The sequence below is a fragment of the Rhopalosiphum maidis genome, chromosome 1 (assembly GCF_003676215.2).
Source record: "Rhopalosiphum maidis isolate BTI-1 chromosome 1, ASM367621v3, whole genome shotgun sequence".
In the NCBI taxonomy this organism is placed as follows: domain Eukaryota; kingdom Metazoa; phylum Arthropoda; class Insecta; order Hemiptera; family Aphididae; genus Rhopalosiphum; species Rhopalosiphum maidis.
The window spans coordinates 14,364,430-14,614,127 of record NC_040877.1 but is presented as its reverse complement, the minus strand read 5'-3'; the positions used below and the strand labels follow the sequence as shown (position 1 = coordinate 14,614,127).

General features: G+C 29.9%; 6 protein-coding genes and 1 long non-coding RNA gene across 20 annotated transcripts; 3 read left to right on the top strand and 4 right to left on the bottom strand.

Moving 5' to 3' along the window:
- Positions 1-513: 513 nt before the first annotated feature.
- LOC113550649 (probable cytochrome P450 6a14) lies at positions 514-4,139 on the bottom strand. Of its 2 annotated transcripts, none has more exons than XM_026952611.1 (4): positions 3,096-4,139; positions 2,676-2,900; positions 1,111-1,359; positions 514-956 (listed from the first exon to the last, which is right to left on the bottom strand). In XM_026952611.1, the coding sequence occupies exons 1-4, from the start codon at positions 4,003-4,005 to the stop codon at positions 784-786; spliced, it is 1,557 nt and encodes a 518-aa protein (XP_026808412.1). In that variant the 5' UTR covers positions 4,006-4,139; the 3' UTR covers positions 514-783. The 2 variants fall into 2 exon arrangements, with proteins under 2 accessions (XP_026808412.1, XP_026808411.1); XM_026952610.1 differs by having other exon boundaries at positions 516-956; positions 1,111-1,362.
- A 28,543-nt stretch (positions 4,140-32,682) lies between these two features.
- LOC113549443 (polypyrimidine tract-binding protein 2) lies at positions 32,683-208,320 on the bottom strand. Of its 10 annotated transcripts, none has more exons than XM_026950744.1 (21): positions 208,032-208,320; positions 186,016-186,050; positions 161,481-161,634; positions 145,141-145,309; positions 128,097-128,207; positions 96,906-97,013; positions 90,980-91,129; positions 74,588-74,734; positions 68,441-68,578; positions 43,478-43,529; positions 42,189-42,247; positions 41,927-41,989; positions 40,012-40,315; positions 38,347-38,403; positions 36,393-36,598; positions 35,663-35,696; positions 35,102-35,194; positions 34,780-34,996; positions 34,622-34,699; positions 34,472-34,535; positions 32,683-33,497 (listed from the first exon to the last, which is right to left on the bottom strand). In XM_026950744.1, the coding sequence occupies exons 4-21, from the start codon at positions 145,225-145,227 to the stop codon at positions 33,405-33,407; spliced, it is 2,061 nt and encodes a 686-aa protein (XP_026806545.1). In that variant the 5' UTR covers positions 145,228-145,309; positions 161,481-161,634; positions 186,016-186,050; positions 208,032-208,320; the 3' UTR covers positions 32,683-33,404. The 10 variants fall into 10 exon arrangements, with proteins under 10 accessions (XP_026806545.1, XP_026806542.1, XP_026806551.1 ...); XM_026950741.1 differs by having other exon boundaries at positions 145,099-145,309; positions 208,032-208,317; XM_026950750.1 differs by lacking the exon at positions 128,097-128,207 and having other exon boundaries at positions 208,032-208,317.
- A 3,342-nt stretch (positions 208,321-211,662) lies between these two features.
- On the top strand, positions 211,663-213,593 carry LOC113548650 (COMM domain-containing protein 3). 2 transcript variants are annotated; one of them, XM_026949640.1, is made up of 4 exons: positions 211,663-211,847; positions 211,965-212,133; positions 212,665-212,939; positions 213,236-213,409. In XM_026949640.1, the coding sequence occupies exons 2-4, from the start codon at positions 211,983-211,985 to the stop codon at positions 213,407-213,409; spliced, it is 600 nt and encodes a 199-aa protein (XP_026805441.1). In that variant the 5' UTR covers positions 211,663-211,847; positions 211,965-211,982. The 2 variants fall into 2 exon arrangements, with proteins under 2 accessions (XP_026805441.1, XP_026805442.1); XM_026949641.1 differs by lacking the exon at positions 211,663-211,847 and having other exon boundaries at positions 211,983-212,133; positions 213,236-213,593.
- Positions 213,594-213,654: 61 nt separating this feature from the next.
- On the bottom strand, positions 213,655-217,780 carry LOC113548648 (mitochondrial 2-oxoglutarate/malate carrier protein-like). Of its 2 annotated transcripts, XM_026949639.1 has the most exons (6): positions 217,641-217,780; positions 217,216-217,405; positions 216,861-217,100; positions 216,484-216,788; positions 214,011-214,110; positions 213,655-213,926 (listed from the first exon to the last, which is right to left on the bottom strand). In XM_026949639.1, exons 2-6 carry the CDS (start codon positions 217,272-217,274, stop codon positions 213,707-213,709), a joined length of 924 nt encoding a protein of 307 aa, XP_026805440.1. In that variant the 5' UTR covers positions 217,275-217,405; positions 217,641-217,780; the 3' UTR covers positions 213,655-213,706. The 2 variants fall into 2 exon arrangements, with proteins under 2 accessions (XP_026805440.1, XP_026805439.1); XM_026949638.1 differs by lacking the exon at positions 217,641-217,780 and having other exon boundaries at positions 217,216-217,495.
- On the top strand, positions 217,768-219,494 carry LOC113548651. The gene is made up of 3 exons (XR_003404898.1): positions 217,768-217,901; positions 217,999-218,128; positions 219,200-219,494. It is a non-coding gene; the product is annotated as an uncharacterized LOC113548651 (long non-coding RNA).
- A 9,255-nt stretch (positions 219,495-228,749) lies between these two features.
- On the bottom strand, positions 228,750-233,981 carry LOC113549308 (polycomb group protein Psc-like). The gene is made up of 6 exons (XM_026950542.1): positions 233,721-233,981; positions 233,495-233,657; positions 232,828-232,980; positions 232,586-232,746; positions 232,326-232,517; positions 228,750-232,251 (listed from the first exon to the last, which is right to left on the bottom strand). Exons 2-6 carry the CDS (start codon positions 233,601-233,603, stop codon positions 231,043-231,045), a joined length of 1,824 nt encoding a protein of 607 aa, XP_026806343.1. The 5' UTR covers positions 233,604-233,657; positions 233,721-233,981; the 3' UTR covers positions 228,750-231,042.
- Positions 233,982-237,459: 3,478 nt separating this feature from the next.
- On the top strand, positions 237,460-241,913 carry LOC113560667 (chondroitin sulfate synthase 2). Of its 2 annotated transcripts, none has more exons than XM_026966681.1 (9): positions 237,460-237,814; positions 238,627-239,276; positions 239,343-239,494; positions 239,551-239,949; positions 240,041-240,207; positions 240,371-240,551; positions 240,630-240,908; positions 241,021-241,198; positions 241,283-241,913. In XM_026966681.1, the coding sequence occupies exons 2-9, from the start codon at positions 238,634-238,636 to the stop codon at positions 241,624-241,626; spliced, it is 2,343 nt and encodes a 780-aa protein (XP_026822482.1). In that variant the 5' UTR covers positions 237,460-237,814; positions 238,627-238,633; the 3' UTR covers positions 241,627-241,913. The 2 variants fall into 2 exon arrangements, with proteins under 2 accessions (XP_026822482.1, XP_026822483.1); XM_026966682.1 differs by lacking the exon at positions 237,460-237,814 and adding an exon at positions 237,860-238,037.
- Positions 241,914-249,698: the final 7,785 nt, after the last annotated feature.

Sequence of the window (249,698 nt, the reverse complement as noted above, 5' to 3'; positions counted from 1 at the left end):
AAACGTAAATATATGATTTATTCATGTTAATATAGTTGCTTATGTATGTTTAAATCAGATATTTAGACTTTTTCAGTACAATGCAGTTTTGGAGTGTTGCTGACCATATTTTTAGAATCGAATAGGTCCAAAGTTAGTTTATAGTAAAAGTTTTAGTATTATGTGTTTTAGAATTTCCCTAGAAATCAGAATTTAAGAAGTACTTGGTTTCTAAAATTTAATATTTTATGACTTAAAAATTACCGATTTGTCTATTTTGCCAATTTGTTCTTATTATTATATTCAGGTACAGTATAAATGGCCAAATTATTGGTTATAATAGTCGGTCTTCATAACATATTGTGTACGAAAATATTGAAATGTTAAGTTCCAGCAGAAAAACTTTATATTATAGATTATCATATTTTGTAAATATATTTAAAAAAATTGGTTAAAAATAAAATATTTCTTTGTAAAATTGTTTACTAATTTTTTTTAATAGTTTTCGTTATTTCATATTATTTCTGAGCTCATTTATAAAAATATAATTATTTTAAATCTACGATAGAAGTAGTGTTAGAGTCACACTCGATTTGCGTCATCTAATCCAATAGTTGGTACTTATATTATGTTATTTACTGCTATATGATTTAATTATTCAAAAAACAAATAATATGCAAAATTATACATGGGTTTGTTATATTGAATAGTAGCGTATTTTGTAATTTTAATAATAGTATTATTATATAATATTGGAAAAAACAGACATTTCAATATGCATGTTATTATTGTTATATGCTAATGCTAAGTCACAACGATCGGTTTAAAGTTTAACCAAATGCCGTTTTTCGGATTTATGAGATTTCCAGGACCTCGTATGTTGATAGGTATTTCCGTTTTTTCACACGGTAAGACTTTATATTTCAACAATATTTCCGTTAGAACAAATTTAATTTCTAATTCCGCCAACCGTTTACCTATAATTGAAAATCGTAATTAAAAAATAATAATAATAGTTTATTAGGGCATAATTATGTCCATTGCGATTAATAATGGTAAACAATGTATTATACAAGTTTACAAGTATATCGGGTATACTATGAGCAAGTTAGTAAGTAGCATATTGTGTACCTATGCACAATCTCGGTCCGTCGCCAAACGGTATGAAAGTACCGTTAGGTCGTTTAGATTTTTCTTCCGCCGAAAATCTTTCAGGATCAAAAGTGTTGGGGTTGGGGTAGTATTTTGGATCGTGATGTAAGGCGCGTATTGGTATGACGATCTTTTGTCCCTTTTCAATGACTAACGACTGACCGGGTACTTTATAATTCTTTGTTGCTTGTCTGAGTATGATTAAGGTGATGGAATATATGCGCGATACTTCTGAAATATAAATATTTATTACTATTATCCAGGGATCGAGATTTTCACCATCACTATTTATGTGATACATATTTTAATGGTAATTAAACTTTTTCGCAGAAAATGTGGTCAAAAAATGTATGTATAAAAAACATTTTCATGGATTATATTACTGTAATATCAATGTCCTAACGTCAAACAATAAAAAAAACGCTTGCCAAGTCAGAGATCGGCATGTAAACTTTCTTGATTTTCAATTTTTAGAAATTTATTAATTGTATGCAATGTGTATGTATCATGTATTTTATTTTCATATTCATTTAGTGAGATAGATCTCTGTAAATAGAGAGCGGATTTTGTTGTTTGAGGCCTTGTTAGATTCATATTGGCTAGGAGAAGTGAAGCGAAGATTTTCAGAATTTTATCTTTTTTATAGTCAATTAACTACAGAACTTCAAAAAAAAATTAAAACATATCTTATTAGGTGTTTTTATATTTTTCAGCTTTATAGCTTTGTAGTGTGTTAACGATTGACGATAAAGTTCTGCATAGCATTTCTCCTAGCCAATGGGAATCTAACAAGACCTTAAATAACAAAATCCGTTCTCCAGTTTCGGTAATCTACTTACACTAAATGAAAATCTAGCAAAAAATAACTATTTTTTTATCTGTGAAAAATCGAATAATTTTTTTTGAAAACTTTTAATCTCACATTTTGTATTTACTTGATAATTTTTTTTTAACGAGCTATCAACCAACTTTTTAGGTATAATAGTTTTGGAGAAAAGTTAAAAAACAGAAACTTTGGGACTGTTCACGCCAACGTTTTTGTGGATTCAAATCGTTATACTGCTTACGGTGTGATATTTATCACTCTCATTAATATTTTATGTTAAAGCTAACTTAATTATCCACCTACTCATTACAACTGAGTTATATTTTTATCATTTTTCTATTTAACAAAAATTCTTAAAGTTTTAAAAATTCAGGTTTTTTCATTTCAATTACCATATTTATTTGATTAAAAATCAAGAAAGTAAAAATATAAATATTATATTATATTAGAAAGGAAAGTGTACGAGCCAAATTATTTTATATTAATTTAGTTAATATTTTAATTTTATAATTCAGGTCGTTTATTTATTTTTAATGTGGGACGCAACTTATACTGCTGCACTATAATAACACTACTCAATATAAAAAATATAGTTATTAATAATTTTATATTCTCGCGTACCTGCCTACTTGATCTAATGCAAATGATAAATATAATACAATTTTAAATTAAAGTATCGATATCGTGTGCTATTTACATACATTATTATTTATCATACCTTCTATAACCATGTTTATGTAACGGAGATCAGTTAAAAAGTCGCTGTTCAGCTGTCCACCGTGTTTCGCTTTCGTCGTCACGATCTCTTCGCGCAGTCTATCTTGGACGTCTCTGTTCAACGCCAACTCGTACAAGCAAAAGCATATCAAGATAGAAACTGTTTCGGAACCAGCGACAAACATTAATATCGCGTTCCCGATTATGTCCATTTCGGTCCATTTGTCTGTGAATTAAAATCCGTTTTTTTAAATTTAATAATAATATGTTTATCATTGCGAGTATAGAATTATATTTTTTATTATAATATAATATAATTTATATTTAATAGTGTTTTAAAATATATATATATATATATATATATAGTTGATGGCATAATTTATATTAATATGATATATTATAAACCGTGTGGTAAGTATACTTTTAGACGTCGAGTCATCGCCGTCGTTATCTAACACCAAATCTTTCCTAGCTTTTATCAGGGTTTGCGTGACGTCGTTCCTGATGATGTTGTTCTGGCTCCTGTACTCGAGGACTTCCCTGAACACAGATACATAAAATTCAGATGCTTCTTCCGGAAACTGTTGCAGTTTTAGAGTAAGCACCAGCTTTGGCCAGAGCATCACTAGAGCTTGGATAAAGAGTTGTTTTAAGTTTGCCTGGAATACTTTCTTGCCGAACTTGCGGAAGTCCGAATTTCCGTTTTTTATCGTGTCCAATTTCAAACCGAAAGCCGATGCGCCAATGACGTCCGTCGCGAAATTACCAACTATCTCTCGTAGTTCGAAGTGGTCCCGAGTTTTCAACTTGTCCTCGATGGCGTTCATAAGTTGGTCAATGCATCCCTTGATTTGTTCATGCGTATCTTTCAGTTTGCCCGATGTGAACCCGGGACTGAGCTTCCGTCGCATCGTTCTCCACCGATCACCGTTCAACAAGAACAGACTGTTTGCCAAGATGTTGATAGATGGATCAGTCTCTACACCGTGGTCTGTGAAGTATGAGAAGTCTTTGACCATTATACTGTCGATCAGCTCCGGATCGCGAATCATCAGGAACGGCGTGGTCATTTGGTAGAAACCGCAAAGCTTTTCTCCCGAGAATCGGTCGTAAATACCGCCGAAAAAGTCTATCGGGTGCTCCAAGGTCAAAATCATTTTCATCGAGTTGCCAAACAGTGGTAAGGGCGGCGTGTAGGGCACATTCAGTTTGCGCCATTTATCGTGAGTGCACGTTGAAAAGTAATAGGCGATCGACAGAAAGACCGTCGCGTACAATACGTACACGGAGCCGAACAGTCTGAGAATCAAACTCGAAATAAAGGTAATCATATCGTAACGAAAACGCACAAGTCGATTATTTTTTGTTGTTATCGTTTTAAAATAGACAGAGTTTTCGAAGACATTAATTGTGCGTGAATGCGAATACTTTTTGGTGCACGCACTTTTGTCCGTATATCGCTACATTGAACAACAAAGTGTTTGAACGATGTTGTTATTTTTTAGTCTATTATAATGTGTAGTCTATACAAGTATGATGAGCGGAAAGGGTAGACAAGTATGATGAGCGGAAAGGGTAGACAAGGTGAACGAGTTATGCACTTATATCAGTTATATCTAGTCATTAAACAAAAACATTGCCTGCAGTTAATAAAGTTAATAAATATAATAATAAACAAAGATATATTGTTGATGAAAAATATATTTTTTAAATTATACATGGTGTATTTAACCGTTGAGTTTTTTTCAGCTACTTAAAAAATGCGTATAAAAAGAATTTAAAATACTGACAGAGAAATCGAGTTTTGCAGTACATTAAATAAATTGAACGTAAATAAAAACGTAATTAAATACGTATATTCAATTTTTAATAATTGAACATTTTTTCAAACAATATTTCATACATAATAAATCTCCCGAGACAAAAAAATCAAAAAGATACACAATACAGTTTTGCCAACATACAAAATAAATATACAATTCTAATTTAAATTTTTATATTTTGTAAACAATTATAATTAAACAATGTAAATAAAAATACAAATTGTATTTGTTAATACAAATAATTGAATAATATATACCGATAATATATATTTTTATTTTGTGTCTTACCAATCAACTACTCGGAGTAGTCTACTCCTAATCAGCAGTTGACTACGTCGATGACAAAATAATAATTTAAATTATTAATGATCCTCTCATCGTCACGACAAATTTGTAATATCACCTTGTCCGAGTAGAAAATTGATTTAAAATGAATCTATTCATAACAACCTTACTTTTAGACTTACACCATGTTTTAATATTTTCCAACATGTTATCCTTCTTTTTTGCAGTTAAGTATTTTGGCTTAAAACTTGAATACTTGATACATAAGATTAAACCACCTTTGTAACATAAGTAACACTTTTTTTTATAATAATAAACCTAAAAAATATAGGTACCTTCATAGTCTATGAATCAAACTTCTTCGAGTGCGTGTACAATTGTAGGGCTAAGTATTTAGTATTTATAGACTCTAACTGTGCTGGGACACTATAATGTCCGAATCTGGTTAGACTCTTTAGTGTCTGCACCACATTTTTTATCTGGTATAGGGCCTATTATTAACTATGCATGTATGGCGAGCATATTTTAGTATACTTACTAATTACATTTACAAAACGTATACCTACCTATAGTACCTATATAATAATTATACATAGCTAGGTAAACAATTTAAATAACCAAAAAACTAATAATTATAAGTGATAAAAGATAGTTGTAGTAAATAAGTACTTAAATAAATTAGTAATTATACTATTATAAAGTTAAGTATTACATATATTAATTATTGATAGCATATTACTATACCTATTAGTATATAATATGAAATATATTTACTTATAAACTTAGTATTATCAATAACTTTTTCACACTAACTATTATCTTTAAGTGTTTATACAATAAATAAATTAAAACAAATAATAGATAAACAAATTAATGAAGAATATTAATAGTTTAATTATATGAATTTCAGATTATTATAATATATGTTAACAAGAATGAAATAAATACGAGTATGTTGATATTGATATCAGACAAATAATACAAATAAATAAATTAATTGTTGTAAGAATAATAATGTTTGTAAATAAAAAATGAAAAATTCACGTATGTAGTTGTATATAAGTATAATAGATTAAAAACTGGTTTAATATACTTTGTTATTAAAATTTATAAATAATTAACAGTTTCGCAAAAATCACTAATCACATCAAATAATACAAATAGTGGAATCGTAATTTCATTTGAAATTCCCAATAACGTAAATGTATATTACAATAAATGGATGGAAATTGTAAACTCTCACGATGGTAAACTTTCCTGAGATTGTTATAACTTAGTTTCTACATTAAATATTTAATGTATATTATAGTATGAACATCGATGTATGAATTATAGGAAATATATTGATAATATAAATAATTCTTTCGATATAAAAAAGATACTAAAATAAATCGCTTTAATAATTTACAAAGGTTATATATTTACGTTTTATATTAAACACTACTAATAACAAAATAAATGTACTTAAATTTATGTGTTTAATTTCTAACCTGAACTTATACGTGTTAATAATTTTAACTTAAGAGTTAGAAAATTATATTCGCTATTTAACTTAAAAATAGTATATTATTAATTAATTTATTGCGTATATAGTAGTGGTGCTATTATTATTATGTGACCTAAATTAGTTAGGCTGCACAGTAAAGACTGCTTGTGCTCAGATTATAGTTGGATTTGAGTACTAGTGTCTTAGCTCAATTAGGGACTGTAAATATAAGAGCTGGCTTATCAGAGGTGATCGAGCTCTAACGATATACAATTACTATGGCAAGTCTACAGTTCAATTGTAGTTAGATAATAGAATTATAATAAGTAATATGTATTACGTTTTAGAAGGCTTAAGCAAGCGCATTTTCTGAGCTCCAGAACGCCATTGATACTCGGTTTACAGTATACGAACTGATTTTATTCGAAACAATAATTACTTAATAAGTGTTAAATTATGAGTAAAATAGAGCCCACTTAAACTAAACATTTTTTTTATTATACTTACATATAGCTAGATTATATTTTTCAATTCTTTTGTCGCCATTTCTAATTACAGTGGTTATAAACATAGATGTTATATTTAATCTAGTATATTACTAGTAGTATACTAATTATAATTGTGGACTGATTTACCGTCTCCCTATAATTTTATATTGTAACGATGCAGTGTTATAATGAAAAAAAGGGCGGCAAGTGGGTATCTCTCTGCTGTACAGTAGAAATGGTCAATGGAGAGTAGATCACTATAATGGATGTGTTAAATTTGAATACAATGATACCTGTCATTGTATACGAAAAACGATTCTGAACGGAGTTCATTTGTCAGTGTAGGACAATTAGTAGGATATATTATATTATTACCTATATTTAAATTGTAATATATTGTTATTTTACGCGATTTCGTAAAAAATTAAATTTTATACTCTGATGAAATGTTTTATATATTGACGCTAGAATTTTTTTTTACAAGTTACTTGAGGGAAAATTTATGGATAACCTTGTATTGGGTTTTTTAAATTTAGGTATAACTCACAAAAATTTTACGAATTTTCTACTTCAAAATTCTTTGCAAATTTTCGCGTTTTTGATATATTTTGTAAACATTTGAACTTTAAATGCTTATAAACAAAAATTGTGACTAACGATTTTTATTTTTTTAGGAAAAAACGCGTTTAATAGTGGACTATGTAAACGTTTAATTCAAGGTTGAAATAACCATTACATTTTATACTAAAGCTGGTAGGTTTACCTATAGTCATATTTCGAAGCTAGTATTCGATATGTTCAAGTAGTGTGCATACCTATTGTGCTTGTTCTGGATAGTACGATAATTTAACGGGTACACTGTTTTATTCATTATATTACATATTCTAAAACAATTCATTATCACGTGTGCAATATATATACTAGTAACACGATGAAAATTCTCGCTATTTCGACTGTCGTTACCATCGTTGTCGTCTTATTTATAGCTAATAATTATAGTATCTCTCTAAAACCAGTGGCCTATAATCAGTTAAGATCAAAAAAATTCAGTGTGAAACAATCGTATGATATAAATTTACCCATATCTGATAATGACAACGCGGTAAATTCAACGACCGATGCTACCAATCGTGATGCTACGATCACTTTGATCCCATCTACGTTTATGGAAAATGCAAATAATTGTTCTCAAAATACAGTGGCCAATAATCAGTTAAATCCGGAAAAGTTCAGTGTGAAACAGTCGTCTGATATAAATTTACCCATTGACGACGTTGAAAAGTCCACGACCGACGCTATTAGGATTTTCACTTTGCTTCCACTTATTTGGTAGGTTATTTGAATCAATCAAATGTTGCTTCCATTGATACAATTTCATAAATATTGAGTAAATAGAAAGTTATTTTAATATTATACAATGTTTCGAATATATTTCATGACAAAAATTGGTTTAGAGGAGAAGAGGTGGGAAAGAAAAATAAGGATATAAATTAAAATATCTTACATTTTTATCACATAATTAAATACATTAGATGTGTTTTTTTTATTTGTTCTAAATATCATAATTATTTGTATTTATTTATGTATTTTTAGAAATACAACATTTAAATACCTTAGATGTAAGGTAAATAGTGTTTATAATGTATATGTATTAAAAATAAATATTTTATTTTAGTATTGCTACATTTTTATAGGTACCTACCACAAAACGATCATTGCAGCATAATTTAACATTTATAAAAAAATGCATGCGTTATGCCTTATGGACTTTCGGTTAAGCATAATTTATTTTTTATTTATTCATTGAGTAGAGTCTACTTAGTAGACAGTGGATTATATAGATATGTTCATATGGAGAAAACGAGTTCACTTTTTGAAATATAAATTTATTAAGTATTTCATATAAATATATAATAACAATAGATTTTTCTCACATAACTATAATATAAATTTAATTTTTTTATATTTTTATATATACCCACAAAATAATATTACAAATATAATTATGCAATTAAAGAATACCATGGTTAAGTATAAAATATAAAACTTGAAAATTATAAAAGTTAGCATTTAAATGAAAAGATTATGAAAGAAAAATAATGAAAATACCTTATTTTATACCTATATATACAAATAAAATTTGAAATAATTATAACTAACATAAACTATTTGTAATTTTCAAAATTATTATGTATTTAACAGAGTAATTCATTTAAATCTTGACAATAAATTTAAAATATGATTATTTTTTTTAATATAATAAATTTACTGTTTAAATAAACACCGTGTATATTATAATATGTATATACAATTATTCTTCACTCGGTGCTTTTTTTCGGACATGAGTATTGGTATATTTTATTTTATTTGGTTTCATAATCATATAGACCGAGACCTAAAAATATTAAGCGATAAATAAAAAATAATAAACACAATTTTATAGATATTTAAATCAGAAAATAATAGTAACAGTGATAATAACAACAATAATAATAAAAGACCCAGTTGATAAATAGTTTATGGAAAGTTAAAAGTGGGATCTTAATTAGCATATCGCATATGCCGATAGATGGGAGAATTTTGTGTATAACTAGAAATAGAAAACGGAATACCAAAGACATAAAGAGATAAGTGAGTATGTTTTTTTTATAAGATTAAAGTTAAAATTTTCACAAAATGTGGTTGTACACATATGAGCCACGTTTATCAAAATTTGCTTACAAAATAAAAATAAATATATATATACATTTTCAAATTCATAATAAAAGTATTTTAATTCGATAGGATTACGCATTAGATATATTGTATATATTATATATATATTCATAAACGAAAAGAAAAAAAATGAGTTATTCTTAAAAGTAATTTCGTATTAAATTCTAATTGGATTGATGAATTTATTACAATGCTTTTACAATGCGTTGAGTTCCTTTAAAATTTATGTTTGTCAAAATGTTTAAAAAAACGAATAGCAGAAAAAAATTGTTTGATTTAAACTTTGGGGTTCGTTCTGATATCAAATTGGATTTAGTTGGTACTTTTGAGGAATAACAATTTCCATTGCATTTCAAAATAATCGTGAAAAACAAAAATTAAATTTCTGCAAAAACCAATAATATGAATTTTTTTTTTTTGTGTTACTCAAAATTCAAATTATCAGAGGTATTTCAATCTAATATCTGAATTATTATAATTTTATATACTTGGTACAATTTTCAAAATATTTAGACTCTTTTTGAACTATTTATAAATATAAGACATTTTAAACTTTTTATGTAAGTTGAAATAACATTTTTTATCTAGTCAATAAGATTGAATATGTCGTTTAAGGCTTTTTTTACTATATATTATGATGAAGATTCTGAAAATTTCGATTTTAAGATACATCAAAATGATTAGGAGGAGTAGTTTTAGAATTATTAAAATATATATCGATATTCATGGTTTATTAATTGTTTTATAGAACCTCAAAATAGATGTTGTATTTAATTTAGTTTAGGTAATTACGAGTAGTTTACTCATTTTTAAACTGATCTACTATCTCGCCGTACTTATATTATAACTTGCTAAAAATTGTTATAGTGAAAATATTACACTTCATATATTTATAAAACGTGCAATTTAAAATTATAATAAAATATAAATTGAGTGTTTTTTTTTTCGATATTTTTAATGATAGTTATTATTCCAATGATGTGTGCATAATTCTTATTTATTGGATTGTTAAAGTGGTCCAATATTTCCTTTTCAAAATGCACGTTTAAAAGTGTACCATGTAATTATTTTATTCAAGGCTAAAATAATTAGACGTCATATAAAAATGTATAGATTTAGCTAGTGATATTTCGAAGCCAGTATTCGATTTGCTCCAGTAGTGTGCATGCTTATTTCTTGTCTTCTGAATAGTACGAATGTTTAACGTGAAAATTTAACTTTTTTTATTTATTATACAACATATTAAAGTTCCATCCGTTAATATACAATTAATTATCGTATATTATAAATATACTAGTAACACAATGAAAATTCAGTTTAATCTTTCTATTTCGGCGGTTATTGTCATCGTTGTCATCGCATCTATGTCGAATGTACACTGTGTTCATCATCATCACTCTAACACCTACACGAGGCCTAATGAGGAAGGGACGTACCATCACGGCGTAGAAACTGTAACCGAAGGCAACAAATTCGAAGGGCAGACAACACCTCCTCCTGGGTATTTGCCACCAGTCCAACCTTCTTACGGGTCCGCAGCACCTGCTTACCTGTATCCCATAGTCGGCACAATAATCAATATTAACAATTTAAAATGTCCTGATGGATACACTAGAAATAATAAAGGAGGATGTGAAATTATATTTAATGATTAATCTAAAGGGCTAAGATTTAGTTTAATATTTATTATTACGAATCAGAGATATACATTATGGGGCAAGACTCTGTCGCATTTGAGAATGACCTTTCGCCTTTTACCCACATCTTTTTTTGCTCAAATATTATAAAACTACTTTACATTTCCACCCAAGAATATTATAGCACTTTTTAACCATATTTTTATAAAGTACGACGAGCAAAATTTACAAAAATATAAAACAGGAACGATTAGTCGATATGATTTTATTAAATCAATGACATTTCATTATTATAAATTATATATTAAATAACAATAATTTGATGATTTTTATTTTTATATAAAATGTTTTTTTTTAAAACAAATCTATAAAGTAGTTTTAAAATATTTGGGCGAAAAGAATCTCGCCATATATTATATTATATTATGTGTTATCTTGTCGGCTATATGTAAGTATTTAAAATTATGTCAAATTTTATTTCTATTGGTAAGATTTTACTATGAATATTGAGTTAATATAAATTATTGTAAAATCTGTGATGTTTTAAATATGATAAGTATTGATTTGTGTATTTTTAAATATGATTACTAAAATATAAGGTGAATTATGCATAATGTATACGTTATTAAAAAAAATATATTAAGATTCAGTATTGCAACATTTTTATAGGTACTATGAAACCCTCATTGCAGCATATTTCACATTTATAAATAAATGCATCCGTTATGTATTACGGACTTTTGGTTAAACATAATTTATTTTTTATTTCTTCATTAAGTAGATATATAGTGGATCATATATATATATATATATATATATGTTCATGTGGAGAAAACGAGATCACTTTTTGAAATATAAATTTATTAAGTATTTAATATAAATATATAATAACAATAGATTTTTCTCACATAACTATAATATAAATGTAAATAAAAATTTAATTTTTTTATATTTTTATATATACCCACAAAATAATATTACAAATATAATTATGCAATTAAATAATACCATGGTTAAGTATAAAATATAAAACTTAAAAATTTTAAAAGTTAGTATTTAAATGAAAAGATTATTAAAGAAAAAACAGTGATGAGCATAGAACATGCTTGTTGAATACCAATGTGTATGTATACTAGGGTGGCACTTAAATTTTTTTTTTGTTTTTAACTTTCTTATCTATTAATATTGTTCTATTTGCCTAAAAAATGATGTTGTTAAAATATTAAGTCATTTCATAATCATTAAAGGGTAGCTCAATGAACTTAAATATCTTAATATATGAAATAAATTATAAAAAAAAGCTATAGTTCTATTGTAAATAAAAAACTTATTTATTTATACTTATTTATAACTTTAATATTATTATTACTACAAAACCAATACATATTATTTTAAAAATTACAAGTCTTATTAATATTGTATACCTTAGTTTATACCTATATGTACAAATAAAATTTGAACTAATTATAACTAACATAAATTATTTGTAGTTTTCAAAATTATTATGTAAATAACGGAGTAATTTATTTAAATCTTAACAATAAATTTAAAAAATGATAATATTTTTTTAATAATATAAATTTACTGTTTAAATAAGCACTGTGTAAATTATAATATGTATATACAACATTTTTCACTTGATGCTTTTTTTTCGGACATGATTATTGGTATATTTTATTTTATTTGATTTCATAATCATATAGGCTGAGACCTAAAAATATTTTTATTTGTACAAAATAATATTACAAATATAATTATGCAATTAAATAATACCATGGTTAAGAACAAACTATAAAACTTAAAAATTATAATAGTTTGTATTTGAATAAAAATATCAATAGAGAAGAAATAGTGATGATTATAGAGTAAACGAATCGATTCGTAATATCAATTGATAATACATAGAACACTATTGCCACCTGTTATCTAGGTAATATTTCATAATCTAATTGTAAAAGTACCACTAGACTTCGCCTAGTTTGTCATTAGTTGATGATATTTACGAAGTAGTCTTGTTTTATTTCTTTTGGTTGTCGCTTTTAACTATTTTCTAATTATTTTATCTACTTACTGCTTATCTATATTTTTGTTTTTGTTTGTCTAACATTAATTTTGATTATAACTCTGGAAAATAAATTTGTACCTTTATTAATTTAAAAATAAAACAGAGATTTAGCCTTTTTCTTTGTATTTCTATTTGTTCCATATTTAAGAGAGATAATAGTGGCTGGTAAGAAGAATGAGGTTAGCGTTAGATGTTACAATTAAAAGACAAAAATTTCAAAAAAAGATTCTGTATCGACTCCATAGTTTGTATTGGACGTTCTCTACAAGGTGACCAAATAATAGAGTTATAGTCCAAAATATTCGTACATATAACATATTTAATGTTCATTATGGATTATTCTAACTTTTACAGCTTCGATTTATAAAACCTAGTATAGAAGAATCTGTATTTTAAGTTTATAGATAATGCTCATTAAACGATAGGGATACATCAATGTTTAAACATTCTCAAAATGTAATCTTTGTTTGTGATATCTCGACTTTACTGTACAGCAGAGTGGTATTTTTACTTTTCTTCTATTTTTTTGTTTATTAATAAGTGATATACGGATTATTTTTCTGAATATGTTGATTAAAATGGAAATGAGTAAAGTTTTTGAATTTAATTACTTATGTAAGTAGTGATTATAAGAACCATTCATAAAAGTTTCAAATAAAATAAATATAGCAATTAATTTAATATTCAATATAAAAAATAAAAACAAAAATAATATTTAATAATTAAGACAATTTTTTTAAATTATAAAATGAAATATATTAATACAATTATATTATTTAATATATACAAATTACATTCAACTCCTCATTACCCTCATAAATGTATACTTCAGATTTTAGAATATTATATATCCTTAGTGACTTAATGTACACTGGTTTAATAATTCCTCGTTTGAATTTCAATTTAAATAAATATTAAAACTTGAAATTTTAAAAAAACGTTTAGCGATGAATGGTAAAAGGGTTGTTCTTGTTTCAATAATCTAAGTAAATCAGAGTAATATATCCAGTGGCTCAAAAAAATGTTTCTTCTACGGGAAGCAAATGTCTATCGCTACACAACCATGCAGATATTTTCATCAGTGATTGGACGGCGTAACGTATAGGCTATATATGTACACGTCATTACACCATTAGCTTTTACTTTACAGGCTAATGCAACTAGTATAATAAAAGGCGCGTGTGTGAGCAGTGGCCAGTGAACTCGCCTGTTCATAGTCTACGCAGTCAACGGTGTTCACAGCTGCAAGTGGCAAGTTGGTGCGGACAAGTAAATCAAAACACGTTATTCGAATAATACACTTTGATTTCGTTTTATTTATTATAATAATGTCATAATATAAAATCATAATTCTCATCAGTATATTATCAACTCAACTGCTTTATATTACAACGATTATTTTATTGCGTACATAATAGGAAAAATAGGATTTATTTTTTGGTTGATTAAATTATACAAATCTTAAACGCACTCTACACAGTGCTACAGTGGCTACAGCGATCTACGGGTATAGTATATAATATTATAATATTGTAATTATATGATGAAATCGAATATCGTCTACGAACCCGAGCACAACGTAAACATACTTAAATCATAATATTATATATTAAGTTATGTCAGTTCGTGTATATGTGTGTGATGAGTGTGTGTGTGGTTGTGTGCCTTGCCCTTATCGGCGTTCACGTGTATGCATAATACGTGTATACGTTGTGCTCGTTATTTGTAAATTATTTAAAAAAAAAAACAAAAATTATACATAATATATTATATAATAAATATTAAAACATTTAACCTAAGTAGGTATATACTTTAGGCGTCCACGCGTCCGGAGTCGGTACTTGAACGCGTGTAAATACAGCAAAAATAACTGTCTTTTTTCAATAAATTATCAAGCTGAGTTTTCGTATAATTTACACATAAAAGTATAATATAAATATAAGAAAAATAAAAAATAAATATTATTATTATCGTTATATCATACAATAAATCTATGAAAATTTCGCGCTTTTTCGTATACTTAGAATATAAATGTATATTATTATAATTTATAATAATTATATCAAAACTACTTTTTATGGCTTATAAACCAATATTTAATAATAAAAGTCGCAGTATAATAATGATAATAACAATATTAGTTATGTATTGAATAAAACGTGAGTAGGTATATTTATTTTAATATTAAGTGCTTAATTATTGTGTTAAAACGAAGTAAAATTATAATTTATATAAATAAATATGTATTGAATATGTATTTAGAAAAATAGAATTTCATTTTCTCTTTTTTTTTAAATGTTTGATTGATATAATTTGTTTATTTTTTCTAAATGCCATAATTATATGTATTCATTTATATATTTTTAAATATGGTTATTCGTATATAAGATGATTTGTGTATAATGTATAGGTACATTATTGCAAATACATACTTTGTTTTAGTATTGCAATATTTTTTTAGGTATCATGAAACGATATCGCACTTTATTTCCAAATTTACAAGCAAACGTGGGTTATGCATTACGGTTAAGCATTTTTAATTTCTAATTTTATTGATTAGTTATCATAATTATTATTTATACGAGGTAGGTTAGGGTTATATATATATATAAGAAACTATATGTATGTTTAATTCAATAAATGAATTTTTATTATTATTATTAAATAACACTATATAGGTATATATATTTACTATATCACGGAAAATTATTCCACTTATTACAAAATGGTTTTTTATATTATGCTATTGTGTACTACATAAAATGCCAACTTTATTAATGTAGTATATTTTGGTATGTTATCTACGTTCTCTGTAAATCCCACAAATATAATAATACATTTATTTTTGTGCCTATACGTATACAAAAAAAAGTAGTTGAACATTTAAATGTTAAGAGTAGGTGTGATAGCAAATTAAATTTATTTGGTGCTTATGAGAAGTAAACCTTTCTTCTGTTTTCAAAATAAACGTAAAAAATATAACCTAGTATTTAAATTGTAATTTTATATAAATGGTACAATTTTCAAAATATTTACTTTCTTTAAATTATTTATAAATTTTAGATATTCTAAATGTTGTCTCTAACTATAGAAATAAAATTGTTTGCTCGATCAATAAGTTTGAAATCATAATTTAAGGTTTTTTTATTTCGTTATATATTATGAAAAAAGTGTATATTTTGAATGTTTTGATAATGATAAGATACATTACAATTATTAACAAGAGTAGTTTAAGAGTTATTAAAATCTTGTGTATATATGATTATACTGTACGTGTATGTCACTGAACTCCTCCTAAACGGCTGGACCGATTTGAATGAATTTTTTTGTATGCGTTTGGGTGACGCCCTGAATGGTTTAGATTCACAAATCAGCTTGATAAAGTTAATTATTACCCCTACATTGCTTAAGGAACCTCTGAACAAAATTTCAAGTTTTCAAAGACACAGTATTATGTTTCTTTTTTTTTTACTCGGATTATACTATAATTATGTCCCGTACCAAAGTGATTACATTAAGCGGCGACCACTGTACATTACTTATTCAGTACCTTATTAGTACCTATTTAGATACTTTATTAAGTATCCTATAGTTCTTGATACTTTCTGCAAAACCTCCGTGTCTTACACAATTTCTCGTAAATAATGTTAATTTCATGACTTCAAACTGATAACATTATGCGGCGTATTGATTATAATAATCGACATAATTGACACATATAAGTATACATCCGGCCCGTACTTATAGTTTTAGATAACAATAAACGATTGATAACATTAACCGTGATTACAATAAGCAGAGACCACTGTATATATGAATATATTGGCGGGGATGAGTTGAATTTTGAATCTTATTTTTAACTTTAACACATATATACATACGTTTATTAAACTAAAAATACCGTTTGGGCGAGGATTATTCAACTGTTTTTACCTCGCGTATAGGTAAAAATAATGTCACTCGCCCAAATGGTACAAATGACGCCCACAGACTATTATTTTTTCTGTACGGGCGAAAAAGTGCACGGGGTCAGCTAGTATATATATATAGATATTAATTATAATATTTCTCTATTAATTGTTTGACAGGATTGTAAAATAGATGGTCATTTTAATCTAGTAATTATTAAACTATTTTTTCAACTGATGTATTATCTCAGTAGTCAGTGTGTTTATATTATAACAGTGCAAATTGTTATAATAAAAACATTAGTACATTACACATCACATATTTTAAAACGTCCACCAGAATATAAACTTCATATATTATTTATTTTATTAGTTACAAAATATGCATCAATAAATAAATTAACATAATATCATAACAAAATGTAATTTATGTGTTTTTTTTTCGTGGATATTTTTAAAAGTAGATGTGTAAATACTGCGCATTTAATGGACTGCTTAAACGGTCAGATAGTTTCTTCTGAAAATACACGTTTAACAGCTTACCTTATAACTTCTTAATTCAAGGCTAAAATAATAAGATTTCATATTAAATCTGGTAGGTTTATAAAGTCACATCTCGAAGCCATTAACAGTATTCAATTGATTTCAGTATAGTGCACGTCTTCTGGATCTGAATAATACGATCATTTAACGGACAAATTAAAATTTTTCATTTATTACATTACATATTAAAAATTCACCCGTTATCGTATTCAATTAATATACTTTTTACACGATGAGAATTCTGTTTAATCTCGTTATTTCGGCCGTCGTCGCCATTGTTGTCGTCGTGTTTATGGCGAACGCAAGGAATATCCCTCAAAATCCAGTGGCCTTTAATCGGTCAACGCTAATCAAACCTGATGCGAGACAGTCGTCTAATATAAGTTTGCAAAAATCTCATATTGACGGCGTAAAAATGCCCACGACCAACGTCGCCCGGAGTTTCACTCAGATCCCACCTACGTTCTCCAATCACACTACCACGAGGACGTTTGTCAAAGGAACAGCCAAGAATATTGTCGCTTACACAACGTCTAACGAGAAAATGACTATGGTACAGTCGACGAAAAAACACGGCTTGGAAACCATAACCGAAAGCGACAAATCCACAACTAAGCCACCCCCCTCATTCGGAGGTTCTGGATTTATCGGATATTCTGCTTCGTTTCCGACAAGAAATGATAATGTAAGACCTAGTACATTAATTGATGTTAAAAGGTTTCCTTGCAAAGATGGATACACTGCAAATATAAACGGAGGATGTGAACCAATATTTTTTGATTGATATAACACCCCAAGAGTCCCGAACTTGGTATAATTTTTTTTTTAACACGTATTAGATATCTACAATATGTTCTATGCGTTATTTTGTCTGCTATAAGTAGTTATTAAAAACTATTGAATAATTTAAAACTATACAACTTTTATTTCCATTTGTATGATTATATGAATATTGATAAAATAGAAAATTTTTGTAAAACTCTACGAATTTTCGAATATATTTTAAATATAAAATTAACATACATATAAACAAATAAATAAATATTTAGCACATATTCATGAAAATAATCGGTTTGGTGTAAAGGAAATGGAAATGAAAAACAAAGATTAAATATCTTATTATTTATTAACAAAAGCAGTCATATTTTTATTAGATAGTTCTAATATATTAAATTTAGATTAATTTTTAAATTCAATTGGCCTAATTATACGTATTTATATGTGAATTTTCAAATAATTTGATTATTTAAATATAAAGCGAATTGTGTACAATGCCATTTTTGAAAGTAAATATTTTGTTTGAGTATTGCGACATTTTTATAAGTATTACGAATCGCTCATTGCAATATATTTCATAAATAAATACATGTGTTAATCGTTACGGTTAAGCTTATTTCATTTTTAAGTTACTCGTTAAGTATATAATAGACCGCACTGGACATGCTCATGTAGAAGCCAATTAGTTTAGAATTTGACTATAGTCTATAATATAAATATAAATAAAATAAATTGTTTTCTATATTTTTTTGTATATAGCATAATATTATTTATATAAGATAAGAGTAATTCATTAAAATGTTTACTATAAATTAAAAAACGATAATAATTTCAATACATAACGAGCTAACCGTTTTAATAAATACCATATATATTCAATTCTTTTTCCCTTGGTGATTGTTTCACTGTTTCAGATATGACTATTTGTATATTATATTATTTATTATGTTTTCATATACATATTTAAGTAATCTTTTGCCTCGCTTACGCGTATCTTATGTAACGTGCCTACTTTCCGTCTCTTCAGTTGTTGGTTCAAAATGATTAAATGAATGTTCAGTCAATAGCTTTAAACTTGTTTGTTCATTAAATTAGTTCAAGTATAAAAGTACATGTGATAGCGCGTGGCGTAAAAATGCTGTGGACTCAGTGTTTTTTTTCATTTGAATATGCCGTGGCTTCTTAAATATGGCATCTCGGTTCTTTTTTTCCTTGACCTGAGGTCCATAACCTGGCCGCAGACTCGTTGTTGCGCATTTCAACAATTTTTGTTTTTGTTAGTGAAATTTGCCTGATGCCGTATGATTATAATGCTTTATTATTAATACACGTTGGATAGGTTAGATCCGGTTATTCCGCTTAGTAAAGTGTACTCTTCTCGGCTTCAAGTGGAAAAAGTGAGTTTAATACTGTTGCTCGCTGTGCACATTTATATTGAATATCATTTATATCTAACAATTAACATTACGAAATTATACTCGCATATTTTATTCGTTTGATACCTCCACATTGTACCCGACGACGGCTACCGATAGTACGAACCGGTCCGCAATCTCAAACGATCAAAGGATATATTGCGCGAACCATATTGCCATCTAAGTTATCTCTCATAATCAAATCGTAAAGCTACCACTTAATATTTTCGAATGATTGCTCTCGCGACATAGTCTAATTAAGATAATTTTAGGATGGCATCACTTGGCCCGTTATAAACGTGAGTTTCAACGAGGGCCAGGTGTCTGTTCTTCTTAATCCACGTGGTAAATTTACGTTATCAATAATTACCCACGGTGGTAAATACAAAAATGATCGAAGCTGCGTTATGATTATTATTTATTACTTTTGTACCACGTGAACGTAAGTTTCTACACGAGATAAAGCAGGTATGTATTAGTTTCTACGCGAGAGAATAAGATAGATATGTAAGTTCCTACACGGTAAAAATAGGTACGTATGTATAAGTTCCTACACTACAAATATTTTTATTCAATAATTCTAAAAATACTATATTTTTTATACTATAATAATTTATAAATTTTCAATCTGATTATATATTGTCATACATTTTATTACAGTGGTTTATTTCGGAAAATTAAATTTTCAAAATAATCGTATTAGTTAATTTTGTTTGTTAAGTAATCTACAATTTTTTCGATTGTACAATTTTCTTTTTTTTGCATATTTTTGACTAATTATTGTTTTTATGTGACTAACTATCTGCAGTTTTTTTCTTATGCGTGTATTTATTTGAAACATTTTGAGAATTTCAATAAATACTATTGAAATATTATATTAAAATGTTTAAAAATAAAAAAATACATTATGATATTTTTATTTTTTAAGACAATATCATCAGTTTAATAACTTGAAATATTGTATAAAAATTAGTACATATTTTACATATGTGCCTGTCTTCATCGTGTAGAAACTTACACATTAAATATGTAAGAATTAGTGTATGCAATTTTTACTACTCTCATTTAAGAACTTACGATTCCCAGCGAATAGTACCCTGCCCGAATTCAAGTGAGGAAAATGTATTAAATGTTTAAACGAATCGCACACACTTATATGGGATTGTATTTATATGTAACAATGACATTACGAAACTATACTTATATATTTTATTCGTTTGATACCTTCTAATATTATATACACTATGTACGCGAGTACGCGACGACGGCTGCCGATGATATGAGCTGATCTGTAATATCACATTATAGTATATTGCATAAACATAATTGTTATTTAAATAATAAATTTAATAATATCAAATCAAAAAACTCCTATTTAATAATAATAATAATATATTTGCAACAATAATATACAATACATTTTGTGTTATAATTAACAAGTTTATAATATTGCAGCACCCCCTAAAAGCTAAGCTTTTGCTGGGGGAGCTATTCTTATCAATTTTATGAAAACATAAGAGAAGTCAAATTTAAACAAAAAATAAAAATAAATACATTTATTAATTATCACTATATAATAATATTAATAGAACGATCTAATTCTAATTTACGATAATCAACATTTGTGTAAAAATGAACTTAAATTTAAAACTTAGTTAGGTCAAGGTGTTTCACATACAATTTATACAACTTGAAATTTTTGAAGTGATCAATATTAATATTAAAAGAACGACATAAATTAATCCTATGTGTAAAGTACGATTTTTATCAAATACTTTATTAACGTGTGGTAAATTTATATTAATATTTTTTTTGTATCTAGTGCTGTGTTCATGATTAATTGTTGGGATTAAATTCTTATGTTTATACAATTGAATTAAAACCGATAAATTATAATTATATTTGAAGTCTTCACCTCTAGTTCTTTATAAATTTAAATAGTACTAGTTCGTATTGGTAGAAGTAATAAATATTTAATAATACAGTTTATTTGATATTTTAGAATGATTATTGTCATCAATTTGTGTAATTTGTGATTAAATTATGACATATGAGTAAACTTGGGGGATGAAAGGGGGAGTTTCCCCCCTTGGTATTTTGTAAATTTATTTGAAAAATATTATCAAAAAGGCAATTGTTTATGTACTAGACTCTAGTAACTACAGACAACAGAGATAAGATATTTTAGAAGTTTGTAACACCTACAATATTAACTTCGAAGAATTATAAAGACAGAATTAAAACTATTTGAGAAAATGTGTTCATCAATTAATATTGCTGAACATTTTAAAGCCCATTTAACTTTGTATTTGGAAAAAGACTTGATTGGCTCATTTGAAAATATTTACTTTATTTATAAAACGTTTTTTCTATTCCAATGTGTTTCGAATGAACGTTCGTTTTCATCTCTTCGTCGACTCAAAACATTTACAAGAAACACCATTGACTAAGAAAGACTTAGTAACATTGCTATTTTATATATTGAAAAGACTTTTAAAATTAATTTTGATACTAATTTATTATTATGATGCAGATGAATGCTTGATAAATTAATTTAATTTTCACCTAATATTTATAATACTCGTATGATTTTATACACAGGTACAATTTTTAAATTATCTAGACTCTTTTTGAGATATTTATGAAATTATAAATATTAGACATTTTAAATTTTAATTATTGAAATACAATTTATCGCTCGGTCAAGAAGTTTGAAAATTTAATATAAGGTTTTTTTACTGTACATTTTCGATGGATACATCAAAATTATATGAGCACGAGTAGTTTTAGAGCTATTAAAATAAACATAGCTATCAAGGATAATAATATTTCTTTATTAATTGTTTCACAGAGATTCGAAATAGATGTTGTATCTAATCTAGTAGGCAATTACGAGTAGTATACTAATTTTTGAGTTGATGTATATCCTCACGTCATACTTACATTATAACTTTGCAAATTGTAATAATGAAAACATTACACTTCGTATATGTATAATACGTACATCACAATATAATATAATATTAAAATGTAATTTATAAATGTTTTTTTTCGTGGATATTTTTAAAGGTAGTTATTATTATAATGTGTACATGATGCATATTCGTTGAAACAGTAATATATTTCCTTTGGAAAAACGTGTATAATAGTGGTGGTCCTTGTACATTTTTAATTCAAGGTTAAAATAAAGTTATATAAAATCTTATAGATTTAGTTAGTCGTATTTTGAAGCCAGTATTCGATTTGCTTAAGTGGTGTGCATACTTATTGTGCGTGTTCTGGATAGTACGATAATTTAACGGGCACAGTTTTTCATTCATTATATTACATATTATAAACTATTCATTATCGCCTGTGCTGCAGTATAGATACATTAGTAACACGATGAAAATTCAGTATAATCTCGCTATTTCGGCTGTCGTTGCTATCGTATTCGTCACATTTATGGTGAACGCACATTGTATCTTTCCAAAGCCAGTGTCCGATTATCAGTCAAGACCCGAAAAATCCAGTGTGAAACAGTCGTCTGATATAAATTCACCTATATCTCATACTGACAACGCGGTAAAGTCGACGACTGAAGATACCAGGATTGTCACTTTGATCCCACCTACGTTTATGGAAAACGTAAATAAAGTTTCTCAAAATTCAATGGCCAATAATCAGTCAAGACCCGAAAAATTTAGTGTGAAACAGTCGTCTGATATAAATTTACCTATATCTCATACTGACAACGTGGTAAAGTCCACAACTGAAGATACCAGGATTATCACTTTAATTCCACCTTCTGCCTACGCTATTACATCCTACACGAAGTCTAACGAGGAAGCAACAGACCAGCCAACAATAATTGAAACTGGTGGGGAATACTTGCCTGATTCATTTGATTTTATAAAACCTGTTACATTAATCGATATTAAAAAATTCAGTTGTGAGGATGGATACACTGCAAATTTAAAAGGAGGATGTGAAAAAAAATTGTCTGATTGATCTAATACCCAAGACTCCAGAGCTTAGAATAATATTTATTATTACGTAATAGATATGTACATAATATGTTATATGTGTTTCTTGTCTGCTATAAGTAATTATTAAAAATTATTCAATTATTTAAAACTATGTCAATTTTCCCTCCCATTATTATGGTTTTATGACTATTGAGTAAATGTAAAATTGTTAAAGAATTTTTCATAAAATTAATTGGTGAAGAGGGAAAGAGCTGGAAAATAAAAACAAGGATTAATTGATATCTCATTATTTAAAAAACAGTCACATTTGTATTACAGTTTTAATACATTATTAAAATACAGTATTTTAATTTTTCCAAACCATAATATTATACGTATACGAGTATAAATGTGTATTTCTAGATATGATTACTCAAATATAAGTTGAATTGTGTAATTTATGCATTATTGAAAATAAATATTTTGTTTCCGCATTGTGATGTTTTTATAAATACCAGGATCTGCTCATTTTTTATTTATTCATTAAGTAGATAATAGACTGAGCCACAGTGTATATGTGTTTATGTGAAAGTCAACGAGCTTACAATTTGAAATAGAAATTCATTAAATATTTAATTTACTTATATAATTATTACAATACATAACTATAATAAACATATAAATAAGCAATCAAGTAATACCACGGACAAATTTAATATAAATGATAAAAATTAAAAATCATAAAAGTTAGTACCGATTTGAATAAAAATATCATTCTAGGAAAAATAGTGCTGAACGTGCTGTTGAATCACTGTGTATAATGTTCACTCTCTATTCTGTATATAAATCTCAGTAAAAATAAATTATAAATTTGAGTTCAAATATATTTTTAGTTATGTCCTGCGAGGATTTACCCAATTTGATATATCCTTAAATAATGGAGATATCAAAATTATGGTTTTTTTATGAGACTCATCACAGGGGCAAGAACTACAAGTATTTAATATTTTAATTTAATTTAATGTTATGGTAAAATGTTAAAAAATAATTTCTTTTTTAATTATTTTCAAAAAAATTGAAAGTGACCACTTTTTAGAGTTAATTTTTCTAAAAATGTTAACGTTGCGACATTTTAGTTTTATTAGCATCGTGATTTTTGTTTTAGAATATTTTGTATCATTATATGGATGCAAACCCGCGGGCCGTATGTTTGATAACAGTGTTATCATAACACTTGTAATTTAGATGGTATTAAATAATTCACAATATTTCTCAAAACTAAAAAAAAATATTAAAAACTACGATGCTAATGAAAATAAAACGTTGAAAGTTAAAATATTCAGAAAATTTTTTTTTTAATTTTTAGGACTTTCTCCTGTAAAATAATTATTTCTTCTCAGTTACAATTTTTGATATTATGTTGTATTTTAAAGAAAATTACGATGATAGATACTTGCATATTTCACAGAATATTTATATTATTATTTAAATTAATGATCAAATTTACAAAATATTTTATTTATTATTTTTATAAATATTATTTGTTTATATTGTATTTTTAAAGGATATCTCACTTATATAATGTGTTACTAGGGTTTTGATTATTAAAATTTTAAAAATACATAATATTTTACAACAAAGTATATAGGAATGGTATATATATATACATCCAATATATTCTTATTTTTATTATTTTATAAAATCTATATGCAAAATACGAGAATAAAGTGAATTTAAATTTTAAAGAAACACAATGTTTTTACTTATAACTCTTATTTTGTGTAAAAAAAAGATTTAGTATTTATCAAAATTACAAAATATCTATACAATATTTGGAATAGATTAACAATATAATATAGTAAAAATATTTTTTTTAAATACTTTAAGTTTCTATGATAAAATTTAAATCCTTTTTATTCCGATAAATTTAAAGCTATTATTTTAGAATATTTTCTTTAGTGACTTTAATGTATACTAGTTTATTATTCAGTTATTACTTGTTTGAATTTTGATTTAAATACATATTAAAACCTAACATTTTCAAAAATATTATCCTATTAACGATGAATGGTAAAAGGGTGGCTTATGTTTGAAAAATTTAAGTAAATCTAAGTAATGTATGCAGTGTAACAAACCATTTTTTTTTATGCGAAGCAAAATGTATATCACCCATGTGGATATTTCCAAACTGATTGAACGGCGTAACGTATAGGCCATATAGGTACACGTCATTCTGTATGACAAAACATATTTTTAAAAAAGTTCTTATGTCTATATTTTACTTAATTATTGTATCTTTATATTGAACAATTACGCTTAAGTTTTTAAATAACCATATATCATATTTAAAAAAAAACCTTTAATGATCTTTTGACGTTAAGTCTTCGTCCTGTATATATTATAAAATATAACATTGATGTTATAGCTGGTACATATTTGTGTGAGCATACATCAGTGGCTGTGAACGTTCTTATTGTGTTATCGAAACAAGCTCGAACGGAATGTGACGTGAAATAATAATCATTAATCTCGTGGAATTTTCGGAACAATTGTCGAGCAAATATGCCATAGTGGTGCAATTGACGTAGAGGCGTTTATTTCAGTCACCGTCAAATTATTATACCTACTCAAGACTCATGAATGATTTTCACAGGATAAACATCGATAACGGTCGTCACGCATTCGATAATCGCATACTTATTTTGATATAGTTTTACATCTGTTTCTTTAAATATACATATATTATATGGAGCATATTATATCAATGCCATAAATTACGAACCTCTACACGTTGTATAAAAATTAAAAAGTTAGAATACAGTGCCTAAAGATGGTTATTTAAATTGTTGTTGCCTCAACATCACACCATAAGCTTTTAGTTAACGGGCTATTGTGCTAATGCAACTGGTATAATAAAAGGCGTGTGTGTGTGTGTGAGCAGTGACTATTGAGCACACCTGTGTATAGCCTACGGTGTTCACAGCTGCAAGTTGGTGCGGACAAGTAAATCAAAACACGTTATTCGAATAATACACTTTGATTTCGTTTTATTTATTATAATAATGTCATAATATAAAATCATCATTCTCATCAGTATATTATCAACTCAACTGCTTTATATTACATCGATTTATCTTATTGCGTACACAATAGGAATAATAGGATTTATTTCTTTGGTTACTTAAATTATACAAATCTTAAACGCACTCTACACAGTGCTACAGTGGCTACAGCGATCTACGCGTATAGTATATAATATTATAATATTGTAATTATATGATGAAATCGAATATCGTCTACGAACCCGAGCACAACGTAAACATCATTAATACTAAGTTATTAAGTTAGTTCGTGTATATGTGTGTGATGAGTGTGTGTGTGGTTGTGTGCCTTGCCCTTATCGGCGTTCACGTGTATGCATAATACGTGTATACGTTGTGCTCGTTATTTGTGAATTATTTAAAAAAAAAAAAAAACAAAAATTATACATAATATATTATATAATAAATATTAAAACATTTAACCTAAGTATATACTTTAAGCGTCCACGCGTCGGGAGTGGGTATTTGAACGCGTGTACATGCTGCAAAAACAACGCTTGTCTTTGCACAAAAATTTATCACGATGTGTTTTTCGTGTAATTTACACATAAATATTATTGTTATAAATATATAATATAAATATCAATATAAGAAAAATCAAAAAACAATATTATTATCGTTATATCGTAAAATAAATCCACGAAGATTTCGTGTTTTCTCGTACAGAATATAAATGTATATTATTATAATTTATAATAATTATATCAAAACTACTTTTTATGGCTAATAAACTAATATTTAATAATACAAATCTAGATAAAAAAACGCCTTCGACTTTTCCGCAGTCCCCGCCATATAATAATAATAATAATAATAATAATAATAGTAACAATATTATTTGATATCGAATAAAACGCGAGTAGGTGTATTTATTTTGATAAAAAGTGCTTAATTATTGTGTAAAAACGAAATAAAATTATAACTTATGTATATAAATATGTATTTAGAAACATAGAATTTCGCGTTAACGCAAATTTCATTTTTTCTTTTTCAAAAATGTTAAATTAATATTTTTTTTTTTCATAGTAAACATATTTTCACTTAAACATAAATAAAATTCTATAAAATACGATGTTTAATACATTTTTGAGCGGGCTATTATATACATAGCCTTATTATTTGTCGTATAACACATCATCATATTCAATCATAGTTAATTATAATAATATTATTATATAACCAGCTACGTATCGTGTATTACAATGTCGTTGTAACATAATAACCATACGTTGTATAGTTGTAGCCGGTGTTATATTATAGTTTATTGAATGACAATCAGTAAATCTTAATGTGTGTAATAGTGTATCTGATAAACAATAATAATATAATAATATAGTCCTCCGAAAAAAAAGATAAAAATCAAACGTTAACGCAACGACAATATAATAAAATAAAGATAAAAAATATATTTTTTCATTGCTATTTGGATCGATGATCAACAAATAGTAGGACGGTCGAAGCTGATGTCCGTTTAGTGCGTATAAATACGCGAACACGTCGAATCGGTTCAACGCACAATATTATTATAATAATAATTAACGTATAATACCTAGAATATAATGTGACACACAGTGCAGATATAAATTATAAATAGGCATTGAATTATCGCCAAAGTGTGTATTTACGTGTAAGATGTCCCCTCCCCCCCCAAAAAAAAAATGTTTCATCTTTTATTTTTTTACAAGTTAATCGACTTATCGTTTCGTGTACAGTCCGGCTAATGAATATAACTGCAAACATCGTATCGGTCGGTGGCGTCAGACGTCTATGGCGTGTGTTCTTATAATTTATTAACAAAATCTTCGTTCATTTTTACTCACACATATACATAATAATACATACTATATTATATAATATTATTCTAACCATAGACTCAACCTATGGTTATAACGCATCTATAATATAGTGTTGTATGAAGGCGTAAGCAGATGTAGTTGAAGGTATATATATATAGTGGCGAGGCGGACTGAAAATTTTTCAGCAGCAAAGATAAACATTAAACATGCGATAGACGCAAAAAATGGTGGTAAAATTTTTTTTTTTAAAAAAATTCGATAACCACTGAAATCATCGTTCACCATGCCACTGGGTATATATATATATATATATAATAGGTATAGATTAGGTATATATATGACGAGAGACAGGGTGAGAATAAAGAGTAAAGAGAAGTGCTCGAGAGAGTTAGAAAAAGAAAAAGAGCAAAGAGTGTTTGTGTGTAAGAGAGAGAGAGAGAGAGAGAGAGAGAGATAAAATACAAAATAGATATAAATCGAAGATAAAACAGTGTGTATTTTGTCATTTTTTTTTTTTTGTTTTCTGTTGAAAAATAGAAATTAGAAAACGTTACAGTCACAAAAATACATGTATAGTAAAAATTGAAAAAAAAAACAAAAAATAAGAAGTAGAAAAAATAATAACGTATAGTTTAATATAGTGAGATACACAAGAAAAAGATATGTGGTACACAATATTAAAAATATTGTTAAAAGTAAAAACAGTACATTTTTTATACGATCTCTAATAATATTATGTATATATTATATATATATATACATATACATATATATGTATCGACTTATTTAAGTGTACAAAGTGTACGCTTCTCGTGTCGTCATGTATAATATATATATATATATACACACACACACACATAAAAAATGAGTATAATATAAATATGAGAAATAACACTAGTGATTGTTTACACACCCCGTATGATTGTCGAGAGTTAACTTAAAAAAAAAAAAAATAATTATACATTTCAAAACGGCTACTATAATAGATAATAATACGATGATGGGTAATTTTTACTGCACGTCTGTCGATCGCGATGTCGTCGTTGTCGCAATCGATGCGCACTACGCGTTGCAATTAAAATGATTGTCGAATTGTTGGTCGTCCGGATTTTGGCACTGGGACACGGGATAACGCATACCCGACCTAACGTGGGCCCGTCGGGACGGTGTGCGCGCGGAGTGTGTTGAGGACAAACCGACGACGACGTGTGTTGCAATAACATGTTATTATTGTTGCGGGGGACGAGACGAATGCGGCGGCGGCGGCGGCATCGTGGATCGCGATCGGCTGAGAAAATCGGTTTTAACGACACGCGCACTTACGTGAATCATTGCTCATATCGTTTAATTGTGCCGTACATTTTACATCGCGTTTGTATTAGATTCCTGATCTATAGTCTGGCGGCAACATTGATATTGTTTTCAAAGAGATCAATTTTATTTACCACGTTATGTCAAACGATGAAAAAAAATTTCGCGAAACGTTGTGGACGCCAACATTTTTTAGACGAAAAACGAGTGGTAATCACTGCCTTCCACGGACTATTATTTTATCAAAAATATTTACCGTGGTCGCCCGGCTGACGATCGCTGGCGGTAAGTCCAACAAATAAAATGGATATTGTAATGCGAACAACCGGGACGGGAAAACAAACAATATTAAAAATGCGGAGCGGGCCGGCCATAATATGATTCGATTTGATATGAATACCAGTTATATTGCAGTTAACATTTAGCGCGGTTCGTGAAACAAACATACGCCTGGTTTCGCGGAAAAACGTTGGCTATCGTAGAAAACGTATAGAGTTCGATCGCGTTCGGCGGCGGTTTCGGGTGGAGAAATTACATTTTTTTTTTTTTACTCTCGTAATAATTTAACAAATGTTAATTATTTTTTTATGAATACCGATGAATCGCGAAAAAACCCTGTCCTAGAATATTTTCAATCGCGTATACCGAGAAAAGTATACGAGGCCAGCAGTATTCATTCACGGTCGTGGGTGGGGGAGGGGGAGTTTCACAACCGATTTGGGGGAAAAACTAGGGGATCACAGGTCAAACCTCGGTCACACTCCACACACACACACACACACACACACACACTGTAGATGCAGCTGATAGAGTTGACGACGCAATCATATACAATAATAATATAATATATATTATTTAAAAATATCAAACGGAAAAATAAGGAGACACGCACTGACCATATTCGAGAGAGAGAGAGAGGAGACGCGTGCACACAGACGTACGGGAAAAAAAACCGAAAGCTATATTATATTTAATACAATAAGATCTATGCATGTGCCTATACACGATAATATATAAATACGACAAAATGTGATCGCAGTCGAAGTATGAAGAGAGACGACGACGACGACGATGCGTGTGCTTCGATATTATTGTAGGTTACATTTCGAAAAAAATTCCTACACGTAATGTATATATTTATATGTTAAGTGACACAGAAAAAATAAATCATATCTAGAATATGATCTTATATACTTCATAATTAATAGTAATAATATACATCTAAACGATTAAAAAAAAAAAAAAACATTTTATTTATTTTTAACATATTAACTTTTAAACTACCAACGTGTGTACACAATAATAATATAAGTTAGTAGGTACTTGGTTTTTGGGTCAGTGAGGATTGTGAACGACAAAGGGACAATTTAATAATAATAATAATAATATTTTTTTTTCACTCATTAATAAAATACATCTAAGTGTGCCGGCGGTCCGAACGGCCGCGACAAACGATTGTCCTAGTTAATATTAGCGTTAATTAGCTATATATGATTGTTGTGAGTACATATTATTATACTAATCACAATATTATAATAATAATGTCTAAATAAAATATTTAAAAATTATTGCAGGTAACGCTTAGTCAGCGCACGAATTGACATGGGTAGGACGAAAACGGCTGTCGTCGATTAGATAACAAATTCGATAACCAGTCGAGGACATCATCAGTAGGTAAGTCTAAGTTAACAACAATAATAATAATAATAATAATAATAATAATAATAATACAAATTATTATAATAATATTATATAAGTTACAATGTTTTCGTGAAAAATGAAATTTCAAGACCAGACGCACGGTGGACCTCAGAAGAGTCGTTATAATGTCAGATGATAACAAAATATTATATACATCGATCGACACGAGAGTTAATAATAATATTATTCGTAGAAAGATGTAATGTATACGGTATCGCGAAAAAACCGATACCGTCGAGGTGTGCGTGCGCCTGTTATTTTTTTCAAGAACAGTTGCAGACGTAACGTGTGATGGCGTATTCGTCGTTTAGAATTTTGATTGTCACATTGGCATTCATCCTTAAAAATAATTGCTATTATATACGCGCTAACGCGTTCTACTACACATTATGCGCTTACGAATAATTATTTTTTACCTTAGGGCTTATATGTTACACTTATATTATAGTATAACGATATAACTACACGTTATAGTAAAAAAAGAACGAATTAAATAAATATTTACCCGACCACTACTAACACTAATATTTAGTATTAAATATTAATATCGTTAAATATATAATATATAATAATACTCTGACAAAAATTTAACTCAGTTGAAAAAAAAACTTAACAATTAAGATTTAGAAGGTATATAATATTGGCTATGATACAGAATTGATTGTGATCGATGTGTTCCGATATGTCCACTTCTTTTCAGTGCGTTAATTTAGAAAAAAAAAATAAGAACATAACTATAAGTACAAACGAAACGAGGAAAATAATAATGAAATTAAATATGAGAGGAAAAAATCAGTATTTTTTTAACATAAAACGACGGATATCTCATTCCTCGATCGAATTAATATCAAGCACCGCGACGGATAATCGATTATTATTTTATACATCGATTACCGTTTAAATAAAAATAACGAATAATGAAAATTATACCTATATTATGTCATGATAATCCATTCAGCTGAGACGACCGAGCCGATATCCGCTTATACCGGAAAATAAAAAATAAAAAATAAAAAATAAACAGTTTATTCATCTTAACAAATCATAATAGAAATTGCTCGTATATATAATAATAAAAAAAAACTGTTTTTTTTTTTTATCTAAAAATAAACATAATCATATATAATAGTAGAATAAAAAATAGTATAAATTATAAATAAAAATCATAATAATAATAAAAAAAATACTAATTGTTTCATTAATACATACAATTTTGTGCGATTTTATGTTACACGTTTTCCTCGCATCCTTTGGTGACAATTTCTACTACTAAAATAATATATTTTTTTTGTTTGTTTTTTTTTCATATTCAATAAATATTTTATACGACCTAGACATTACAATGGTCTTCTTAAATAATACACATACAATATATAGATATAAATTAAATAATACACAAGTATAAAGACACTTAGAGGAATGATGGGAAAAAATCATCAACATGTAAATACTATATATATATATATGCGAAAATAATACGCCAGGAGAAAAAAGTAAATGTAAAAACAATTAAAAGTTAATCGCGTAAAAAAAATCAGAGTATAATAGTAATAATAATAAAGAATAATAATGTTAAAAAAAATAATACTGTTTACGAATAAATTTAAAATATGAAACAATAATATTATAATTAAAAATACTTGCAAAACACAGTCGTGTTCGTAAAGATCATTGACTGTCGCGTAGTTTGGCAACAATGTCCAGTAATTCTAAAGCGTAGGGTAAGAGGTGCCTAGTTGGGTGTCAGCGTGTCCGGTTGGATGTTGGACTTTGAGAACGAAACGCGCAGGTGGTTTTGTTCGCTGAGCCGATAATTGTGCATCTTCTACAAATTAAAAATAGCAATCAGTCACAAGGATACTATTATAACGTCCAAGTCAGACGACCGTCACGTATATCCGGGAGTCTACGGGTCTTGATTAAGATGTTATGATTATTATTTAAAAATTGTATGGTACGTATTTTTAAATCAATTCGTTAAAATATCATAATGTATTGAAATAATGTAATATATATCGCGAATAAATTATAAGTTTTTATGCTCAAATTAGTTACGTACATAATTTATCCACTTAAAATATATACATCAATTTATTCCCTCTATTTGTATTTTGTTTTTTGTAGTACAATTAATATTATGGGATGGAGCGTTTTGGACGACTTTCGCAGCAATTAATGCTTGTTACACTATTTAGGGGGTTGAATCTTCGGCAGGTATGAGGAAACATTTAAGGTCAATAGACCAGCTGCGCTCTGTCATTTTCATGCTTGATAGTCCAATTGCATTGGATAATAGCCGTCGATCATTTAAATTTAAAGTATTTAACAACAAAATGTAGTTACTCTACTTATATAATAAATCAATATTGATTGATGGAATTGTATTGGACAAAACCATATTTTGCATGTCTAAGGTAAAATTAAAAGCAAACGCAATTATTGGTACAATGATTTTATAAATAAAAATTGTGACTTTTAAGCACAACTTGTCCATATGGTCCATAACTAAGGAAACTATTTCGGATGTTTAGCTATAACACAATGGCACGGAAAGATAATGTATATATTATAGGTATGGTATTATACACTCGAATTTCAGAATACAATTAGGCGCATAGTATGGATATGTGATTTTGCAGTCTAAGAGTTACCAGACTTTAATAATTATACGATATTAAAACTTTTTTTAGGACTCAGAGATTTAGCTGAAGGGTTGTTGTTTAATATATGGATAACTTATACCATATTATACATTCGAGAACGACGTGTGTTGGTATAATATTTGTTTATTGTGCTTACGATAAGTGCGGCGACGGCTTCCTCCAAGGATTCCATTTGAATAAGTGCCATTTTGCGGTCTTTACTGAAATATAAAAAGCCATTCGGTTAAAAATCAAACGTGAAGGGATACAAATATTGTGTAATAAATAATAATATTAATATACTAACGGGAAGAATTTGAAATCTTTTACGGTGAAAGTGTTGTTTTCGAACGCCGTCTTCAAGAAATCTTCCGATAACGTCGTCCTATGAAATAAATATACGAAGTCGTAAATCAGAAAATGCGTAAACGTTATACGAGGTTCGGTTGCTATTTTAATGCTCACGGTATGTTGGACAAATGAAGAGTGGACGACGGTGGATAGATGTTTTGGTAATTTTTGGAGCCCGGCTTCTTGAATCGATGTAATGGCGACGAGGTGTAATCTTTTGTTAGTCCGGAGTCGGGCTGTCCCTCTTTTGGCAGTTGAACAGTCTGGTACTTGGATTGCATTACTCGTATGTATTTTCCGTAAAGACGCACTTTGTCCAAATGAAGCATGGCTAATATTTGTATGGAGGTAGTGGTAGAAGGAAAGATAAAACAAAAAAAGATCGATGAAAAAACATGCGAAAAATTTATAATTATAATATATTAACAATACTCACCCAAATGCGCTTGATGGGGCTCAGCCATTTGTACCAAAGCGCCGTCTTTTTTGTTGTACAAGATCTTCACGCGCAACACGTCTCCATAGACACCTACACGCACAAAAAAGGTTGTTTAAAAAAAAACGAAAAATAACGAGCCCAATATAAAAAAATAACATGTAAACATTGTATTAAAAAAAAATAACATAATTTCAATTTAAACATAAAACAAATGTAATGTTAAAAAAGGGAACCATGCATGTGTCTGTTATCATAAGAAGAAAAAATTAAGTGTACTAAAAACAAATATGTATATTTTTTTTAAATACGAGTATACGAGATATTATGTAATGACAAAAAAAAAAAATAATATTAAAAAAGAAGACAGGTGGAAGTAATAATAATGATGTATGGAATATAGTTTATACTACATGTATTTTGACAACAAATATGCTTCCATCTGCCTTGAAGGTTTTGTTTTTTTAATAACTTAATAAGATATAAAAATACAATTATGTATATTATAAATATAAAACGAAAATAAATATAACAGTATAAGTTAAGTATATATGCACCTACCAAACAAAGTGAAAATAGCGTCTGGCGTGACCATCTACGAAGCGATAAGTTTTTTAATTTTGTATATTTTTTCGTAGAAAGAGTTAAAAGGTGTGTGTCCGGTGGCGGCAGAGTTAGACAGAGACAGATTTTGTATATATATATTTTTTTGTTTCAGTAGCAGCAGTAGTAGTAGTAGTAGTAGTAGTAGCATCACCGTTAGGGAAAGCCAAAAACAAAAAAAATCAGAAAAACAGAATTCTTTGAGTATCACAGTTGAACAATAATGATCATATAAATACATAAGTATAATATAAATAAAATTAAAACACTAATAATAACAGTAATAATAATAATAATAATAATATGATGATGATGATGATGATGAAGATAAAAACAAATCGAGTGTGCGAGGCGTAGATGATGGACGGTGTTCGAATATGGTTAGAGAGAGGGGTGGTTCAATGAAAATTAGAGTAAACGATAATATGATAATGTGATTTTCTTTAATACTGTTAAAACTGTCAAAAACTGTTAAAATTTAATCGCGGAGGATATTTTTCGGGTAAGTAATATCACACTTTTGTCACGCACATCGAAATCGCACGATATTTTTATAAGCGATATATTATTATTATTATTATTATTATTATAATTATCATCATCAGGACACATGACGTGTACTACAATAATGATATTATAATGGACATTGTATTTGTATCGCGTCAATGCGTGGAATGATTTCTGTCACCTCTTCGTTAAGGTTGCTGACCAACAGTACACACGTCTGTCCGGTCATCTGGCCGGGGAGTCTGAGCGTGCCAGTCGCCAACGAACCACCGGGTAAGGTGAATCCGAGCGGCATGCTAGTGACGGGCGAGTTGGCGTACGACGTGGCTAGTGGCGAAGCGAGCCCGTGGACGGTGTTGAACGACGGTGTCAGCATGCCCGGACTGCCTGTAAAGGAAGGAAAGTAAAATTTAGTTTTCGATTCGATAGCTGTGCGAGGCAGCAGTAGCAGTTGCAGTTAAACACATGGGTTTTATTATTATTAAACTAATGTATGTATAATAATTAATCATTAATTATCGTTTATCGACGACCATAACGACTAAGTGAATATCGTAATGTTATTCGTTTTTTTTTGTGTTTAGAATCTACAATCGTACATAGCTGGGCAATTGTTAACTTTACGAATCAAATGCTGATTTAAAATCAAATAATCAAAAGTTCAGCTATATAAATTAAATTAAATTGTAAACAATTTGGAAAACATATTGTGTTATTTATCTAATATGATAATGAGTCTATACTGTTTAAAAATGATATTGGTTTTTTTTTTTGATTCGTAAAATTATTATATAAAAACTATTCGAATGTTCGGACACTTAAGGTTTTTAATACAAAAGTAATATCGTGTGTATATTATCCCTAATTTATAACCCAACAAGCAAGGTTCCTTTCGAAAAATTTAAAAATGTAATAATATCACATAATAAAATAACGTACAGTAAAATATTGACTACCTGTTATCATCGTTGACCTAAGTCCGTCGTTGTATGTTTTCACTGGCTCTTAAGCCAAGTTTCCACTTTATACCGTATAATGTGTAATTTTTGAATATAATATTCAACTTATATAAGTACCTAGCTAACTTGTTAACAATATTTCGTTATCTACGCTTTAGTATACGGAACACGACACGGGACAGTGTAAGGGGATGTGGATTTACATACAATATATAAGTCATCGTCCGTTGCCGTGTACGAAGAATATAAGACAGCGAGCTTATTGTATAGATCGTCAGACTGTACATAGTCCGTAACATGTATACCAGCCATCTATCAGTTTTATTTTTACTCCGGAGTCCGGAGATTTTTTGATTTTTTAGTATATATGTATAGAAGATTTTTTTTTTTATCATACGGTGCATTCCTACAGTTCTGCACGCATTACTGTATATCGGACCGGAGGACCTTATTATTACTAGATACGCACCGCGGTCACGCGTCGCCGCGGGTACATCAAAAACGAATTTGTGGGAGCGTATGCCGGGTAATGTTTTGTCGAGGCAAATAATAACTTGCGGCGAATTCCGGACCGCATAAAACGATACCCATAAATTCCGTTCGAACAATAACACCGGAAAAATTCGAGTTATTCACCAGTCCGAATTCGTGTACATATATGTGCCCATATATACAAACGTATAGGTAAGCGCGTGCAACGTTCCCGTTATTAATTACATAATAACGGGTGCGGTACAAGTACTCGCCGCCGCTCGCGTGTAAAATACGTTCGATTAAATTTATCGCGATGTATAAAAAACAAATTATGTGTGTAAAAATTAATAAAATACAACGTTTTGAGTTTTTTTTTACTTTATTGTTAGCGTTTCGTCTGTGTTAAATCGTATATATTAACGTATATATAATCAGGAATTCTCATAAGGGTGTTAAAAATAGTTTAATATTGAATATGAAAACAATATTTTACGTATACCTAATATGTTTTGGAAGTTTTTATTTGGACAGTTAGTGACACGTTCCCGTTAACTGTGGAGAATGGTTCAACCCCAGAACCCCCTTGATCACGAAATCGTGTATTTAAGTCACGTCCACAGTCGTTCGGAGGTATGTATAGTGTCGTGCGTGTATAGCAATAGTATGTAAGTAGAGATATCAGCTAAGTATATATATATATACCTATATTAACGCAGTGACGTAAATCCTTCGCGTCGGAGTGGATGAAATGTCGAGTACCTGAGTGGAAAAATCCACCGAAAAATAAAACAAAAATATAAATAAAAACTATTTATTTTTAATCATTTAAAACAAACATCATGCGCGTAGAATAAATATATATGGATATTGGGGTCGAGATCGGCATATCTGTAGGTATATATCATCAATGCTATGTATATATAATATACTATACATATATGATATGACGCACGTCATAATATTCTAATGTTAATTATGTCCTCGATCGAGTGCGTTAAAGCTTTTAGAATTCTCGTAAGCTCGAGTTGACGAGAGGGGAGACGAATGATGTTTCTCGGGTATATACATAAGTTGACATCAAGCATCCACGAACGAATATAGTGACATGGCTTAAAAAAAAACCACGTTTTTTGAGTTATCGAAATGCGGGTAAAATATAAATTTGATTAAATATCCAAAGCCTTTATAAGTAAAATTTCCCTATTTTTACTCGAGATTAAAATCGTTTTCTGTGCAATTACAACGATACGAGATCATTCACAGTTTATATTATCACAATAACGTTATAATATGCGAACGACCACTGTACAAACATTATCATTTTGGCAGACTTAAAAATGTTCAGACATTTTTATATTTTTTTTTCGACACGTGTTACTACTACATTCATTTGGGGATAAAATGAGAATGACGTTCGTTTTTTTTAAGGGGTGAAGAACTTTGAATGTACAATGCGTGGAAAATTCAGTATTGTGTATTATGTATAATGATATTTTAAGCACCCTCACCTCATTTTTACAATTAAGTAATGGATTCATGAAAATTAAAATTTTTGAAATTTTTAACTTTTTTTCAAATAAAAGAAATAGATGTTTTGTATCTGAATTAACAAGCAAGAGCGATTTTTTTAAATATTGATATACCGCAGTCAAGATTTAAAAGTGCAATATCTGAGTAGTTCTATTTTGAATATTTACTTACTGAAACTTGTAGCTAATTTAATATTTGAATATAATCTCATAAAAATATGTGGGTTTTGAATCTATATGGTCATAATTAGCCATACTTGGCTATACGTGGAACATATATAAATGTCAACCAGTAAAATATTTTTAAGGTTTTCATATTATATTTTATCTAAAACAATAGATTCAAAACCCTTAAAAGTATTCACAATATTATATTCAAATATTAAACATACTTTTGTTTATATTACCTTCAGTATATACCTAACTTTAAAGAAGAACAACTCTCAAACTACTCAGTCTAATTTAATTTTTACTAAACCAACGTTTAAAACCAAAATCGTTTGCTCAACGATTCACATATATAGGATAATATGCGATGTAATAATTTATTTGAAAAATACGAATCCCTAAATGCCATAAATATTCTGAAGTTTGAAAATGCGGTCTTATAGAATATATAAGATACATCTGAATGATTTTAAATTTTAAATAACAATTTAAACGAGCAATTATTGTCGAATTCACTAGATACAGTCCAATTTAGATTAAAAAAAGTAAAATCAGAATATTCAAATAAATTTACGATCCGAGAAGGAAAAAGGATGGAGCGCAGTATAAAAAACAACGATAAATAGCATTAGGTATTATAATATTGAGTTAACTGAGCGTAAGTACGAACCTGCGAGTCGGCTATGGTCAGCACCGGTGGTCAGCTGCCGACGGGCCTGCGGGAGTCCAGCAGCGGCACTTGGCACGCCGGACAGCAATAGACTAAGCTGATGTGGCAGCAGCTGATTGCCAGCCACAGAGTCCACGCCAAGCGCCGCCAGCGTTTCCATTACCGTATTGTCGCCGTTGGGCAGCGTCGGATTGGTGTAGTCCCGCGACTTGTCGTTATTGTATTTGACGTTCAGGCTAGACAGTTTTGAGTACTCGATACGTAGCTTGCAGCATGATGTGTAAATGTTTTGACCATCCAGTGACTGTAATGTAAATTGCAAATTCGGAAAACCCGAAAAAAATAACGAAAAATTAGTCGATGGCATAAAAGTATAGGTATTTATTTATAAGAAGTACACATTTATACTGGCTGTATATTGTAGTGTCGTACGCGAGATCAATCACTTAGAAAAACGATATTAAACATACACACTCCAGTATGTCTGTTATACTAAAGTTGTTGTCTTTCGACAGCTCATGAGTACATTTTCGGTATCTCCCTCTAAATTATACACAAGGATGTATATTATTTTAAACCTATAAAGTACTTGTATCCATGATCCATACTTTAGTATAACATATATAAACGATCAACTAGTAGATCTCGTGTAATTAAGTAGATACAGCATACGACACAAGTACAATAAGTACTTGGTATATAAATAAATTATATATACCGTGTCTCACCGCGCTAATCCTATATAGTAGGTGCCTCCTATAATAAAACCGTATAACCGTTGAAATATTTTTATAATACACCAGAAATGAGTAATTTGATATTAAAGACTTTTCACATAAATTAGCTTTACGAATTGAAAAGTGATATCTTTAAATTGTTTCGTGTGGAATTTAAGTAGACGAAAAATACTTTAAGAATACGAATTAAAATAACTGCGCAATAATAATGTTAATGCGGTTATAAAAAGATATAGAATAATTGCGAAAGGTGGCAAACACGGCGAGACACTCAGTACTAACAGTATACACATGTATATTATAATATGGTTCTACAACACAATAAAATTACTAGCAATATAAAGGAGAATTGAAGGAAGAATTATGAGAAAAAAATTATAAAATTGAGATACACTCCACGTCTACATTTAGGGGCTCAGATAGTGGGAAACTATATTTGTGGTTACGGTCAAAATATTAAAACTCATACATCGTTCTAAAGATGAACGATCTAGGTTGCGAGGAAGAATTTCTGTATGATAAGTGTTTATAAATCTTAGGTAGGTACGAGTGGTGTAACAGTCTATGGTAAAAAATTAAAGCGAGAAAACGAATTATCCAATTACGCGGCGGCGACTCGGACGGCACGTATCTCGCCCCCTATTAAGGCGACGACGGCGACGACTAGCAAATAAATCAGACGCTTTTTAAACGAATTTAATTATTCACGGGGTGTGAAAAGAACGAGAGAAAGAAAAAACGAAAAAAAGCATAAAATAAACGGAAACAATGCGTTTAATCAACGATTGCCGGTGCTCGAGGTACGCGTTTATATATTATGTTATATGGGTGACGAGCACTAGCTGAGAGCTAAATACAATTACGATTTTATAAAAAGTGGCTCGGTACAGAGCAGTAGAGAGGGTAAGGCGAGGTTGAAGAGTATACGTATATATAGGTATATAATAGTTTTATTATATAATTAGTAATTATATTAAATATCGTCGCCCGGAAACGCTAAAAGTAGTGTGGTCTGGGAGAATATAGTACGGAGGAGTGTATAATAAAATAGCATAGGTACATAATAGTATAAAGTAAAAATACACACACACACACACACACACACACACACACACACACAAACACACATACACGTGCACCCGCTGGTTATAGAAGTACACGTATGATCCTGAACTTACGTTGTTCAAATGCGATAGATCAAACAAATGGCCGGTATGGAACAGATTTTGTCCGTCCAATGACTGTGTCAGACATGGTTTAAAAAAAAGTACCCGGCATACGTTTGTTTTAGTATTGAACGGTTTTTTCAATTTTTTGTTGTTTTCATATTCAATTAGTATTATAACATGGTTTATCAAATTTTGATTATTGTTTAATGATTATATTACACACTCGTACATATTATTGTATTATTTAAACCGACGACCGTCGAACACTTACCAATTTAGCGGATTGTGCAGTAACCACGTCGGGATATTGGATCAGCACTTGGAAAGAATCTGTAAACAAGGACGATAGAAAAATATATTTACAAATCGTTATGCACAGGTTTGCATACACGCAAATACACACACACATATCCTCACATGTGCGTGTGAGAGTTTAATTCCGCGTGATAATAAGCCGCGCACGAAATTAATGGAAAAACTGCGACGGAGACGTTGACAAAAGAGACGCCTGTATTGTTTTGAGTGCAGTATATATATAGTGCACAGGCGGAAAAGTTCGCAAAACGGGAAAATATTATAATGCTAAACGTTTCTTTTTTTCTATGTGCACACAATGAAAAAAATATATAGGTACGAAAAAAATATTTTAAAAACGGTCATTTTTCGTTTTATTTTTTTAAAGAAAATATCCCCCTCTCTAGCGGCGTGATAGCTGGCGGATGAGTAGATCGGCAGGGTTAGGTAATGCGTACATAGCACACAACGTTAATTAATGTACGACGACAACACTGCATATATACACAGTGTATATAATATAATACCCACCCCTGCTACTCCTACTACGCGGAGGGTGAGAACAAAATGAAGATATGATTAATTGTCCGCGGGACCGAACACAAACTTCTTGATATGATGAAACCGTGTTCGCATTATATTGTTTTCTGGAGAAAAGGATTATTCTCAAAGGCACGCACGTTTTCACGAGTCGGCGTTGATAGATCGCCGGGATGAGATAAATAACGCGTGTCCTCGCGGAAGGACTAAAGAGAAAAAGACGTTTTGCAGTACCGAGATCGCCTAGCCTACTGTATATGTGCAACAAGACGATTTTTCATTTTTAATAACGTCTTTTTCTCGATAGATTTCGTATCTATCGTATGTACTTATAAATACCGGAGAAAAACATCATATTACTTTTAAGTAAACGTTCAAAATTGTATTTATTTTTTGTATAAGTAACAAAGTTTTGATTTGAGTTCTTCATTAGCTGCAAGAAGCTAACGTTCTAGTAAAAACACTCTTGTGAACGGGATGAAAAAAATGTCGTTTAGAAACAGTAAAAGAGTATAATCTTACATGCTTATATAGTATAAAATTGTTTAAGTTTTCGCAAAAATAGAGTTGCCGCGTATTACTAATATATCTTCATAATAATAATAATATAAATGCAAATTTTGCGCACAGATGTGTTTGTCCGGTGAACGACATTATTGTTATATATATTAATAATATATTAATATATTTAAGTATATTACGCAGTTATATTAAGAGGGTACTCACTGTTTTTGGTGAACGTGACGATTTTCAGCACTTTGCCGTAACGTGAAAATATCTGCGAAAATAAAAAAACACATTATTTTGTTGTTATTGTAGTATTATGTCGGCGAACTGTATTATAATATGCACGTATATTAGTACCATATGCAGCATTTAGATAATATAAAAAATATGCATTTAAAATTGTTCAATTATATTCAGTCTTCGTGTCGCCGATTCCTTCATACACCAACTGTGTATATTGTACTCGTAATGTTTTCGTTAGGGTAGTATAATATATTTTATAAATTGTTGCACCAACCTGTGCACCACATACCCACGGACGGCCGCAATTATGTGAATTAACGAAAAGACCGGTAAAACAGTTTTTCCTACCTCGACTGCGCTTTGTACAGCGCTATATAATAAAATACAGTAATATATAAATTAATTATATAATTAATTAATTTATGTAGTTACCCACTACGCACGTATAATATAATAGGTATATATGGGTAGTAGTTTTTTTTTTAGTACGGAATGTTTGTAATTTTCATTATTAAGTTAAACGCCGAAAAAAATAAAAGAATTACTCGTGAATATTTTCGCAAACACTTTGCGCATTAGCTTTCTACCCAGGAAACAAAAAAAAAATAATAATAATAACAAACACGTATTTGAACTATTATTTTGCATTCATTATCAATTTTTTTCCAATTCCATTAAACCTGATAATTTGTTGCATTCAAACGCATGCGTCATATGATTATTTTAATATTACCAAAATATTGAGTACAAAGTTTTTTTCTAATAATATACTGTGGAGTACAATGTAGTAAACTTTAATGTTCTTTCTCCGTGATTCAAAACTTTATGATATTAGCAACAATATTATATATTATTGTTCCGGACATTTAACCATATAATTTTTCAACTTGTAACTTAGACGTTATTTTGATATACCTACCTACGTTTTTGTAACAGGAAACTTATTTAATATACACATAAACATATTATTCTTTTCCGAGCAAATGTAATTTGTTTACTGCAGAGAATATACACTTCAGGCGTACATGCGCGTATTCAGCGAACGGTATTATACAAATAAAGTAGGTACCAATACATGTATATTGTATGTACGGAATGATCGATACGCGTTCCGTAACATTTTTGATTTTCAATTTACCGGTATGAATATAAATTACCAATGTTCGAGGTAAAAGAAAAAAACTCAACAACAACAGCAATAATAATCTTGTATAATCAAACGAAATGTACCCACTATAAACATGGTTTTGCGGGTGTATAATACAACCCTTAATACACGATATTAATACATAGGTACCATAAATATATATTATATACAGTTCATCATGACGTACACAATACAATTATTAAACACAATAGTCTACACTGGTTATACATTTAATTTTTTTTTAAAAAATCAAATAACCATTAACTATAGAACTGAGAAGAAAGTTTCGTCCAAAGAATAATAATAAAAAAAACTAAACTAACCGACACTGTACTTTATGGTAATAGGTACTCCTGCTGCACCACACTAATCTACATTTTAACTAACTTTTGTTCAAACATTTACCGTATAAAATAATTTCATAAAATTAATTTTCAGCCTTAAAACTTATCAGAGACGCGTAAAAATTATTAATTTTATTTTCTCAAAAATCGAAAACTTATGAAATGTTCACGTGTGTATAACGATATCGTTATACAGCACTTCGCTGTGAAAAATCGAAAATGCAAACAGGGTAATAACCGTCGAACGGATCGCGTATAACGTTGCCGTTTTGAAGTTTTTTGGTTTGAGGGCTAATAGTACTTCCGAGTTCCGATACAAAGTATAAAACAATTTCACAAAATCTTCTTAAAATAAAATCTTTAAATACTATAAACAAGCAGAATTCGATTTTTTGATATGCGGTGAAGCACTTCAGTTTTATCCGAGAAAGATGAAATCCAACGAACCCATTATAAACTTCGTCAATATTATATATGAGCGGCAAATCGTCAGAATAATCCAAAAACGATGATGGATCGTCATGACCGAAATAAGTCGTACATATTATTATCTACCTATCAGAGATTCTTACTCGTTTGAATAAAGTATATTGTAAATCGAGCATCATCCACGTTTCCCAAACTCCACTCGTCCATTTTCCTACGTCCGAATTTCTCTCGAGTTTGGGTCCAACTCGGGTACAGACAAACGAAAGCTTCCATCCAACGTGAGGAAGGGTCCTCTCTTCTGACATTTTTAATACCGAACAAGGTGTTTGTCAGTGACGGGTGTATAAATATTTAACTATTTACAGACATTATGCACGAATCGCATACAACATAATATTATACATAATTATTACGCGGCAGAGTCTCTCACTGTATACCTGCGTCGCCGATTTATTCTATACGTAACACGGGTTAAGCGTACACGGCGATGTGGCCTTTGAAACCGACGACATATATACGTGTATATATATATGTATATACACATATAATTGTATTTTGCACTGAAATTAACATCGAGGGCCCGTTTAATACGAGCGGGGTCAATCTTCTGGCGCTCGCAAAGCTGAGTGTACACGGGTAGCGCATAATATATCTATGTAGAGGTACCTACGCGTAAGTGTATGTGGTCGGGGACTTGGGTAATTCTAACGCGCTCGCGTATAAAGGGACTCTCTATCGCACACGCAGATATATCGTCTCGTATAAAACGACACTGTGCACGCCAGCTGCCGACCCGAACTATACCAGCACCCCTAACGATACGATACGTACTTACGGACGAGCTATAGGTATATGCTTTCCGTATATACACCATCTCTCACCCCACGACTAAATAACGTTATACATATTATAATATTATTATACATAGACCATACATATACCTACGGGGATACGCGTGTACACACACCAAATAAGTGTGTGTATATATATATGCGAAGACGCGCATCCATTCGAAATTACTCATTACATATTTAGTGAATAAAATATGGTCTCTGTTGAATCATACATAAGGAACCGCGACTGTATATTATTATCGCGTGCGTATGTTGTATATAATCTATACATTATGCACCGGCGGATTACGCGCGTGTATCTGGAATCAAGGGGTGATGGGGCATGACGACCGACCCTCACAATTAGCCCCCGGTTGCTGCGTCGTTACACCGGTAGGTATATATAGGCCAATACATAGTAACTATCACTACGGCTCAACTATATTTCCGAGCAAAAAACAATATTTTTGAAGACCCAATTTCCTTCTGTATGTATGTATACATATATATTATAGGTATATACATATATATACATTATACACATAAGTATAGGTAAAATGGAGACGCTTACTTATTGTGTGTTATTGCAGGTACGGATTGATTGAGCTGCTCGTTCGTTGCAGACGGAAAACGAAAAATTATGCATGATATAATAACATAATATAATATATATATTAAACTAAAGTTTGTTTTTCATTTTCATTCGTGGAAAACTAGTAAATATTATGTGATATAGAAGTGAACGGAAATTATGTGATGATAAATAAATTAAATCGATGTGTTTTTTTTCTCTCTAATATCTAGATGAAATTCCAGGGTCGCAATTTCCTGATATAAATCTCGTATATTAAACACGTCTACGGTATAAAAGCTTTATTATTATTATTAAAAGCTTGGTCATTATATATGTATACAGTGTGCAGGTATAGATGATTGAACAGTTTTTATAATGTATGAAGTATGAGTACTTACTTATAATATTATAGAAAAATATAAAGAAAAAATGCTTAAAGGTTACGCCGATCCATACTTTAATACTATATATTATGTATATTTAACTAAACCGTTGTATTTATTGAAAAGTACTGCTGCAGAAAAATTGTTGCTGTTTTATGTAATCATATATATGGTGTTTAATCAGTAAGGAAACGTACATTCACGGATGTTCCGGGTACGATTCAAAACTTTTTGAATACTTATTACATATGTTACCGATGTGATAACCTAACACGATATATATTAATAAATTATATAGGTACCATAAAACATAAAATCGATGTTCAAAAATTCCATATCCTGGTTTCCTAGATATTATTCTTTATAAAACATTGGGTGAATATTGTTTCAATCTATATTATTTTGTTCACTACTAAATATCCTACAAAACTTCAAAATGTCTGAAAATCCTGTAAATACACCAATATAAATTCTGTATTTTCGTTTGCCGAAGCGGTGAAAATTCGTTTAACGTTACACAAATTAGTTAGATTATTTTGCGCAGTGTGCATACATTCATAATGCATGCACGAAATAATCTCCCACCAGATATATACATATATATAGGAAAATAGGAGTGCGTCTCAACCCTTATGGAATTTAAAAAAAAATGTTTACAGTAAAAATAATTATTTTTCAAAATTATTTGTAATACTCTCCACCTGCAGTTATTAAAATGTACGAAGAACAAACAATTACAGTGGATAATATTATGTACATTCGCGGTGCAGACGTGCAACGTTTGATCGAAACACATGATACACGCGGTATATGTTATATATATGCCACACGGTGTACGACGATGAGACTCGGCGCTTGATACGGGCAGCAATAGATTTCCGGTAAGTCTTATTTATTGTTTTCTTCTATTTTTATTTTTGCGAATCTAATTACGTTTTACAGTCCCCGAATGCCGATCGTTTCCGGGCGCGCTAAAGTTTTAATCTGCCAACTTTCATTCATCAATTATATACACTCCCCGCGAAAACGGCTTCGCGCTGCCTGACTGCCGCTTCGGTTTCCACCACCTTCCCGGACGTCATGGTCTCGGGGTCCCGCGATACCACCACCACTGCAGCACTTCTCCTGCCGACTACGATTCCGGATATCCGTACGCCGCCGCCGCCACCACGGGGCCCTTTGAGGTTATAACGCGGTATCGTAAACTAATCCATTACTGCGAGCGTGGATAATACCCCGCGGACGCCACCGCCGAAGACCCCGAGGGGTAAGCGCCGCAATGGTGTGTATATATTATAAACGTGCGATTTTTCCCGTCGAAAACCGACGTGTTTTTTGGGAGGGGGTCGATGGTGGTGGTTGTTGGGTGTACGGGTAATGGCGGGGTCCGACCGACCTTTTCGAGTACATAGAAATGCATCAAACGGTACGTGCTCAGTCGAAAAACAACTCCGTAGAGAACGCTATATATAATACATGTATACACGCGTAGGTACATTATTATTATCATCGACGATGTATACTGGACGGCGCGGCGGGTACTGTACATGTGTACGCAGCGCCACGCTGTTGCTAAAATATTATACGAACGAGCGGGATGGAGCGGACTTTTCCGCATAACAGATCCGTAAGATGTAACCTCGGTTCCGGTGAGCGTATATATTTATGCGTATAATAAGGTCCCGTCCGTTATTGCCAATGCGGCGCGCCTGTAAAGCTAGCTGCCATACGTAATATTATACATACCTACATAAAATATACATTAATATCTACGATCGGTATGTGCGGCCGCTGTATATAATATAGTAATAAACAATAATATATATGAATAAACATTATAATATTATAATACATGGCCGCTCGATTTTCGATCTCCCGCCAACCGGGAACGACGCTGACTATACATGCGTCGGAGTGCCGAAGTTCATGGATCGGTGAAAGGAGAGTGGCGCAGCATCATTCGGTCCGTAGTACCGAATAGGTATAATAATAATAATAATAATAAATAATATCATGTACAAAAATACATAGGTATAAATTTACCGTCTGCCAACACGGACGATCCGTTTTTATGCCCGCGATCCATTATCGTTTCTACGTCGTCGTCGCACTATATGTACGTATTTATATATATATAAATATAAGGCACGGAGGATTTACTTTAATCATCATAATTATAAACGAATACGTCATTTAAAATGATTTTATTTCAACGCCACGATGCATAATTGATATGTATGATAAAGTACCGTAAAATCGATAATAGCAAGTCGATTATAACTGACATATCGGATCAGTACCCATCACCACAGTATATAGTTGTTGGGCCTATTATAATGGGTGCGACAGAAAAAAAATTAGAATTAATTTGTATTTTACAGATAAATATATAGGTGCGCATACTACTGGAGCACTTGCTGAATATTTTTCTCGATTATTTTTGAGAGTCGTACTCGCGTTTCATGCGAGATTGAAAACGGGGACGCAGCGTTTACGACTACGAGTGATTGCCATTATGTAACTACGTCGCACATTAATCAAGCGCGCTCGTAATAGGCGTACGTGCCACAGCCGTATCGCCGGGACAGGTCGCTCATGACATGACGGGTAAGGGAGAAGGTGCGAGGACACGATGAATTTAAGTAATATACATGTATGATCGTTACTAATCATCGATGTACATTTTTAATATCAAACAAGACGGATTAAAACAAAGCAATGCTTTTAAAATAATCACAAAAACTGCGTAAATGTACCGTCTATGTGTGTGTATATATATATATATAGAGAGAGAGAATATAGAATATACGTATGTATATTCATGTACACACATGAAAATAACAATTACGTTCCAATACAACATGTACATTCACGACGATGCGGGGATAACCACATACACGGAAATTATTTTTTTTTTCGCCCGCAACGTGTACGTATACGACGATATCATTATTTAATGCGGTTTCGATGTGATAAATCATGTCGTTGTTGTTTTTACAATATGATATATTATTATTATTATTATTTTGCGGACAGAGCACACGAAACGCCCGATATGTAACAAGGTAGTAACACCTGACGCACACGTATGATTATGACGCAAAAAGAAAATTCAGAATTAAAAAAAAAAAAGTAAAAATAATTCCGAACACTACGAATAAAACAATATAAGATATTAAGTGTACATAATATATAGAGCGTTTTAATGCGATTAGATTTTATTGTCCCATCGGTAGGTACATTATAAAATTATCGAGTATATGCCATATTTTCGACAGACAGAATTGATCGTTTGAGTATTTTTTTTTTTTAAGCGTGAGCACTGGCAGCAGCCATAATATATAGCAGAGTACAAAATTCTTTTGGTAAAAAACGCGTAGTCTTCGTAGGTAGGTATATACAGGTATATTATATGGATTTGTATTTTCTATATAAAAAAATATAATAATAATAATACCGCCCTCATATACTACATATAGCCAGCGGATTACCCAGAGCCAATATTGCTGATGTACTTTCCTCATCCCTCAACGCGCGGCGGCGGCGGAGACTTTGGGATTTCCCCCTTCGTTCGCACCACCATCCATCCCTTCGAAATTTTATTGAAATATGAATATTGTTCGATGACATAAAGCGACTATATAACATACACATGTACGCGATCGGTTAACGGAGTACACTTTTGTGAGAGATCATGATGACGTCCCACGAGGAAACGATGACGACGATGACGACACGTCATAATGTTCACTGCAGAAGACTTCGTATTATACGCGCATATAATATAATATACAAAACCGACGTGATTTATGGGGCCAATTTGCAAAACGTTTAATTGGGTTTTTTCGGTCTTTTTCACTACACAGGTATACCACAAAAGGATTGTTAAAAACTTTTTTCTGAAAAAAAAAAAACCGACCCCACAGTCGTTATTTTTATTAGCTGTTGTCGTTGTCGCACGAAAAACCACGACCGCCTTCACTAAATACGTTGTCGTATTAAATAATAATATATAGATATATAAAGTCCAAGCGTTTCTATACGAAACGTACGTTAAGTCTTAATTAAATTTTTGCTTTGTACACCGTAATAGAATATATTTTAATTCGATTCCATTCGGAATTTTTTGTTTGTCGAAAACCGCAAATATATAATATATAATTGTGCGTACCTATAAGTTTTTCTTTCTTTTCCACGTGGTGGTGCTCTCGAAATTCTATTATAAATGCTTTATGAAAAAACTTTTCAATTTTACTGACAATATTTACTTAAATTATGACAAAAACCATTCATTAAAAAACGAGCATTACTACGCTCTAACCCAATTATTTTCAAATTTAATAATAACGAGTTTCCACTGCAAAGTATAACTTCTCTTTATGGGATCCGAAGGAAGAAAAAATACATAAACGAAAGCAATTTGTTTTTAATTTTCATGGAATTATCAGTATCAGATTTAAGTGCATAATCTTTTCAAGTAAAAATTAATTGCTCTACTTTTTAACGGATAATAATTGTACAATTAATACAAAATCGATAGTACAAGTATGCAACAATAATATTATTGATAGTATCTTCGCAAAAAGTAAATAAAAAAAATGTATTACAATATTTTATTGTATTCGATATTAATATTTTAAAATCGTGGTGAATTGAGAAATTATAGTTTTGCTACGAGCATTCTTTTACATTGACTTACTTTTTTGAATAAAAAATGTGCAATAGTAGATGAATTAAATATATAATAAACATTTGTGTACAGACAATGAGCCAAAATTAAAACCAAGAAATTACATTATTGTTATTTATTATACAGGGTTATGAATTAATGAATTTAATGCATAATCGAATGTATTTAAAATATAGGAAATTAATAATATTTAAAAATATATATGTGTATGGTATATACAACTTAAAATAAATTAAGTATAAAATAACTAAAACTAAAAATTAAAATATTTTTAGGTGAGTTACTATAAAAATTATTTGTTTGTATTATTTACGAAAAAAAAAATCGACGATAACACCTGTATGTCTATATTTTTACTACTAACATTAAATATTTTAAAATAAGGTACTTGTAATCATTTGAATATATAAAATATAATAAAAATTCGAATGAACAAATAACTGAAAATATAAAACAGCACAAAGGTCATCTCAATTATTTTATCTTAAAGTACGTCACCCGAGCCTTATAAACACAGAAAATTCCATAAAATACAAAATTAAAGTTTTAAAATTAACTACTTTATTACAAGTTATAAACGTTTCAAACTTTGTTCAGCGAGAAATAGCCATACAAATTCATAACCCTCACAATTACGCGACAAAAATAATTTGTAGCAATATACTAAACGGTTCTTAATTATCTGCTGCAAAGAACTAGCTAAGTACGTACTTAGTTATATGTATTTCGCGTTGCATAATATACATAGGTACACTAATAAATAATATGCTAACCAAATAACTTTTTTCGCTATTCATACGAGGACGGGCATGAATATAAATATACAGTATAGTGAAAATATTCGACAACTTTTTTTTTTTCAATATTTTCAAAGCAATTTAATGATTAAATATTTACCCACGCGTTTACCATATAACTTAGTTTAAACCACCACCTTCATCCCCTCTCCACCCCAGCACAAACTCTACGAAGTCGGTAGTGGGGCCTGTTGGTAGTTGGGGCATCAAGTGGTTTTGTATGGGAGCATAATTGCGTATTATGTATACCCATATACTTGTACGTGTATATTGTATACACGTATTGCATAACGCGTGCAAGACGGGTAAAGGGATCCCAGTAGAACTACCTACACGCGATGCGGCGCTCGAACACGTGTCAACACACTCGACACAATAATCATCTAAAAAGTAAAAGTCGAGGAAATAATATAATAATAACGGCAACGAAGGCAGCGGCGACGATCTCAACAACCAAATTCCTTGACAAACGAGGTATTATAATCGCGTCTTTCGCGCAAACGAATCGAAAACATAATATTATATTATATACAAAATATACACGGTATGCGGCCTATATAATATAATAATATATTAAACGTAAACATCGTCACGAACACCGATATATGCGACGAAGACGAGACGCCACTTCATGTATATATAGGTATATGCATACTTGCTACTCAACTTTATGTGTACATATGTGTGTGTGTTCCCAGTGCGCTCGAGCGTTATTGTGGGTGGTTCACAAGACGCCGTGTTTTTTTTTAATTTCAACTCGTTTAATATTCATTTAAAAAGCCCAAAGCGAGCCGAATTTGTTGTTTTAGTTCAATAATTTACAGCGTAATATGCACGAGTGTGTATAATATACACGCTGGGCGATTCACCATGTATAACTTACCCACAATATTTCCTTTAATTATGCACATTTACTTAGATCCTGATTTTTGGAATTTTTTAGTACACTTAAAACACTATATTTTCAATTTCTTTGATTTGTCATACTATTAGAGTTCGACTGAACGAGTGTACATCACAAGTATAATTATCTTTTTTTTAAATTAACTTCCTTCTTCTTTTTAATGTAAATTGTTTATCAATGAAATTTGAATTATACACAAATCGAAATTTAAACGAATGTTTTCTGAGTTTATAAATTGTATGGATTAAAATATATTAAAAGATAAATTATGGCATTATGATACTATTTATGTATAAACCTACAATGGTTTTAAAATTATAATAAATAATATAATTATACACAAATTTGTAAAATTGTTCGAGAAGGAGTTGATACTAGATTAAATAAAACATAAATTTTATATTTTATAAAAATTCTTTTTAGTACATTAAGTGTAATATCTCGAAAAATAAAACTTGTTTGATTTTAGATTTAAATGCATAAATATTTTCAAAAAATTTAAATGCTAAACAATTTTCAAGAAAAAAGCAGTTCTCATTTGAAAAAATTAATTTGTATTGCTACTTTATATTATATTATTCTTAAATGTATAAAAAAAAGTTCTCAAGTACCTATACAGTTTACATAGTACCTAGAATTAAAAGTTCCTAAAATAGGAATTCGAATAAATGCATTAGTAAACAATCAAAGGTAGGTTGAAATTTGTGTATGTTTGCTGGATCACCCCATATAGAGACAGTATATTATTATAACAATATATACTTTCATCACGTCTCTTCTCGCTTTTATTTTACACTATGTCCCACATACTTAAGCACAAATAAATTTAAGGAATGTAATTTTACAACAAATCGACGTATTATTTAAAATATATTTACTAAAAATCAAAATCAGATATCGTAAAAATAAAAATAAAATTAAACATCGGACGCATCATATCAAAGCATTTTTTTAAATGTTTTTAAATCATGTTGATGTAAGATGTGTTATAGACTTGTAGTGGAGAGTTAGTGTCTTAGTGGGAATAAAGTGTAAAAAATAAGAACGCAGCGTTGTACTTATTAAGCGAGTATATATTATCACACACATATTAGGAAAAAACGATTATATATTGTATATTTGTATGATTAATTTAATTTTTTGTTTTGTAAAACGTTGGCCTCGACCGTTGCCCTCTCCGCATGTTGATGGTATTCGAAACGATTTGGTAGCATACTTACACTGTTTTTGAGCAACAAAAATATTGAACCGTAGAGATAAAAAATAAAATTCCGAATAATTGATATTATATAATACTATGTACTGTGATATAGATAAACGTACCTACCTATATCATTATATTGTACGATTATTGTGTGGCATTACTCATTATAGAAGTGCGGCGTCGGCGGCGACGTTTGAAGGCCGAAAATAATAACAAAAAATAAAAATAATAACGAGACTATATATATATATATATACGAGTATTAGCTGGTATATACGAGTGAGTGCGGTGGAGGGTTAATGACGACGATGTTTTATAATATACGGTTTTTGGGGCGACGACGCCGTCGTCGAAGGGTGGTAAAATCATTGGCGGTGGCAGTGGAGGTATATGTGTATATATATATATATAGTGGCGTGGAGGCGATGCGAGTGAAATCTTGACACTAAATGAATATTAATAATGCCTTGTGGGAAACGCGAGCCCTGTACGAGCGGCGGCGGCGGCGACGGATTAATGGTCGTTTTCCAAACACAACGGTCCATATATATACACACACATTTATAATATATATATACACAATATACATATATATCTACGCGGGCTATATACACTTATATATACAGTGCAGCGTCTCTTTTGTCGGCGGCGCCGTCCTCGTTTTCAAAACACGGAATCCGGTTTTAATTAATATTCGTTTTATACGGCCCACGGATTTTTGCGTTAAAACCACCACCGCCGCCGCAACACCATCCCCGCCCGTTCTCGGGACGACCCAAAGTATAAAGGATTAACCGACACCTTTGTGCGCGCGTGTGCACATCAAACTTAATTTTTCACACGTCATATTATAAATATATATATATATGGTAAATTTAAATATTTTTACGGTGTATACGCATAATACGCGCAATACGACAGCGAGGGTGGAGAACTTTTTTGAACGGGTGGATGGTTGAGTATGCGGTGGGGAAGTTGACGACTTTTACTTCGATTATACACAATATAATATGATATAATGACGTGCATTGCACCGTGCGATCACATATTATTATAATTTATGTAATATATATATTATTGCAGCTAATACTGCGCACGCGTAAGCCGCGTGATGATATAGAAGAGAGGTCATTTCCGCCACTACCTCTCCGCAACCGCGATCGTTCGACCGGACACTATAGTTTCACCCTTTCAGACAATCGGGTGGTAGTTGTGATTTGGAAGAGGGGAGGGGGTGATAATCGCTGACCGAGGGGTCGTATGCTGATCCGTCAATGTTCGATAACTGGTGCGAGATACGCACGTTTGACGTTTCGGGATCCCGTCGGAAAATTGAATTCCATTATAATATTATTCTGGACGGCACATAACTGATTTAGTGTACGCCAACTACGATTTCATTTCGTTGAAAATATTGCCGTCAATACAGCAGCAGTCATTAACCGGGCTTATAACCATGTATGTATATGCAGTACGTATTCGGCAGAGATTTCGAATGCTTTAATTATAATTATGATCGGCAATTTTCCTTCATAAATGACGCGTCCGTGGTTGTTGATTAATCGGGTAAATTAAAAACGTTGATGCACACACAGCTGTATTATATTAAATCAACAAATTATATGCGAAATGACGATGAAAAGTACGATTTATTAATATATTGAATTACCTACGCGTTATATGCGGCGTGGAAGTACATATTAATAATAATAATATAGGTACCTGTACTAGTAAATGGTTTTTTTTATTATTAACGTAAAATTCTATCGTACCGTAAAATAAACTAAATATTTTATTTACAGCAATGCAAATACCTATACATGAATAACTGGTCGTTAAATCATAATTATATTATATTTGCAGGTTTTTAATGCTCAAGCCTAAGCTATATATTAAACGTACATAGCGAATATATTATGATAAAATATATAATGAAAATCTATAGGTGAATTAAAATAGGGTAACAAATAATTAGGTGGTACATGAAAGCAGACAAGCAGTACTGGAAGGTGTTATGGAGACTTATGCAGTCGAATCGTGCGTATGTGCAGAGCTTATTCCGTGTATATCTCTACAAAAACACTAAAACATTCGAAATGGAAGCAAATTTGAATGCATAAACATAATAAAATTAATAAAATATAGGGACACTAAATATTTTTATATCTATATAGTATATTTTATATAGTAGTGTACTCGCTGCAAACGAATCGAGTTCAGTCATGCATTTGTTTTCGTTGATAAGTTTCATCTGTCGCTTTTCGTATTTTCAAAACACATTGTGTTGTGTGTACAATCATTTCGAAGTTGAATAATAATAATTTGTAAAGTTATGGCAGGTATTGTAGAATTCATTCGGTTATGTCATTTGGTCACTGTTAAAAAAATATTTGCCACAGCCGTCGGCCCATCACACCGCACTAAATATACATTAGCGTAGCAGTAGTGTATAAAAACCATTTTGAAGGGGTTTGCATTCGAATAAAAATACGCCATCGACAATAATATTATATATAATCGATATGACGTGCGCGAGCGTTTAAAAAAAACGAAATTGATATTGTTGTAATAATACATTAATACATTGAACATATTTTTTCTCATTTTTCTAGCCGTAATATCGTATAATTTTATCATTACTAAACATAAAAAAAAAAATTTCCGAAAGTTTGTACTATCATAATGATACGGTTCACGGCAATTACGTATAAATCCAACAATTTGTGTCCTGCAGTTTAAAACAATTATATAGATGAACTTCAATGAAGTTTATGTGTAATATATCGTATTAAACAATAAATTAAAAAAATTGGGTTTATTAGAAATATTTGCACAGTAATGCGAATTTAGCAAATTATTAGATATATACGCGTGTGCACAAAAGCAATGCGAGTGATTATACATTTTGGAATACGCGCGTATAATAATATATACAAATATCGCCCCCGGAGTTAAAGACATTAGTTTTCAATTTCTCCTGCACGCGGGGATCACTACCCCTCTGTGTGTGCGGACGTACTGCGGAGTGGGAAACAACAAATCTCCACCACCCCTCCACGGCGTGTTTACGCCCGTCGCGTCATCCCCTCCGCCCGTGGCGCACCCGTCACGAGCAAATCGGACGGCGACGGTATATATATATATATATATATACACTAAATTATTAAATTATCAGATTTATCGATTACCGCCGCGACCCGACCCGGTATAAGAGGAGATTCTGCGTCGATGTTCGGCTATACGCTATTCATGAGAAGTTGTACGCATTCCGGATCAGTTGATTGGATGTTCTCCGCGCGAGCTATTCAGCAGCCCCACTCCGCTCACTCACGCATACACAGCACGCTATATTACCTTCCGCGAGGCTCTTTTTAAATTATTAAACAACAACAACAACGGGTGGGGGAATTGCGCGCCGCACGGTAAGTCTGTTATTTTCCGTTTGTATAATATTATATAGTCGGTCATCTCGCGGGCCTAACACAAATAACAATAATAATAACGATTTTCACACAGCGAATCGAAAATAGTGAGCAATACAGATTACGTGAGGGGGGAGGGAATGAGACACACACACACACAAAGACATAAAAACGTAAAAAGTGACGTGCACACAAACAGCTAGACAGAGAGAGAATTCTGCACACTCAATAACTAATGATACCGTAAAAATCTTAATTTAAATAACTTAATCAAAGAGCGCGAATTTTCCCAAAGGACGGGATTTACTGCAATATTTAAATGATCGTCTAAATTAATGTAATAACAGAGATCCCACATTTTAAATTTAAGTCGTATAAATATTACATTAAATAATCTAAGGAGAAATTTTCAGTTGAATATTTCAACGTATTCCTCCGTCGACGATCATCATGTAATAACGATTAAGACGTCCTAAACGTAAATATATTAATAATAATACAGTCCATTAAAAACTTATAACTATACGAACCTTTTTCGTACTTGGAGAGATTTATATAGTTGAAGTTGTTAAAAAAGAAATATAAATCGAAATTCCAATAAAATAAGGTCGGTATTGTATGTTTTTTCGTATACATATCGTTAAGACTGCAATTATTGCTGTAATCGCCTATTGTTTATTTATTTGCTCACCGATATAACGTGGAGCTGTGATAAGTGCATTATTATAGCATCGTAGCTGTCAACATAACACGTCGAAAGCAAATAGCTAATATATACTAATCGCGCAGTAATGACGAGGGGTAATCGAGTGTAAAGGACAAACAATGCGTGCACCGATGTTCGGCAGTATAAAGGTATATAATAGCCGGGTGGTAGAAGTAGTAGAAGGAGGACGAGGAGGAGGTGATAAGTCAACAGAGAAAGTTTCAACAAAGAATATACAAGCAGAAGGGATTTAAAAATTAGTGTTTCTCCTAGACGTGGATGACAACGATGATAAATACAATTAATAATAAAATAATATTTAAAGAGAAGCGGTTGGGAAAACGATACGACTAAAATGACAAGCCTCAATACATGTGTATTCACGGTATTATATTAGACAAACATCAGTTTTTTCATCCTCTTCTTATTCAAAATATGAATTCGTATTCAAATGTGCCAAGACAGTCGACGTTGACGGGAGAAACGACCCGAATAACGGACACCCAAAGACGATATGAGCCCGGTCGGTTGAACATCCGGTAGGGAATAATATAACGCGGGTATGACACGATCAATCCTTCCTCTCAATTCAAAACTGACGAAATAAATCCTCGGACAAGCGACCCACTATATACACGTATAACACGTGCAGACATATACATCATGCTAGGAATAATATTATAATAATAAAAAAAAATACGTTCAACAAGTATGTTTTGCGTATAATAAAACGGATGTTGATCCAACTATTCTAACTACGATGTATATAAATTGGAAAACTATTTCAATGTCGCCATCATATTAATGTTTGCGAGAGACAATATATTTTCTAAGAGACAAAAACTAGAGATGCATTGCCGTTATTTTTTTTTTCGTTCGTCATTTAAACATAACATTAAAACGTTAAGTACCTGAGCGCAGTATATGTTTAGATACTAACAATAAGAACTGTTATAGCGTCACATTTAACATTATAGTTTTAATGTACGATACTTTAACCTAAAATAATAATATGATGATAATAGTATTTATTATTATTATTATTTTATTAACAATATTTTACGTATAGAGTACCTATATAATATTATATGTAAAGACTATAAAATCGAAAGGGGAAATATAATAATAATGATAAATAATGAACAACTAAGTATGTATTATGCGCGTTATGTATATATATATATATTACACAAGTAAACTACGAAGTTTAACAAAGACTTTTTCGAATTGGAGGAGACGCGCACGCGACAGGTGGAGCGTAAAGGCGAAAGTTATCTTTATACGATGTTTGTTTTCAAGTTAACCGCCAAATGCGTACGGGTAAAGTTTTTTCGTTAACATTTTTTTTTTTTTACACACGCGCGGTTTTCGGCTATAAACCAGCTCGTATATAAACATATACTTTACGTTATAATTTCTAATAAATACGTACGCGCCATATATTATTCATATTATGCCTATAATCCACTGCAACGCGGATTTCCTTGCGCCGTGCAACTCCGATACACGATAGATTTTTAAATACACTCGTATAACACTGAATATTATCCATCATTATACACAATGGAGCTGACCGGGCAATGTCACTATAGAATATTAATTTCGATTTATTGGTGTCCGGCAGATAACGCGGGCCCGCGAATAATATTAAAATAAAAACAGTAATAATAACAAACGGGGAAGTTCGCCGAGGGTAGGAAAAACCAATAACACGAGGAAAATAGCTCGCGGAGGACCGAGGAGACGAAGTATACCGACAATTACACGATTTACACGCGTACGTATGTGTGTTCGAGAACACGGCGATACGTATACGTGCGCTGCGGGACGTGGAGACGGGCGGGGGAACGTCGTCGTTTCTATATAATAATGTAAGAAAATTGATACGACCCGCGGAACGGCCGCCACTGTTTATAATTATTGTAGATTTACATACTTACGGAATGGCGCGCGAGACTGCGGCGCGCGGAGGACTCGCTGCTTAGGCGTGTGTGTGTGTGTGTATAATAGCGCGCGACGCGGACGGTCTGTCGACGGCGGCGGCAGTGACGGGGACAGTGTGCCGGGCGCATTCCGTATAGGGGTGAGGTGTGCATCAAAAGTTTTAAGAGAGCTCGGGCGGCAAACACTTTTAAAAAGAACTCGGGCGTATATATACATAATATACAAAGCAATAACTGGAGTGTAACCGAAACCGTCGAGCCGGTTAATAGAGGGGGTACAGGAGAAGTGTTTGGGGAGGTTAAACTTAATCCTATTTGTGCCGAGGTTAAGAGCGGTATAATATCGTATACACACACACACACACACACACACACACATACATGTATATATACGCGGTATACGCCCGCCGCTGCCACCGCACACCTCATCACGCGGTATCCTCTTATTCCCAGATCGTTGTTTTTCGAGAAAACACCGCGGGGTGGTACCTTCTTCTACTGCGCGCTCGTCGCTAAATTTATTAACTCGTTCGCCTCCGCCGTCGCTCGTGATACATCGCGCGCTCGCGCCTGTGTGTGTGTGTGTATAGAACATTTATCTCACCTATGCGCACGTGCGGTCGTTCATATATATAGTTTCTATACCAAATTTAGTATACGTGCACGCGCGTATTGTATAAAAGGATAATCTCTAAAACCCCCAAAGCGCATATATACACAAGCGCTCCCAAGTTTCATCCCCCCCCCATGCTTAACCATGATTTTCGCCCCGGCCCGGTGACCCGACCGGGGAGAGACTTGGCGCTAATTTGATATACGATTATAATGCATACACACACATATAATACACACCTATAATAATATATACCCTTATATACATAAATTATTATGTAATGTTATCGAAATACGCGGAAATAGCTCTCCTCCGCACAGCGCAACCACTATATATATATAGTGATGTGTTAGACGTGTAATATTGTCCGCGGGCTTATTATTATTATTACGATGACAACGACAACGGGTGGGACTATAAGACGCGATGCGGAAGGGAGATGGGGTGGTATAGGTATGCACGCGGAGATTTCCTATTTCTAAACATTTCTGAAAAGAATTTTCTGTCTTCCGCTCGATGGGGCGCATTATTATCGTAAAAAAAATACTGTTTCTCTTAAATATATTTTTCCTTTATAACGCGTATATAATATATATCTATAGGTAGATGCACGCTTATCCGTCCACCCCACTTACCTACCTATGTATCCACTTTTTCCTCGTGAAACATATTTCAATGCAATATGTGCTTGTTCATTATCATACGGAGGTATATAACCACCGGTGTCGGTGAATGTATGGAATTTTTTATTACAAAGTATCATTCACTCTGAAAATCGTACGGTTTATAATATAATTGTAATAATTTTAATATAATGGAGGTATTTACATGTGGTAAGGATAATTTACGGAATAAAATATTTGTACATCGACAATAAATCATTACTTTTCGGATTAAATTTCCCATATTAGCAATGTACTACAGCGTTATTTAATATGGAAGCGTACGATCAAGAGACGCTTTAATTATTGACTCAACGAAAATATAATAGCGTATAAAAGTTTGTAGCTTTACGTATAACAAAGATATTATATCACCGAACTTCCCATATATTTACCTGCGACTTTATTGAGCATAAGCGAAGCCTGTACAACAATAAATTTACGGCTATTATACGAATGAAATATTAAGTATCGATTTGGTCTTGGAAGTGTAAATATTGTTAACGGAATCAAAACGTTTTCACGGTTCAGTATCAGTGTATATATTATCATATATTCGCATGCACAGGGTAAAAAATCTATAAATATATTTTTTTTATTATAATTTAAAAATACACAATGAAATGTATTTTAAAACGATGATACTTTTCGTCTCTCGAGTAGATAAGTATTTAACTTTAAAATAATCGATTTTGTATATTGTAGTACATTAGTACGGGTTCAAAAAAAAATGTTAACAATGTGTTATTATATTGAAAACGAATGCGGATGTGTGCGTAATCTATTAACCATAGACGTTTTTAAATATTAAAAGCCACTTAATAAAAATAAATATTCATCATAACCGTATAAAAGTACACACAAATAATGAAATGTGGTAATAATTCAGGGAACGGCTGCAGGGGACCGATCATCGTACTCACGTCAGCGATCGGAACGAACCAATGAAGTGTCAAAAACAGTATGTAGGTATATAAATATAATATAATGAAATATGCCCTCGAGGCCATCATCAACGGCCCGATAATACTTTTTTAAATGTGCACAAAATATTTTACACGTATGAAATAAAACAAAATATCGACGTAAATATTGCGCGTTTTGTGATGTAAATAATAATACATAAATCGAAACGTTTATGCATAGTATAAACACCACAGCGGGCGGTCCAAATTTTGTGTTGCGAAATTGATGGAGATCATAATATATCAAGAAATAATATTATACATCAAAGATAGTACTTCACACGGCATAATATGATAGGTATTGAGTATTTAGTAGCGTATTTAATGGTAATATTATTTTTAAATTCAGTGTTTTTGTATTTTGAACGTTGATTTTAATAAAATTGTTTTTGTCAATAGCACTTGAATATGAATACAAATTCTGATTGGAGATGCACTTGAATTTAATTGCGCATGCAATTCGGTATAATTATAGAGTTACCCATATAAAAACCAATAACTACGTGATGGATGCAAGCTAGTTTTGATTTATCGTGGCCAGGCTTGATATTAGTTTATAATGAAATTAATACACCAAAGCGTATTAATAATATAATATGTGTAGTGTGGTGGGCGGAATAAAGTCTAAGGTTTGTTCATGAAAACTTTTAACCGTACCAAGTTTTTTGCACCGAGATCGCTGATTGCACAATTTACGTACATTTTTACATTTATACGTACATTTAGAGTGTCAGCTATCTCTATGATGCATAATATATATACTCTCGAAAACCGATCGGATCGAAATACAACGCCGGGATCCGATGATCGAAACGATTATATTGCGTCCAGTTGCTTCAGTATATATTGCAAACCTTCATCAAATACACATATAATATAATATGTAATATAATATACTTGTACCTACATAATATGCATTTATGCTTTGTACTTGTACACGTTGCTACTGCAGTTATGCAGTTAACCACGAGGGCGGTTTCTTGTAAACGGGGACAAAACGACATTATAGACTGTCTGTATACATTTATAATATATATATACTTAAAGTTCATCGAGAGATACGCTTGTCCTTTACTCTAAACATGTACACGTGTACTACGTGCGTGTGTGAGTGTGTATGTACACGCGCCACTGCCGATTTCATCTCTTGAATATGTAAAAGTCGAAACTCGAAATGAGATCAAAAGAATTTATTCAAATTTTAATTATCAATGTACACTGTAGTGCAGAATAAATACGTCGTATTTTAATTGGTAATATAAACACCGACTGTCAATGTTGAATGTCCGCGCCAATCGATAAGGAAAAAAAAGAAAGAAGAAACGCAAAAGCTGGATGGACTCACTGCGAATCTTATTTGATATTTTTTTTTGCGGATCACACGCAGGGTATTTTTTCTTCGAAAAAGAAACTATTAAGAAAATTGAAAAAAACGAGCTGTTCGACGACTGTTATAAAAGACTGCAGAACGACGACGCGGGCGGAAACTTTTGGAGGTCTTTCACCGCGTAGCACCGAGAAACGGTATTCACGCGGGAATAAAAATAAAAATCGAGAAAAAACGATTATCGTATAAAAACATATTTTCCATCGTCGCTCGGGATCTAAAAACAAGAATACTACGATAGCGGTATAGACCCGGGCGAGCGGAAAATGTGTATATTTTTAAAACTTCATTGTGCGTTTGTAGACTAGATTAAATAATTTAGACAAAAAATAAAAATAAATGTCATAACAGACAGACCGGCATTAAATAGCATGTACTCATAGAAAAATGACTACACACATATTATAATGTCGCGCCGTCATTAATTCAAATATATTTTGTATTTATTCGTCGACACGAGTTGTTGCAAAATTTATCTGATTTTATTTCGAGAAAGGAAAAGTTGTGTGTATGAGTACTCAAAAGTCCGAGAGTATGCCAAGCGAGAGAAAAATTACTCGTGTAGTACAACACGCGACTGACTATATATATACATACAATTGCTATTAAACGAGAAATCATTTTTTCTTTAAAAAAAAAAAAAAAAAAAACGTTATTATATGTTTTTCGTCGCAACAACAACGTTGTGTAAATGTTTACTTTAATTATTTTTAATTGGATATAGAACACGAAAAAAAAAATGATAATAAAAAAATAACCGTTGTAGTTGTATACACAAACTTTTGACTTGACTTTATGTACAACAAACGAATGAAAACGGAATGGAGTGGTGTATAAGGCGAATTTTGTTGTATAAAACTGTTGTCTCTTATTCATTTAGGTATAAGTGTGATGTGTATGCAATATGCATTAACATATTACAATATATTATGTACGTTGTCGTATCGAAAGCATCAAACGAATTTGTAATAATAAACTTATATCATAGAAAAAAGTACCTAAAACAGCAATACCTATAAGTAACTTATATAATTTATACATACTAATATGTAATCATTGTAGAAATTGAATATAATATATTATTAATATGTACATTGTACGTCTATAAATTAATGATCACCATTATTATAATTTGAAATTCTCTTAAATTTAGACGACTTTAGTTTTTATTGGAATAAAAAGAGCGGCAATTGAATAAAAAAAAATAAATAATAAATAAATAAAAGATAATTAATTAAAAAAACTTCAACAATCCATTACTTTTTTTTGTCATAAAATATAATAAAATGTTTCTAGTATAACATATAAATATAGTATATACATAAATGTAATTAAATAGTTTCACCTAGAGTAATTCGAAACGTCTTAAAATAAGTAGCAGCACGACTTAAAACAATGTTTTCCAGTAGACGAAAAAACTTTTAGATATAGTGTTGTGTGCGGTTGCAATAAAACCAACCCAGCCCGGGGGTCGTCGCAGAGCCAGGTCTTCGGGGGTGAGGATTACACCTACTCAGTGGTGGTCGCGTGCTCGTATGCGGATAAAAATACACCACGTTTCTCAGATGTACGTGAAAACGTGACGCCAGAGGGTTGACCGGGGTGTGAGCGTAATACATAAGACCACAGCAACTTCAGACCGGGTTGCTAGCACGCACACATGTTATATATATATATATATATATTACCCTACACGTCTATTGCTATACAAACCATCCGGTAGTAGCAGCGGCGGAGGTTTAATGTGAAAACGTAATTAAATTTACGCCACAGGGGTAAACGGCGACGGCGGAGGATGGATTGTAGTTGATGGTCAAAATGCAGGGGCGCGTTCCGTTTCACGATACGCACGGTCAGTCCGAGAACACGCGGAGTGGCGTCACGAAACGATGATGGCGTCATTTTAAATTTCAGATCGAGACCGACAAATTTCAGAAGACCACTTCCTACTTTTGCGTATACCACGATACTGATGTTCAGATCAAACATTGTATAATGTTCTATATACTATGACTGCATACTAGCATATAAATAATAATACGCTGTATACGAGATATATAATTTGTAGACAGTATATTTTTAAAATACTGAACAACATTTTACGATCTTTTTTTTTTTTGTATAAAATTAAAAACCAATTTTGTATCACCGAGGGGCTTCTAAGCGATTGCTCTATTTGATCTAACCTCGTGTACCATTGGGGTGGACAGACAGGGCCTTGGTTTGAACCCGCGGCTACAGATGTGTTAAACGAGCCGACATACACAATAGTGATGGATACGGCGAAAATAAACCTCCATCGTTAAAAACTCTTTTTCAGCTGAGGGTGATTTAGCTGAGAGTTGGTAAACTACTTTTCTGTGACACGAGTTGGGCTTATTCTATATACCGCAATCGTTATTAATAATAAGAATAATATTATTATAATATAATATAATAACTTATAACCATGTAGTTATCTCTTTAAACAGCAATACGGAGTCTGTAGTGGGCTTAGGTGCTCTCTCTCTCTTTTTATGTATCAACTGTATTATAAATATGAAACGTTTAGTAATTATTAAGTCACATTGTGTCTAAATTGTAAATCGCTTAAATACCAAATGATATTTTATCGTTTTATGAAAATTAGCGCTCTGTATAATATAATATAATATGTGATATTAATACTGCACAGGACATCGTTCCTTTTGCACTTCACGGAAAATAAAACAATGTATACGAAAAAATATAAGCGATAAGCTTTACAGAGTATGTTTAAAGGTTAAAAAAAGGTTTTCCTAATTCTCTTAAAAGAACTACGTGTAATTCATACTTAGATATAGCGAGTGTTCTAGTTTGTTTAATATTTTAGATTATTTAAACAACGTAAAAATAAATAGTAAAATTAAAGTTAGTTTTCAGTAGTTATACTCCGTCGTTAAATAAATATATACCATTCAAATAAAAATAAATTGTTCGCAGTTTAATCGGAAGTTTGCTAGATTTACTATTTAAATATATACAATTGTTTTCTTATCGACTAGGTTTACACATTTTATAGAATTGATGAAGGATATTTTAGTATCCTATATTATGTACAGTAGTAAAATGAAATAAAATTTCTTGTGCATTGTTTGGACTACAAGGAAATTTCGTACCTATATACTATTCCTTCATTGTGTATTAAATTGCATGTTTAATCATAATATACAGCACTAATATAGTCTATGGCACAACAATCGTTATTTAATTTAAAATTTTATAGAAATTTAGTCTCAATCCCGTAATATCATGCGGAACTACTCGAATATAATATATTATAGAGTAATGAGAATTCGGTAGAGCACCAAGCATGCGATAAAACAACCGTGGGGAATTGGTTTTCTATGTATAAACGATTGAATCGGAAATGCAACTCGATAGATAACACAATGAAAACAGAATTCAAAGACGATATACCATTACAGATGCATAAGATATAATGTATTATAAATATATGTATGGATAGTATAACGAAATAGTTCGTTTGACGCATATTTTCACGTTCTATGTATCATTGTATTATTTCCAGGGCTTACACGTTTCTACTTCCAACCACGTAAACACATCTTCGACAATACACGGTAGGTTATGACCGTTAGAGTTAATGATCTATCGGAATCGAAGTCAAAGTGTACATGTATAATCAAATGCAATACGTTTTGAGTCGATAAAAAAACGTTGGGTATGCTTTTCGGAGTTAACTCTAGAATGCTCGTCCGTATACATTATGATTTGAAAGCAAAGTGACAAACACGCAAGTAATATAAATATTATTAAAAATTAATATTTCCCTTGATTTATTTTATACTTTATAGTTGTTTAACCCAAATTGAATTCCACGGCTGCATTTATGTTAAATTAATGGATTCACGGTGGATATTTGATGTAAAAAATTGTATAATCTAGTAAACTCACCTCGTATAGAACGTCAAGACTGATTGGAAATACCATGTGTTCGACAATTACTCGGAGCACTGTGTTTGGACCTCCTTGTACGTCGCTCTGGCCAGCCAGAGCTTGGGCCGCTTGTAGGGCTGCTTGAGCCGATGCATTCTGAAAAACGAATTAAAATCAAAATGATAAATGAACCGTGCAAATACGACGAAATATGGTTCGTAAAGTTCGTATTCGAATGGGAAGAAAGGTGACTGCAGCAGATTTCTGAGAGTGGGGAGGTGCAGAGCGAGAGTTATTAATATATTATATATCTAGGCCCTCCATTAATAATACTGGATATACCTACTACAAAAGGATGGGCAGTTAATAGGGATAGCGGAAAATGGAGCTAATACGATGCTAACGACGAATCGGACAGGCGATGTAGGTATAATATTTTATCGGCGTCAAAACGGATTGTATTGTAAAACATCGTAAGTCCAGGCTTTTACATTAACCGTATATGCGGTATGCGTTAATTGTTCACATATGCGAATGTGCACATCAGGTAAAATCGATTATGTAGATCCGAGGGGATGTTGTTTTTCATATGATGTGCGCCTTATATTTGGACAGCAAGTGGTAAGGGTTGATGACAATAATACGCACAAGCAATGGCGGGCGGTAGAAAATGGTATCGCTTGAAACGGGAATGAAAAAAAACCTCAAAACTAAAATACCACGGGGACGTTTACAAATGGCATTAGTAAACATTTAGTTTTATTCGGGAAAACTCGTGATGGTAGAGGCTGTATCAGCGAGAAGCGGGTGACTGGAGGCTAGGGGTAGCCAACCATTAGTTAGCAGCTCTACAACGTGCGTCTCCAGCTGGACACGGGGGATTTGTAAAAGCGAGTTTCGCTCACTCGCGCGACCGACCTCCGTTCCTGTGTGTAATTACTCAACATGTCCGCCCTGGTACGTCACAATTAATCCAAACGACATTCTCGTCGAATCCCTTCCTGAGAGCACTATCGTATCATCGCACAAGCACACGCACGCGGACGACGATTTAGTGTCCTGAACTGTCGCTGCCACTTTACCGCGGTACGGTCTAAAAACACAAGAGCGTATATATATAATAATGTAAATATATATACCAAGTTGGTCATGTCAAAGAAATACTAAATTTGTCAGCAATCGATAGTGGTCAATTTAAAATTAAAATCGCCGAATAAATATCAAAAAAATCACAATATACCGAGAAAAACAATGATTGCGACGAGTTTATATTTACGCTCCGGCTCATACAACCCTTTTATATCGTTGTTGTCCTCGTCTATGCGTATATACACTTCCAGCCAGCATTTTTCATCCGGGCCCACGACGATGTTATCGCCACTGCCGTCGTCGCCGCGGAAGTTCGAAAACTTTATACGACCATTATATTATAACGGGTCTTCCCCCCCTTTTAACTCACTTATCGATCGTCCGAAAAACTTCTCTGACAGGTATCCTCCCCTTCCTTCACCCTATCATCATCACCGAGACTGTCCGGATTCCGGTTTCCATCCATTTACGCCGAAGCACACGCGTTGTCACGTCGACTCGTAGTCTATATAGTCTATATAATATATATATACACATAGGTATTATCTAATGTTTTTTCTCTCTCTGTCACTTGTTTTTTACACCCTTTTCTCGTCAGATTAATTTCAAACAGCAGAAAACAAAAAAGATCAATGGTTCCGGAACGGACTTGTCACCGACGTTTCTTATTTCAATCCATCAAGCGAAAACAAAGAGAATACTTTTTTTCTCTCCTAATTTGCTCTTAAAATCCTTTCCCTTTTTTGCCATTGCCCTCGCGGCATTTTCATCAACCGATCGACCGCAAGGATTACTATATACGACACAGAAAAAGAACGCACGAATATATACATTTTATTATTATTATTAATAATGTCTTGTATCTCGGAGCGGACATTTGGTCACCGAAGATTCGTCAACACGAAGAGGCGAATGCAGGGTTAACTATCACGGTTTAAGACGAGGTGTACATATCAGACCGGCAAAGGGAAGGAAACAATGTCGTTATTACCATCTTAAGAAGGGTCCGGTATTAAATAAATGTTTATCTGCCACGAGCGCGTTATTGCAACCGTTGGCCGTTACGGCAGTGCTCCTGCAATAGAGGGATTTATCGCGGTTTTATGGCGTAAAACGTACCCCGACAGGCGTTTAATATTTTACGGCTGTCCGTAAACACGAGGTTATTGGATTTCGGATCAGAATTTGTACGGCGAAAATCATATGAGCTTCCATCGCGGATTGAACGCGACCGGACGGAAGCGGTGCGTTATATGGATCATTTCCAGTGGTCGTTTTTATTTAGGTAATCGTATGGTTTACGATGAGTCGTCGGTGAACAGTACAACACATATACGTATCGGCTTGCGGACATCATCGTTTCAAAAGTTATACGTCACACGGTCATCAAATTCTTGAGGGCTCTGGGGTGCACCTCTACTAGATCGACGGCCAAACGTTCGGGTTTAAGTGCTGTTTTTACTAAATCGTGTTTTATCGACATTATCCCGGTCCACGAAACTTAGGTATATATATATGTATATATATATTACTTTAAATTCAAACGCAAAGAATTGTCAGTTACACGATACAAACATAGGGTGTAAACATAATATTACATAAAGTATCATATCACGCGTGGAAGTAAATAGATCAAAAAGACTTTTAAGATGTCGAAGGTATATATATATATATATTATGTATAAACAATGCGAATGGTTATGGAAAAAAGCGAAACAAAATGACTGTACAATTTACGACAATATAATCCTGCGATTTGCTCTTTACGAAATCTGCAAAGGAGCACTGCAGATAGATGCGTATATAATGCGTATACGCGTCAACGATTCCATGATTATTTTACGAAACGTTGCTGTACACATGGTAAATAATACGCACTTACGGGCTAGAATATATACAATATAATATAAATTGTCATGACAACGACGTGACTGTATAAATGCTCCAAGTCGGTAAATACCTACGAGAAAACGACGACATGATAAATCGTATAATATAATACATAAACCACGACACGGACGACGAAATAATATAATACCCATGTGTGTCTGTGGGCACGTCGCAGCGATTATTTGTTTTGTTTCGGGTTACCCGACTGCTGCAGGTACCGCTACACAGCATCAGCAACGCGGTATTCTTCATTAAAAATCTCCCGCACGGATAAGAAAATACAATACGCACACGCTGCAGATTCTGCATACACGTATACACGAATATTATACAGTTATAGGCAGACTCGGCTGCAGCAATGGCAAATTGAGCTCGTGCACTCAAAAAACGCATTTTCGTTCAAGATCCTATGCTCACGAGTATATAATATATAAGTATCTTATACTACTTATTATATAATATACGTTTTACCGTGAACCATTGTCATTTGTCAAAACACAATTGTATGTACGCGCGACGAACGACGATTTTTGCGTCTTTTAACATTCACCCAACAACTATACTAGCTATACATAGCTGGGATAAGGGTTGGGACGCTATATAATATAATAATATGCATGAGTAATTAAAACCACAAATGTCGACAGTTTTTTTAAATTTATAATAAGGTTGTGAGAAAACCGAGTAAGTACATAATATTATTATAATAAACGTATGTACTGCGTAATTTTCCATGAAATTTTTTTTTTTAATTTATAAAATTATTTCGAAAAGTCATTATAATTATTTGAGATCTGGCATTAAAAAGTATATTTGTTTACACGTTTTTCTATATATATATATATAAGAAATAATTTATAGAGTTATACATTTCACTTTAAAAGTATTTTAAAATGTCCATATAACTGAAAATATTCAGTAAATGGTAATACGGTGTGTATAAACTATGTCGTTAGAGCTTTCATCCTTACTGTTGTTATTATCATAATTATTATTGTAACTATTACACTACGATCTTGATCGTGATTACATTATTATTTTAGTTACTAGATTTACCGTCATATTTACTCGGCGCTCATATATTATATTTTATATTATTGACAGGCTATCGATCACAGAATTACACGAGCTAATAAATAGCCGGTTGTTTTCGTCCAAGTTCAGTTGGGATAGGGTCACCACCGTCGTCAGTATCGGCAACCGGAAGGACTCAGGTCGAAACCGGATACAAAATACGAATGCGCTACCGCAAAATCTAAATCCAAGTAAACAGGCCTTGCAGAACATATGCTTAAACGTTTATATATATATATTCACATGGTAGTCATTATATTATATTTATTCGTAGTAATGTTGGACGTTTTTATTAGAGTCTTAGCTCAGAGCAATGTCACCATTTTACAACGAGTCGTATATGTATGTGCTGCGATGTGTACGTAGCGACGACAAACGGGGAATTAATAATACGACACGGGGTAGAATATATAGAGCTACAAACATGTACATAAAAACCTTAACCCCGTCTGGATGAGGAAGGATGAATGTTGGAATGCAAACGTACATATATATATATATATATATATATATATATATACTCGTTTATAAAAGCGAGGACACGAGAGATGAGGGGTTAAAAAACGGTTTCAATTTGTAATAAGCTCGTTAAAAGTTTTTAGCGAGCTACTGGCAACTCTCTCTCTCTCTATCTATATAAAAATATATATATAATGGCTGTTTAGGAAAATCTCTATAACGATCTCGTGTTACACACTCTTTATACATATACATATAGGTGCACGTATAAATGTATATCTATATATATATTATAGCTCAGCAGTATATAGTTAGTTTCTTCAAACTGTACGTTATATAATACGCCGTCACTCATCTACGGCTGTACATTACATATTTATAGTGTATTAATGGAAATAATTATTTACCAAAAAAGAAAAAACTAATAATAATAACAATAATCTAAATTAATGTAACTTAAAATATAAATAATAAAAAAAATTCAGTAAAATGGACACGGAGAGGCCAAATAAATAATAATAATTATAAAAAAATGACCTATCAAAAGAATTACAACGATATTATATTCTATCCGCGACCAAATACCACGGTATGTAAATAAAAAGTATCGCCACACATCTAAAATATAAATATATGATGATAAGCCAAAAAATATTAAGGTTATTGTGAATCTTCAGTTGATATATAATTATTAGTCATGATATTCTTCGACCATATTTCAAAAATATCAAATGGAAAAAAAGTTTTGACGGTGACAACACCCACTACAAATAAAAATTACTATAACATATATACGTCGTGACATTCATATAATAGAGTAAGAGTTGTAATAGTGACAGGATGGTTCGACTTTTTTCTTTTTTCGTCAAACCCATTGCCACTACAATGATATATTCTACACACAATAAAATAATACACACTCGAGATACCGCGGACAGAACATATCAAAGATATAAACAGTTTCTCCGCGCGAACGAATCGAATCTAGGGGCCCTCATTGTAGTTCTGTAAAGTTTATTTCTGGTGATAAAACACATCATATATACGATGATAATATTTTAATAATACAAAGTTCGAGCGTCTGTCCATTGAACGGTTTGGACCGAAATTATATTGATTTTTATTCCTAAAATAAAACCGTACATATAATTTTACAGTTTTAGGGGACAAAATATTATCATCGTGAAGGCAGTATTATCGGTGCTACATTAACTTCATTGTTATCTTTTATAGAAAAACTTTATTAATTTATATTAACTTGGTCAAAATTGAATTGGTTCTCGAAAAGCATTATTTAATTTAGCGTTGTTATTATGATTGTAATTGCTAATAAGAAAAAAATATCAAAATAATGATAAAGTTTAATATTAAAACAAATTTACATGAACAAAATATGTTTTTGTTTGGTAATTGAATTTAAAACGTTTTAAAAAAAATGTATAGTTTTTTAAATACTAGTATTTCAACACTCTCCCGCACTTTTCACCCCTAAATATTATGCGAATAATTTTTCACAATTTATCTACGTCAGGTAATAAGCCATACTCATTTAAAAATTAAGAAATCCAATTTCCGAAAAAAAAAAATTATATAACAAAAACTTTTTTAGCTTCAGAAGATAAGTTTTACATTGTATATATCGTGAAGACTTACAGCATTACTGTGCGTTTGGTCCGTTTTTAACTCCTTATGATTACTAAATTGTATAAATACAGCGCGACCTCTGAGTTGAGCCGTGCACGTCGTGAAATATGTGACCATAGCTGATGCTGATGTCTCGTCCGCCATCTCTAGGAAAGCCTGCAAAAACAAACGAGTAAACTATTTATTATAAATTCATCAAACTGTATCTTTGAACTGTAGATATAATAATCTACAAAGGTTTTGCAAGCAAGGGATAGGAGTCGTACAGGTCGGTCCAGTTCATTAGATAATTTGTCGTCGGCGACGGAAACAGTAAAATGCTAATTGGCGATGGTATGATTTTTGACCTTCTGCTCGCCAGTGAATCCCTGAGGGCTTTTGGGTGACAACGACCTGATGGGAAAGGGGAAGAAAGTGGTTTTCCAGAACGCATAAAATCAAATATATTTCCCGGAAATCTAGGTTTGTTAGGGACACGGATAGGGTGAGAAAAGTGGGAAAGTGTTTGATATCGCAGGACTAGAAGCGTCGTCATCGGATTACGGTGTCGAAACCGGCGACCGCGAAACATGGTAGGCTGCAGTTCTACTTTAGGTATACAATTGTCTCTAATTTCCACGATTTTCAGGATAACATTTAAAGAAATATAAACGAGTACAAATCGAGGAAAAATATTAAAGTATACGTTTGTTCTTCTTATTTAAAATATAATATTTCCCTGTGTGTTTTGTGAAACAACAGCGGCTGTCTAGACCTCTCATCATAATAATTATATAATATAACAAATGATCATACATCCATTTTGTGTTTTCGTATCAACCTCGAACGCGTTTGTTTTTCGGTTTTGAAAAAGTAAAAAAAAAATAACAAATCAAACAATTCGATATCCGAGCGAAATATTATGGTAAGAAATAATGTTTTTTTACATTAACATTTTTGATACAAACTGAATAAAAATATGCGTGTGTATGTGAGTGTGTAAACACAAGGTTTCGTTTTTTATTTATTTATTTATTTTTTTTTTTTGTAGAAGTAGAATAATATACATATATTTGCTTATATGTTTTTTGCCTATCCAATTTTCTTACGTAGTTTCCCGACAAATACGAAACTTTTTTTTATTTATACGTAAACATAATACATACAAATATAATATAACAAACACGAGCATTTTAATATAAAAACCGTAATTGTAAGACTCGCATTGATTCGGTGCAGTCAAATACAAATCGAAGTAAAATCTATAATGCCCGTAGAGGTAATCAAAAATTTCTATTTACATAATTTATTTTTTTACTTTTATTTTCGTCTTCGTTTGTTATATATTTGAGAGTTAATATGGATATAACGGGTTCGATAGATATTTCGTCACAGAAAGTCAGAGACGTGTCATCGTGTGTACACTCGATGATGCATTAATCGTAATAACCAATCTTCAGACCATGTTTGTTCAACGCGCTAAAAGCGTTGAGCCATTGCGGCGAAATAAAATCCATTCACCATGTGATCCCTCCATATTCGATGTCCCACCTCCCACATCTATAAACTGAAGCATATATAGTATAAAAACGCACACATACACATACACACACACATACACCTTGCACACCCGGTGATGATAGTATAAACGGAAGCAAAAATTGCTTTGCGGTTTTCCATCATCGTCATTCGCCGAAAATAATAATAATAAAAATAAATATACAAACTTTTTATTATTATTTTTATCAGAACATAATAAAAGGGGACGACATCATTCATTTCTGGCACGCGAGTATATACATACCAATAACTCTCCTATTCCATATATATATATATTTACCCATCTCTTCTTTTCGTCAAAACGTGAGACTATACGTTCGCCAAACCCGATGACTCGATTCACCCGTACACCATGAAAGTTATTAGGCAAAATATTTCTCCCCAGCGTGTACTTTCTATATACTGATCTATATATGCGTACCACAAACAACAACAGGTATACCTGCAGCGCATCGCTTTTATATACGAAAGAAGGTTTTTTGCCAATTCCCTGCAATCTGCCACGTGCTAGTTTTCACATTTGAAACTGTTTTATTATTATTATATTTTTAACTATTTTTTTTTTTTTATATATATATAATATATATTTTCATGAGATTTATCCGAAAAATTGAGGACTCATATATAAAAAAACTCCATGTCGATTTAATACGTTTCGTACGACGCAGGTAGGTATAGGGTATAGGTTAGGTTACGGCGGCGGCGTTTCTTTTCTTTTTTTCTCTTTTTTATTTATGATAAATAGTCGTCACTAAGGCATCCCTCTCCGTTTTCTATTCAGATTTTATGTACCATCGACCTCTATTGTCCGTAAGTACGGTGTTTTGACAAAAGGTGACAAAACTTTTTGGACAATTCCCTGCGACTCATCCACGTACATAATACACACACACACATGTTTACTTCTTCTCCGCATGGGCTGAACGTCTTAGCAACCGGAAAAATTCGCTACAAAAGCCGGGTCGTTTATCATCTCGCCAAACACTCGCGGTTTTCTACACGACCCGAAGTCGAAAGTTTGTTTTATTACCCTCCTCCCAACACCATCCCCTTCACAAACACCTTCGTACTATAACTATCGCACGACTATTGTGTGTTGCTCTATTGATATTTTTCTCCCCTAACGCGTAAACGTATTAAAAATCTCGTCGCAGAAAACATTTCTAAAAATCGATATTTCAACACGTATATAAAACTGATGTATATGATGTATAGAATAGGTAACATTTTCTACTTATACTGAAAATAAATAACTATCTACCCGTTAATCCTAAACGTCAGCCGTCGATCACGATTATACTATATTATATAAATACCGACTAAAAATTGTTCGAAAACAGGAAACAATTCGATAAACGTGCGAAAACTTAACGATCATTTTTTTTTCACACGGTATGATAATTTGCGCAGTCGCGGTAACGAGCCAATCAGAAACATTTTCCCAGACATGATTTCAAAGGTATCAAAGAAATACGATTACAGCGACGTAATAATAATTACAAGAGAGAAACAAATGCAATTAACCCGTTGCTGTAAGCTGTAGCTATATACATATCCATTGTTTTAAATCCACTCTGGCGTAACCGCAACAGCGGCGTCTTCGTCCGACTGTAACTATTTATTACTTTTCTTACTCCAAATGTTATTGTTATTATATTTTTTTAGCGTTATTAACTAGAAAACGCGGGAGTCGTTAATAATTAATTTACACATTACGATTAGACCGAAGCATACATATATAATGCAAAGTTATTCCTTAAACACTGGTACTACAAATAGATTTCCCGAAGATAACCCATTACTTAATTTTAAATTATGTGCTACGGTTATAGAGGTCGTGAACCCGAACCAGGGGATTTCTGGGCAATTTACTTCATTAAATCTAAATAATAATATTATATTATATCCGCCGTTATAGAATGATGCTGTTGACCACTATTGCTGAAGTAGCTACCTATACTCGTCAGTGAGAAAAGTTTTTAATATTCGAGTATGATTTCCACGTTTTAATCCTATACACAGGTACGTTAAATAATAATATTTACTTATTTGAAATAACATCTGCTATATACAGGAAAATTGATAATCGAATGGACGATGGAACTGCGAGGTGTTAATAGCTATAAAAGCATTTATAGTGGTGGATTAAGTTTGGCCATCGCCACGGATTAAATTCCGTATAGCCAGTATGATCCACGTAGTTCTTCACTGTAAGCAAGTCGTCTATACACTGTAAATGCGCTTGTTCCCAAAAGATTTGTTAACTTGGGAAGAATAGCCTGTAGAGACGAATGACGAGCCACGAAATAATAACCTAGCGCGAAGAAAAGGCGAGGCTTGACACGGCTGTAGGCCACCGAGTATTAATCCGTCCTTGCCGTCGTCGCGCGTGACAGATAAGCTTAATGGAACAGAAGTTTTCTTCACGCTGCCACAAAGTTTTTACCGGCTTTTCCGAGAAAGAGTTTTACGGGTTTTAACGCGATGACACAAAGTGCCCACTACAACAGCAACTATTGCTGAAATACATTGGTTAAGTATAGAAACAACTAAATATAAACAAAAACCGATTCCTCCGTGTTATACCAAGGTCGCGATCGTCGTAAGTACTAACTGAAATTAATTGTCTCATAATCCAATGTGTGATGAAACTCAAATGCAATTATTTAACAGTATTATAAAATGTAATTTTTTTGATACATCATACAGTGATCTAATATTATGCATGTATACACATTATCTATAAATTATAAACTATATCCACCGAAGATAACGATTTTATGCTTATATAATAATAATAATATATACTATATAGTTCACGGTGGTAGTATTCGACGATCGTAAAAGATAATATCATATACGTATAAGGCAGGTAATATGGTGGGTAAGGCGTAGGATTGAAAGTAAAATCCATTTCCAATTTGCTAACAAATCCGCAAGTACATACTATAGCTCCTCTTACCCGCCATAAATGAGTACGCGCGGGGCCACCCCTCATGGCTCCCACAACCGCCTCCGTCAAGTTCGCCGTTCGACAGACTTATATCCTCCTCCGGAGAAGAAAATTGATTCAGTGGTGTGATATAATATAAACACGCAGGAGGGTGTAGGTGCTGTGCGACGCATACGCGAGGTGGTTCATCTCGTCGCGCGTCAAATCCCGAGGAGAGTCTAGTATGATAAAGGTATCTGCGATATATATATATATAGTTGCAGGTTTATGTATCGTATAGGATATAATATACACAGAGCAAAGGGGAAAAAGGAAACTAAGATATACGTGTATATAATAATAATAATAATATATCACGTGCGTGTGAGTGTGTAACATCGTTGCGTTAAAAAAAGAAACCGTTAAAGTAAGAAGATTGAATTAGGAGAACGCTAGCTATTTTTTGAGAAATATATATATATATATATATATATATATACATACATATACTGCACATGCTATATATATACGCGCGATATCTAGTTATTATTTATGAGCTGCGGTTAAATAGGAGAAGAAATAATACGATTTTCTTTTCACCAATTTTAAATTGGGAAAAAACCAAGTATTTACATAATATTATTATATGGCGCACGATGGGTTCATTGTACAAGACTGTAAGAACTCTTCAAGATAGAAAACAACTATTAATAATTATAATTATATATTATAAAATACATATATATATTATTTGTTATTAAATAGTTCGAATTATGTATAAACATTTAAGTATGCAGTAAGTAATATAATTAAAAATCAAATAATTTAACAGGTCGACGATCGCTCAAGCTGGGTAAAGTACCACGCACGATATAGCCAGAAGTCATATTTACCTAACATTTTTCACTAGGCCGGTCTGGATAATAACCAGTACCGCGTATATTGTATAGAGGTACCGCACATGAACTATTCAGATGGGTTTGGTTAATTTAACGCGTAAACATTTGTTTTTGCGAAAATGAGTTTACATTACGATATAAAGTATTAATGGGATTTTTACGAGTCTGTGTATACGCAAGAACCGAAGCTCTATTATTATGTGAACGAGAAAATTCATTTCGTGGCGGTGGTTCGTAAGCAAATATTAAATTAGGAGTAAAAATGGCCGTTTTACATCGTTTTCAGCTTGTTATTGTTTGTTGCTATTTTTCCTACAATTATCCCGGGAAATATTTTACCTTAGTCCCTAACAACAACAACAATAATAATAATAATAATAATGATAATATTAATACAAAATACACGAAATGACGATCAAGACCCTGTCGACCAAGTATTATATAAGTAGAAACTTCAAAGGGGTGCAAAGAGGAGCACTAACGACGCGAACGTTTTCTTTATGGCACGACTGGGGAAAGTATGTGTGTATGTGCGGGAAGGATAGGTATCGGACAGGTGATATTAAGTGGACAAAGTCCAAACGCGAGTTCGAGCCGATCGTCTACACTCCACGAGTTCGTCGGTTGCGAGGTTTAATTACGGACAAGCGAAACTTTTGGGAACGTCAAACATGCGGCGGCCCCCACAGGTGGACTGAAAGTTTTACGCACGTGACCGAAAACGGATTGATGCGAGGATCGTGACCCGTGTACGACAAACACATATATTTCGTCGTCATATTATATGTAAGAGAGACGTCTATAATAGGATGAGTAGCACTCGAGATATAAATGACAGTTTTCGTATTCTGGTGGTTGCGGTGGCATTGGACCTACGAGTATATTATATTTGATACTCGAAGGACTCGCGTATTAGTTACCACACGATATTCTCCAAAATACTACCCCTGAGAAGATAACACACATATATACTTATATGTAAATTACCGATAAACTATTGTTAATATTTATTGCATAATATATTATATATAGGTAAATCACATAAATCACAAATAAAATCGTATTAACATCAAATAAACACTTCGCATAAGCGAATCTGGAGATCGACTGATATCAATATTGTAGTGATTTGTGACACTATACATAATACATTTTTTTTTTTTTTTTTTAATATTCTTGACTTATAATACTATGGAATAGTGAAAACTATAGGTAACTATACCATAACTTATTATTTGAACATGAAATGAACAATACTTAATTTTCTTTTCGTAGACAATTTTTTAATAGGGTGGTTATCGCTTATGCAAAATTATTCTTATTCTGTTTTTAATTGATATTTTTATATCTAATATAAAAAAATATCGAGCCCTTTTGAAATTCACTACTTGTAAATTAACAAGTGTTTTCAATGAATTACTTTCACAGTCCCAGCTGCATTAACCGATTATATACGTTCGGTTGTCGAAGATAAACAATTTTCAAATCATGTAAATATTTGATTTGAACATCCCGCTACAAAATTAAATTAACCTAATACTGCACTCGAAAAAGTTACAAGTACACTTGTGTGTGTATATATATATAGCGGTAAATTACTAAGGCCTGAATATGTATATTATCACTATATAAGTGTTAAGCCTAAAAATTCATTGCGTGCAAATGGAAATATACTTTTACTGATAATCGCGTAATTATTGTCTTCGATAACTTGTAAAATATCCTGGCCAGGTTCGTAATTATTTAATTAAGCTATCAAAATTCGTGAGGGGAAACCCGCGGAATCAAAAAGAACAAACAGAACGTTTAATATTTGCCTGGTGTGCTGAACACACAAGTATATGTATGAAATTTCCGAAGTAAGTTTCTGAGTGAAAAAACAAACATCTAATACGGATGTCGACGTAAACAACTATATTCTCATCAATAAACTTTTCCCTTAACTATATTTATAAAACTTTCGGAAAATCGTTTAATATTGAACTGGTATCTGCAACCTACGTGGATGACCGCGAGCAACATTAAAAATAACGCCCTTCTTTGGCTAAGAACAGTATATGCTAAAAGGGTATATAAGGGGAGAATAAGTATAGTGTATAACAACATGCATATATAATTATTTAATAGCATTAATGGGGTAAAATGTATAATTTAATAAACGATTATGACAAACAATTGATAGTATAAAGACATAAGATTAACATATCGTTGCATTAAAAAGTATTAAAAAAATAGATCAGACTAATATGTAGTGTTTGGACCTAATGTTTACAACTGTGATGTAAAGCAGCTATAACCGTGGAAATGTGGAGAGACAAATCTTTGTAGAAGAAGAGATTTTTAAACTCTGATTTAATTTGTACTAATTTAATAATAAGTGGTAAATAGGGGTGGTAAAAAAAAAATACCTGCGAAGTAAACCAGATCTCGATAAACCGCATTTACTCGTAGATATATTTAGGATACCACAAATAAATATTATGAATTGTTACATCTCAATAACATTCATTGTTGCAGGTACCAATGCGATGTATCGCGTCGACATTACGTCTGGTGAAACGTTTTTTAGTATAAACCGATATACCCTGTAAACATTTAAAATAATCTTATCGCGTGCACGTTATTATTATTATATAGTTATCGTCGCTCGTCATTATATTGTGACATTGTGTATAATACCGAATGCATACCAACGAGCCTCGAAAGCAACAATCGACAAACTGTTGCCAAAGGCGATCGATGATTATAACCATCGTCGTCGGTGCCACCCCCGTACTTGTTGACGGTAAGGTTTCGTTCGGAATAGAAACAAGACGTACAGCGAGGGGAAGTTTTGCCACTGTTGCGCGTGCGGCACGGTGGCGTGAAAATAAATAAAATAAAAACCGAAGAAGAAACAATCGTAAAATGAAAGCGAGCTTACGTGTATGTATATGTGTGCGTGTATCAGAAGAAGAGGGGAATCGAAAGGGGAAAAAACACCATTATTCGGACTATAAATATTTAAAGACAGTGAAATAGAAAAAAAAATGAATAACGAAAAAAAGGACTGTGCGCACGGCAACCTCTATAATTTAAACCTTATTTGTGTCCGACAAACTGCACACACGTCACAATAGGAATTTTTTTCAAATACCTATATAATAATAATAATATTATATCGCAATGCCCGCGATGACAAGACGACGTTTTTGACGTCCGTTCGTCGCTACTCGTCGTAGTAATACAGCGTAGGTGGTATAAATATATATAATAATACATAGCGAAGGTAGGTTTATACCACCACAGGGGTACAGGTATATATGCATATATAAACATTATAATAATATATATGTTTAAAACGTCATGGTTTATTCGGGACATATGTGTGTGTGTGTGTGTATATATTCCCTCAGCGTGTGTGAAGCATGTGTCTATATATTTATATAGCTACACGATATGGGCCACCCCACCCCATTATGCATGCGTGTTGTTTGCTGAAAATCAAAGTCAAATTTTGACAGCCATCGCCGCCTTGTCGACGTCACGCCCCCGTGTATACCTACCAATATTATTATGTTATACGTAACGTCGTATTAATAATATATGAAACACTCGTCGCGGACGTCGTCCCTTATTTCTGTACAACACACACATAAGTGTAGGTATATGGTTATTACGAATGCGAACATATTATTATTATTATTATTGTTATACTACCAGAACCCAGCCATACATATATATATATATTGTTTGCCGGTACTTATATAAACAAAATATATTATATATGCTACGACCTCGTCAGAGCGATCACTCGCGGTATTATATACGCATACACGGCGCTCAAAAACGTTCGATAGCGCATGTCTTGGTGTGATCGATACACGTCACACATCACGACGTCAAGTCTGTATAGCTATAGCTATCTGCGTATATTATTGTTATCGTTGCGAAATATCGTAAATTTCTCACTAAACTACCCTGCCATATACCGCGACTGCGAGAAAGCGCCCGGGGTTTGAGTCATATAGTTGTAATTGAATTGTTACGATATAATATAATATATTATTATGTAGTATACATATTGTTCGTCAACTATAATAATAATAATAATAATAACACACGAGTGTATAGGTACCTATTCGAAATGGCCGTATATTATTCCGCGCCAGACGACGGTGACAAAGGTTACTACTACGAGTACATACACTGCACACACACTAAAAACATAATATTATGTTTATGTATATAAGTATATACATACTAACACACATCACGTGCCCGCGCACGGTTCATTTGGCCGGTTAAATTGCTAACGATAACGTGTATGCACACAACACACTACAACGTCGTTATATAGTATTTTCGGTATTCGACAGTGTTTGGTTTCCGTATATACACACGAATGTTTTCGCTTTCAATTATTATTTCATATACGGGCACTAGCGCGCATTGATGACGACTACGTCTACATAGGGTGCAGGCGCTCCACACGGACGACTACATATGTGAGTGTGTGTGCCTGTACGTACAAGTACGACCTAGCCGCGGGTAGAGTGGTTTTGTTTACGTACCTGTCGCGCGCACATTAATTATGTCAAACACAATTAGGGATGTCCCCTCCTTCGCCCGACCACTTGCACCACACCGTTTTACGCCGCGCCGTCCTTTGGCGGGGAAACTAAAAGGTGAAACGTTCCGTGAGGATAAGGGAGAGAGGAGTAGACGAACGCCGAAGGATTTAATCGAATTTCTTACGTTTGGCCGGGAGGCACGCACACACGATGTCGGCGGCGGCGGCAAAGCCCATCAGTTTTACGAAAACCTATTTCACTCACTTGCTCAAAATTATGATTTCACACTAAACGTAGAGCATCGCAAAATAACTCTTCGCACGCGGCCGTTTTTGTATTCAAAAATTGCATGGTGATCGCGCGATCGAGTCGACCGAGCTTCCATCGGATAAAAATACGTACTTGACGTATCGTGAATATTCACCGTATTGACCTACAGAATCGCAACCGATATACATTTTAATTAGCACGTCATGTAATAGCTCGTCGATGTACTATATTATAAAGACGGGAGTGTGTGTGTTTATGTGTGCGAGTGGTACGAAAACGATGTTTGTTTAAAACGTTAGTTTTCACCGGAATCACATAAGTATCATACACACGCATTTATATGTATATAACGTTCCGAGTGAAAAAACTTGAAAAAATAATCCCTGAACGTACGACTATCGCGATGAAAAGTATTTTGTTTACATGGGTAAAAGAAGAAAGTGCAATATTATGTTCTACAGTTGTTTTTCGACAGAAAATATTTCACTTGTTAAAACTTCAAACTGCACCATACAACATGCATTCGTACGCACACACACGCGCGCACATATATATATATATATATACGAATAACCTCGGTAACCGTGAAACCGTAGGACCGTCATAAAACTAATTTTTAAAGGATTTTTTCGGCGCCAAGCAATGGGGTTATGCAGAACAAATATCTATAGCTAAACAACTATTCGTAACACTAAGCAGTGCGGCGGATGTCTGCGTTATATCGTATATTATATATAATATGCGTTTATAACTTCGACCACGGTAAGACTATATTCGGCAGCGAGATAAGAAACTTAACGGCGACAAGAAGATTCTATTCGGTATCTCACTATATATATATATATATATATATATACGCATACCATCATCACCGGCCCGACAGCTATATATATATGTATGTACTAAAAGAGTATAATACGTATAGAAAAACGCTTGCTCTGACAAATTTTCCAATCGCCTTAAACGACGGCGGGACGTCGCCACTCCACTTAGCACGCACAATAGGCGACGAAACGGAATCCGGTGAGCGCGTCCGCTACCCTTTATACCCTTCTCTTTTGACCACCACCCCCTTGACGACTCCAGAACCCGACGGTGGACGCGTGCGTGAAGTTCTTCCGCAAACGCGTACAATGGCCGTGACGCGGGCGGCAGCGACAGGGACTCGACATGCGGTTCGTAAGTGGCCCGCGGCGCGAAAAACGATCTCCATTGTAAACGTGAAATTGAAAATACTGTCCCTCCTCCTCCTTATTTCGTCGTCGTCATCGCTCGCAGCAGAATTCTAAACTTTTTCCATTCCACCGCTTTGCGGTAATACGCTTTACCGCGCGCGAGCGTTGTCAACCGCCGGACGGTATAATACTAATGATAGGGGGAAAAGAATAAATAAATAAACGATACTGAAAAAAAAATACCGTCAAAATAATATTAAATTGGATTTCGTCCGTCAGAAACGCCATATACGCACACATACACGTGTTATGTATATAATATATAAACTTAGGTGTACGTGTGTGAGTATGTGTGTGTGTGTGTGTGTGTGTGTGCACAAAGTATTATAAAGGTAGGTACGCGCGTGGAATAGTCTCTTTCCCCGGGTGGAAAGGTTAATTTGACATGCGTTACCCGCGCACCATCCGTCCCGACAAAAGCACTAAACAAAAAAGCAGTCGTAAAACGTTTCGCAAAACTTCCGAAAAGACGTATTATAAAAATAACCGACTGCTTAAACACAAAAATACACAGACACGCATGTACACAAACATAGTAATGTAAATACTGGGTGATTCCTCGAACAGCAAACACTCATTATATCTTAGTCCATTTTTATGTTTTTAATTTATTTTTTTTGACAAATATCTACTTTTTTTATTTTAATTTTTGAAACTGCATATAAACATCAAATTTCAGAAGGTTAGGTTTGGAAGTTTAAGATTTATAAGTATTTAATAATTGGTTGAAAAGTGTTTAGTTGCAATATTAATTCAAGGAGTATTAGTACTGTATTATAATAAATATATAAATTTGTCACTAATAAAACTTAAAATTAAATTTCTTATAAATAACAAAATTAATATTTGTTCGAATTACGACATTCCACAATAACACTAAAATTATGTGTAAACATGTTTAGAAAGGTATTAAATGTGTCAACTAAGGTTTGATAAATTAAATATGTCGTTAACGTAGAAAAAAAAATAACACTTAAATAATTAAAAAAAAAAAAATTGATTTATTTTGAAAAGCATAACTAATCGCTCAATAATGACGAGTATTCGCTGTTAACAAAGTGTGTACTCTATGTGCCCTGTATATACATCAATCTATTTCACAATGAGTATAAGTGTGAGGTGTTATAATTACAACAAATATTCTGCACACTTCACAAAACTTTTCCGATAACGACCGTGTCGGCGGGTCGATGTTTCTTTAAACAATTTTTTTTCCACATTGGTACACAATATACTTTACAGTACCTATATATACAGTTAAATAGGGCGCTACTCAACAATGGATGACGCTACGACTGTGGCTACCTCTAAGGGGCCGTCAAACTTAAGATATATTTGCGGTTGTCGGGAAATATAGTTGAATAGTTTTGTAATTCTTGGTACCTATGTTAGTTGTATTGACGTACAAAAACCCAAATAATGACTTTGAGAAGCTTTGTAGCGTTCGACACCATGCAGGCCACAGCTACAGTTGTAGTTATGTGCATAAACTATACTCGCCAATTCTACGCACTATTGTTAATGAATTTAACACAACTACAAGATTATCAGATTATACATTACTAAATGGATACTTAAATAAAATTGCATCATTTCATATTTTGTGTCATAAAAATATTTAAAAAAATCGTCGTGTAAAAATTGGGGGGAAACAAATAATATTACTAACAAAATTATAAACGGGAGCTCATATATTATTATATTGTTCCACCAAAATTATCGATAATATTCGATTACACGCCTCTGCGTAAATATACCACGGCCGTCATAGTTTAAATTTTTTATTTTTATTTTTTTATTCTCCACAAGTCGTCTTACAAGAGAAATATACCGAAGCGTACACAACATATAAAAGCAATCCTTTAACGAGAAACCCAGCTGAGAAGACATCGTTAGCAAAGCCATCGTCACCGCCTACTTCCTCCTCCTATTCATCGTTCTTAACGGACAAAATGTTTATGCAACCATGTGCGCAAATCGATAACATCTAGAAATGAGCTTTATTTGGAATCATCCTTTTTCGTTATTTACCTCCATTGATATCTATATATAGTATGTATATTATAGAAAAACGACGAAGGGGAAATAGCTCGTATTTAACCAGATATTAATAAAATTCAACTTTTACCGGTGATTTATACGGTTTATATAGTGAATTATTTTTTTAAATATTTCGCGTGGAATTTGTTAACAGTCACTAAAATATATAGTATAGAAGAGTGTAGATACTATTCCAACTCGCTTGTATATACTAAAACCCAAGATTGTAAATAATAATATTATAATGTGTGAAATTAATGAAAAATTATTAATATTATTACACAATTAATTGAACGTGTGCGCGTCTATATTAATTACATCGCAGCACTTGTATACATTATGAGGTTTCTTAGCTTGAGCTTGAGGAGTGTTTTAAAATTATTATTCCAGAAAGCACCGCGGAATTTGGTTCCCTCTAAAGTTTCACGAGAGCACCAACACAATAGATCCCACACACATATGGCTGCCCGTTGTGGGAAATATAATTGTAATTATTCCATGACAACAATGCATTATATACTCATAAGTATAGCTACATATATACGTATACGTGTATGTACCCCACAAAAGGCCGCACGTGCCTGAGTAAATAACCAAATAAGTCGTAGAAAAGCTTATAGTTAATTAATCGATCCAACAAATTTTCAAATACACGGAGAAAATTGTATAATAAATTGTATTAGTTATTGCTTTATTATTAACCGAGTCTAAATAGATTTAAATTGAGTCAAATCATAATGTCAATCGGAGCATCAAATCTCGCACAATAATATTTGTACATCTTCGCTACAAAGAATATATTATAATATAAATTTATATACTTACATAGAGCGTTATAGATTTTCATTCGACATAAACACACACACACATCACAAAATACTATGAAGTTCACATGACTACACCATAAGATCATATAGACAACACATGCAACAAATATCGTGTCGAATAAAATATATATATATATACGCGTGGAATACATGTTGCATAAACGAAAGGCGCCTCGAGGCATTTCTTGACAATTTTTTCTCTCTACATTTTTTTGTTTTTTTTTTTTTTTTATTCTTGCTGACTGCAAACAAGCGGCACCCGAGTATAAACATACAACGCGCATATATACGCGTATTATAGATATATGCGCACTCGAGGGAAAACTATACGCTTTTCTCGATACGTCAGACGTCGAGAGCACGCCGCCGAGGAGGATTTACAGCCTAGAAAGTTATATTATTCCGGTCGACTGGGCCAGTCCCGCCCGGCCGTTGAAAATAAAGACTGTCGAAACAAGGGTTTTTTGTATTTATTTTTTTTTTTCGTTTCTTTTATTGTTCGCCTCCTGCACTTCCGGTACAATACTCCTATTTACCCATGCATCGTATGCGTATATATACGTGTGTTCTTTGTGATCCATCAGGGTCGAAGTAAAAAAACATAAAAACAAAAAAAAAAATCCGAACGAACGAATGTTGAGAATAAACGTTTGGACGAACGGCAGTGGTGTGGAGTCGGCGGTAAACTATATACCTTCCTATAATGTATAGGCAAAATAGAAGGGCGTAAAATATCGTGATTTCCTACAATCTCGCATTTATCTTGTCACCTTTCCCCCTCCTATTCCGGGCGCGACGCATACGCTATATATATATATATATATATATAATATGTTTATGTATATACATATATATTCACAACCAACTACTGCGGCAGTACACCTACTGAGTATACAACATTATATCAGGCAAAAATGCACAAGCGAACGCACGAAAAAATGTAATTATTATTATTATTGTTATTATTCGCCGTCGAGTAGATATGCCGTGACACTATAGCAGTACGTACCCGCCACCCGCACACGCCCCACTCACAAAACGCCTATATACACGCCACCGCACATACACTAGGGTGTGATCAATTTAAAAGGGTACAACTACACATACCACACTGTAAATGTCAATACCGTGAGAAATGCGCGTGCGGGTCGTTAATCTTTCATTAAATTTCGGTATATGCACGGCAAGCACGTATTATACGCGACGGTTATACCTACCCTTGCTGTAGCAGCTACTGTAGAAAGAGGAAATTGAATTGAGCAAAAATATAAGAGAAAACGTGTCCGAAAACTCTCGTACGTTATTACTGTAGTACACGTATAATGTAGAAACAACACATAACAGGAGAATTCTGAATTCATAAAGCGTCATATAGATGATACAATATGCTCAACTTTTGGCTGACTATTAACGTTTTAGTGCATAGCTATAGTTTATATTCGAAGTAGATATGTTATTATTAAATGTCCAAATAAGTCTGTCGTTACAAAAAAATGTAAATTCATTCATGAAGAAATGACGCAAATAATAAATTAAATTGCATTATTTAATACACGCTTTATAAGATGTCACTATTAATTATTAATGATTACAAATACTTATAAATGCATAATCTTTTATTTTTTAAGAAGAGCAAAGGAACGCACAATTAGCATAACAAAATTGTCTCGCAAATTATATTTAATAAATTAAAACCAATTACGACGTTTGAAAACTTCTAAACTTTAAATAAGCACAACGACAAAAATTACACTATGCCAATGACGAGTTTGTAACTCTTCAGAAAGTTGTGACGCATATCATATAATCTGTAAGAACTCCGCGGTTTAATGCTCTTATATAAACATTATGACTGCCTCTAAAGTCTGACAAAGTCATACAACCGAAAACCTGTTTTTAAAAGCTTATTAAAATAATAAAAACTATTGTAAAATAATTTAATTCACATCACCACTGCCGTGTGTTAACATTATTATATACATATAATAGTGTACGAATATAGCAACGGAATAGCAACAATAACTATTAACTATACTATACTTATGTATGTGTAATATATCTAATAATAACTGACAACAGTACAACGCACGATAACAATGTTCTTACCTGATTTTTGCCTTTGAGTACAAGCACGTTGGTGACTTTTCCGAACGGAATGCCCAGATGTATGACCTCGGCTTCTGTGACCTCATTGGGTATGTTGCGTATGTGTATTACCCGGGATGGCTTGTTGTTGGCGGTTTTGTCGAGTTTGACCTGGAAATTTTTTTTTATATTAATAAAACACATTGGTCTGCAAAAGGGAGGTCGGACAGACTTTTACGGGCCTCACGCCAGCCGCACGCACTGGCTATGGCTATTTCGCGGACCGCAGACAAACGACCGGGAGAATTCAATTTGCGGTCAAAGGGCGCGGCGACTGTCGGACAGGACCGGAAAGGATGGAAATGAGATGGGGCCAGTTGTCGAGCTATTATTTACCGCATTTCTCTAGGATAGAATAAAATGAATAAAAATCTATCGTGAAGCGTGTAAGCCGAGTAATTTCGGGTAGTAACCGGACGCAGAAACGACCCACATAACTGTTTCACGGCTCGGATCCGAAGCGCTATATAAAGAGAAACATGGTATAGCTCTCTCACGTCTATGGGTTCAACAATTCCATTTAAAAAAGCCAAAATCCTATTTCAAAAACGATTAACGAATTTCGGACATTTTATTTTGCATATATATGATGTCACATGTAAACACTAAATCAACAAAACCATTTACGTAATTTTTACAATCCTCATCCATACCTGTATAATATGCCTAAATAAATAGTTGCTATTTGTAGTTTTGTATCACAGAAAACGTATGGTGCAAGATTTTACAAATACAATAATATACCAAAGCATTTAAACATAGATAAATACAACCTTAATATTATATATAACCGCTGTAAATGGATAAAAACTGTTAATCATATTTACATAGCTTGATCCTAAGAACAAAATTCCGTAAAATGATGATTTTATAACATACTACACGTAGCAATGAATGTCAAATTTTACAGTAATGTATGTGTGTTTTTTCTATAATGTCATCGCTTTTAAAAGCGGTAATAATGCGCTTCATATTCTATTTTAAGAGTTGTTTCTGGTAGGAAATTTGATCTAGTAAGTACTTGGATAGAGAAATCACATACTTTTCAAAGTAGCCGGAAAAAATAAAAATAAATTTTTTTACGAAAAATTAGTATTTGACTAAAATAATATTATCTTATTGTAACTCAAAAACAAATAACCTTAGATACTTGAAATTTTCACAATATTTACATATCATTGAACAACAAAATTTCCATTCAATACACCATATACTCCACATAACGTTACTGGAAATACTTTTAGAAAAAATATTTAAGATATAATTTTTAACTATATAATATTTTAAACTATTCATACGAATGTCGCGTTTATTAAAAGTAATATAAATATAAATATAAATGCGCTTTTGCCATTTTAATCTTTATCAAGTATTATGTATTATATTAAGCCGTAAGTAAATTTATCTAAAAAAAATTATATATGAAAAAATCGAAAGTAAAATATTGACGGCTAGCTGAAGCTAAAGAGGCATTACAGAAATATTTCACAAAAACTACGACAAATTCGCTGAAATTGCCATCATTCATCAGGTCTCACGGAGCATAATCCGGGACGGTTGGTTATTAAAGTTTTCGGACGCTTCGGGAACAATGTCTTTAGCCCATGTGCAGACACGTATAAACCACCCTGCAGGGTTTAAAAGTTTCTTTCGAATATTAAAATTAATTTAAGTTTCTTTTATGCCGGTCTCATAAGCCTCTTATTATAACTTTTTTTCTTAATAGCTTAGTTTACATTGTCAAGCGAGGATAATTTTTCCGACGCGCTTGGTCCGCTGGTACTATTAGGGTTGTCTTTTTCAAGATTGCATCAAGAAGCGTCATCACTACAACTGCTTCAGGGTACCAGTATTAACGTTGTCGTACCTGATTTTTAATATTTTCGTAATAAATCGTTGCTGACGTGTGATTGTGTGAAGTGCATAATAATATAATAAACACCTATACGCAGCTATCGAATTTCTTAGCGAAAGCTATAATTATAATAACGAAGATTACCGTAATTATGGAAATAATTAGTAATTCGATTATTTTATAAACGGACTACTTAGATTGAACGTATAATATAGAAGTACAGTTAAATAAAAATATGAATAAAGGTACGGTTAAATGTTATATAATATTAAAAACACGAACTGCATTTACCTCGACTAAGGCCAGAAAAGAAAAACCTTAATTTAATTACGGAGTATTTAAATAATATTTTATAATTATTTGTTGGTTCTTTTTCAGAAAAAAATAAACTTTTTTATGGGATTATATATACAAACATAGAATATAAAGAGACTGGACTAATTATGCGGGCAACGCGAGCTCATTTTAAAATCGAAAATAAAATAAACTACTTAATTTACACGTTAACGGGCAAAACATTTCCGTAACTAAAAAATTGTTAAAAACAGGCAAACTTTTTTTGACAAAATAAAAAACATCGAATGTTTTCTATACACAACAAAACTGATAATTAAAAAAAAAAAAATTAAAAACGCAAACACAATATACTATTTTACGACCAGTATCGTACGTGTCTATGATGAAAAGAAAAGAACATATAGTTAAGTTTAAATAACCAAAATAAATTAAATGCTACTGCGCATATATACTTCTGAGAGTTGACTTGTGGTATTACGGAGAGAAGCAGGAACTTTTCCATCTAAACGGACTTGAAAATTTAACTTTACAAACGCGAGCGATTTCCAAAGGCGACTCAAAGCAAACAAAAACACACGGGAACGACGACAACGACGGCGAGTTTTATCAAATGATGTAAGTAAGACGAATTAATATCGTACCGAGAGATAGGGTAAACAGAGAAACACTATACGAATATATATATTACTATAATATATATAGTTATGCACACTAGCCTGCAGGATTCTTCTTCGTTGCGCCACTTATGAAGGGGGAACAAGGGGGTTGCCCGTCTGTCTCTCGTTCCCAATTATCTCGGTTGTATTGCCATCATCATCATCATCATAATGCTTTTAAACTCCTCTTTACAGTGACCTGCTGTAGTAATGCCTGCCGAAACTTTACGTCTTATGCCCTGCGCCATTCCCCGCCATCTCTGCTGTTCGCCACTCAAACCGTATCTCTTATTGCACTAACACAAGACACAAGTGCAGCACTCCTCCCCGTGTAATTAATAATTCAACCGTGAACTCCTTTCAAATTATCCAGAGCGTTTAGCGCGCGGGCTAAATTACTACTATATACTATATATACTACTACTACTATTCAACTACGCACACATACACACACGCTCATAAATATATGCATAGTATGAGTAGAGGGTACCGCTGAGGATTTTTTTTTCTGAACTCTTTTTAGCCATTCACTGTTCCCTCCCTGGAGCTCGGGGCAGCATACAATTATTATTGTCCACTTTTTGCGCATTCTTTCTCTCTTTTTAATTGTTCCTCTCCTCCAACCTTCTATACACGTATAATAATATAGGACGAATTTCTCACCCACCCTCGACGCATCACCAACCACAAAATTGAATTAAAGGTGCCCGCGCTCGATGATAACCGCAACAGCGGTGGACACGATTCTACCACATCGTATATACATTTATGTATATTATTATATACCGCATATCACGTATAGTATACGCTATGCACTATACACTGAATAATACGCGGCGGGATGTATAATAAGATCGACTATATATACATAGATCGTTGTTGATGGAAGGGAGGGTTGGAAATATATATATTATTATGTATAGCGAAATTTATAAATCCTTCACGTCTCGTAATAATAATGCAAACGGCCCTCGAATACTACCACCGTCGCGTGGAGGAGATAAACATTATTTCGGATTTCGTATGCAATTTTTTTCGCGCCTGTTAAAAATGAAAAATCGTAGTCGGCCGCAGAGCCCCGCGGTATAACGAGCAAAATGGGACACTCGGGTAGGTATATATCGAGCTTTTCTTTTTGTATATATAACTACCCCCGCACCCGAAAGCGTTCAACCATCAAATTCGGTTTGAACGCAAGCACGTCACGTCTACCCTCAACCTCGGTCATGTCCCTGCCCGCCCCGTATATATAATATATATACTATGTGCCGCATTCAAACATTATTATGGCCCCGGTGTAGAAAATTTAATAAAGAAGAATAATATATTTTAAACACTGACTGGAAAACGATGTTATTAAAAATTTTCACTTTATACCTATAATATATATTATGTAACAGGTATAATACATAATTTATATATATATATACTATATATATACTATATTTACAACACCTTACCACGACTCGAACGCTTTTCTTTCATTCTTCCCTGCACTACACTATTTCCACGCACCTCCCTTCGTTAGTCATAATTTCTCTATTTCACTTTATACTTATTTTTCGTGTGTAAGTACAGTTTGATGCGAGCAATTGACAGACACCTTTTGATAGTAACGCCACTAACGTCTCTTGTATACGCTGTACATAATGTGATGGGTGTGTGTATTTGAGCGAGTTCAAGACCACTACCAACGACAGGTGAAGAAATATCAACACACATATATACCCCTTATTTGCCAGTATGTCACACAAGTGTTCAATTGTTATTATTATTATTATTATTATTATTATTATATTTTCGTCCTGTGTTTTCGATACGGGTTGTCATGACAATCAGTTGTTCGTCTCGGTTTCCACAACCCTGTAGTAGGTATAGGAGGGTCGATGTCAACAAGTCGATATACTCGTGACATATCGAATATATAACGCGTATCGGCCGTTATCGAAAAATGTACGGTAAATACAATAATTCATAGAAATGTATTATCGGTACAAAAATAATTAGTTTCAGATGGATCGTTAGAAATACGCTGTTGTACGGGTGCGCAAGAACATATACTCGTCAAATTAAACGTGTAAGGTATTATTTTTAAAAACTACTGGTGTGGTGTAACATATGAATCTACAACTGGAATTCTCCGAATCTACCCCAGATGCAATAATACCTAAACAAATATGTACAAGAAATGGGGTTTTGCGAAAATTGCATTTCACAAACGCAATTCCTGACAGGAGATTTTCTTAGTCAATATTATCTTAAACGTAGAATAGAGGCAACGCTTCTTCGTAGAACTTTTTCTGTTTGCAAAACAACGATTTTTTTAATATATATATACATATATATTTACATAAAAAGTTACTGGAATATTTGTCAATCATCCATAGTGAGTTTTCCATCGAGGTTTGAGTTCGCACACATGTTAAATGTTGATAAAAAAATAATAACAAATAACAATAATCGTAAAAAAAAATGCAGAGAAAAGTTTATAAAAAAAGAATAACTGTGAATTGTCACACGGGAACGGTATTTCGATCGAAGTTCGAAGCATATACACACATACCATTCTATACATATTTTAGATCCGATTAAAATCGGGCAACGAGAAATACTACACAGTAGGTGGGCCGAGGTGAATAATATTAAAAACAATCAGATTTTATGTGTATAAAACTGCCTTAATTTTTCAATATCTTAAATAAAAACTTTAACGTTATGTATGTTTGCTTCACATAAATAAACATGTGCTTATTACACTTTAAATCTCTATCATACACTCAAAAATTCATATTTAATTTAATCATTTAGGTAAATAAATTTAAACATAACTAAATTAAATTTTTAAAATGGATTTTTTGTGCACTATTTTCATTCTCGGAAACAAAAAACAGTAAATTGTAAAAAATTAGAATAACGCAAATAACACTCAAATTTATATTTAAAAAATTTCAATACATGTATTTTTAATTCCAGAGTTGTGACGAAATGAAAACTTTATTATTTTTATAAATTTAGAGTCACCGAATAAATTCAAGTAGATAAATATAAATGTATTTTATATAATATATTAAACTTTTACCTTTTTTGCGTCATTATTGTTGTCCACGTGATTGGTTCCAATCGTGTCTCCGTTGCTTACCGGTCCTCCTTCAACTCCAGGTGATGTGACCATTTCGTCTGACCCGCGCTGTTAACAGAAAATAAAATGACAATATGAAAAATACGATGGATAAAAACAGCATCATAGACCAGGCGCTGTGACGGAAGATACAAATTTAAAATGTTCGTTAACTATCATGCTGACGACGTTTTTGCAGTCAGCCACTTCAACCACACGCACAAAAAGTAATATATATATATAAATATATATAGAGCACATTATGTTCTAATGAAGCGCAATAGTCGTCATTAAAAGAAACAGAAAAAAATAGTTGTATATGGAGTGGACAAGTGGTTATACATGTATAAATACAATAAGTACGTGTATACACACACAAACACCAACGTATACGATACACCATCTATACAAGAGTGCACATTGCTTGTTTACGCGGTATAATATATATATATATATATATTTTTTTTTTCATTTTCTGTATACTAAAGTTTTACTGTATATATATATACAGCATACATAATAACCTTTGTGTCGTTCTGAACCTATCGTCATCAGAATATGGAAAAAAAATAAAACACATTTATGCCGGGTGAGTATCAAAAGAGCTTTTGCAGCGCAAATACGTGGCACGGACAGCTCGTTTCGTTCTCCACCACCATAGTATTGCATTTGAGCAGTTTAAAAACTAAACTACTACGCATACTTAAATACGCGCACTTATAGCATATAACACAACAGCTGTTAAATATATATCACAGAATAGTAACGTTATATAGGTATGATATTTGTGTGCCCTTGGAGTGACGCGATCGTATATAATGATACACGAATATCGCCGGTAATCGGTTCACTGCGACAAACGATCAAACCACGGTAATTGAATAAGATACATTTTTATTATTTTATTTTATACGTTGATCACATTTTACCGTCCCCCAAACGAGTGCGATGGAAAATTTTATTCCTATCTACGTTTTTATACTATATACGGTTTTTTTATATCTGTTCATAATTTCGTTAGTCAGTGAAAAAAAAACGAATCAATTTCCACAACAGCACCCCTTATAGGTATCTATATTATACATGCAAGTGTGTGCGTGTGTAGGTTTTTTCGTACCCTCGTGAAATAAATATTATCAGTCGGGTCTTGAAATTTTTACACCTACGCACTCGGGAACACTAAAACTCATAATTGGGTAAAACACCGTTTCCCCGCCATCGACGTTCTGTAGTCCGGTGGCAACGTTTTTAATACCTATATTACACACCTGCAGCAGCGCTCAAAAGCGACTTTGAAACATATATTTATACGAACCTCCGGGCAAAAAGTGTAAAAATTAAAAAAAGTGTAATCCATCAAAAAAAAAAAAAAATTAATAAATAAATAAAAAGAGGGATTGGGTGTTGTGTGTATACGCGCGATATTTTTGTTAAATCCGACGACAGCCGAATTACGGTATAAATAATCGTAATAAATAATAGTTTTTTAACCGTCCAAACAAGTCAATTAAAATCTCGTCTGGAATACGTTAAAAAATATAATGTATGTGTGTGTGTGTGTGTGTGTGTGTGTGTGTGTGTGTGTGTGTGTGTGTGTGTGAGTGTGTGCAAGAGGATGACAAAAACAAATGCTAAGCCGAGCTTTTCGCACTGACCACACCACTTCGGTGAGCTCTAAAAATTAAAAATAGTTTTATACGACCGGATATTGTACAGGAGACTCTTTTCGTTTTGTTTTATTGTAATCATTATTATTATTATGCAAATGTCGTTTACCGGAGCAGACTACGTTATACACAGAGTTCTTGAACGAGTAATTAGTTTTAAATAGGGCTTTGTGCGAGCGTGCGAGAAGCAGAGAGGAAATAAAATAACATTATATACTTTATATAGCAAAATCCAGCCACCGGATGCTGGCCTTTTTTTAATATTTTTTTTTTTTTTTTTTGGTTCCCTGCAGAACTTGAAAAACGTTAAAGTTTTTTCCCCGTCGCGACACGCCGTTTATATATTTACGACTAGCAGAAGGTGGGGACGAAGAGGTTAATTGAAAACACGAATTGTGGATCTGACAAGACCAGTATGAAAAATCGTAAAATATAGAAAATAATAATATTAAAACGTAAGAATATAAAACTATATATAAAATAATATCATAATGCTGTATCGGAGCAAAAGCATAATTATATATTATAATATTGTGTCATATAATCAAATTTAAATCTTATAAATATTATAATTCGATTGACACGAAATAAGAAAAATGTTTTGCAATAGTACTTTATTATTATATATTACAACTGCAATTTTAGTTTGTGTGTGATGCAATTCATAATTATTATTATATTCTTCTTATATGTGGTCAGACAATACAAATATCAATCCGCGTTCACGATTTACGTTCAAACAAATGCGGTAGAACAACAAAAAAAGATTTGTGTGAACGTTTTGGGATATTTTTGAATCTCTTTCTTGATATATATATAATAATAGATGTCGCCGCCACAGTGGTCGTGACACGCTCGAACACCGATTTCGGATTCAGCGAAGCATAAAGATTGGTATCGGAAAGATGCTCGGCGATCCGTGATAATGAACCGATGACGGATAGACCTTGATTCGAACAAGTGTCCGTAAATAATTCGCCGTCCTTCTCGGCGATAACAATAACAAAACGTACATACATAATATATATATATATATATGTATTATTAATAATATACATGACAAATCTGACCTTAGGCAATTTTCATTTTCTGTGCGAAACAACAATCATATAGTATAATTTTTTCATTGAACGGTACATCATAATATGCACATGACTTATTGGAGTGTATATATATCCTACGAACTAATTTTTGTCTTCAAATTGTCTTCCTTAAGCACGTCCGTTAAAGTCAAAAGCGACTGTTCTGGAGCAACAAACCGTTATTATATCTCATTATAATATTAGATACGATCGTATGCATCGTATGCATAATCGTATGATGATACACCAACAATCCAGTACATATGTTGTACCTATTTATGTGAAATTATTGTAATATCAGGGTATTTGAAGCTTCATGGTTTTATTTATCCGGTTTTTTAAGTGCAGAAATTATAAACTTATATAGTTATATCTGAACACATACTAATTACAGCTTTCAAGTTTTCGTAAGATCGTGCTCTTGGGTAAACGTAGAGGACTGCAGTCAACGCGTTAAAAATTAAACCCATATCAAGCGAAAAAATATATTTGCACGTAAACTGCACCACCAACTATAATAATAGTATAACAAAAAATCATAAAACCGACATTATTGTCAGACAATTTGAATATATTATAATTTATGTTATACGAATGAGGTTGTCGTCGGTTGACAGTACATATACGCATATATCCCTGTAGTACAGGATATATAATCAAATCAATATATGTGCAAAATCGCGTTTCCCGGTAGTACTATCGGTTGTTTCATATATCGGAGAAAATAACACAAACCAAAATTACGTAACGACGGGGATGATCTTTTTCAGAATGAACAGCCGCCGTCATCCCATACGAAGTATAATAGTATAATATGGAAAGTATTAGATCAAAGACGGTGATGCCATTGAATTGCCTACACGGAGCGCCGTCCAAGGACTTTGCAGGGCGGGCAAACGGAACGGTATAATCTTAAAGTATAAATACGACATTATTCACATAAATATATATATATGAGTGGCAGAATTCGAGTGCTTTGTTCGAAAAAATTGTTCGATCCGTCTTTACGATTACTCTGGCCAAAGACCGGACGAAGGCAGAGACGGTTAAGCCGATTCCCGGCAGAGCCAGTCTTGGAAGATAAAAACCCTCGTTATTTATTTCCATTTTTTTTTTACCTCCCAACGAGTGTGTGTACAGTATGACGCGCACAAAACCATAATATGTCAAAGCCATATGGAAACCTAATTCCCCTTTCCCCTATATACGAGTATAATAATAATATTTATATCCATATATACACCGGACTCGGTGCAAAATAAATATAAGTAAGTAAATAAATAAAAGTAAAGAATCTATCGGCTTTGTCGTATGTTCATCGTCAAAGAGTAAAATATATATAAAATTTATTTTATAGTAAATCGGTATACAGTGATAAATCGGCCGGCAAGACACGGGTGGCGTATTCGTTCTATTCCCCGACGGCGCACATACCCGAAATTGATTTTCGTCGTTTCGGCAAAACGAGGCGTAGAGAAAAAATAAATGTCGAACGAACTCCGCTGAGGTAAAAAAAAAAAAAAAACTTATCTCGATGCCGCAAAGTAAATAAGGGGACGGTGGTCTGATCCATGTCTCCGTGGGGAGGTCTGGTCGTCCGAATCCTGTTGGATTTCAACAAAAAATTTATAAAAATACATTACACGATGGTCGAAGCAACAACGATACTACTGAAAAATAATGTTCGTGTGACAGTGCAATCCGTCTAGCAATTCGAATAGAATCCTAAAAAATAGATCAACTACTGTACATGATACATATACATAGTACATACAAATATATATATATTTATAAATCATGTCATTTTTTAAAAATTGTGATTTTACAAAACAAAAAAAATCAATACGATCGACACGTTCGATCTCGACTTGAGTTTTTGTCGACGATAAATATAATATGTATGAAAGCACAACGCGCTTTTTAGAGCTCATCATCTTACGTCGGTAAATCTAATGTGACATACCTTCTGTAAGTTATGTGAATCTATTTAGTTAACGAAAACAAATATAAGTAACATCACATTATATTATATACAACTATAGGTGAAACGCAAGCAACTGCGAGGTGCATTATATCGTAAAATAATATGAAGCTACATTTATTACATGAGGATTCGAGTATACAATAAATAATAATACTCTAACATAATAGATATCAAGGGTATTGACCCGAAATGTTTGAAAAAATATCAAATTTACTGCGAGATCAATTTATCACTAGCGTATCATATATATACGTACAAATTTCCATTTAATCTAGTATATCGTCTTTAACCATTATTTCTAGGGATTTCGTACGTGATTTTATTAAAAACTCGCACGCGTATTAAACGTGCACACTTTGATCGTTATCGCGCGCGGATAAGTACACATCATACACATGCAATATGTATATATATATATATATAAATATACTTATATAATAATATACATGAATATATTACTATGTTATAATGTGGTGAAATAAGAATATATTTATAAATATACGACGTTTTTCTTCCAGTGTCGTGCACGATTTCACGAAACCACCACAGGGGTTCGGCACTGCTTGGGTGCTCTTCACCTCCCCACGCCTCTCGAAAGGAGTAAAAATTCAGAATTTGGTAAAAGCTAATTTCCTCCTCGGAGAATTCGACGCATAATCCAGGAAATCCGGCACATTTATTATTTACAGCCAGTCACAAAGTGCTTTTCGCCTCGTTTTATTCGCCCTTTGTTTATATACCATTTCACGGGGGTGTATATACGCTACCTTCTCTTTCCTTTTCCTTAAATGCACAAGAACGCATATATGAGTGGGTGTTCGCGTACGTTTTTTTTTTTTTTTATTATTTGTAAAACAATACCGTGTATATTCTTACACGGCGTTAGGCATTCAGCAGCAACATTTACGTTAGACGAGTATTTTTTAGGCTTTTGAATAATACATGAACGTATTTTGAAAAGTGAATTTTTTCCTCGTCAAATCGAATGCGTTCCGTACACGCAGCCACGAGTATCCATTATATATTTTAATCCGCGGTCTATCAATCATATTACACCTGTCGGGGAATCGCTACGTTTTTATTTTCCTTACATCCTTAAACCGTCTCTGAAACGCACAAAATACATTCACGCATATTTATATTGTATTGGTAAGATAGGTGTAAACTCTATCATAATACTCAGAGGATGTACAACGACGCGAGTCATCGGTTAAATATGATAAAAAAAAAAATAAGGAACTAACTAAATTGAGGGTATTTTCACTCGTAAAAGCGATAACCCGTTATATATAGTGGTACTGATACATCGCCATACAGTCATCTCATTTTTGTTTATATTATAGTATAATAATATAGATAGTAACGAAAATTATAATACGTTATTGTTATACGATCGACGATAATCTAGATTCCATAGAAGAACGCTATATAATAGAAAACTTTGTATACAACACCACGGTTATATTATTAATATCATACTGTGCGGGAAATAGATACAATTATAACATATAATACGTACTACTTACTAACCTACCTATTATAATATAAATTAATTTTAAAAACACACGAAACGTCACATACCGAGCATATTTGTATCAGCAACAGCCTTCTAGAATTTTACAATCATGACCCATTCTTATCTTATAACTATAAAATCTCTCTTTCACCACAAGAACTTTTCGTTAACTTGCAGTTCTACAGTATGGTTCACGCGTGCAATGCAAATTATGTTAAACGCACATTAAGTTGTGGGTGCGTAAAGAACACAAAATGAGTTATCACGAGAGGCGAAGTACATCATAATATAATAATAGGCGTGCGACACGTATACCAAAAGAGGTCTTCCCCGTCCGCTGAAAATAAAATATGCACAAGAAATTTTTTGTAAACACGCGTATTTGCAAGCACACTTTCGTGGATAAACACACACACACACACATACATATATATATATATATATAAACATTTATAGAAGTTACGTAATATACAAATCGTGCTGGGACCACGATCGCGATGGAAGAGGGAAGAAAGAAAAGAGGAAACAAATCGCCGGCAAATTTATTTTATTTTCCTCTACGTTCTTCTACACCGCACCATCATGCTTTCGCATATATACGTGAAGCGTATGTGCAATGTACATATATATATATAAGTATGCCATCATAAAGCCGGATGTAACCGTTTTTCCGTGGCAGCGCGTAATAGTAATGCCAAATCACAGGGGAGGATACTAACCGTGTATATATGTGTATGTATGAGCGCTCTTTGTGTCTCGTCGTTTAACCATAAAACTAGAAAAATAACGCATACAAACGGCGATAAAAAAAATTGTCACGTCACACCCATACACCTACACTCGCACAAGAATACTGTATTTAAATTGCCATTTACGTTTAAAATTTCTATTGTATATTAATTTTTTCCCACAGTATCCTACATATTTTATACATGAAATATGTATGTATAAATTATTATGTGCTTGTTAATGCTCACTAATCTCAGAAAGCGCAAAATCTATCAAAGCCATGTTTATATAAGCCAAATATAGGTTGGTGATCCAATTGGTTAGGTTTTATAAAAAATAATGATAATAATAATAAAATATAAAAGTAATTTCGCATTAGACAAAATTAGTATAAAGAAAATATGTTATTTTGAGACAACAGGTATAATCTCTTAAAATAGTAATCAACATATAGTCCTAAAACTTAGTTAATGGCTGAAATAAACAATATGATATTAACAACTACACTGGCCGTCAGACGCACATATAGATTATGGTCGTATGTAAAATATTCTTCAATGGAAATTTATAGTACAAAGACGATCGAGACCAGTAATTCGTTTTGGAATCAATTGAATCAACATCACATTCAGGTGACGAGTATGATGAAGGTTTAAAACGCTAGGAGTATAGCCTGGGTATAGCCTGAAGAAAGCTCTTTGCACACGTGTACAGAGACCATATTGCAGAACCCGGATAACCGAAAAAATCTAAAAACTGATCACAAAGGACGAAATGAAAATATGCAGGATTTAAAATAAAAGTAAAAAAAAATGTGTAAATATGTATATAAAAAGAGACAAAAATGATTGTATTTGATTTGTGAAAAAACATTTATGCTGTTGTATATAATAAAACGAAAACAAGTCGACGATATTTTTTTATACGCTTATTAATTGGTTTACTCCGAATTGAGAGAAACGTACATAACAAAACGTTTCTTTGAAAAATACCGTCTTTTTGTTAGTTTCAGAATCCTTTTGAGGGCCGAACATCTCTCGACCGACTATGGACGGGGAGAAAAATAATATATAAAACTGTACAAACACAAATATATTAAATATATATTTACTACGACGATCTACGCGCCTGTTCCCCTAGCAATTATATCAGAATCTTTTTCGACGCATCCCGCTTTGGCATAACTTTGTGTGAAGTACGCACTGCTACAGTGCACATTTTTCTTGATAAAACGCGATTATACACGAATTAAGCGTAAAATGTTATTACGATCATGATTTTTTTTCCTTATCAGTATCGTGCCCATAATACAAATTATTTATAATAAGAAAAAAATACCAAAAAGATCTAAATTTCAAACGAGTTGATGTATATATATTTATATGGATAAAACTCCGACGCAGAAAAGATGCGTATATAATATAGTAGGTTTATATATACATAATGCATACCAACAACAGTCATAAATATACACAATATACTATATTCTATCAAATAATATACGACTTTCAATTCTTCTCCACACGTACTGCAAGACGCGGTAATATATAATAAAAGCTTTTTCTAAATATACGTTTAAATAAGATTAAAAAACATTATACAATTCCAGAAATAAAAACGGACTCCACGCACAACACGACATTTTTGTATTTATAATGGGACTTCCGTCTGATTGCCCGTGTTTACGTAGTATTGAAGAAAAGAAAAGAAGAAAAATAAAATAAAAAGAACCTCGTCAGCAGTCGAGTACTACTGTAGTTAAACTACTACAATCGGTCGATTATATTGTGTAAAAAGTTGTGAACGTTATGTGAATTGAAAATCTCACAAGAAAAACAATAAAAACTCGCGAAGCATAAAAAAAATCCTAAACAACCGACATCACGACTATATTATATACAGGGTCCAGGTGATTGCCATAACGTAGGTTATTCGTTATTTTAGAATAGTTGAACAACAATTTGTGTGGTATCCTATGTGTCACTCCATTTCAGTAATCAAAATTGTGAATATTTACAGCTACCAAACTAACCTCGGTTTGTATTCAATTTTTGTACGTATAAATAGTACATTTTTAATCTTTTCATTAAAAATTTTGTTTAATAATGAATTAAAATCTGTGAAAAAAAATATATTTTCAATACCATTAATATTCTTAGGAACAATGAATGTCTTGTATTAAAAGAATGAACCAGCAATACATATACTTATGTATTATGACTATTGTTGTTATACGGTTTTGAACGGTTTAAGAATAATGCCATCATATATATTATATACTTACATACGATTAAACGTAAACATGCATAGTTCGTAGTTCGGATGTAAATATATAATATATAGTGTGTGGTATCATTATCTTCAAACAACATTATTATATAGGTATGTGCATACATTAAAACTTCAAGTTCATTTACCGTTTGGATGAAAACAGATATTGACTTGAATATAAATTACCTAAATGTTTATAAGTGCATGATACATATCTATATTTAAACATCGCTCAAATATTGTATTCTACTGAATACGGAATCAAAGGGATAATTCACGCGAAGTCCGATAATGTAGAAACTGTAACTGAAATGTATACATCTGCGGTATTGGTCGGGGTAGTTGTGTCTCTCATTGTATGATGTAGTCCTAAGAGCTAGCTGCTTTACATAGACACAGAGTGGCTTTCGACAACGTTAGATGAGGATATTATACGCATAACTAAATGTTTTACTACGCACGAGTTCATTTTGTATGTAAGAGAAGAACAGTTACAATCATATTGTTATGTGGCTAACACATAACAAATGCTATTTTATAGAGTGTGCGTTTTATGTCTGTACGACGGTATGATGCGTCTTCGCTAAATAAACATGAAAGGCGCGCAATATAATACAGTACGCAAATGCGTACGTAAACTTTTGTTAATAATAACTGTGATTTTGAACGAATTTATAAATACGTCTTTCTCAACATACCTGCATGTACACGTACGTACTAGCATCGCGAAAGCATCCCACGGACGGAATAACACATGGGAAATGAGATTATACGGCGGCCTCGCGGTTAAATCTTGCCACGTATTAGCACCGAGTATGCATCGTGTTCAGTTTATCGAGTTAATAACTTGACTGTTTGACTTAACTATTATACAACTCGGGCAAGGCGTATATAATTACATTTGAATTGAATCTAACGTTCAATTTGATGACCGAGAAACTTTGACGGAACGCTATACGCGAGTTTGACGATTAGAACTACTATTCAAACAAGCGTGCGCCCGCGCGTGATATGCCAATACGATATAATATTATTAATTATGCATAGTCGTAAAACGATGAAAAAGCTACAAAAAAACCGAGATGGAAAAATTGAATGCACAGTGTACAATGACGTATTTTGTTTTTTTTTTTTATTATTATTGCACTAAACGAACGCCGAGTAAAATATTACAATATTGTTCCGACGACAAAATGATAATAAAACACGAAACATAGGTACCCCATCATGTAAACGAAACAACAGCGACACAACCTCAACACTATAACGGTAGTTTCGATTGTTAAAAATACACAAATGCTCGACGGTGAGGATAAAATAAAGTAATTTTTCTGTTTTAAACAAAGTTCAAAAGTTTTTAACGTTTAAACTTTTTAACGATTAGTCGATATTTTATCACAGTTGGGCAACTGCAACACTCCACTGGAAACGCAGGTCGTACGCGCGCATATAAAAACACTAATTTCCGTGTATCTCGAGTCCTTTAGGGATTCGACGTAAGTGTGCGCAAGCGGCGAGGTATTCCCATACACATGTATTACGTAATTCGTTTACAAATACATTTATACATATAAATATATATATTATTGTTCATTTCGCAAAACGTCTTCGACGGCAAAATCTCTTCACTCCCACCTCTACTGGGTGACCTACGTACATCTATATACCTACGTTCCATCTTCATCCACAAATCCTGAGTAGCATTTCCGGTCTAATTCAAACTGAATAACCCTCTATAAGATTTCCGACGTTTCTTCCGGTGCTGCGAGCGGCAGAGCGCGAATACGTAAGCCAACATAAACACAGTTATGTAATATACAGTAAGCACATTGGAACCGTCGACAAGGATCAACAAGTCATTAACGCTGATTGTCCATGTATACGCACGCACATGAAACGTGTTTAATAGAGCGAACCGAGTACAAGGGTGATTATACAGTGGTGATGCTATGTCGATACAAATTGAAGGTAATTCGACGTATCCTACAGATCGACGTGCGATAGCGATGGACACATGAAAGTGGATTAATAAAAATATATTGTACATTTTTCGGAAACCTTTCTCCAATCATCCTTTTAAAGCATACAGATTGAGACATACCACAAAATATTTACTTTATTTTTTCCGAATCCTGTTGTCTCGTCAATTGCTTCACAAATAGCAAATTCATTTTGAAAATATTTACTATCGCTCTACCATCACTATTATCGCCATTTTTTTTTTTTTTAATTTATATCAATCTATAGTTATACAATAATAAACAACTAAAACTTAAGTTTGAGGATGGACAGAGTAACCAAACAAAGTTGTTGATCGGATAATTATTAATAAATTGAAATCTTCAAACAAAGGACCGCAAGAGAACCTATGTATGTGTCAGGTGAGTGTATATACTACATTTGTTCAAACAGTCGCAAAATAATACTACAATTTTAGAGGGTATACTTATACAGGTATAGGTGGCTTTAAGGGTACACATGGAGGTGTTTTTCTTGAATCGCATTCTCCTCTCAACACAGCAACAAAATCACATTACATTGCAACGTATCGAAAAAGATATTTCATCTTTTAGATTATACGAAAACGTATCGAATTTATATACATATATATATTTAGGGTAGAAGGGGAAATCATATGTACATAATATAAAGCATATACGCACGCACTTTAAAACGTATATAAAGGGTCGTATAACGCACGCACCGAGAGAGGAGACTACAAAGATAGGATGAGACAAAGGGTGAGGGGGTACCAGAGTTGGATAGCAGGGGAGGTTCGTATAAAAAACTGACCGCAGCCGAACCAATGAATAATAATTATTGTTATTATTATGGAAACGTTGGGGCGATCAGGGTGATACTGGTAATAAACAAGCGGTTCCCTACCGATACCTCCCCACTCTACCACCACGGTCTACGATCACCGGCGGGGCCGTTCGTAAGGGATATAAATCGTTGAACATAGAGGTCTCAGGTGATGCTAGATACCTTAACGGCCCTACTCTAAGCCCGGCAGGCCGATGGCACCGGTGACCCCCCTTGTCCATATAAATATAATATATACATATATAAATACAAATACCATGGTTATTGATGGTACCTATAGGAACTCACACGAGTGTATATTATAATATATAATTATACAATGTATGTATTTAACATAGATATTAACAAACAGAAAAGAGTTTTTTTTTATTATTGTTACTGTAATATTACCTACTCGCAGGTCATTAGTACATTTGGACGACGCGTTTTAAAATTTTCTGATTTCGGCACACTGTGCACAGTAGTCCTATGTAGGGTGATTGTCTATTGCTATTGCTGTTCTATAGAACTCACGCTACCTCTCTAACCCTCCCCTACAAACCTACATAAGGGGAGTTCAATGCATGTCTGTGGCGTGTGTATGTATATGTACTTATATTATATATAATATATAAATATATGTATATATACAATTTATACGTCGCATTGACGTCGCACGACGTGTCTAATGATACGGCCGAGTGACAGCGCCATTATCCCTACACGACTTGCCCACTCCTCTCTTTCCACTACCATCTTCGTCATCGTCATCGTCGGAGGTGGTTGAGGCGATGGTGGGGTTCATTAATTTAACGTGCTCTTCCACCCCGCACTTACATGACTCCCACAAACCATTTCATTCCACGCCCTATCCAATTCGGTGTAGACGACCTGCAGACGAGTCGGGCACACAATAACATATTCATGTTAAATCCAACCCTATCGCCATCACCGTCATAGTGGTAGTAGCACTTTCTCGTATCGTCACCTCTCACTCTATTATATCTATATGTATAAATACAAATACAATATACATAAATGCATACATACTTACATACATACCAACATATACACATTTACTGTACCTACACAATATTATAATAGATGTCGACTGAGTTTTACTACACACGAGAGCGAGCTAGGCGGTAAAATTAAAATTTGTATTTTAGACGCAGGGAAACGGTTCAACGGTCGGGACACCCGGTCACCGCAGGGATCGCAGGATAATGTATAAGATTCAAATCAATCACATATATAGAGTTATAAATCGTTGGAAAGACGTGAATAAGCTGGATTTGGCATGGCTGTAATGTGAAATAAGTATACGAACATAGTATACAAGCGGCTCGTTATATGCTCACAGTAAAATACCTCGAATGATTTATATTTATTAGTCATTCGAAGTATTAATATAAAATTTGATTTGAAAAGGTATACCACCACAAACTATATAGGAACACACAATGTGGCGTTACGAGTTTTTTTTTCAACACCCATAAAACATCGTTAGGCGCTTTTTATGGGACTCTGCAAGTACACATTTATAAATGATATAAATCCATGTTCAATGGTTGTCTTACAGCCGTTACCCGTGCCAATTGATATAAGTATTTACATCGATATTTAAAGATAACAAAGTAACGTAAAGTAAAAAAAAAAAAAGTATTTTCGTGTTAAATAAAAACACATCAAGTTGATTAAAACGAAAGAAACACGCAAGAGCACCGCGTCAAAATGGAAACAACATAATCTTAAATAAAAACTAGTGAAATATACTTTTACACTTAAATATCTACTATTGCACTCTGACGTTAAAATACAATCGTGAAACAGAAAATGAAACATATCGAAAAATTGACACAAAAATATAAAATATGTATGATTAATATATTAATATGAATATATATGGTTAAGTCGTGATATGAAACACAACATATAGACTTTAAAACAATATATTTTATCATAATAATAATATTCAATTGATAAACTAAAAAATAAACTACATATATTTTATATAAAGACAATGGTTAACAGAGCCATCGCATTGCTAAAAACAAGCTCGATTTACAATTAAAATATTTTTTTTTCCTTTTCTTTTTAATAATACCTACGGTAGACTCAGGACGTTAGATTTTGAGTTTAATATTAATAGATAAATTTACTATGATATTATGATATTAAAAACAACACAATCGTATTGGTAATGCTAAAAGTAAATTTACTGTTTAGTGTGTTATTTACGATAATATGTCTGATATATATTATATATACATGACGAATGCGTGTATAGACGTTATCTTAATATGTTTTGTAATATTGCTGAGACGTTCGAATGCTTGAGAATAAAAAATAATACTATACGAAAATAATATTATTGTATACTATAATCATAACGAGAGACAACACCGACGAATTCCGAAAGACAACGGTCCGAGAATTATCGAAAATCCGCTCACGCGAACCTATACAAACGATGATAAGGAACCGAGATAACGTCGAACGACAAACTAACGCATTCTCGCGCGCGGTGGTGACGGACTCGCATTATCACACATCTAGTTACGTTTAATTGTGGCGGCGAGAATACAGCAACGATGACGACAACAACAATAATAATAACGTGGGCAGCGGTGAGTGGGGGAGAGAAATACATTGACTGCGAAGAGTCGATGGTCGTCGTACCGGCAGCAGTCACGGACCGGTGCCCGGTCAGGAATCCGTGACTTGGAAGTTCTTTGTCCTGCGCGCGCGGAGTAATACAAGAAGGTATTATGTATTATAGTTTGGATGGGAAAGAAAAAAATTACACGCAGACGCGCACGTAGGTATTATAATATAGATACGCCAGTATAGGTACGTCGTGGACAACTAAAATTGTACACGGCAAAGTTTAGGAGAACGGGTAAGAGGTGGGAGGCCGTTTGTTGCCGCCACCATGAAACTACAACAATAATAACAATAATAATAAATGATGTAAATACGCACGAGGAGATCACGATTCCGTGAAGACGTTAACGACGACGTTGGTGACTGCAACTAAGACGAGTCCTGCTTCGTCCCAGTCGTACTACGCTGCGGGTCGGTATAAACCAACCCATAATATTTAAGCGCGTAGCAGTCAGCAAAGTTTCGCCCCCGCGAAATACACGCGACTGTCATATCTAGGGCACGTGATTGTCATTGGATTTATCATCGACCGTCGCCAACGACGTTCGACGATCGAAAAAACGATATTCTCACACGGTATAGGTATGTATGATACATAAATATATATATATATACATGTATACACGAATAGCACGCGTTTTGTGTATGAGTCATCGCTCGGCGCATATTTCCATCGGGGGAGTCAGGAAGTAGTGGCGAGTGGGGGCGGTGGGGAGGATATAAAAAAATAATAATAAAAAACGACGGCATCTTATTTTTTTATGTTTTTTTTTTTTTACTCTGTTGTTGAAGAAAGTGATTATATTCTCTCTGGAACGACCCCGCCGCCGCCAGTGCCGCGCGGAGGAGAGTCAAGGACCTCCAAGCCGGGGCTATTGACCGGTTCACCTTGACTGCGCCGGGCCCGGGAACCGGTCTTTATGCGTGGAAGACAACGACGACGACGACTGGTCAAGGCACGTCGCACCGTCGCCGCCGCAACATTCGTTACACGGCAGCCACCACCATTCATCAGAGAGTGCGGGGGGGTGCGCGCGGTCGGTCGCACGGTTCGTACACGAATGTTGTATACATTCGTGTACACACAATTGGAAGGGAACGGAATAAAATGATCGACGAAAAAAAAATCGTATTATCAATGCGTCTATGACGAGCGCACACGGCGTACGAGACCGTCGTTATTAGGTTTGGCGGGAACAGCCTTTTTTCCACGCACATTTTTATTTCCCCCCCCCCCCCGAAAACCGCACCGTAATACATGGACGAGATCAAACGTAGAGCATCGACACGTCGTCACTGACCGAAACGAGCCCAATTATGCACACAGTGATATCAACAATAATGTAGACTCGTGGGTACACACAAACTATACTATAAAATAATATGATTCTTTATTATTGTGCCGCACCAATTATAATAATGCACATGCGTTCTAGGAGTTAACCGTATAGTAATGCAGCGCTGCACAACCATGTGACAACAACCGACTCGGCCGCTATTTTATTAAATCCATGACCTATGCTCGACGGCGGCGGTCCCGCATTCCTGTCAACCGGTTTTTGGCGGGCTTTCCTCCGCTGATTTACAGCCACCGTGTACGGCATTTTTAATCGAAAAATATCAAAATAATAAACGGCCGTTATTAATACATCTAAGCGAGAGTTTTCCGGGTTCACCGCTATTTTTGATTTAATACTCTCCACTCCCCCCTCTCATCATCACGGTCGTTTGAGTTATTGCCCCCGCACCGCTTGCCTGCAATCTCCGTGATAATAATAATATAATAACGTGTGGCGAGGAAAAATGACCGGGAAATCGAAAATTGGTTTCTTTCGTCAACTGCGAGCACCAGCACTGCAGACCGCCCGCCGTAATCATATTAATTGAAAATCATATCATTACGTTTAGTATAGTATGAAATTGTTTTAGACTTGAGCAGGGCATGTCGCGTGTGCTCGTCCTAACATTTAAAAATCAGTGGTTAAAAGTCAAAACACGATCACAGGGAACGTTTAGTCACTAAAACTTAAATTATTTTCTATACTCTCATGACATGCATTTATTTTAATAGATAGGCAATCCCGTGAAGTACGAAGAATAAATATGTATAGCCATAAGAACAGAATTTCAAATAAAAATACCTATTACGAGTAAGTAATTCGTAAGTCGTATTAACCGTACAAAAAGTCATAACCTCCACCGCAGCCGTGCGCGTATGACTATTATATTTCTGGGCGGACCAAGCCTCGAGGGTAATATATGGAAACGAGTTTTAGTAGTGTGAAAAACTAGATTAAGATTGGTTTGGAACGGGTCGTGGGCATTCACAAATATTTGGGATCAGTGGTCGCTGCAAATTTGATAAGTATATGATATTGGAAAAAACTAGTATAAACGACACTCAACATTAATCGATTTGTATAATACACATAATTCAACGTATGATCTTAAACAAGATTATTAACATAAACGCATTAAAAATTGTTGGCACTTTCAACAACTCGGCAACAAATATTTGAAAAAAAGCTTGTATTTGTACTAATCTTACTCAGTCTGCTTATTTCTATAACGGATATCTAGTGGTTTACATCAAAGAACCTTACTCGTTAATATAAAAACAAATAAAATATTGTTCGTTTATGAAATTAAAGTTTTGTTTAAAAGCACTAAATTATCCAGGGTGCCAATATTTCATTTAGAATATGATGAAACGATTGAACAAATTATTTATTATCATACAATTTAAATATAATACATGCCACATTTGGTACGTATATACAACACGACACACAATTCAAAATTCAACACAATAAAAATAATTATTTGATAACTATAATTTCCCAAAGTTGTCTCTGTACAACTATACATAATATCTGCATATTCTCACAAAGATGGTAATTCGTATTAGTTTAAAAAAAATATATTGTCAAGTTCAATCGTAGTTTAATCCAACAAACAAATACGTCCAATAAATACAATTTCATACGATGTAGTTTGGTCATTCGATTTTTATAAGTTCAAATGTACTATAATATAATATGTCTCTTAAATCATAAAATAATATTTAATAAACCTCTACAATTATTTTTGTGGCATATTAAAATGCATTATTGTTGTCCATTTTACCATTTTTAGGTATATCTCATATCAATTACTATAGTATCTTATATACTAGTAGTGATTAATGAGTAATTAATATTAATATAAACAAAAAGAAAACATTTGAATCAATATAATAATCATTTAAGAGCATGTCGTACCCGAAAGTTTAATCGCATCTTTATCATGGCATAAAAGAAAATGTCAAGTTCTAAATAATTTATGTTACTTTTAATATTGGAGTGAATTGATAAAATATTAAATTTAAAGGTATGAACATTATCTAAAACCTTGTTTAAGCTTTTTTAAATTTTAAATTTTGAAGCAAGTTAAGAGCATTTGAAAATTAACAATATACATATAATTATTATAATAACATTAAGCATTATGTTTACGACTGGTTTGTTTATGAAAAAAAAAAATAGCACTTTATTATTTTATTTGATGTACTTATCAGTACTTTTCGGATTCGTTAATTAATATAATTATTTGAAAATTGGTAGGTGCACTATATTCAATCCGAAGAAAACATGTAACGAGTTATACAAAGTTATAATTTCTAATTAACCTTACTGTTTTTAGTGAAATTGACATTTCAAGTTATACAAGTCTTACCATGTTTTATAGCTATAAATAAATACTATCTTTACCAACAAGTAATATAAGGAAAACAAATTTTATTATTTTCGTGCGATCCAGCCCAAGTTACACAATAAAATATAACATACCATTATTATTATACTACTGTAGGCATTGAATTCAATAACTTAATTAGAGCTCATTCATAACTTTAACGACTCATTGTTTAAAAATGTAAATGTTATGTATTTAAACAACATTGGAGAGTATATGGATTAAATAATTATGCGATGGATATTTTTAATTAATATAAAATGATGTACAAACAATAAAAAATATGACGTAACAAAATTTTTATAAAACATGATTTACAGGAGTTTATTATACTGAACGTTGTTTCACAATGGCAATATTATTATTTATTTAAAAAATATGCACTTATTCCAAAAAAAAATTTCCTAAACCAGTCACAATAATGATACATATATAGTAGTATAGTAATATAAACAATCCAAAAATATTAGTCAAACTATGTATACTGCTGAGACTCGATACAGTTAAAAGGTAGGCAATTTGGTATATTTAGATACCCGATAATAATTTATTGTTTAGATATTATTAATTCTGAAAGTGTAAGCGCACAGTGAAAATATAATATATAATATTATGCATTATTCACAAATGGTGAAGATAGGTAAACAATTTAGCGGATAATCAACGTTTCAAAACAAAAACTATGAAAAACGTCGAATCGCGTTTTTCACGATACAATCGGAATTAAACACACACATATACCTAACTAATTCATACATGCTCGTACATAGGAATTATTTTGTGTATTCATGTGATTTTTGGAATGTTTTTTTATGTAATTTTTTAATTTTGAACGGATACAAGTACCAACCTACTACTATACTTACCGCTTTAACATACATAATATATATAATTTTTTAGATATATATTACCAAAAACTATTATCTCTCGCAACTACTATTATTACGATTGGTGGGCGTACACTAGAAAAGAATAGGAAAAAAAAAACAAAAACCCAGAATGAAATATATGGAAGTGGCCGAACGCGACGATGGTGAGGGGTGGGGTGGGGCACACACTTTGTGCGCGCGTTCACCTTGGCGCGTTTGTAGCCGCCGTCTAAGTAGACGGTCGAGTCTAGGCGGGGGAATATCACGAGGCATCGGACGGCCGTGATCTCGAGCAGATTAACATTAAACACCGAACCCTCCTTCACCTGCACCCCTACCACCACCATCGGCACTACTACCACCGGATTCGGAGTACCGACCGAAGGCATGCCGGGTAAGGTGGAGATTCCCGCGGTCCCGAGAGACACGCGAGAGTAACCATCGCCGCACGTAATGACCATCGACCGTTGTCGTAGAAAATTACACCGTGCAAGTACACAAGTACTCGCGCACACACACACACACACACACACACACACATATATATTTACTATACATTTATTTATTACGTACGGACGAAAATTACCGGTTACCCGGTAATGTGTATGCCGATCTAGAGGATGCGGTAGAGAACATGGGTAACCGCCGGTGGTACTAGTAGCGGCGGCGGCGATGACGGTCACGGCGAAGACGAGGACGAATTGAATTCGTGCGGCGCGTTTCGGAAAGATATAATATTCTATGGACGTATAATATAAATTATTACGGCTTATGAGCGTAAAGGAACAAAATGAACGGGCGACTATATGACGACGACGGTGGTGGTGGAGATTTGGTATCTGCTGCAAATATCGTAATAACATGGCAATTTGTGTAGTACGCATTTCATATCTACGATTTATTTTTATTCAAAAATTTGGTGACGGATCAATGGCGTAAAAACGTAAAATACAAAATAAAAATAATTATTATTATTGAAAAGAGACTTGCCGACCGAGACGTCAGAGTATATTCGATTTTACCCCAGCCACCGTGAACTGAAATCGTTTTAATTTTAAAAACGTCAACAACATGCACGTCATCGATTTTTTTTTACATCCATATACTTGTAATATACCTACTTACTATAACTAATTTTTTAACTAAGCTCGCTGCACCACCCACCACACGTGATTTGTCAGACCTCACACTAAACCTACATGATATATAATATTATTATGATAAAATATAGCGGTTTATCGCTTATCCGATCAACCCTCGCCGCTATCCCTGCAAACTCAAAATTATTACGTGATTTAAAAAAATATATGAGCACGACATTAGAAAATATGTATGACTAGAGGATTACTCAACGCCGCCGTTTGATTAGGTACACCTATATAATGACATAATATGATAACAATGTTACTACCACAAGTCAAGCAATTCATTACAAAGACACTTTTCGAGATAGCAAACGGCACATTTGTATCATACAATATACAGAATGATCCAGTTAAATTGTGTCAGATAAACGAAAAACGAAACACGGGGGGTTACTGCACATATATATATATATATAATAAATAATACATAGACCACAGACTATTTACGAACGCGATAATAATCGCGATGAGAATCGAAGAGATTTAATATTAAATATTGAACGAACAACAATACGAGAATATACTATTCTACGCGTAGTTTTATTTCGCAAACATTCTCAAAAGGTGTGGAATTTCAATTCAATTTCAAAAAGACGCAGAGGCATCGTTTCCACAACATTATATTGTTATATTAAATTAATAACGAAATAACTATAAAACCGAAATAATCGCTTTGATAACAACAATTGAATTGTGATCGTGCCATTTCTACTATACAGATAACATTTTTTTTTCTTTTAAATAAAGCATAAACGTCCAATATTGTATTGACGATCTTCAACTCTTACAGATATATCAACCTTGAACGTCTTGGAAGAATCAACTCGAAAACAATAATATGTTTGACATCAAAACCGACTACATGTGAATTAAAAATCACTTATTTTCTAATAATTTTTTTTTTTGCATGTATAATAGTATAATAACAAAATATCACAATAATAATAATACGTAATGTACTATTAAATAAAATTGATGGGATCTGCAGAATATGTTCAAACTCCCATACAAAAGCAGCAGCGGCAGCAGTTTTACATCGAAATGTCGATTCCGGGGTGATAAAAAATGTACGATGACCGAGTGTGTGCGGTTTTTACAATTCCGCCGCAAAAGTGCAGTTCCGTGGACTTATTGAAAATACAAAATTCATGAACGTCGGACACACATATAAACGTTACCGCAGTTCTACCAAGTCGTTGTGAGGTCGAGCGACGAAAAATAAAAAAAGCATCGTCGAGTAAATATTTACGAATTTAAAAGAGAAGGATTTCCTCGTCAATCATCCGGCAAAATATGATATCCGACAGCATCCTGTAAGTTAAACGAACAAACGCAAAGCAAACTTCGGTAAACTCTAACAAACTAAATTTTCCAATTTATATAAATGTATACATATACGATATAATGCGTGTACGCGCGTACGAAACGTACATTATATGTAATGCGCAACGATTTCCAATAATCGAGTAAGTAGTAATGATAACTAATAAACAACACAAAATTAAGCTTTAATATCAACGTCGTAAATCTTACGCGCATTATGCATAATACTTTATATATATACATTACGGGACGGTTTGGGGATTTCGAAACTTCTCTCGGGAGCATAAACAATCCCGTTTCCGTGGAGGGGAAGTGATTGACGGGGCGAGCCGAACGGACGGACAGACAACTGACGGTGTTTTGTCAACGAGCACGACGAGCGTAAAAACGACAACAAACCGATAAATGTTATAATGCATATTGTATACGAGTATATCATTATACATATATATATAATGCACTCGCCGCGGACACTCACCATTTCCACGTCGTCCTGCACGGCGTCCGCTGCCGGCGTGGCGATAGTGGCCGTCGGTGGTGCCGTCGTGACGGATTCCGCGTACTGTGGCGCCGGTCGCTGAAGCTAGCTGCAGCGGCGGGTGGTGATACGTGTTGTTGGCCTGCAAGTGATACAGCTGGCCACCAACGTGCGGCGTCTTGGGTTGGGGCGTCACGGCGACGGCCAACTGATACTGATGCAACGGTTGCGGTTGCGGCGGCTGCGGCTGATGCTGATATACGTGGTGGTATGCTGTGGCTGTGACGGCGGCGGTGGCGGCGGCAGTGGTGCAGGCGGCGGCGGGCGAGCAACAGTGCGCGCAACAAGTCCGCAACGGCGGCGGCTGTTGCTCTCCGGCTACGTGCAGTGCCCCCGGGTACGTGTAGCAGTACGTGATTGCTGATGGCGCGTCGACCGGGGCCCGCCGGGCGGCAAACACGGTGGCGGCGGCGGCGGCAACGTCGGGTTCGCGTGAGACTAGACCGGCCGGTCAACCGGACGATCGCATCGGCGTCTGGGTCTGCGGCTGTCAGGATGTCGCGCTGTGAACTCGCGCGCAGACGTTTGATGATACGACGATGTCGTCAACAACGTTAATTATATCGGGACGTGCCGTGGAAACCGTGCAATATACTGTGTATTAGCCCGCGGCTGAGAACACGCACCTGTCGTCCGAAGTGTCTCGTGGTCGCGGACGCGTTCGACGGTTTCGGCGGGCGACTGATGAATAGTTTGTGTTTATTGACGTGTGTCTGCTTGCATGTGTGTGTGTGGGTGTGTGTGTGTTTGAATGTGTGTGCGAGGGCTAGCCGTTGGGTTTGTTGCGTGCGTGGACAGAAAACGAGAAACGAAAGGGGAAAGAATAAAATAAAAAAAGACGAAAAAGAGAAAAAGTGGTGTGTGCGCGCGCGTCGGAGTGTAGCGGAGAAGATCCGGTACTGATGCGGACTCTGATCGCACTGGTCGCGACGGCGTCGTCCCGAACGGGGTCCGGTGTGTGTATGTGTCGCGGTCGGCGGCGTCGACGGCGCGCCGATCTGCGCGCATGCGCCGCGCGACGAGCACACAGGTACGCCCATCGGTGGCGGGGAGGCGCTCTCCGCCCGCGGCGTGTACCTATTTGCGCGCACACGCACACGAGCGGACACACACGTACATACGGATATTCAACACTCCGCCACCGCACACCCACCTGGTGATTCCGCGTGATGTGTGCAAGTGTATGTGGAGTGTTTGTGTGTGTGTTTGCGTTAATGTACGTGTGTTTGTGCGTGTGTTTGTGTGTGTGTGTGTCCTGTGCGTGTGCTTGTGGTACGTGTGTGTGTGTTTGTGTACATGTGTGCGTGTCCGTGTGTTTGTGAGTGTGACGATAATAGGTTATTAACAAAAACAAATGCGTCCGCAATTAATGCGATAAAAATATGTATAATATTGTAATATATAATGCGCGACACAACACAACACGGCGCGAACTTTCCTCCGAGCCCTGCACGAAAACGCGTTGCTTAAACCCGCCGCCGTCGGACTAAACGAATACGACGCCGCAACCGTCGACAAACGGCAAAAAAAAAAAAAAAGAAAATAATAAAAAAAAGTATTGTTCACGCGGGTCCTCCGAAAACTGTCATAACAGAAAACATTTTTTTTTCTTCCTTCTTCTTCTTTATATTTATTAACGTTTCTATTCAAACTTTTCCTATTGAAGTTTGATATATTTGCACTTTTAGTTTGTAGGTACACAATGTCTCTTTTTTTTTCTTTTCCTTTTTCCTTTCACGACGAATATTTTTTCAAGATTTGCAGCTTTTAAACAAATGACCGTTTACACAAAAGTTTCTTAAACACTAGCGACGACAAATAAACAGAGTGCGACGAGCTTATATATATATATACACAGATCCTTTGTAATAACACAAAATCGACTAATCCCGTGACTTATGAAAAAATCGACACCTAAAAGAAATAACGTCGTTGATGGGTTAACCACCACACGCCTTGAACATTTACGAATAAATTATATTCAACAGATATTATACACGTACAGGTTGAATCAACAGACGGCCTGTTGCTAGAGCACCTACATATAATATATTATATATATATATATGTCGGTATATGTCGGTAATGCGCAGTTCAAATAATATTCGTTTTTTACACTTGTTAGGGACTTACATGCTGCACGTAAAATGTGCATATTATAATAATATTGTATAATACATATTAGATACTTACCGTTTTAAATTTTAACAGGCCGTTCCTAATTATTTTACAAATTGAATTTATAAAATGTTCAAAGACATAATTCTAGAGCATTAATAATATATATACAACGATATGTGATATCATACACGGTTGCCAGGGCACCGACGACGGATACTCAATACTCACTGAACTCATTCATTATCGGTGTGGAGGATTAGAACGGGGTCGGTGTACATTTGACATTACATTATTTAATAAACCATTTATTAAATACAAACGTATATTTACACATAAGACCGACGTAAGTAGGTAGTGTAGATACTAATTGAAAATAACTCGTAGAACCGACCTCAAAAATAAAACGATAATCGCGCGTCTGTCGACTATAGGGAGAATACACATAAATAGTGGGGAACGTATTTACAGCCTCTTTTTCAGAGAAACTGCGGATACCTATAATTTATAGTAATCGTGTACATGGTATTGAGAAAAGTAATGACAAAAAATCTTGTACAAAGATATTCAAGGTCAAAAATCCAAACTACAATAAGAGCGTTATTTAAATTAAAAAAATATTTATATTTTCATTATTTATACTTGTTTTATAGTTATTATGAATACTAAACAATAATATTATAATATTACAGGGGAGTTGAATAATTACACAACACATCAGAGACCTCGACCAAAATGACGGTTTTCGGTTTCGGCTGTTATTATCAGATACAAATCTAGTTAATTATCTATATTATCTGTCTCACGAAACAACATTGAAGTGCGGAGACGGAAAATAGAATATAAGAAAACATTTGAGGTGGCGCAATGGACCTGTAGTTTCTTAGAACTGATCGAACGTAAAAACACCAAAAATATCGTACAAACCTGTGTTTGCGTGAGTACCTACTGCGTACAATACGGACAGCCTTTGCCTATAGGTCTGTATAGGCTGGGTTTATACCATGGTAAATATATTGTAGAGGACTCTGGTATAACAATATTGTTCCTCAGCCAATATTGGGAAAATTTATAATGCCGTGCCGACCGATTCTAGATCACCATCCACGAATGCGGATAATATAAAAACGTTGTGCAGTGCGACGACTATCTCTTTTACACATATATTATGTTTGTAAGCTTCGGTCACTTCCGAGTTCCAACCAAGACGAAATACGCATCGCACGTTTTCTGATGTTTTAGAATTTCTGCGAAGAAGGTAAGACGCATATCAGCCACAAGTACAACTATATATATGTCTATATATTATTTACAGGTTCCGAGTAGGGATACAAGACATTTATTAATTTATTATCGCCTCCTCGACCGTAATATATTTATTTTTTATACTTGTACAGTCGTACAATATACAAGGATATTGGTTAATAAAATCCGAGTAAAAACATAAACATTTATCTATAGGAATATCACTTCTCAGCCCCAGAAAACAAACTGTTTTAGGTATATATGTATTATATGTGACCATAATATGATTAATATATATTATGTAGAATTGATACACCACCGGAATAGCGAGTATTCAAACTTTTCAACCGGCAGACGACCATCTCATTAACATAATTGGAATGCATGTAATAGTTCAACCGTCTTTCATTCCATGCACCATATGCATAATATATATATACAAATTAAATTGTAATCGGAAGGATAATTTAATTTACTTATATTAGATACGCATGTCATCAATGGTCATTTTGTTTTATCGAAAACATTTTCATTCCTGTACACTGCGATATAATATGACTTAATATGGTCGACTCGGTATAAATTACATGATATGATAATGATACTGCGTGCAATTTTACGATGAATAAAAATTATCTAAGAATCAATATTTGTTTTATACATAATATAATTCCTATTAAAAATGTCGTTTTATTGCATGGGAAATACATTAACAGTTATAAAAGAAAATTATTCAATCATTTTTTATTTTAAAAATTTGATTGAAAGTAATATTCAATAACAGTTTTTAAATACTTACATTCTGCAGACGAACAAATCAACTTCACAGAAATTTTAATTAAAAAAATTGATATATAATTTTCATTGATTTTTTTTTTGGATTTATCTGGATTAAAGTTTCAAAATTAAACTCGGAAAATACAAGGGAATATTTATATAAACTATAAAGAATATTTAATTTTAATTTCTTTGAACAATTATTTAGGACAATAAAAATAAAAAAGGAAAAAATTACTCTACTAACTAGATTACTAGAAACAAAAATTATTTAATCTACTTTAACTTAAATACAATGCGCTTGTTATAGGCGCTACGTAGCTAGTAAGGTTGTAGCTATTAAAATTTAAACGCATTTCCCGACATTTCATAATGGAATTTGGAATCTAATTTATTTTTTAACGACGAAACAGAAGTTATTGAGTCGTTGTCGAGTCATGATTGTTAAAAATGCACGGCTACAAGTAGCATCCGTCGCTTAATACTACCAACATTTGTAAAAGAAAATTAAGTTTCACAGAAGCTCAAAAGAATCATTAAAACCGAGGTTAGTTGGTTGAGCAATGTTTTAAATCTAATTTCAAAGGTTTCAATAATTTGATTTCCGATTTAATACATGTTTTATTATTCATCAAACATATATTTATCACACAGTCTGAATAAAAAAAAAAACGGGATTAGGAGAACTTATGAATTTTACTCATAATAAACTACAGTGAGTGCTCCGGAGAATTTTAATAGGAAAAAGTAAATTATAATAAAATGAGAACGTTCAATGTAAAAATAAATTACTTTCCATCTAAAATATTTAATATTACTGTTAATAAATTTACAATTTAATTATTGACATTTAATGAGTAAAAACATTGATTTAGTGAACTTGGTATACACTTCTTATAATAACTAAGTAAGTATTAAGTCAGTGTGATTTAAATACTTGAAAACTGATATTTTCTTTAACTAAAAATTAAACTAATCATCGAGATATATATATTGAGCATAGATATGAATGTATTTGTTTTACATTTGTATGAATATATTTTATTTTATTTCTGTGATCACCTTGAATACTCCAATCTTTATCTTTAAGTGTGGTTTAAAATATAAAATTTAATCAAGATAGTACTTTTAGAAGGAGGAAAGAGTTTTATTAAATTTAGTATTTAACATGAAAAAGTTTAAAAATGTATGAACTATGATTAATTTAGAAACATTTAATGTATATTATATTCGTATAAATTATGTATACCTATGGTATATAAAGCTGTATAGAAATTAATTTTCCGATATTGTCTAATAATATGGAGTGGCTGTGATAACTATTAATGTCAAAATAACATAAATCCATTGTAGTTTTGAATTATAATGTATTTGGTTCGTTAAATAAAAAAAAATTACACTGTTCATTGACAATATTATTTTAAATAAAAGTTTTATAATGGTTAAAAAAACATACTATTATTTTTATAACATAATAATATAATACCATACATTTTGAATTGAACCATGAATTAATTAGTTTTTTTAATATTTGTTGAACATTTTACATTTTTAAAAATTGATATCACCATAGTATAAAAATTAAAAAATTTATTTTAGGTTATTTAAAAGTTGTTACAACTTTTAAATACAACATTCTAAAAAATATTAGAAGATTTTTATGAAATATTTAACGATTTATTCAATGACTATAAAATATTTTTAAAATTATTAATAATGCTGTTTAAAATTGTAAAAACCAAAAAAAATAAATTTCTTAAAGATAAAAAATAATATTTGTTTTTTCAGAATTAACTTTACTTAGGAATTTATAATTTATTATAAATATCAATTAAAATAATTTAACCTTGTAAAGTATAAAATAATTAATAAATAATTTATTATTGTATACATATTTAACTTATCCATTGCAGTAACATAATCAATGACAGTAGGTATATTCAAAACTACTCTATAGCAAAGCGATTAACCCGCTTTTTATAAAATAATCATCAAAGTATTTGCTATATATAAAATGCAGTTAATAAAATAAATGGAAATATAAAATAACACTAAAATTATGGATAATCAAAAAAAAACCAAAGTGGACTTAAAAATTCATTAAAAGAATATTAACAATTTGAAAATACTTTACTTGCGAATTTGAATAGCGAGCTGAGTCCGTTCAAAGAAGCCATTTTCAAATGTAATATTATACATAATATATCTAGTATTTCAAATTATTTGGGCTTTTAATTATTATAATTTTTTTTTTATTATTATTATTATCATTGGTAACAAGATAAACATAGCGATTTAAAAAAAAGACGATAGTTTAATGTCGAAAAAAACACAAAATGAAAATCATTTAGCTTAATTTTACAGAACGAATATTGAAATAACTACAGCAATTCGTGAATTGAATCTTGTTTTTTGATTAAAATTTTAAATTTGTATAATTAAATAATAGTATATGACACATATTTTCATAATGCATGTACATTGTACATACCATATTGTACAAAATGCCATTATTTGGACAAACTAAATTCAAAACTCCAAACTTAATGATATCCTTACAAATTCAAAATCAAGATAACAATTCAACTAAGATTAACTTAGGTACTATGAAATTAATACAGGTCGAAAACTCCTATAATCCCAACGGGGTTTTGGTTCTTCTCTTAATAGTAAAAGGATTAGATTCAAAATACAATTTTAGATTTGGTAGATATCGTGCGACGACAAATATATACTTGTCGAATATAAATAACTGACTTACCACTCCTTATTACATTATTAATAGTAGTAATAGAAGAAGTAATATCAATTGTAGTAATAGTTTTATAAGCCATAGCAAGTAACAGTTACCAACATATAGTATTACAATTTACAACGTGAAAACTGAATAAACAACCAAGACGCGCGTATTTCCATCAAGATTTTATTAAATTCTGAGATGCACATGTAACTTTCAATATTTACAATGTTTGTCTAGGTATAAAATAGAAAACGATAATCGAAGTGCACTTCGATAACACATATATACCTGTGTAACAGGAAACTACAATAGATATCGATATAAATAAAGAAACCGACTATTTCATGTTAACTTTGTAAAACTGATAGTATTTGCCAAAATACGAAGGCTTCAAGATATTTGTTATTAAAGATAAATTAGCATTTGCTCTAGATGGTTGACAAACTAAATAATGCAGGGAATAGGAATTATATAAATTAACGGACACGCGGTATTGCTGTATAGATATATACAACACTATATAGACCGAAATAGCAAAATCAAAGTAACAAACCGACCTTAGTTTCTATTAGCTAATTAATGAAAATCCAGATTACACCGACAGAGATCCTAACAAAAAAAGAACTTTGATGAAAACCAAAAGAATAAAAGGTTTATCGTAATGGACAAACAATACTGCGACTTTCTAAAGACCAAAAATTCAATTAGAACGATTAACTTTTATCACGTTATAAAAACGGCTGAAACAATTCTTTAGGGGAGATTATTATTATGAAAGCCCTGTTATTTATTATTTTAACACGAGGATTTTATTCAAGTTAATACAGATTATATATTATTATAATACGTTATTAAATATATACGATTTTTCATTATCGTTATTATTGTAACTTTTCGTAATAAATTACCAAACAAATGTATTGATCAAAACAATAGTAAAAACTCAATTTAATTTTTTAAGTTACTTTATAAAATATATAGATAATAATACATAGAAAAAAATTTCAACAAATATTTGAATAATCATTCATGGTTGGTCATAATTTCCGTTTGAGCATAATCCTTACATAATCTTTTCTTAATTTGTGCGTTTCTTAAATATTTTTTTATTTGAATAATATCACAAAAATAAACATAGGTACCTGACACTGACACTGAAAAGCCAAAATCTAAAAGGAGTTTAAATGAAGTTCTATATACATACACCACGGGCCATAAGGACGTTCAATTTGTACGTGACAAAAATAATAGAGATTATGTGATATAATATATACCACCTACCTACCTGCAGATATAATCTCAACTACTGTATTTTTGTAACTAAATAACTAAATGACCTTGTATAAACACGATATAAATCGTTAAATGACTTCTCAAATTAGCAGCATTTTTTATTGCACATTACGTATAATAATTATACAATCCATCGTGTACGCAAATAATAAATTGCGGTTACTATGGAGCGGTTACCTAATAAAATAATAATCGATGGAACGTTTTTACCCACTAGTGAACTAGTTACTAAGGTACATATACATACATATACGTACTAAACTATTTGCCATTAAATTTATCGATATCGGCTCCAAATACTGTTATATGTATATATATATATATATATATATATATATCCCAAAGATGATATAGAACTAGCGGAAGGGACACAGATACCCTTATAACCATTGACTGCATCGTGTTATTGCCTAGCCATACTAACGGTTACACGATCGCGAACGTGTTCAATTACGGATTTTATGTCCGGGAAGCACTTAGGGGTAACCGCAGTAATTGCCAGCGGATTCTTATATGTGATTTGCACGCAGGAAAAGTTTAATAACCCGTGCGGCTTTTAGCCGTGAAGCCAACAGAAGCTTGGCTGCTTCACGTCGGGCATATTATGATAATAACAATAACGTGTACAAAACTCATGAACGAGCAATTTACCTTCAGGGATCCTGCGACATACGGTGAGAATTTGAAAAAATTTGGCAAAGACGTTTCTTCTGCAGGGAGTGATATATATTGACAAGTCAACATATCCATTGTATTGCTTACCTGAAACAAAAATACAAAACAATAACACTTAAATGGGGTAAATCGAAGTAAAATATTAGAAATTGTTTAGAGAGATTCACAAAGAACAATGTTCACAAAAAATAGAGGAAAAATGAAGACATATAAAATTAATTTTACAATCAACTTTTAAATCTAATAAAAGTATAACTACTTAATACATATAAATACATAGAATGATTCTTATCAAGTATGCTTACCCAAATTTTTTTTTTTAATATAATGAATATTTTCTAATTCAGATTTTTGGAATTTTTAAATACAAATATTTTCAAATTCTTAAATTATTTTATAATATTTGTATCAAATATGCGAAGTGTGACATTACAAACTTCTGTTTTTCAAACGTAATTTCCCCCCCCTTTCTCTTATAAAATAAATTATTTAGTGAATAAGTGTTATGATAATTAAAATGAGTAATCTTTTTGTAGTTATTAAAATGTTGACATTATTAATAGACCTTAAAAGCGATTTTATAGAAATATAAAATTAGTGTGTAATATTGGATCTAATACATATTTTACTTGGACTATTTTTACAACTTATAAATGTTAATAAATTAATATTATTATTATTTTATTGTTGTAATATTTATAATAGATCTTATATATTTTAAAAATTATTTATCATAGAACTATTATTCTTAGTACAAAATGTTAAATAGCTTAAAAACTACTTGTTCAAATTTAATACTGAGAAATTAAAATTTTCAAAAAAAAAAAAAAACTCAAATAATTTATAGTAAAAGAGAGGGTTCACGTTTAAAAACAGAAAATTATATCTCAATAAAACACTTCTAAGTAGTACAAATAAAATACAAGGATTTTAAAATATGGTCTTATATTTATATGATTTCAAAAATCAGATTTTAAATAAATGCATTATTAAAAATCAATAGGTACTGACCGTGTTTGATGAATCACTCTATAGATAAAAAATAACTAAAACTATAGTCTAAATTAGTAAAACTATAAATAAGTTAAAAATTATCAAATTGTATAACTGAAATTCAGTAAAATAATGCAAATACAAATACAAAAGAAACAATAATAATTCAGTAATTAATGTAAAACTCTCGATGGATTTTAATTAAATAACAGGCAAAAATATAAAGATACTTTATTTTTAATTATTTCAACTTATCGTAGAATGTATATAATGCAGTAGAAATAAACATCTAGAGTTTATTGAAAATAATAAATAAAAATTTAAAAATTCGTATAATAGTCGTACATAGAAAATTATATATTCGATTTAAACAACTCAAACGTAGAAAAATGCTTAAATAAAAATATTTTTTTTTAACAACTACACACTTTAGAGGTACTTATAAATAAAAATATTCTAATAATAAACAACTTAACAAAACAAAAATTTATAATTCATTGTATTACATTATTTAATGAAAATAAAATACTATATTCATGTTTTTTACAAACCAGCAGATATGCCCTCAACTTTACAAAAAAGGGTAATTATGTGTACCATTCTATTTAATAAATTATTGTTAGAAAATTTACACTATAATATTGTATTAATTTGTATATATCTAGTTTACCTATACTTGTTTAAAAAAAAATGTTACAAACAAATCAATTAATAACAGTACTTTTTGAAAAACATAGTTAAGTATACTTTATCAAAACAAATAACAATACACGTATAATGGTACTTAACTGACAAACTGATGTATGGTTATTGCCTATTGGTTATACTCAATGTCTAATAAAACATTGATAAATACAAGTCGTCATCTAATAAAAAACACGATATGTAATTTATACACGTTTTTGAATGAAAACCTATATGTTTTATTGTATCAGAAATTATATTGGATCATTCGTTAATGCTGTGTCACAAACTAAAATGTGCGAGAACCGTATGAAAGTTAGAAAAATAAGGATTTTCCTAAATTGGCCAAGGATATCTACAGTATATATCAGGAATGACACATAGACTACAAAAAATGACCTTTTTACCGAGCTTTCTAGACAATTTTATCCAGAATATAAATTCGTGTAGGTATACGACTTTCGTGTTACGGTATTCGTAACGGTACGATGCGTTCGCCGGGAACATTTCCTTTCATATTTTTTATTTATTTTAGTTACGATACTATATACTAGTAACTTACATCATCCAAACGCATTAGTTATACATATTTTATGATGTTTGACAAAAATAAAATACTTATTGTCGTCTACATTATCTATTGTAAAACAAGTTGAATAATAATACTTTTATCTGCTATTCAAATCGAAAATTAGTTTATTTATCACGGATATTTTAAAAACGAACGTCAATGTTCGCAAAGTATATTTTATCATTTAAGTTCAATAATGTAATAACGTATAAACAATACTACATCGATTTTGTGTGGATGAGGCGCAACAGATAGGCAAATAAAGAGCACTAGTGCGATGCACACTAGATGTCCGAGAAAAAAATTATAACATATAATATATAAGACTACAAGATGATTCATTACATTTTAAGTTTTTTGACGTAATCAAGCAATGATGAATAAATGACAAATATCTAATTAACACTCAAAAAAATATATATATTACGGTTGGTTGGCATTTTCAGAGAAATGTATTTTGTCGCGATCAAATGTCATCGGTTTTTTTTTCTTAAGCAGAGGTAAACGATCAAGACCGTTATTACGCGTAAACCGGTTTTTAGATCTATTACGACCTAACTAATTATATTTAAAAATATCATAAGTTTATACTAATGACGATTTATCGCATCGATAGTTATATATAGTTGGATTCAGAAAATCACAAAAAAAATCAATCAAATTCTACGACTGAACCCTTCATATTTTTTACGGTACGTTCGAAGTTTTAAATTATTCGAGTTTTAATTCCAACTATATTGGCCGAATACATTAATGAATATTTTACGAAGAAAACCATAAGTCTAAGCTTTTGGTTAATATCTTACGCTCGTTGTCCATAATATCTCCATATACAGTATACTATATAATAGATAACCGTATGTATATATAAAAAGAAAAACACGATAAGCGTTTAAAAATTAATCGCTACAAAATGCGTTTCCATTGTACGGTTCCGTAATTAAAATTAAAATTGTGTAATTAAAATTGTACAAGTATACCGACTCTAACGAAGTCTCAAAGTACGAAGACGAACAAAAGGCTATTAACCACAGAATATTTATTTTGAAATTTGTATTCGGCATTAAATTATTAAAAAGGTAATGAATTTTTGTCAGATCCTTTCAAACATTGCAAAAATACAAAACAAAAAAAAAACTAAAAATAAAGAGTTCAATAAAAACAATGAACTAAACTTGCAACTACAGTCAGTATCATCTCATCCAAAATCGACGAACTGTAATAATCAAATCTCACAATAATCTCCTCTTCCACTTCCTATGAACTTCAGTATAACCGATATAGGCCTATAACCTAACCTAACATGAACCAAACGATTATGGGTGCAATATCCTAGATATAGAGCGGGCATACGTATAAACAGTGACGAAACCATGGCACGCGTACCAAAAGTGGCATGTTAACAACATTTTAATAGTATGCAAAAATATTTTTATTTCATTCATTATTCTTGAATTTAATGAAAAAAAAACGGTAAAAAAATGTATTTTATTATTTGAAAAAAAATAAAGATACCAATTATAAAAGTTTAAAACTCACTGCTTCCAGACTAATATTTTGTATTTATAAAAAGTGGTTCATTCCAAATAATTTTCAATGTTTACATATATAATGTATACATATAAATAAAAGTTTATTTTCATTTTTCAATTATTTCAAATCAAAAGAGTAGAATAATATACATTGTTAGAAGAAAAAAATGCTGCTCATATTACATTATAATTTATAATATACTAAACATACAAAGCTCATATTAAACAATTTTAGTAAAAACATTTGAAACTCCCATCACTCTAAGAAAAATTTGTTATAAGTAGGTACTAAAATTAACATATTACAAGCACGAGCATATTTTTAAAAAATCTGATTACACGATTTTAACACATGACCCCCAAAAAAATGTAAACCCCGAGTAATACTGGTAATAAATTCGAATCAGAGTTGGTTCTACTAATTGTCTTACTTATTTTAACCTTATGAAAAAGAAAATTATAACTAGCAATTAATTCTACAACTTATAATGGTTAATCCTTCTACTCCTGATAGACTGATAGTTATCTCTTAATGTTTATAATAGTTATTGTTTTAAGTATTATACTACAATTATTCCAACTACATAATATAGACTCGATTAATTACACTACCTATTTTCAATTATACAATTATTATGACATTTTATTAACCTGTGATTATGATTAAGCTAACCATTTATACCAAGCAGTTATATCAACTTTTACTTTTTTTCATACTGAGATTATTAACAAACCCAGACTTAGGTATCGTAAATAAAATTCTCGTATGTTGATATTCATGTTTTGGGCCTACTGTTTAAAAATAAAGTATGCAATAAAAATATTTTCGACGAATATTGTGAAATTCTCAAGGGAGATTATATGATGGTACAGATGCGCATAAAAACATTACAAAATTTAAATATTCATTTTTGGTGTGATGTACAAAAATGTTTCAGTGGAAAAAGGTATCATTATCCATGTTATGGGAAAGATAATTGCAGATGGAAGATAAAATAAATACTTTTTTGGCGGAAACGAGTTATACCACCACAAACCGATTTTTTACATGCTGTTTTTTTCGATTGTCTCAACGGGCCAATACACAGTGAGTAGGTTTAAAAACACATTTCACGAAATCTCCTTCATTGTAAATCCCCGAAATTGACCAAGATTGTATACTAAGAACACGCGTACAACCGTGTTTTCCAGTCCATTAGACCTCGTGAACTCAGAACCGTCTGGTATACGCAAGACAGCACGGGGATCGAGGTTTTTTCTTTATTCATTTCCCCTACCCATGCTTTTATTTTTAAACTTATCGACACCCGGGTGCATGTTCAGGAAAGGTACATCTTAGGCGGGCTGCAGAGGTATATAAACTATAAACAATCCGTTAATCATCCGTAAGTTAAACCAACTAAATCGCCTGATTGTGGTTGTTACGTGATCAATTACCAAAGCATCTGAGAGCAAAAACAACGAATAAAAACATTTTGGTGGAATAAATAAATAACCATCGGTATTATTATATATTTTAATTCCGGACGTGTGACAAGCAACGCGCGCTCCAAGAAAGGCCGAGAACGCTTGCGCGCATGCTCGCACACGCACACACACACACACACACACACACGTCGTAAGACATCCTTCCGTAGATCTAATTAAAAATCCGTAATCCCGACCAACCCTACCCACGCCCTATTCCAATGGTTTCCTCCCGTCGGACCAGAGCATTGTACTCCCGTTCAATTTTTTTTCCTTTTAATTAAGCGCCGTCTACCCTCCCATGTCGACGACTATAAACCACCGCGATTTCCTCTATTACTTACTGCACAATACGCGATACCGTTGTATTGTCGTCGCTGCCGAGTAACAAGTATATACCCTCTCCGCACACGTTTCCTTCTAAAATAGGAATTTCCACCTGTTGACAAAAAATACAAAAGACGATGGGCGCGATAAATGTAATTAACTCGAAAGAGATGAGAATACCGTTGCGTTGTTCTCAAAGACATTGTCTCGCCGCCGTCATCACCGGTATGCTGTAGCGGCGGAGTCCCCGAGGACCTAATGGATATTGGCCATGGGCGGGAAAATTGCACCCCCTGTATTGTGCACGTCGGATATATAAAGTAAATTGAGTCTAAGAGGCCGCCTGTGCTGCAGCTTATATCCTTAGACGACAAGACGACATTGTCATATAAAAGAAAATTCACGGCGGAAAATGGAGGTGGCAATAAGGTTGCTAGGATTGCACGAAAGTCTCACAGATTCGTTTAAGTAGAAAAAATATCGAAAGACCTCGTCCTCTGTAATGATAAACGCTACGTGAAAAACAACGAGGTATACCCCTTTTTATCCGGAGGTAAAACGTTTAAGCCATAATCGAGAGTAAAATACGAGTTTGTGTATCGTCTTTCGAATTGCACGCCGCAATGTCTTAGTACCTACTTCACGCGGGCGATATGGCGTAATTTCAGCGACAAGTGTATATTACGTATACTTACAAGGGACGATAAAATTATGTGTTTAATTTTCCCACGCGTCATACATAAATAAAACAATAAATAGAAATATATATATACGTATATAAGCGCAGATGGAAACATACATATTTATGTATTGTACATTTCGGAAGTATTAAAAAATACCCAGCCACATACCTACTTAAAATTAAATATGAATACTGCTCGGAACGAAAAGGACGACGAGTTTATGTTATTCGTTTACTCGTCTAAAAGGAATTTCGTGAGTAACTCGTTGAACGTAATTTTAATTATACAAACTATATCTGTGTATTACGAAGTAAAAGTATATACGTCTATAAATACACAATGATCATTAAAACAAACATTTTCTTTAATTCAGATCAACGTCGTCGTCTTTATATTTTTTGTTAAAAACAATTATGAATCGTATAATATATTATACTGCAGTGTGTTGTAAGAATATGATTACTTTAAATATATAAAACCATACAGTAATCAATTCGAAGTATAGTAGAGTGTCGCCACAAACTTAATGATAAATTTCAAATAATTGCACAATCGTTATGTCAACAAAATTTTACTATTTATACGAATTATTGTTTGGATAAAAAGCTGACGTTGGAATTCGAAATAATCATTAGGTCATGGATTATTAGGTTTTTATGCACGAACGAACATATTGACAGTTAAAAATTAATTCACTCAAGTATACATATAGTACTAAACTGTGCTATATAGTTATTCCACATTGGAATAAATTATACGAAAGAATTTGCATAAATCACACAACACTAATTAAATTATTTAATAGTACCTAATATTGTATTTTTTATGATGATAAGCCGTGTAGAGGTACTCTACTCTAGCCAAACTACAATTGTACATTTAATCGACTAGCATATATAGAATTTTATTATTTTTTTTTTCTTATAATATTTAATGAGAAAAAAAAAAGGAAGTAAAAAAAGCTTGAATATTTAAAATAAACTTACGTTGTTTAAGTTAATCAACATTAAATTGTTTAAAACGTCCATTATACTTTTTGCTTACTGTGTGTTTCATTCTGCATAATAAAATATAAAAACGTAATTTCTAAACGCCACATAGGTGGTCACTGTTAAATTTTTAGGAATAAATCAACAACAAAATATGAGTAACAACCAAATAGTTGTAGCTTACATAAGTTAGAAAGATAAAAAGAAACTGTACCCATGCATTTCAAACGTGTTTTGTTTTTTTTTATTTGAAGTCTAGGCATAACAGTATTTTTACATGCGTATATGTATTATATTTTAAACAATATACAAATGTTGCAGTTTTGAATGCCTACATCAATCATTGTAGAAATGTCGTGTCTTATTTTTTTTTGATTCGTTTGACATATCTTAGACATTTCCTAATTTTTTCCCTTACACAAAATTCGTTTATAGCATACAAATATATTGTAAATAAATATATACTTATATATAAATTGAAAACTTTGTTTTTATTAAAATTGACAGAAAATATGTCAAAACGTCATTCAAATATTTTCCAATGGACTGCTACATTGAATAAATTAATAGAATTGTACATAACAGGAACTTTATACAAAATTCGTCATTCTTTTAAAAGGACTCCAGTAAATTATCGAAAAAATACTTATAATTATGAAAATTACAAGGATAAACCCGATGTTGCATTTTGTAATGCAATGTTTTAAAATATTTAAAATCTTCCACGATCTCCATCACTTTACCATAATTCACAGGCTTCAAACAAAGTACATCCATTTTATATTCTCTATTTGACAATAAGTGAAAACATTTTATTTATTTCAATCATATAATATACGTATAAAACGATAAAGACTAATCGTTATCTCAACATTAGGGTGTTTTAACTAATATTTGGTTCAGAAGTGTAACTATTTAAATTATATCATGAAGTGTATATATTGCATTTAATTTAGTAATACAACATACATAATACAGTTTGTAATTATACGTATTGTTTTTTTTTTTTTTTTTTTTTTTTTTATAAGGTTTTGAGTCATATTATGTTAAAAATCGAGTATTCAAAATTTCAAGTATTATAAAAACGTTCAAGTATTCGAAATTGACTCAAGAATTTTTCAAAGCTGACTACTTTTACATCTTTATTACGACTATGATAAATAACAAAAAATGATAATTTTGGTTAGCCATATCTAGTCACTTTATTATGTTTGTGGTCACAACTATAGAAAATTACTTCTTTAAAAACTACCAAGCTATTTCAATAATAGATTATAATATAATATAATAAACTAGATTGATAACTAATGAATCGATATTCCCCCCCTTTATCCAATGCCAGAACTATTGTCAATTATCACTGTATTATTTCACGAATCTAGTGTGTAAACAGAAGAATTTATTATAAATATAAATAATAAGTAATAACTAATATCAACGGCGTTTTGGCCTCAATTGTTGATTTTAATTAAATATATAGGTGCGTAGGATAGTTAACAACCTAGTTTATTATAAATAAATCTGTTGTTCAAATATAAAAATTATTTAACATTTAGTGATTTTCCGTATTTGACAAGATATAGGGCACGATTATATTTAAAATGTACCATAATATCACAAAAAACAATTATACACTTCAGCTAATTTGAATTTTAAAACAATAGTTAAGATTAATTTTTTTAAATTTTTTGTCTACAAAATAATCTATTTATTTTTTTTTAAATATTAAAAATCATTTTAAAAACAAACTAATTTTATACTATACAAATTTTACTTTAATGTTTTAAAATCAAAATCAATTGAATCACTTCAGTGTATCATATACAATCCGATACACCAAGAATTATATGCAAATTATAAGTATTTATGATTCAAATATTTATTAGAATAGAACAATTTTAAAGTAATTCTTCTACTTTAATTTTAATCAATTAACATAAAAAAAAGCATAGGATCTACTTTTGATACAATTGTTTTAAGCTAATTACACGGCAATTATTACATTAGTTTGTGATAAGATATATAAAACAAATACTGAAGACAATTTATCATTTGAATAAAATAATAATATCGTCACCAGCAATAGAGTTTATACATTAATATATTATTATGACTATAGTATTAAACAAATAAAAATATTTTTGTCTAGAAGATTTGTAATTGTGCCACAACTCGACAACGGTCAAGCGTATCAAACGGTCAAATCGGTTTATCGCGAAGGTCTTGTCATTTAATGTTTAGTTCCTTACTTGAAATGTTCTTATTTCTCGTTTTTCGATAATGTTTGCTCATTCTTGCATTTTCCAAATAAACCTTTATAGATTACGTGGCGTTGCTGATAATTTTCGAAATGTAGTCAAGAGAACGGTGTTATACGCTAGGGTTGCAGACAGATTCGATAAAACGATGTCATTTCTATGATGTGTAAAGTATATAAACGCTCAATTTCGGCGAGAACGAAAGAAAAAGGGATCAAAAATGCGGTAATGTATTCTTTTCTGCAGCACCGCGAAAACCGATTAGTTTCCGCACAACGAGACGTTTTACTACGCGCGTCGTTCCGCTTGTTGAATTCGACTTTCCCAGTGATCAAAATCTTCAAGGGACCCACGCGAATGAATGTCTGGTAGAAAACCTCATTAAGAAAGCAGATATTTTATTTTCATTTTTACTTGTCGAATCCAAAAACAGTTTTTTTTTAAATATTTACAATGCGTGAATGCATATACATACAAACCAGGAATAACTTATCGTTGTATTCAAGAGATTTATTATTCGCAGAATACCTAACCACGGATTAACGCGCCTCGAATAAAATGCCAATTTAAAAAAATATATTACGAAAGAGGACACCCGCTGTACAGCGATTTGTTTACAGTCACCGACTATCATAAATAATATTCTAGTATTCACACACAATTTATGCTAAATGCCAAATTAACGTTACACTATCGCAGTATTACAATATACACAAATATTCAATATTAATTCTATTAATTATGATACATTCTTGTTTTAATTAAAACAAAGCCGACTCTAAATTTGATAACAATTGTATTAGCTATAATTGTAAATGACAGTTTTATATTTGCAGTTGAAAACAAAATATAAGTATTGTACATACTGTCAGAGTTAAAAACTATACGTACGGAACGTAACGTTACATAACGTTACTATACCTACTGGCTACTGAACACTTGCCATAAGGGTTATTTATATTCTCTAGTGATTTTATTACATTAATAAAATAACATATTAAATATATTATACAGTACTGCAGTATTTTTATTCTTTATAACTTTATAAGTAACTTTAAATGTTTTAATAAAATAAAGATAAATATAATACATATATATTAATATATATAAATATTGTATAAATTTTTTATACATTATAAAATATGCATATTATTTTAATTTGTCAATGCGAGTCTTTGATGAGCTAAACGATTAAGTGCGTTATCTGCAAACATTTTCTGATCGCATCTATATACGCGTGTAAGTAAACAAAAACTACATAATACATTGCTTCCTCTTAAAAACAATCCAATACTATAGAATTTATTCAATAAATATTTAGAATATTTATGAAAAACAATGATGAAAAAATTACAAATATAATAATAATGAGTCGCTATTATAATTTATAAACAGTGTTATAATCGAGATAAACCAGAATCTAATTAGTATCAACTTGTATGTTGTTTTTTTATAACTTCGTAGAAGAAATAATAAATCCGCTAATCATGTATTTTACTATAATATAAGCAATATCTACTCATGCATACACATATATGTGTATATTTTTAACATAATAACATGGTACCTATCTTCAAAAGTTTTCAATATTTTTCTAATTTTAAGTTATTTCTTTTTTAACAAATCGTCATAACAGATGAGCCATCGGACTTTTCATTTTTGGTAAATTTGTGTTCAATAATAATTGGATATTTGTTTCCAAAAACAAAATTACTTTTAAACTGTTATTATTGTAATCAATAGCACTTGTCCACAAAAAAAAATACAAATAAAAAATATTATTTATTTATACTGCTATTGCTTATCTTTAAACACAGAACAATACTTTAAATGAGAATAATAACAAACGTAATCTTGATAAATGTTTATTCAAAATATTTTTATTTATTTGATAATATTTTTAAATGTTATTTAAAAAAAAGTTATTTTACGCAGTTTTGCATTTTTAAATTTTAAAGTGCGTGCTTTTGCATATTTAACAATAGTTTTTGTGCATTCAATTTACGGGCTTGATCACTACTACACTATACACAATACCTACAAAAACTTAAGAAAAATCAAACATATACATTCATTATTTCATCGTACAAATCAACTACACACAGCTGCAGGTATACTACCAGACTGATAAATTACGTGATTACATTTTACTCACGGGTCAAAATTAAAATAAAAACACGTATATATATATACATACATATATTATATATTTCGTTATATCGCCAGTTTAGTCTTGTAGACCATAAAACAAGGAACATAATATCCGAAAGGTTTTTTTTTAATATAAAATGCGTACGTTACTATATGTATATATTGTCGTCTCAGCGGCGCCTTATAATATGTTACTATACACATTATACTACGTAGCGCAAACTAAGAAGAGCATTGGGAAAAAATTTTTCAGCCTAAAGAAAACAAAAACCGAGCATATATATATATATATATATTATATCGCTACTGTTAATGCAACAGAGTCAAAATAAAAAAATGCATGCGAACAGTTAACAAAAGACTTAAAATTCTTAGCTGACGTATAACAAAGGTTGACGGTAAACTAGAAATATGCTTTGGAATTGTTTGTTCGTAAATTCACAAACAGAAAAGTTAGCAGAGTTTTTGTTCCCTAGTTGCATTTAAGTACCCGGCAAAACTACATTTAGTGAGAATTTGTTATTATTATATTTACTGTTTACGTTTTCTACTGTTTGTCATCGTTGCATCATAATATGTGTGTACCAACTAAAATGTTTTAAATAATAAATATTACAAAATAGAAAATTATATTAATTCCACTCAAAAACTTCAGGTTAAGACAATACATTAAATAAAAAAGTATTATATCTAAGAAAAACTTGTATTTTACACAACTTAATCATAGTAGTTAAAATGATGCACATATTTTTTATATTTTTTATCATAAAAAAACATAATATAATAAATAAAACTAAAAAAATTTTCCAGAAACACATTAAAATAAAGAAAAAAGCTTATCGACAATGGCAAACACTAAAAAGGACATAACTTTGTAGTCTGTGCATTATCAATACAAATTTGGATCAAGTACCTATGGATGTATGCCAGTAAATTAAAGTTGAATAGACAACGAACAGTCGCCGTTATACTTTCTAACTACAATTTCACGGCAATTACATAAATATATCCGCGTGCATTATGTACATGAAATGGTTTTTGACTTTTTGTAATGCATTAAGTACGTTAAATACGTATACATTATTGTAGATAATAGCAGTATAAAATGAGAACAACAATTTTTAGTAAGACTTGTAAATTTGTGATGATAAGGTGGTAATCGAACTCACTCGAAAAATTAAAATAGAAGGAATTTCATTTTCTAAAGTCATGCATTACATGTTTAGAATTTATGAATAAATAATGACCGGTAAATAAAGTTAAGTTGTATACTACACATAAATAATATAGAAAAATTTCCTTAGAACAAAATGCAAAAAAAAAGCCAACATCAACATCTTTGAAAATTAAGCTATAACGGACCACAGTGTATATATACCAGGAAGTAGTTTGAATTCAACCGTAAAAGAAAAATGATATAAACCGTATATATACGCGTATATTACGACGTTATATTATAGTTTCCTGAGATACAGTTTCCGATTTATTTTATAATCAATTTTCATTATTAATATCGAAATAAAAACTTTTTTATAGGATTTAGGGGTTTTAAATGTGCGAGAATACGATGAAAAAATGGTTCACGCAAAAGTCCACCGGGGGATTTTTTTTTTTTACATTATTTTTACGATTATTATATTATTACTGCTGGTTTTTACGAGTTGTGCTACTTGTGCCATGAATAAACTACAGCGTAGCGAGCTGGACCAACAGGAAAAAAATGTTAAAAACGAGACGAAAATTATATTAAATTAGATTCTTATAGTTTTCCTATGGGGTTATTACTCGTACAATGACTAGTGTCTGAAGAAAAAGTTTGCCAGGAACTCCGTCAAAAACACGTATCATTGTTCCTAAATAAATTCATGACGTATTAAACTAATATAGACCTAGTGTAATTATATTTTTTAATTAATTTAATTATTATTTTTCAAAACGATATTGAAATAAGACCCAATTTTATTTTTTTAATTTAGTAATATAATTAATATGTAATTGTCAGTGTTTTAAAACGTTTAACAAACAAAATGAGCAAAACGCTTCAGTGATTATGTAAATAAGTAAAAGATATATTATTTTAATTTAACTTAAGAAAATCAACAAAATTAGCGTATACTAAAAAAGACATAATACTTTTCAAACTTAATAATATGACATAAATTAATGCAAATTTATAATATAATCCAGCAAAATATAATAGTGTTTAAGCTCATAGAGTTATAATATTAAAATGGGTATAATTTTAATGTAAATAATACAAAACGCAAGTTAATAATTTTTTTTTTTTTAATGTATTATAAATAATACAATTAAATTGTATTGTTTAATTATCATGATCATTATAATAACATTCCTTGATTTTTTTACTGTTCTTAAAAATTATTTTTTGAAATGTGTTCACGCCTATTATTTCTAAGAAAAGTCATGTTACCATAAAATATATATTTATACAAGCCTAACATTATGTTATAATATAACACAATCATCATAATTCACCATAGAAAAAAACTTTATATTTTACATGAATCGAAAATAGGGATCCCATTTAAATTTTAAAGTTGATCCTTCAACCTTTTTCAGAAAGGTTAAAAATGCATAAAGTTAAAACTAAACTAAATTATTTTGCAAAATAAAATGTTTATAAAATACATTTTTCTTTAAATATTGTATGTATTTATTTTGTTCAAATAACACTGAACACTACCTATATAATATATATGTCCTTTAATAATAATAAAAGCTTTAATAACGCTAAAATATAAAACTAATTATTAATTACCAATGAAGTAAAAAATAATAAAATAAAACTACTTGTAGAATAAAACAAATTATAACAGATTCAGTTAAAAACAAATATAAAGTCTAAAATAATACTAAAATAATATTTAATAATAATGTAAGACTTATTTTATATACCTATGTAATTAATAAACTAACTTCTGCTATAATTGATAGGTTTGAAATTCGAAATTCATATTAATTTGCCGGTGTTATTATATATTACACTAATAGAAGTAGTAAGTTAAATTTTTATTTGAGTATGATCAGTAATCAATTAGAATTAGAATCCTAAGACGAACTTGGTGGTAGGTTATACAGAAATTTCAAAGTTATACAGTATATATATATATATATATACTGTATATAGACTACCAGCAGAAATGACTTCTCCTAACTCCCATATTAATCATAATACATGAATGATCACCTCGTGTTCCAAAAAAACAAACAATATAAAACTGTGAAAAACTTTGATGTAATAATATATGCAAGTTAAACTGCAAAACAAAAATAAAAGTATCCACCTAATAAAATAAGTACAAGCATACCACGACTGTCGACGTTTATAAAACGCATCCCAACCACAGCATTAATTATATTATAACACGAATTACTAGTCAATCGAAAGAATCGAAAACCACAAAATAAAATACTAAAATCCGTGTATGAGAAACAATCTAAACAAACTTCTGAGGTAATAAACTGTTGGTAAAATATAAATACTTTGTCCCGCTTTTTGAAATTAGAGTGTTTCAAAGATTTCCTTTCATAAATAACCTATACTATAAAATTACCAACATTAATTCGACAATTTCTAAAACAAAAATTAACGAGAGACAAATCAGTTTTACATAAAATTATTTACATTATTTGACTATCTATAGTAATCTTGTAAACTTATAATATATAACCAAACTTAATGCAAAATAGTTTTTGCTTCAGACGAAATGTATCATTTTCAAATACAATGTCACATATCACAACACACATGTGCAATTTACCGTCTAGATTATAAAAATTAAACTCAAAACCGTAAAAACCTACAATGCATGCTGTATTATGCTAGGTATACCTGCTATGTATTTTTTAAATTCTAAATTAGCTATAGAACTATTAAATAAATGGTACCTTATTCAAAACAACATACAATAAGATTTTTTAACCATGACTGTCATCAAACATAGTTTTAAAAAAAATCTCATACGTATAAACAATTACAGTTTTAATGAGTAAATTATTTTTTGAATTAGTATCAGTAATTGTGTTGTAGATTTCAACGGGAGAAAAAATAACAAGAACACAGACAACAATAGACGCTTGGTTCGTCAGCGGTGCGCAACTATGAACACAAATCACAGGGAGAAAAACATTTCTTATATATTATATGATAAACTCACAATTTCTATTACAATAGATTCCATAGAACATCAAAATAAAGCACCAAGAATAAATTAAATCGCAACAAAAAAAAAAACGTAATTAAACTTTTACGAGCATGGTAAAAAGTTTTAATCGTCATAGCCTAACTGTTAGCCGCTAACACATCATATATCATTAATATTTAATACGCACAAAATCTTAAAGCCTGTCAAAATTCTCTATGTTTATTTGTATGACCAAAATACGTGATCCATTCGATGTCGCATTAAGTATACCTACTTTAGTTTAGTTTGATTTAATAAAGTATAAGCGAAATTTCATAGGTTAATAGTATCTAACGACTAACGATTGTAGGTATAACATACGAAGATTTCATAAACAATACCTGAAATTTGTATATTATAAACCATATATTATATAACTATGTCTTCAAAGTAATCTAGTAATATTTTAATGTCCATATATTTTTTTTATTTTATCTATATGGAAAGTTTTTATAAAAACGTGATAATATGTCAATTTACTTGAGAAAATTTCGATTTGATGACTAAAAATTTATAATACTAGGTGTATATATATATAATATATAATACTATAATCAGTCGAGATATTTACTGACCGATAGCTTACGTGTGTTCTAATAATATGCTATTATTATTTTGTTAGTGCACAATATCACTGTATATTTTAAACAATTATTTGAGTAATTTCTAAATCGCTACATTATACATAATATTATGACATTTAAATCGATATCCTTCAACGTAAATCGTAAAACATATACAATCTCTTCTATTCGTACAAACGGTTTTAACATTAATGCTGTAACTTTTCATCCAGTGGATAACAATAATTTTAAGCACGTGTATTTCGAATAGACGCTCGTACTTCTTATTATTACGTGAATAATAACTTAACATCAATTTAAAATAAAAATTCTTGACACATTGCACATTTGAACGCCACCACCAACCTGCACTAATACAGCACATACGATTTTTTTTCAGGTACGAAAAACAGAGGATGTTTGACGTGTTAATAATATTAACGCAACATCGGAGGATAATTGCACAAACAACCGCGAGCTCCGACACACAAAATATAAACAATATAAATGTATTGACGATTAGACGAGTTTGAAATTTCGACCACACACACTCACATATAGATGGTACATTGAACGGAGATGGATGAAGAAGGGTACCTGATAGCGACGCTTGAAAGAGAACAGTTGTAGGCTGTCGTCGATTTGCTGATTCGGAGAGTCTTCAGAAAACAACGGATACTTCATTGCAGCCGCGAGATGATTGCACACAGATGGCGGCCGAGAAGTATTGGAGTACGATGATCAATATCTTATATCTGCAATATACCTGTAACAGTTAGTAACGTACATAAATTATTAATAAGACGTATAATGTATCGTATTATATGTAATGCACACAATATATGATCACCGAGAAAATCCTTTTCTCGAACTTCAAAGGTTTCTAAGAAGATTTTTTTTAAAGATAGACGAGAACGGGCATTAGGTATATTATACGTACCGCAAAAATAATGCATTTTAATATAGACATGGCTTCGAATCTAAAATCTCAGATTTTTTTTATCGAATTTATCTACATTACGCAGCTTTTCCCGAACGATTAATATAATATGATATCATGTAAATATGCATTTCCGCCTAATTTATTACTACAAGTCTTAAATAAACGCATTACGCACACACACACCCGTGCGCGCGCGCCCGTTATATAATACGCCGCCGTTCTGATCGACCACCAACACAATTCAAGTTGTTTTATGTATACGTTACAAAAAGAAAACCACACATGACCACTAATATAAAAAAAACGCTAGACGGTCGCGGTGGTGGGCTTAAATTCAACAGACGTTATTATATTTAGACGCGTATGTAAAAATTATATTATATTTTGGTCGTACACGCTCGCTAAAATGGAAATTGTCGTCCAGGGGTTGCCAAGCGGAGCGTGTTTATACCTTAAACACATACAATATACATATACACTCACATAGGATTTTGGTATTTTATGTGAATATTTTATGGCCGGGATCTCGTACACCAAGCCCGGAGGAGAACACACTATAAATTCGTCAACATTTGTATATATGCAATATACATAAAGAATAAACGCTGGGCCACGTTTTGGATGGTTCATTTTATATTCACCGCGTACATATTTTTTTGAAAAACCAAAAACATACAAACACTATGTAAAGACAAACAGATATTTTAAAACGTCATTTTCGCAAAGTATAAACTTGTACGTTGTACCAACGTCGAACGCAGTACAACAACTATTATAAAAATCTAAAGAGATTCATTTTGTTGTTAAATTGACTACCTCAAATAAACCCGAAGACCGCGTATAACTATACTATACAAGAAAACTATAATATAATAAACTCAATTTTTACATAGCCGTTATACAACGAGAAGACATCGAAAAAATCATTAGAAATGTATTTTGACGTGTGAAAAGAAATGCAATTAAAATTCCTCGGCACATTGTTAAAACAATAGACGTCGTTTTTTCGCATTGACGAGGTATGTTAACACATTTCAAAAAATATACGGAAGATCGTGACCTAAACAATCGAAAAACGTCATACAACGATTCTCTCTCAACCTAAGAATTATAATTATAATAATATATCACTCCGAAACGTCTGAAAGATTTGTGAAACAAAATACACCCGCTTCGGGCGGTTTATATATTATATATTATGTGTGCATATACGTATACGTAGTGAACCCGGAATGTGGTTTTTTTTATAGCCTTCACAGACACCCCCAAAACGATTGCTTCGAACACGGTAATAATTATGTACACATCGAAAGAATGTATACCTGTATATAAAAAAAGAACCAACCCACATCCCCTTTTTTCGAACACGTCTAGAAATCACCTGTTCCCGTGAGAACGAATATTATTATTATTATTATTATTATTATTATTATTATTAATATTATTTTCTGTTCACCCGAACCAACATACAGCACCGCGCGAAGGCGCCACAAAAACCCGATACCGGCTATTTTTTCTCTAATGTTTTTTTTTTTTTTTACTTTTATAGGTAAGACATTTATGCAAAAAACTTCCTTCAGTCAGTTAAAATAAGTCAATATAACAGAATATGTTCAGATGTATATTATTATAATATAATACGTAGGTATTTGCAAAAACAGTCGACTTAGGGAACAAAAATATACAAACAATTAATTAGGTATAAAAGAAAACATTGTTCTGTGTATCACGTGTATAATCAAAGCATATGAAATCCACAAAATAAATAAAAATTAAAAATAATCACCATTCCGACTTCCGGCTCAACTGCACCACACGTTATGATATGAAGAATATCCTTAGTAATGTTTTATATTATAATAACACTAAAACCTTATTATTGTATGTTGTTTATAAACACACGCCAAAATACTGTCAATATCAATATCTATCTATAAATATGTATAGCACAATATTACACCCAGTAGGTCAGAACTCATAACATTCCGAACACACGGTTTGTTATTAAAAAAATATACTATTTTGCGTCATAAACTATAAAGATTTAATCGAAGTACAACAACGCATCAAATTATAAAAACAAATACATCGATTAAACATTTTCACTATATTATTATTTCCGTTAAATTTCAAACCAAACTCATTAAATTTCTATTGTTTTTTGTGCAACGATTCAAGTAAAAAATAAAGGGTCACACATATTATGTCAAATAATCACATTAATATAGAACGTACATTCTAACAATTTGCATACTTTTTTGTATTGAATAAGATTATGTTGAGAAGACTATACATTTTTTTCAATTATAATGTGATAACATTTTGTTGACACAATACTTGGCTAACAAATAAAATCTAAAATAGTTGAGAAATAAAATCCAAAAATGAAACGTTTATTTAGAAACGTTACATTTTATATTCGCTATACAGTTGACTGACATGTAGACTCAAGGCATAAACGAGTTAATTTACAAATATTGTCACAGTTTTTAATTTATTCTAATGACAAATGTACAACAAAACATTTTTTCATAAACAGTATAATAAATATACATTTTAAAATAATTACTGAAGTATTCATTGGCTTTCAGTCAGTTTTCGATTGCTAATTTAACAAAGTAAAAGTATTATAATGCTGTACAGGATAAAGAATGTGGTTCATCAAATTTATTGAATCCCGAAAAGATCAAGGCAAAAAATTAAGAGAAAAAACAACAAAGAAAAAGGAACAAAAATATATTAAAGCATGTTTAACATGTTCTGTTGTAAAAGAACCGGCTTTTAAAATACTATATAGTTCTTAGTATTCCTGGATAATTAGTTATATTTTTGTGAAATATTTCCGAATAAAACATTTGATACCTTTATACTTGCAAAACAAGTATACCCTACAAAATCTATCTTTTACCACCTTAAGAACATTTAAAAATTAATAAAATTAATAATAGTCAACATTCTTTATAGTTAAATAATAGCACACAGCATAAAAATTATAAAGAATGAAAGAAAGTGTGAAAAGGTCTACACAGAGAATTTCCAGTAATAAGAACTTATTTTACTCTACATGTGTTATATTTTATTAAAACAAAATAAAAGCATTGCATAAAGTGTAAATTAAATAATAATGAATGCATATGAGTACATCTATTTTTCTAAATTTATAATACTATATCTATTTTTTCAATTGGTTCTTTTTTTCCCTTTGTATTTTTTACCGATTACCATTATTTACACCAATATGACGAGAACTTGATTTTGTTAAATTGTACAGACAAAAATACAAAATACATGGTGTGTTTATGAATAATATAGATGATATATATTTGAATTTGTGAATAATAGATACATGATGTATAACTGTGCAACACTAAGCAACATATATTCGGCAATGCTTTCAGCACAAAACTTATGTAGACATTATACAATCAGTATACATACAGTGCACTTTTGAAAGTCTGTTTCAAACATTTATAAACTACGTCATTATGAGTACACAATAAATATAAAATATTAGAGGAACTCTGTCAAGAAATTACTTAACATTTTTTTTTTTAACACAAACAAACTATATATTTTATTATATTTGAATCATCGTCTGAATTTATCGATAACTATATAATACGCGAGTATAAATTTCCGTTTTGTCATCTCATTATTATTACACTTGTTATAGTTGTTAATTGTGTAGAGTATACATTGTTTATTGTCTTTTTAATATTTTTATCGTTTTTCTTTTCACCGGATTGTTTTGTTGTAATTAAATTCAACACCCTTTACTGAAGTGCTTTTGCGAAACAAAAGCTATAAATATTATAAAAATACATCAGAAAAAAATGACAACCATATAACTAAAGTGCTGCATTTTCACAATTTTTGTGTAAAACTCTTCAGGATCCACGTCGAATTTGTGATTGTTTTGTAAAAAAAGAAATAACATTTATTATTCGTACAAAATATATAAATTTTACTCTCAAGGATGGTTAAAATAAAATTGTTAATTAAAATTCCCTCTTTGAGCTGCAGCAGATATCACCAGTTCAAATAGTTCTCATGGATTTCTTAACGCCCGAATAATATTCTCGAATATTCATGAATTAATAGATTTTTATTAAACAACTAGAAATGCTTACAATAAATTATTAAAAAATAACCCATAGGATTGGATAAATATTAATTATACACAATCAAGAGATTGTATTAATATTGAATGTGGATTGTATGTGAAATTTCTAATGTCCATAAAATTATCCATCAATTTTATTAGGCTGGGCATTAATATTTATTTAATATTATGTTTTAAATCATAAAGCAATATTTTCAACCAATACAAACAATACTGCACTTATATTCCAATTCTTAATACTAACCAAATAAGCCATAATTAATATTTTTTCAATATACTACTATAATATCATAATCACTTATTAAATACATAACATGTTATGAATATTTAAACAATGTTTAGAATTATAATAATGAAAATTATTGAAATTATTATATGCACACGAAAATAAATAAAAAAGTAAATATACTATTAACTAAGAATACGGCATATATCATATTTATATATATCATACTCCTGTCTCCTATAGTGTTTAACTAATATCCCTACAGTTCATTAATATTTAATATACTCACGCGCTCAAATATTATAATATAGAGCTAATAATAGCATAGCATATTATATTTCTAACTTATTGTGTGATTCGAATTTAAAGTAGGTATATGAGATTCATTATTTTTGAAGTGGATTCATATAATATGTAGTAATAACCAAACCTTTCAGCGTAAATAACTGACCACGTTTTCGGTGAAGTACAGGGTATCATACACTACCTCGGCACGGTAAAAATGTAATATTAATTAGTTGATGACAAGATGTAGAGGGTCAGAGGGAACGCAGAACTCTCAAGGGTTTGATCTACATAAAAGAGAGTAGCGAGGTTTCTATAACTGTGCAACCTTCTAAAAACAGAGTTTGATACCACCAACTCAAATGTTTCTAAGAACAAAAATGGGTGATAATTAAATAAACCACGCTCATTTTATTTATACACAAGACTTAAATGTGATACCTATGTGTATACTTAAAGAAAAACAAAAACTTCACACGATTTTAAATTGGTAAAACGATAATGTAATCTTATAAATTAAATGAATTTGACGTGATTACTCGAGGGCTCAAATACAAATGTAATTTTTAAAATATATAAAAGATTATTCGTGAATTATTTATTATCGTGAGATATTACAATATTATGTACACAACAAATAAATGAAATATTTATATCTTCAATTTTACCATGAAAATTAACAACATTGAAATTGAGAAATGTATAAATTATATATTATAATAATGGAACAAGTATGCAATATTTATTATAGGTAAGTATATGTAAAGCAAATTGAATGCTTAAATTTATTTTATTGCTCGATCAAATCAAGAAAACTTTACACTTCAGCGATTACTATTTATTTGATTTTATTAAATTCGCCTTTATTGATACATACATAAATACCTGATATTAAGTTACAATTGCCTGATTCAAAATATACGCTTAACGTTCAAAAACGATAACAAATAGAAAATGGATACATAATAGGTATTTGCCACCTACATACAGACTTTGAGTAAAAAAAATTCTCGTCGTCACATGTATTATATTATACACATACACCTATACCTATATTGTACCATTCTATATATAATATATTAACTGAACACATGTGTTGAATGTAAATCACATATTCACAACAAGAAAATAATAATAACGTTAAATTTTAATGTTTATGGGGGAAAATACGTGCCATTAAGGGGGCACACGGTATATGTATTATAGTGGTGACATTGAATGGCAACGAGATAAATAAATAAATAAATAAATATATATTACTACTAAGTTAACAGATAGCGTGAAGCTGTTATATTATTAGCTGTTATATAAACATATTTATATTATTATTATTATTATTATTGTACGGTACGAGACACTGAGATAGTACAGAAAAATAAATAATACCAGTATTTTCGTTTATAAATTATATATTTCAAAAATACTACTAATGAGAGTAGTACTTACATTTGATTAGGTACTACATGTGACTACCTCACACGTGTATCCAATTATAATATGTATACCTATAATTGTCTTGGTTTAAAGAATAAAGATTGCAAATATTTCTTTTAAATAAAAAAAAACCTTATAAATTGCAAATGAATGGCAATGCAGTTTGATATTTTATATGAGTAAAATTATAAGGAATTATTATTTTATTATCGCACTTAAGAAATTTAAAGGAATTTCGTTTTGTTGGGATACATCAGGAGAATAAGTTTTACAAATAATTTATGACCAGAAATTTTTTATAAGACATTTTAAACCTCAATAAATTTAAGTTTTATTTTGAAAAAAGGTTAGAAAAACGATTGAAACTTTAAAAATCTTACCTTGTTGTATATAAAAGTGTATAAGATATACATTATATGTACAGTATACATAATTTATAAAAAAACACCTAAGTATAATTTGTATATTTAATGTTTATATTGATTTATATATTTTCTTGTCGGACATTAAGTTTGATTGTTTATTTTTGCCTTAAGATTTACTTCGATATTACTATTACCTGAGGTAGTTACCACAATCTGATTCTTTGCTTTCTCCTTTTTTTTAAGTCTAAAGACCCTTCACCCTCCCAATTAAATAATTATTTAATTATGCCATTGTTATTTGCGTAATCAAGTCAATCGAATTTATTTATTTAGAATCCTTGAATATATAATTATTTACCTAAGATTTATAAAAAAAAATAAATGTGTAAATTGTTTTTACAATATGAAATGATTTATGAAATATAAAATTTTAAAATTGTAAATTAATATAAAACTATAAATAAATTAAAAATTACTTTTAAGTAAAATACGCTCCCAATAGACAATCTATTATAGTACTATACATTATATTTATATTTTAAACGAATAGCATTGAACAAGAAAATAATAAGAATATTTTGAACTTTACACCTTAACAATTACAAATTGATTACTTTTAAACGGTAACTTTAGATGAAATAATAGTACCTGAAATATCAATAATATAAATAATTATTTAGGAAAATAACACAAATTGTACATTAAAGGGTCGTTAAAATTAATTATTACCATATAATAAACGTCTAACATCTATAGTTCTATCTGTCATATTCATCTCATATAATTTAAGTATAACTAGATAAGTGTATATAATATACTTTGATAGTTTGATGCCACTTGTCTATTCCAAAACTTTGATCAATATAAACAAACTTGGCACCATTTACATTAATACAATTAAATAAATTAAATAATAAATAATAATTATAAATATACTATTGTCTTGTAACACCTAGTTTAATAATACTTGTGTATCAGTTAAGTGTTGCAAAATTTTTTACACGGATATTTTTGTCAACTTTCTCTGACGAAGTTCTCATTATTATGATTTTAATAATAGTAATAATTATTATTGTTATTATCATTATTACGAAACGACAATTCTGTCGAACTAAGACTGCGAATCCGCCCAACCCAAAGATCGTTGGGACTTGCAGATGAGCAAAATCGTGACAACCGGCTACAACACGAATGCTCAATACACCACACTGCAACACGCCAATAAGATGTTTGAACATCGTGATTTTTAATTTATTATTATATAGAATCTTGCAAAAATGTATAACGAATTTATAATATTATATAAATCATATTTCCGGACCAATTAAAATGACATACTATGCACATTACATGACGTCATTCGGGGTATTGGCTGGTGGTCAACATCCGTTTATCTGGAAACCCGCGTCTAAGGGAGCCATGTGTGCGTAATGGGTATTTGGCTCGAGTTTAAAGTTAAGATCCAACAACGGGTGTCGGGTGAGGGTGGACGACGGATCGTTAAAAATAATGCGCCAACCGTAAAAAAAAATACGTATATATTTATATTTATTTCTGTACGCGATAGGATCGAAAACTGTTAAAATAATAACGCTACGGACCAATAAAACAGTCTCAAGATAAATAAAAAAAAAATCATTTTAAAAATTCTGATACAAAAAAATAATAACAACGTATAGCTGGTTACTGTAAAACCAGTCAATTGCACAACTATATCGTACCTATGTGTTTTAACGATTGCATATTATAAAACATACGACCAAGTCTGTTTGTATAAACCTAATATTCATGGTGTACAGTTCGTATTTCAAATTGTAGAAATCAATATACAATCCATGAAGAATTATTGAACATTAACATAAAAATCAAGTATGCATTTGATGCCGTCTATATAATATAATAAAATCGAAAAATTTTTGATAAGATTCAATGCATATATAATATAAATTATTTTTAACAAATTTACTGCAGGAGAGCCAAAATGACAGCTTCTGTGCAGTTTAAACTGTTTAAAGTTCCACTTATAATTTTTTTTTACTAATCAATTATGCATTATAATTATATATTTATATGAGTAAGGCAATTTGTTCATTGAAATGGCAGAGCAGCCAAAAAAAATAATAATAAATAACTCCGAATAATTGAAAATTCAAGGTATATTTTGTCATATAGATTCATCGATGATTGGTGATGGTGTTATAAAAAAAACAGGTCAAATTTAATGCCTCTGACAATAATTATAGTGGCTAATTCTTATACATAGCCCTAAACCGCAATCCAGTAATCTGTCTCTGTGGAAATATTTTGCGTTTAAATTTGAAATAAACACCAAATCTGCAGCAACTCATTAAATTACGAAATATATTTTATAAAAACTGATATATAGCTATAGTGTATTCGAAGTTAGAACTTGTAGAAATAACACTATTCGCGCGGAGATAAGTGTACCTAATGTGTGTAAGGAACTTACATTTTGAATACGCTTCGTTTTTAAAATTATTCAATTTTCTGGGCATACAAACTATAAAGTTTATGTTGCTAATACAATTCAACCGAAATCGTAGACTGCAGGCTGGAACGTTTAATCGCATATAACCAACGATATGATGTTTATAGATCATTATAATCTGTATAGTGCTTATTATTTTGTTTCAATATAATAATAATAACATTTTTATCGATCTCATCACGCCGTGTAGTAAGTATACCGTAATGGTCACGGACATTTTCAGTAATAGCGATTTTAAAACAATATTATTTTATATATACGCACGCTCTGTTTTGGGAGTGGGATATAACCACCACACTCCGCGAGTGTGTAATCCGAGTGACGCGCTGTAGGGGATGAAGTAAAAAGGGGTAGGCCTGCGCTCGAATAGGGTAGACTACACACTATACACGATGGGGCGAACTGGTGTGTATACGAAATAATAACGCTAATTAACGTCGGTTTGCGGTTTTCAGTCGGTCACATCGATTTTGGATTCTCCAAACAGGCGGCGGTTGGTCGAGTGTGTGTATATATACGTATGTATATGTGTTTGAGTGTGTGCACTCACAATATTTATATATATATTATGCTCTACATATATATACAAGTGCGTATACGACGAACAGGCGACGAAAGCCGGGAAAACGTTTCCGGACAATATTGTGAACCGTATAGTGTCATATTATATATTATTATTATATCATATTATTATTAGATACTCGCGGCGCGATAACACTGCTGTCGGAAAATCGAGTGGTGCGGATACAAGAGCGGCTGATGATGGTGATGCGTATATGAACGAGAAAAAAACCATCATACTTGAGATGAATTATTAAAAGAAGAGCTCAGTGAAAAATAAAGAGTTGTGTGTACATAATAATTTATTATTCTACTCTACGGTCTCATTGACAAACGTCAAATTATATACCTACGTACGTTTTCGTTGTTAATTGGAAGACGCAAATACATTTTCAGCGATAAAATTATACAGTGGTTGTATAATTTACACGCGACACCGAAATGTACAGTATATAATTTAACAAATTAAAACTTTGAACTGTTTCGTTAAATAATCGTATACATATTATTATTTACCTATCGTTTTAATTCATGTACAAAATGCGTTAGAAAGCGGGGGTTTTGCAGCTCACGGTGATAGGTAATAAACGAAAAGATAAACACAAAATACGCGCAGTAATTTATATTGCCCATATACCCACCTATGCTATCTACATATATATTATGATCGACAGTAATGAATAACTTATAATAACCGCGGACTGGTCGCGCGTCTATTGATCATTAAAAACGACCAAAATACCAATAGCGGCTCTCTTGTAGTGCACGAATAGTCGTCACTATATACTAGTAAATAATATAATATAATATGTGTATGCGTGTGTATTTTAGCCGACCTCAAAATAGCACTTTGGTTTTTAGACTGCGTACAGACACTACATCATATAGGTACTAACTTGAAAGTAATACGATGACGGGTAAGTTCTTGTGACCCATAAACTAATTAATTGAACAGACCCGAGTATATGACTACAAGTTGGTGAATAACGAATAGTGATGAATGTGACTTGCACATAGAACTTGGCAACTGAGATCCGTCTTAATTTCAAAGTAAATCGTCTAGTAATTTTTGTCATAAGCTATGATATATATGTTTATTTAAACGGTATACATTATATAAAATATATCTATGACGTATCGTGGATACTTACATACACAGAAAATAAAAAATAAAAAAGTGTTATAAAAACGTGTACACACATTTATATAGTATTATAAAGAGAAGTCGAGAGAATCTTATAATACCGATGAGTCACCGAGCATAGGTATAATATATTATTATTATTATTGAATAGGTAAGTACGATATACGGTGACGTATTCTTAATTTTCCCTACGACAAATTATTAATTTAGTATTTTTTTCTTTACCAGGTTATTATATAAATAAAACATAACATATATCATAATAAAACTAACGGCAAATGTGATTTATTATAACACTCAGATAAAACGCACCATAAAAACGAAACCTACAACTATTTTAAACTTGAATTAATCACTATTGTTTAAAGGTAAATTTATATCCTCTTTAAATGTATAAATATGATATACTAAACACATATATTGGCAAAATCAAAATTCATACAACAGTATCAAGTACTTTATTTCACCAAGGAACCTAATGGTTTTACAATAAATTATGTTGTACCGCGTACTCTGTTCACACTTTTTCTAGTAGACGATTGATTTCATAAATTTCGGGCATTTCATATAGATTAGAGATTTGACAAAAATTCGAATCTTTTTCAAATTTTTTTATTAACTCTTCAAATAGTTTTATAAAACACCGTTTGCAAACAATCAATAAAAATCATAGAAACTATTTCGATGAAATTTAAAAATGAACAATATTGTAATATATATCTAGAAACAAATACATTAATTTATACATTATAAAAATAATTATTTTATACATTTTCTATACAATATTATACGGATTACATTTTTATTTTATTAAACGTTTACAGGCATAGATTACTTCTCCGTGCACAATAAAATCCCAAATACGCAGTAGTTCCAAACTCGAATAATTATTTAAATCCATCCGATAGAGCTACTGATGAAGTGTAACAATGTTGGTATTACACAATACATTTTTATAATATTACACTTGTATCGTTGTTTTTTTTTTTTTTTGTATTATTATTATTTGTATTTTGTGCGTTGTTATTTGTTCTAAATTACTGAAAAAAGGCAACAAACGAAATGAAGATAAAAAAAATATATATATGCTTAAAACTTGTACAAAAAACCAAACAAATAATCGTCCAAAGGCAATAGCGGAACTACAAACGTAGTCTGGCTAGCGCACTAGCACCGCCGTAATGAAAACGGACGATCAAAAGAAATCGTTTTGCGCATATCGTGTGAATAGCCGAGAATGGAAAAAAAACCTTGATCGAGTTATTATTTTTCGAGCTGCCTAAACACCTAAATATATGAATGTAATAATATATTATACAATTTATACACTATACGAGTTAATAATACGATATTACACTCAAGGAAATTGTTAAATGTCGACGTGAGAACGACGGTTGTTGCGGCGCTGTGAACAGCGGAAACACATCGCTATGAATAGAGATCAATCGTCGTCGTCGCAAAAAAACGAAAAACCGGATGGCCAAGCAATCAGCTTGTTGACGGTGGAGAGGAAGACCCGTTCACGAATCGTATACTTATATCATTATCAGAGATTGAAAACGACAATCGTTAAACGTGGCTTTTCCAATACGCTTTCCTGCGCTTGCGATCGTAAACGATTTGAACGTCACTCTCTCCCGCTTTCTGTCCCTCTTAGCCGCAGATTCGAAACGCGTACCGACGAATGACGCGATGATTTATGCTCGCCCACCCTCTCCCCATCCGACGACGAATGACCGACAACGAGCACACATACACAGACTTATAGTACCTACGTAACATATACAAATGATACGTATGTGTTTGTGCGTGTGTAAATGTAGTTAATTAGCAACTGTGAGCTCTCGTGCGCGCGCGCGCGCGTGTGTGGAAATACAATGCACGGGATTGTTAAATTGCCCGCGAGCATGTTATGCGCGGCGAAATACCGTTCTCTGTGCGTATTGTTTCGCACGAAAAGGTCAGTGATTAAGGGTTAACAGTGACAGTGGCGATTGACTCGCTTGCGACTCGAACGTACGACGACGACGACAACAACAACGTACCTCTTTATACGACGATGCACTAAAGTAATTCCAATAATAATAATAATAATAATATCTTCGTATAATTTATAAGGTATACAATATTATGTTTTTTAAAAAACCGTAGGTTGAAGGTATAATATCATTATAATATAATTGCGAGAATGGTCTATACTACGGTAGGTAATATACCGACGTTTTATCGAAACGAGTAAAATGCACTTTTCCCCGGTGCAACAAGCGGCAGAGGCGGTGGCAGTTGTTTACGATAACAGTCGATGTGACTCGATTGTTACCATGTATTATGATAATATAATATTATTGTTATTATTATATACCCGAGTGCCCGACCGAGGTGGCAGGAGGTGCACGAGGAGTGGCACAGTTAAAATACCCGTCTCGTATCCGAGCATAACGAAGGCGGCGGCGGCAGAGGTTACTTAAAATCCCCTGGAAAATAACGACCGTCGACGAATAATAATAATAATAATAATAATATTAATAATGTACGACAAACGGTGTCGACGGGGGTTTTGAGGGAAAGAAACAGACGGAATACTCGACCAAAAAACACTGTCATTCCATTGTTGTCGGAAATCGACCCTAACGACGACGTCCGTACAACCTTATGATTTTATGAATATGATATCCAAGAAGACCAAAATATAAACGATAGAAGTCCAAAAAACCGCGATTTCCGAAACATCATCACGCTCCGAGTGTCCACTCCACCGCTTTCGTAGATCGTATGCGGGAGATCGACCGAGATAAGATTAACAAGTACCTATACCTACTGTTATCGCAAAAGAGCAGCAACAAGTTTGCACGCCGCGCTCGTATGTCACGCACGGTTCCAGATGTTTATTGGCGTTCGCGGTAAAGCCCTATACGATATCACATCGTATTATGTTCGCCATTTACGTATTATTATGTCGCGTATGTCGGGCAACGACCGCGACCGGCAGGTTAAAAATGTCCGACCGTCGATGGGTCTAAACGGGTTTTTAAACCGTGATGCTTTCGTTCATTTTTCCGGGGATTTCGTACGCAAACGACGGTACACCACGATGGCACATGACACGTCAACACGAAAACAAAATCGAACCCGTCCGAAGGGCGCGGGGAGTGAATGAATACCGGGCGTTCTCGTCGAATACGCCATTTACTCGCAGCGCTGTTCGGGCATAGTTTCCTCTTCTATACATGTCACATTATATATGTATGTGTAATCATGCATTGTACGTCACGCGGACCCTATACACTCCATACAATAATATTGTGCATTGCATTACATGGTGCGTGCCGACGATTGTTTCAACATAATAACACGAATAAAACAAAGAGACGAGCCACAGTTCGGTGTCGTCGCACTCGGTTATAGAGTGAAAACAGTAACCGGACGATCGCGATCTATCGGATTCCCCCACTAACCCCGCGAAATCGATTTACCCCGACGACTGTGGCCAGCGCGTTGCACTCCTTGAAGTCTCCAGGCGGACCTTTTAACGTAGTTTGCTCTATAGGGACGAGATAACCGCAAACTCGGTCGCGGGGAGGGTCAAAAGTGATGGATTTAGGCAATACAAAGCAAAGTGCTGATGCTTAATGATAACAGAATAGAATATCGTATTTATAGCTACGCGGGATACGATTCTACAGTGAAATATGACGGGAGTACTTACTTACTAACACCGGTGGATCGGGCGAGCGACCGGACAGATTTCGACGTGACAGACTGCTCTGCAGACAGGCGAAGTTCGGCCGCGGACGATTTGTTTCGGACGTGTAGACTGCGTTTGGACGCGAACGAATTACGGCGGTCTAAGGGGTGAGAGAAAAAATCCGCCCCAGTGCAGCTGCTGCGGATACCTTTGACTAACCCTTCGGTTATTTTCGCGCGCGTTTTCTTCGATTTCTTTCGCGTTCACTACGACATGGCGCGAAACACACGCCGTACGGTTACGGTACGTTTTATTCGAACGCCTATGTATTATAAATATTAATATATTATCGAATCTCCGGATAATCAACGCGAAGACACGGTCGAGAGCTAAACAGCTCAGAGAAGACGCGGAGCAGCAGCAGCGGCAACAGCAGCGACGACGCGGACGACGATTCGACGACACGCGGAGCCACGGAGAGAGACAGACACGCACACGCACACACGCAGCACTCGCCGACACACAACAGACGCGGCTCGGCGACGGGCACGGCGACGCACACGTATATTGTACGCCGCAACGCAGTGCAGCACACCCTACCCATTCGTCGTATAGCATACAGTCGTCGCAGTCGTCGTCGGCAGTGGCAGCGGCGGCGGCGGACCCCACGTCCCCCCACCACGTGACGTGTTTGTACGTACGCGACGCGCTGCGGACGGTGCGTGTGCGTGTGTACAATTTTTTTCTTTCACAGACCGTATTATTATTATTATTATTATTATTATTATGGTATATTATACGCGAGTTGGTGCCGAGGCATATACGTGTGCGTGCGTGCGTGCTTGTTCGGCCCGAGAGGCAGATGTGCGCCACCATGAAAACCTGCGCGCGCGCGCCCGTGTATGTGTATGGATGTGTGTGTGTGTGTGTGTGTGTGTGTGTGTATGTGTGTGTGCGTGTACGGGACGAACGGTGTGCGCTCGCGGTGTATAGGTATATATGTCTAATGGTTAATTACGCGAGTTATACAGAGTGTGCGGCGGTGGCGGCGGTGACGACGAGGAAGGACGGCGACGACGACGACGACGACGGCGGCCGTCACCCACCATTACGATAATATTATAATATTTTATTGTTAATTATTAATTACCGTTGTTATGCCGTTATACACCGCCGCCGCCTCTGCGCGTTTGACGGTCACAATAATATAATAATAAAAATATATTAAAAATAACAATCTGCTGACGGTGTGTGTTAAAAACATAAGATATAATAATATATATTATATAACATAATATATTGTATGCCGCGATAGTATGCGTACACACCACGCTTTGTAGTCCGATTACTGTCCGTTCGTCGGAAATCGCAAAAATCGCGTACCAAGCAAAACGGATCACAAGGTCGCTGTTCAGTGAGATTAATATTATTTCACGTTATACCGCGGGGATTGCAAACGGCTATAATTATACGATCGTATACATACCTATAGTAATAATGATACATTATATTGCAATCAATGTAATATTATTGCGCACCCATAATTCTCGCCAAGATACCGAGATGGTTCATTAAAGACGCATTATCGCGTTGTGCAAACCACGTGCATTTTTTTTTAAACACCGATGTTCATATCATATTATGTTGGCTTTTTTAAATTACCTGTGATCGACACGATTTTTGGTATAGCTGATCGGCAAAAACAACACTCAGATTGCATTATAGCGCCATCGTTGCGACGTTTCCCATTCGATTACTGTTCGCGAAAGAAGCTTTACGCTGACGGCTAGACTGGCGGACGTACACGTTCGATCGACTGCAATTTTTCATAAATATAAAACATATATTAAACATTTTATCAGCAATAAAATAAATTAGAAAAACGATTCGAATATATACCGAGGGTGGACCACCGTGTACTCGTATTACCGCTTTCCCCGTGGCTATTTCACGGGTAAATGAAAAACGTGTTGGTCCACCCTGTACCTACATAATTAACAACAAAATAATTCCATTAGCATTAAAACCGGATTAATTTCAATCTTACAAGTTCAATGTTTATTTTTTTCATTATAATGTTTTAAAAACGAAATCCATAAAACATTTAAATAGTATTATTATATTTCCAATACGTTTATTATATTATAACAGTTCATATTAGATACATTATTATAGTATGGATATATCTGTCCATATTTATATTTAAATTTAAAAAATTCTTAATTTATTCAAAAAATATAATATTATTATATATACCTATATTACTTAATTCGTATCTTTGAAAATTATAGAGAAATTACATTAATTATAGATACTTATATTATGCTTATTAAGTAATATATAAAATACAGCATTAAATAAAATACATTTTTAAGTGCATTGATAAAATGTGTATATAACATAATAATTGGCCTACATAAAAACTCCGTTATCCAAACTAAAAGATAATCTTAGGCAAATCAAGTATACTCGTATACTAACTACAGTAACACGTTGTAAAACAATTATAAATATAATCACTTTATAAAGTAAATATTTAAAATCTAAAAAATTGAATTACATAAAGTTATTAAACAATGAATTTTTTTAATTTTTGTTCTGAAAACAATAGATGCCATGAATAGAATATACACGTCATACATGTAGGTTTATGTACAATAGCGAGTATAGTGAGTATTCGAACGTCTTTCGATTGTTGAGGAGACTAAATAGAAATTCCATTACTATAGTTGTAATTAAAAATTGAATCCAAACACCGTGAGACAAAAATTACACATAATTTATATGTGTATGTATCGTTCTCTCGGAGTTTAAATCCAGAACTAAACTAAAAGACATTGTATACTTCCACTATTGCATATTGCTTAAAAGGATTAAGATATTTACTCAATGTGCCTGTACATGCGAGGTATTTTGATATATATATATTATTTATAAATGTATATGTACCGTTTTGGTAAACGCTATATAAACAGTTGGCGAAAATTAATTCTATTCGAATGGTCCCCGTGGTGGATTTATGGGTATACAGAAATTTCGCAAATTAAAATAAATACATCATAAAAGAAATCTTTTGAAGAAAATTAATGATATAAACATTATTGGAATAATATACATTTCAAACGATTTTTTACACTGTAAAATATAACTGATGGAATCAATACCTATATTAACAATATATAAAATACCAACTTGTTTTAATATTATTGTTATAATTCCACGGTACCAAAGGAGGTAATCAACTGATGATTAATAGTCTTTTACTTATTGTCTTAATAAACATCCATGTCTAATTTCATATTCCAAATATTTTTTGAGAATTTCGAACGAGTAATTAATTAGTTATAAGTATTTTAAGTTTGAATGAGCAGAGTGGTGAGTGGCACATGGTATTCTAGGCTAAACTTTGGCCTGCAGCTAGCAGTCTGCACATAAAAACTTTAAATTCTAAACTTATAAGCTATAACTATTTATACATCAAAACTCTCAGAACTATATTCTGCTAAGGAATATGAAATTTAAAATGTATACTGCCATTAATACATATCTACAGAATGATTATTTTTACAGCTATCTCATAAAATATTAACTTATTCATTTTTAAAAAACAAAATTTTATATAACATTAAATAAAATGTATAAAATAATACTTTGAAAAATGTTGATACTTGTAGAGATAGCGTGTATTATTAATTATCTATTAAATATTAAATAAATCCATGCAGCCATCGTTTATTAGCAATATCTGAATTCGATCAAACCATTCTTTCGTTAGTTTACTAATGTCTACATACTAAAGATTATAGACTGTCGAATACAAATAAATAAAATATTTACAAAACGTTTTAAATAGGTACTATAAACTTCATCCTCTAAGCGCAATAACATTATGGAAATTAATAATATATATATATATTGTACAAGATAGATTTTAATAAAACCGAATCTTTATCAAACGTTCGTTTTTTACAATAATCTGCTTTTTTATAAAATTTAATTTAAAAACAAATTATCAAAACAATTATTTGGATTAGTTAATTGTACAATATTTTATACCAAAAATATTATAAGTATGCTACATATTATTATAATTTATATAATTTATAATAAACGCGCACAGTAAACGAATTTATATAATTTTATAAGAATCAAAAAATATTTTAGTTGAAGTATAGTTGAATACTGTGATTAAATAATTGTAAAATAACAATTCTGTAAATTAATGTTTTTTACTCCATAATATATGTATTATAAGCGGTACTGACGTACCCATGTATATATAGGGGGATTTACCAATGTGAGGCGGCTTATCGAAGGCCCATTAAAGTGAACGAAATGAACCGAGGAATTACGCGATGGCATTCTCTGTAACGTTTTGATTTTCGGGTTTAGCAGTCACTAATTGATCCTGCAGGTCGATAGGATTTATATATCAAGAATGGAAGCAAAAAAAATCCTTTGCCAGACTAATGGATGGGTTTTAATTTTCGTTTTTATTATCTTTCGAACTTGGGATGACAGTGCATTGCAGTAGGTATGAATGATAGATTACTCGGGAAAAACAACATTTGACTGCCAAAAAATAATTATAGTTACAAACATTCATTAACTGTTGACTAAGCTTTTGCGGATTTTTTTTAAGAGTTTCAAAATATACTATTTTTTTATAATCTCAATGAACGCTTGAAAATTATAGCAAATATTACTGTGATGTATTAAAGTTGTTTCTCCGAAGAAAAATTTGATAAATATTAACTAAAAATTGTATAATTTTAAAATTAAATATTTATACGTTGTCGATCCACATAGAAATTTGAACAATAATGTAGTTTAAAAAGAATATATTTTTTTTTATTTATCAACATCTTTCAAAACTTTTCCACCATACAAAGGAACATTTCAGACATAATATAAATATCAATGAATATAATGATATACAATTTAAAAAGCCGCGTTTATTTGTGTGTAATCAGTGGTTATAGCACTTTTGTTTTAAAGGAACAACCTTACTTTATAAATGTACAATCAACTTAACTATCAGTTCTGCATCCCTCATGTATACATTGTGTTCACTTTTGAACACCCGAATCACTTCATAAACCTTTGTTTTGAAGTTTCTCCGTTTAATCCAAAATGTTCTTATCACGTTATCATCATAACCGAGTCAATTCATAAATGGTTACACAGTTTTAGTAACTCTAAGTAAACTTATTTAAAACTATTTTACATAATATTATAAATAAATATTTACAACCATATACATATACGTATTAGTAAGTACAAATTTCATACATAATTCTCCATTAATATTAAGAACTAAATTATACATTTTAATTAAGTCATCTATTTAAATTAATTATTATAATAAGCAGAATTCATTCTTTTTATGATTTAAGCTATAATAATACAATTTTACTACTATACATAATATAACAATTTAAATTACGCTTCAAAAATCAAAACCTTAGTTCTTCTTTAAAATAAGCAGGGATGCAAATATAGTTCGCTTACTTACAAATACAAATGACTTAATTATATATTATTATCATACTAAATACAATAATTGTTGCAGTAATAAATAAATAATGATGAAAAAAGTTTATATCACTATAATAGGCACTATATAGAGACATTTCCTTTTTACGAAGAAAATTTTAATAATTCGATTAGAATTTATATCCCACCGGTTAAATTAAAACCTTGATTAATAGCTATGGAACTACAGTTATATATACATACCTACATATAAGATTATATTATATAGTGTATTCACCTCGTGCACGAACAAATACAAAACAGGTGTGCATATTATAAAATATGTATACATATATTTATACTTTTTCCGTTACTAAAATATTATATACCTTACGGTCTATTATATATATATATATATATATATATAACTTTGATAAATTTTGCAAAGACTCTTTAACCATTGCATCAAAAAATACATACTTAAAAACTAATTTTAAATTGTAATTTACCATTAACTCTATAAAAAACAAAATAAACTAAAATTACTTAGAATTATACATTATAATACTATATAGATATCATACATGTTAATACTTTATAAAGTTCTTTAGGAAAATACTTATTTTCTAAACAGTAATAGTTTTTCAAATATTTTTGTGATGACTTTAATATTTCTGCTTTATTTAGTTTTGCTTACTCTGCTGCATTTCTCGGAATATTACAATATTGTGAAAATAACCAGAAATGAATGTATATTATACAATTTTCCTAATCTGGCCACTGAATTTGACCATTGTAAAAGTTTTAAATATTTGCATGTTAATCGTAACATAAATAAATTAAAATCTTCAAAAAACAGTATGTTTAAAATTTAAACATACTACTCGTACTATAATTAATTCAAATAATCCGGTATTTAAGGGTTTAAATGTCGATTCCATATTTGTATATAATAATATTTACCAGTATGTATAATACTATTATAATACATATTATTATATATTTTTGTTAAATATCCTTTTTTTATATGTCAATGGAGATAAATGGCATTGTAATTTATAATAATTATATGTATATATAATAATTAATATATTATGTTTAATATTATATTCTAAGGTGGGACATATTATTATAATACCGCATAATATAGGTAGTTTAACCATAAAATATTTACTCGTATTATATATATATTATAGTGCTTAAGAACCTAGAAGATTAATATTATGTGTCGCCAATGTCCTTGATGTGTGTGTATGCGTGTGTCTGTTTGTGTGCATGTTACCCAGATACCCAAACAACAACAGTCGCCTCATGCAGTGGAGTCTAGTAAATAAGTTATAAATTACGACAAACGAGAGAGAAATAAATGGACAAACGTATTGTTATTTGACTAATTATGTTAAATTTGTTAAATACTCGAATTCTAGAGAAATTTCACTACAATATTGCAGTGTTTACAATATGCGCTTAATATAAATTATAATACATCTTAATACAAACACCCCTTTTATACCACTTATGGTATATAAGATAAATGGGATTTCTCAGTGAAATGACCGATGGCATGTCTAATTCAAAATCGTAAAAGCTATATGCAAAATATAAACGATGTACTTTATCTAAGAAATAATTATCATACACTAAATTTTTTAGACTAAAAATTTGTAAACATTACTGCTGTATGTATGTACTTAAGTCTGTAAACGACATTTTTATTTTTATCGATTCGTATAAAAATTAATTTTTATTTGTAAAGATGCATTTTTTTTTTTTTTGATTAAGTTTTAAATATAAATAAACGACTATCATGTCAAAGATTTTCAAATAGCTATAGCCTGCATAGACTAATTTATAAGAAGTCAATCGTGATTTTAAAATCTCTATTATTCAGATATTGCTCGATGCTGCAGGAAAATTTTTAACAGCTTATTTAATAAGATTCATTTATAAAAATTATACTTGTGTTTTATGAGCCTTTGAGATAGTTATTCTAGTACATAGCTTTATAACATACCTACGTAGAAAAGCAAATACTGATTTACTTTTAAATTGATTTAAACCTGAGGTTCATTATAAACCATTTACTCGAAACGGAATTAAAGCTCGAACTAAAATAATCCTACATTAATGTAAAAGCATCAATTAGACCCTCATAGAATTATTATTAAGTTCATCTGTATATTATCAAAAACTACTTCAATTAAAACCATTGCTCCAAATGAATACTCGTAATTTCGTGAAAGAATTGATTTTTTTTCAATTTCTGTACTTTTAAAGTAAATATATAATATAATACATATGATATGTATATAAACCCATTGAAATAGGTAAAAAAAACCATTTTACATTTATATTTTTTTCAAGAAATTGTTTTTTAATTTCTAGATAATAATAATAATAATAAACCATCAATCATGGTGGAATATAATTTTGAATAAGAGCATTAAAACAAATATATATTAAGCTTATTGTACTAAAACCAATCGAAACCTTAAAATTCTCTACTTACATTAATTAGTTTTTATTTATCTTAATAATATTTATTATCGTGATTACCAGGATACAACTGTAATACAGTGTTTACTTTATATTGTAACTACATTTCAAAAATTTAAAATTATATAGTAAGCCAAAATTATATTTCTTATAGTCTTAAATGAGGCATAAGCAATTCATCATAATTTTAGTATCCCGATTTACTATTTAATATAAATATTCGACAACAATAGTCACTTTGAATATATAAAATTGATTCAATAATATGATAACATTAGTGACACATTAAGGCATATATAATTTTTACCAAAAACAGTTACCAATAGTCAATACTAACAATGTACAATTTTTTTTAAACTATTAAAATGTTATCACAATATTATTATAATGGTGTGAATCACCATTTGGATATTTATCTTTACATTTATCAATGAGGCGTATATCATCTTAAATTTGTGCTGTATTATCCTAGGGCAGGGGTGGCGAACCTATGGCACGCGAGCCAAAGGTGGCACGTTGATCAAATTTCAATGGTACATGAAAAATTGAAATTATTAAAAATTATGTTATTTATAATAAAGTTTTGATTATAACTGTTATAAAAAATTCAAAAAAACAAATTATATACATTTAAAAAATTATAATGACAAAAAAAAGGTATGCTTACTTAATAAAATAATATATAATAAATCATCAGTAACTTTATTTTTAGCCTTGGAAAATTTAATTTCCTTTGGGCACGTTAAAAATTTTTAAAACTTTGATTGGAAAAATTTGACACTTTACCCCAAAAAGGTTCGCCACCTCTGTCCTAGGGTCTTACATCACCAAACTATATTGTTGATAATTTCACTAAATTTATAAAAAATATTCTACAATCCACAAAAGATATATTATTGTATGCCAATGTAATCTCATATCCCCATTAGCTCTAAACATACTAGGTCATCGGCAAAGTAGAATATATTATACATAGTTAAATTTTATTTTAATATACATTAAATTGTACTCGGCATAATTAAGTGTCTAGTCAAATTTAACATCAAAATTATAATTTGATATTTATTCATCACAGATTCATCATAGGTATTAGAGATAAACAATATTTTATAGTTACAAATTGGTCAAATATTTTATCAGATTATTTAGTATCAAAATTAACATACTCTCGGGTATCATATATACCTAGTAATATGAATATTATACAATACACAATATATATATTGTGTATTGTATATATATATATTACATTTGTTGACAATAGTGATTAAGAATTAAACGAACACTTATACTAACAATAATGTTATATTATATTTCAAACAAATAACTCAACCATTATTTACAGAGATTACTGCAGCTATAACAATAATTATGTTGATACGTGTATTATGTTATACTTGCATTTAGATTTATAACCTTGTTAAATAAATAATCGGATTGGTTCATAAATCTCTAGATAATAATTTGATAATGAAATGTGTTTTCTAAATCTACACCTAAATCTTACATTTTATTACTTTTTGATTTAAATATCAGGATAAAACAATCCGTATCTACAAATATTGATATTAAATATTTTTTACAGAGATATTAAGATAAACTTAACTGGTGACCTATATTGCCAAATTTTAAATATTACTATCTTGAGGTCCACAAATTATAATTAATTCGTGTACAATTCTTAAATCGAATAAGTCTAAAAAAAATATCTAAAAACCTAAATCATCTCATATACTGTCTAACTATTGAATAAATATTAATTCAAACAATTGTTTAATTTGAATAAAACTATAATATTTACTCCATTTGTAATACAAGTAAATGTATATTGTATATGAAACACACAAAGATGCGAAATCATTAGCTTAGTTATTACAAGATTATAATAATTATAAAAGTCTGTAACGTGGATTTTAACCAGTAATCGGATCCTTCATTTTAACAACAATATATTTTAACTTAAAGGGCTACAATACTACTAATATTACATGACTTTCATATAATTTATTGGAAAAACAAAAATACCATTTTTTTAATGTTTTTGCAACATTTATTTATTAATAAATAATTACTATAACCATGCTAATTAGCACCGAAAAATGTAAAAAAAAGCACGAGAAAGTCAAACGTCATACTTATTTTAATGCCAATTAAACAAATTTTAATAACTACAACAGGTATATAATATTATTATTACTAAACAAACTGAATAATTTAAAATTATAATAATTATTGTGAATTACTAGCGTAAAACAATAAACGAAAATACCACACATTCAAAGTAAACTAAAAGTTGAACCTTCGATATTTTAAAAGTTTCGACAACATAATAACTGTATGTATCAGTTATCTATAATATTAATTGAATTAACAGAAATAAGAATTTACTTTATATTAAGTATATTGCTGCAGTGTACTTATAAAATTATCGGGAGGATCATGTACTATCGTGATTTGGATACCTAGCAATACAATAAAAGTATTATGATAATAATTGTTTAAAATAGAGAGGTGGTTTTACGGTTTCTAAAACGAATCATAGTCTTGGCATTTCGTAACAATGAACACAATATTTAATATCGATGACCAAAAAACAGAAACGAGTGGTCTTGCGACTACGATTAACAAGATCTTTTGTTCTTTCGACGGCGATGCACAACACTTATTATGTATGATGATAAATCATATAATTACATAATACTATTAATTATAAACACTAATATTTATAATCAATGATAATACATATTATATTATATGTATTACAACACATACATGTAAGTTAATTCGTTTAGTTCATTAGATTAACAACAATTTTCCAAGACAAATAATGTACTATTGAAGAATATTTTTACGATTTATTTAAACACCGAATCCCCATTACAATTATAAATATTATATTATGACTTACGAGATAACTTATTACTGGTTAATACCGTGTTCTAGGATGAACTACGTGGCATATCACAGCAAAAGAACTGATACCGTGATGTTCCATTCTAACGTGATTCGTAGAAAACAAAAGAAAATCCTGTCTGTAAATTAAAACATAATCTATAGTGAAAAAATGCGATCGACATTGGCCAAGATATCATTTCTTTGAGGCATTTACACTACGACAATTATTTCGATTAACACACCAGCATATGTCCATAATCTGTAGATATAGAATGCCCATATAATATTGTAACATGTATAAAATTGTAGGTATATTTTTTCTCTATTAGTTAATTGGTATGTAATTTTTATTTCTGATTGAAGCCTATTTTATTAATGTAAACCAAATGAAAACAATAACGAAAATAATAATATATATTACAATATAATTAAGCATTTAAGTAACAGAAAAAAAGTAAACAGTCAGAAATGTAAAACTATAAATGTAATACTATAGTTTCTTACAGGCATGTGTATACAATAGACGAATACTCTAAAACGGTATTATTAAACTATTATTAAGCCAGGCACGTATACAGAGAGGGTTCAAACCCCTCCCCCCCCCCGAAATAATTTCGAGTAACGAGGAATAAATTGTTTTATTATGTTGTGGTACAATTTGTATTGCTATATTTTGTAACCCCTCCCCCCCCCCGAATTTTATTTTGTATACGTGCCTGCATTAAGCAGTTCAATATTATTATTTATTATCCCGATGTTTAATAAGATATATAGAAAAAAATACATAATGCGTTCATTCAATTATCAGTTGTGCGTCCGAATGCAGAATATATTATAATAATAAAGTTAATTATAAAGTACTTTATAAAAACAATCTCAATTTAAAAAAGTGACCATTTTTTCGCTGTTTTGAGTGGCTGTTGTCTTAATCACGAAAAAAGATACGTTATTGTTATGTTTAACTGTTTAAAAATTATTGTGTTGATGAGACTAATATACAACTTTTGGAGTATTATTGATAAGACGTCAAGTCGTGTTCGTAAACAAAAAAAAAGCCTTAAAGTTACAAATAAATAGAAACTAAAACTTCATTCATATTTAAAATTAAAAATGGATTCATAGTGGTTATTATTAACATTTATAATATAAATATATCTAAGATTAATGTAAAATAGGAAAAAATATAAATCGTTATAAAGATTTTCACGAAAATACATTTTATTTTTGTTAAAAATACTAATTAATAAAAACAAAATAGATATTTTACTAATGTTATGTAGGTAAGTAAATAGTAATCACTGAAATAAGATTAAAAAAAAAATTAAAATCTTTATAAAATTATTAAACTTGTTGCAATATATTTTTACAGTAATTTTAATAATTTAAAACGACTTTCATTGAAATATAACTATAACAAAGATATAATACAGTAAAATCATAAAATTTCTACTTTATTAAAATTATATAAACTATCTAGTCATTTCCTGTGATACTTTGATAAATGCTATTATTATTATTATTAAGATAAGTTTAAGTACCCAACACAATGCCGATGGTTTTGTAATAAAAATGTATTATGTTACGGATGAATTTCCGTTCTTCGTAAAACAAAAGAAAACTAGTAATTCGACTTAATAAAATAAATAATTCATACCTTATACTAATTTAACCTCGAAAACACGTAAAACATTCTATAATAGACCAACATATTTCCAGTTAAATTACTATTGTAACATATGGTTGGAAATAAGAACATACAAAAATATTTATTTTATAAATACCAGGCACGCGAGATTTTTAATTGAATCCACTAATTAAGTTGAAAAAATGGAATACTCGATACATCACAATTTGTCTACACTACGACTACAGCAATTACTAATTAGTAATATAACTTATTAATTATTAAATATGAATATATTATATAATATAGATACACAACTATATTTTACATACATAATATCTATATGTACTGACAAGTTAAGAGTTTTTCAAAAGTTAGGGATTTTGCACACAAACACAAATGATTAAATGAATATGAAGACATGTCAAGACTAAAAATGGAATTAAAAACCTAGGAGAAACTGATGTGTTAGACCACCTACTAAAAGAGGAATGATGACTGTCCAATAATAAACCACACAATGTATTTTAAGTTTTCTGGGATGACGTAAAAACAATATAAAACATTTTTAAATACAAGACAATGGTGTTATAATTTCATGGATTTAGTATATATAAAATTTTCATAAAATGTTAAATATTATGAGCTTAATTTGATTTTTTTTCATCTTTTCATCTTTTTTAATTTTTGAAAGATTATCTTTCTATGCATCATAATTTAAAATATCCCGCCGGCAATAAGCCCAAGTTACTACTGATTGTTGTAAATATTATAATCTATAAGTTATGTATAGTTTGCAAGATCTTATGAAGAAATTACGCTTATGGCCTTCTCAAAAGCCATACGTCCCACATAACTTTGAAAAATTATCTCAAGCAATTTAAAATACTAAAATAACAACAACAAAAAAAGTTATATTGTTTAAAGATTTTCTATTTGATATTTATCTTAGAAGCTGTTAAAAATATAATTTTTAAACAATGGATTTATACTGTTTAGACGTGCATTCAAGATTTTCGAGTCATTAGCCAAAACGTTTTATTTAAAAAAACTACCGTTTTACGTTAATATCAATTAAACTGATTAACTATTGCTTTTCCTCTAACGGCAAAAAACTAATTAAGAAGTCCTTAAATGTTGTTAGAAACACAAAGTACACATTTTTTGTATACAGTTTTAATTCAGGTAATGACGATAAAGGATAAAGGATATGTATATACACATATTTCTTTTTGACGAACACTGTAATATAAAACCAAAAGTTTTTGACGTTTGAGAAAAATGATGTTATTAAAAAAAAACTCCCATCACCGAGCCAATCGAACGACTACTAAATATGTATTTCACTGTTTCCAAGTGTAAATACTAACTCCGCCCTCAACCGACATAATATATTTTTCTCCTCTTATCCATTTACAATATTTTGTTGATCCCGACAGACGTTTTTTTTTCAGGCAGAGAGGTTTATGTAAAACTGGTACACAAGGATCCCCGAGGGAGAAACTCCCGCCGCCGCCACTACCACCGTCATCGACTATGCCGACCTTTACCGGGGTCCCCTCTACCCCCGGATATATTGCCAGTGTCTAATGGACTCGGCACCGGCGAAGAAACTCCTGGCAGTCAGATATTTTAATAATTCATAAACCGCTAATGTCCAGGAACCCAGCTGAACGCATTACCTCACCGTCGTAGTGCAGCAACACAACTCCCTCCCTCCACCACTCACGCGGTGGGCAGATCAAATATATTTCATAGAAAACTGTTAGCGTTTTATTTTATTATTTTTTTTTTTTTTGCATACAAAATAAAAACATTTGTAAGGATCAAGTATATGCGATAATCCTACGTCCGGTGAAAGCGTACAGTGTGCGATGTGCATGTGTTTGGTGCGGCTCAACGTTTTCTGCACCCGAGGATCAACTATATAGGTACCTGTATCCGCTGCAACAAGGAAAAAGCCTGTTTGCGCATCGCAGTAAATACTCGCTTAATCCTTCGTACTTTAGATATGCCCACGGAAATCCTTCTCGACAGAGGTCTTCATTGGTCAACGTGTCAATGTCGACATTTAATATATTACAGAGGCGTGCGTGTAATACGCAACACTGCGGCCCATGCAATTGGCCGTACCTACACATCGTACATGAGGAGGTAATTCCTATAGGCTATAGGTATTACTTATCGATAACAATATTTATGATTTTTTTTTTTTTTTTAGTTATATTTTTGCAAGCTCTTGTCTGCAGCAGTCCGTATACATTATTTATAAAATGTATAAAAACAAAACCGTAGGTATATTCCATGATTATTATCAAGCATCTGAAAAACGTACGTTATGATTTCATCACTAGTATTTAAACTAACAATTCTCATTGGTCGGTTCCAATTGACTCGGTAATTCCCACTAATAGTTTACTAATATTTTATTACCTGCTGATAATATAAAATTGACTTTTATGTTGAGTTTTTTTTTTAAATTAAATGATCGATTTATTTTTGACAATATTGAAACAAACTTAGTACATTTATTATCCCTGAATTTGCCCTGTAAAAGGATATTTATCTTATAATTACCTCTAGTAATGATTAACTTAAACTATAATAAATAAAATAGTAATTATTCATTGTGATTTTGCATTTAGTTTTTTTCTTTTAATGTTATTGGCTATACATTTATTTTTGATTAATTTTATTTTTATTTGCTGCAAGTCTTCTTGCCATTAACCTTCTACTAACCTCTAATAATTTCAAGTTTTCTTCTAGTTATTGACGTCAACCAAACCCGTATTTTAGGTATTAAATTTATGCAAATGTCAAAGAATAATCTGTTCCTACAAGTAGACAAAAATATTTTGCAATCATTTTTTATACTGACATTTTTAAATTTTTTGAGAGTATTTTTAAAGACTTTTTATATCTACATTTATTATTTTGCTGAGCCTAACTTAAATATATCTTTCGTTCCTAATTATTTGCAATATTTACATCTGCCATTACACACAAAACCCATATAAATATTTCAATTATAATTAAATATTAATATTACTCATAAAATTGCATAAAATGTGATTTGTATATGTAATACTTTAGATACATAAAATACAAATAATTATTACATTTTTGAATGTTGTACTAAGTAGACCATACTAATTCTAAATGTATGATTGACTATTGATACGTACAAGATCCAACGAATAAATATTAATTTGTATGAACATTTTTAACATCACAAAAAATATAATTCACAATCACATAATACGTAGAGAGTAAAAAAAAAAATACAAACTTATCATTACTCATTAGTCATTAACATAAAATAGGTATTTATTTTAAATTCCGAGATGAGCGTTGAATGTAGTATTGATTTTACGATGATATATTTTTGATTTTTTTGTGGGTATGTACAATTTTTAGTAAAAAAACTGCTTTGATTTTCAACTTAAAAAATATAAGAAAAAAATAAGAATTACAACAAATTTTAGACAAATATCTTATACAAATACTTATTTTGTTCAAATTCAAATAAACAACCACCGTAGATACTTGAAATTTTCGCCAAATATTTATATTAGCATTTACTATACATGGTATAATTTTTTCAAATGATTTTGACTCGATTAAAGCAATTAATAGACATTTTAATTTTATTTTTATTTCTATAAATTTCAAAAAAAAAATTTCACTAAGTCCAGAAATTAAAAATGTAATACAAGATTTATCAAATATATTTTATACTGAAACCAAAAAAATCTAAAAATTTTAATTTGGTTAAAAATCATGAAAATTAAAAACAAGATTATCATAAATTGTTATATTTACAATTTAAAAAAAAAATCAATAGATACTTTAAGTAAAATTTAAACAATATTAGATATTCAAAGGAAAAATCATTACAGTGACTAACTCAATGACGAAGTACACTTAAGTACTTGACACCTACTTTTTTATTATTATATAACATTTTACTATCAAACACTATGTACTTGGTAATCATAAATATAATATTAGGTACTTTTCAAAAAGTTCTGATATATAAAATATATGAAACAATGATTATTTAATTTATAAATATTTAAATTATGTATTTAGGATGTGTATGTTTTAAATATTTATTAGTATTTATAAAATAAAACGTGAAGAGTGGATTCACTAACAAATTTAACATAAAATGAAGAAATAAGAGCAACTTGATATGATAGAATTGCAAGTCTTACATTTCTAAAAAAACTTTTTCTAATTTTTAAAAAAGTTAATACTTTTCGAAATAATGTATGTTTCATCACTGAAAAAATCGCCCTTTGTACATAATTAATAAATAAGTAATGTTTCTTAATTACCTAGACGTATACAAAACAAATAAAATAATAAATATATTATATAAACGAAATTTTGTAATCATCAAATATATGAAAAGCATAATAAAAAAATTATAATCATTATAACGATCAAAATTGTCTTACTAAGTACTAATTATTTAATTTCTCTCCTATACCGAACAAAATGTACTAATCAGTTGATATTATTGATTTAAATAAAGATAAAAAATAAATAAATAGTCATTTATTACTACAAATTTTGTTTCCATTGTTAATGACACTTTTTGATGTAGCAGTAAATTTCGATTAAAAATTATGTTATTTTAAACTTTTACACATTGCATTGCTTTGCTCAGAATCAAAAATAAAATAATTTTCAATGTTTTTATTTAGTATTATCAATCTGTCAACACCATGAAATATATATAACAAAAACAAACAACACAAACGAATTTACTGTAAAAAAACTAAATGTTGCACGCATGTAAAAAATATAATAAAAACAAAACTCAACTCTCAGACTATTCCTGTCATGGCTAAAAATATGGACTTAGTGAACATTATGGACCGTTGAAAACCTATACCTATTCTTTTCTTGTTTACACACCGTATTTTGTTTGTAGTACAAAATCCATAAGCAATAGCCCCATCGATGCGCGATTGTAAATCCCAAATAAAAATTAATCGAACACCATTATATGAAACATACATATTATCTTGGTCAACCTTTATGTTAACACATAACCGATAAATAACGCTAAACAAACTTCAGGATAAAACACGATTTTAATAAAAATGTGTGTTATTTTAGTAAAAATTCTCAAACTATTTTTTTTTTTTATAATATAATGTACTCGTACAAGTGTCGACAATACATATATAAACAAAATAATCTTATTAATTAAATAAAAATGTTTAACTCCTGAAATCTAAAAATACTATTAATAATTATTATCTGTCGCATTCAAATACTTAACCCATTTAGCTAATTTTTATTGGCAATAAAATGCTGTGATCTAAAACATTAATTTATTTCTCTAAATCTGATTCTATGTAGACTATGGCGATTAATAAAAATATATACACATAAACCCATATAACAGTTTCCAAGAAAACAAATTATTAAACTCATGTATATTTATACTTTATGATTTTTAAAAGTATCGACGATAGTTAAAATAGTGGTGTTTAGAATTATGTATATTGTATATATATATATATATGCGTATAAATAAATATGAATGTCATAAAATTTAATTTAATAACACTAATACTGAATACTAATTTTGTATTTATAAGTGAAAATACTAAAATGTTAGCACATACAACGTCATAGATGTAATGAAAAATAAGTCACGAGCCAAACGTTCCGGAAATATAATTATCGGCCTGTCCGACTGACAAGAGTTTAATCACGTCACGGACATAGTATGAAGGAAGACTATATATAAAGAGAGGGTAAGAAGGGTTCACTTCATGCGGTAAAGAGACTAATTTTGGAGCTTTAGCGCTCTTCATCACAACCCTTCAAGATTTCGATGATAGAGTACAGTAATGAAATACCAAAAATGACACACACACACACACACACAAACACACGCGCTCGCGCGCACACACACACACACACACACACTCATGTACATGCACGCACGCATCCACATGCACGCACGCACACTCTAGTTCCCAGACAAAAGATGATTCTAAACTTGTCACAAAACACATTCGCTGTAATATATACGAAAAATATTATATTCGTCGACCACTCGGGACGATTTTAAATACAATACAATTCTCGGTTACTTGCAGGGTTGGAAATGGAAGGCAAAGGATACTTATGAAGATAATTTTAACTATTATGCAGTAGTAATTTTAATTTATATTAATAACATTTTTTTTCCGATTAAAACCTTTTTAAATTTAGAATAAAATCTACAGCGTTTACAGCATTATCAATTTATTTTTTGCCGTATTTTTATTTCTTGAAAAAAAACTAAGCTTTGAACATCATAGAAGTTTTACTTTTATATACAAGAAATAAATGTTTATATTCTTTGTACCTCAGCCTATAAAGATTTAATTTTTAAAAATGTATTTCCAACAGCTAAACAAAAACATAGTTTTGTAAAAAATGATTTGTAAAATGTAATAATAATCGTTTACAAATATTCCCCGATAAAACGCCTCTAAAATAGACTCTATAATATAGCTCTAGTACAGCTTACTCAAAATATTGTTGACTATTTTTTATTCATGTCTATTTTTATACAATAAACAATAATTTTACATTTATACATATATGTAATAAAGATTTCAAAGTATTTAGATTTTTTTATTTAAAACGCGGACATGTTTAAATAAATGTAATAAAAAATAATTTAATATCACACTGTATAATTAATATCTAAAATATTTAAAACAAAAATAATATATATTAAAATACTAATACATAATATGATTATAAGTAATTAATTAGTATTTTATTTTATGTATATATATTTTAATTATGCTTAAAATCCACGTTTTGTATAAGCGGAAAAATAAATGAATATAAATTATATACTTTGATCATGGCAGTATATAAATATTAGACATATTATACATTACAAAGTAATACAATTAGACAAGAATTATACACTTTAATCGTAGCATTTACCTACCAGGCATTACAATTTAACACACAATGTATATCGCTGTATAATATACATAAATAAAGTTTCTCTGTATGAATATTTTTATTCCCAGGCTAATTGCATAAATTTGGAATCAACAACTTACAATTATTATATTACCTAGTCCATGCAATTCACAGAGCCACAATAATTATTAATTTCTGAAAATAATATTTTTATAAATATAGAACATAATAAGCATTTTCTGCATGATAAATAAATCGAAAATTATAATATAATATACCTAGTAGTTTATTGTTAAGTACCTGTCATTCGTTTTGACTAACCAATATGCTTTCCGGTTTGATTAATATAAATACATTTATCGTTTAACAAATTACAGTTAAAGTGTGAATAAAATATAATATTATAACATCATCATCATTAGTTTATATTATAGAGCCTATATAAGTGTATAATATATGTACGCATATTTTAATTATTTGAAAACGTGACGACAAATAATAGATAATTTTCTATACCAACATTTTTTTCTTAATGTGTAGGTGTGCATTTTACTAGCATTTTATCTTACTTTTTGAATATATCAACAAAACCGTTAAATATGAAAACCAATTTACGGAGAAAAATAACATTAAAAAATAACTTCGTATAAATATTTGAAATATTCTTTAAAAGAATCATGTTTATCAAACAACAGTCGATTTCTATGCGCTTTACCTCAATCCTACTTTGGCCTTCTCTCTCCTCGTATACCTGACTGACATGTATCCAACGTTTGAGGAAGGAGTAAAGTTTCCCCGAGGGTGATCGAAAACTGGGAAACTTGGCTCTATAGGTAGGAGGGGGCTCCAAGTTAATTATGCATGCCGGACAAATGGAAATTCCCTGCTGAAAGTTGGCATATCAGCTATATACGCATTTGCCGTGCTAGAACAAGAGGGTCGATAGTAAAATTTGAGAGAGAGTGAGGGAGGGGGAGAAAGAGAGAAATAAATCTATAGAAGGGATTGGAAGGGAACATAGTGCTCGCATGTATACAGATTACAGACGATGACGGTATATGCAGTGATCGATCGTGTCCCAATTTCCCACTACAAGACCAAACAACCTAAAACTCTTCATTCAGTAAATTTAAAACCTTGACACATCAACACATCAGAGACAATAATGCATATGTATTACGCATATAGTAAATTTATCAATAAAAATAATTGAAGTTAAATACGTTGCATAGTTCATACAGACGATAACATTATTCATGCTTTCCCGTTCTCTACAAATATTTTAATTTTAAGTGAGTTTTAAATACTATATAAAAGTGTTTACAAATATTTATAACTCGCTTTAAACTAAAAAAACCTACGAGTGAAAACGCATATTATATCGTTTTGATATGAAATACACATTGATTTTAATATCCAAAACAATAAGTGTATTGAAAATTTGGAACAAAAATGTATTATTTATTTATATATTATTTACACTTTGTATAATGTACCTTTATGTATTTAATATACTTTATTTATTATAAGTTTTTTTTTATTAATCATGTGTATGTACAACACAGAGACAAACGACTGCGTGTAAAGCATTTTTATTAACAAATTAAAACGCACTCTATTATATCATATCAAAAATGTTATAAATAATGAACGAATAGGGAATAGCGAATACATAAGCTATATACAAAATTAAAATTACAATGATCTAAATATTATATTAATTTACATTTTTTTCTTAAAATAACTAACACACGTCTAAAAATTGATTTATATAATACTTATAGGTAAATAAATTTAAAATTACCAAGCTATATTATTATTTTTGTTATATACCTGTATAAAGCGTACATTTTTAAATTCACCACATACCTACTATACCTGACTACTATAGAATTCCATACATGGGAAAACAGTATATTATGATAACGAGTGAGATTGTGATGTACAGACATGTACAAGTGTAACTGAACTCCGGGAGTCGTTGATGGCACCTAATGGAACGCCCCTTTTGACCACATATTGTTCCCCATTCAACACGTTTCACGACAATACTCTAAATTAGAACCACGCGAACAAAAGACAAAATGACCCATGTATTATTATAATAGGTTTAAAAAAAAAAAGGCACATTAAAATACGTTACTGATTTTAGTATATAGTAATAATATTCTCAACTGTTAATGTCAAAACGTGATGTGTCGTACTTTTCAAACAGTGCGGCGTATGTGAATGACTGAATGAATAGCAGGCCAATTGGCAAGGTTCCAAGTTAAATTGCTAAGTCCATAGCCAAAAGCACAGATCGTTTTCCCAGTAGGTTTTCATGGACTTTAATTTACAACAGGGTGATTTTATCAGTCAATGTTCAGCATTGACGGCATCCATATATAATGATACGCCTCAATAAAGCTACGGTACAGCCGAGTTGCGATCTATGTATTATAGAAAACGCATATTATTACATAATGGGGGGGGATGACTGTTGATGAAATATCTATTTCACTATAATAATATATAATGTTTAATACTGTCAGTACAATACCACTTTAGCGATTATGTAGAGTGTTTTTTTTTAACTTCAAACAAAGTACAATAACAGTCTCTCGCCAAAGCAGGTAAATAGCAGCTTAGAAGGAAGAAAAGGATTAAGTTTTTCCACACAATTATTATATACGGGATGGATATTTTATAAATCACGGCATTTCACCCGTTTTCATAATAACCCTCTCTAGTTTGTGCTGTTCCCCATAGCCACAAAATACCGAGAAATTAAAGGAAATGGAATTTATATGAGAAACATTACTTCGTAACCGTCACAGGTCTATTTTACCCGATGAGAAAGGGGTGTACAGCGGTTGAAACGTGAGGGAGGGTTTTTGTCCTTCTTAAGACTCCTTAATCCTAATGGGTTTCGCAAATGAAAACGGAGCGATTTCCTCGTCGGCTGGGTCGTTGTGAAGGCGGTTAGTGGTGGAAGAGGGAATGGAAAAAAGGTTATGACGATAAATTAATGCCGTTAGTAAAAAATGTACACAAAAAGTTTACACACAACGAAAACCCCAAGAGTGTAGTTTTCAAAAGAATAAACAGGGCAACTTCACATTTAATTCGACATCCGAACAGAACGTTAGGTGAATCACACATCTAGATAGTACACCAATCCGAACATTTCTTTAACAAACCTACGATATCATTTCCGCAACATAATTAATTTATTTCTATACATAGTCCATTACTTTTCAATGTAAAAACATCCTTTTGTAGATTAGTAATACAAGACATAAATCCTTTCGTAAGCTCTACATTTCAAAATTAATTTGACCCATGTCCTTACTCCTTTGAATCTAAAATTATGTTTTTGTCTCATCATCCGACTATAGGAATAAACTTACTATAAATGTTTAAGCTTTTGGTCATATTCTGTGAACCACATACATCCCAACGTAGAAAATAACCAATATACATTTCGACAATACCGTTTTCCATATGCATATGTACACCGACGAAGCGTGGCTAATAATATTGAACTCTGTCGTTTTGCAGAAATTTTAATATGATTTAATTAAGATTATACAACCGGAAGTTCTTCTGATCCGGTACTATGCGCTTCCAAAAAGTTTTTACCACCTTACAGCATCTACGAGCATCGTACTCATGCCGACTTCTCAAAACCCACCTATCTGTAAATAAGCTTATATAAGATCCTATATGAGGAATGATAGCGATATCATTGAAAACAAAGTGTAAGAAACTTTTCGATTTAACGAACTCATGTACTCTAATTTAAACAAAAATAATATGTATCTATATATTATATATATTTTAAGGTTTTGACGAAATCGAAACAAATAGGTACTTAAAAAATTTATAAATAAATACATTTTTATTAACTTATTGGTATTTTTAAATTTTTAAAAATAATAATCCAAACAAATACCTAAATATGATTATTGGATAAACAAGAAACAAATTTTCATAAAAAATTAATATGTTTTGTAACCAAAAATTAAAAATAAATAGAATTGAAAATATAATAAGCAAATTTAAATATACATATATATATATTTACTCACTAACTAAAGTCCACATAATTAAATTAATATGATTCAATAAAATTGAATCATAACACAATGTGATATTAAAATAAAGTAAAATATGTTTAATTTAAATACCGATGTGAATTGTAAACATAATAACATTAAATAAGAACTATACCGTAAAATCATCATCTTAAAAATTCTAATTTTATGACTTATTATATAACCAAATAACCAAATACAACGCCGAGACACTGTTTAATCGACATCAAATCATTTTAAGTACCCATTAATCCCAATCCGTTAACCGTCAGCACCCTTAATTTAACTCATTAATAACGCCCAATCTATAATGAGACCTCTTGTTCACCACAATTTCACCGCCCATTAATTAAATACCAATGGCTTCGTAAAAAAATAATTCATCATCTATTATGTAATATATTTAATTGTATACTATATTTAATAATATACGTTCATTAATATATATTAATTAAAACGTTATAGAAACATTAAAAACTATTGGTATTTAGCAACAGAATTATGTTTGTGATAATAACATAATAAAATATAGTAATGTTGTAAAATAGCACGATAGCATTTTATACATAAAAAATCATTGTAGAGAGAACTTTTTAAAGTGTATTGATAGACAAAAACTGTTAAGCTTAAAATCCTAAATATTACCAATATTATAAATTTTACTTGTTTGGACAATGCGCAAATCAAAAAACAAATTCTTTTCACCAAAAAAGCATTTTATTTTTTAATATTTAAAATTCATCACATACTTGTTATTATACAATATCTCACAAAAATTGTAACGTATACGATTGTAGAATTTAAGTTAAATACAATTAAAAACTCAAAAAAAAAATTCAGTTTTTACTTATTTCATTAACCCAAAAAAGTAAGATGGAGTACGGAGCAAAATATAATTTTCAGTTTACATCTACTTTAAAAAAAAAATGCCCAAATGTAACTCCGTAAAAAAGAAATGTCAAGAGATTAAATTTCATAAACATGAAAACTCAAACCGAATCACGTCTTTACATTATACGTATTTTATTAAAGCTGCACAAATGACGTCATATTTCTAATTTGAATATATTTTGTAACATGGGAAAAGAGGTAACAAAACGTATTCACCTTATATATAAAAACATTAGATTTTCTCTTTTTAACAAATGATTTCCAAGGATCAGATTATTGTTATGTATTCAGATGGCATAAAATAATGAAACATTATAGGTGGTACCCATCTACATGAATGAGTAATTTTAGTTACAACAAACAACATTTAAGTAAAATAAATTATTTTCTTTTTTGGTTACATATAGCTTAGGTAGTAATAACTTCTGTTCAACCTTAAAATTTTAGGTTTGAGAATGATAGTTCCTTCACTTAATAATATGGTATATACAATATATTATAAAATATATATAATATAAGTACTCGAATTTAGTTTGATTATACGATGTATTTTAAATATTTTAATATCGACTATACATAAGTAATACGTATTTAACTTTTATCTGGTATTAACAATGGCGGGTATGTATTTGGGAAGGATTCTTAAAAATTATTCCTAATAAATCTATTTACCTTTTACTGTTTACTCAAAATTCACATTTAAATTGTAAACTTATCATTGTTTAATTGTTTTATAATTTTTATTTTCTTATTTTCTAAATTTATATCCATTGATATAATCATGTTCTATAGCAATTATAAATAATAATAATAGACATTATCAATAGCTATACATGAGCACACCACAGTTGTTTTTTTTTTATTTCATTTAATAACTATGCCGGTTTTTGTCATTCAATATTTACGAATTTTTTATAACAGTCTAGACTCTAGATCAGAAGAACATTCAATTTCACGATCTTTGTTATGATCTTGCTAAATAAGTAATATAGGTAAGTTTTATTATATTTAATTTACTCTTTCTAAATAGTTGCAACTACACGACGAAATACTACATCATGATTAGATTAATGAAATGTTATCAGCTAACAAGAATTATTATATTTTAACCAATATATCATAGAACGAAAGAAATTATTTGTAACATAAATTAGGTGGAATATGGTTGCATGTAACATTATAAGTAGGAACCTATGTTTTTATTTAATTATAACATTATTCAATTATATTCAATTTTAAAAATATTGATATTTTATTACTTCTTTTTACCTATATTATTAATAAACAATAAAAATTAATTTTGATCAATTAAATACTTATGTGAAACGGAATAACAATCACTAAACAAAATAACTACCTACTAAACACACTATTATATCAAAAAAATATTTATAAAATGTATATTGTGTATACCTTTAATGTATTATTAATAACTGTTTTTCTAGTTTTTCAATATCGGCTGATAAATACTTAATTAATTAATCACGTCCATTCTTTAATTAACTAAGTAGTAAGAGCCAAAGTTGTTAAATCATTTTTAATATAGATTGTTTCTTAATATTAAAACTTAATAATGTATATTTCAGTGTGCAATTTTTCAGGTCAACAGTTTAAATATTAGACACCTGATAAAATATTACAAAAATAAAAACATAAACAACCCGTTGTGAATGTTGTGATACCACAAAATAATTTCTACCAATATTTAAACTAATTTACTAAAAATATTATCACTAAATATAGTTAAAAAAATAATCAAATAAATAAAACTGGTATAACTTACCAAATTAACAGCCTGTTTTTATATTTTTGAATAATCTAAAACAAAGAAATAAAATTGTTAGTAATTATATGTTACCCTATAATATACTATAGCTATATCAATAGTTAAGTCAATTAAATATTAATGCATAAATAAAACTGAGTATTTTAAACTTAAATTGCTCTAATATTTATTTATCTTATCAACATCCAAATTATATAATATATCCATACATAACAATCGGTAAAACACGATTGAGTATAAACCAAGATTCTGTAAATTATTATTTTCACGTATTTATTATCAACAATGTACTTTCTTAGGTAGAAACATTTATACCTTGATTTATAAATAGGAGTTACTTATAAATTGATTTCTTAAAAAGTTTCGTTGAAATTATCACAATAATATTAATTTTATCCGTTGTGCTGACCGGTATAAACACAACGCAATCATTTTAACACTATTTAAAAATATTAAAAACAGTTTTATTCTTTAGGAATAGTAGAATTTTAAAATAATATACCTAATACTACAATTATCTATAAAATATATACAATTTATTAACTGCAAATTTTTTTGATATCCTCTGTAAAGAAAGTTTTTCTTTAATAAATGTTTTTTTTTATTTTAATCATTTTTACAATTAATTATTTTATTATACTTTGTTGAATAACTAGTGATACATGTGAGAGCTTTAATTGGACAAAATGTCTAATTTTACTCACTTCATCTTACTAATTATGTTTTTATTGCTGTATTGCATGAAACATAAGTTGAAATACCCACAAAAATGAAATCTATTTAAATAATTACAATAAAACTGCACAACACAAAATAAATGAAAAAATTAGAATTAAGCATCGAGTAATTTAACTAATATTTAGAAAATAAATAAATTTAAAAATTAAAATATATTAATATATTCAAATAAAATTAGTGACTAAGATGTAAATATAAAACTTTTTAAGCATTATAATTTTATATTTCGACGATGTAGAAACTATTCCTATGCGTATCTATTATACTTATAAATTTTAATTATATACATTTTTATTTTTTATTAGAAATTTAAATTTTTGACGATGTAAGAACTATTCTTATGTAATACAATTAAACGTTAATTTTATATAGAATAAATAGTAATATGTTTAAACCGATTATTTTTTTTTTAATTCGTTTTATACTCAATCTAGTTCTATCAAAATATTCAAAATGAATAAAGCCACGTTGCATTTCAGCATGTATATTTTCTTTTGTATTTTTCAATTGAGTTATTTTTTTTTTTTTTGATACGCACCAAAATTTTCTCAATTGTGTCGTAAAAAAGGTATTTTATATTCAGTCTTGTTTTAGCTATAATAACCAAATGCCTTAATAAGTGGTTAAGATACAATTAATAAATATACAATACAATTTTAATCAAGTTAAATTTCATAAGATATAGAAATTTGTATTTAATTTATTAGACTTACAAAACATAATGGACTACTAAAATATAGTACATACCATACAACATTGTAATTATTAGTTAATATTATTCACTATTACAACCCGTGTACTTATCTGTATTATGTTTTGGTATAAAAAGCAAATTGTACATAATATTAGGTATGTTTTAAACAATCTAACCTACGCTCATACGATTTGATGACGCATTTGACGTTCAAAAATAAACTATTTCGTGATTGGGAAACAACCAACAGCTAATCTTAACACAGGAAAATAAATTGTCTTCGATTTCGCTACACAAATGGTTTAGCCCGTTACTAACCCCTTACGACAACCTTCATAATCCTGGAACCAAGATTCCCACAGGGACAAGCCGGATTATCGCGCAAATTGGCTGGACCGCCTAAAATACAGACCCTTGTGTGAGGATTAAACATTAAACCGTGACGACGAACGGGCGTTACCTTTCTGCAGTGTTCATGTGAGTCCACAAAAGGTTGAAGGCGATCTTGTTTTCGCTTTATCATAAACCACCATTGGAAATAGGAAAACACGATTTCTCTTATGATTAAACGGTACCATAACGGAATCGGATAGAACATACTTTGCGTCTATGTTTATGGGTGTAACAAAACTATCGTGATTACACTTAATATTTTATTATTAGAAACAGAAAAAAACATACAATTTATGTAAGTCCCAAAATCGTTTAAAATAAAAATATTTGTTTATTAATATAAGTATTCACTTCAAACGCTATTAAACATAATAGTTTTATCTAAATTACTTTACATTGTGTATACGAGTAATGAGTATAGAAGACACTGAGCACGTCATTCAACATTTCATTTATCAATAAAAACTGAAGAAAAATAGGGAAATGACGAAAAATACACTAAATACTAAAATATGATATAGTACCAAAAACCTCAAATGTAAATGCAAAAAAATAACCAAATATTAAAGAATAAAAAAATAATCAATAAACAAAACCCTAAAAATTAAATTTATAATACCAACACTAATTAAAACGGACATCACTTAAATATTTTATAAGATACATGTCATACATATCACAAAAAATGAATAGTCAACTCTACACAAAGTTAAAAGTAATTCTGATAATTAAAAACCATACTTGAAACAGTAAAAATAAGTGTATACTTGATATAATTATAATTAATAATGTAAAAACATATAAAAATGTCCAAAGTTCTCTAAAATGTACAAGTAAATCAATAACCATCGAATATGGATGTTAGATTGCATATATAAAACGCCGTAACGCTAATACAAACCGAATTAAAACGTAAGAAAATTAAATGTGAATTATTTATTTAAATAAATTATAATTGCAATAAGTCTATATTCATTATTAAATTGTTATAAGTTATAAGTATTAGATTTTTGGTTTAGTTACTAATATACACACTATTGGATATTGTTAAATTTATAGTTTTTAACATAATACATAAGTATTCATTTCAACAGTATATAATATATGAGAAATCGTAGGAACGTAATTTTGGCTTTTAATACCGATTACGATATTTTTTTTTTGGAAAAGGCACCACTCTAATCTTACATTATAGCATGATATTACACTACACAATAGTGAATATAAAAAAAAAACTAATAAAATAGGTATAAATAATAATTATGTATTCCTCGTAAACACGATAAAGATGTGTGTTTGGGTATGCACTATACATTTACAGAATAAAAGCTTTTAATGACAAAAGCCACATAGACACATGGAAATCAAAACCTTTGTATATGGTCGAATGATTATCCAAAATAACTCATTGGAATCTGCAATGTAGCTATTTAAAATCACCCCGACTACATGTCATAATGAACTCGGCCAATAAAAACAACGTAAAAACAATAGCAGATTGACGCTAGGCCATTTGATATAATTATCAATACGCTAGCAATTATTTTTATTAATTGAGCAAAAACACTTTTGTGCCGAAAGCATTAATGATTGACCGACAAATTGAAAAAAAAACAGATCGATTTCCAGATTAACACACATTGATAAGCTTTAAAAATATACTGTAACCAACTTAATGACTGAATTGGATCAAAATATTATAGGTACGTATGCGTTTCATTATCAATACATTATTTTTACAATTCAAAATAAATTAATAAAGTTCTTTAAATAATCATAAATAAGAATAAATAATTCAAATCAACGCCTTAAACGATTGATCATAATTAAAACAGTAATTTTTTCGATAGAAATATTAAATGGTATTAAATACACTTTTATAATTAGCATATTTCTTCGATCCATCTATACTGGCAATAATAAATTAACGTTTATCAACAATATTAATACAAAAAGCAAATGAAATAAAAATAAAAGATCAAAGACATCAATGAGTGCAAATAAAAATGAGCTATAAACTTTACATGAAATAATAATGATGATTTTAAAAATGCAAAATTGCACAGTTTGTATTTGTTTTTGAGTCAAATAATTTGTTAGCTTTTTCACTTGTCAAACAGGACTAACCAGTACAACCCCAGAAATTGTTTGATTTTTGTTTTTATTTCACCGAAACAATGAATAATTTTTAACCAAGTCTGTATAGTGTATGCGTGAGTGATGTATCTACAGTTTTGATGAAAAGAAAACAATATCCTAAGAACAGCACACTTGGCTACAGTTTAAATATTTAACCGTCGCCAAAGGCCTGCAGCAGCCAGTGGTAACAATACATAATGGCAGCAAATGGTGGAGAAAAAGAGAGTGGAAATGAGAGCGAGGGCAAATTAATAAACAGCTAGCTATGCGCCGAACATTACATTATACACCATGGGAATTCCCAAAAGATGGTGGCGGAAAAGCTGAAACGCAATACATAAATAATCGAAATACGTACATATACTGTACTACCTCGAGTCCAGATTGAATGTTGTTTTCCAATTTTCTAGATTATTGTTATAAATTATATAAATATGCAATGCATATTATGCATCCCTTAGATTGTTTGGCAATGATTTTCGAAAAAAATATGCGGCAAACCATATCATGAAATATTTTCTGACTTTTTGATGTATCATTTACTGTTACTACTACTATACAGTTGTTTAAGTAAATATTAAAACAAAATGGAATTTCTAAAATGTCTTTTCTACACTTCAACACATGTACACACATGTATAATATTATACTGATACTATCTATTACTGTGGATATCTCATTTTATGAATGACAAATGGCAATCAAAACAATATGAACGAAGAAATTAAAGTTAAACATTAACTTATATGCTATAAATAATATCGGTAACCTTCGATAAAAAAAAATCACTCATTCCATACCACTGCATACTACTATAATACTTTTCATTATTTTGATAAATAATCTGATGTTCTCTCTTATTTTTAAATAATAAATATACCATCTATGCATATATGTACAATAATAGTAATAATATAGGATCAATGAAATTACATGCGTGAAAAAGTTGATTAAAAAAACCATCACCCATTAGTGACACTTCAGTACAATTTTTATTATATTTAAAAGTAAAATATAGTGTTAATTTTTTAATAATTGAATCATAATATGAAACAGATAATATAATCTATAGACTATAATATACGGTTCTTGTTATTTCAATATTCCGTATAATATAGTATTATCCCTTTGTACTGTGGTTTTGCTTTATTTAGTATATGATATTAAAACATAATTGCACTGCGGTTATAATTGTAATTGCCATCGCAAAAGTAGCATCATAAATACAAGAGCCATTAAATTTCGATCATTTGTAATGTCTTACAAAAAATGATCCTATGCATTACACAAATGATAAATAAAAAAAATAGCTTGACTAATTTCCAAATGACAAGTCAAAATAATATAAAGAAACCAAGGCCTTGTATCATTATATTCTAATATTGTGCAATGTTCGAATTGATAAATACAATATACCACATACGACCTTAAATATTATATCTCCATTATAATTCAAAACTGTTATTATAATTAAATTTTCAGCTGCTAACGCAAAACAGTAATTTGTTATCCCTGTCCATCACATATACTGAATGTAAAAAATGTACATTATTCATAATTATATAGTCGAGTCTTGTCTAAATCAAATTAAGGTCAAGCCCAGACCAATCATCAGTCTTAAGGTTGAAAACATTTTACACTATAACTGCAGTTTTTGAGGTTCTCATTAAATTATTTCAATTTAAAAAGTTATAATACCTGTTTAAAGTAGATGGTACTGTCACCACATAATTCGATCTTCGTGGTAGTGCCGTAAAGAACTGGACATTATTTCGAAAAACCACTTGACACGGTAAATGAAAACATCTCGTTCATTATGCAGATACACAGTAGCGTGCTCAGAAGAGAAGGAGAAGAGTTGAACCCACCCCAACACTATTGGATCAAAAATATAAATAATAAACGATATTTTTGGTATTTGATATTCTGCATTGTTATCATTCAATATTCATAATTCACAAGTATTATTTAATAAATCGCATTCGATCTCTTATCACAATGGAACCATCAACATCAGTGTGGTCCACTACATGTTCAAATATAATATTAAATATTAACTATTTCAAATTTCGTATTATTGTATTTTACGTCACACTAATGACTAATATCATACAGCCGTTTATATATTTCACAAGAATCGTTGACTGTAGTTTAATATCATAGAAATATTAATATTTAGTTAATATGCCTATGGTTATTATGGTTAAATAATAATATTAATTTTTTATATACATACATAAGATAATATAATATAATAATTAATATAATTAAACATATTATTCAAGTCTGATTTTTTCTTTTTAATCATTATCATTATTTCTTATATTTTATAACTCCATGAATTATGATAATATATAATAAACTTTAATGACTATTAAATATTTATTATTTATTTGCTAATTATTATTGAGTAAAATTTTATAAAATTATCGATTAAATATGATAGATAGATAATAGGTAAATATTATTTTCATGGCTTCGCCACTGTATTTATATTGTGTAATTGTACTTTACTATATTAGTATATTGTACATATGACCTATTATTACCTGAGACTTTTTTTGTTGATTAATACCTAGGGCCTACAATAGTGTTAATCCGTGCATTCTTTGGACATCCAACCCATTTTAAAATTCTGGACGGACTACTGCAAATACAAAACTGATTCATAATGCAACTCGAAAATTAGTCGGAAAATTAGTCAGGCCAGTTCAAGTGCTGACGTTCTTTAATAATATACAAACATCTTATACACTATATAAAATAAAAATAACAACAGTTATATACAGCAATGTTTAGTCTTCAGATTTAATATTTTCTAGAATAGTTATGCATTTATATATGTATAATAATATTGCGAATGGACAATACTTTGAACGGTCTATAATATTTGATTTCAAACAGAAAAAGGTTCTTAGTCGATACCTATTGTTCGGACATGAAAACCTTGTCACACATTTGTGCATTATAATATTAAAGACAATTTGATTTACAAAATATTATACGCACTGAATCGAAGCTTACAATTAGTATTTTGACGTTGACTGAGCCCACCTACAAACCCAATTATTTTAATCCTGAGCATTGACCAGCTAAATCCTACATATCGTATTTCATAACTATACAGTGATGCGGAGTGGGTGTCTTTTCGTCTGAATCAAAATTGATCCCCCACGTATTATGGTTGATTAACATTTATTATTAGGATTAATAAAATAGTAAACGTATTTAAACATATGCCATTTCACTGTTGATTGTTGATTCTAGTGATTTTAGAATGTATACAATCGAGCAAAACTAGAATTTAAGAATAATAACCTACGAACGAAACATAAATTTTTCTTTAAAACCTTCATATGACACTAGTGATACTATTTAATAAAATAAAACAATACAAATATAAACAAATAACTATAAATATATTATTTGTAAAACAAAATATAAATACTTTTTCTGGGCTTTATATAAAAAATAATTTAAAAAACTAAAATGTACGATATTTAGCCTCGAAAGATTTAAAATGATTCAGGTTTATGTTCGAATATTTATTCTACAGCATCACTAAATGTATTTAATTATATTCATATTTTTTGACAAATGTAATTAAATATCAATATTTTCATAAAATGCATTTTAAAAAAATAGTCTGTGAACGTTAAACAAAGACAGAAATAAATAATAATAAATAACAAAGTATAACTTATTTTGACTACAATTTCGCAGCGTTTTAAAGAACTAGTATGATAATAATCATAATATTTATTTTAAATTAAAATAATATTAATGAATTAGGACTATATTATGTACAACTAATATAAGTATAAACCTATTATACATCTGTGTGGAAATGTACGTAAATTGTATGTAATTATTTTAGTATTTCAAACAAAAATGAACTTCACATAATTTTCCACAGGATAAATAACATTATTAATCCATCAGAAATCTAAAACAATATTAAAAAATATAAATTCTATAACTGTATATATGCACCGGAAAAACATAAACTTACAAATCAATAATCCCTGTATATATGTACCTATATTGAGTCTAAAATATATAGCTACAACTTCTGTACATGCGAAATGCATAAATATACACATCATGTGCACCTTCGGCTTTACCATTCATAGATTAAATTTAGTTCCCGGTGTAAATTAGGAAATTTCAATATAATTTCTTAACACCATATAGTACTTACCTAACGAGCAACGACTAATACGATTGTTTAAAATAACCATATGAAATAGGGCTTGAGCAGCACCAGCATTATTGTGAATGATGCTGCTCTCGTTTGCGTATAAATAAATAATTGTTACAATACATAATTAACAACCAAATACCATTAACCGGTAAGTAATCGTCGTAATCGAGGGGGAATTTTGGACAAGTATTGCACGATTTCTCTCGTTGGTTACATAATTTATAATACAAAAATCGCTAACTTTCTACAAACATTATTTAGTGGATGTTTTACCCACATTATTTTAATATGATAGGTTCACCTCGAAAATCGCAAAACCTAATATTAAAATATGTGGACGCACTTAATAGTACATATAGGCTGTATAGGTAAACAAAATTCATTATACATCAAAAATAGGCTTGGATTTATAAGATTTCCACTGCATACTGTGAAAATAATTTTCAATATCAAAATCAATCAAAGATTTACCACCCGAACAGGATTAAAATCCGTCAAAACAATCGTTAAAAACACTTATTTACAGAGTAAGGAATGTTTATTTTACGAATATTTTTTCTATTTTTAACTTCAACTCACGTAGGAACAATGATAAATTAAAATGTCCATTGCAACACACCATTAATAAAATTCGATCAGATAGCAAAAGGCCATTGTAAAATATGTACAATTTATTTTCACCTTCTTTCGAGTAGTTGAAAACATTTTCTTGAAGTATTACCACACGGTATACCAACTCTATTAAATATTTAACAAATAAAACGCAGCACCAGAGGTCAGATAGTAAATAATTGACAAAATCCAAGTCTTAGCTACAGGGCCGCAAAGTCGCAGTACTTCGGTTTATTATACATTTTAGATACGTGATCGAAATAGAAAAGACCAAAAGGAAAATATTATAGTTATGTAGTAAAGTAGTGTAATAATATTTTGGCTATCTAAAAACAGTTTATTAATCATTTTACGGTAGATGATCCCTTTTAAAGTATCAACAAATAAAATTATATTTAAGGTAGGTAAATCTATTAAGTAATACTTATATTTAATAAATACATTATATCTATGAATATTATTGAAATTATTTGTTATTATTAAGTTAAATCTAAACCAACAAAGCAAATACTTCCTTTACTTATTAATATTGCAATATTATAGGGAAGTAAATAAATATAAAAAGCACTTTTAAAACTTTATAAGTATTTCAAAAAAAAAAAAAAATATTTTAAACAATAGAACTTCCAGCGTTACGTAGATAGGTATGCATATATTTTCAGGGTAATCTTGCAAAAGCAGACACCGTTACGATCTTTTTTAATTGTACCTATTATTTTTCAGATTCACAACTACTATGAAGACCCACTGTTTTTTTTTTCAATTAACCACAAAAAGGGTTTAAATAACGTTAACGCAGAGAAAAAACTTACCAAATTGTAGCCATTAATAATAAAATAAAAGCCCTCAAATAACAATTTTAATAGCTGTAGGTTCTATTTTGAACGCTAAATATAAACTATTAAAGAATTATAATTTAAAGATACTGTAATTTATAAACACATTTCCTTAGACTTAAATAATATTTATTTTTTTTTTACAAAAATATTAATGGGCTTAAAAATAACATTATTCATAGCAGATTTTATAAAATTATCTAATTCTTAAAGAATATCACATTTTTGTAGTATAGTCAACGAGAACTACAATTTTACTCTATATACCTATCTTATACAAATTGATCTATTTAATTTTTTTGAAAATAAATTATCGGTTGATATTATTTTTAGATTATTTAATTATTTGAATGAAAACATTCCTTTTTGTATCTCAAATGTTTACATAATATATTTAATTCCTTATAATTTATAACCATTTAACTAATTATTAGAAATTCAATTTTTATATAGAGTGATTCTTTTATCATATACACTCATCATTATTTCATCAAATATATTTATTTTTTTTATATATTTTTGAACATACTTTTCTCAAACTGTATAAAATTTTTTATTAAATAGTGAAACCACTATCAACTTCTGATTTTCAAATGGCAACCTACTACGTTTGAAATGTACTAAATTAATAGGACTATTTTTTTATGAATTTTAACATTCATATTATTTTTTGTTAATTTTTTAGTGAGATATAGCTTTTCGATATTGGACAATATTTGTTTTTATAATACTTTTTGTTTCGGAAGACCAGTAGTTACATGGATAATAGATAATAAGAAGTACAAATATTCATATGTAATAAACTCGTTTATCAACTATCGACACAGTGATGAACTTTATACCTGTAGAAAGAACACCTAAAAACTTCAAACCACCCAAATTTGAGCAGCTATACTTTACTGTGGTTAAATGAAAAATAACTATTTTAACGTTAAAATTCATAGAAAAAAAAGCTCAACTATTTTATGGCATTTTAAATATAGATTTTCATTTGAAAATCAAAAGTTGATAGATGTTTCATTATTAAATAATAGGGCGAAACAAAATATAAAAACTTCATATAGGTAGTATAAGAAAAGCATGATATAAAATATTTTGAAAAAAAAATGAAAAAAGAGAATACTTGACGAAATAATGAGTGCATAATGATAAAAGAATCACCCTATATATATTCAATTACTTCAGTAAATATTCTACTTAAATTTAAAAGGTATGATGCCATTCCTAAAAATAAGGAACTTAAGATTATAAAATATTTGTCAAAAATAAAATTTTTTTAAATATTGTTTTGCAATTTCAACAAAATATGTAAAAATATTAAAACCTCAAAATGAAATTGTAGACATTAAAATATAGCACCTTATATTATAATATTTATCTACTTAAATATTTAAATCTCAAACACAAGAATAAACTAAAACAAATACATTTTTTATAAATACAATTTTAAATCATCATTATTGTATGAACATTTTAATTTAAATATTTCCGTTTTTAAATGATATATACCATTTATATAAATAATGGCCATATTTAACGTTTAAGAGTTACATCAACGTATCAATATTTTTTTTTAGAATAATTTATATGTCTTATTTTAATCACAACTAATTAAGAAAATCGATATTCTCAAAAATTATAGTTTTATGTAATAAAAATTCTTATTTTTTCTTAGAATATTTTTCTCCCAATTATTTTGAAAAGTACTGTGAATTTTTAATTTTAACCTCTCAAATGTACTACCTAGATCCTATTTTTCTCAGAAACCACCCTCAAAGTTGGCGATTTTTTCTATATAAAATGTGTACTTACACATATACAAATAACATAAAATTTATTGCAAAACCAATACATTCATCGCTTGGCTCAGAATCTAAAATAGGACATGCAATTAATACAAGTGATAAAATATTATTTGAGGTATTTAACACTTTTGAAATGAATAGAATATATATTTTTTTAATTTAAATACATTTGAATGTACAAGGGAAAAATAGTCATCGCTGATGAGATTTTTAATAATTAAAATTTAGTAAAAACTACAAAAGACCCACGTACTTATTAAAACACCCTAGGCATGTAATGAAAAAAATAAAAAGCTGGAACAATTATTTTTTACCCACTATTTCATCCCAGAGGGGTCACCAGCATCTTTTTATTTTCTCATAATTATTATTTTTAAAATACAACAAAAGCTTAGATTATAACAAAAGAAATTTATTGCATTACATGCACTCATAAATTATCCACTCGAAGACGATGTTATAGCAGCACAAACTTTTCTAGCAACTAGACTAGGAGGAAAGACAATAAAAAACCAATCGACAAAAGCTACTAAATGAAAGTTACATTATTTAATAGATTGTTTTAATTATTTTCAGTCATAATTTAGATTTCTATACCAAATATAACAAAATAAAAGAAAAACCAATTTAGCGTACATATAAGTTTAATTTTAGTATAATACTTCATAATCGTAAAAATTATACAAAAATTTTTATTTTTAATATAATTGCAACGCATTAATTTTAACAATTAAAAAATTAAATTAAATCCATGGTAAATATTTTCTATGATAAAATTGTTAGTGCTACAAAATTATCAAGTTTAATTTAACACTTAACATCATGATATACTTAACTATTTCTCTACTAAAAACGGTTTGTTTTATTTAATTTTCATAAAATAATTACTTTTATATTTATAATTTTCAGAGAACGTTACAAGATATTGACCATATGAGTATAAATTAACAATATTTAATATTATAATATTATCATGTTATTTTCGAGATTTCTTTTAATTTAATTGGTAGTTGTATATATAGTAATGTTAGTTTAGGTTTGGAATATTATTTAAGTTTTACAATGTTTTAAATTAATAATTAGTTTATTGATGTTTTATTTATCTCTTATTGTCTTTCATTAAGTTAAATTGATGTCTTTATGAAATGCTTATATGTTTTAAATTTATTTTGATTATTAACTTTAATATTAAGTTAAACTAAGTATATCTTAAAGAGAGCGAATATGTCAGTCATCCACTACCTAGTAACTTTTATAATCAAAATTTTACTGATTTCTTAGCTACGAAAGTACCTAATTATTACCAATAACATTTAATTTATAATTATGGATTGACTTTATAGTTACAGTTATATTTAATTATAAGTATATTATTATCTTTATTGAAATTCTCTATTCATATCCTCGCCTTATTACTTCTTGACTGAGAAAACATTTGTGGATACGATGTCATTTTAAAATATATTAATAAAAATAAATTTATATCTATAAAACGCAATTTAAAATAATAATATGCAGACTAAGTTTAAACCTTACATTTTCATCATTATTTTCCCATTCCCTACAAACAGCTCTAAAGACGACCACGAAATAAACAAAAATTGAGTATATGGTTTTGAAGAATTATATAAAAATTAGCTTCATAGTGCACTTATTTGCAAACTAGGTAAAATATCTATAAATCACCATGAACTTGGCTTTTTATCAATAAAATTGTAAATGTTTTGAGTATAAAATGTATATTTTATTACTTTAGAGTATTTTTTATTAATTTCAGCTTAAATTTATATATATTAGAAATATATATTTTAGTATTTTACTGCGAGTAGCAGCTATAGCTTACAGTTATTGGAAGGTCTAATCATTAAATTAATTTTTCTATTTAATGATTTATATATTTTAATCAAATATAATATTATTTTAATACTAAATAACTTAACATGCGAGAACGGTCAAATTATAAAATATTAAAATTGTTGGAATCCCTACGGTGTCTTGTTCACTAGTTTCATATTTTTTAATCATGTAAACTATTTTCGAATATTATAGCAGTACCTCAAATATCTGTTAGGTAGTAAAGAGGAGGGTTATAAAAGCATCGAACCATTTAGAAACAAAATATTATGTAAAACTTTATTGTGTGTTGACCATCTGTATTGCAATACTTTACATACCAAAAATATTTAGGGTAAAAATACAAACAGGAAAAAATGAATAAAAAAAACATACTGGAATTTAAATTTGGCAAATATTTTTTTTATTGTTGTAACATTTCTAATGGACTGCCATGAATTAATCGTATTACGTTGGTACATGTGTTTTTGTTTATTTGACGTAAATTATATACACACACATACATTATCAAAACCCCCAATTTCAATAATTTATTAATATTGTAGAACTACAGCTATTAGGGACTGATGCAATAAAAATACTATGGAATATGTACTCAGTAATTTCATTGAGTATATATATGAACATCATGAGGTTTTCAGTACAAAAAATAATAAACTTGCATTTCATAAATAGTATTTTTTAAATATATTTTTAGTACTTTAGCTTTTAAAATTATTAATTATTACATTTTTGTGTACCATTTTAAAAATAATTATAATAATACTAACATAATATTATCTTTATAAAATGTATTTTCTCTCAAGTTATTGTTTTAAATTTAGTATATTTCGTTGCTAATTGAAACATTATTTATTTGATATAACGTTAAACATGTATTTATGTACAACTATTATTATTAAAAAATAATAGTGTGAATACTATATGATTGTTTTACTAATTTAAATTTATAAATATAATACAGTATTCTATCTTTGTAGTAAGAAAAATTTGATTATTTAAATGTATTACCTAGATCGGGTTTATTTATTATTTAAAACTACGTGTTTATTTGGTACTCCGTTGTTAGTTATACCTAATAAGTAATAATATACACTTCTAAAAAAAATTTTTAAAAGAATTTATCCAGTTTACTTCATGCTATAAATTTTTATTTTTATAATATTAAAGCGCATGCTATGCAAATAAAATGACATTAACTCAGTAAAGTAGTATATTACGATCGCTTAGGGTAGTTTTTAATAAAAAAAAAAAGATAATAATAACAGTGCATTTTTTCAAACTCGTAAATAGTCAAACTCCTCATATAATAGACCGAGTGGTATATTACTACAGTATTATAACAGACTTTTGGTGTATATTGTACATAGTAGAGTTCATTGGTCACTATTCACAACCGTAACACCTTAGCGTTTACAAAGTTTTCTAAGAGATTGAAAAAAACTGTCACCGTACATTTCCGCTGGTTTTTACGGTGATATTATGATAAACAGTGAATTCCGAGGGGAAGGAAAAACAATAAAAATAAGGAGAAAAAGTGCTCTCGCGATAAGTTATGCGCTATATACGTACGAGAAGTTTTGGAAGACACGGGGAGAAAAGGATAAAATATGAAAAAACTGTGTCGTTATTAAAAGCATGGAGACTGTCATAAAAACTGGTCGCGTTGAGATTAAAAAAATCTAGAACTTATTTATTTAGAGTATGCAAGAGAACACGTAAACTGGCCAAAGACACCGAGGCAATACCCTGAAAATAAATAAGTATATTTTATTTATTTATTTTTTATAATCTCAGATTTCTGTAATCATGATAAATATAAATCAATTACTTTCGTTAATACAAATATATTGTTTTCAAGATAAATTAACAACCTAGCAGGTTCTTATAAAATTAGAAAATTTTACCTAAACTATTTTTTTCTCAACATTTGTACATCAAATGCGTATTTCTGGTAGAAAGCCTCGTTATGTACATTTTTACACCTATAAAATACTACTGTTTATAATTTAATCATTAAATTATGAATATCAAACATAAGTATTGTCTAAAATATGAATTGTCAAGACTCTAAATACTGCAAAAGTTTGAAAATTTAAATAATAAAATTACAAACCTCTTTATTTTATTAAATATTTGTTTTTAATGTATTTACGTTTTAATGTATTATAAATATTTATAAGTTTGATAGTAATTGTATTTCGTGGTAATTTAGGGTGTATAACATTGTACGTTTGTCATTTTTAAATCAGGCAATTTAAATTTTTATATTTATGTCATTCAGTGCTAAAATTAGTTTATTTTAAAAATTATACCAGTCACCAGTTATTTGTTTTAGAACTGTATAAAGTTATATTTTTAAATATCAATCATTTTTTTAGTTCTAAATTTTATCAGATTAAAAATGCAAATTGTTTTTATCATTTACAATTTAAACTATTACCTTATATCAAATCTAGAAAATCTGTTTTTATTTGCAGTGGATACCCAATATTAATATAGTAACGACCTTCTATACAGTACAATATAGTATATACAGTGTTCAATATCCATTATCCAGTTTTTGTGTTATTCATAGACTATAAAAAACTATAAATAATTTTCATATTCTATATTATAGGACCTATAACGTAGCCACATAAGCATACACAGTATCAATATAGTACCTAGATAATACTTATACAACACCAATATCCGTCAGCTGTCTTCAGTTATTACAATGATATAATATTATGTACAGACTTATACTTATTAGTTATTACATAATATATGAAATATCAAAAAAAGATCTAATATATTACACTATACCTAAATAATAAAAAAATCAGGGAAAAAAACTAATTATAATACATACAACATCAATAAATGTATTATTTTAAACTCATAAAATTCTAGAAAATTGAATTTTGTTTAAATTAAATAATGTAAGTAACTAATAATTTTTTTTTATTTTTTTATAAAAATACCGAATATATTCATATTAAAACGTTATTAAAAAGTTGTTATGCAAATCAGATTTAAACATTAATAATATATGAATTTGGAAAAAAAATTAGCATCCACACTATGTCTGCAATTTGCAAATTGAAATATAGTGTAAACTTTTACAGCAAACCATAAGACCGTCTGAATAAACACAATGCGCGCGTATATATAACGTACATAGCTGCTACTTAAACATGCTTTTAAACCTACAATTCTTAATCCAAACGGCAAATGGTAACCGCAAACAGATTCACCACGGGCGCGAGTAAATATTTAACTGACAATATCCTACAGTATCTTGGGTCATGGAAATACCTGGAGGACATTTTTGGTAAAAGTTAATCAAGTTGCCACGTGAAATTATTATAAACTTTATGTGTACACAAGCAACTAAGTTATGCACCAAAATTGATTAAAACTTTCGTATATATATTTTTGTTTCATACTAATTAATCGTATTCCGACAGGCTGACTGGGGACGAGAGTATACAATCATGAAGCGGAAGGAGAAAGAGAATGAGGGGAATGACACTGCGGTCAGCCGGTACAGGACAGACGTGAAGGAACGTAAAATAATTATTAATTAGTGCTTCTACATCTAGGGGTATAAAATATACAAGGGAAAAAACTCAAATCAATAATACTGAAGTGCGTAAAAACTAAAAAGTATAAAGCCCTTATAAATCATTTGGAACTCACGGATATTTTAAATAAATATTTTTAAAAATGTTTAAAGACTATTGATATTTAAATAAGAGAATCTTTAAATGAGAACTAACTATAAATAATTATTGTTTTTGTTAAAATAATTAAACAGTATACAATCACACTATGATGAGATTGAATAGCCATTAGATACATTCCACATAATAATCATATAGTGACACTGCATAATGACAATTCGAAAAACCTATAAAATTCAATTTTTGTTTTATCCCCTTAAAATTTAAAAAAATACTATTTAAAAACAACTTCTTTAAAATTAACAATAAAAAGTGGGGTTTTTTATAAAACCTATATAACGGCCATCACACGCGCATAAATATTAAATAGTTTATATTGTAATAGGTATATGAATCGTATGGTATCTATAATAAACATTAAAAACAAAAAATAAACAATTTTACCAAAATAAATAATTGTATTTGCATTACATATTTTATTTATTAATAGCATTTGTAATGAAAATCACATTATATGAATAAAATTATTAATTTTACAATAATGCAACATCATCATGTGCAAACATATTTCCCATTGAAAAATTTCCAAAAATATCATAGACCAACTAGATAACAATAAATACTACGAATATTTAATTACGATACGCAACATTATAAAAAAAGCTAAAAATATAATTTTATAATGAATCGTTATCATATACGCATAACGCATGTGTATGTATACTAAACAATTACAAATCGAACACCAAGCAAAGATTTCCAATGCATCTGCAATTAAACGGACGATGTATAGTGACATAAATTAAACAACGTCCTTGTATTTAGCGAATGTGTACTCTAGACCCGAGTCTTATATACTATTGTCAAATTTTCTTAAGCACAATAAACCATTGGGACGTTATATTTATACTAAAAATCTAGTTACCTAAATAATTTTAAAAAAACGAAATTAATAAGACAAATGATGCAGCAACAAGAACATACCTAAACTTTTTCAGGATTGCATGTCAATTATCATAAAACATAAGATAGATTAAATGTATAAGGGAAGGACAGAATGGTTCGCTGATTTGAATTTCAAATTAAAACTTTTTAGTCTTTCCGTCTACGGTTATAATCCCGCAGTACCTTGTATAAGAAATTAAAGGCCTCGAAGATCAACGGCAATGTTGCTTTTACTGTTTCATAACTTTCACAAATTTCAGATGTCACTAATGTCACTCATTATTACAGAATTTCAAAATATTTTATATAATAATAATAAACCATATAACTTTCAAAATAACATATTAAACTGTCTTTATACGTACATACCTACATAAATGAATATATCATTATTGAATTCAATCGATTAAATCTGATATAAATTATATTCAAATATAACCAAATTAAAAAATTCACAGAACAGTTTTTATAAAAAATGGAAAAACTATTGCGTTGTTTTTTGGTATTTTTAAACAACTTTACATCGAATACTTTTTTTGCGAAATTAATCAATATGAGTGCTAAAACCTATTTTGTATTCTAACCGTAATTTTAAAATTGTTATTATTCATATTTAGTTAAAATAACATGAATATAATCGTTATTAAAATTAATATTTTATTATAAAATAGCTAGTTGTTTAAATGACAATTGTTATTACCATCTATAGAATGAAATTATTTTAATTCATTGAATTAGCATTGCGAGTATTTAGTCAAATTTTGAATACTGTTTTAATGGCACGTTTTGTGATTTGTAACTACCGGAAGTCGGAAAACCGTATAGGCAAAGCTTATCTAAAATAGTTTGTATACTATCTGATGACAAATATGCCCACAGGGATATCGTTTCGATATTTCCACTCATTTGTAGACGAATATATATATCTAAACGGATGAAATAACAAACACATTTAAACCAACCCCTTGTTGGCGAAATTGATTTAGAGGAGTTATTAATGTTCTACCGAGTACCGATACATTTACACAGCGGGGCAATGAATAGTTAACTAATATATATATTTAGTAAATGGATACTTCGTGATTATTTAGTTATCATAACCATGTATAAGGTTCAAACAAATGAAAATTTATTTAAATATTAATAATAATTAGGAAAAGGTAATAAATAATATAAGATTTTTCATTTTTTATTATTATTTCTACACATTTTTTTTCTCAACAGTAGGTAGTTCATAATGTGGTAATTCACCGTGCATTTAAAATACTACTGTACTAGTAATATTAAGTATATTATTAATTTTAGGTATTAGTTAAATTTTTTTTAAGTGGTTGAAAAGGTGAAATTGTTTAGAAAAATGTAATAATAAAATTTCAATAATAGTGACAAGATGTAGAATGAGTATTGAGTATACTCAGTTAACGTCGATAAATCTGTAAAATATTGAGAATGAAAATGAAGATAAAAATGTACAAACTATAAATAATTTTTAAAATATTTTGTATTTTGTTTTATTACTAAGTGTTATTAATTATTATGCTGGAGCTTTATTTTTTTTTCAGTTATACTTCTATGTATTATTTTTTTTAATATATAGCGCTTATGATTTAAAAAAAATAAATACCTACATTTTTACAAATGACTAATAAGTATAATTATTTTTTTTTGAATCTTCAATAGTTAAATACATTTAAAGCTTACTAATATAAATGGTTATTTAAAATATCAAAGTTTTTGTAATTAATGTCAATTATATCATTAGTTTACTCAATATTCTTTAAAACCTTTATAAATATTATACAGTTATGACACTCTAAATACAATTTAGATACAGCATTAATGTATACAATAAGATTTTATAAAAAAAAAAAATAAGGGTCTTTATAACTACCAATAAAAGTGATGTAAAAAATAAAATAATAAAAACGGTGATAAGTCAATTCTCCTTCACTCCACTCAAAATCCAAAGTGAATATCATAACAATTCAATTTGAATGTTATCTACCTACTTTAAAGTGGTTTATTTTGTGTACATAGTGCATGCAATTTTTAGAACAAAATGATCATTTAAATAATATAATTAAAATTTAAGAATAGTGAAAAAGCATAAATTATAAACAATATAATTTATTATACATCTTATACTATACTGTGCTAAATGTTAACTTCTATAGAGTTTTTGGAATCAAAACAATAATTCTTCCTATTATTTATAAAATATATAGGTACTATAAAAAAAAATCACTAATGTAATATTCAGCCTAGGTAGTTCAACTCATTCTGTTCCCCTTGATACAAGCAGTTAACAAAAGTAAAGCACATTTGAAAAATAATTCTAAGCCATTTTTAGTTGGTATATATAAGATATACTTTAAATAAACTAAACCTTTTATAATATAAATGTTTAGTATAAATCCTTAAACATTAACAACATAAGTTGCACTTGACAATTTATACTAGATTTAGTTGACCTATGAATATTTGTTTAAAAGGTTTACAAAATATGAATAATCATAAGAATATTGAATTTAAAATTAAATTAAAACATGAATGTTTAATGTTGTATACAAGAAAAATTCTAAAATTACTTATCAAGTCTAAGATAAATCTAGGTTTTAAGCTGTAAACTAACATACATATCCATATGTGTAGTAATATGTACACATGTGTATATTATCATATTTACAAGTTATGACTATAAGCTATAACTATAACCATGCATAAGTATAACATGGTCAGGAAAACGACCAGTTAAATGAAAAAATAAAAAGGAGAGTCGTGAGACCCTGTGGATATAATTACCATAGCTGGGGTTGATAGAGATATAGGATCTAAAATAAATTTAAACAACCAGGACTCAATGACAGTTGATATTATTATATCGCCTACTAAATATTTAACAATTAATACTTACAAAATATGTAACTTCAAGTTATACAACGGAAGGTGACTGTATCACAGTGTTACGGAATATGGTAGTCAATAGTGTATTGATGTTTAATATATACAGTGAACTGTTATTCTTACATGGTGTATATTGGCAAAAGCCCTTATAGTTAATTGAGTGTAAATATGTTATTGTAGTGGTCAACAGTTAGTTGTGTCATGTCATGTTACATAATTATTACACATGTATATCAATTATATGTACTATCGATAATTATAAATACTATATACACACCTATCAAAGAGAATTGAAATTCAATAATATATTTATACAAAGATTCTAATAAAAATGATGATAAAAATATGACAATAAAATATAATTGTTTGAATAATAGTAATAATATAATTAAATGTAAATTATATCATAATAATAAGTATCATTAAAATTAGAAAACATATTAGGTTTTAGTATCTCTTTAGAAAATTACCAATACATTTAAGAAAAAATAACTGATTTTGAATAATTCATTTAGTAGTTAAATTTAATATTTAAAAGCATAAATATTTTCATTAATTTAACAAAATATTTTTTTAAAAAATGCAAAAAATATATTAATACATGGTAACACATGGGATCTAGATTGGACAAATTATGATATATTTAGTTCTGTTCTGTAATGATTTATAATTATTAATTTATTATAGTAACAAATTATACAGTAAGATGACATGTACTCAATAGTAATTCAATACCCAGTCATTGTATTTTTACTACACCTAAATTATTTTTAAGCTTATAATATATAAAATATAATTAGGTACTGTCGATAAGTAACTGAGAACATTGAAATGGGTGCACTAATAATATATTTAGACAGTTTAAAAAATAAGGAAAATTAATTTAGTCTTTAAGTATTTTAATATCAACAAATACAATTATATACATTTTATAGATTGTGTATATTATATATATTACACGGATCTAAATTATAAAAAAAATTGAAATGTTCTTAAGACAGTCATTAATTATACATTAATGATATTTAAAATTGAATTTTAAATTGTACAAAATATTTTGTATAAATGTATGTATTATATCAGCATCACTTGTATTATTAAACTATTTAGTAACAAATAATTATAACGGAACCTAAGCACTACAGATTATTACTAATGACTTTATGAGGTCCATATCATTTTTATAAATAATATATACTTTATAAAAGCGGTTTTACTCACCACTGGAAGTTCCGAGTGGAGTTCGTTCCGAGTTATTTCAAAATTATATGACAACACCACACTGGAGTACTGAACTACTAAAATATTATAGAAGTAGACATTAGATACTATGCTCACTACCTATGCTGTAATAAAATTTGTTTCAGACGAGTATTCGAATTCGCACGCGACCACAAAGTAGTTGGACACGCCACAACAAAAATACATGCGACCACCTGTTTATGGATTATCGATAACAATAATAATAATAAAAAAAACTAATAATAACACAACATTCAAGTCCTAAAACATAAACAATAATGTTTTTATTTTTTTTTTTTGTTTACACGTCCGGTAACAGCATTTTAGTATCTTTTATCTACTTGATAATATAGTACGACGAGCTGCGATAACACCAGTGCGCGCCATGGGTTTTGCAGGACGGGTGATATAGTATTATTATGAAATACGCGGGAAAATATACTTGGCCTTTTATGAAAAGAATAATATTTGCGCCAAAAACCCAGGTCACGACACGCCAGTATTGTCGTCTGATCGGTCATATACTGAACACTCGCACGATAAACCCAAATAAAAACTAAGATAAATAATTATAGTCATGACTCATGAATCAGTTAGTCAAGTCAAACTGGACAAACTGTCAGTCAATGTGACAAAAACGTCACTATTCAATCTTTCGATCATTATTGATTTTATTATAAACAATAAACATTATAATACATTCTGCCGTACATAATAAATGGGGGGTAGTGTTTATTATTATTATATTATACAAACAACACAAACAATTTCGTTGTGCGCATCATTTTGTAGTTTTCGTCAATTGTCATTGATATATATTTATTTTTTTTTGTACAAATACAAACATCTTCAGCTTTTACATAATACTCCTATATTTTTTTAATTTTCTTCCGGAGCCCATTTACATTTAATAAATTATAAATATAGCACATGTACACCATGACTCATGAGGCATAATTTCAGTATTTTTTACTGGTGGTTGTTAGTTTTAACATTTTTTCGGATTGGTATCAATATACACTGTAGGTAGGTATGTAAATACTCTCACTTTTCCTTTTAATTACGATTATCAGTCATCATCGACCAATGGCCAATGCAATGTTAAACTTTCAAATATCTATCAATTGGTGGAATTAAAGTATAAAAGCTTAAATTATAAGTTTCGGCGAAACAGTCGCTTATTCACATAGTGTCTTATTAAAATAGGTAGGTAATAGACAATGGCGTGACGAAGAGGCGGCCGCCTCTGAATTTTTTATAGATGGAGGATCGTGGATGGGTGGGTAATGGCCTAAAGACAATAGTTAAGTACTTAATACAATAGAGGTTAACAATACAAATAAAAATAAATAAATTGGTGGGGTGATGGAATATTTGGCTACTTATATAGTCTCTAAAAAATCTCAAGTTTGCCACGCTACTGGTAGTAGCAACAGGCACGTATCTAGAACCTCATCTTAGGAGGGGTGATTAATTTTTTTAAAAATAGTCCAAATCCACCATAGACAATAATACATTTATGCCGATGTAATCTTATATTAAGAGGACGTTGCAACCGCATGTGTTGTCTCCGTCTGACACACGTACTACGTAGACAAAATGTGTTAACGCAGTCTGAGTAGAACTCGCTCAATTTCGGTTCTTCAAGTAAATATAGGTACCTGTTATAAGATTAAAATATGACAATATTTTGAAGGGCAAGACGATGAGCTTTTTTTTTAAATTAAAATTTTGAAAAGTTAAAAGTTATTTAAAAATGTCGAAATTTTTGCTATTTTTAAACGATATAATGAACGTTATATTGAAAATAATGGAAAAAACTCATCGTTTTGCCATCCAAAATATATTGCCATCTTTTAATTTTATAATAGGTAAGTATATCGTATATGTATATTTAGTTTAGAACCGAAATTGAGCGAGTTCTACTCAGACTGAGTAAACACGTTTTGTCTATGTAGTACGTGTGTAAGATGGAGACAACACATGCGGGTGCGACGTCCTCTTAAAAAATATATATATTCTTATCTATCTCAATCATCATCACGATTGAATCGATACTATCTTAAATCATAAATTCGTAATTATTATACAAATTTATCAAAAACATTATAGATCATAAAATATCTATGATTTTATAAGTTATAAGATACATACTAATATAGACTATAATACGAGCTTCCAGGGGGAGGGACGATCGCCCCCACACGTGCTTGAATACTGGTAGGAGGTACTGAAAAAGAATTAATAATGCAGTATTAAATAGCAAGGAGAGATTATTTTTTTTTAATATAGCAAACAATATAGATAACAATATTAACTGTTTGGGTTAAGTATTGAAAAAAATAAAATTTATAAACAATTTAAAAACAATATTGTTTAATACTTCAGAAGTACTATCGATAGATTTGTAGGTACTCTCTCATGTCTTCGTGTACTTATATTATTTTTCGTCATAAATATACATATTATCTACTACTAGTATAGATTTTAAAACAAAAAAAAATTGTTATATAGGTACTTATTACAACCTTATAATAATCTCATAAAATATATTAATGAACAACAGAATATTTAACTATAGCTATGGTAAAAATTTAAAAAAAAATTAAATTAAAAATGATTTATAATTTTAGAACATTCAATTTGCGGGCTTTTTAAATCGCATAGTAACAGACTTAATGTCACATGTCACATTGTGTACAAAAGTCAAAATAATATTATGATGAGAAACTCAGGTTTCAGCGCTAACTATAGTTACATACTTGCACATTACTTGACAGTTGACATAATATCAGACTGTTTTGACTACTTGTTTTATTATTAATAAAAATAATTATTTTATCGATTAATAAATTCTGATGGTGCAACTATAATCACGCGGCGTCGTAGATACGCAACTAAGTGTGCATTGCTGGTATTATTAAATTACTGTGTATGCCACAAGAAATAAGAACAATAAATGTAAAGTTTTATGTTATCAGTGACTCTGATCTCGATATAATTCATAACTAAATATGTTATCGATCATTTCTGTTGTATAGTAAATACTTGAATACATCAGTAAGAAACAGACATTTGAAAATGCAATCAAGGACAATCATTAACCGTAAAAAGATACATAAACTAGAACTAGAATACATATTTCTAAATATATTGTTTTACATAATATTAATATATTATTCCGCCTTATTACACCATGTGTCCATTAATAAATTACAATACAATATACAATAAATAAAAATAAATAGTCGTATGGTCGATATAATTATTCAATGATTTAACGTTCACAGCCGTGCAACAATATCTATATGTTATATCTAATTAATAGCTGCTAAAAAAAGAAATAATATTCAAATTGTATTTAATACTTACTTGAAAAAATTGAATTGAGTTAACAAAACCGATGGGTAGGTCTTAAAATATTATTTTTTTTCCGCATACATCATAGTGCCGAAATTGTATTTTGCGACTTGTGAGAGTGGTATTTTTTATGTGAAGAATAAAACCGTCACGAGCGCTATAGTCGTTACTTCGATAGTGTTATCTAATTTCTATACATTTTATTTTTATCATAACAAGTTATTGATAAATATTAAATTGTAAACAATAATACATACAATTTAAAATACAAGCAACATTTTTTTAATTTAATACTCTAAAATGGTCTTTTTAAATAACAAATCATTCCAGATATATAGTAATTAGTACTATATTATACATAATCATATAAAGCAAGGTCCAAAGTATTGTTCAATGTGTTATGATCATAGGCTTGACATGATCTAAGATTCTAAGGTAAATATTATAATTTTACGTCTAATTTTTATATGTATAAATAATGTTGTGATTAAATAATATATTATTAAAATTAGATTTATAGTAACTTATATATTTCAATTTAAAATTATTTAGGTATTTTTTAAAGCCAAAATGAATATATCAACTGAAATTGAACTGGGACTGAAACGATTGTGCAACCCAGCACTGATCAACGACCAATGTTTTCAAACATTACTACAAAAGGCTGAAAAGATACTGGGAACATTATTGAGTGATACATCGGAACAAACATTACACGATGGTAAGAGCCAAATATCAAACAATACTAAAAATCTATTTCTTTATTTAAAAAAAAAAAATCTTTTTCTTAGTTTATAAACTTATCAACATTTATAATATTGATTTTACTATAAATTATAATATTATTTTATTATCATAAAATCATGTATTATAGAATAAGATGTATTCCCATAATAGTGACAAGCTATTTTACCTTTTACATGAAGTTATTATTTTACTTGTTCGATAATCTTGTAGATTTAATTCATACCTATTGTCACTTATAGTAATGTAGTATAATAGATTACTTATATTTTATCAATAATATATATAAGTACCATTCAACATTTTAGATTCTGAACGGAGTGATGAATGTATTTATTAATTTTTTATATATATTACGCATTTGTATTTAATAATCTTTATTTGTTATGCACCTAATTAAAATTTTATTTTCTACTTATTTAGGTACACATTTACACAAATTTAAATTAATTAATTAACATTTTTTAACTTAAATTAATAATTTCTATTAAATCTCTTTTTATTTCAGAGTCTACCATAAGTATAACATCTAAACAAGATATTGCTAAAGAAGCATATGCTTCATTAGTAGTTTTGTTTACAATTGCTAATAGACATTGTTTAGATGGAAAATCATTGAACCAAAACTTACAAACACTAGTTTTGGCTAATACTGATCGTTTAACAGAGATCATTAAAACCTATGAATCTGTTAGACCACGTCTAATGGAAGTTTCCAAAATGACCACTACATCGTTGGCTAATGTGGTCGATGTTGAATGCCGCCTCAACTACTATGTACAAGTCAGTATATCATATTTATAATTTTTTATTACCAATAAGCTATAACAATTTTAACTGTAAAAGTTTAATCTATTTTAAAATTATTGTCGCATTACATATCATTAAGCCACTTAAATAGTATATATTATTTTTTTGATTAATGAACAATGCACATTGTGCGCCAGTCAACTTTAAATTAAATTATCTAACTATATACATATAACTCAATAAATAATGTGATGTGCTTATAAACTATAACATTATTTGTTTACTAATTATTAAATTATTACAATAACAATAAATGTATCTGTTTTTAGTCTAGTGTTTTCGATGACGTGTCTGAATTCTTATACAATGTGCGGCTGAAGACAATAGACAATGGCACGATCAAATACATTGATTTTGTCTGTAATACACAGGAACTTCAAGAATTAGTATTTAAGTTAAAGGACGCAGTACGGCATTTAGAAAAAATTGCTTCAGCCAATTAAGATTCATAAAATATTGTATCATATTCAATCAATAGTCTATACTATGTATTTACTCATTCCTAATTTTTCTTATTACATAATATATTCTATTACAGTCTTAATATATTATATAAATATTTTTTTTTAATTTCTGTAAGACAATAAATTAAATTAATAATGGAAAAACAATTCAATTTTAACAAGGATAAACGTAAAAAAAAAAACAGAATATTTAACATAAAATAAAACTAAACAAAAATAAAGTATAAATTGTAAGAATGTATGAATAAATTATTTAGTTAATAACTATTCTAATATTTATTTTTTTGACTGTCTGTCAAACACAGCAACTTTATATGCTTCATTGAACTTCTCTAAAGCTATAAATGTTAATACAGTATGAGGTCCAATTCTTGCAAAATATGGCACGATGCCTTTCCACAAATTGAAGAAACCTTCATTCTTCACTACTTTCACCATAGCATTTATTGTGCCAGTGTATTCCGGTACTCCATCAATAATTTTCATGCTTTGGATTCTGTAAAATAGAATTAAATAATCATTGTTATAGTAATTTATACCAACATTTTATCTAAATTCTATTTTATTCAATTATTCATACCTAGTTTTGGCAATATCTACAGGCAGTGAGGCTACAGTTGTAATGGCACCAGAAGTCATTGATGAAGCAAAGTGCAATACAATATTATCTTTGAAATAACCTGAAACAACATCGGTTGAATACCATTAAATAAATTTTTTTTAACAATAATATAATATTATTAATATATATACCTTAACATAATATTATATATGTGTTTAAACAATTGTATTAATAATTGATCTACTAGGCTACCTATTATAATCAATATAAACACAATGTTCTTGTACGTTATAGTTTAACAATATAACAATATTACACAAATTAAGATTAATATAATGATGAATATAATTAAAAAACTTTGGTATTTGTAAGTAATTATTTTTTGAATTTATTAAGTTGTTATATAAAATTGAATGATTATATTTAAGCTATATATTACCCATAATTCATTTGTAATTTAATACTATTCTTTTCAAATATAGATGAATCATGAATAAATTCTTTATTTTTTGAAATCACCTAAAATTATAAATTAAATATGACAAAAATAAATAATAAAATCTAAATAAAATAAAATTATTCTTATATATTTTTTTTTTGGCATAGAATAAAATGTTAACATTGAATTTAAAATAACAATTATTATTAACTATAGATATTTTTTAACTTTGAATAAAAATTGCTAAACAGTTATAGTTTATTATATTAATGGAATAATAATATATTTAGATACAAAATTCCCATATTTTAGATTTCTGATTTATTATTAATTATTATTTATATCTAATGATGTATTTCATAACAATTTTCTACATTACTAAACTAGATTTTAAATAATAGATAGATTGACAAATACTTATGATATATTGTGAACAATAAAGTAGTTAAAATCATTAATGCACTAATATATATAGATAATTTTTATTTTATAATCAACGGATTAATTATAAGTATAGTCAAATACCTACTAAAAATAAACTTTATACTTAAAAATTAAATTTAATAACCTAACTAGCATACTACATTAATGTAAACTATACAGCATTCCAATAATAATATATTTTTCAATTTTGTTAATAATTTTTAAAAGTGAGAGAAACTCAAGAATATATAATCATTATAAATCACTTGAACATATTCATTTAGAGATGGTCACAAAATAATTTAAGTATTTCAATTAAAATATACATAGCTATTGTCAATACTCTGAAAATTATTATTAGTACCTATATTGGCTGAGAAATCTCGTAACATAATAAAAAAAAAAAATCACATGATTCATTTTAATAATTCAAAAGAATTGTAATATATCTAGTTTTTATTATCCACAGATAAGATTAGTGCAATTAATTTATTTTTATTTCTAGAAATTAAAATGTATTTATAAGAACTCAACTGTATCTTCTTTATTGGATTTAAAATAGAAAAAATATATCAAATAAAAATTTTTAATTCAATAAAAAATTCATAAAATAAAACTGACATGATGTTTAAATACATTTAGTTTTATTTTTATACTATAGAACAATTATAAAAATTTAACCTAATTAATAATTGTCCGTGAATTATAAAATAAAGATAATTAAGCATTCATTTTAAAACAATGGTAAATATAGCAAAAAAATAATAAGACTAAATGCAATTTGTGAAACCTTTTAATTAGCTTAATTAAGTTTTAATATCATACATACTAATGTATTAAAAGCTGGGAATCAATTTGTAAATTCAAAATCTATACATATCAAGAGGTGTCTCATGAATGATTCTATTTTATTGAATTAAAATTGTTGAAATATTTTAGATAATTATTACTATATTAGAGAGCCAATTATTATAAATCATAACATATGTTATTTCATCTTTAATTATTTACTGTTCAATAATTAAATAAATGATTATTTTAAAATGTTTATACAACCATGCACACAACTTATTATTAAATATTTAATATATAGTTTGATCTATAAACATTAAACATATAGAATTGATAGTAGAAAGTGGGCTCCCCAAGGAACAAATATTTGTATTTTGTAGAAAAAGAAAGAAGTTTAATAACAAAGATAACAATATTTAAAATAATATGGCATATACTCTAGGTCCCATCATATGATTGGGTCTATTGACTAGCAATGCTGGAATTTGGCAACCCACAGTTTGGTATGATAGACATGCTAATTAATATGTCTATGGTTTGATCATCTGAATACCAGTCATTCACATTCAAATCGTTGGTTAATGATAAGTTAACTAATCAAAAATTAATTTTTTTTAAATATTCTGCTAATTAATAATATATTATTTACCTACCTAATATTTATGATTAAATATGGGAATAATTATAAAAACGAAATGACATTTATATTTTGTTATTTACAATGTTTGAAGTACAGATATTATGCATGCTTTGTCAATCATTATAAAACCATAAATTTATTCAATAAAATTGGGCCCAAGCCGTGTATAGAAAATCATCCATAGCATTTTAACTCACCACTCTTAAGGTAAATTTCTTTTGATTGAGAATATGATGCAAGTTGAGCCATATTGACAACAGCTGCCCTTCCCATTGTGGCAATGCATCCTCTCCACCATGTAGCAATACCTTCTTCCTTAGCAATCCTGGCTAATGCATTGAAAACACTAGTGTAACCACGTCTTTCTGACAATGGTAATTGTCCATCAGATGTCATTCTTATGAGTGCTACTTCAGCCGGGGTACCGACAGCAGCACCAGTCACACCAGACACCAGGGCCAAGCCCAGTTTCACCAACAGATTGGGCGGTTTATTGTCTTCCCTACAACAATAAGCAACAGACACGTTGTTCATAGCACAAAAGTGAATGTTGGTGTGTTCTGACAACACTCACCCAGTCATAAATGTGAACAACGAGTTGTACATGCCCAATCGCGTGGTCGAATACGTGGCTTGTCTCAGGATGCCGGCGGACAGTCCGGGATAAAACGCCGTAACACCCTTCTCCTTGATCATGGAACGAACGATGCCGCCCATGGACTTTTGCGCTTCAGTGGCAGTGACGTCGCGTCCAGCCATCTGCATGCGGTTCTTCAGCACGTCCAACGGATGCACTATAACGGTGGCCACAGTCCTATAAAACGTACGTCATGTACAACAATAACAATAGTAATGAATGATATAATATTAGGTATTGTCACGGGCCGTGTAATAGGCCATGCGCGTAACCCGCGGCTGCTGATACTTACGCGGATAGTCCACCGTTGAAGAACTTGACCAGAGGCGGTAAAGGCACGGAATCACTCATGATGACGTGTGTGTGTATATGTTTGTGCGTACCCAATTGCTCTAAGTATTGTACGAGAGACTTAAAGGTCTTTCTTGAACATGTCACTGCGGCACTTACATTCACAACTGCTCACAGTGTGTCTGTCGCGGCTGTAAGAAATTCGAAGAGTGCGTATTAATTTTTAAATGATTTATTATAGCGCGCGAGCCGCCGTTCACGATATCCCCACTAAATTTAATTGATTCGCAGTCGGCCAGTCGGCACGAATTTAATGAGAGGGGATGACCGGAGGAGAGAGAAATTAATAATTGAACAAAAATAAAAAACTTTTAACGTTCGACACTGGCCACCGGAATAATAGAATAATATAAATTACATTATTACCTATTATTATTGTGCACACATTATATTATGATGTATAATATCGACTATCGAAATAATATTAATGTATAATATTTACTATATTTAAATATTCTGTACATCGACGAGTTTTCTTCGAGGTACAGATATAATGATAAAAATAACAAGCAAAAAAATAACATTATAATGTATTCGGTGGAGGCGCAAGGACATGTCCGTGGGCGTGCGTACAACCTCGGCTGCCAAAAGCGCTCGGAGTTAGCGCGGGAAACAGCTGACTAGCGGGTATACACTATACGCGGTTGTGAGAATTTACGACTTGCGACTGCCACTGCTTTCGATACGATTAATAGAATTTCCTATTACTCGATGTATTTCACAGGGGAATCGTATTCCAAACATAGCTAAATACACCATGTCACCATACTTGAACTCATGGATCCATACGAGAATATTTCAGACATCGTTTACGTGCATACGCAGGACGGAAGATTAACTAGCATTTTGTTTGGGTATACCTATTAGTTATTATATAGAAATTTAGAATCTCCAATTTTTAAAACGAACAATTTCTAAATAGTACCTATTTAAATTATTTGTCTTTGACGTCCCCCCTGATCAATACTACTAGAGACACTAGCGTAATTATATACATTTTAAACGCAACAGCTTTTTTTTCAACAAAATCCAACCTTCATAGTTTAAATTTGTTTCAGTTCTGGGCTTACATGTATCATTGTATTATACAAATTACAACTTACAAGTAGCCTAACTGCATAACATAATAAATAATAATAATAGTTACGCATAGCCGCATAATAGAGGAGTCTATATAGGCCTATAGCACTCAAAAACCAAAATATTTATAAATTTGTTACTTACTATTTATATTATTCAGAATCTACGATCACAACCGATAACAAAAGATTATTGCAATGTACTTAAACTTTTTGAGCTATTAATAAACATTTAAAATGGTTATTTTTTAAATTAAACATTTTTGACAATTTAATTCAAAATTCCTCATAATATACATAATTTAAAAATAATGAAAAAGCATATAATCACTGGAAGTTTTTATAAGCGTTTGAACTTTAAAGTTCAAATTTTGATGAAATTTGATTTTTAAATAAGAAATAACAACTTTTTATCCAACTATTTTAGTTATTTTATTTGAATTAATAAAATATTAGATAAACGTAGACATATGAAACCTTTTTGAACATTGCCTATTTTTATTATTGTTTTTTCTACAATTAAATTTAAAAAATATTTAAACTAATTTTAAGTTATTATTAATACCACAAACTTATTTGCATCGTTGACTGTTCTATCGTTCTATGATATTGACAAACAATTTTTGGCAAAAATTATTTCAACCGCTTGAATTAAGAAATAATTTATAACAATAAATTATTATATGATTATATGAAACATTTCTGGACTCTCCAAATAAATGGAGATCCACATCAACCCATTTCTTATTTCGCATAATAGTAATATTTTGTTTTCTTTCATATGTACTTATACAAATATACAATAATACAATAATTTAATTAAAATTTAACATTATTGCATTACAGACATAGTGATCTACTTAATGACGAGGTACATTTGAAAACTTACTAAACCGCAGAAGTGATTTCTCCGGTTTTTTAACATTTTGAAACTAGCTAACTGATGATGCTAAAATTAAATTTAAAGTATATAGATTGCAATGGTTGCATAAATTGCTTTATTATTTACGAAACAGATCAATATGTTAAGAGGACACCATACCCGCAGGTCTTGTCTTCGTCTTACAAGTACGTATAACATAACAAATGTACGCTCAGGAGATCACGTTTAACTCTGTTAGTTTAAAAATTAGAGTTAATCGATCTATTATGAAACTAGATGGTAAGAACATTTTCTATGTTCGCATGTTGGTTATTACGACTACTTAGTTTTTAAGTGAGTTATGAGCATTTTTATATATGTGTACACCAATAACTTGCTAAAAAATTTAACAATCGTAAAAAACAGCCTAAGAACACAGATGTTCTTATCACCAAGTTTTATAATAAGTCGATTTACTCTAATTATAAAATTATTTTCAATATTTTTTATCAAACTTTTAGAGTTCTGAGCTGACTATTTGTACATATATGCCTATTGTATAATTGTATAAATATTTTATATTATTTGCTAGGTATAATGCATTAGAGAGTATTGTACATAGATACTATAACTATATTTACTCAATGAATTGTATGATTAATTCAATATAAACAGTATAATACAGTATTAAACGTTTCTAAGTTTTACGATCAATTATGCACGCGAAACATTATGCTTATAAATAAAACCATAAAATGTTATATGTTTATATATGTATATATTACCTACCGGCTACCAACTACCTATCCATTTATTTCCGCCAGTACTTATTGATACTACTATACTAACTAGTAGCTACTATAAAAAAAAAAAAAAAAAAATAGTATTATTACTTATTTTTTTATAAGTAATAATAGTATAATAAATTATATAATATACTATGTGTATGTTTTTGTACGTGTATGTATTAATACTCGTATATTACAATTAGACTTTAAAACAAGTATTTTATCCTATATTTAATAGTTAGTACCCAAGGTATAAATACAAAAGATACCCTCGCGACACGCGTGATAATCAACTATTAAAATTTAAATAGGTATTTGTCATTGATAAAACTTTTATAATATGGTAAATACTAAATTAGGTACCTATAACCTTTAGTAAAGTCTCGATGGTAGTATTCATACAAGTATATAACCACATTACCACAATAGGTTCACACAATTTAGTTTAAAAGTTAAAATACAGATACCATCAAAATAGCTCACTGCAATACTCTTCAATCTTTATATGTGGTTAAACGTTTTAATGTTAATCAAAATTTAAAAATTATCTTAATAATATTTATGCCTATTGCCAGCATATGGGATTATAGTATATGGGATTATAATTATACATTTGTGATTTCAAAAGTTTCAAGTGAAAACATAATAAGATAAGTTTACACGTATCTGAAATTACCCAATATCTTATAATAAAGCTTACAATAATACAAAATATTAAATTAAATACTTGTTATAGCTTATATAGTTATATAGGTAAGTACAATAATTCTATACGTCATTGATCACTCACATAATTCATCCGTTTCAATTTATATGATTGTGATTTTCTTTAAGAGGTATAACAGGACACGCAACACTACACTGCGTAGGTATATATTATAATATAGGTATATTGCTTAATTGTTATTTTAAATGTAAGTAGGTAATAAGAAAATATGATCACGTTTTGAGGATACGAAATATTAAATACCCGGTTGGAAGCATACTAAATTATTCATAATTAAAATTATTATTACGCACTCGAGAATCGATATTATCTGTAGTAATTAAAGTACTTTTGTAATTGTAATTGTTATATCTAAGTTTAAATTATAAGCAATAATAATAAAAGAGACCGTGTTATATACATAGGTGGAAATCGGATACTATTATTGGTTAGGTCGAGGAGCAACTAACTACTTAAAATACAATAAAAAAGTTTTCTCATCTTGCTCGAATTTCCGTTATTAACATTTTGAGATAATGTCACACAATTATTTATTTTTATTCTTTGATTTAATATAGCCTATAGGTAGTTAAAATCTTAAAAATTCATAAATTATTTAAATTATAACATTTTCTATTTAAATACCTAAGGTTTGTTTTATTTAAACATTTAAAATATTATAAAGACATGTGCACATTTTTATTTAAGAATTTTAAGTTAAAATTTTCTATTTTACTATCTTTGCCCAGAAATTTTTATTTGTATAGATAATAGATAAGAATTATCTACTCAATAGTTTTTTAATTTATTGAACTCAAACTGACCGCATACAGCAAAAGTAAACTATCAAGTTTTTCATAATTTGTTTTTAAAATAATAACAAATTATTGCTATTCACGAACCATTCCAAGGAAAATAAAGATTTTTTTCAGTCAAAATATTTACTAACTTATATAACTTAAAAATTATTATACAATAAATACGGACTTCCATGTCTTTAAACATATATTATTAATAAAACTAAAAACGTTAATTATATGTATAGTATAATAATATGACTAATAGACTACAGACATACATTCAATAATTTTCTATATTAATTTCGGATAATATTTTTAAAGGAAAATAATATTCCGATTTTTTTTATACAAATCATGATGGTCCATCAAGTTTCTTTTCGAGCGACATCTTTTGTTCAGAAGAATTGTAAAAACTGAATTTATAAACCTTAATAATTTACTTAAAATTAATATTTATTATTTTTCATTTGAATAAACGGAAATAAATGTTATAAATTAGTTTCCACTTTAAGTATAAACTTTGGCAATATATTTAATATTACTCATAGCAGTCATAGCCCTGAGCCCATCATAGGTTTATTTATAAATTGTATTATAATTTATAAGACACTACCTATCCCCTCCCCTGAAAAAATTAAATTGTATATTTGTGTATAATATCATATACCTATCCTTTATTTTTACGTTTGGTATTCGTATTTCTTCTACTAATTATTACTACATACGAGTTAAGTATTTGTTAATTAAACAGGAGGTATCTACGTAACGACAGTATTATCGAAATGTATTAATTATATCATTATGAAAAAAGTATGCGGTACTGTTATCGGTATCACTAATATAGGTAGTAGTATTGTCCATAAACCAAACAATAATAAAGTACAAGTCCTTGTAAAGTGTCCTAGTAAATAGCAACAAAAAACCAGTCGTGTACAGAAACACAGTAATAATATTATACACAAGGTCATAAACGCGTGATTTGACACGATTTATTAATAATTCATTTTATACTTGTAAACAGTTAATAGTTATTGACGAGTCATAAATTTTTATGTAAAGGTATATACATTTTAATTTTGAATATTTATTTAGGTTTTTGTTATTATACATCTATATCTATCGTAACTTAATTTAAATTTTCATTAAAATATTCATAAAACATATTATGGCTAATACGGGTCAAGTACTCAAGCCTCAATAAGTTGTTATCTAAGTTATATGACTGTATAGTATATTTAGGTATATCAATACATTATGTTACACCTGTGACTCGTTATACGAGTATCTCGTGCTCTATATCGAGCATTATATAATGCTCCAGCTTCATATATCATATGTTTATAACTTCACTTATCAGAAATCACAATAAATATCACAGAATAAAAAATAATAAAAAATATCAAATAATTGTTTTATGTTTTAATAATCATTATCGGTTATATCTTCTAAACTGCAGACAAAATTATAATAAATATAGTGTGCATATATTACCTTCATGAGGAGGACTTATTTGGGAAGAAGGACTTGATGAAGAATTGGGAAGATTAAGCATGTTAGTTATCCAGACTTCCCTAATTTATGACAATAATTCTCAATAGGTACTCAGCATTTACTTAGTAGTTATAGTTATAAATCGATTTCGTTAAAGTATCATCTATTCTGCAGTTGATTGTTGGCTGTTGCCAATTTAATATTTTTGCTATGGTTGTTACTCTTGTTACGGTAGATATTTTATAAGTTAATACACTTAATTACCTACTTTTTTAAATTTTACGTTTTTATGTTTATGCGGACATGCGGTGATAATATACGAATGAAATGTTAAATTAGTAGCAATAGTATTACTGCATTAGGCATACCTACCTCTCAGTATGACGGCAGGTATAGATACTGTATCGGCTGCATCAATATTCATACATGGTACACTCATTATGTATAATATTTTGCACGTAAAATGAGTTACTTACACACGCACACACACGTGCATATATAGTAAATTACTTATGATTGATTATTATTTATTATTAATAAAAAAATGTTTAATCTTTTAATAGATTTTATCACACTACAGCCACGCGCGGAACATACATATATCATATCAGTGTATCACATATAACAAAGTGCATAATATTATAATGTATACTATTATGTCACTAATTATACGAATCATAGTACCCAATTTCGGTTACACCTAGTTAAAAATTTTAAAACCACTTAAGTAAAAACCGCTATCTTTAGTATATACTATATATAATATATAACATATATATATACCTACAGGGGAAGCCATAATCGTATAATGTATATATTATATTAATTGTCCTGACTTATGACTTATAATATAGACAATATAGAGTTGTACATAACATTTGTATATTCATGTTATGACGTTATGCAAAATTTAAAAATAGTATATCCAACAAACCTGATGAGTGATTTATAATATTTTAATCATGTATAGGTATAATAGTTTTAATTAGTATTATTTGATTTAAATATATTGGAATATAAGGCCACAATAAAAGTCAGATACTTATATATAAATATTTGTTTTAAAATCGATGTGCTCTTATAATTTATATAATTTATAAATATTAAATTTATAATTATAATCAATAATACCATGCAGCATAAGCATTTTTGCTAGTGGGTAGGTATAATACATATGATATTTTATAATTTGGCGAATCTATATAGGTTCATACCTATACTCTATACGATAATACGACTATACGTATGGCATATAATATATTATTGTGTATACTATCACGACAAGCAATGACATAAACACATCTATGCGTATTATGTATGTGTGATGTCGTTATGGCGTATGTAGTTAATAGTTATGTAGGTATATGCATAAGTATATTTACACACAGAGTTTGTAGTTGTGTAATATGTGTCTAATATATATATATTATAATGTACCTATGTATTATATATCCTAAATCATTCTACAATAATATGTGGTACCTACCAATACGTATAAGTACTCATACACGAGGATATACGATGTTCAAGCGCAAATAAAATAAAAATTATTCCTTTAAGAACTGCTAACAAAAAAATCAAATAACATTTTTCTTCTACTCATTAAATACCGAAATGTAATATATATATTGTACATATTATACAATACGCAGACTATAAAATATATCATATATCATACAGGTATTGAGGTATTAATGTACAATCAGTTAAAGGACCTCTAAAAACCTTATCCGTTAAATCGCGCGACTCTTTGACCTATTAGGTACTTTGTTTGTGTAGGTAGGTATATGTATCAAAACTGTTTCTTTAAAATTGCGTTCTTATTTTCTTAAAAATAAAAATTTTAAACACTTCGATGCGCATATTATAAATTATTTATTCGTGTACAGTAATAGTAGGTGTACCCACTTTAAATACCAGTATTTATCAATGGTAACTGGTAGATAATAAATACCTACCTACATATCATCGTGTATGCGGTTATTTTACGTCTTATATTATATCTTTATATAATATTATAGTTCATCATCCGATTTTAAGAAAAAACAATTTTTGTATATATTTGCAGGTACTGAGGCACATAAATAAGTACGACATGTCGACATACCAAATCGCCTATTATTATATATTTGTTACTACTCTATAGTCATGTAGGTATTAGCAATAAGGTCTGATTATCCAAAATGGGGACTAAATGCAAAGAATCTTAATCAAGGCCCTAGTCTGTTATTTACATTATTTTAGAGTACGTACTCTGTAAATTAACGGTCATTTTTACTTTTCAAATAATCAACTCAGTTAACACCCAGTATCTTTCATATACTTACTGATATACTCAAACAGTATTTTTGTATGATTTAGAAAATAATAACTAATTAGTAATAAGTATCTATTATACTCATACTAGTCGTACTTACGAAAAATAATAATTCTTAACTCCACTTTTAATAACAATATACCTATATGTCAGTATAAGTTTAATGTGTTTATAAACTGAATAAAAAAAATATAGTATAGCACATTTTTTTAAATTCTATTTCGTATAATACCTAACAATATTTTATTTATATTTAATTTGAATATGAATAAATTTAATAATGAAAAAAAAGACATTGGCAATAATGCACCGTATGCACCTGCAGCGTTAATCTGGGCTTGGGTATATTGATGGTGCCCATTGAATGTAGGTATATTATATTATTATGTATGTAACGTGCATATACGATATACTATACTTAACTATGTGTAATGTGTAAACGGATAACCTACCGTTACAGACGATTTATTACATGTAGCTATCTATACAAAATACAAATACATTATATAATAACTACTCGCGTGTTTTTAAAATGCGTTGATATAAATGATATAATGTATTATGACATTACCGTGCCACATTTAACGTGGTTTTGTTAATTATCATCATCGAGTTGTTTTTATTTTTATTCTTTCCGACGTCATTATGTAGATTCGTAGTATTATTATGATTAAAATATGTCCTATAATATAGTCTTTCTATTCAAACAGCATAGGCGAAAACACGCTCTTTTTCTCTCCCTCTCTCTCGTCTCTTCATATATTACATACTATGTATTACACGCTGGTGGTATAGGGTGACCATCATTAATTCATAGGTAAGTCCCGCATTTACTATAGAATTACTGATTATTCCTTTTTTAAGCATATTGCCCGCTTGTCCCCTTGGTTATACCTATACCTACTAGGTATTAGTAAATATTAAGTGGTACTATTATGTTTTACTGTTTTTTTTTCCATAGTATGATAATGTTATGTTCAAAATTTTACCAAAAATGTTACTTATAGGTATAATTTATATTATAAATTATTATAAATATTATATCATTGTTATTAATTATTTAAAAATTAATACTTGGTACTACAAGAATGCGATTAACGTAGAACGGTGTTTACTTACGGATTTACAACAATAACATACAAAAAATATAAATAAACAAGTATAAAATTGTGAAGCAGTGTTGTTGGACACCCCCTATAATCAAGCCGCCCAGTCTTGTAATCAATCATTTCTATTACTTATTGTATAAATTATTACAAATTGTACATATTGCCAAAAGTGGCACGTGAAATATTGAAATTATTAAAAATTATGCTATTTATAAAGTTTTGATTATAACTGTTATAAGAAAATCAAAGAAACAAATTATATACATTTAAAAAATTATAATTACAAAAAAAAGGTGTGCTTACTTAATAAAATAATATATTATAATAAATCAGTAACTTTACTTTTGTCTTTAGAAAATTTGGGCACGTGAAAAATGTTCAAACCCTTGATTGGGAAAATTTGGCACTTGACCCCAAATGGTTCGCCACTCCTGTTATAATACATATTTTTAAGCAGGTGCGGATCCAGACTAAATTTACGGGGGGGGAGCAATACTAGGTGCGTATTGTATTTTATCGACTGCCAAAAACAGACATCCTAAAATTTTAAATTCACCTGTGTGTCAGAGTGTACGGGTGTGGCATAGCCCCTTGGATCCACGCCTGATTTTAAGGTGTTATATTTCTGATTCTGATTCTGTTTAATATTGTAGGCACTATGTGATATTATATCGTGTACCTATTTTGTTTTGTTTTCGTTAATTATTAAACCATTTAAACTTTAAACCTAACCTTACTTTTTCTAACAGGTCTATTAGGTCTTACGTCGTTGCTTTTGGGTCTACTTATTCTGAATTTTAAATTCAACTGTAATCATCTCATCTCCATACGGCACTATAATTATGAGCGTTTTCTTGGATTTTAACACTTGTATTAATTATATTGGTTTTTAGAATAGGTAGTTCTTACTATTTTTTACTCTAATACAATATGTATAACGCGGAGAATAGCGCATCATTGTCTTGAATAATTGGAATAATAAATCTTAGTTAAATTCGTAATTTTTCTCTATTGTTTCACACCGATTTAGTCCAATGTATGATTTGACTTTATAGGCTATATTCATTATTCTCCCACAAACTCGATGGTGTATGGTGAAGTTTTTTTAGAAAAACGTAACGACAATACTTTTTACTTACACTGTGCATAGAAGTGATATTTCTCTATAGTTTCTATAACCCATTAGGTACATAAATACATATTACATTGTTTCAGTAGTTTCTTTTCTCCAGATTTTTTGTATTATGTTTCCTAGTTGTTGTACTATAACTTGATCTCCTTTGAATTAGGTACAAAATAACTAAAATTGTCATTTTTTGTTTTGATATATGTATTTAATTAGGTTTTTTTAAGACAGTCAGAAAATAAAACATTTATTTAATAATTATAATATTATTGCATACAAAATAAAAAAAATCATTAATAACATATATTTATGCTAACTATAGGTCACGGGAGTAATGCAAATGTTGTGTTGCAGAGGTGCTGACGTCATCAATTATATTGATTATTATATAAATTATATACCTTAATTTCAATTCATTGTTTGGAAAATGGTCGACTTTAAAATTAATAATTTTAATGGAAAAAATAAATAAATAAGGAATGAAAAAAATAATTTAAACATAAATTACAAAACACTGATTTTATTGAACATTTAAAAAAAGAACCACAAAAATATTTTATTTATAAAACTCATTACACCTCCTCAATCCTTAACAATTAAAAACTATAATTGTTGTGTATAAATTAGATTAAAAAAAAATTACATAAATAACAATTCAATAATTGTACAAAAATAAATTAAATTAAAACATATAAAATATAAATGTGTATAGTATAGACTACTTGAGAAGACTTATAAATATTCTGATTATTTTTGTATTTAATTTTTGTGAAACAAATTATCAGTAAAATTCATGCATGTCAACAATTTTAATACAAATTAAACCACTTTGAAATATTTTAGGCATGTAAATATGATTTTAAACAGAGTAATAAAAATATACTATTTGGTTTTTTTCTAATAATTTATTAAAAAATATAATTAAGAAGTACTCAATATCATCATTAAATTTAAATTATAAATTATATACAACATTGAGGTTTATTTTTCTAAAATATTTATAGGTCACCTTATTATTTTTCAGTATTTATCTTTAACCATAAATAATAAATAATAATATACTGTCAATCACTAAGAATACTATAATGTATTATAATGGTTTTATTTTATTTTAATGTGATAAACAAATAGTAAAATCCTCTATAAAAATATAAATTTAAAATAAATTATATATGATTATGAATAAAATACTAAATGTATTATACTAAATAATATGTGCACTGTACTAACTATGGACAACAGATGTTAAATTATTTTAGATGTATACAATTTAAAATTGTAAAATTTAATAGCTTTTGGCACAAAACAAACAATAAATGAGCTTTCAAAATTAAATTTAAATATGTCTTAACAATATAACGAGTAAGTAAAATTGTATCATTCTTATAAGGATATAGCAGAACTCATCCCATTGAAATTTTTATCATAATATGATTCTTATATTAAGTTTTGAACAATTGAAGCCGATATTTGTAAAAAAAACTTTAAGGCTTCATGAGTAATACTATACACCAACCTAAGCTTTGGTACATATACATTTGTTTAACATATCAAATTATAAGATGATTAATAACATTAGGTACTTTATTTCAGATAAGAGTGAACTGCTCAATAAATAAAAACTGATCATATTCGTACATCTCACTGTAAAGTGTAAACAGCTTCTACTAAAAAAATGAGTTAAGACCAACAGTCATGTATGACAGAGTACTTAAATTTCACCTAGATAGTCTAAATGTATAAGAGCAATTCAAATTTATCCCTTCAGAAATCACATCATCAAGATTTTACTGAAGAACAATAAAATATATTGAATTAGTTGCATAGGCATAGTGAGCACAGTGCATTTTTACCCTGTATATTTTCACATTTTAAAACATTGAGCTGTAAAATACTAACATACTTATATCACTTAGTTACATGAATATAGGTTTAAATAATTAAATACTGAAGGCACTTATATAAACAACTGTTATCATATTTTTTTTAAAACAAAATATACACCTTAATCTAAGACTAGAATTTGAGAGTAATAATGAATAAGATTTCGAAATATACGAAATATTAATATTTGGCCATACGTAAATATTGAAGCCATCTAATAGTTATAGGCTTATTATTTTAATTGGGTGACCATTCTTAAAAAAATGAAAAACTAAATATATCTTTATATACACTCCACTACCACTCATAATGTTAGTATGTTATTTTTATTGGAAGAGAAATAATTAAATTTTTTGTAACACTATTTTAAATTTTTAATGTTTAATTCTATGTATGTTTGATCGTTGATAACTAGGATACGGATTAATATGCAATTATAGATATTTTTATTGAAATTGGATATTTGAAATCTGATGAAAATTGTCACCGATTTAAACCATTTGTATGAAAATAACAAAAATTGTATTTTGCATATTTGTAATTTTAAAATGAAGATAATTTCAAAGATTTTGAAAGGAGAAATAAACTACTTGAAAATTTGAATGCAAGTAATATGTATACATGACGTTTAAATAAATACTACTGATATTAAGCAAAGTTATTCAATACATAAGAATGTACTTGCATATAATTGGAGCCTGGAGGAAGTTGACATACAAACACATTAAGAAACTTTTGATTATGCAGTACAATTAAGTAAAATATGAATTTAATTTTTTTTTTTATTGATGTTGGCTTATATTTTGGATTGAAGATGAAATATGTTATTTATTGATGAGGAACGTAGAAGACAAAATTCCCTTTTATTAATACTAAATTTTTACATAATTTTAAACAAAATGTTTTTGATCAAAGATTAAGTGTACATTCAAAATAATTGCATATTATAGTATTTTTGTGCATATAAATCCGTTCCCTATTGATAATAATTATCAATGTAATGCCATCAATTTAAACATGGCTTAAGAATTAGATAAAATGCCTAAGGCAGTGTTTAAATTATTAATTTATGTAAATAATATGGAGGGTAAAGGAAGGCTAGCTTTGATTCATTTAAATGTCTGAAGCATAAATTAAAGTTAACTGCCCCACCTCAAATAAAACCATAATCAAAACATTATAATTGAAAAAATATGATATAAAAAAAGTCTATCACATTCCGAATACAATGGTCAACCATGTCCTATAGAGATTTAATCACATATAGATTACAATTTTCCATATTTACGTTTCAAAGAATATTGTCATGGATATGTAATACTATTAATCATACAAGCAAATGGTAGAAAAACAATCATATTTTACTACACTGAAATCTTGTTAGCTCAAAACTCTTAAGTAAAAAAAAATTCCTTTAGAAACATTATGTAAACTGTAAACAGAGTATCTAGAAAAGAATTGAACACCATAACTTCACATTAGGTTAGGAGAGGTTAATATAACACTTTCGAAAACCTTAAAAGTATTTTTTATCTCTACCATAATCTGAAGACTTTGGTAATATAGATTTCAATTTTTAGTTTTAGATTATCATGAAGTTATTATATTAAGTTTTTCCCTTTTCTATTTCTTTCTCAACTTCCATTTTCTCTTCACCTTTATTATTATTTGTACACTCGTCTTTATCGTTACCTTTGTCATTGATTTTATCTTCTATCATTTCAGATTTTTCTTCAATTTTATTGGCAGATAATTTCTGTACATCAGGTGATTGAGGTACAGCTAAAGTAGCCTTCTTTGCCTGACATTGTCTATGATGAGTATATAAGGGGTTGAAAAGTACACTAACTGACGGAGGCAAAGAATTGTGATAAGCTGAAGATGGCGGACATAACTCAGACATGGCTTTAAGAAAATCATTTGTATCTCCTGGATCTCCATTTGAATTATTTGGAAATGTTCCATACATGAATGGATTCATCGGGTTGGTAAATGGATTATGATTTGTTGGTCGAACAGGTAGTAGAGCCAAAGAATGAGCTAATGTATTTTTTTTAGGAATAGGTTTTTTGGGTTTCTTAGCTGGAGAAGAAGGCATAATTGGACATAATGTTTGGGGATTAATTTTCATTAAAGGCACTTCAGCTAGCCTCTTCAAACTGTCTTCAGCTTTATCATCATCTTTTTTATCATCTCTTGATTTGAAAAATTTTTGACACTTCTTATCAATACCATTTATTTCTTTCTTTTTAGCTAAAACAGAAGTTTTTGATATACTTGGGTTCCAGTGTTTTGTCGGGGATGTTAAGGTTTTATATTTAGTTCCTTGCTTTTTAATTTTTTCAACAATGGTATCTAATTTTGGTTTGGTCTTTTTTATTTTTGACCCAGGGTATACCTTTAAAACTTTTTTCTTATCATCATCTTTTTCATCGTTTATTATATCACTAGATTTAGATGTATTTTCATTTTTAACTATATCAGTAGGCTCTATAGTGACATTAGCTTGTATTTTTTCTCTACTTTGGTTAATATTTGTAACTTTCATGATACCATTTTCGCTTATTTCCAATTGTACTTCTTTAGAATCTGTTATTTTATCAATGACCATTATATTTTCATTTATTTTTGGAAGTACTTCTTCAATGCATATCTCTGTGTTGATAACATTTTGTTGCAAATCATTTTGTTTTTCTTCAGATTTTTCATCATCCTTTTTAGATTCAATTGTACTTTCATCTTTTAAAACTTCATCATTTGAAAGAGGTTCAATTTCAATTTTAAGAATTCGATAAGTCATTGTTAGTGGATCTTTCTAAAATTAAAGATGTAATATAATGCCATAATATATATATATATATTTATTAAATAATTAAGTTAAATACTCACCCTTTTCCAATCAAACATGTAAACAACATCCATTAAAGTTAAGTGATCATCTAGTAAATAATTTTGGTAAAAAAACTCAACATGATGATCAGTTGGTATTAATTCATACTTAATGTAAACTAATTTTTTTAAATTTATTACTGTCAATGATGCAGGGCACCACAAATATCGTTTATGTTTTTCTTGTATATTCTGTTCAATTGAAATAAAAACGGTTAAATTTAAATAATTCTTTGAAACAAGAATGAATATTTTTGTACCTTTTTGTCAATTTTTTCGCATTCATAATAAAGACATATACTGATTGCATCACTGGCAGCAAATATATGATAGTCATCAGGTACTACACCACGGCTCATTGGGTCCCTGGGTAAATACACTTTGTTTCGATTGTAAAACTCCTTTCTCATTACCATTTCCTCTAAAATAATAATAATAATCATAACATAATTTTGAATTAGTTTAGTATAAAGGTTTTAGTTGGTACAATATTATTACTTACTTTGAAATAAACGTGGAACAAGTTTGTAAACAATATTTTGCAGGGTGTGATCTGGCCGGATATTGGATAAAGGTTTTGATTTGTGGACTAATACATCGCATATTGGACAATATTTGTTGCGTTCTAGATACTTGACAATACAACTTCGACAAACTAAAATAATTAATCATAAATTTAATAAATAAAAAACTAATGAATGAATTATTTATTTTAATATTTAATTATAGTTGAAGCCATTTATTACAGATTTGGAATAGTGCATAAAATAAGAAAAAATGTTTAAAACAGTTTATTGTGGATAAAATAATATTTATATATTATTAAAAATAAATATATATGGTAAATAAAAGCTTTTATTATATTCATTAAATGTAATAGTTAAGTAGTTATGTAACAATCTTGGGATATATACTATTAAATTTGTATTTAATTATTAAAAAGAAATGTGGCATCTTTGAATGTATTTGTATGGAGCCATACATAAATATATTGAAATTGTATATTGTTATTCAGTAATCAAATTCAGCATTCCTAATCATACCTTTTAATAGGAAATGGACACAACGGGGTAAATGTTGATAAGGTATAAAATAGCAAAACAAACATACATCACTGTCATAATAAAAGGTCAACTGTTTGGCAATAACTGTACGCTCAATTTACTCACAGGAATGCAGACATTCGATCACCGTTGTGGCGTCCACGAAGTATCCACCGCACAGAACACATAGTAGATGTGGATTTAGGTCGGTGACCTTCGGCTTACAAGATTGCATATTGTCGTCGCTCTGATCATCATAACGTCGTTACCATGACGCGTTCGCGTCTACCTGGATACCCACGGAAACAAGAGTTAGACGTGGTTATTGCGTTCGCACCACTATAAAACTTACCCGGTATCGATACCGCCATTGGGGTAAAATTGTTTCCAAGTTCTCTATTTATATTTTGTGGGTCAACGGCAGGACCCAGAGAAGCGAAGATTTCACGGACAATCGGTTAACGGCACTAGCGGGTTTTCAGAAAAAAAAATGTAAAATTTATCTGATCGTTCACGATCTAAAACTTCAGCAGATTTGAACGGTAGGTTGAAACGAAAACAAAAAAACAGAAACGAAAGCTTGGTCCGCAACGCAGACGCGGATAAACACTGCGGTCTGCGAAACGAAAACAACAAAAACAAGTTGTCCGTTGACAAGGCGTTAACAGCAACGACCTGGCTCGTTTGTTCCATGAAAAATTTTTTCTCTCCTCTTAAGTGGAACAAATCGATATTTAGAATTGAGATTTATAGTTGTCACTTGTCGCAATGGGGCCTTCGTCCTCATAATATGACGATTATCGACTTTGAATACTGACTGTTTAGCCGAATTTTCGTATGGTACGTTTTATCATCAATGATTTTATTATGTAAATCTTTTCGTCGAACCCATTCGACGCATAGACCTTTGATCACATATTCTCAGAACATTATCAAACAGACCTCCAGCGTGCCGCGACATTTTTTCTCTCATGAATGTAATGAATTCATGATTCGAACTGGATTACTATCTACTGGAACGTTTGAGTCGTTTGAGGTTAGTTTTTAGGATGAATTTGAGTCTCACGATTCCAGAACTGACTGACATAATGTATTAATGTATCTACCTTAGAATCAAGGTCTAGACATAAGACAATGATTGCGCAGTGCATTATATACCCATCGATGTCATGAAAAGGTAACTTATTGTTTATACTGAGGATGTCCGTTATACTGAGATACATAGATAAACACCGGTATTTTCTTAAATGTGGATGACATATTATGCATTGTGTCCCGTAAAATCAGTTCTCATGCCAATTTTGAATTTCTGATTCCCTGACTATATAGATACTAGTGCGATAAAAACGATATATTTGTTTTATTTGTCGTCGACTTCTCAAACTTTATAAAATATTGAAAATAAATTCAGTTTTAATCGTGTCTATAAATACTACCCGTTTTATCTACAATTTTAATAATATAAATTATAAATCAGTAAATCACGTAATTATCATAATACCTTACAAAAAACTGGTATATGTATTGAAATACACGACGTATGCGAGTGCAATGGAGTCCTTGGCCAAAATATAAAAAAGGGCTCCGGTATTATACTTCAAGAAATTTGAAAACAGTTAAATAATGCCAACATCGTATTTACAATATTTTATATTAATGGCCTAGCTGTCTAATTCAGTGGATTACTCTTATTAATTATTTTAGAGCACAAAATAAATGTATATTTGACTAATTTTTAGGATTAATAAATTTGAATTTAATATATTAAAGTTATGAGAAAACAAAAAACTGAATAGCATAACACGTGATCATTTAGTAAATACTTTTATAAAAAGTATTAAATATTTAAATACCTCTAATATTCAAATAAAAGGATTTCCTTATCCACAGATACATAATATATTAAATTAAATATATATATACAGTGACAACTGGCAGCTCGAAGGGGGTATATTTGTATAAAGTGATTCATAAAAATATTAATGGGTGGGTGGGTGTCTTATGGTTGGAAAATGCAGGTTTCACCATTTTTAAAGGTTGTTAATTAAATTATAAATAATAAATATAATGTATATAGCCGTATATGTGTACTTTGCAGAAGTTGTACAGTAATAACTAATATAATAGACAACAGTACCATAGGCATGGTAAAGTAATAAATAGAAGTATTACATTTATTAATTTTATATTCAAGGGAGAAAAAAAATGTCCTAAGCTTCAAAGAACAATTTTTTGAGAATAATCTTCAATCTACATTATCCTATTTTAGGGTGGGCGGTGTAAAAATATTAAATGTGATTGGGAAAAAAAAATGTTCGAGCGGCTTAAATAGTAACGGCCATTATATATATGTTGTATATGTGTGTTTTTATCTTATCGAATATAATTCGGCATTTATATTAGATTAAGTATATAGTATAAAGTATATTTAAATTAAAATTAATAATAAAAATTATCAACAAGGTTATTATGTCAAATATATACATTTTACCATTGGTAACTGTGAAAATTATAAATTATATTAGTTATTAGATTTGGATGCCAAATTATGCGGAAGGGACAACCTAACAAACAATCCAATTACAAAAATAAATTTTACCAAGATTTTACGTGTCCTTTTTTTTTTAATGAGACGTAATTCAATAAATTATTATTCATTAGTTGCTAAGGATAATATAAATACTCTATCGTAAAATTATAACAATATAATATTATTATTTTATCTTTGTTATAATTTAGTAGCCATGGTAACTGTAACAGTCAGAAAAATGTTATGTATTCAGCCCAAAACCTATAGCGATTTCAAAATATTAGTACCTAATTAATATAAATCTATCAAAGCTTATTATTTATAAAAATGGTTCAAGTATAATAAATACTAGATTCAATATTATATCTTTTATTACCTTTTTAAACTATTTTTAAGAACTATATTGTTTATTATCTATTTATATACGATAATAAACATCTTAATAACTGAAAATCAATCTATTTGTTCGAATAATTTAGTTAATGGTTCTCATTTGAAAAATAGAAGTGTATTACCACAAGACACTTGCTTAAAATTTTAAAAATTTGAAAACGCCTTTAACTTTATTTTAAAATACTAAAAAATCAAAAAATTTATTGGATTTAAATGATATTTTATCTAATGGTTTGTGAAGTTTTGAAAAAAGTTTAAATACATAGGTAATTTATAGAAATTTCTAAGTTAAAGGATAGTAAGATATTGTCTTGTAAGTATAAGATAAAAATATAATCATCTTTTTGAAGATGTATTTAGTAGTGATATTTGTAACATAATGTTATAATCATAGCCATCAGCCTAAAGCTTTTCTATTGAGAAGTTTTTTTATAATGAATTACACTTCGCTAGGACTTGTATGTTTTCAGTTTTGCGAAGAGTGACACTGAAAAGTCAGTCTTTACTATTGTGTAATTATGTGTAGGTAGTTGATTATTAATTAGGCTTATGTTAATATGTTACGTGGTTACGGTAAGTAATAAAGCTTTTAGAAAGGTGTTCAGTGTTCATCAAAAAAATTACCTTTGTTGATATCGAATATCGAAAACGACCTATCTTCTTTTTGAAGTAAGAGGAGGTTTAGTAAATTTTTTGAACTATGTTGGATGCTTCTAAATATATATTTAAGGATAACGATTATATTTTTAAAATATATCGTAATAGCCAATAGGTACCATTATAATCGAAATTTATTTATGACTAATACTATACGTTAGTTATGCATTTATTATGATGATTGATTACTATATTTTATTGACTATTGTGTAGGTATATAAGACACTAAGACAATAATTATTACATAAATTACATTGATGTACTAGTAAAATCACATGTGAATATATTTAGCTTGAATCATAATAATTCATAATATTATAAAATTACCTGATACACTCAATACTTAAAATATAAGGCCATATAACAATTAGTTCCATTATTTGATGACAGAGCGCAGCTCTATCGCTGGTAATTTAGTTATTTACTATTTAGTGATTACTGATTAGTGATTACACATGCTGAGACCATTTTTTTTTTAATATTGTTCTATACTTAATACTTATTACTTGAGGAATGGCTCTAGACGGAAGTCATAAAGACATAATTAGAGTAATGAGACCACGGTTGATAATACCCATGATAACGTTACTACGTTAGTATCACGGTTTTCGAAAAAGACTAGTTTAGTGTTATAGTACTCGCTAGTCGTTACTCTGTATTCTTCTTAGTTTGTCATTACTCATCGGTTGTCGCTCACTCACCCCGCGTACACTTATCTATCTTGTCTATGTCCGCGTCTCTGTAGTCGCAGTCCGTTGTGGCACGGTCCACACTCCACGTTCCTGGAGTCTGATGACCGGCCAAGTGACAGTCGACACTCGACAGCACTCGATAGTTAGTGCACGACTGCAGTATTAAAGATAAAAGTAAATGATTAAATAGTCTGAATCATCAATATTTATTTTTTATATTTTCAATTAAAATGGTTACAGTTGTAATATTAATATCGCTACTGAAATGCTAATAATTGATCATTCAAATAACCTAAACCGTTTTCTATACAAAGTTTAAGAATATAAAGCGATAATATATTACATAGGTAAAAACGAGTAGTTATACGCTATTAGATTCAAAATTGCGATTGATCAGGTACTTACATTTTGATTTTAAAACGCAACAGTTTATTGGTAATTAAATACGTAATGACAATCAACAGGTGCAACTTAACCTTAAATCGCGATATTGGGGGTTTGGTTATTTTGTTATTAATAATAATTGTTCGTGCCAATGATTTTCTATATTAAACTCAGAATATAATGTCTTTATGCCTGCAGAACTGATTTGTCCTTAGTTAAACTAAACCACACCCAAAATCTAACTGAATGTGTTATTACTTGTTGATATTACTCATATTGCCATCAATAACTTTTTTTATATAAAAAAAAAAAAAAATTAATAATAATAACATTCTTAGGTTGTTGACATTATAGATTTTGATATTTGTTTTGTAAAAATACTAACCATTTTATACCATAAAAAATAACAAATAAATGTGGCCTATATTTTAATGTTATACACCAAAGAGATAAACCCTAAAGCCAATAATTGAATTTATATTTTTTAAATTTGTATCTTGTTTTAAATCATTAAATTTGTATATTAAATTATTAACCATATTTTGTTGTTATACTTAACTCATTGATTAATTATTTAAATATATTATTAATTATATTTTTAGAACCAATATGTTGTGTTCATCTGCACGTTTGCGTCAAAACTTTTATTTAATAATTGGTGTCACAATTGGGCTACTTTTTAGTCTTATTGTCGGTCCATTATTAGAAACTGGTTGCCTATTTTCAATATCTACTATTGACAGCGATTCAAGCTCAATTATTGTCAATGATGAATACGAACCTCATATAAATTTGGCCGGCAAACCACAGCGAGCACAAAAAATTCCTCAAACTTTATTACGTCCAAGATATTACTCAACAGAGCTTGGAATTCGAGAGAAACTATTTGTTGGCATTTTGGCCAATCAAGCATCTGTAGATGGTCTGGCAGTTGCTGTTAATAAAACTGTTACACATTGGGTGGACAAGACAATTTTTTTTGTTGATGCAGCAGGTGGACATAAGCTAAATGTAACGTTAATGAAAATACCTGGTATAGTTGGTTTCACTGACAGTAGAAGTGTATTGAAACCGTTTCACATGGTAAAATATATTGCTGACAACTACTTGGATGAGTATGAGTTTTTCATGTTGATAAAGGATAGTACATACTTGAATGCAGACAAGCTTATGAACTTAGTTAAAAGAGTTAGTGTCAGTGAAGATGTTTATGCTAGTGGAACTGTAATTGGTACCAACTATTGTTCATTAGGTAAGAAATAAGTGTATCATATATATTCAATAGATACTAATTTTTTATTAAATACAAAATTTTCAGATGCCGGAATACTTTTAAGCAACTCTGTTATTCGTAAAATGATCCCAAACGTTGATTGGTGTGTACGTAATGCTTTCTCTACTTCAGATGATGATAATTTTGGTCGATGTGTATTACATTCAATTAATCTTCCATGTCAGACATCTATTCAAGTGAGTAGTATTAACATTTTTCAATCCAAAATATACAGTTTAATTTGTTTGTTTAGGGGCAATCTATAAGCAGTTATCATCTGTGGGAAGCCAAAGATCTTATTAATTTACTCAACCAGCCACAACAACAAGAAAGTTTTAATAGTGCTTTAACTGTTTATCCAATGCCAAATGCCGAAACAATGTATAAAACTCATTTAGCATTTTGTAAAATGAATTTAGAAAAATCCAATATGGAAATTGAAGCATTAAGACGTTCTATTGTGACTGAGTCAAGTTTAGAGCCACCTAATTTTAGAAAAGTGACATGGCCTGTTGGAAGTCAGTCTGGAAGTACCCCATCCACTCGTTTTGATGTATTGAAATGGGAACATTTTACTGAAACACATTTATATTTGGACTCTAGAATAAGCAATTTAAGACCTTTAAATGAAGCTGAAAATACTGATATACGTGTAAGGAATTAATAATAACGATACAATTAAATATTAACAATTAACTAAAAATGAAACAAACTATCATTGATATCAAAAAATATTATTGCAGAATGTCTTGAATACTAGCATTGAATATTTGGAATCAAAATATTCTAATAATTTTAAATTTGATCATTTGGTTAATGGTTACAAAAGATTTGATCCCTCAAGAGGATTAGACTATATTTTAGACTTGGCTTTTAAAGATATTGTTGGAAATAGATTAATACAAAAAAGGTATTATTTTTATTAGCAAAAATGTAATCATTATAATAAAAAATAAATTATCTTTTGTAGTATATAAACTCAAATGACAAAAATTTATTAATATATATATATATATATATATATTAAACAGCCATAACAGCTATATTTTTATTTATTTATTTATTATTTTTAGAGTTGAAGTCAGCAAATTGCTTGGTAAAGTTGAGATGTTGTCAGTTCCTTATGTAACTGAAAATACTCGTGTACATATTCTTTTACCCGTGCGTACAAATGAAAGAGAAGATGCCTTTCGCTTTCTACGACAATATAAACAAATTTGTATTGATAAAAAAGAAAAGACAATGCTCATGTTGGTAAGTATGATATTTAATGAACAATTTAAATTAGTAAAACTACTTAGATGGTTGTTAATCAAATTTTTAAATGTTTAGGTTTTATTGTATGATGCTAATGCCCCAGGTAAAGGTGCAGTTGATGATGTTTTTAAACAGTTAAAAGATGAGGCAACATCATTGAGTAATGCACATAAAAAAGATGGCACTAAAGTTGCATGGTTATCAGTGAGAATACCAAATACCAAATTGTTAGCCCTAAGAGATGCATTATTAGATTTTGCGATCATAGATTTAGCAATCAGAAAGTTTCCTCCAGAAGCTCTAATGATGTTAGCTAGACCAAAAATGGAAATTCGTCAAGACTATTTGAATAGAGTAAGTACTTTATTGAGTAATAATGATATTTCTATATAAACAATTTTTATCTTTAAATGGATGTATAATATAATATTTAAAAAAATAATTTTGAGAAAATATTAATCTTTAGGTAAGAATGAATACTATAATGGAATGGCAGATATTTAGTGCTTTGCCATTTTCTGAATATGATCCTAATCTTATGACGTATCCAAGACAAGCAACCCTAGACGTAAATAAGTATTATGGCCATTTTGATCCATTTGACTATGATCATTTATCATTTTACGCAAAAGACTATGTTATTTGTAAGTATAATAATGCATTTAAGTTACTATACATTTTTTTTAAATCAAAGCAGTAATTATTAACTTATTGATAACAATTTTTAGCCAGGAAACGTGCAGAATTATTAATTCCTATAATTCGAGCTGACCGTGATATACATCGTTTGGTGTCAGAATCCACAAGTCATTCTTTGAAAGCAGTCAATATGACTAACCCATCAGTTTATTCTATGTTTGTAGCATATAGTGATTGTCATGTATTCAGAGCTGTAGAATCTGGTTTACGATTGCATCATAAACAGAGGCATTGTGAATTGTATGAAGGAAACATCGTGGATCATATTAGCGCTGCTTTGTACGGCAACTGTGTAAGATCTAGAAATCGAAACGCTGGTTCTAAAGGACAATTAGCTAGATTGGTATTGGAGTATCAGAATCAATTAAAGTGATTGAGTTAATCAATAAATTATATGAGAATTATGAGATGAGGTTTATTTTCCTAGCTCGAACAAATTTCTAAGACTAAATAGTAAATTTAAATTATTAATTTTATATGCCAAAAATTTATATTTATATTCACTTATTTTAATTACTAATTATTATTTTTATTTAGATAAATTACTAGATAATGATAATGCAGGGCCACTGAGGTAATTTGTTGTGAATTTTTAACATAAATATTTTATATTTTGTATTGTATACTATTTTAAGTGTGAATCATTAAAAATAATTTTTATTAATGTTAAAGAGTTACTGTTTTAATTTTATTATTATTTATACATAAACATAATATTATGCTATCTATTGATACCTTTATGTGGTATATTGGTATTGATTTATAGTTATGTACTAAAAATCTAATAGAAATAATATGTATACTCTATAGTACAGTATACTACAAAATATAAAAATTTGAGATATAATATTTAAGATTTCTCATCATTTGTATCCAGGTTATATTAGATAAAGTTGTCCTTTGCACATTGTAGTTTTACAGTTTGTCTATAATGGACGTTGATAATGTGATCAACATCGAATATCACTAAGTCTCGTAACTAAACTTTACAAATATTGGTTTGAGGAACGGAAGTTGGAATATATTATATACAAATTAAAATGTATTTTTTATTTTGCTAGACTTAATTTGAAAATATATGTAACTGGCATGATAAAAAATAGTTCGTGAAATTATATGTTTATTAATTAATATACTTTAAGATTCTAAGCAGTAATGAATGCATTGATTTTACAAAGATGTGTTTTATTATTTGTTTATACGATAAGTAAATGTTTTGATCTTCAACTTTGAACTTTATAAGTAAATAATCGTAGGTACTTAATATCTCCATCTGAATTTTATATATATGATAACATTTTCAAAGTTTTTGTATTTTCTTAACCTATTTCTAGGCATGACAAATATTAAACCTTTTTTAGTTATTTTTAATCATTATATCGATAAAAAAAAATGTTTGTTGAGTCAAATAACTTGAAAATTGAAATCTTAAGTTATTCTCATAGCAATTTTTTGGAAAAAATTAAATTTAGCGCCGCAATACTAATAGTAAAATAAATTACATTCATGAAATATACTTATAGTGATATACGCTGACAGACCGTCTCTGGACAGAACCGTTTTTAGTATAGGTTGTAGGTACTATTATGATATTATATAATTGAATTCAAATTTAACACATCTATTAGGTACAGATTTACTGCAGTGATCCAGCTAATATCTTAACTGTACAGCAGCAACTTGCCCACCTTTATAAAATATTAAATACTTAGTACTTAAAGTAATCCCTTACTCCTTAGTATTCAAATCCTTTGAATATGTTGTAAATATTAAAATTATTAATTTATAATAATTTAAATTTAAAATATAATGAATATGTTATAACTCTTTAACATTCAGATAGAGGATAAAATAACTTTTTCTGTGTCATGCTACAAAATACACACAATTTCCTTAATATTATATCACAGTTGAGGCGATATGGACGATACAGTGATACATATTTATAGTATTTGACAATTGTTTTAATACTATTCAACCTTATTTATTATTAATACCTGTGTGGTTTATACTGATTATATGGGGCATGTACCGTTTTCGTCAAAATTTGAAATGACCGATTCCGCCATCGCCCGTTTCCGCCAATCTACCTGCTATGGTAAAATTATAATAATTTGTATTAATTTTTACGGTGTACTTAAGTTTTAACTTGAAATAATTGTACAGGGTTTATATGATGACATTAAATATTGAAAATATATTTATAACTAATAAAGCAAATAATAAATACATAATATTTTGTCATAGTTATAATAAATACAATAATAAAGTAAATGTCCCTGATTTATAAATACATAATTTTTTGACATAGTTTTTTGTTAAATACAACAATAAAGTAAAAGTCAATGATTCATATATTTTTTTTTATTATATAATTTAGGATTTGTGAACTATGAAGATTTTTCTTTTTTACCAAAAATATGGAATATACTAAAATAATTATTTCATAGCAGATAGATTGGCGGTAACGGGAATCGAACATTTTTTAAATTGGCGGAAACGGTAATTCCCATTATATGTTTGTAGGTTATAAGTTATATGTAATATATGTTATAACGACTTGTAAGTCCGTAACTAAAAAATAACCCCGTGGGGGGGGTCCGGACCCTCGAACCCTTCCACCATAGTTACGGCTCGTAACATATACAGAGACAAACCAAAGAGGGTCGTGGTGACACTCCTACTGAATAGGACCTACTCGGTTACAAATTTACAATATTTGACCTTCAGCCGACACTCTGTAAATTTGTTAGACATTTAAAAATTCATTATTTATAAATCTAGTCATAAATTATACGACTATATGTATAGCATTGTAGTTCTTCCACCATTTTTTTAAGATCATCTGGGTACCTACCTATTAAAATCGTATATTTTAAAAATATTAACTACGTTGAATTATAAAATACTTAATAGTTAAATTAATTTCTTATAAAATAACACGCCTTGAATAAGGAAATTAATATTCTTATTCGTGAATGATCGAACAGATGTATCATCAGTTGCCAATGTTACGTATATATATGCATTGAATACCTATTTAATAACTTTATAAGTTATAACATATACATATAACTCGATTCTCGACACAGTCGATACCTACGCGTTATATTAACGGATAATAATTTAGAAAAAAATAGTTCGATTAAACTCCAATATTGGAAAAATGAAAATTACAAAAAGAATATAACTAAAATAAAATGTATAAAATTCAATATTATAAATGTTTATAATAATTCCAAGCCTGTAAATTGTTTTACTATTATGCAGTTAATTTTTTTGAGATATATTTAGTTAAAGCTTAGGTATACAGAGTGTAACAGGACTATTAAACAAATATAGTAACATTTATAATGGAAGTTTGTCAAATAGTCTTGTTACACCAGGCGGGCGTCATTAATTTGGGCAAATAACCCAAAATTTACCTGAGTTGAGCATATATCATTTGGGCGAGAAATTAACCGATAGCTTAGGCGAATTAATTTATAAACTATACAGGAATATATACAGGGAATAATAGGGGAGTAACGTATTTACCTATACAATAATTTTCATATTCGTATTTACTACAATGTATTCAGTTCAATATTATTATTATTATACCGTTTCGGTTGATTGGTGATAACTATTTATAACGTTATGCAAATTAATTCTATCAACACACAAAAAAATCAATATCTTACGTTAAAATACCAAAGAAAAACAAGACTATATACATTAAAATCATGAGAAGAATATCAAACCGGAAAATTAACAATAATCGATTATAATAAAAAAATGGGCAAGAGATACCATGCTAATTATTAATTATTATAATTAGTTAGGATTTTTAATAATATATTATCATGAAAATTGATATAAGAATACGATACATTTTATTAAACAAATGGACATATGAGATATCATGCTAATAAAAAAAAAATGTAGTTAAGATAATAATAATATAATACATCTTTATCCATACCCGTTAGAGTAAACTTAGAGTTCTAATAAGTCTCTAAAAATGAGAAGGAAAACGTATTAGTTTATGTAAATGTTTATAAAAATATATTTATAACTCGCCCAAACGATGTATTAAATAAATTAGGGTTCTGTGTAAATTTTGCCCAAATGATATGTATAAATTCGCCCAAATGAAACCCGCTTCACCAGGCTATACCTTTAATTAGAGGTGGGTGGGGTGAGTCATCTATGTAATTTTTCGTAAATAATATTAATACAATACTTTGGAATATTTTAGTAGTATAATAATAACTATTATGTATTAATTATATTATTATTATATGTTGAATAGTAGATGGGATGTTAATGGATGAATATTATTGAGGGTGGGTGGTTACTTAATATGTTTCGCTGCACCTATATTTTTAAGGATAGCCGCTACTGTTAGAACTTATGTATTATGTTTTTTTGTAATTATAATGATTATAATATTATATGGTTTAAACTGTCTAAGGTCATATATTTAGAGAAATTTTTATTAAAAATTAACATTTTTTACAAACTGAACCCTTTCGAAGAGTAGACAAATTTCAATGACCAACATTTCGAAGTTTCACTATACGTACTCTGTAGAGTGTAGATATACAATTACTAATCGATATTAATCATATTATTCATACTAGCGATGTAAATACTGTGGTCTGTAACGTTGTTTCATAACATAGAAACTGTTCCGTTTTTGTTGCCAATAATTTATAACTTATATAAGTTACAAGTTATAACAATAATTTAGTAGTCTATTACATGTTAGTTGTTATGTACGAGTAGTATATTATTGTAACAAGCAACTGGTTTTTAATTTCAACATTTTTCAAACATAGGTACAAGTACAAATAAATTAAACAATACAATCATAAAATGTAATAAAGGAATCTAAGCCGGAAAAATAATTCAATCTAAGCTTAGTAAAAATGTTGATTTTTTTTGTGCAGAATTTGTGACTACGCCACTACGGATAGAATTAATTATAAAACTTATTAAATATTATACATTTATACAATGATCATTAATCAATGATAAACATATTGACGTGGTAGAAGATAAAATATAGAATAATAATCGACTATCTTCAAAATAGTAGGTACCTCTCAGCTCTCATCAACTCATCTATTATATATATCAGCTAATATCAGGACAAATCGATTAAAGTGGTCATCAGTAATATTCACATTGCTAGCTGATATACCATTTATACCAAGGAATAAAAAAAAATATTAAATATCTTATCCTTTGTTTGTTTGAAGTTAAGAGAATGCTGCACTCGCATGGCCGCATGCATTATTTCCGTTTTATAAACATACTATATTTTGCTCAAATTTGCGTTCAACAGAAATATAATAATATATTAATATGATACTTCATTCTAATATTAAAGCTTACAATATAAAATCGGTTCGACTGAACACAAAATTACTAAGACGTACCTATATATGCAAGACGGAGACGCATGGCAGGTATAGTCTTTTCTTAAACAGTGCTCAATTTGATAATTGATTTAAATGTTTAAACAACCATTCATCTAGTTTTATAAATTATAAATGATTATATACATATATATTCGTTTTAAAAGTAAATCATGTTTTTAAAATTTCAAAACCTGATTTTTATTAATATTCATTTAAATTGATAGAAAAATTGAAGTAAAATATTTTTAATCCTTATAATTTTTTAAGTTTTTTACTTTTTTGAATGACAACATAGTGTTTTAATTTCATATTTCAAAGTAGAATAATTTTCTGAGTATTTTGATATATAAAATTCGAATTTAGAGTGAGTAGTTTATGAGTTATACTTATTTAAAATTTATAGACAAGCGGAGTAGTGGACAAACATTTTGCGGGGTAACACAGTACCACTCCACTCCGCGCAACTAATCTTTAAATACGTATAACTCATAAACTACTCGCCCTAAATTCGATTTTTATGTATCAAAATACTCAAAAAATTATTCTGCTTTGGAATATGAAATTAAAAATCTATGTTATTCAAAAAAGTAAAAAATTAAAAAAATTATAAGGATAAAAAATATTTAAAAATATAATTTTTTAATAAAAACATTGATTTTTAACAATTTGAAACTATGTAAAAAAATATTTTCAAAAACATTAACACTTTTTAAAATAATGAGTGTTGTTTGATAAAAGAATCACCCTGTATATAAATATATAATCTTTATATAAAAATATTATATATTTTTTGTTTAGATACAGTAGAATAGTTCATTTTAATGGTTGTGTTAAATTTGAATCCTATGCTATTTCTAAAAAGTACTATAGTACAAATATCTGATATTCATACCTAAGATTTGAAAATTAAATACGAGGTTGCTTATAAGTAGTTCATAATGAAATCATTATATCTAAAAATTATCTAGAGCATATACTGGCACAATTTTTTTTATAGACATTCAAAGTTTAAATTTAGACGAATAACTACATATTTATACCATAGTTAGTATAAATTACTACCATTAGTTAAAATAGATTTGACGAATGATGGATATGGTAATTACCTAACAAGGAAGCACTAGAAAGAATATCAGAGAAAAGAACTTTACAGACTATTATCAAGAAAATGAATGAATTGTAGTATTGGACTAGCTAAAACATAGTGAGATCCTAGGATTAATCATAGAAGGATGCAGCCTTAGAATAAAAACTATAGAGGAAACTACGACTGTAATAATATGCGAAAAATGACAATTAATGAAGGACAGTATTGAAAATGAAAATAATGAAGAGAAAGGAAAGTAACAAGAAAAAGTGAATAATTGCTGTAAATCATCTCGGGACTAAATACACAAAGAAGAAGATAATGATTTTTAGTTATTTTGTTGTACTTAGTTCAAAAATATTATTTGCAAGGACTTGAAACTTAAACGTTTATTAGGTATTATATATATTTTTAAACAATCTCATAATGACATTTTAAAACATTTAGATTAATGTTATGCTATGGCCTATTGACTAGTTTTACTACGAAACTAGATTCACACCGTTCTACGGCAATAGTCAGTATCGACTTATAAGTTAACATAATATAATATAAAATGCTATAAAATACCTTAAATACTCTTAGTAGTAACTATTAATATAGCCAATATATAGGTAAAATCGTTTTTCATATGCAATGATTTATCATTGACTTTATCGAATTAGAACTTAAGTAATTTAAGTATTTAACACATTCATTACAATTCAGACTAAATACTGTGTAACGCTTGAGTAGTTGACATAATAGAGTGATTACCTATATACTGACTACTTTCTCCTATTTTCTTCCACTATTTTTTATTGGTTTTTCCAAATTCATAAATAATATCATAAACCTACTCAAATACTTCCGACGTATAATATAATAAATCAAAACACATACAATTAAAATATAAGCACATTTTCGACATCATAGTGTTAAACTGTTGAATACACTAATACAGTGACTATACACCAAGCGATCACCGCAGAAGAACCACTAGTCCCCACTATTGTATGTCATCACTCATTTCTTGTATTATTACTGTCTTGTGTTCAGGACTCGGGACTTATAGCACTTAAAATCATTAAAATAAGCGCTTAAAAAAATCATTATTAGCATTCAAATAAGCAAAAATGTTTAATAAAAAAAAAAAAGGATAACTAGGTACTAGACATAATTTGTTACTGTGCTAAAAATTATATAATTAGAGATTACAAAAAATATTGAAACAAAATGATTAGGAAAAGTTGCTAACTACAAAATCAAAAAAAAATTTATATTATAAAAAAATTAAACTTCATTTTCGAGACATTTTACTTTATTGCTTATATATTTTCCGAGGGATTTTCTGAAAAAACTATCAAAAGTAGAAAAACTGGTAAAAAAGCAAAAATAATCAGAAAAACTGAAAATAAACATCTTTTTAAAAATCGTAGAAAAAAGCAAAAAAAAGCACTTTCAAATTTCATAATTGAACGTGTTGTAACATTACATACATTTCTATAGCATTTTGCTAAATTTTAAGTCAATCCATAAAAATAAGCAAATGCTTTAAGTTCCGAACCCTGCTCATTATGTTTTATATAATTTATACACTATATAAGTAATATATTTGACGCATAGAAGTTAGATCAGTTTAGTCTTATCAATTTATTTATTATTATTATCATTATTTATTTAATTACTAATCAGTATTACTGTTATAGTAAAATTGTATTGGTAGGTACTTCTTACCAAAACTTTACTAGAAAAATTTTTATCTTCAAAAAGTTAATGTAGATCACGAACATGACATTATTTTGTAGATAGAAAAAAAAAATTAATGTAGAAATAACTTCAAAAAACTTACATTGTCGTAAAACTAAAATACATTTATCACTACACTCTGCCGAAAGTGTGTACTCGTACCAATAAATAAATAATGACATTATTCTCATTTGTTCCTGTAATATTTAGTCTACAAACGTT

Coding starts and splice junctions, on each gene's coding strand:
- LOC113548648 (XM_026949639.1), bottom strand. CDS start 217,274: ATGAGTGATTCCGTGCCTTTACCGCCTCTGGTCAAGTTCTTCAACGGT. Junction 216,789..216,860: donor TTGTTCACATTTATGACTGG/GTGAGTGTTGTC, acceptor TTATTGTTGTAG/GGAAGACAATAAACCGCCCA. Junction 213,927..214,010: donor GTAGATATTGCCAAAACTAG/GTATGAATAATT, acceptor TCTATTTTACAG/AATCCAAAGCATGAAAATTA.
- LOC113548650 (XM_026949641.1), top strand. CDS start 211,983: ATGAATATATCAACTGAAATTGAACTGGGACTGAAACGATTGTGCAAC. Junction 212,134..212,664: donor GGAACAAACATTACACGATG/GTAAGAGCCAAA, acceptor TTTTTATTTCAG/AGTCTACCATAAGTATAACA. Junction 212,940..213,235: donor GCCTCAACTACTATGTACAA/GTCAGTATATCA, acceptor ATCTGTTTTTAG/TCTAGTGTTTTCGATGACGT.
- LOC113550649 (XM_026952610.1), bottom strand. CDS start 4,005: ATGATTACCTTTATTTCGAGTTTGATTCTCAGACTGTTCGGCTCCGTG. Junction 1,363..2,675: donor CATAAACATGGTTATAGAAG/GTATGATAAATA, acceptor TTTATATTTCAG/AAGTATCGCGCATATATTCC. Junction 957..1,110: donor CGGACCGAGATTGTGCATAG/GTACACAATATG, acceptor TTTCAATTATAG/GTAAACGGTTGGCGGAATTA.
- LOC113560667 (XM_026966681.1), top strand. CDS start 238,634: ATGTTGTGTTCATCTGCACGTTTGCGTCAAAACTTTTATTTAATAATT. Junction 239,495..239,550: donor CATGTCAGACATCTATTCAA/GTGAGTAGTATT, acceptor TTGTTTGTTTAG/GGGCAATCTATAAGCAGTTA. Junction 239,950..240,040: donor CTGAAAATACTGATATACGT/GTAAGGAATTAA, acceptor ATATTATTGCAG/AATGTCTTGAATACTAGCAT.
- LOC113549443 (XM_026950741.1), bottom strand. CDS start 145,227: ATGAAGTATCCGTTGTTTTCTGAAGACTCTCCGAATCAGCAAATCGAC. Junction 36,599..38,346: donor ACGTCACTGCGTTAATATAG/GTATATATATAT, acceptor CTTCCTTTACAG/GCAGTCCGGGCATGCTGACA. Junction 34,536..34,621: donor AAAGATTTCAAATTCTTCCC/GTTAGTATATTA, acceptor TTTATATTTCAG/TAAAGACCGCAAAATGGCAC.
- LOC113549308 (XM_026950542.1), bottom strand. CDS start 233,603: ATGCAATCTTGTAAGCCGAAGGTCACCGACCTAAATCCACATCTACTA. Junction 232,981..233,494: donor GATCGAATGTCTGCATTCCT/GTGAGTAAATTG, acceptor TAATTATTTTAG/TTTGTCGAAGTTGTATTGTC. Junction 232,747..232,827: donor TGTTCCACGTTTATTTCAAA/GTAAGTAATAAT, acceptor TTATTATTTTAG/AGGAAATGGTAATGAGAAAG.